This window comes from Myodes glareolus, chromosome 27 (genome assembly GCF_982192425.1).
Source record: "Myodes glareolus chromosome 27, mMyoGla1.1, whole genome shotgun sequence".
In the NCBI taxonomy this organism is placed as follows: domain Eukaryota; kingdom Metazoa; phylum Chordata; class Mammalia; order Rodentia; family Cricetidae; genus Myodes; species Myodes glareolus.
Genome location: NC_142052.1, coordinates 32,210,562 through 32,498,919, shown reverse-complemented (window position 1 = coordinate 32,498,919; position 288,358 = coordinate 32,210,562). Strand labels below are relative to the sequence as shown.

At 40.2% G+C, this 288,358-nt stretch overlaps 7 protein-coding genes, 1 long non-coding RNA gene and 1 pseudogene across 16 annotated transcripts; 5 read left to right on the top strand and 4 right to left on the bottom strand.

The window, feature by feature from the left end:
- Positions 1 to 50,211: 50,211 nt before the first annotated feature.
- On the top strand, positions 50,212 to 50,582 carry LOC148117688 (large ribosomal subunit protein eL36 pseudogene; annotated as a pseudogene).
- A 4,045-nt stretch (positions 50,583 to 54,627) lies between these two features.
- On the bottom strand, positions 54,628 to 75,031 carry LOC125414150 (methyltransferase-like protein 21E). Its single transcript, XM_048455972.3, has 4 exons — positions 74,883 to 75,031; positions 58,677 to 58,848; positions 57,681 to 57,798; positions 54,628 to 56,438 (listed from the first exon to the last, which is right to left on the bottom strand). Exons 1-4 carry the CDS (start codon positions 75,029 to 75,031, stop codon positions 56,035 to 56,037), a joined length of 843 nt encoding a protein of 280 aa, XP_048311929.2. The 3' UTR covers positions 54,628 to 56,034.
- Positions 75,032 to 75,492: 461 nt separating this feature from the next.
- On the bottom strand, positions 75,493 to 111,932 carry Ercc5 (ERCC excision repair 5, endonuclease). 3 transcript variants are annotated; one of them, XM_085684254.2, is made up of 16 exons: positions 111,612 to 111,932; positions 111,430 to 111,469; positions 104,649 to 104,824; positions 102,771 to 102,886; positions 102,170 to 102,253; positions 100,117 to 100,177; positions 98,843 to 98,986; positions 96,421 to 96,625; positions 92,584 to 93,711; positions 88,549 to 88,793; positions 87,858 to 87,977; positions 87,518 to 87,731; positions 86,125 to 86,269; positions 79,234 to 79,434; positions 78,444 to 78,528; positions 75,493 to 76,115 (listed from the first exon to the last, which is right to left on the bottom strand). In XM_085684254.2, the coding sequence occupies exons 1-16, from the start codon at positions 111,684 to 111,686 to the stop codon at positions 75,546 to 75,548; spliced, it is 3,609 nt and encodes a 1,202-aa protein (XP_085540380.2). In that variant the 5' UTR covers positions 111,687 to 111,932; the 3' UTR covers positions 75,493 to 75,545. The 3 variants fall into 3 exon arrangements, with proteins under 3 accessions (XP_085540380.2, XP_048311950.3, XP_048311951.3); XM_048455993.3 differs by having other exon boundaries at positions 96,421 to 96,628; positions 111,612 to 111,925; XM_048455994.3 differs by lacking the exon at positions 111,430 to 111,469 and having other exon boundaries at positions 96,421 to 96,628; positions 111,599 to 111,834.
- Positions 111,933 to 115,019: 3,087 nt separating this feature from the next.
- On the bottom strand, positions 115,020 to 142,566 carry Bivm (basic, immunoglobulin-like variable motif containing). 3 transcript variants are annotated; one of them, XM_048455999.3, is made up of 10 exons: positions 142,136 to 142,566; positions 136,881 to 137,472; positions 131,268 to 131,394; positions 129,762 to 129,857; positions 129,210 to 129,314; positions 128,903 to 128,997; positions 121,737 to 121,869; positions 120,049 to 120,135; positions 118,397 to 118,493; positions 115,020 to 116,719 (listed from the first exon to the last, which is right to left on the bottom strand). In XM_048455999.3, the coding sequence occupies exons 2-10, from the start codon at positions 137,347 to 137,349 to the stop codon at positions 116,426 to 116,428; spliced, it is 1,503 nt and encodes a 500-aa protein (XP_048311956.1). In that variant the 5' UTR covers positions 137,350 to 137,472; positions 142,136 to 142,566; the 3' UTR covers positions 115,020 to 116,425. The 3 variants fall into 3 exon arrangements, with proteins under 3 accessions (XP_048311956.1, XP_048311957.1, XP_085540383.1); XM_048456000.3 differs by having other exon boundaries at positions 120,049 to 120,132; XM_085684257.2 differs by lacking the exon at positions 136,881 to 137,472 and having other exon boundaries at positions 142,136 to 142,508.
- Positions 142,567 to 143,024: 458 nt separating this feature from the next.
- Positions 143,025 to 164,852, top strand: Poglut2 (protein O-glucosyltransferase 2). 3 transcript variants are annotated; one of them, XM_048455996.3, is made up of 11 exons: positions 143,025 to 143,170; positions 143,636 to 144,080; positions 145,141 to 145,346; positions 148,024 to 148,229; positions 148,403 to 148,480; positions 150,777 to 150,949; positions 151,070 to 151,307; positions 152,990 to 153,199; positions 153,766 to 153,855; positions 155,879 to 155,986; positions 156,684 to 156,914. In XM_048455996.3, the coding sequence occupies exons 2-11, from the start codon at positions 143,899 to 143,901 to the stop codon at positions 156,699 to 156,701; spliced, it is 1,509 nt and encodes a 502-aa protein (XP_048311953.1). In that variant the 5' UTR covers positions 143,025 to 143,170; positions 143,636 to 143,898; the 3' UTR covers positions 156,702 to 156,914. The 3 variants fall into 3 exon arrangements, with proteins under 3 accessions (XP_048311953.1, XP_048311955.1, XP_085540382.1); XM_048455998.3 differs by lacking the exon at positions 143,025 to 143,170 and adding an exon at positions 143,225 to 143,241; XM_085684256.2 differs by lacking the exons at positions 143,025 to 143,170; positions 156,684 to 156,914 and adding an exon at positions 164,796 to 164,852 and having other exon boundaries at positions 143,258 to 144,080.
- Tex30 (testis expressed 30) lies at positions 160,984 to 170,309 on the top strand. Its single transcript, XM_085684258.2, has 6 exons — positions 160,984 to 161,032; positions 164,782 to 164,869; positions 165,279 to 165,509; positions 168,216 to 168,267; positions 168,881 to 169,086; positions 169,859 to 170,309. The coding sequence occupies exons 2-6, from the start codon at positions 164,855 to 164,857 to the stop codon at positions 170,030 to 170,032; spliced, it is 678 nt and encodes a 225-aa protein (XP_085540384.1). The 5' UTR covers positions 160,984 to 161,032; positions 164,782 to 164,854; the 3' UTR covers positions 170,033 to 170,309.
- An 11,117-nt stretch (positions 170,310 to 181,426) lies between these two features.
- Lrtm3 (leucine rich repeat transmembrane protein 3) lies at positions 181,427 to 210,267 on the top strand. Its single transcript, XM_048455990.3, has 4 exons — positions 181,427 to 181,794; positions 181,912 to 181,948; positions 182,238 to 182,280; positions 192,260 to 210,267. The coding sequence occupies exons 1-4, from the start codon at positions 181,564 to 181,566 to the stop codon at positions 210,183 to 210,185; spliced, it is 18,237 nt and encodes a 6,078-aa protein (XP_048311947.3). The 5' UTR covers positions 181,427 to 181,563; the 3' UTR covers positions 210,186 to 210,267.
- A 7,620-nt stretch (positions 210,268 to 217,887) lies between these two features.
- On the bottom strand, positions 217,888 to 219,246 carry LOC148117687 (uncharacterized). Its single transcript, XR_015736838.1, has 2 exons — positions 218,681 to 219,246; positions 217,888 to 218,570 (listed from the first exon to the last, which is right to left on the bottom strand). It is a non-coding gene; the product is annotated as an uncharacterized LOC148117687 (long non-coding RNA).
- Positions 219,247 to 219,419: 173 nt separating this feature from the next.
- Tpp2 (tripeptidyl peptidase 2) lies at positions 219,420 to 286,912 on the top strand. Of its 3 annotated transcripts, XM_048455986.3 has the most exons (30): positions 219,421 to 219,650; positions 227,885 to 228,013; positions 235,269 to 235,364; positions 237,296 to 237,400; positions 239,473 to 239,597; positions 240,796 to 240,959; positions 242,721 to 242,875; positions 243,678 to 243,754; positions 246,932 to 247,059; positions 247,762 to 247,861; positions 254,135 to 254,283; positions 255,464 to 255,579; positions 256,008 to 256,176; positions 257,073 to 257,230; positions 257,799 to 257,875; positions 260,009 to 260,115; positions 262,348 to 262,502; positions 263,915 to 264,031; positions 264,250 to 264,350; positions 265,310 to 265,406; positions 266,322 to 266,459; positions 267,978 to 268,222; positions 268,436 to 268,514; positions 270,482 to 270,520; positions 275,686 to 275,837; positions 277,750 to 277,846; positions 278,819 to 278,949; positions 282,757 to 282,964; positions 285,141 to 285,260; positions 286,018 to 286,912. In XM_048455986.3, the coding sequence occupies exons 1-30, from the start codon at positions 219,486 to 219,488 to the stop codon at positions 286,105 to 286,107; spliced, it is 3,789 nt and encodes a 1,262-aa protein (XP_048311943.2). In that variant the 5' UTR covers positions 219,421 to 219,485; the 3' UTR covers positions 286,108 to 286,912. The 3 variants fall into 3 exon arrangements, with proteins under 3 accessions (XP_048311945.2, XP_048311943.2, XP_048311944.2); XM_048455987.3 differs by lacking the exon at positions 270,482 to 270,520 and having other exon boundaries at positions 219,422 to 219,650; XM_048455988.3 differs by lacking the exons at positions 285,141 to 285,260; positions 286,018 to 286,912 and having other exon boundaries at positions 219,420 to 219,650; positions 278,819 to 278,960; positions 282,757 to 282,925.
- The last annotated feature ends 1,446 nt before the right edge of the window (positions 286,913 to 288,358 follow it).

Sequence of the window (288,358 nt, the reverse complement as noted above, 5' to 3'; positions counted from 1 at the left end):
ATATTAATTACAACACCGTTTGGCCAATGGCTTAGGCATACTCTTATCTAGCTCTTAAATCTTAAATTAACCCATTTTTATGTATCACTACAAGGCTGTGGCCTACTGGTAATGTTCCAGCACCTTTCTCCTTCGACAGCTATATGGCATCTCCCTGACTCTGCCTTCTTATTCTCTGCATTCAGTTTAGTTTTCCCAGCCTACCTTCATTCTGCCTTGCCACAGGCCAAAGCAACATCTTTATTAACCAATGGTTGTTGGGCCTTATGAGGCCTGGGCATGAGGGCCAGTGTAACTTCCTGAGCCTAACTTGAGTTTGGAAGAGAGTAACTTAGCACAGCCTGACGTCGGTCAACCTCTAATTCATGACTTATAGATATACAGGAATTACAGATAAAGGGCACAAAAAAGTTAAATGTGTTAAAAATAACTTATTATTCATAAATTCATTAATCATTTTTTAATGCCACAGCTCCTTTAAGAGAGGTTTTCCTCATTCAGCTGGAGCAGAAGAAAAAAAAAAGCACGGTTTCAAAACGGAGGCTTCCTGATTCACCAGCACAAACAGCTCTGACTGTTTCGAGAGGTCTGGCTATGAAGCATTTAAATGGAATTTGTGAACAGAGTGTTACAACTTGCTTAATGGCAACATAGACCCTCTTGTGTGCCTGAAAATAGGACAATGTACATGGCTCTCAGAGGCAGCAAACATGTCTCCACCATGTTGGACTGCATGGAGCAAGCAGGCTAGACTGCAGAGTTGGTCTTAGCCATGCCCACTTAACATTAAAAAAGTGACCCTGGCCAAAAGATAACTAAAGATATGCAATAAAGACAAATTCAGATGGAGAAGACCTCTAAATGGGTCACAGTGTTGGATAAATATGCATAGGCATGGGAGGAAGAAGAAAAAGAGTATAGAGAGCTATAAAAGAAACTAAATGGTTTAAGTATTTAAAGGGACAGAGTATAGACAGTCATGAATTAAAGGAGTAAAGACAATAAAATAAATATTAAAAAGTAATAGAGATGTATTTCAGATGGATAAGCATCCTTCAAACCTTTCAAAGACTATATGATATTTTGAAAGTTTTAAGAGTTTAGGACTTTTCATGACAATAAGACACATCTGCTCCTGGCAGCATCAATCACTTCAAGGGGATGATGGACATCGACGAGGCTGCTCATGGAGTTTGCTAGTCATTTGGACAAGAAACTATTCTTGCCTGTACTGCTTGATCTTATCCTGTGTGAGCTGGACATGTAGGACCCACGATGAGGTGACTGCTGAACTTGCCTAAAGGTGAGATGGTCCTTTGGGGTTCCTGCTTCATGAAAGAGTCTACCAGATATTCTGCAGGACACAGAAGAAAGTGATTGACAAACTGTCAATATAGGCAGAACTATCTTTGAAATTTCCTGCTTCATGGAAAAATCTGCTGGATACCATGGGCCTGTAGGCTGAAGATGGATGCCCCAATGGTGCAGAAGAACTGTTCAGGAAGTGAGATGTCTCTGACAATTCTAGAGTTTTGGAAAGTGTTTACAATGCACTTTCTGTTTACTTAAATAATATTATATCCATCTGGAGTCTTTGATAGAATTAGTTATGATAAAACATAAAGTAGATATAAATTTGTAACTGTAATTCTTGCTTGATATTTGTTTTGTTGTATGTAATCTTGCTATGTTAAAGTTAAAACCTTCCTTATTATTTAGATAGAAAAGAGGAGGTGATGTGGGATTCCCCTCTGTATGCTGTGAATACCATTGGTTAATAAAGAATCTGCTTTGGCCTGTGATAGAGTGGAGTAGAGCTAGGAGGGAAAAACTAAACTGACTGCTGGGAGAAAGAAGATGGAGTCAGAGAGACGCCATGTAACCCCACCAGAGACAGATGTTGGATAAAAGTTTGCTGGTAAGCCACAGCCACAGGGAAATAGTTTAAATTAATACATACAAGCTAGCCAATAAGAAGCTAGAGCTAATAGGTCAAGCAGAGATTTAATTAATATAGTTTCTGTGTGAATATTTTTGGAGTCTGGTCAGCCGGGAAATGAACAAGTGGCCTCCAACAACATAATATAATTAAATCCTTTACCTTCTCCCTTTTCTCAAACCCTCTGATATACCCGTTGTTGCTCTCATTCATGGTCATTTTTTTCATTAGTTGTAGTAACATACATATATTTTTCTCTTTATGTGTGAAAAATAGAGAGGCATGGGTTTATATGTTTATGAGTTGTGCATTTGTTATGGTACAAATGTGGAAGTCAGAGGGCCTCGGGTATTAATCTTGGCCTTCACCTTGTTTAAGAAGGAATCTCTTGCCAGCAGCTCTATATTCTAAGCTAGCTATTCTGTGAGCATTTGGGGATTCTGTTTCTGCCTCTGATCTCTCTGTAGCACACTGATGTTACAGATATATGGTACCATGCTCAGTTCTATGTGTGTCTGACGTTCAAATCCAGTCCCTGACACTTTAACAATACATGCTTTACTCACTGAGACATCTCCTGAACATCAAAATTTCTGTATCTCATCTTTCTGATGCAGATTGTAGTATGTCATTCACCAAAGGCACAGTGAAATGTTCAGAGCTCTAAAAAGTTTGTCAGATGATGTAACATCTGAACTTACTAGTTGTCTTCAACATATATTTTAGAATGTTTCTATATGCCTTCTAAGTGTTTTCTATCAGGTATAGTCATCATTGTTATGAACACTGAGAACAAACACATAGCTTTTTCAAACCTTTTTGCACATTTTCTTGCTTTTAATGTTCCAGTGAACAAGGTTAAAAAGAGCAAGTTGGCTGTCATATATGAAAAAAAAATTACTCAACATAGTCTACAAATAAGATTGTAGCATAAATTTATATTGCAGAAGAGAAAGGGAGTAAAAAAAATCTCTTCAGGGGTCATCATTGTTTGTCACCAAATACTTTTTTTCACTTTTACCTGCCATGTGATCTCTAAAACAAATATAAATATACATCCTACAGAGGTTAACCTGGGAGTTCTGCAGAACCAAACTCAGGATGTTCCCTGCAAATCTGCTGAAGCATGGATCCTTTAATCAGGGACATTTTGAATTTTTCCCTCAGAAACCTTGCAGTAATTTCAAGTTTGACCACACTGATTGCCTATCTCACCCAACACAGCTTCATTAATGGTTCTTTCACTATTTATCAACATCAGTCATGCATGACACAGGAACATCCTAGGATCGCCCAAAAGGGTTTTCCATTTCATTTTAAATGTTTCTAGCAGATACCCTACTTTTAAGAGATTATTGTAGGAGTTGGGTGATATATACAATCTCAAAAAAATATAAGAGTTGAAAAATCACCAAATATGGCAGCATCTTAGTAAACTATAAGCACCACTGTATTATAAGACAGCTCTTATCTTCAGCTTAGTTTTAAGATATTAGTTTTTACCTTTAGTTTAAGAAAAATCTTTTGGAAATTTTTTTCTTGTATTTAAGAAAATATTCTCTCTCTCTCTCTCTCTCTCTCTCTCTCTCTCTCTCTGTGTGTGTGTGTGTGTGTGTGTGTGTGTGTGTGTGTGTGTGTGTGTGTTACTGAGTTACTGAGATCCACCCAACTCTGCTTTCTGAGTGCAGGGATTAATGCGTGAGCCACCACTGCCTGGTGTATGTACATTTAACATAGTACCAAATGGCATGTGTGTTTTACATTTATACAAAATACACTTGTCCTAATACTTCCTTCTTATTACTATATAGTATAACTGTCCAATTGTAAAATATGCAGTTATTTTTCTTTTCCTTCCTGTTGGTTCTAAGATTATGATAGAATTATATTATTCTATTATATTTCCCCCTTCTCTTTGATCCATCTCAGACCCTCCCGTATCCCCCTCCTTGCTCTCTTTCAAATTTATGGCCTCTTTTTTTATTAATTGTTGCTATACCCATATATGTAAATTCATGTACATGTGTATTCCTAAATTCCCTCTCTGTCTGTGTAATATTGCTTATATGTATGTTTTCTGGGCTGACCATTTGATATTGGTTTTCCAATCAGTATACTATTCCCTGAGGAAGACTGTTTCTCCTGTTCTCAGCAACCCTTGGTAACCTTTAATTCTTTGAGTAGGTTAAAGACCATCAGGTGTTTCCCCATCCACTTATTCAAGTCTACTGTTGTTCCTTATTCAGCTCCTGTTTAGCCAACGCGCTGGGGAGACTTTTTTTATGATTAAAAATTTCTACCTCCTCCCCGCCTCCCTTTTCCCTCCCCCTCCCAACCTCTCCTTCCCTCTCTAGTCCTAAGAGCAGTCAGGGTTCTCTGCCCCGTGGGAAGTCCAAGGTCCTTCGCCCTCCATCCAGGTCTATAAAAGTGAGCATCCAAACAAACCAGGCTCCCACAAAGTCAGTCCATGCAGTAGAATCAAAACCCAGTGTCATTGTCCTTGGCTTCTCAGACTTGACTCTAGAGGGGTTCCCATGTCCAAGAAGAGGTCCCCAGCTTGTTCCTTGGGCAGCAGAGGCGAGGGTGCCTGAATTGGCCTTGTCCCATAGCCACACTGATGAATATCTTGCATATCACCATAGAACCTTCATCTGGCGATGGATGGAGATAGAGACAGAGACCCACATTGGAGCACTGGACTTAGCTCCTAAGGTCCAAATGAGGAGCAGAAGGAGGGAGAACATGAGCAAGGAAGTCAGGATCATGAGGGATGCATCCACCCACTGTGATGGTGGGGCTGATCTAATGGGAGCTCACCAAGGCCAGCTGGACTGGGAGTGATGGAGCATGTTATCAAACTGGACACTCTAAATGTGGCTGGCAATGAAGGCTGACTAGGGAAACCTTTTGAGTGCTTCGTCTGACTTTACTAGGAGACACTCTCTCACAGAAAACCCCCTGAGGCTCTGACTCTTACAGTGTTTCCATTCACTTCACAATATAGCCTGAGCCTTAGGGGCAGAAGTTGGTTTGTAGATGTATACATTGTGACTGGCTTTATAACCCTACATTTTGATTTGTTACGGTTTTCCATAGTGATCTCTGTCTGTTACAAAGGGTAGTTTCCTTTGTGAGGGATGAGAACTACACTTGTCTTTGGATAGAAGGACAAATATCTGGTGTAGTCAGATTATGCCAGATGAGTAGAGTGGTGGTTGTTCTCCACTAAAACTCATGATGTCACTAGGACTGGGTAGCTGATCAAGTTTCTAGTACTAGTCATGATATCCCTCTTGTTGAGAGAGACTTAAGCCCAACCAGAGAGCTTTTGGTTACCGCCAAGATATGCGCACCATGACTACATCCTTAAACGGTTACTGTGACTTACTGTTTGATGGTTCATAGGTGTAAAAGCTACGTAGGAGTCTTGGTTGTTTCCCTACCTTGGAAACTTTCATGGTGACATGAAAGCTAATCCTCAGGTAGGAGGCATTCAGGTCAGTCAGTTCCAGTTCAGGTACTTTTGAGTCCTGTGTTTGAAAAGCATGTCTTCAACAATAGAGACTCACCTTCCCCCTCAGGATAGGGCAATAAAAGACAATAGCTTGTAAGGTTTTGGGAGTATCTTGGATAACACTGCCCAACAACTCAAAAGAAGGATTTACAGGCTTGATGGTGGGATACTTTTTACATGGTCTTAGATTCTTTGAGAGAAAATTATAAGACCTGAAGAAAAAAATCATTTTAAATTATATGTGTATATTTATACATAGTTTTACATGTATTATAAATTTTTATTTTTCAAATTGATAGTTAATACTATGATTCCTTTATGTCTTGTTCATTCTTAAGTGGTATTTTACCCTGCTCTCTCTTTCTTCTGTATTTAGCTCCCTCAAGATTCCTTGTGTATTATTGCTCTTAATTCTTGGGCAAATGAAGGGGCGTGGTCGATCAGTAGTTAAAAATTAACCAGACTACACTGGGACTAGTTTCCTCTGCATATACTGGATTTTTGGGATCCAGTCTGTTTGGATGCTCACCTTCCTGGACCTGGAGGGAGGGGGGACGAACTTGAACTTCCCACAGGGCTGGAAACCCTGACTGCCCTTAGGGACAAAGAGGGAGGAGGAGAGGGAGGGGGGAGTGGGAGGGTGTTGGGAAGAGGGGCATAAATGGAAACTTTTATAATTTAATAAAATTACTTTCAAAAAAAAATTAACCAGACTAGCTTAATATAAAAGATTTAGCTTTAATAAACAGAAGAAAGGAAAACTTACAAAACCAATGATCTGAGAACGCAGGGGGTAAAGAGGAAGTGGCAAGCGCACTTCGATCTTTTATTTGTTTTGTGTGGCCCCAGGGGGACACACCCTAAGCAGAATGTGATTGGCTGAGGTTCCCCATCAGGCAAATGGATTTCTATTCAGGTAATCCGTTCCTATATCTATATCTTGGAAGGCACTATCTATGTATTCATCCAGAAGATTCATCAGTGTTTCAGCGTTTCCAGATTAATATTTAGATCTTTTATTCATTCAGAGTTCATCTTTGTGCTAGGTGTTAGACAAGGTTGTAATTTCATAAGTGTCAGGTGATCCCAGATGTTCCCAACTACCAAAATTCTAAAGTCAGACATGAGTGTGGTCTCACACAGCATGGAAAGGTCCAATCCGTTTGTATCAGTTGCTTCCTCCATAGATGAAACTTGGGTACCAAGCATAGACAGGAGACACTAACGTAGTTAGCTTTCCGTAATCCCCCGCTCATTCTCTCTGGGCCATTACGTTTCCATGCCCTAGAGCTCCTCCATGGAGCCTCCTTACATTTGAGTGGGCCTGACTTAATCTGCTCAGCTCTAGTCAAGGTCAGGAGGCACTGATCTCTGCAAATACACCTGAAACAACACTAGCCCACTAGAGCACGAGGCTGTGGAAGGTCTTGTCCTTTCCCCCCATTCCCTCTGCCTTGCTAAAACCCATTAGATTTTATTCCTACAGCTAGCTACAGTAGGAGGAAGCCGCTTGTTCATCCCGGCCACCCAGAACCAAAATAATCACACAGAAACCATATTATTTAAATCACTGCTTGGCCCATTCGCTCTAGCTTCTTATTGGCTGACTCATATCTTAATTTAACCCATTTCTAGTAATCTTTGTATCACCCATGAGGTTGTGGCTTACCAGTAAAGTTTCAGCACATCTATCTCTGGTGGCAGATCCATGGAGTCCCTCTCTGACTCCACCCTTCTTTCTCCCACATTCAGTCCAGTCCTCTCCGCCTACCTAAATTTTGCCCTATCAACAGGCCAAGGCAGTTTCTTTATTCATTAATGGTAATCACAACACACAGAGGGGACTCCCAAAAGCTACCAAGGTCTATTCCCTTATTTGGCCATTTTCTCCTCCTGAGGTTGACTACCAGAGTCCAGCAACTAAAAGCAACCTTTGGTTCACCTAATTAACATGTCCAATTAAAATTAAACACCTCATCCTAACACAGGGTTTCCCCCTTTACTTTTGTAAACCACCATTTGCCTATATACCACATCTGTCTCCCCTCTATCACGAGGTGGTCTGTAGGCCCACATTTCTATATGGTGTGGCAGCCAGGCACTAAAGCCATAGACCCCATCTGAGGTGGTCACATAGCCCTGCAGACAGGCTGTCTCTGCCCAACAAAGGGTCAGGATGTTGTTGCTCCTTTCTTTGTAATTTGGAGGATGCCTTATAGAGATGCTGATTCAAGCCTACATGACAGCTAGCATACACAGTAGACAGGTAGATGCGGACGTGACAAAACGCCATTCACCTGGTTACCTAGGAGACAGGTCTGGTGTATTTTACCGCTCAATTTATGTGTTGGTATAAAAGCTGTTTAGAGAATAAGTGCGAGGAGATCTTCAGGAGGAAGAAGGCTGAGATGACCTTCCGTGATGACAGTGTAAGCTGTGTCTGGTTATTCCTTGCAGCTCCGTATCAGTCCAGTTAGGGAAAATAGTTATCTATGTTGGGGCCCACGGGCTCTAACAGTGGTCCCTTGTCCCTCTGAAACAAATATCCTTTCCCCCTTCCCCTTTGTTAAAGTATGAAAATCTGGGAAATGACTACCACAAAAGATGGTGTTTGATCAAGCCAAAATTTTTTTTAGAAAAACTGATAACAGGGAGACAGGAAGGTTCAGGTTTCAGACTGTGTCCCTGAGGCAGGGACAGCAGCCAATTTTAAAGGGAAAAACCACATAGAGGCAGCGCCTGAGCGTAACCATTGCAGCTTAGATGAAAAGGGATCCTGGGAGCCAAGGAATACCACAAAGTCACCACAAGCACAGCAGCTTCCAGCCCTGCTCTAGGGAAAGGTCTTCCCAATGGAACTACTCTGCTTTGGCAGGGGAGGGTTTCCCCAGCAAAGTGCTTATCATTCTGCTCTGCTCCACCCCTGCTCTTGTGAAAATTGCTACTTATCGGTTCTGCTCCATTGAGGTGAAGATCTCACCCAAACCTCATTCAAGAGATTTACTAGGAGAGAAGAATCCAGAAGGTAGCTGCCTCTACCAGGGTAGAAAAAGGCAGCTCCCAACTGAACAGGTACAGGGCTTAGATAGGGCTTCTTAGGGGTGGAGTTTTTCAAAGGTGAAGATTTTCAGGGTGGGAATTGGTCAGATTTTAACCCCTGAACTTGGACAAGATCAGAGATTAGCTAGATTTCATGTTCAGGGATTGGTTGGTTTTCCTGCTCAGGGACTGGTTAGTTTTCAAACTAAGTTGGTCAGGGGCAGAGTGTAGTTTCTTTGGCTCTGGTTTCAGGACAAAGTGTGATTCTTTCACTGACTTTTTTTTAGCCTTTTGGCTCTGGTTCCAGGATCAGAGTGTGTTTCTTTCAATGGCTCTGGTTTCAGGGTCAAAGTATGTTTCCTTGGCTCTGGTTTCAGTGTTGAAGGTACTGAACAACTCTATTTTGAAAAAGAACTACATTTTAGATAAGGTCTAACTAGAGAATGAACTCTGCCCCAGGGAGAGTTATAAACAGTTCAGAAAAAGCCACTCCTTCAGTCTGGACTGGTCAAAGTGACCCCACCAGGGTATCCAAACAACATCGGCTTACTTCTGCTAGCCTCAGATGTCCTTGAGGGTACCAGATCAAACTGTTATTTTGAAATTCCTGCTCACTGACAGCTGCTGTTTTGAAATTCCACTATATCCAACCAATGACTTTAAAGATTGCATACCCATACCCAATCCCAAAATGACAAGGCGTGTGCCACCCTGCTTGTGGTTTTTCCCTTTAAAAACCCCTTACCCTAAAGGCTCAGGGCTGCCTTTCTCCACCCTCTGTGACAGTGTGTTGAAACGGGGTTCAGGCTAGCTTGTAATTCATAAACTCCCGTGGTGGTCTTGTGTGGGTGTTTGACCCAGGCACAACGGGATCAGGTGTGTTTCTTTGACTGGCCCTTGACCCATGACCAAGTCCCATCTGATCATAATGTGTTATGGGGGAAGTGCTTGGGGACAGTATTAGTTAGGGTTTGTTTTTGCTGTGAAAAGACATCGTGATCATGACAATTCTTATAAGTAAAAATATTTAATAAAGGGAGTTTACAGTTTCTGAGGTTCATTCCATGAGCATCATGGCAGGGAGCATGGCAGAGTGTAGGCAGATGTGATGCTGGAGCTAAGAGTCCTACATCTTGACTCAGAGGCAACAATCTTGAGAAAATGAGACCTCAGAGCCCATCCCCACAGTGACACACTTACACCTCCTAACAGTGCCATTCACTCCCTTTGGGGGCCATTTTCTTTCAAACCACCACAGGGAGTTACCACGGCAACATACTTTCAGCCTATCAGGGAGTTCTATGATTTAGTGATTCGAACCCAGCTCAAGGCCAACCAACCAGAAGGAGCTGGAATGTTTGTGGTTTACACTTGTGTGAGGGGGTTAAGGGGCTGCAGTCTAGCCCCAGGAAATTATGGGTAGCAGCTTAGGGCAGAATGGCAGACTGGGACAAAATGGAGTTTCTGCTACTAACTAGGATCTAACACCTTGTCCCATTCCCCTTCTCCTCTATCACCCTCCCCCATCACCTATGTCCTTTGCCACAGCATCCTAGCCCATTCTAACACAAGCTTCCTCTTTTCTTTCTCTTAAAAAATGACACCTGCAAAGTCATTTGTGCTATTTTCTGCCTGAGTCAGGAAGCAGCCACTTTAAATTTTCTTCCTTGCCTAATAAAGGAGCTCTGTGAAAACAGGTGTTTGGGTGTGGTTTGTGTCTAATCCAGGGCCCAGGAGGAAGTCCCCACTGTGCAGGGGGTCCCCTTTACCTTCTGACTCCTGGGGTCCAAGTGGCCCTAGGTTGGCACTGTGGTTGTTGCTTCTCTATCCACAATACCTGGCTGTTGAGGGAGTTCCTGGCTGGGCATCCACCCTTAACATAACCATTTTATTGGTTTGATTTGGTTTGGTTTTTCAAGACAGGGTTTCTCTGTGTAACAGCCCTAGCTGTCCTAAAACTAACTCTGTAGACACGGCAGTCCTGGAACTCACAAAGATCTGCCTGCCTCTGCTTCCCAAATGCTGGGATTAAAATTGTACACCACCACCACCCAGCTAACATAACCTTTGCCAGGAGATGTAAGGCCAGAAAAGATTCCATTTTATAAAACCAGTAAATTTTATTGGGGTTACTTACAGGAATATGGGTGAGGGGTTACTTACAGGAGCAGAAATAATTGAAAGACACCAAAGCCCACTTCAACGTGGGCGATGGCTCACAAAATCTGAGAACCTGGAGCACACTGCCCAGGCTGCACACAGCTCATCAGTTTGGGGAGTGTCCTTTCCAGGTGCCTGAATCATTCTAGACCTCTTGCAGGCAGCTTGGCTGGTTTCTGATTCTTCCAGGCAGCTGGTGTGATCTCAGAGTCTTCCTGGCAGCTTTGCATGTCTGAGAGTCTTCATTGCAGCTTGGCTTCACTTCTCTGAGAGGGACTCTCAGCTTTTATTGCTGATTCTGGCAGTGTTAGCAGTACAGGAGGCTAGTGAATCTGGTCAGTTCTTCTGGTCAGGGACTTCTTGGAGCTATTTGAAGTTGTTTACCTTTCAGTTTAAGGAGCTAGCCTACAGGAATGTTTTACTAGGGGAGGAAACTGTTACACAACAGTAAGCTGTAGGATTTGTTTGTAACTTTAAATGCTTGATGTATGTATTTTAAAAGCAAATTGTAGAATATTGTCACAGTTATATGTGAATAAACATTAGATGTGCTATATTAAAGGTGTTTAGAAGTTTGCAGGATTCCTACTGGTCTCAAGACATGTCTACATTAATTATTTACTAAACATATTTGTATTCTATATTTCAGAAATGACTTGTATAATGATCAAATATTATAGGTAAAACGCTGCAAATATTGACCTTTTAGCTAGACAAAAGTCTAAAATTTAGTTTTCCATTGTGTAAAAATGTTTTTACAAAATAGCATTTTCTTAACAACTCTTGCATTGAATGGGTTGGTTTTAGGCTATTCAAAATCAAGTCACTTCCACAAGAGAGATACCCTGGAAAGCCAGGACTAGCACTGGGATGTAACAAAAAGTAAAATGATGAAGGAGATTCTTTCTGACCCGATTTTACTTTTGAGAGAAGAAAGTGTGAAAAAAGAAAAAGAACCATATTCACAAGCTTCAACGATATTCTCCTTCTTGCCAATATTTTCAACATTAAAATTTCTGAAATGAAACTAATGTAGGAATCTAGTCAAACAGGACATCAAAAGACCTAGTGTGGAAGTGAATTTCAACTCCATAAACAGAGTCTAAAATGAAAATATTAATAAAAACAAAAGGAGGAGGTGGTGCAATTGTTAAAAATTTATAACGTTCCCCAAAGTAACATTTAATACAAACTATTAACATAACTCTACTGCTAATGGAGAATATTAACAACCTGTACTCTTCAATGTTTATATCTTAGTTTTGACATACAAGAGTCCCATACATAACATTTTCATCTTTTTTTGAGATTTTTTTTAAGTAATTTTATTAAATTATAAAAGTTTCCATTTACGCCCCTCTTCCCAACACCCTCCCACTGCCCCCACTCCCTCTCCTCCTCCCTCTTCGTCCCTAAGGGCAGTCAGGGTTTCCTGCCCTGTGGGAAGTTCAAATTCCTCCCCTCTCCCTCCAGGTCCAGGAAGGTGAGCATCCAAACAGACTGGATCCCCAAAATCCAGTATATGCAGAGGAAACAAGTCCCAGTGTCATAGTCAATGGCTTTTCAGAAAGACTCCGGGGCAGCCACATTCAGAGAATCCGGCCACATTCAGAGAATCTGGTTGGATCACTTCCTCATTCAGTCGCAGTCCAACTGGCCTTGGTAAACTCTCATTAGATCCGTCCCCTTGTATCAGTGGGTGATAGCATCCCTCGCAGTCCTTATTTCCTTTTTCATTTTCTTCGTCCTTCTGCTCCTCATTTGGACCTTGGGGGGCTCAGTCCGGTGCTCCAATGTGGGTCTCCATCTGTATTGCCATCCATCGCCAGATGAAGGATCTATGGTGATAAGCAAAATATTCATCAGTATGGTTATGGGCCAAGGCCGGTTCAAGCACCCTCTCCTCTGTCCAGAGAAAAATCTGGGGATCTCACCTTGGACCTGGGATCCCATATATAATCAAGTCTCCTGTAAACACTAAAATGACTCCCTTAGTTGAAATATATTCTTCCCTGATCCCATATTCAACCTTCCTCCATCCCCCCCCCCCCCCCCGTCCTGGTCAACCAAGCTTTCCCCATTCCTCCCCTACTCCCTTCTCTCTAACCCTCTCCCCTTCCGACAACCCTCCCCCCCCATACACCCGAGGTTACCTGGGACTCTTGACTATTTCCTACCTCCTGGCGGATAGCTAAATAATCTTCATCAGGTTCATCTTCTTATTTAGCTTCTCTAGGATCACGAATAATAGGCTCAAAGACCTTTAATTATGGTTAGAATCCACTTATGAGTGAATACATACCGTGTTCCTCTTTTTGGGTCTGGCTTACCTCACTCAGTAAAGCGTTTTCTATTTCCATCCATTTGCATGCAAAATTCAAGATGTCATTGTTTTTTACCGCTGAGTAAAACTCTAATGTGTATATGTTCCACACCTTTTTTAACCATTCTTCTATTGAGGGGCACCTAGGCTGTTTCCAGGTTCTGGCTATTACAAATAGTGCTGCTATGAACATAGTAAAACAAATGCTTTTGTAGTATGTTAGGGAATCTCTAGGGTATATTCCCAAGAGTGGAATTGCTGGGTCCTGAGGGAGGTTGACTCCCAGGTTCCTGAGAAACCGCCACACTGATTTCCACAGTGGCTGCACAAGTTTGCATTCCCACCAACAATGGATGAGAGTTCCCCTCATTCCACATCCTCTCCAGCATAGGCTATCATTGGTGTTTTTGACTTTAGCTATTCTGACAGGTCAAAGATGGTATCTCAAAGTGGTTTTGATTTGCATTTCCCTGATCACTAACGAGGTTGAGCACGACCTTAAGTGTCTTCTGGCCATTCGAAGTTCATCTGTTGTGAATTCTCTGTTCAGTTCAGTACCCCATTTTTTAATTGAGTTAATTAGAGTTTTAGTGCCTAGTTTCTTGAGTTCTTTGTATATTTTGGAGATCAGACCTTTGTCTGATGAGGGCTTGGTGAAGATCTTCTCCCAGTCAGAAGGCAGCCTCTTTGTCTTACTGGCAGTGTCCTTTGCTTTACAGAAGCTTCTCAGTTTCAGTAGATCCCATTTATTCATTGTTTCTCTTATTGTCTGTGCTACTGGGGTTCTACTTAGGAAGAGGCCTCCTGTGCCTATATCTTGTAGATTACTTCCCACTTTCTCTTCTATCAGGTTCAAAGTGGATGGATTAATGTTGATGTCTTTAATCCATTTGGACCTGAGTTTTGTGCATGGTGATAGATATGGATCTACTTTCATTCTTCTACAGGTTGACATCCAGTTATGCCAGCACCATTTGTTAAAGATGCTTTCCTTCTTCCATTGTATACCTTTAGCTCCCTTGTCAAAAATCAGGTGTTCATAGGTTTGTGGATTAATATCCGGGTCTTCTATTCGATTCCAAAGGTCGATTTCTCTGTTCTTATGCCAATATCAAGCTGTTTTCAATACTGTAGCTCTGTAATAGAGTTTGAAGTCAGGGATGGTAATGCCTCCTGAAGTTCCTTTATTGTATAAGATTGTTTTGGCTATCCTGGGTTTTTTGTTTTGCCATATAAACTTGATTATTGTTCTCTCAAGGTCTGTGAAGAAGTTTGATGGGATTTTGATGGGGATTGCATTGAATCTATAGATTGCTTTTGGTAGAATTGCCATTTTTACTATGTTGATTCTCCCAATCCAAGAGCAGGGGAGGTCTTTCCATTTTCTGGTATCCTCCTCAGTTTCTTTCTTCAAGGACTTAAAGTTCTTGTCAAATAGGTCTTTCACTTCCTTGGTTAGAGTAACCCCAAGATATTTTATGCTATTTGTGGCTATCGTGAAAGGTGATGTTTCTCTGATTTCCCTCTCTGCTTCTTTATCCTTTGTGTATAGGAGGGCAACTGATTTTTAGGAGTTGATCTTGTATCCTGCCACGTTACTAAAGGTTTTTATCAGCTGCAGGAGTTCCTTGGTAGAGTTTCTGGGGTCACTTATGTACACTATCATATTGTCAGCAAATAACGAAAGTTTCACTTCATCCTTTCCAATTCGAATCCCCTTGATCTCCTTATGTTGTCTTATTGCTATTGCTAGAACTTCAAGCACTATATTGAAGAGGTATGGAGAGAGTGGACAGCCTTGTCGTGTTCCTGATTTTAGTGGAAAGGCTTTGAGTTTCTCTCCATTCAATTTGATGTTAGCTGTCGGCTTGCTGTATATTGCTTTTATTATATTTAGGTATGATCCTTGTATCCCCAGTCTCTCCAACACCTTTATCATAAATGGGTGTTGAATTTTGTCAAATGCTTTTTCAACATCCAATGAAATGATCATATGGTTTTTTTCTTTCAGTTTATTTATATGATGGATTACATTGATGGATTTGCGTATGTTGAACCAGCCCTGCATCTCTGGGATGAAACCTACTTGATCATAATGGATAATTTTTCTAATGTGTTCCTGGATTCGGTATGCCAGGATTTTATTGAGAATTTTCGCGTCGATGTTCATGAGTGAGATTGGCCTGTAATTCTCTTTCTTGGTTGTGTCTTTGTGTGGTTTTGGTATCAGGGTAACTGTAGCTTCATAAAAGGAGTTTGGCAATGACTCTTCTGTTTCTATATTGTGGAATACATTAAGGAGTATAGGTATTAGCTCTTCCTGGAAGTTCTGGTAGAATTCTGCATTGAAACCATCTGGTCCTGGGCTTTTTTTGGAAGGGAGATTTCTGATAACAGCTTCTAATTCTTCACGACTAACAGGTCTATTTACATTGTTCACCTGTTCTTGGTTCAACTTTGGTATATGGTACTTATCTAAAAAAATGTCCATTTCTTTTACATTTTCCAACTTTGTGGCATATAAACTTTCGTAGTAAGATCTAATGATTCTCTGAATTTCCTCTGTGTCTGTGGTTATGTCCCCCTTTTCATTTCTGATCTTATTAATTTGCATGTTCTCTCTCTGCCGTTTGATTAGTTTGGATAGGGGTTTGTCAATCTTGTTGATTTTCTCCAAGAACCAGCTTTTTGATTCATTGATTCTTTGGATTGTTTTCTGTGTTTCTATTTTGTTGATTTCAGCCCTCAGTTTGATTATTTCCAGTCTTCTACTCCTCCTGGGTGAATCAACTTCTTTTTTTTCTAGATCTTTCAAGTGTGCTGTTAAGTCTCCCATGTGTGCTTTCTCTGTTTTCTTTATTTGGGCACCTATTGCTATGAACTTTCCTCTTAGCACTGCTTTCATAGTGTCCCATAGGTTTGAGCATGTTGTGTCTTTATTTTCATTAAATTCAAGGAAGACTTTAATTTCTTTCTTTATTTCTTCCTTGACCCAGGGGTGATTTAGTAGTTGACTGTTCAACTTCCATGAGTTTGTTGACTTCCTGGGTGTAGCATTGTTGTTGAATTCTAATTTTAATCCATGCTGATCTGACAAGACACAGGTGGTAACTAATATTTTTTTGTATCTGTGGAAGTTTGCTTTGTTACCGAGTATGTGGTCAATCTTCGAGAAGGTTCCATGAACTGCAGAGAAGAAGGTATATTCTTTCCTATTTGGGTGGAATGTTCTATAGATGTCTGTTAAGTCCATTTGATTCAATACCTCCAATAAATCTCTTAATTCTCTGTTTGGTTTCTGTCTGATTGACCTGTCCATTGGTGAGAGAGGAGTGTTGAACTCTCCTACTATTAGTGTGTGTGGTTTGATGACTGCCTTGAGTTCTAGAAGAGTTTCTTTTACATATGTGGGTGCCTTTATATTAGGGGCATAGATATTCAGGATTGAGACTTCTTCCTGATGAGTTGTTCCTGTTATGAGTATGAAATGTCCATCTCCATCTCTTCTGATTGATTTTAGTTTGAAGTCGATTTTGTTAGATATTAGAATGGCCACACCCGCTTGTTTCTTAGGTCCATTTGCTTGGAAAACCTTTTCCCACCCCTTTACTCTGAGTAGGTGTCTGTCTTTGTGGTTGAGGTGCGTTTCTTGTAAACAGCAGAATGTTGGATCCTGTTTTCGTATCCAATCTCTAAGTCTGTGCCTCTTTATAGGTGAATTGAGTCCATTGATATTAAGAGATATTAATGACCAGTGGTTGTTGACTCCGGTCATGTTTTTGGGTAGTAGAGTGTATGTGTTTTCCTTCTTTGGGTTGTGCTAGTGAATGGTCGCTAGATGTCTGAGTTATTGTAGGCAGTGTTGGCAATGTTGTATTCCTTGGGATCTAATTTTCCTTCTAATATTCTCTGTAAGGCTGGATTAGTAGTTACGTATTGTTTAAATTTGTTTTTATCCTGGAATATTTTGTTTTCTCCGTTGATAGTGAATGAAAGCTTGGCTGAGTATAGTAGTCTGGGCTTGCATCCATGATCCCTTAGTTTCTGCAGTACCTCTATCCAGGACCTTCTGGCTTTCATGGTTTCCATAGAGAAGTCTGGTGTAAGTCTGATAGGTTTACTTTTATAGGTTACTTGACCTTTTTCCTTTGCAGCTCTTAATATCCTTTCTTTAATCTGAATGCTTTGTGTTTTGATTATTATATGGCGAGGGGATGTTTTTTTCTGATCCAGTCTATTCGGTGTTCTGTATGCTTCTTGCACCTTCATAGGAATATCACTCTTTAGGATGGGAAAGTTTTCTTCTATAATTTTGTTGAATATATTTTCTGGACCTTTGATCTGCAATTCTTCTCCTTCTTCTACTCCTATTATTCTTAGATTTGGTTTTTTATTATGTTCCATATTTTCTGAATGTTTTGTGATGAGAATTTGTTGGATTTGCTGTTTTCTTTTGTCAGGGCGTTTATTTTCTCTATGGTGTCTTCATACTCTGAGATTTGTTCTTCTATCTCTTGTATTCTATTGGTTATGCTTGTTCCTGAAGTCTCTGTTTGTTTACCTAGATTTTCCATGTCCAGCCGGCCCTCGGTTTGTGTTTTCTTCACTGCCTCCATTTCAGTTTTCAATTCTTGAACTGATTCCATTACCTGTTTGATTGTTTTTTCTTGGTTTCCCAGGGTATCATTTACGAATTTACTCATTTCTTCAAACTTTTTGTTATATTTGTCTTCCATTTCTTTACTCATTTCTTCCATCTTTTTGGTATATTTCTCTTCTATTTGTTTAAGAGAGTTATTCATACCCTGTTTAAGAGACTCTATTGCTTTCATAATGACACTGTTTTCCACTTCTTCCGGAATAGGGTGCTCAAGTCCTTCTGTCGTAAGATCGCTGGGATCTGGCGTTTTCATGTTGTTTTTCAGATTATTGGAGGAATTCTTGCCTTGGCGCCTGCCCATCTCTTCCTTCAGATGCTCTCCAATGGCTCTTCCCTCCGCTGGGTCTTCTTCTACTGGATTAGTGCCCCTTGCTATCCAGGAATCACTTTGCCTGCAGCCTTAGCTTGCTGCAGGCAGGCTATTAGAACAAAGGGACTTCCTTCCCTTTGCACTCACCGCCTGTCCAGCCCGCGGTGCCCACCCCGGCTGAGATGGAGGAATTTAAGCCCCCTCCGTTGTATCTTCTGGTACAGGATAAGAGCCCCTCGCTGGTCAGAAGTCTCCCTGCCTGCAGTCTTAGCTTGCTGCAGGCTGGCTATCAGAACAAAGGGACTCCCTTCCCTTTGCACTCCCATTTTCATCTTTAAAGTGATATTGTTCATTGTATTTCCCTTTTACAAAGTTTAAGGAAATATAGCCTCTGAAACTGTGGTAGATGGGAGAAAATGGTGATGGACAAGAGAAGATTCTGGGACAGCAGGCTAGGTTATCCATTTCAGTAGAAGCTGCGTGAAGGACACAAACTTTCGCAGACAGAGAAAGTGGACTTCTCCAAGAAATCTGAGACAGTGACCTGAGAGCATAGGATTATAAAAATCCTCTGTCTAGAGATGGAATGTTATTTAACAAAGTAAAACATGAAATGTTCCTTTAAATTCTCCTAAATTTTATGTGCATGGGTGTTTTGTTTGCATGTTTATCAGTGTACCACATGCATGCATGGTGCCTGTAGAGACCAGAGGAGGGTATTCGTGTCTCTAGAATTGGGATTATGAATGACTCTGAGCTGCCATCTGTATGCAGAACACTGAACCCAGGTCTCCTGTAAGAACAGTAAGTGCCTTTCACTGTGTAATCATCTCTACACTCCTATAATGCGATCTCAAAAATACAAATGTGGGCATTAGAAAATGACTTTTAATCTTCTCTTGGCCTCAAAAGGGGATGACCTAAAACATTAATATTTTTGAAGGCTGTGGAAATAGGTGTGGGGGAAAAAAATCTCAGTAAGTTAATAACAGCCATGTCATCTTTGGAAGAGTGGGAAGAAAAGGTCCAAGAACCCCCCAATGACCTCCCAATTCTATCTTCCTCTGCTGGCCCAGAAAATGCCTGTCAGTGACCCAGGAGGTCCCTGACGCTGTTGCTACTACAGTCATCAGGAAATCAGATTTAATTCCTGAATAAACCAAAAAAAAATCACTACAAGGTGATACGCAAACTTGCATGGATAAGTCAGGAACACTGATTATGTATTTTTAAGAAATGATCTCACTATGTATCCCAGGTCAACCTTGAACTTACGACCTGCATCGAATGATAGGATTGCAGGCAGGTATGCTCACACCTAACTATAGCTTGATTTTATGTAGACTTTAATATTTGCACAGTCTTATTTAGGTTTGTTTTGGTTTCTGTTTCATTTTTAATCTTACAATACCCAGACCCCCGTTCAAACCAACTGATTTGGGGAGATGTGATTTTTCACCTGGTGCTAAGTCCTTATCTTTATTTCACAAAAATGTGCTGATTTGATGGAATGGAAGTACTATCATTTATGGCAAAATACCTACTCCAACTTCTCTCACAGGTAGTAGTAAACTTTTTTTTTATGCCATTGTAACACGTTGAAGAGATGATACAGAAATTTTGATAAGGAACAAATGGCAATAAAACCAGTAGTACTAAACATTAAAAGTATCCATTAAGCCTAGAGAGAAAATTGATGGAGCATTTAAAGAAAGATGGCTATCTTGCATAGAGGTTAGAATCCTACATAAACTAAATTTGGAGGTATTGTTTGCTATCCTATGCATATCTAGTGAAATTAAGTTATTTAAATTCTCTAGTTTCTAATATCCTAAAATGAAAATAGGGAATGTAAATAATTGCTTCCATTAACTGTTACATAAACTGAATAAAGAAAGACATCTAGCACTCTTCCAAAAGGAAGATCTGAGTCTGGAAACCGAGAAATTAATTTCCTTTGTCAGAGAGGCATACAATATTTGGACCCTTAGTAAGTTATGTGGATGCCAGAGACACACAATCCCCAAGAGAGTGTGATTCTAATAGTCAGGGCATGCCATGACCTCAAGTGCCTCATATTCCACTGAATCTTTTATCTGACATCCCAAGTCCATTTCATAGGGATAAGGTGCCAAGATGGTCACCATCAGTATGGATAACACAAAAACCATAAGAATGATTCTAAATATGGTTAAATATACATTATAATTGTATTTATCTAAACATATCAGATTAGAGTCTTAGTATAGTCTGCATGTTTTGCTAGTTTCATGGGTACAAAGAGATAGTTCTTGTTTCTGTGAACATTTTCCTCAACTCTCAGTTTCAAGTCTAAGAAAAATTATCTTCACTCCCTCCATGAGGTATTCTGTTGTGCACTCCTGAATACAAAATTCTTAGTGATTACAAGCACTATGGAAGGAATCTGCATCGAATTTATATCTGCAGCAATTGCCTGATGTGTGATAGATACATATTCAGCACACAATTCTCTCACTCAAAATGTAATACAAGTAAATGAAAATCAAGACAGGCATCCATCTTTTCTGAATAGATTCCATGACCCTGTATGTCAGAAACCATACCTGAGCATTCCCCCCATGTCAAGCATGTCCTTCTCAAGTGTGAGTAACAAGATCAACACATAGAATACACTGATACAAAATTAGTAGAAGTTGACTAAAGTGGAAATCCTAAAGAATAGTCAGAACAAAATACAGATAATAAAATTTGATAGTGTTTGTTTATCAATTGCCATGAATTCAGAGCATGATTTTCTTATTAAAACATTTCCAACTTAAATAAATTCTCAGAAAGAATGTTTCTGAGTGCAAATTACATTATAAAATCTATTTGCTTAACCTAAATGCCATCTTAAATATCTCAGTCAGACAGGTTTGTAACCTGGCAAGGCTTCCACTGAAGAAACTGGGACACCAATCCAACTACACCAACTTCAAACTAAAATCTGTCCTGCCTACAAGACGTGCTTGGGTATAGGTGACACAGAAGTTTTGGGAGTGGCCAACCAATGAATGATCTAGCTTAGGGGTGCGTTCACCCACTGATACAAGGGGACTGATCGAATGAGAGCTCACCAAGGCCAGCTGGACTGGGACTGAATGAGCATGTGATCAAACTGGATTCTCTGAATGTGGCTGACATGGGGGCTGACTGAGAAGCCATTGACAATGGCATTTGGTCTTGTTTCGTCTGCATGGATTGGCCTTTTGGGATGCTCACCTTCCTAGACCTGGAGGGAGAGGGGAGGAACTTGAACTTCCCACAGGGCAGGAAATCCTGACTGCTCTTAGGACTGGAGAGGGAGGAGGAGAGGGAGTGGGGGGAATGGGAGGGTATTGGGAGGAGGGGAGGAAGTGGAAATTTTTATAAATAAATAAATAAATTTTTTTTAAAAAAAAAAGACCCACACCATGAGAGGAAGCCAACCCCTGACATTTCCTAGAGGGCCAGGACCCAGAAGCTGGATAGCCCAAAGACCTAGGATGGAATCAAATCAAATACAACAGGAAAATAAATAAGTCTCTCTCTCTCTCTCTCTCTCTCTCTCTCTCTCTCTCTCTCTCTCTCTCTCTCTCTGTGTGTGTGTGTGTGTGTGTGTGTGTATGTGTGTGTGTGTGTGTGTGTGTAATTATTCCTAATGATAGTCTGATATACTTCTAGATCAGAACCTAAGCCAATTGTCATCAGAGAGGCTTCATCCAGCAACTGGTAGAAAGAGGAGCAGAGACCCACAGCCAAACATTAGACAGACCTTAATGAACCCTGCAGAAGTGGTGAAGAAATGATTGTAGGAACCAGAGAGGTCAAGGACACCACAAGAAAACCCACAGAATCAACTAACCTGGGCTCATTGGTCTCACAGAGACTGAACTGCCAACCAGGGAGCCTGCATGGGACTGACCTAGGCCCTCTGCATATATGTGACAGTTGTGCTGCTTGATCTTCTTGTGGGTCTTCTAACAGTGGAAGCAGGGACTGTCTCTTGACTCTTTTGATAGCTTTTGGGATCCCTTCTCCTCATACTGGGTTGCCTTAACCAATCTTCAGTTTGGTACACCATGTTTGGTTGATAGCCACGGGAGACCTGCCCTCCTCTGAATAGAAACCAAGGAGGAATGCATGGGAGAGGGGACAGAGAGAAGATGGGAGGAGGGATTAGGAGAGGAGAAAGGAATGGAAGCAATGGTAGGATTTTATATATACATAAACAGAAAAGGCATGTTGATATCAATCCTGTCAGTGCTGTGAATCTGAACAATTTAGTTAATTTACTCAGTGTTTTGTTTTAAGATTAATATGCCCACATCATAACTTTGTGATCATTAGATGATTTAATAACAAAGTTCTTGGAAACTGTAATTACTCAGGGAGGGGGGGTTGTTATTACTATAACTACACAGACAGCTTTTACATAAATTAAAAAATGAAAAAAAAACCTCTTTCCTTTTGTGATATACCTTCACCCCCTTGTGGGGAAATTATTAAATAGCAGGCTGAAGGTGGGTTCTGTGTTTTCTGGAAACAGAATTCGCAAAATACTTAAATCGCTGTTCAAGTCAGTCAGGAAATAGAGAAACAAAGCGTGGATTCAGCACACTGTCCCCTCATACTGCCTCGCATCCCAGCTCTGTGATAGTTGCCAGCCATAGTGGACAGGTCTTCCTGTTAGGAACCTAATCAGATGCACTGGCCCTATCCCAGGCATGCGCAGATGCCACCTCTCGGGTGTTAATAATTACCACCCACCAGCACAACTGTCTAACTGCAATCTTATCTATCCTACTGAAAACAAATGATCGGAGCTGAAAAAATAGTCCAGGGTGGAATGAGAGTAGGAAAGAGAAGAGGGATGAGAGAAGGGAGAGAGGGGGATGGTAAAGGGAAGAGAGTGAGAAAGGGAGAGATAATGGCGGAGAATAGAGAGAGCAGAGAGGGAGGGAAAAGACAGAGTGTGGACAGAGATGAGAGAAAGGACAGAGAGAAGACAGAGCGAGCAGAGAGAAGAGTGCAAAGGGAGACAGAAGACAATAAACGGAGGGAAAGCGTAAAGCAAGAGAGAGACAGAGGAGCAAGGGGTTGGTAATATGTGGAGAAAGAGCAGGAAAATGGGGAGAAGAGGAAGTGGAGAGAGAGACGAAAAGAGAGGGAGTGTGAGGAGAGGGGAAAGAGAAAAGAGGCGGGGAGACAGAGGAAAGGGGGCTGAGGAGATGGGGAAATGGTATGAGGAGAGAGAGGAGAAATGGGGAAGAGGGTAAGGGCGAAGAGAATAAGAGAAAGGTGGGGTCTAGAGATAAGAGAGAGAGAGAGAATGAGAGGAGGTATGTGAGGAGAGAGTAGAGGGGCAAGGAGACCTGGGAGGAGAATGGGAGAAGATAAAGGGAGGGTGAGGAGAAGAGAGATGGAGGGGAAAATAGAAGACGGAGAGAGAGAAGAGAGAGGGAAAGAAAGGGGTGAGGGGGAGGGAGGAGAGAGATGATAGGAAGAGTGGGGAGAGGTTAGAGGTTAGGAAAAGTGTGAGGATAGATGGAGCAGAGACATGAAAGATAAAAAAGAGAGAGGGAAGTGAGAGAGGAGAGTGAGGAGAGAGAGTGAAAGGGGAGAAAAGACTGAGGAGATAGAGAGGGGAGAATGAACAGAGGGGTCGAAAAGAGAGAGGAGAGTGAATAGGAAGTCTCTTTAAAATATCCAAACTTCCTTTTAAAATCCAAAGTCTTTGTAGATCTCTAAAATATTTTTTAAAGTTTAGTTTTTCAGCTGTGGGCTCCTGTAAAAATAAATAAGTTAATTTTTGTCTTTATAATGAGGGCATAGTCACAAGCAAATTAGAAAAAAAAAACTCCAACTCTGTAAACAACATACTGTTCAAAGATATGGATCCACTCATGGCTTTCTGGGCTTCTCCAAGGAACTTAGGTCCCTTCTACGGCTCCACCCACTACAGTACAGACATAGTACACACAGTGCACCCTCTGCGGTACCCTCCGGGCTCAGGCCAGCTCCACTCCACCACTGCTACTATTCTTGGTGGTCACCCCCATGGTACTGGCATCTCTAAAATGTTGGAATCTTCTACTGCAACTGGGCTGGACTTTCACCAATACCTTCTCCTGGGCTCTCTTCATGGTGCAAAGCCTCAATTTCTCAGCATTACCCCTTGAATACCAGGTCTTCAACTGACACTGAGCCTCTGCCTTCACCAGTGATCTCTCCTGACTTCTCACAGGGCCAAGATTTAGCTGCTCTCAATGATCCCTCATGCCTTCAAAACCAGTACCACCTGGAAGACTATTAAACTACCAGGTTCTGTTGCCAGCAAAAGGTACAACCTTGGCCGTCTCTGAAACACAACTTCCGGGTGCTTGCTCTGAGGAAACACTTTCAAGAAGATTCCACCTCACTGTTGCTGGTCTCTTAGCTTCAGCTGAGCAGCATCCATTGTCCCAGTAAGCAAAGGTTTTATTTTAGTGTTCTGGTCTCTTGTTAACTATAGTTGGTTCTTCAACTCTACCTAACCAGACATCACAGATTCTTCACACAAATGGCCTGGTAGAGTCCTTACGTCCCTCTGAAACTTTACCAGCCGGGCCTCCGGCGTCTGCCCTGTTTTCAACATTCTTATCTTCCAGGCTCACTGGGCTCTCAACACTCAGTGACTTCGCCAACCCAAAGATCCAAAGTGTTTCACAATCCTCCCCAAAATGGCATGGCCCAATCTGTCAGAGCAAGATCCCCCGGTCCTGGGCCAATTTCTGTCTTAGATGGTGTTTCTGTTATGAAGCACCATGGCTGAAGCAATTGAAAGAGGAAAACATTTATTTTGCTTACTGTTCTATATTGAAGAAACTTTCTAATAGGCATGGATCTGGCAGGTTTTGCCCTTTCCTCTTTTCTCTCCTCTAGTAAAACACCAGATTATATTCCTAAAGCTAGTATCCTTTCTTTGGCCACTTCCTCATACCTGACTAAAACACCAGGGTTCAGCAATCAAAATTTATATTTTGGCTACTGTGGTAGCTAGAATTTCTACTGCTGTAAAGAGACACCATGACCATAGCAACTCTTATGAAGGAAAACATTTAATTGGAATGGTCTTACAGTTTCAGAGGTTTAGAGCATCATCATCATACTGGAACATACAGCTACACGCAGGCAGACACGGTGCTGGAGGAGGACCTGAGAGTTCTACATCTTGATCTGCAGGCAGCAGAAGTGACACTGGGCTTAGGCTGAGCATATGAAACCTCAAAGCCCATCCGCACAGCGACACACATCCTCCAACAAGGCTCTACATACTCCAGAAGGCTACACCTCATAATAGTGCCAATTTCTATCGGACAAGCATTCAAACACATGAGCCTATGGGCGCCGTTCCTATTCAAACCACCAAAGCTACACTGGCTAACCTGTCCAACCAGGACTTACCAACTCATCTCAGCACAGATTTCCCTTTATTTCCATAAAAGCCCACTTCCTACCATTTGTCCAAAGAGTCAAAGAGAAAAAAAAAAAAAAAAAAAAAACAGCCAATAGTAGTTTCTGTACCCTCTTTTCCTTGCAATATTCCCATATTGGCAGTCCAAAAAACTTAGCAGAACTGTTCACGTAAACCAAAACCTTCAGTCCATTAACACGGCCATTGTGCCTCCCCACCCTATGGTCCCCAAACCATCAGATTATCCTATCCATTATCCCTGACAACACTTTTCTCTTCTCAGTCCTAAGCCTTAAAGATGCTGTTTTCTCAATACCCGCCAGAAACTCATTTCCAAGATCTTCTTATCCTCACTTGAACAGACCCTGATACTCACTAATCCTGACAACTGATCCAGACTGTCTTTCCCCAGGGATTCAAAAGCAACCCCCATCGTTTTGGCCAGGCCCTTGCTACAGACCCGGCCTGCCTTCCCCCATGTTTACTCCTGCCTGCTTCAGTATATATATGGCCTCCTTTTCAGTCCTTCCCGCTCACATAGCAAATACAGCACTGCCTCACTCCTCAGTGTCCTTGTGTCTTAGATAGGGTTTTCCTTGCTGTGAAGAGACACCATGACCATGGCAACTCCTATAGAGGAAACATTTCATTGCCATGACTGACTTAGAGTTTCAGAGGTTCAGTCCACTGTGATCATGAAGGGGAGCCTGGCAGCACGCAGACAGATGTGGTGCTGGAGCTGAGAGTCCTTACATCTTAACTCAGAGGCAACAGGAAGTCAACTGCCTATCACACTGGGAAAGCCAGAGAAAAAGAAACCTCAAAGCTCACCCCCACAGTGACATGCCTCCTTCAATAAGACCACACCTACTCCAGCAAGGCCACACCTCCAACAAGTGCCACTCCCTTAGGGGAACATTTTCTTTCAAACCACCACACCTCACCCTCGACCCCAGGGTTTACCGGATCTCAACTTCCAAAGATCCAGAAATCAACTCTGCTCCCCAACAAGACACCTATCTTGGGTTCTCTCTCACCCTAGTCCATAAACATCTCACTTTCAAACACCTTGCCTGTCTCCATTCCTTATCTCCAAACAAAATCTGAACTGCTTTCTTTTGGGGGGATGGCCAATTTCCTCCACTCCCGGATCCCTGGATATTCACTCTAGTAACCATCTATATCAAGGTGCTTCTAGGTGTTCCCATGAGCCTTTTCCTCCTAGTGACAAACAATTCTTTAAACAAACAAGATTAAAAATAACAACTTTCATCTCAGTCCTGGCCCTCTGACTCCCAGATCTACGCAGACCTTTCTGTCTTTACATTTCCAAAAGACAAGGCTGTGTCCTTGGGGTCCTGGAACACTTTCTAGAACTGACCTTTGACCCTGTTACTTACCTCTCCGAAACTCTAGACAATATTGTCCGCTGCTGGCCTCCCTGTCTGTATACTCTTGTTGCAGCCTCTCTGCTCATCTCTAAATCGAATAAATTAACTCTAGGATCCCCTCTCACAATATCAACTATTCCCACCACTATCTCTCTCAACTCCTTGGTGCGGGAGAATTATCTGTATTCTGTCAATCATATTTTAATAAAACGCTGATTGGCCAGGCAGGCAGTATAGGCAGGAAAGCCGGACAGGAAGTAGAAGTGGAGCAAAGAGACTGGGAGTATTCTGGGAAGCTCCTTCTGCCAGTTCTGCCCAGACCACCGGAGAGGAAAGATGTAAGCTGCCCTGCTGGAAAAAGTACTGAGTCATGTGCTAACGTAGATAAGGATAATGGGGTAACATAAGTTATAAGAGCTAATAAGTAGCCTGACCTAATGGGCCAATCAGCTTTATAACTTATAGAGATCTCTGTGTGATTGATTTTCTCTGGGACTTGCTGGCTGTGGGGTACTGGGCGGGAACAGATACCCCAACAAGCCGGCCCTCATGCTACAACTCCTAACTTAAAGAGGACTCCAGTTCCTTCTATCATCTTGGATTCTATCCTTCCAAACTTCTCTTATCAAAAAATTCATCACTCACACTTCTTACCTGGCTTCCTTACCCCCACACTACCAATCAACAGGAAGAATTAATAGCCCTCTCCAGAGTATTCCAAGTCACCAAAAATACTTCATTAATTATGTATACAGAGTCCAAGTATACTTTCCATATCTTACTAACACTCTCGGTCATCTTGAAGGAACAAGGCTTTCTAAACACAAAAGGCAACTCAATTATTTCATATATCCATAAACTCCTCCAAGCCTCTCTTATCCTTTCAAAGAGAAAGGATTTAAGTCAAAGAGACTTAATTCATTGCAAGACACATCAGACTGACCCCTCCATTGTCAGTAAAGACAATAATTGCACTAAGCTGCTCTTTCAGACCTGACTACTCGCCCCACTTTTTTCCAGGCTTCCCTACTACATAACCAAAACAACAACATAATTCAGCCTCCTTCAATACAGGGCATTATTTGCAACTTACATCAAATATTTCACTCTAACACTAAATCCCTTCTATTCTTTCTCCAAACGCACCTGACTCTCACCTGAGCAGATAAGACCTTTCTGCAGAACCTAACCCAAACCTGCAATGTATGCCAGTGAGCTAACTCCACCTCCACTATAAGATCCCCTACCTTTCCCACTCACCAAGTTATAAAGATCTGAGATTCTAAGAGTCTAAGAAAATGTTTTAAGGTATTTAAATGCAAGTTGTAATGTATATTAATACACGTTATTAAGGTCTAAGGAAGTAAAGGTTCTGAGAAAACAAGTGCAATTTTCAAAGTAGTTTAAGGTCTGAGGATATGAAAGTTTAAGCAAGTCGTGAGAGTTTAAAAAGATAATTTATAGGTCACTTCCTTAAAGAAGTGATTTATGATATATGAAAATTTATTTCAGATTTCTTCCTTCTCTCTATGCTCTTGCTTGGATTCCCAAACTTTTATTATGTCTCAAAGACATAAATCCACTGCACTTTTCACAATATGGATTTCAGTACAGATTACAAACAATGGTATTGCTAATATATCTAGTAAAATTTTTATCTCTTTTAATGAACTTTAAAAAATCTTATAAGCTTCAGAAAACTCATTTAAATTCAAATGGACTTCAGATAAGTACTCCTGTCAACCAACAGCCTAAGTTTCCCCACCTGTCTGTTCCTGAGGTTGGAATCTCTGCCTCTTGCCTTGATCCTCTCCCCCTTTCCCTGATCTTGGGTCTACCCTCCCACAACTACCAGGACCATAGACCTAAAAGTTCCAAACATACACACGAGATAAAAAAAAATTTCTCCCTAAACTTCTTAACTTTACCTTCTGTTCCTAGTCGATCTGTCCCAGAAAATTTCACATCAACTACAAACTGTTCCAGCAAGTCAACTCCCCTAAATGTTCCCTTCGAATGTGCATCCTAGACAGCTCCAAAGTGGCTAGTCTCCAGGCCAAGCCTGGCCATTCTTGACCCATACAATCTTCCACTCTCAGTAGCAGTGTGCACGGCAGTAATGTCAGGGACAGTGGTTCACAGAAGAGAAGTCTACATGTCGTAATTGCTAACAAGAAACTCCAGGGTTTATTCATGGTGTCAGCATTCTTAAAAACATGTTTCAAATTTATTAACAGTGTTTCTACCTTAGGACCTTAGAGGACATAAGGCCAGATATTCCCTTCCCATATTACACCTTATTGTTGATTTATATCTTTGGTAGGTAGACAAGACAGATAGATAGGAAGGAAAGTAAATAAAAGGGAACAAAAAGAATGAAAAGATAGGGGGAAAGGAAGTAAGGGGAAAGAAAACAGATTGTCTAATTGTCTTATGGATTTAATAGAATTGGGACAATACCTTGAAAAGGCTTGGGTAGATGCTTTCGATAGAACAGTTTATAGGGCTGTGGACGTGAGAACTGAAAACTAAGATCTAAGTCCTCCAAGTATATGATTAAGAGCAGCCCAGGTATATAGAATAACTAATTGGAGTAGGAAGGTCATCTGTCTATGTGTTACTTTCATTGGTTAGTAAAGAAACTGCTTGGTCTGATAGGTCAGAACATAGGTGGGTGGAGTAGACAGAACAAAATGCTGGGAAGAAGGGAAGTGAGGCAGACGCCATGCACCCAGCTGCCAGGTCAGACATGCTGAATCTCTCCTGGTAAGGCACGACCTCGTGGTGATATACAGATTATTAGAAATGGGTTGAATTAATATGTGAGAGTTAGCCAATAAGAGGCTGGAAGTAATGGGCCAAGCAGTATTTAAAAGAAATACAATTTGTGTGTTGTTATTTTGGGTGTAAAGCTAGCCGTGCATGAGCCAGGTGCGAATGCAGCCCAGGCGCCAATCTGTAGTGGTGGGAGCAGCGGGCTGCGGCCTGGCTCCCAGCTAGCTTTACCCAAAATAATTACACGGAAACTGTATTCTTTTAAACACTGTCTGGCCCATTGCCTCCACCCTCTTATTGGCTAACTCTTACATATTGATTAACCCATTTCTAATAATCTGTGTAGCACCACGAGGTGGTGGCTTACCGGGAAGGATCTTAACCTGTGTCCATCTTGGAGAGGAGAGCTATAGCGTCTGCCTTGCTGCCTTCTTCCTCCCAGCATCCTGTTCTGTCTTCCCCGCCTACCTATATTCTGACCTATCAGGCCAAGCAGTTTTCTTTATTAATTAACCAATGAGAGTAACACATAGACCGATGACCCTCCTCCATCAACTAATGTCGACAATCTTGGTGAGCAAGCATTATTCATTACAGAAGCACAAAGAGGCAAGTGTGACTAGAAGACAGTAATATCAGAAAGAGTGTGGAATGAGGTTAGAGGAGCAGATTATAAAAACCAGGCATGGTGGCATGCCCTTGTAATCCTGGTTCTGGGGAGGCTAGGAAAGGTGGATCCCTGGGGTTTGCTGGCCATCCAGACTAGCCTAATCAGCAAGTTCCAGGCCACTGAAGACTACATGGGACGGGGGTGGGGGATATAAATATAGTCCATCTCTTTAAAAAAAAAAAAAGGTGGGTGGTGGGTGGCACCTGACCAATAACACTGATGGTTATCCTCTGGCTTTTACATGTATGCAAAAAATACCAACATATAATGTATACAACCTGCACACACATGCACATGAACATGCATGCACACATACAGACATACATCAGAAAGAGGAAGGAAGGAAAGAAGGAAGGAAGGAAGGAAAGTAAATTGCACCAGATCTTTAAAAAATTTTGAGCTTTAAAAAATTCATAATACAAGTTTTGAGCTTTAAAAAATTCATAATACAAGTTCTATATTTAAAATATCACACTTGGGCTGGGACTGTAGCTCAGTGGTATAACAGTGGGCCTGGCATGCATGAAGCTCTAGGTTCAATACACACACACACACACACACACACACACACACAGAAAGGTTTTACATATCACACTAACAGTAGGAATATGATTTAATACAGCTGTAAGAAAAAGTTTGGAGGTTCCTCAAAAAATGTTTAAGGTAACTACCATATGGTCTGTCACCGTTCAGTGTTTCAGACTATCTGTTTAACAATAAATTGATGTGTTGCACTTGTTTAACTATATAAAGATGTATTCCATTTGTCTAACTATGTAAAGATTGGTTCCATTTGTTTATGTTGTGGAATATTTGTTTAACCATATAAGGATATGTTGTGCATGTTTAATTATTTAAAGATGTACTGCTGTTTTGCCTTGCCTGCCTAAGGCGCCTGATGGGTCTAATCACAAGATGAACAGTCAATAACAAGGGAGGAGGTACAGGTGAGACTTCTGAGCAGAAAAGTAAGAATAGGGAGGAGTTTAGACTTGGAAAAGGAGAAAGAAAAAAAGAGATGCCAGGGAGACACTAGGGGCCAGACAGACAGACATGAAGAAAGCAGGAAAGTAGAAGATACAAAATGAAAGATAAAAAGCCATAAGGCAAAATACAGATGACTAGAAACAGGTTAAATTAAGTTAAAAAATAAATAGGGGGACAAACCTAAGATAAGGCCAAGCATTCATAATTAATGATAAAAAGTCTCTGTGTCTTTATTTGGGAGATAGTTGGTAGCACAGAGAAAGAAAGCTCCAACTACGGTTCAGTTTACATCCTATGGAAACAAGATGAACCTATCAGACGTACCATCTGCGCTCTGCGTTTACTGAATCCTTGATCATTATAACCTGGAGAGGAAAATGACTGGAGCGGCCGTCAGCTAGTTAAAAGCTAAACGAAATACCATATGGCTCTACATGCACAGTGGAATACTATTTGACTATTGCAAAAAAAAAAAAAAAAAAAAAACGGAATCCTGCTATTTACAATAGATGGATGAAAATAAAGATCATTATGTAAAAAGGAACAAACCAGACCCAGTAAGGCGTGTATCTCATGATCTCATTCATGTGTTGACATATAGAACAGTTGCTCTCGTAGAAGTTGAGAATAGAATAGGGATTGCCACAGGCTGGAGACAATAGAAGGGGGTAGGAGGGACAGAGGCGGTTGATCAAAAGGTACCATTAAGTTAGATAGAGCAAGAAGCACCGGGCTCTGCCACAGTAGTGCCTAGAATGTTGATGATGCACTGAACATTGCAGAAAGCTAAGGAAGAAAAGATTTGGAATATGTTCACCACAGATAAATCAATGATGCTTGAGAGTGCAGACACGTCTAACGTGATGTCTCATCTGAGCATGATACAATGTTTACATGTATTTAACCTACCACAGTATCCTATTCGTATGTATAATGCTTACAATTTTATATACCAATATAAAATATTCGTTTAAATTTTGAAATTCATTATAAGAGCGAGAAGACGAATCATTATATAAATTCCTTGGACCTGAGTTTGCATCTCCAGCACCCAAGAAACCCAGGGGTGTCAGTGCATGCCCCTAACTGCAGTGTTGGGAAGGTAGAGTCCCGGGGCTCACTAGCTGGCCAGTCTAGTAGTGATATCAGGTGCTAGGTTTAGTGAGAGACACCTTTCCAAAGTATCAGGTGGAGGGCATTCAGAAAAATACTCAAAATTAACCTCTAGCCTCCATGTATATGCACAGACAAGCACACCACACACACACAACAGAGTGCAGAAGAGAGGTGGGGAATATCACACTAGCTGATAAATATTTGAGCGATACAGCAAGAAGAAAATGAAATCTGGGCAAACCTGAAAACTATTTGCTGAACTTCCACACCCCTGCTACCACCAGCACTACTACACACAAGGGTCTGGTCTCATGGTGCCATCTGGTGGCAATATTAAGAACTGCAGCTCAACCTCAGTTCTTAATCAAATTCTTTCAAGCCTATTTTTAAAGAATATTTAACTGAATTCAATTATTTTCTATTTGTTTTATAACTAATAAAATTGTTAGTTGTTTTATTATAACTTAAAATAGACTGGCGGGACCAGGTCATAATCTTATGAGTGAAATTTATTCTTAGTCATACTAGATTTAAGGAAAAATGTTTGGATGGAAGCCTCACCCCAGCCCCAGCATCCATATATCTAAAGAATCTGGAATGTTCGGGTGGAAATTCCATCCCAAAATCCCTCCCCTGGGAATTGCCTTCGTCCAGACGTTGACCCCTCCCCAGAGACGCTCAAGACTTTTCCCACAGGGTATTTAAAATGCCACCCAGTGAACAAATACATGGTTTTCTGGTCTTCCTTTCCTGTCTCCTCTCTGCGGAACTGGAAAGTCATCCGGGAGCGTTGGTAACCACTAAACCTGGACTTTTTCTAATTCGGTTTGATTTGGTCTGATTTGGATTATTGCTTTGGCGGAGGGGCTTATTGAAGTGCAGAAACTTTTCAAAAATCATCCGCAAATTATCTCCCAGGCCACCTTAGCCTTATTCCCCGGGGAAAGGTGAGTGCACCACCCACCCATTCCACAGCCCCACGACACAGGACAATCAGACACAACAGGGAGTCAAGTCAAGGCAGGAATTCAGTTTATTACTGTAAGTGTCAGCTTATATAAGTTAAGTGACATCATGTGATGCAGGGGTACCTCCAGCCAATGAGAGGCAGCCAAGCCCGCCGTCTGACTGGAGGGGCATCTGCCTAGACTTTGCTGTCTCAGTCTCACTCCATGGCTTTGAGACTATCCTTCAAACTTAAGCCAGTCATTTCTCTGTCCTACAGGCCTCGAGGTACAGACCCTGAGATTATTTTTGGTCCAACAGTTACCCATCGTTGAAACACTTCCAAATCTTTGTAGGATGTAAGCAATGAGTAAATATGATCACTTGTAATGTCACCTAAGGGGAAAGCTTGGACACCATGCTCCTGAATGTTTTATCTTAGCTCAGAATCTGGAGCAGCTGGTGCAAGCTGAAGCAAGTCTGAGGCTTTGGGGTTGTTTGCTTGTATTATTTTAGAACTAGCAATTTGAAGGAGGCGTCTTTGCCTCAAAGGGAAAGTTAATTTATTTTATATTTTGTTTTTGTTTTCTGTGTTTTGAGACAGGGTCTCTCTGTGTATCCCTGGCTGTCCTGGAACTGGCTCTGTAGACCACACTGGCCTACCTCTGCCTCCCCAAATGCTGGGATAAAAGGTGAGCACCAGCATGCCATCTGGAAAAGCTATTTATGATGTCTGTTGACAATTCTTTTTTTAATATTTATTTATTTATTATGTATACAATATTCTGTCTATGTGCATGCCTGCAGGCCAAAAGAAGGCTCCAGACCCCATTACAGATGGTTGTGAGCCACCATGTGGTTGCTGGGAATTGAACTCAGAACCTTTGGAAGAGCAGGCAATGCTCTTAACCTCTGAGCCATCTCTCCAGTCCCACCTTCCCCCCCCCACCCCCGTTGACAGTTCTTAAAGCTTGCTCCAGCTATCTGTACATGAACCACCTGTTTCAAGACTCTAAAGGTTAAATATAATGGCTTCTTTTTATTTAATGTATGACACTAGGGACACCAATCCCTCTAAAGAGGGTTTCCCACTTGCTGGATAGTAGCTTACTGCAACCTTCTAAAGGATGTGCTCTTCACCCATTGCTTTTTGTTCACCAGATTGAAAGATCTTAAAGGCAATGCTTATTCGCCAACTTTTTCCAGTGAACTTTGACATGCTATAGAAGCATGTTAAAATTTTTATTTCACTAGACATAATTCTTTCTGCTCTGCTAGGCAAGGCAGAAGCAGTAAAATTTTCTCCCAGATGTAATTAGGGTGACCCTTGCTTTGGGGAGACTGTTGAGTACCCCATATCAAATGGAACTCTGGAAAGCAATGGTAAAATTCCTCTTTCTTGGAAAATTAATTATTATGTGGTTTTTCTGTAGTATAGCACACCCTGATGGGACAGACCCTGTGCCTCCTAACTACTGTCTCTCGTCCAGCTCTGCCGTGTGTTGTATTATCCTAAAGTTCCCAGTCTACGCCAAATGAGTGACGGATCCTAATGCTCTTCTTCACAGACTTTTATCAGAATCTGTCACCAGCACGAGTAGCAATTACCACAATTAGTTCACTGTTGAACTGTGATCTCAGTGAGGAAGGGAATGCCCTCCTGCCTCTGGAAGTAATCTCTTTGGTTCTGTGTAGAACGTCTCTGTCCCTGCTACTTCAGAGGGGCTGAGGTGGATAAAAGAGAAACTGCCCCCTGTGGCTGTCAAGGGTGAGCATCACACAAGCAAAGCGGAACCTCTGAGTGTGAACACAACAACCACTGCAGGCCTTGCCTCACAACCCCATGTTACCTCGCCCCTTCCCATCTTTCTATTGCACATTCAGCTTCACCCCGCTATAATACTAAAAATCAAATCAAAATCTCTGTCAACATTTTTACCACCTATTAATTCTGATAAATGTCTATGTTTATAACTCTATTTGCCGTAGCTACCATAAATCAAGTTTTGTGCTTTCTAAGTGTCTTTTGACACCATGAATTCTGCAAGTACCTAGGACATGACATTTCTTCTCACATCAAAATGGCTTCTCATGTCTTTTATCTTTTCCTAAGACTCCTAACTTAAGTAAGAATACTGATATCTACACTTGCATCGCTAACGCAACACAATCTTGAAAGCCAAAGATCTGAGTTTCTTCAAGGAAATGACTCATTTTAAGTGTAGCCCTTCTTATCCTCCTGCCTGCACCTCCTGAGTGCTAGAATTACATGTGTGGACCGCCATGATCAGTTTTATGTGGTATTCGAAATCTAACCCACACTTTCTGCATGTTAGGTAAGCACTCTACCAACCTACCCACACCATAGTCCCAGCAATCGGCCCTTTGAACTTGTCCTCTGAAACCACGCATTTGAAGCTTCCAGAAGGCCCACTTCAGAAGAAATGAGAAAAAAGGAAGTGTGTTTTGCTATTGAGAATATAAAAATAGTCTTTCCAGACAATCTGACCAAGTGACCACCCTCCCCTCCCGACTTCATTCTTTTATGCCAACTCACAAGGCTGAATTCTTTTTAGCGTCTCTTCTCCCAAAGGAATGCTAAAAAGTTTAGATGCAGGGTGGTTCCTAAATCATGCAACATGGAACATGAACAGCCTTTGTTTGGTAGACAGAAAGGTTCTGGCTGCTGTTGTGATGTCATCTCACTTGTGAGTTTGTTTATCAAATACCCTTTCTGAGTCCTCTGTTTTCAGTCTGCCCAGAAGGGCTAATGTCAGATTAAATGAAAGGAAAAGTTTTATAAGGGGGCAGAAGGCCAGCATCCTTTACCTTCTGCTGTCTCCTGAGTGATACCAAGTCATCTACTGGCTACTTAAAGCAGAGAAAAGGATGTTGAAGCTTAATCAAATTAAGCTTAATAAAATTTATATTTATATTAATATAATAAAATTATATTAATAATTTTTATAAAATTAATAAAAACTCAGGGTCAGAAAGTGGGGTTCAACCTGAAGATCCGAAAAGCAAACTAGCCTGCCACTGGCTCTTACTTCGACCTCAGTCTGAAACAGTGATCATGCCTACTGGAATCTCAGAATAAGACTGTGTGTTGAGAGTTTTTTCCTCCCATTTTATAATCCTCTCTAAGGCTGGGATTAAAGGCGTGCACCACCATCATTAAAGGCATACACTGCCCAGTTTCTATGGCAACTAGTGTGGCTACTGGGATTAAAGGTATGTGTTAACGTCACCTGTTCTGTACCAGTGGGTCTGTTTTACTCAGATCTTCAGGCAGTCTTTATTTATTAAAGTACAACTGAAATGCCACTACAGATTGTTATTTGTTTCCTGATAATTCCTGCAAGGGCTTTTCCCCAACTCCTGATTTATGGAAGCTACAGGAAACATCTTAGAGTTATAAACACAGATGTTCATCCGAATTAATATTCTGCAAAGATAAAGGCTCTCACTGGTCTTTAAAAAAAAAAAACGTTTTCATGGTACTTCTTCATCTTTTGTGAAGTAAATGGGCTGGATTTCTACTTAAGACAGAGACAAATGGCATCCATTTGCAGCCACTGGCTGACTGGGTGGCAAAGTATCTGAATATAGACAGTGCGTAGTCTGAGGCAAAGGTGGTAAAAATGTAGACAGAGTTTTGATTTGATTTTTAATATTATATTAATTTAATTAATATTAAAATTACAGCTGTTCTCCTACCAAAGACCTCCATGTGTGTTCTGTCTCACATCTACAGCTTACTGGAAACTGATATGTCTGTTGTATGATAATATTTTTGTACACTGTGAAGATGTGTCTCTAGCAAGGCACCTTCGGATTGGTTTCATTAAGAGCTGAACAGTCAGTAGCTAGGAAGGAGAGGATAGGCAGGACTTCCAAGCAGAGATAGGAACTCTGGGAATGAATCAGCCAGACACGGAGAAAATGGAATGCACAGTACTAAGCAACGGTAATATCCCATGTGACAGAACATAGATTAATATGATTGGGTTAATTTAAATTATAGGAGCTAGTCGGGAACAAGCCTAAGCTAAGGCCAAGCTTTTATAGTTAGTAAGAAGTCTCCGCATCATTATTTGGGAGTTGATGGTCCAAAGAAAGTCTGACTACATGTGTCTCCAAAAATTCCTATTTACAAAGAGACTCTTCATTTTTACCTTTGCTGGCATGAATCCATAATCCATATAAAGCAAATTGTTCTTCGTTAACTATGTAACCTACCCACAGGGAAGAGTTTAATTTTCCTCTTGTATTTCTTCTTCAATGAATTAAAACAAGATTCCACCAGAGTTCCCTTTGTAGACAGTTACAAAGAAGTCACCAAAATGATAAGGAAAAAACAAAGCCCTAGAGAATTTATCTTTAAATTGCTCTCAAAGGAGAGATAAAGGCAAAAGAAGAGGATCATTCCATTCCACATAACAACAATTTCTTTCATAATAATATTAATAATAATAATAGCTAAGCATGGTGACAAATGCCTTTAATCCCAGCAAAGAGGCAGAGACAAGTGGACCTCTGTAGCATCAGCCTGTTTTACATAGTGAGTTCAAGGGTAGCCAGAGGTATATAATTAGACCCTGTCTCAAAAAACAAAAATTAATTAATTAAACCCCATGATTGCAGACATTAATTAGCCAATGGAAATTAGAAAAACCATGTCTGTTAAAGATTTTTCACATAAGTGATTACTTACTTCTCACTTGACAATATTTAATGTTGTAAGAAACAAGGTAATTTAGGATTTAATATCTATATGTGCCTGCTTCCATTAAGCACTTGAAATAGTTTAAAAGATGCTACAATGAAATGATCTATCAAGACGATGTGTTTCTATCAATGGGTTTAAAGTCAAAAATAAAGATCATGTTTAAATTGTTTTTACTTTTTTAAAGCCAGTCTTCCTGCAGAAATGCTGTGGGGTCCAGCCTCTGCCTGAGTTACACTATAGGAATGCTGTCCTAAGATTTGTTAGGGTTGGAATACAGAATGCCCCCTCCACAATCCCCTGCATTGAATCTTGGTCCCCAGCTCTTTTGGTGCTACTTTGAAGGTTGGGGAACCTCTAGGAGGTTGGACCTGGCTGGGAGAAGTGAACCACTAAAGGCAGGTCTCCTTGCCCTGGTTTCTGTCCAGATCTCTTTTCTTTCTGTTGTACACTGTATGAGATTCTCATGAAAGCCTTCCCTTCCCCACATTTATAGAAGAGCTTGAACAATTGCCTGGGGTGGGATTCTTCAGTTGTACAGGCCCCCATAGCTGATGCCCCCTACCATGAGCCTTGCCTGATGAGCTGCTGTGTTCTCTCTGAAACCATGAGGCAAACTAAATCCTCCCTTAAGTCATTTGTGCCAGGCATTTTGTCACAGTGATGGGTAAATTAACAACATACTAGGTTCATGAATGATAGGACACAGCCCCTGAGAGCCACAGGTAAGGTTTCCTTCAGTCCCTTAGGAGAAGAAGGGCCCAGAACAAAGTGAAAGGTTAGTACCTCCTATCAAAACTACTATATAAAGAATTCTCTTGGAATTTTGAAAGATCAAGCTTCCAGAGGTATTAAAGAGATTGGGGGTCTTGCTAACCTGGAAAAATGGAACATACCAATTTCATCTGAATCTTCAAATTTTGAAAAGTATATTTTTACATATACATTGATGTTCACATGTGTTTCAATGGTAAAGAAGAAACATGAGGAAATTTAGCTCAGATAACAGGTGGATGTAAATATGCCATCTCTAAAGGTCAGCATGGCTGTGGTATTTTGAAGCAATCAGTCTGAGCTGATGGAAAGATTTCTAACCCACTGATACAAGGGGACTGATCTAATGAGAGTTCACCAAGGCCAGTTGGACTGGGACTGAACAAGCACGTGATCCAACCAGATTCTCGGAATGTGGCCGGATTCTCTGAATGTGGCTGGCCCAGAGTCTTTCTGAAAAGCCATTGACAATGACACTGGGACTTGTTTCCTCTGCATATACTGGATTTTTGGGATCCAGTCTGTTTGGATGCTCACCTTCCTGGACCTGGAGGGAGGGGGGAGGAACTTGAACTTCCCACAGGGCAGGAAACCCTGACTGCTCTTAGGGATGGAGGGGGAGGAGGAGAGGGAGTGGGGGGAGTGGGAGGGTGTTGGGAGGAGGGGCGGAAATGGAAACTTTTATAATTTAATAAACTTTGGGAAAATGAAAAGAAAAGAAAATTCCAAAATAAGTTTTTCACAATAACAAGTTATTGTCATGTTTTCAAGAGAAATGGTTTTCAAAATATAATTGGATACAGCCTTCAAATTCCTAGGTAAATCTAGGTACACAGAAAAAAAGTCTAATGCAAGAGACAAAGTCTTAGCCCCATTCTAGAGGCCAAGGTCAGGTGGGTTCCTAGAATTCCCCAGCAGCTTGTGAAGGATCACTCCTTCTATCTACTGCTTTACTGTTGCAAGGCTTTGAGTAATTTCAGCAGTTATAAAAGGGAAGTATTGGATGCTGAGCTTGGCACACAAGTAAGTTTTGAGTTTAAAGAGCACAAGAATTCCATGGAAATCCCACTGGTTGTAACTTCTGTGAGGGGAGCCATATACATTTTTATGACCCAATATCCAATTCCAAGTGACAAATAGCAGTCAGAATTGTAGAAAGAGTGGCCCTTGATTGCTATAGTGTTGATGAACTACCTTATTCTGGTACTTTGGAAGAGGGCAGTGGTGTGCCTCAATGGGCAGAGGATGCAGTATGTGTTTAACACATTACATTCTAATTTCTATTGATTAGACTGATTCATATTTCAGTGCTGGGGAAAGTAAATGTTTGTTTTCTTTCCTCCAAAAACAATTTCTTGGCATTGACTGAGCTTCAAGGACCTTGCATCCGACAATGTGGCTAAGGGTGGTTTCAATACCATTGAAATCTTTCATGTGGAAAATTATCTACTTAGCAATTACATGCGAAGAGAAAACGTGGAATTCGTAAGTGGGTCAGTAAATCACCAGCCACGTGGAGTGCAGCAAGAACAAGAGGAAGATTTGTGTATGAATAATTATGTACACCAAGGAGGTATTTTCTTGAAAATGGCCAATTAAGAGAATCTTATGGAAAGCTTAAAAAGACAAAAACAAGCACAAACAAGCAAAAATATAAACAAAAATCCACAGTTTTCTACTAAAATGTACCTATTTTAATAACCCCTTTGTTTCAAGTTCCATAGGACAGCCCAGATACAGGACTGTTTCTTCTGTGTTGGACATGAACATTATCATCTTGAAGAAGAACAGCTGTGAGGAACTTTGTGAGACCTTAACAAGATCAGGACTGTTAAACATTGTCTGGGAAGAGGTGAAACAGGATCAGTAGACTCATGATTAGACCCTCATGAGATCCTTATGAAATTCCTCCCCTCCCCAAGTTTACATAAGAGGTGAACAATTGCCTGGGATGGTATTCCCCAGTTCTACAGTTTATTGTGGGTGGGATTTTGCCATGATATCACTGCCTGTAGATTGCCTAGGGGACTTCCTGCTAGTAGAGAGGCTTATGAGTGCCCTGTATAACTAACCCCAATAAACTCATTGGTTTATTAAGCTGGATATGGATGGAAATTTCCCTTGGGTCTTCTGATGCCCCTTAATCAGGGGTGGATAGATATTTCTTTATGTCTCCCCAGGAAAAGTCACACAGTAAAAACCAACCCCTGCCAGTATAAGTCAATGTACTAACCACATGTTTATAAACAGAAATTTTATTGACGCTTTGCCCCATCCCACATCCAGTTTCCTCCGGCTAATGTTAAAACAGCTTTCGAAAATAATGATGAATTTGGGTTTTTCAAATTGTTTCATGGGGATTAGCAGACATATTATAAGGTCATTTCATGAAAAAACATGGCTTAAATTCACCACAAATCTGAAAAATAAAAAATATAGTAGCCTGACACCAAAATATTATACTATTACAATGAATAAAACCCTTACATTCCAGCTATCCAGTTCATCCAGCAAGTGCAGTAGTTGGGCACACACATGACGATGTCTAATTACATTTCTATAGTGGAAAAAATTAAGAATTCTTCTTGGCGAGTTTCTCCCAGTCTCACTTCGCCCACGGCATGCCTCTTAGTACCCCTAAAAGTTCTAACCTTGGGACTATCAAGGTCTGAAAATATCAGATCTTTCCTTCTAAAGACAACTTGCAGGTTGGGAATCACATCTCTTGTATGTAGATCATCAACACATTTTTGAAATAAGAATCTGCCTAGCTATATGAAACTATTACATGCTATTGAAATAAAATTAAACATCGTCAGTGTCTGTTCTTTAATAGCATATAAGAATTGTTTAAATTCTCTAAGCTAGAATTTCAAGAAATATACCCCTTAGCCTTTGACTATAAAGTCATCTCTCCAAGATTTTTCTTATTTCCTCTCTACAGGCTGATTGCAACCCCACTAAGAGTTAGGCTCCAATGGACTTAAATAGCACAAAAACGTAAGATGTGGGAAGTCCTTTTATATATGTGTTGCTTCGTTGGTTAATGGATAAACCCACTTTGGCCTACATCAGGGCAAAATAGAAAAATGTAGGAATTCCAATTAGATGGAGAAGGAAAGAATGCAGAGTCAGGTATACGCCAGGTAACTACTAAAGGAGAAAGACTCCTATCCCCCACCCCAGAATCTTACCAGTAAATCATGAGCCTCATGGTAAAATATAAAATAAGAAAAATGGGTTAACTTAAGCGTAAGAACTAGCTAAAAATACACTTAAGTTATTGGCCAAGCAGTATTGCATTAATATAGTTTCTTTGTAATTATTTTGGGTTTTGGTGGCCAGAAAATTAATGAACAACCTCTGCCAACATATTGGTCCTCAGTGTGGGGCTGATTACATCCACATAAAACCTGAGAAAGCTTTAAAAAAAATTCTAGACACAAAAGATCAGAGTTTAGCATAGCTTCTTGGTAGTTGCAAATGGGCTCTGTTTGCTAGCTGCAAACAGGAACACTGCGGCTCCTTTAAGAGAGGTCTTCCTGCCAGGCAGTGGTTGTGCACACCTTTAATTCGAGCACTTGGGAGGCAGAGGCAGGGGAATCTCTCTGAGTTCAAAGCCTGCCTAGTCTACAAGCGCTAGTACAGGCTCCCAGGTTTAAAAAAAAAAGTTTCAAAAAACTAACAAACAAAAAAGAGAGAGAGGGAGAGAGAGAGAGACGACTTCCTTACTTAGCATTGGCAGTGAAGGCTGCACAGCTTCTTTAGGGGAGGGCTTCCTGACTCAAGCTAGCTGCATGAACAGCTCTGGCTCTTTCAGGAGGACAAGCACTTAAATGGGGCCTGTGAGCAGCATGTTACAAATTGCTTAGCGGTGACATAGACCTGCTGCAACTCTGGAGCTGAGGCAATGTGCCTGACTCTCAGAGGCAGTAAACATGCCTCCGCCATGTTGTGCTGGTTGGAGCCAACAAGCAGGGCCAAAGAGTTGGTCCTAGCAATGCCCACTTAACATTTAAGAAAAAAAGAAAGTGTTCCTTATCAAAAATAATTACAAATACACACACAATAAAGACAAATTCAGATTTTAAAAAAAGACCTATAAATGGTAACAATGTTAAATAAATGTATATAGGCTTAGGAGAGACAGAAAAAATATAAACAGCTATAATATAAAAGAGTAAAGACAGTCATATATTTAAAAGTAAATATAATAAATATCAAACTTACCAAAAAGTAATAGAATAAAAATAAGCCACATAAAGATAAAATATAAACAGAGAATCTAAATTTATATATATGTGTGTGTGTGTGTGTGTGTGTGAGTATATATATATATATATATATATATATAATTGTGTTTTCTTTAAATATTTTGACTATAAATGAGCTAAGTACAAGGAGACATTTCATTGTATGGGCTGCTAAGCTAAACCAACATACATGTTTTAAAGATATCTTGACTTCAAAATGTGGGTCTAAGGATATGTTACTTTAAAAAAGAGGTTCTGCTTTTGTTTCCACAGAGAATAGAAAGCTGTAGACTCCTGACCAGATAATATGGTTTAATCAAACAAGACCACATAAAACAAGGCCCAAATGGTTCAACATTCATGACAGTTTCAGGACTGCTGGCTGAGATGGACCTAACACACAGGATACCCCATAAAGGACATGATTAACAGTGCCCCCAGTCAGCAAAAAGTAGTCTCAAAAACAATGTCCAAATTCCCTAAATTATTGTTTATAAATTATTATTTACATTTAAATGGGGATATGCTATAGAGATGAATACTTTGAATTGGTATGGATATTGTTTTTTGATACAAATTTAAGGTCAATTTTGTTATATGCAAATTTTTGCTCTTGATTAAGGTAATGTGTTTGTGCAGCTCATTTTAAAGTGTAATGTATAATTAAAAATACAGGTTAATAGATAGTCATCTGTTATAGTCAAGCTTGTTGTCAACAGAGTAAATAGACATTTTGGTAGAAAGTTGTCCACAGTTGATCATTTTTTCCACGGAGCCCAGAAGGGAGCGGACCTCCTGCCTTCCTGATGTAACACTGGATATGACGGAGGTTGTAAACAGCATTGGGGAAGAAATCACTTTTCGAATGTAATTCCTCCTTTTATAAAAAATTGTTTTTACTGAGTTACATATTTTTCTCCACTCCCTCCCTTTCTTTCCCTTCACCTTCTACCCTCTCCCCATGCTATCTATTACTAAATACAAGGTCATGAAGATGAACCTTAATATTTCCTCCTGGAAGAAAAAAAGGTTTCCTAGATGTACAGAGATATATTTCAGATGGGTAGGTCTTCTTCAAACCTTTCAAAGACTAACAAAATATGTTTTAAAATGTTCTAGAAACTTAGAACTTTTCATGACAATAAGACTCATCTGTTCCTGGCAGCATCAATCTCCCTCAAGAGGATGATGGTCATCAACGAGGCTCCTTATGGAGTTTGTTAGCCATTTGGGAAAAAAAACTGCTCTTGTCTGAACTACTTGATGGTATGCTGTATAAATTGGCATGCAGGACCCACCAAAAAATGACTGCTAATGTTGCCTAAAGAAGGTGAGACAATCCTTAAGGGTTCCTACTTCATAAAAGAGTCTGCCAGACATTCTGTAGTACGCACAAAAAAAGTGACTGCCAATATAGGTGTAACTGTCTTTAAATTTTCCTGCTTCATAAAAATGTCTTCTTGATACTATGGAGCTGTAGTATCAAGATGAATGCCCCAATATTACAGAGCTTTGGGTGACTCTTCAGGCAGCAAGATGCCTCTGCCAATTCTAGAGTTTTGAAAGTTGCTTACAATGCACTTTCTGTTTACTTAGGTAATATTACATTCTTCTGAAGTCTTTGATGGAGTTAAAAAAATAAATAGTTATAATTGTAGTTTCCCTTAATTACAATAAAAAAAATAAAATAGATATAAATATTATAACTGTAATTCTTGCTTAATGCCTTTTTATATATAATTTTACTATGTTAAAGTTAAAACCTTTTATTTGGGCGGAAAAGGGGAAATCATGTGGAAAGTCTTTCTGTGTATGTGTTGCTTTTATTGGTTAATGAATTAAACTCCTTTGGTTTACAGCAGGGCAAAATAGAAAAAGGTGGGAATTCCAAGTAGATAGAGAAGGAAAGAAGGCAGAGTCAGGGAGATGCCATGTACCCACTGAAGGAGAAAGATACCCGCCTGCCAGAACCTTTCCAGCAAACCACAAGCCTCGTGGTAAAATATAAAGTAATAAAAATGGGTTAACTTAAGATATAAGAGCTAGCTAAGAATATGCTTAAGCTATTGGCCAAAGAATATTGTAATTAATATAGTTTCAATGTAATTATTTAGGGTCTGGGCAGCCAAAAAACAAATGAACAGCCTCTGCCAACAAGAGACTATTAAGTACAAGGTCAAAAAGGTCGACCTATGTGATGTGCAACTTGGAAAAGGTAGGATCTCAAGGCATTAATTACTCAGGGTTCAGGAAGGCCTTCAGGTAACAATATTCATTCTTCTCTGAATTCACTCATTCAGTGCATGCTGGGGAGAAGGTTTAGCTTCAGAGGGGGCAGACTTGGGAGTACAGGACTGAGCAGAGTGGCAACTTGGAAGCACATCGACATCTACCTCATTACCAAATGCCCAGTCTCTAGTGCTTCCTGTTTCTAGTTGATGTGGGATGTGTGAGGACAGTTGGGCTCAGAGAAGCTCTGGGGCTGGCAGGATCAGCATCACATATGAATTTAGCACACACACACACACACACACACACACACTTTCATGCAGCCAAATACCTGTGTGTGGTTCAAAGAACTGGAAGCCAGCCTTCATTTTCTCTTTTCTTAAAGCATCTATTTCATAGTATGTGCATGGCCATATGAAGAGGAGTAGAATTTAAACAGTCCCTAATTAAAGATTACACTATTATCAAACAGTATATTCATCAAATGTATCAACAACAGTAAAAGTATCAAATTATACTGTTAGGTTTTAACTCTTTATTGGGCTGTATTTACATAACAGTTTTTATAATTCAACTCATATTTAAATAATGGCTTTAATTTTTTTTCACTGGTTTATTTGGAAGAAAAGTTTATTCTGAAGGTCACTGGGGTCATCACCACGGCAAGTGTATGCAATTCTAATTCAGTTTATCTTCAGTGCTATCTTTGGGGGGATAGTATCTAAATTCCTTATTTTCAAATAATCAAAAGAAGTCGAAAAAAAGTAAATAAAAACAAGACTGCTCTAAAGATATGCAATATCCACATCCAAGCTGAAATCTCTCCAGATATTGGCTTTAACCTCTTACATTTTTCAAACTCCATAAGCAGTTCTTGCTTAGTAGAAATAATAGTCCACCGGCTTCAAGTTCTGCTGGTCAACTTAAAAACCGATCAGTAACAGGCACAATAAGAATATTGTCAGACGGAGCTCACCAAGGCCAGCTGGACTGGGAGTGATGGAGCATGTGATCAAACTGGACACTTTGAATGTGGCTGGCAATGAAGGCTGACTGAGAGGCCAGGGACAATGGCACTGGGTTTCGATTCTACTGCATGGACTGACTTTGTGGGAGCCTGGTTTGTTTGGATGCTTACCTTTATAGACCTGGATGGACGGGGGAAGACCTTGGACTTCCCACAGGGCAGGGAAACCTGACTGCTCTTAGAGTCTCCCTGACTAGAGAGGGAGGGGGAGGTGGAGAGGGGGAGGGGAAAGGGAGGGGGGAGGAGGTGGAAATTTTTTATAAATAAATAAATTTTTAAAAAAAAGAATATTGTCAGAAATATTAGGTTCCCCCTACCTTATCTTGATGTCCAAGGCAGTCATTAGTAGTTTTAAAAAAAATCACCTTTAATCAATTCTAGAACATTCTGTAGCTATGTGGGCTGGCTACTGCTCTGCAGAGCCGCTGGCACCATCCCCTGAACCTGCATCTCACAGGACAGCTTCTCTGACATCATGGAAGTCCACTGCTGCGTCAGTGGGCAGCTGTCACCTGTCAGAGGGTTTCAGGCAGCAAGTGAGGTTTACTGAGCAATATCACCTTCCAGAAGCAAGGTGGCTGATAGCAGATTGATCTCCAGCTAACATACACTGGGTGGGGGGAGAGGGGTATTACCATATAAACCATTTCATTGCAACAGGTTCCTGTCAGCTCTGCTGAGTGTCTCTGTCCTTGTCCTTGACTGCCTAAGTGGCAGGAAAAGCTTACTGGAAGGTGGATTCCAAGAGTTGCTGTCCTCACCTCACCCCCATGGCTCTCTTCTGCTTTGTTGATACAGTAGGTGTCCCCGCCTCGTAACCAGGCAACAACCACCAGCGTCATGCACTGAGCCTGGTCACTAACATATCAGATGATGTTTTTAAAGTTCAGCCCTGCCCCACTGGCCTTCTCTGATGAAAAGCCACCTGAGGTCACAGCACACTTCGTCCTCCTCACCTTTCCCCAGCCATCTCCCAGCTCCAGCTCATTCTCAGAGTGTTCTCTTATTTCTTTGAATGGCTTCATTAAGATGATCCTATGTCTTTGAATTGACTTTTCCAGCCTTGGCCTAGTATGCCTTGCAAACAGAAGTGTGTTCTCTTCTTAGACCCTTCGTTAAGTCTATATACCTATGTCATAAGCATGCTGTTATAAATGGAGGTTCATCTTCCCAGGTATGTCTCAAGAGTACCTCATTTATGCTCAGTTTTTCTCAGGAGACAAACAAACACAACACCCCTTCATTTAACTTGTAGTCCATTAATACTAAGACAATTCAAATTCAGATTTCTTCGCGGAGCTCAAGGAAAGAGCATAGGTCAGAGTTGCCTTCCCAGTGACCACACCTGTGTCACCCGGGGTAAGATACCCAGGTCCAGTAGGTCTCAATGTCTTTCCTTGTAAACCAGATAAATGCCTCTATGGGTCCTGAGAAAGATACTATGTGAGTTGTCCCTACCCAGACACGATAACAGTGAGTATTCCATTGAATACTCTTAGCCCAAGTTAGCAGAAGTGGCAATTCTCATAGTGAGTATTCAAGCAGGTCCCCCTCCTCTTCAACAACACGGCACATACTGCTCCTGTGCCGGGATCTGTCCTTTCTCCCGTATGCCCTTGTCCTCCAGCTCTGGCTGCTCGGTGATCTTCACTATTTCCTAGCCATGGATGTCATTCCATTTTGCTGCTATCAGGGCACTGTCCACCCCTTTGCTTGTACTTCCCCCTCCCCCCTGCCACTGGCATCTCTGCCTCAGCCCACGGACACCAACCTAAAAGTCTCCAGGGGAACCAGCCCTGTTCACTTTGACCCCTGCTGTGTCTGCAGCCTCAGAGTGGTATATGGTGAGTTTTTATTAAGCAGTGATTTAGTAGTGAAGAGATGAGTGAATGAATGAACGGCAACCATGAGACAGCTTTCTAAGGACTAAAAACCAATCTACAAGAAAATGAGTCTTAGTTATATTTATTATTTGGCATTCTTGCAGTCACCTTTAAGTCTCCTTGAAATGCTTATTTTAAATAACAAAGCCAATTTCCAGAAGTTCTTAGTCTTTACTTCTTTTTTCCCAAAGATACTGTCTGGAATTTTTCCTCAACTCTTCTTTCCAATGTATAGCTTTAAATCATGTCTGACATTCTCTTTAATTTTAAATCAACAGGTTAATAGTCGCTTAGATACTAAAGGAGTCTTTGGTTGAAAAATGCCAGTAATTTACTGGTAGTAAAGTGTACTTTTACCCTGAACAGGTAGAAGGCAGGTAAAGTATTACTCAAGGATTTTAACCTAAGAATTTTTTGCATTTGTATGGCTTGTCCTTTGAGGCGTTGATGATGGTTTGTGAAAAAGAAACAACTTTTACCATTATAATTTATACTCTACCAACAAAGGAAACACAGAGATAAGAAACACAAAATAAATCACAGCCCTCGGTAAGAAACCAAATTAAATCACAACACGCTAAAAAAAATAAAATAAAAAAGCATGAAGATAAAAATCTGACTTGTAATTTAAATGAAAGGGGAAAAAAGAAAGAAAAATTCAAGGACCGAACCATAGGGTCTAAGAGCCGACAACAACATGCCTTTCAAGAAGCATTCATCTTGTGCTTGTGATATAGCATCTGGCTATAAAGTTTTAATTGCACATTTTAACCTTAGTCTGCTTATATTTTTTGAGCATCCAAGCAATATTTGAGTAGTTATTGGAGGGCATTCGGTGTCTAATGTGTTTCTAATTTGCTCTCATCATATTCACCCTGGACATCTGTTTCCATTTTCAATGAACCCTTAAAATTCCTTGATGAGCAATGTAATTGTGACGCTTCACTGGATTTCTTAGAAAGACAGCTGCCTTAGAAACAAAGAAATTGAGAAGACTGAGGCGGGTGTGAGGTGGGAATCCCTACCTTTGAGTGTGCCCAATAAAAACAGTGCTTACAACGGAGACCAAGGGTGAGTTTAATAGAATAAGCGATCGATTGCAGGTGTCGGTGATCTGAATCTTACACAGCCACACACCATCCAAGGAAACGGTAAAAGGCAGTCCAAGAACCGTTAAAGATGGAGTTAATACGATCCCAGAATGAATCAACCTTAAGGCCATCAAATACACCCTGTCCCACCAATACTACGGTATAATTGTACAGGACACTCTTTGCTTTTTGTGTAGGACTTAGAAATAGAATAAATATCGACACCAGGCTGCAGGTAGCATGGTAGACTTAATTCAGAGTACAAACTCAACAGCCAAACCTGGGTATGGAGCTCACAGGTGAACAACTTCCAAGCTTTGAAAAGAAAATATAAAGAACTGAGGTCACACATGTCTATGCACACACACACGCCTGAAGTTTTTAAATTTTTGTTTCCTGTATCTCACACACGCTTCTACAGATATATTTACCAGCTCTCACGGTGATTTTGTTTTCTATGGTTGCCTTATAACTTGGTTAAAAATGTACATACTGGACAATGTTCATCTCTTCTTATATGAACTTCCATAGTCTTAAGTGTAAACTCACTTGTCTAACTTGCTTAAAGTAGACAATTTTTCATTCTTTTCTTCTTAGAACCCAGAGCTCCTTGTTTATTTCCAAAACTAGAACACAAAAGTCTCTTTTGTATCAAAATCCTACCCAGTGGTGATGTTTACATGTAAATAGAACTGTGTAAAACCAGTTAGGCCTGGTTTCTGAAGCCAGGGCATCCTCACCAAACACCAATCTCCTGGAATTTGAGTCTTTAAACAAAAAGGAGTGTTTCGCTTTTCTCAGGATTTTCTTCTACAATAATGTCAGGTTACTCATTGCCACCCAATGTAATCCCCAAAAAGGAGAGAAAAATATACATGAATATAGAACAAAAACATGCTTCCAATGTTCTGGTTTTAAAAAGGTACAAAGAGCCTGTCGCGGCCGCCATCGGAGAGGAGCAGCCATGGCCCTGCGCTACCCCATGGCCGTGGGCCTCAACAAGGGCCACAAGGTGACGAAGAACGTGAGCCAGCCGAGGCACAGCCGGCGGTGCAGGCGCCTCACAAAGCACACCAAGTTCGTGCGGGACATGATCCGGGAGGTGTGTGGCTTCGCGCCCTACGAGCGGCTTGCCATGGAGCTGCTCAAGGTGTCCAAGGACAAGCACGCGCTCAAGTTCATCAAGAAGCGGGTGGGCACGCACAGACGCGCCAAGAGGAAGCGGGAGGAGTTGAGCAATGTGCTGGCCGCCATGAGGAAGGCGGCGGCCAAGAAGGACTGATTCCCCCCCCCCCCCCCACCCCGTTCCCAATAAACATTGCTGTGGCGCAAAAAAAAAAAAAAAAAAGTACAAAGAGCATGTATCATTAAATTCGAAGGCAGGATTTCATATTTAAAGTTGTCATGGACACAGTCAACAAGACAAAACAACAGCCTACATAATGGGAAAAGATCTTCACTAACCCCATATCAAACAGAGGTCTGATCTCCAAAATATACAAAGAACTCAAGAAATTGGTCATCAAAAGAACAAATAATCCAATTTTTAAAAATGGAGTACAGACCTAAACAGAGAACTCTCAACAGAGGATCTAAAATGGCCGAAATACACTTAAGAAAATCTTCAACATCCTTAGTCATCAGGGAAATAAAAATCAAAACAACTCTGAGACTCCATCTTATACCTGTAAGAATGGCCAAGATCAAAAACACTGATGACAACTTATGCTGGAGAGGTTGTGGGGTAAAGGGAACACTCCTGCATTGCTGGTGGGAATGCAAGCTGGTCCAGCCCCTTTGGATGTCAGTGTGGCGACTTCTCAGAAAATTAGGAAACAACTTTCCTCAAGACCCAGTAATACCACTTTTGGGTATATATTCAAAGGATGCTCAATTGTGCCACAAGGACATGTGCTCAACTATTTTCATAGCAGCTTTGTTTGTCATTGCCAGAACCTGGAAACAACCTAAATGCCCCTCAACTGAAGAATGGATAAGAAAAGTGTGGTATATTTACACAATGGAGTACTACACTGCAGAAAAAAATAATGACATCTTGAATTTTGCAGGAAAATGAATGGAGCTAGAAAACATGATTTTGAGTGAGGTAACCCAGATACAGAAAGACAATTATCACATGTACTCACTCATAGGTGATTTTTAAACATAAAGCAAAGAAAACCAGTCTACAATTCACAATCCCAGAGAACTTAGACAACAATAAGGGCACTAAGAGAGACTTACATAGATCTAATCTGCATGGGAAGTAGAAAACGACAAGATCTCCTGAGTAAATTGGGAGCATGGGGACCTTGGGGGAGGATTGGATGGGGAAGGGGAGAGGCAGGGAGGGGAGCAGAGAAAAATGTAGAGCTCAATAAAAAAAAAGAAAAGAAAAAGAAAATGGATGGAACTGGAGATCATGTTAATTAAAAGAAGCCAGACTTGAAAAAAAAATAAAGTTGTTCTGGAATCTACCTTCATGTTTATCAATGTGTCATTTTAAGCTGTTGAAGAACATTACTTGCAGGTCAGTTTGTCATCTCTGAAGCAATAATTATTCTGCAATTATTTGAATTAACATATTGACAGCTTGCACTCTATTCAATTAGAAATTCAGGGAGTTACTAAAAAAAATATATCATTAAAAACATAGTCTCAGGACTGGAGAGATAGCTCAGCAGTTAAGAGCACTGACTGTTCTTCCAGAGGTCCTAAGTTCAATTCCAGCAACCATATGGTGGCTCACAGCAATCTGTAATGAGATCTGGTTCCCTCTTCTGGCCTGCAGGCAAACATACAGGCAGAACACTGTACACATAATAAATAAACATATCTTAATAAAAAAAAACATAATCTCAATGGTCTCAAACGTCACAATGTGAGTTGTTCAAACTGAAGTTGACAAATGGATTCCTACACATTTTTAAAAGGAGAATTGTGAGAAAGAAAAGACCTCGACAAATCAGATATTTTGAAAATGAATTACTGTAAAACTAAACCTAGAAAAACATGGAGAATCTGCAAGAAAACAAAAACAAAAACAAACACAAAACCAGGATGACCTGGCAAACACAGAGTGAAGTAGAAGGGCAAAGAGTGAAGCAGGACAGAGGCACCATGTGAGAGGCTGGTGCTAGAATTCTCAAATGAAAGTTGTAGTATAAACAGAGCAAGACAATGGGTATGGATATGTTTTTAAAAGAATAATTTTAAGGAACTAAAGGGTTGGCTTGGTCCCAACAGTCTTTGATAGGGTAATTTATCTTCCCTATTTCAAAACTACTTCCCAACGATATTCAGACACTTTAACAAGAATAAAGGTGGGTTATTTTTCTCCCAACTTACTACAGCAAGATCGTTGCTGCCCGACCTGTGACAGTCACACTCTTAGTTTTCTCTGAGACAATTTTCAGAAATTAGCAAGTCCATATCTTCTCATTTCTAATTAGAAATTAGAAGACTGTGCCATTAAACTCATATTTTTCAGGGTCCACTTATACGACCACAACCGAGGAAGAGGTCATAGCCTCCAAAAAAATTCTGAAAATGTCTCTCTGTCTGACCCCTAATGTGGGTGAACCCAGGGCCCAGCCCTTTATCCCCTCTTGCTCTGCAAAGGAGCATCATAAGTCTTCTCTGAACCGAAAACTACATCCATATCCCCCAGCTCCCAGGGATATTTCAGAATCAGCCCTGGCTTTCATTCAGTTCTTGCTTACATTCCGCATCCCACCTGGTAGAACACTCCGCTGCCTCTGGCTTCAGAGTACAGTCAGAACAGCTGATCTCACCTCCCCCGTAGGGATTTCTCGCTGTCCTTTGCTTGGATGGCTGCCCCAGCTCCCAGCTGGTCTCTTGACTTTGAGATCCTATTCTCAGAACAGCAGGACAAGAATACAGGCCATAACATTATTCTACTCCTTTACTTAGTGTGATCCAAGGGCTTTCTATTTCAGCAGGAAAAAAAAAAAAAACCAGAATTCTCTATTCTCTGAGGAGCCTGAAATGATGTGGCAAGCACTCAAACTTGTAACAAAATGCTCAGATAGGTTCAGAATGACTTTATCAGCAGGCAGCTATAAATCCTGCAGGTAGATAGATCACAACCATCACTATCCTTAAAACAGTCTTCCCAGGATGGATACACGTATAGAGACCCCATTGCCTTACTCCCATCAGAGATACCCTGAAATAGACCATTCAAAGTCTAGCGATGAGTGGGTCAGTTCCATCACAACCACACAGCTTAACCACTGACCATACAGACTATATCCAACGGCTGCACAGCCTGACTAATAACTACACATCATGTTCTCTCCCAGAGCCTGTATCTGAAGAGCCTAGCCCACTGCACAGGACCTCCATAACCTACTTCCTGTTTTGTCTCCAACTTCAGACCTCACCAGTCTCTCAGTCTACCTCGCTACCACTCCACTTTGAAGTTTCTTCAAGTAGATAGGCGGACCTCTGCCTGGAGGGCTTACATGACTGTTCCTCCTGCCTCAGGTACCCTTCTAGAAGTGCACAGATGTATGTACCTTTTGTGATGTCTCCTCCCATAAGTAGAAAATCTAGGGACAGTGTTAGGCTTCATTTTAAAATCTATTTGCTATTCTTTGAGTATCTATTCCTTTTGAAGAACTAACCTTGATTGTTTAAAGTGTTTGGCAGTTACTTTTTTTCAAAGCACAAAGACAGTACTGGAATTATCAGCACAGACTCTGTGCTCAGACAGATTTGGGTCTGACTGTTTCTATCACTTCATTCTACAGCTGTGTAACCTGGGCCTCTGTTCTTATCTGTGAAGTAAGAATAATGATATCACTGCCCTGGGTAGGCTGAACACTAAACAAATATGGGAAGGACAAACAAAATACTGTTGAGATGTGGTCCTAAGAAAACCCATACACCCGTGTACCTGCATCCTAACTTACAGTGCAGGCCCAGGAGATAATCGTAGAGATGTCCGACCATGACTGTGTCCAGCCAAGAGAAAGCGCTGATCCTGGAGAAGCACACGACAGTCTAGCTGTGTAACATGAAGGGAAGGTTTGTTTGTGTTTTTCTGTCCTGCCCAGTTCCGCCCGCTGTTTAGTCCCAGAGAAAAATCACACTGAGATCTCTATAAATTATGTTTTTTTCCTGCTACGGCTGAAGACCAAAATGCTTTACTCTAGTCTTTCCCAAGCGTTTACAGGCTTTCTGTGGATTCAGTTATCCACGTGGGCGCCATTCTGTAACATGAGGGGTGGCTACTTGTTTGGGTTTCTGTTCTGCCCCGCCCCCCAGCTGTTTAGTCCCAGAGAAAAATCACACACAGATCTCTGTAAGTTATAAAGCTGATTGGCCCATTAGGTCAGGCTTCTTACTGGCTAACTCTCACATCTTGATTAACCCATTTTTCTGATCTATGTTAGCCATGTGGCTCAGTACCTTTTTCAGCTGGGGCAGATCACATCCTGCTGCTTTGGTGATCTGGGCAGGAGTGGGAGGAATCAACTTCCTCCTCCCCTGAATTCTCCTGCTTTCCTTGTATCATTTCTACTTCCTGTCTGGTTTTCCCACCTACACCTCCTGCCTGGCCAATCAGCGTTTATTTAAAACATGATTGACAGAATACAGACAATTCTTCCGCATAGCTGAGGATACTGCAGTGTGTTACCAGCAACACAGTCCAGACAGTCACATGACAAAAAGGCCTAATTCTTTACTCTTTCCACACTGACTTTAAGGGATTTCTCTGTAGATGTGGAGCCTGTCCTGAAACTCACACTTGTAGATCAGGCTGGTCTCGAACCCACAAATGTCCGCCTGCCTCTGTCTCATGAGTGCTGGGATTAAAGGCATGTGCCACCACCACCCGACCTGACTTTACTTTAAACCTTATTCTAATCTCTAAGGCCCACATGAAAAACTCTTAGATACAAATATCTATGTATATCTGTTTAAACCATGACTACTTATTTGAGATTAGGAGCCTAAATCTTTTGCTGTACTTCCAACCCAAAGTTCTTATAATTATTTCCATTTCTGTGAAAAAATAAATTTTACTTAGCTTATAAAAACAAACAGTAATCTCGGGCATTCTTGTGCTCTTTCCATTCATATATTTTATCTGTTAGAGGAAAATGTTCCACATGCTTGGTTGATTCAAAGGCTATGTTAAGAGGTCCAAACTGCCAAGGGAAATGACAGTCCCCCCTAAGCTGACATTGGTGAGAACCACAGACATCTAACACTGACCCTTGTATCATATATCTGCCCTTTTAGATTTACGTGCACATCGCACTATGTCGGTTTCTTAACGTCTAAAAATATAATCATTTAAGCCTATATTTAAAAGGATTAACATCATGGATGGGTATGGTGGTACATACCTGGAATGCTAGCTCTCAGGAGACTGAGGTAAGATCTCAAGTTCAAGGCCAATTTAAGGTACATTTTCAAAAAGAAATAAAGTTATAACATTCAGTTAGAGACATCATTATTGAAAATCACTATTCTGCAATGATGACACTTTTACTGAAAGTTTGTTACCACGTAATTAGAGTGCTGAGCAGACAGACTTGGGAACAAATTGTCTTAGTCCTATAGATGCACCTATTGTGTGTGTGTAAAATTCCTTGCCTATAATAAGGCAAGTTCAGACTTAACTTGTATTCTTATAGTGGTGTGTGTGCACATGTGTGTTTTCTTTAAAGCAATGATCTTCTAGAAACCACCTTGGCATAACCATGCCCTAATTCACAGACCATACACACTACGCACTCCTGCGATTTTTCTTCATAGCTTTGTACAACTTAATATTCAGGCTAGGGAAACTAGAGAGTTCCTCTAGGTCAAACAGTTCCTTAAATCTATCTACAAATCTATTTTCCTTCTCCAGCCTGAATCTCATGGCCCAGAGGATGACGGTGCTCTCTCTGCAGAGATGGTCGAAGGTCACGAGAAGCTCCTCCAGGAAAGGATGGGCATAGACGACATCGGCCGCCAGGATGTAGTCGAAGCTCGCGGCAGACCTGGGGAAGTCCCTGTCTAATGCCACTCCCCAGGACAGCTCTTTAACCTGAGGCAAATGCTTGCATTTCATTTTGGTGTTTCTGGAAATATTGTATTGCAGGTTTCCAAGTAATTCAGGTAAGTCTGTAGCAGTCACTCGAGCACCTGTGAAGAAAGGAAGGTAGGAAAAGTGAGCCTCCTGGAATAAGACCAGTCAGGTTTCAACCAGCATGCACTGAGATTCTTCACAACCACTAACCCCCTTCCAAAAAAAAAAAAAAAAAAAAAAAAAAAAGACTGGGCAGCACATAAGTGCTTTTCAGAATAGACGCTAATCCACTTCTCTGCCCCTCTTTAAAAAAAAAAAAATCTTGTGGTATTTCTGTATCTTGCTGACCCCCTGGGTCTTTTGTGTAGCTCAACATTGTTGTTCTTCATTTAGACCAAGCAGTGATTTAATTAATACAGTTTCTGTATGATTACTTTGGGGCTAAGCAGTCGGGACCCAACAAGCGGCCCTCGCTCTAACAACATTCTACTAGCCATCCTTCCATCAAGAGTTGGCTGAAGCACAGGATTTATCCTGTGCAGAAAAAAAGAAAAATATACTGTCACCTCTTTAAATGTGTAAGACACCTGAAGGGATGGGCCTGTATCATAGTATGAAGAAATGACTTGATTCTTCCAACCTTGAAAAAAGTTGATTTGAATTTTTGTTTTTCTCCAACCCTCTAATAAACGCGATAATTAAGAGTCCAAATGACAAATTCTGAGCATTTCATGTAGGACCAAATGAGAATGGAAATGAAAAAACAAATCTAAGGACAAACCCCTAAAAATCAAAGCTGAGGTGTGAGTTTCATGTGATTTCTAATACTACGTCCCTATTTTAACAGGTACATGTTCGTAAAAGAATAGGGCTCCCAAACCCCTGAAAGAAATCTAACAGGATGACAAATTTCACCTCCTATCTAGACTTGTAAGCTTTCATTCCACATAAAGATTTAAAACTACTTACAAGGAAAATTCTGGAAAGAAACCAGCAAAAAGATGTTAACGTAGTAGATTGTCTTGCTGAAGACTGTTTCAAACAATTAAGGAGGGGCTGGAAAAATGGCTCAGAAGTTAAGAGCATTGGCTACTCCTCCTGAAAATCTGAGTTTAATTCCCAACAACCATATGGTGGTTCACAACCATCGATAGTGGTGTCTGATGCCCTTTCTGGCATAAAGTCATACATGCAGCTAGAGCACACATATCCATAAAATAAATAAATAAAACTTTAAAAATACAATTGAGGAGTCTCACATAAACGCAGCTCATAACACACTGAAAAGCAAAAAAATAACTAGTATTTGGTCATTAGTTTCCTGACCTATTCCATTCAATAAAGAAATATCTACTTACCAAGTAAACTTGCCACAATAGAGACAAGCCCTGTCCCAGCTCCAATTTCAATCACATTTTTATCAACCATGTTATATTGCTTGGTATGTGTTTCCAGGAAATAGCAGAGAACTAGGGCCTATGGAAATTGAGAGGAAAGGATTTTGAAGTAGTTTTAGTAAAATTAAACTCTATTAGGTAAATATGCCACAGATATTATGATCTGCTCATGTGTACATCTGGGTATGAGTAAATTTGTGGATGTTAACATACACCATTCCAGAAAATTTTCATCCTCTGATAAGTTCAACATTTTGACCAGCTAGAAAAAGCCCTTGTTGAAAAGAAAAATGGAAATGAGTGAAAACAGAGTGTGATTGTTTATTTGACCTTCTTCGAACTTCTTTTTCTTTTTCTTTCTTTTTTTTCTAGACAAGTTTCTCTGGGCACCAGCCCTAGCTATCCTGGAACTCTCTCTGTAGACCAAGCTAGCCTCAAACTCACAGAGATCCACATGCCTCTGCCTCCCGAGTGCTGGGATTAAAGGCCTGCACCGCTATCGCCCAACTTTCTTTTAACTTCTAACAGCACCAGATTATTCCAATTAATGTGTGAAGCTGGGGAGGGGAGTAGTAGTGGTCGGCTGCCGTTAATGAGATGACTGGTAAAGAAGCCTTTGAGAGTATCCTCCCTGTGAGTCTCAAACAGACATCCTTCAATCTTGCTTTACTCAAAACAGAGGCAATAAATAAGAAATGAAAACATTTACTCCTTTCATCTCTCATAGCATAAAAGCTAAAGACATCCACATCTTTATTTAGCCTACAAATGTCAAGAAAGTCAGAAACAAATTTAACTGTGGAAGCCATTTCCCATTACACAATGTCTACACTTTGGTGTTGTGTGAGAGCACAAAATAGAATCTTGCAACCTGGTTCTTTCTACCAAGTAAAATAAAATAATGAATAAAACTGGAAAGCAATCGGGTGCATGCAGCAAACTTTTAAGGAATTATACCGATGGCCAGACAACAGCACCATAACAATCTTTGGCTTCAGTGATCCGAATTTCATGACCAGCAAAGCGAAAGCCTTCCCAAGAAACAGTTGTTATCAAAGATGGAATAAAACTTCTTGCCATGATCTCTGCAACCACCTGCCTGTCATCGTCTCCTTCTCTGATCTCTGAAAGGAAACAACAACAACAACAACAATAAAAAAGGCAGTGTTTTTAATCTTGCTAAATGAAACAAGCCAGACCCACAAGGTAAATATTGCATGCTTTTCCTCACACGAGAATCTCGATTTAAGATTTAATCAAAATTTTCCTAGATTTTTCGATATGAAAGTATAAGGAGGACTGTATATAAGGAGAACAGACTAATGGAAGAGGAAAAAAGAATGGAAAGGCGAATGTTTTGTTATATTTTCTATGTGGAATCTAGATTTTAAAATATTATAGGGGAATGCTTGGGGGTATGAAAGGGGAGAAGTGTTGAGCAGGGAGCCAAGGAAAGGTGGTGTGGGTGGGGAGGAGTAGAACACTGTGCAGGCATGAGAACATCAGAAAGGAATCCATTATTTTGCATGCTTACAGAAAACAATAAAGTATTTTTAAGTCCTACAAAAAGAAAACTCTGATGGAAGTACAGCCCTTCTCGGTTCAAGGTATTGTTGAGTATTCACTGACTTTAGATTCAATAAAATAGCAAACTATTTAAAAATACTCCACGGGGACAACAAGAAGGCTCAGTGTATAAAGGAACTTACTGCCAAATTGAGGACCCAAATTCAGTCTCTAGAACCTTAAGGTAGAAGGAAAGGGCTGACTCCATATTGTCCTCTGCCCTTTACACATTGCACACTTGGACTGTGGCATACCCTTAACACTCCTACCCTCAATTTAAGAAATGTAAGAACAAAACTATTTCATAATTTAACATAACTCCTCATAGGCCAGGCTCTCACCAGCTCTTTGATGTTAACTGAAGTTGATACCACCAGCATCTATTTCTGCAACACTAAATAAAGCACAAAATAATTGATAAGTTTTCAAAAGCACACATTAAACTGGACTAAAGTAAACATTGGTGAAAATATACGATCTTGACTCTAGAGAAATTTCACAGAACAATTCCGAGTGTTTTGGTAAGGTATAGTAACCTATACTTTATCATCTCTGGTTATTCAGAAAAATAAAGATATTTAATTCTACTCAACAATACACTCCTTTGCTGTTTATAGTCATATGTTTTTATGTTGTTATGTTGGTACTAGCCATAGCATCATAGCATCAACCACTACACTCTCCTTCTCCCATTAACAGTGGCCCTCAGAGATGCAGAAAAAAGCAGAAAGATGAACAATGAGTATTCTTCAGCAAGAGCGATGCCCTTCCAAACATTTATCTGAAACGGCCCTTAAGCAGCCATAAGTATTCACATTCAGGAAACAAATAATGCTGGTAATTTGTTTCATTTGAACTTTAACTTCCACCTACATGCACTTGGTTTGCTGAGACTGATGGAATGACGGTGTCTACATTGGCTATAGAAATCCTTTAGGGAAAAGCAGAGACATTAATTGTTTGTTGAGCTTTTAGCTGAATCTCTCCTCTTGGGCCTCCTTACTCCTCATAAAGGTAACACTCCTTTGACAAGGCACCTATGGCACCAAGGATCAATAAATGGTAGAGCACACCAAGTCCCATGAGATTCTCTAAGATCTCCAGTCTTTGATATCAAAGCGTTACTGGTAAATATTTGCTGATAGAGTCTGATGTATCTGACTTTTCATGTTGTCATTATTTCAAAGGTTAGTTGCCCATATTTAGTGAGGAGGTCTAACAAGCAGGTGACAGTAGATGTGACTCTGACTTTCACCTTGTCTTTGTGAATACACAGAGAAGATAATATTTTTTTGAAAGTGGCAACTTTACTTCCATAAGGAAGTGAAATTTCAACAACACAGATGAACCTTCTGCTATAATTGAAAATTAAACTCCCAAGAGAAAGACTTCAAAGAGAGTTTCTAATAAACAACTCTAATAACTACTGATTTCTTAACGACTCTAAAAGAGCACAGCTCTATCCATCATACAAGGCAAATTAAAATGCAAGTAGTGGAGATAGAAGAGTGGAGGACGTGCCACTACAAAAGCACGAGGAGGACCATGGAAGCTCAGGCATGGTGGCCCACCTGCAACCTCAGTGCTCAGGAAGCAGGGACAGTCACCCCAGGGCACACTGGCTAGCTGGAGTGGCAAAGTCATTTACAAAATAAGGAAGAAATTGTTTTACAATTACTTTATTATCCTTGGTTTATCTATTTTAAAGCTTTTTTGTACAAAATAGTCATCAGTGCCATTAATATTTGCTATTAATATATTTTCTGATATATATATCAGCTATTAATATTTGCTGATAGGGATTTAGAATCTACCAGGTGCTCTTGTTCTCCTAAGAACAAAAGGGATTTCAAGTGTGAAGTGAAAGCAAAGTTTTGCCACATTCCAATTGGGCTTTTCTTGAGAAGAATTCAGCCTTGAATCATCTCTGTTGCTAGACTGCCGCCTTCAGAAGAAAGGGTCATATAAACAAAGACTGTTCATTCATTTCCCAACTGCTCAGACCCGAATAATCACACAGAAACTAGATTAACTCCAACACTGCTTGGCCAACAGCTTAGGTGCATTCCTGACCAACTCTTAGATCTTAAATTAACCCATTTCTATCATTTTGTATTGTCACAAGGCTATGGCCTACCAGTATGGTTCCGGGGCATCTGTCTCCTTTGGTAGCTACACAGCATCTCTTTGACTCCGCCTACTCTCTCTCTCTCAATATATATCCCTTCCAGCCTGGCTATATTATGCCCTGCCATAGGCCAAAGCAGCTTCATTCATTAACAAATAAAAGCAACACATATACAGAAGAACATACCACATCAGGGGCAGAGAAGAGAGAGAGAGAGAGAGAGAGGGAGAGAGAGAGAGAGAGAGAGAGAGAGAGAGAGAGAGAGAGAGAGGTTGACTTATTAACTATGACAAGTGAATTAATGCCTCCATTTGAGGGCTGTCATGAGCACCTGTCAGCAAAATGTAAAGCACAAACCACCTCACTAAGTGAAAGAGACTGTCATTCAACTGAATCTTCTATTCAAAGAAGAATGCCATGTGTTAAAGACATTTTAGGATTCGTAAACTGTCACACACTAGCATAAAAGATATGATTCTTCTGCTCTGGCAGCTCAAAATCTTAGAGGTTTTTTTTTAATGTTATTGTTGTTTTCTGAAACTGACTTCTGAGAAGATTCCACACATCTTCCCATCCAGTCTGTTGGTCTGCTTAGTTTCAATCAAATAGTCCAAACGATACTATATTTTATATTTTTACAGACAAAAAAAAAATCTTTTCTTATTGAGGTTGGTCAAAGCACAAGTGAAAAACAAAAAGAGTGGAAATCGCACTGAGAAATCGATACTCGGATGAAAAGGGAAAGGTACTAAATAGACACCAATGAGAGTTGATAATTATTACAAAAGAGGCATCTCTGAAGTGTGCTGATGTACCCCGGCGGGTTGGCTGAATCAAGAGAAGCAACCTAAAGGAAGTGACATTTGAAATCAGAGAATCCTTGCACAAGATTGGCCTGAGTATTAACGTCGAGATCAGGCTTGGGTGCAGCGCTGCCGTCTAGGGCAATATATTTGCTATACTAGCTGGAGACATACACTTTTCACATGAGAATCACCCATTAACACATACTGGAGGTTAAAAATTACAACGTGAATAAATATATGCTAGTTAAACTAATTTCCTGTGTGTTGTTGTTTTCATTACTCTTACACTGTGCTCTTTGGGAGCCCACCACCACGTTCCCAAATAATTACACAGATGTTTATTCTTTGTTACAGACGCCTGGCCTTAGCTTGGCTTTCTTCTAGCCAGTTTTTCTTAAACTTTAATTGTCCTGTCTACAATTTGCCTCTGGGCTTTTCCTTTTTACTTCTTACTCCATGACTTGCTGTGTAGCTGGGTGGGTGGGAGGCCCCTGGAGTCCTCCTCTCCTCCTTTCTCTCCTCCCTCTTCTTTTTTCTCCTTCTATTTATTCTATTTGCATGCCAACCCCACCTATACTTTCTCCTGCCTTGCCATTGGTCATTCAGCTCTTTAATAGACAAATCAGGTGTTTTAGACAGGCAAAGTAACACAGCTTCAGAGTTAAACAAATGCAATACATCTTTGCATCATTAAACAAATATTCCACCGCAAAAACAAATACAACACATCTTTAACTAATATTCCCCAATACCCTTGTGTCAAATAAAAAGCACTTAAATTTATCAATACAAACTACCCCAGATGTCTCTAAAACTTGGTTTTGGATGTCACTATTCAATGCCAATTTCTGTCCCCAAGGAGTGACATACACCACTTCAAAAGTGCAGGCTCCCTAGTTGGGTTCTCCACTATGACTGCTGCCTGCATCCCGACTCTTAGTGCCATCTCTAACAGTCAGCTTTGCTCAAGGAATCCTGTATCAGCCCACTTGAGGCTTTCTTTAATCTATATTGTAGTTGACACAGTTGACAGTTCTTCCTACCCTCTCTTCATCTCCCTCTACTCTCAGAAAGCTTTCCCTATTTCGGTTCCTTCCTTCATCCCCCACCGCAACCATTTATCTCCAATAAATGCAAATCAACAGGTTTGGGAATCACTGTGCACTGGGATCATGAGACGTTCATTTGGGTGGGGATGCGTAGTCTGCTCCACAACCAAAGATTGTCAGGAGCCGCCATCTTACAAAATTCTGCTGCATATACTAGTAGCTCTAGGAACTGTGGCATGGGGCAGGCAACATGATATATTTAGAATAATTACGGTAAATGAAGCTTTAGAGTTTATTACAGTGTAGCCCTAGACATACATAGGAATGAACTTTTAGCTCTCATACCAGTCCTAGTTTTAATCTGTGTATAAATAAGTGACATCTTATAATTCTCAGATCTTTTTGCAAGAACTGAAATATGAGGACTGAACTATGGTCTTAATCCATCTTTTCCAAGCCCACGATACTAAGTATAAAAGGACAGGACAGATAAACATCCTTCAGTACTTGAGAACCCAATGTTCCTCTACTTGGTGGAAACCTTGCCAACAAAACATCTTCTGGCTTGTCTACAGCAGCACACACTTCTCCTTAGCATTCTAGATCCAAACAGACGTTTGCATTTTTGTTTAGCTGCATAGATGAATACGGGGTGTGTCTTCTCCTATTGTACAATATTTTAACACCCTGCCTCAAACTCATCTTGAACCACTTCCAACTCAGTTGTAATCTGCCAAACCATCTTGTGCAGTTTGGAAACCAAGAATTGTTACTAATGGCTATGAAAATGACAAAATTCTATTCATAAAACAGAGAAATTACCTCTGCATTCAAATTATATGAGATTCTCTATGAGATTTCAACTTGCACCTTTAGGTTTGCAAAGTGTTGGCATGTAAGCTAGGGAGGCTGTCAGCTCTACTTGCACCCAACTCTGTCTGCCTGCAGATATGCTCACCTACGTAGGAGCCAACTGTTAAACCTGGCGTGCCCCAAAGAAAGAAGCAGGTCTATGGTTGTTTGAAAACATCTACAGTGTGCATAGATAAGAAGAATAGAAAGAAAATGGAAGACAATTTGATCTGGGTTAAAACTACTTTACAAAACCATGGCAATTTTTCTAGTCTATAAAACAATTAGAACTTTTATCTTAATGAAAGATCATTATTTTTAGGAACCTAAACAAAGTCATACATCATATGCAAGACTATAAAAAATGGTAGACCAGTTTCAAATATTCAAATTTAAATTCTTACAACTAGAAGCCAAATTACATTATGTACTTTTGCCTACAATCAATAGTCAAAAAGATGATAAATACATGTTGGAGATACTTGGTAGCCTTAAATTCAACATTCATGCAAACATCACTAAAATTTTACTTTTTATATAGAACTATTTTGCTCTCTCTCAAACTTTTTAAAAATAACCACAGCAATGTGTTTGGTGACTAGCATCTGATTTTAAATGTCAGTTTTTACAGATCAAAGAAAAACTATAAAATCTCTTTGTCTTATACAGTTTAAATTATTATTGTCAGTCAAAATTATTCCTACTATGTCAGGAGCACTAGTGTTTAACAGTATTTATTGAACCTTATTGGAAGTACTTTAGGTTAATAAACACAAACCAAAATATAATTTACAATTAATAAACCCTAGTTCCTCTTAAGGTATTAATGAAGACTGAAAAAGTAAGGTTTTAGATTCTGTTAATGGTTTTTCGACACAGAATTGGTCAAATTAAAAGAAGAAATAAAATATTTACCTTTTTCAGTTTCTGGATCCATCAGCTGCTAAATTAGTGAATAGTGATATGTTGATGTTTTCTTGATAATTTGTTGAACAATAAGCATATAATTCACTAAAATATCAAATGCCAGTGATTGATTCAAAATGGATTCAAAATGTGTAGTAAGTGTACTTATCTAACAGTTTAGCTTCTGATGTAGCTGAGAAAATTATAGTAAAATACCATATATTAAATCATGATTTAAGGAAAGTCATGAATTATAATAGTAAAATTTCATTATTAAAACATGTCTTAAGGAGGTCATGAATTATAGTAAAATATATATTAAAGCATGAATTATAGCAACATATATGTTAAAGCATGAATTATAGTAAAATATATATTAGAGCATAAATTATAGTAAAATATCATATATTAAAGCATGATTTTTAGTAAAATATCATATTAAAGCATGACTTAAGGAAGGTCATAGATACTACATAGTACCTATCAGAATCAGAATAAAGGCTTCATGGTCAAAAACTAAAACCTGTTTGAGAGCCAGGTGGTGGTGGTGCACACATTTCACCCCAGCACTCAGGAGGCAGAGGCAGGTGGATCTCAGTGAGTGTGAGGCTAGTGTGAACCACCAGGTGGTGTTTATGAGTCCACATCACCCCAGTTTACAACAAGCTTAGGCATTATATGCTATTCACTTAGAGCAGGTAATTGTAATAGGCTTAAATGAGCTGTTAGTCTCTGAAAACAATTAGCTGTGTCTACTTCTCAATTTAATGTCACATGGCAAATAATTCCAATATTTCCATCCTTTCTTCCAAAGATCCCACGTACTTTTCCCAGTTACCATCTATTTCTTTGCTGCATGCCCCTGCAAGTTAGAAGCCAAATTACTTCCCTATGGTTAGTAGACAATAAGCACCAATGTTAAGTAAAATCATCAAGATCACACAGCTAAAAGAATAGCAAGACTTCCCACCTCCACCAAGTTCTCCATTTCTCTCATTAAAGGAGACAGTCTTTATTATACCTGTTTGCCTAGAGTGAGTATTTAGTCAATCTTAAGGCTGGACATACCTAAGTGTCAGCTGAGTTTACAGAAGGTGAAATAGAGCCATCCACAACTTGTGATTTGCAGCTGAAGCCTCTGAAAATGTCCCAGGCTGTCCCCAGAGCTCGTAGTTTGCTACTGTATACCCTGGCAACAAGACCAAGCAGAGGGGATTAGGGCCCAACAGCTGCAGCTTCTGCGCCTCTGGTTGCACAACAGTGGAGTTGCAAAGCCCAGAAAGCAAAGGCTGAAGAAGGACACCTGGGAATACAGCAAGAGATCGTGAATACACACCACATCTGCGGTGAGGATGTAGGCTACCTACGCAAGCAGAAGCAAACTAAGCTTTCCAGTTAGGTGCCAAGAGTTATTCTAAGACTCTGTGGCTACAATGTCCTATGAAATAGAGACCGTTCAGTTTTTAAGTCACCTATCTGGGTGTGAACACAGATTTTAGAATCCAACAACTGCATCAGCATGTGTGTAGCATTATTCTGTCCCCAAGAATCAGAAGACCAGCATTCCTTCTCACTGAGGCTGAATAAGCAGGCTGGGATATGGTTCTCTGAGCATCTATACGCCAGCACAGAGGCATGTACCTTGGGGCTCATATAAATTTCCTTTCACTTTTGTGTTGCAGGAGGAATCAAAGCCAAGCAAGACTGCACACTCAGAAATGTGAGTACAACTTCCAAGAAATACTTTTAGACTGTGATGTACACAGAGCCTAACTCACAACATTTCATATACAGGATAGGTCTAGGCATCCCAAAGCCCAGGTTTCATTATTCATGTCAATAACCACTTATGACTTGGGGTAATTTACTTCTTATATTTCTCAGCTTATCTCATTTGTAAAACAGGAACATAAAAAGCACATAAGATGTATTGAGGGGAATAAATATTATAGGTAAAACATTCTTGGAATTCCAAAACCCTGAGGAATTCACACTGCTATGCAAAAGCAGTTGACTTTTGTCAGAGGACACACTCCCTTTTTGACTCTGTTTAAAACAAGCATGAATAATGATTTAATAAATAAGAATTATTTACCTCTTTCAGAGAGTTATTTGAAAGATCATGAGGTCCCCAGTGCTAAGGTTTACAAGATCCAAAACTCCACAATCAATTATGTTAACCAACATGACAATAATCATTTATTATACTGAAGAGTTCATGGAGCCTGATGCCTTCAGCTATGCCTTTTTGTAAGGAATCTGTCTCTATTAGGAAAGCATGTGTTAAACACATGCACAGGCACACACACACATTCACACAATACACACACACACACACACACACACACACACACACGGTTGCTCGTGTTTAAACATTTGGCCCACAGCTGTTTGAGGAAGTTGTGAAACATTTAAGAGATGGGTCTCCATTGGAAGAAGTAAGCTACTGAGAAGTAGGACTTGAAGTTTACATCCCAACCTGAATTCCAGCTTGCTCACTAGCCCAGATGTGAGCAAACTCTTGCCACCAGGCTTACCCTCCCGTGATAGACTGTATTGATGTGGGATTCCCCTCTGTATGCTGTGAATACCATTGGTTAATAAAGAAACTGCTTCGGACCTATAGCAGAGCTATAGGGGAACAGGGCTAGGCAGGGAAAACTAAACTGAATTCTGGGAGAAAGAACGAAGAGTCAGAAACACCATGGAGCTGCCAGAAGGGAAAGGCGTGAGACGCCAGATGGAAACTTGTTAGTAAGCCACAGCCACGTGGCAATACACAAATTAAGAGAAATGGGTTAAATTAAGATGTAAGAGCTAGCCAATAAGAAGCTAGAGCTAATAGGCCAAGCAGTGATTTCAATAATATAGTTTCTGTGTGATTATTTCAGGAGTCTGGGTGGCCGGGAAACAAACAAGCGGCCTTCCTACTACAAATTGCATGCCAACATGGTCAACTAAATCCACTTAAAACTTGAGAGAGCTTCGATGGAGGAGGGTTATCTGTCTATTGTGTTATTTTCATTGGTCAATAAAGAGACTGCCTTGGCCCCTTGATAGGACAGAAAATTAGGTAGGCAGAGTAAACAGAATAGAATGCTGGGAAGAAGGGAAGTGAGGCAGAAGCCATGGAGCCAGCCACCAGGTCAGACATGCTGAATCTTTCCCGGTAAGCCACACCTCATGGTGTGATACAGATTATTAGAAATGGGTTAATATCAAGATATGAGAGTTAGTCAGTAACTAACTCTCTAGAGATAATGGGCCAGGCAGTGCTTAAATGAATACAATTTGTATGTTGTTATTTCTGGGACTAAGTTAGCCGTGCGGGAGCCGGGTGAGGCGAAAAGCAGGCCTGCCTGCAGCCCCTCACTACAGATGGCGCCAACGTGGATAACTGAATCCACAGAAAGCTTAAGAAAGTTTGGGAAAGAATAGAGTAAAGCATGTTTTCTTGGTGGCAGCAATTTCTCGGGTCTGCTCTGCTTGCTAGAGGCAAGCAATGCTCTCATTTAAGAGAGGCTTCCTGACTCAGCTTTAGCTGCAAAACCTTGCAGCTCTTTTAAGAGGTCCTGCCACAAAGCACTTAAACGGAGTTGGTGAAAAGCTGACCGCATGCTTTTCAGTTTTCAGCCATAGCAGGAAAAAAGCTGCGCTGTTTTAAAATGCCGGCTTTCTGGGCTGTCCTGCCAGGGCAATCTCTGACTCTTTCAGACAGGCAGTCCGACTGAGTGTGGTCTGTGAGCAGAATGCTGCAACTTGCTTACTGGCAAGGACCTTGAAACGCCATAGAGTTGTGGCAGTGAACACAGCTCTGGCTGGTACCTCAGCCACGAGGATCTAACCGTCAAAACCACAGCTTTCATCCTCTTCTTAAAGACTCAAGTGGTCAGAAAAAGAGAGATATACAGTAAAGAGAGATTCAAAGTTGAAGAAAACCTCTAAATGGTTTATAGTGTGTTAAAAATATATGCAGGCTGAAAGTTAAAGTTCTTAAAGTTAAAAGGAAAGAAAGAGAGTAGTTGGGTGTGGTGGTACACACCTTTAATCCCAGCACTGGGGAGCAGAGACAGACAGATCTCTGTGAGTTCAAGGACAGCCTGGTCTACAGAGTTATTCCAGGACAAAGATATACAGAGAACCTGTGTCAAAAAGTAAAAGTAAAAATAAAAGAAATAGAGGTTAAAAATAAATCTGCATAAAGATGGAAAATACACAGAGAATCTTGATACTGTATGCTATTATGCTCTCTTTGAATTGTTTGAATGCTGAGGAAGGAGCAACAGCTGCTAAAAGATATTTGTTTATAAATGCTGTTGAACTAATCCAAGATAGATATGTTGAAAATACCTTGACTTCTGAACTTGGATCTAAGGATATGATACTTTGGAAAGGAGGTTCTTCTTTTGTTTTCACAGAGGATGAGACCCTGTGAATTGCTTCTATCCCAATATGGTATGATAGACCACGCCCTCCTGAAAGGTTGCTGTGAACACCCTCAAAAAATTTCTTCACTCAACTGCCGACTGAGATGAACCTGGCAGACAGGTTATACCATGAAAGACTTGATTAACTGCGCCCCTATACAGCAGGAAGAAGTTTGGAGAGAAATAACTACGTCCATATTCCCAAATATTGTTTATAAATGTTCTTTTACATTTAAAGGGGGATATGATATAGATATGAATAATTTCATTGGTATGGATTTTAAGGTCAATTTTGTTATATGTATATATATTTCTGATCTTTACTGATGTATTGTGATTGTGTAGTTCATTTTAAAAATGTAATGTATAATTAGAAAATATAGGTTGTTAATGGATAATCATCGATAATAGTAAAGCTTGTAGTAATGTTAGTCTGATTTTCTAGAAGTGCATAGATATATTTCAGATAGACATTCATATCTTTCAAAGACTACAGAGCATGGCATATAATGTTTTAATAACTTTGGACTTTTCATGACAATGAGACACGTCTGCTCCTGGCAGCACCAATCTACTTCAAGAGGAAGATGGGCATCGAAGAGGCTCCTTATGGAGTTGGTTAGCCATTTGGGCAAGAAACTGCTCTTGCCTGGACTGTTATATAAACTGGACACAGAGAACCTTCAAAGAGAGGACTGCTGAACTTGCCTAAAGGTAAGATGATATTTCGGAGTTCCTGATTCATGAAAGAGTCTGTGAGACATTCTGCAGGACACAGCAGATAGTGACTGAATTGCCTTTGAAATTTCCTGCTTCATGAAAATGTCTCTGGATATTATGGGCCTGAAGGCTGAAGATGGGTGCCCCAACGATACAGAGGAACTTTGGGTGACTGTCCAGGCAGCGAGATGTCTCTGTCATTTCTAGAGTTTTGGAAGTTGCTTACTTCTTGTTTACTTAGGTAATATATCCTTCTGGAGTCTTTGATGGAGTTGAAGAATGGATAGTCATAGTTATAGTTTTCCATTATTATGATAAAGATAGAGTTATAAATATTGTGACTGTAATTCTTGCTTGATAACTGTTTTGTTATATGTAATTTTACTATGTTAAAATGAAAGCCTTTCTTTTTTGTTTAAACAGAAAAAGGGGAAATGATGGAGGAGGGTCATCTGTCTATTGTGTTATTTTCATTGGTCAATAAAGAGACTGCCTTGGCCCCTTGATAGGACAGAAAATTAGGTAGGCAGAGTAAACAGAATAGAATGCTGGGAAGAAGGGAAGTGAGGCAGAAGCCATGGAGCCAGCCACCAGGTCAGACATGCTGAATCTTTCCCGGTAAGCCACACCTCATGGTGTGATACAGATTATTAGAAATGGGTTAATATCAAGATATGAGAGTTAGTCAGTAACTAACTCTCTAGAGATAATGGGCCAGGCAGTGCTTAAATGAATACAATTTGTATGTTGTTATTTCTGGGACTAAGCTAGCCGTGCGGGAGCCGGGTGAGGCGAAAAGCAGGCCTGCCTGCAGCCCCTCACTACAGAGCTTGAAAAGGAATTCTAGGCAATAAAGAACAGAGTTTAGCACAGTTTCTTGGTAGTCACAAGGTGCCACGACCGCTTTAAGAGAGGTGCAGTAGAAACTGCGCTGCTTCTTTAAGAAAAATGGTGGTTTCCTGGTTCACCAACACAAAGGGAACTAACTCTTTAGGGAGGTCCAGCATCTCAGTGGGGTCTGTGAGCAGAGTGCTACAACTTGTTTAATGGCAACATAGATAGACCTGCTGTGTGCCTAAAGATGGGGCTGTGAGCATAGCTCTCAGAGGCAGCAAACATGTCTCCACCATGTTGGATGGGGCAGAGCAAGCAGGCAGGGCCATGTTGGCCCTAGACGTGTCCACTTAGCGTTTTAAGAAGTGGTCCCGGTCAAAAAATAATTACAGAAACACAATAAAGACAGATTCACATAAAAAAGACCTCTAAATGGGTCACGGTATGTTTAAAAAATGTACGTGTGTCTGAGAGAGAAAAGAAAAAGAATAAAGAAACAGTAAATTTAATATAAAAGAGTACAGAGTCATAGATTAATAAAATAAATATTAAACTCATAGAAAAAGTAATAGGTTAAGAAAAATAAGCCATGTAAAGATGGAATATACACAGAGAGTCTGGATTATGTATATTATTGTGTTTTCTTTGAATTTTTTGGCTGCAGAGAGACATTTGATTCTGGGGACTGTTTAGCTAAACCAACATATATGTTTTAAAGGTTTATTGATGTCAAAGTTTGAGTCTAAGGATATGTTGCTTTGGGGAAAAGGTTCTTCTTTTGCTTCCACATAAGATGAGAACCAGTGGAATTCTTCCAGATTAATGTGATTTGATGGACCAAGACCCCCCAAAGGTTGCTGTGAGCACCCCCAAAAATACTTTGCCCAACAAAATGCAGGAAGCAGTTTGGAGAGAACTATGGCCATATTCCCAAATATTGTTTATAAATGTTTATTTACATCTAAAGGGGGATATGCTATAGATATGAATACTTTGCATTGGTATGGATCTTGGTTTATTGATACAAATTTAAGGTCAATTTTGTTACTTGTATATTTCTGCTCTTGATTAAGGTATTGTGATTGTGCAGTTCATTAAAAATGTAATGTATAATTAAGAAATACAGGCTAATAGATAATCATCTATAATAGTCAAGCTTGTGGTCATGTTAGCTAGGTTTTCTAGATATAGATAGATAGATAGATAGATAGATAGATAGATAGATAGATAGATAGATAGATAGATAGATAGATTTCAGTTAGGTAGGTATTCTTCAAATCTTTCAGAGACCTTCAGAATGTGGCATTTAAAATGTTTTAAGAACTTAGGACTTTTCATGACAGTGAGACACATCTGCTCCTGGCAGCACCAATTACTTCAAGAGAAAGATGGGCATTGAAGAGGCTCTTCATAGAGTTTACTAGTCATTTGGGCAAGAAACTGCTCTTGCCTGGACGACTTGATGTTATGCTATGTGAGCTGAACATGCAAGACCCACAGAGAAATGACTGCCAAACTTGCCTAAAAGTGAGACAGCCCTTCAGGGTTCCTGCTTCATGAAAGAATCTGCCAGACATTCTGCAGGACACAGAAGAAAGTAACTGATGGACTTTGCCATTACAAGGCAGAACAAATCTTCAAATTTCTGTCTTCATGGAAAAGTCTGCTGGACACTAAGGACCTATAGGCTAAAGATGGATGTTCCAATGGTACAGAAGAACTTTGGGTGACTGTCCAGGCAGCAAGAAGTCTCTGTCAATTCTAGAGTTTTGAAAGTTGCTTACAATGCACTTCCTGTTTACTTTGGTATTATTTTATCCTTCTGGAGTCTTTGATGAAGTTGAAGAATAGTTATAATTATTGTTTTCCTTAGTTGTGATAAAAGTAAATATAAATATTGTAACTGTAATTCTTGCTTAATACCTGTTTGTATATGTAATTTTACTGTGTTAAAGTTAAAACCTTCCTTTTTATTTAGATAGAAAAGGGGAGGTGATGTGGGATTACCCTCTGTATGCTGTGAATACCATTGGTTAATGAAGAAACTGTTTTAGGCCTGTAGCACGGCTACAGGGGAACAGGACTAGGTGAGGAAAACTAAACTAAATGCTGGGAGAAAGGAGGAGTCAAAGACGTGAGACACTGGATGGAAACTTGCTGGTAAGCCACAGCCACATGGCAATACACAAATTAAGAGAAACAGGTTAAATTAAGATGTAAGAGCTAGCCAATAAGAAGCTAGAGTTAATCAGCCAAGCAGTGATTTAAATAATATAGTTTCTGTGTGATTATTTCAGGAATCTGGGTCGCTAGGAAACCAACAAGCGGCTGGCCTTCGGACTGCACTGTATCTCCTCAAAATCTTAATTAAAGCAAATACTTCCTGGAGCAGAAGAGATGGCTCAGCAATTGAAAGCTGCTACTGGTCTTGCTGATGATCAGGGTGTAGCTCCCAGTACCCACATGGTGATATTTCATAACCCAGTTCCAATGCCCTCTACTTGTCCTCTTTGGGCTGCTGCACTCACACAAACTCAGTCAAACACACACACTAATATATTAAAGAAGTCCTCCTGCTTCTTTTAACCATTTGCCATATTAGTAAGAAACATTAAATCCTACTCTAGTGAAATAAAAAGGCTGAGAAACTAGAAAAAGGACAACACACCAGCACCCTCAGACAACTCTGGGCAACCTCACAGAACTGGAGAGTCAAAACAATATTTGGGGCTGGTAAAGTAGCCAGGAACTGAAAGCCCAAGATTCCAGAAAGAATAGGTGAACACAGACATGCTCAGTGTTGATTTTACACTCAGAGTTTGCTAACTAAACCATTTTAGGAAACATGGCTTGTTACTGAAGCAAAGGAGACAAAAGGCAAAAAGGAGAAGAGAAACACCCAAGAAGAATGGGTTCTTCTGGAAGCCATTTCCTAGGAATAAAGGGGAAAAAAGAAGCACAAGTCTTAACAAGCCTTCCAGCCAGACCTGAACCATGGAAGCACTGGTGCCTCTCAACAGACCTTCTGGAGAACCTGCCAGAAAAGGTTCTTCAGTATTTTATATAGTGAGCCCAGCTGTCACAGTTCACAAGGAAAACACAGAAACAGCATGAGCTCATAGGTGGCAGAGACAGACTTTAAAAGAACTGTATTTAAGATGATAAAAAATAAAGGAGTGAATATATTGTTTTAACAGTAATATGCAGATAAAGAAAAAAGTTAATGAGCTAAAAAGTTACTCTATAAAGTATATGGTCATGATCCTAAGATGTGCCAAATATTTTAAATAGTAAATCGTTTTTCTTATTGTCTTGAACACATTAATATATTTCATGAGAAAAAAAGTACCCTTGAATTGTTTTAGTATTAACTTTCTAAGACCACACAGTGCTCCTCCACCATCCAAGGACGAGGCTCTCTCCTCCTATCTGCCTTGGAATAACAGTGGGAGGCAGAGAATCACTGGGTTGCTGCGAATGCCATATTGGGAATGGAAAAGTAAGGATATTTTTCTTCTCATCTCGGTCTGAGTCAGAAGGAATACATATTGAGAGAGCATCCGTTGATATAAATCTTTTCCTTTTCCTTAACGTGGTCTCACGGCTTCAGACATGGTAAGATCATAGAAACAATGTTAACGCAGAAAATGTCAGGAAAACTGTAGCATACCGAAACACTGTCCAGTTTAGTATCCATGCTTTATTTATTTATTACTTTTTACATACCAATCACAATTTCCCCTCCCTCCTTTCCACCCGCTCCCCCCTTCTCTTCCACCTCACTCCCCCCTCATCCACTCCTCAGAGTGGTTACGGCCTCCCCCGGGAAGTGAACTAAGTCTGTCTCATCATCTCATTGAGGCAGGACCAAGTACCTCCTCTTCTCTACCCCAGCCCGGTGCCCAGGCTGAGCATGGTAGTGCATCCAGGCTTTAGACCCATACTCTTCGCCCTTCGCTGTCGTCAGGCACTTGACTCTTGGAGGCATTCCAGAGCAGAGCCCCACCCAGGGTCTGCAGTGCATGGGGACTGGAATCATTTGAAATATGTAAAACTATTTAAATTGTGAATCTGTTACTGAAGAATATCTGTGAAATAAAAAATAAGTCAAAAAGCATGGAATATGTATGAACACTGATCCACAGGCCTGTACTATTCTCTACACATTAGCAATATTGACTGTATCTGTGTTAAGGAACCACTCTGGAACTGTTCCAAGTGACCTGCAGATGTGCATTTTAAAGGACTAGTCACAGGTATAGTAACATGTGTATCCTTGTAGTGGTGAACCAGACGAACTAGTCTGGCTATCACTATAACTGTATGCTACAGATTGACCAAAACATACCATGTTTCCATGTTGTTTGTGGATAATAATGTAGACACTAAAACAGACATTTTCATGTAAGGTTTTTCTGTTCTTTAATTTTTTAAATAAACTTTAGAAACCAAAATATAAAATAAAAACTACACGTTCAAAATGGAGATTGTACAAATAGATTTAATCTTATGCTTTCATCACATAATCATTGCAAACATTATCCTTCCAAACTGCTGGGTTTTTTTAAATTAGACTTTCCTTTCCTTCTCCTTAGCTTCCTTTTTTTCTTCCCAAATACAGGTCTAGCAGTCACTAGGACTGTCTTGACTTTGCCCCCATCGTCCTCACTGGAGCTGCTAGTAGACACAGCAGGTACATCCCTTCCGTGAGCATCTCCCTCTACGCTGGGCAAAACTGAGTGGCTGACTTTTGGTGACTCCACGGTTCTTCTTTGTTGTGCGCACATCTCAGATGAACTTTCTGCATCCTCACCTGAATCCCCAGGTGACTCTGAGAGGTAGGAGTCCCCCAGAAACCCACCACTTCCTGAAGATCTCCTTCTTTTGGGGTCTGATGTTTCTCTTGGGCTCGTCAGGCTTCTTTTGGGGGTTTTTCCTTTTGCCTTATCCGGGGTGCCAATCTCTTTTTCCAGCTCACCAGCTGCCTCTTCCCTTCCCTTCCTCAGCATACATGTCACAGCTCTGTTCAGCCTCTGGCTTTTGATGTGTTTGGCATCTTGTTTTTCCTGCTGAGCTAATCTAAAAAAGGAATCAATTCGCAGCTGGGTCTAAAATAAAATAAAATGATAAAGCAGATTAGTGAGTAGTTTCTAGACCAAAGCAACAAATTCAACTCTGATCACTCAGGTTGGATTACTAGTTCTAAGAATTTGATTCATGGCCTGCCAATCTACCTCTGTGGGATTTTTTAGGTTTTGTTTTGGTTTGTTTTGTTTTATAACAACTGTATCCTCTTCTCTGGCAGCAACAGAATGTCAGAGTCAATGTCTAAGTCATTCTTTTCTCTTAAGAACATTAGCATCATACAGTACCTTCAAGGGACAAATTAGGCACACCAAAAGCCACAGGAAGCAAAAATCCACTGTTAAGAAGATATTCTTTTTTTGTTTGTTTGTTTGTTTTTTCTGAGACAGTTTCTCTGTGTAACAGCCCTGGCTGTCCTGGAACTCGTTTTGTAGACCAGGCTGGCCTCAGACTCACAGAGATCTGATGGAGGCGGGCCTTCTGTCTATGTGTTATTTTCATTGGTTAATAAAGAGACTGCCTTGGCCCTTTGATAGGACAGAAAATTAGGTAGATGGTGTAAACAGAACAGAATGCTGGGAAGAGGGCAATGAGGCAGACACCATGGAGCCAGCCACCAGGTTAGACATGCTGAATCTTTCCCGGTAAGCCACGACTATGTGGTGACATACAGATTATTAGAAATGGGTTGAATCAATATGTGAAAGTTAGCCAATAAGGGGCTGGAGACAATGGGCCAGGCAGTGTTTAAAAGAATACAGTTTCTGTGTAATTATTTCGGGGGAAAAGCTAGCCAGGCGGCCCTTCTGTCTCTGTGTTATTTTCATTGGTTAATAAAGAGACTGCCTTGGCCCTTTGATAGGACAGAAAATTAGGTAGGCGGAGTAAATAGAACAGAATGTTGGGAAGAGGGCAATGAGGCAGATGCCATGGAGCCAGCCACCAGGTCAGACATGCTGAATCTTTCCCGGTAAGCCATCACCTCGTGGTGCTACACCGATAATTAGAAATGGGTTAATCAAGATATGAGAGTTAGCCAGTAACTAACTCTTTAGAGATAATGAGCCAGGTAGTGTTTAAATGAATACAATTTATGTGTTGTTATTTCCGGGGGTAAGCTAGCCGTGCGGGAGCAGGCCTGCCCACAGCTCCTCACTAGAGAGATCCACCTGCTTCTACCTAGTGCTGGGATTAAAGGCATGCACCACCACGCCTGGCTGAAAAGATACTCTTAAACCTAGTATGTGTATATAGCAGCATTATTCATAATTATCCAAAATACTAAAATCCCCAAAAGAAACAGAGTCAATATGAACTCCTTGATGGAAAATATGCTGATCCTCCAAAACTGTAAAAAGCAATGCAATCCACGGAAGAAGGTGTACGCTGACGAGTCAGGAGGAAGGAGAGACCCACGCTATCAAGAGGCATTTATGTGGAGGAGCAGATTAACATGGGAAACAAGGGGAAAATAAACCCATGTCAACAACTATTAGGAGAGAGGTAGCAATAATAATCTACTAGTACTTTCTAATTTTAGGGAGAAAAAATTGAATAATGGAAAGGGAAATATACTACAATGGCATGTCTGAAATTACGGAATAGCCAGTCACTAGCAAATATTCTCATTCTTAATGAGCGTCTATCTCTGGTAGGTAAAAGCCATCAGGTAAACAATAGGGAACCCCTGGGAATATTCTTAACATCAGCTGTATTGGATTTTTTCCCCTAAATTACGCAAACTTAATGTGAATTTATTTCACTATCCTAAAAACTATAGTTTCATTCCTATTTGCATGTATGTTTTATGAGTGGCTTCTGAGATGAAGGAAGGCTTACCCGATGTGAGCAAGACACACGGGTAAGAAAATCATAGACACCCATTTTGAAAAACTGAAGTCCACCGAAAAGGGCATTTTTCCTCCTACAAAACCTCTCTTGCAGAAATGCTAATAGAAAGACCAGACCCTAAGTTGTAACTTGAAATGTTAGTATTTGAAGAAAATTGAATGATTAGAATTGTTTTGGAGTGACTACTTCCTGGGCTTTTAAAAACTGAACAAAGCTCCAGAGAAGTTATACATTTCATCTCAAGCATCTTAATATGAAACCATTTATTAGACTAGATTTTTTTCAAAGTCAGCATAAATAAAGACACTGCGGGGTTAACAGTGATATTAAAAAATGGATTCAGGGCCCAATTTTTCCTTTCTGTTTCAGTCTACTCTTTAAGGCGTCACCATTCCAAACCCTTGGTTACTTGCCCTGAAATAAGAGTTAACTGGACATTAACAGCAACCACCCTACTCACTGCAGTCGTCACTCAGGACGTAAAGAAAACCCACAGTTACCTGCTGGACATTCAGTTGCTTGAGTACTGGAAAAAGGGATTCGTCTGTCTTCGTCCTGTTCCAGCCAAAGTATCTCTGACAAAATGTGTTGAGAGTTAAGATTTACAGATTTTTTTTCTTTTTAATGAGACTTAACAAGTAGTAAACAAAAAGATCCAGGAGTCAACATTGATGGCACTCTCTGTATCCCCAGGGACAATCATATTTATAGAGACTGAAGTGGTCAGATAAGAGGCTGGCAAAATAAGCCACTCTGACAAGATCATCTTGCAGCATGTTCTGGTCAATCTCCTAAGGCAGAAGACACTCAAAAATTTATATAGAACATCATAGACTCCTCACTACAGAGCATGGCTAACCTAGAATAAAAGCAAAATGTGGATATCTTACATATTTGTTTAAGAAAGGAAGTTGTACTGGTATTAAACCTATCATCGATGCTGAAACCTACCATCCAAATTATTATTTAAATGCACAGAATTGCAAAGCCAGTAATCTTCCATATTTTTTCAGAATACTTAATCGTAAACATGTGGTCATGTCGCGCATGCTGTAGCTGCTTGTTTCAAATTAAGATTCTTACTGAAGGACAATTGCCTCATATGCATGAAGCCCTGAGCTCATTCCCCAGCATTAAAAAAAAAAAAGAAAAAAGAAATCTCGGTAAAACTCAAGAGGGAAAGAATGAATAGGGCCTCAGATAAATGGAACACTGAAGAAAAGACAAAGCTAGGTTCCTGTCCCAGCAAACATTTGGCTCAATATTCCCATAAATGTTAAGAAAGGATATTCTCTAATCTTGTCCACGTCAGGCTTGCCCCACAGAAACGACCCCCTAGAGTCGTCCACCACAGGCTTGAGGTAAGCATCTGCGACTGCAGGGTTGGGGAAGCCAGGGGTCAGCTGCAACTTCCGCAACTTCTTCTTCACTTTCGTGTCGTGGGGATTGGCTGCAACCTTCTTGCTGTTTTGAGCTTCATGCCACCACTCTCTGTACGATAACGGAAGCAATTACTTACGAGGCAGGGAGACACAGCAGTTGCCACGCTGGAGGGGAAGAGCTAACTGTAAAGTTCTAAAACGTAATTCCAAGTGCTAATTCTAGTGCAGGTATGTGGTATAGAATATTAAGGTACACGCTACACATCTTACACCATGTTAAGGATTTCACGTGTCATGTCCGTCCCTGACCTCTCAGAAGAGGAAATGACTCACACAGTAGCTGTAATGGTTGTTCTGTCTCTTTAAGAGACAAGCCACGCCCACTCCCTCCTCTATCCGCTGAGGCAGGCTGATCTTCAGCTTCTGGCAGCCTACTGCCGCCGGGGATCTTGCAGCATTTTTTTAAAAAAAAAAATCATAAAAGTAGCATCTTGCCTCAAGACTTCATGAGTGGGGCTGATCTGTCAGATGACAAACACCCAGATCTCCACTCCAATCACAGTAGCACAAAGCTACAAATCCCCATGCCTCTTGTCAGTGAAATGGATGGTATAGTGGATCCAAGACAGTCAAGAACACAATGATTGTTTTAGTGCAGACACATCACACACAAAGTAGGCTAGGACAGACAGAGAGTATATGTACAGAAAGACGGTAGATTTAAAAAAACAAAACAAAACAAAACAAAAAACTATAAATAGTAGCAAGAACTATTGTTCTCCGGAGTACTGGACAATGCTCTAAGCAAAAATAGCCTGTTAATTTTGATTTTTTAGATTAAGTGCATTTTTAAATTTTTCATCTTAATGTTAATTTACAATGACAAATTAAAGAAAGTCACTTTTTTTTGTTTTGTTTTGTTTTGTTTTTTAACACTCCTACCAAGAAGTGAGGTTAGTACCAAGGTTGTGACTTTAGATAATGATCAGGAAGTGATAGCCGTGGAGCCTGAGACAAGCCTGTCCACTTCCTATCTCTAAAGCCACCACACCTTGAGGAGCCTGTGCTCAGGCAGAAGTCCAGATGGAGAGGATCAAAGGCCGGTCAGCATTCTGTCTGTGCACTGCCTGGAATGTGAAACATTCAGTCGGTCCTTGAGCTGCTCCAAGACAGGGAGGGAACAGGAACAAAAGACTCCCAACCCTGAGCAAGCTTCAGAGTCAGGAACAAAGCCACCACACGCTGTAGGTTGAGGTAGAGGCTACCGAGGTCTGAGGTAGGTAACCACAGTGTGCCAACAGAAAACTGGTAGAAAACACTATGGAAGTTAAAACATGCTCCTCCCCTACCCAATCATTCAGTTCCACTTCTTCACGTATTATTAGTACCAGGAACTGGGTTCCAGCCTGCAGTGGCTCAGTGAGTGACTTGGGGTGCCATCTAGAGTTCAGGAGCCCTAACAGCAGTCTTATCAATAGCAAAATGCAGGGGGAAACAATGCTTTCTTTTATTCTGAAGATATTTTTTTTGAGTATACATACTCAACAAAAATAAGAGCAGATATCAGCCCCTAGAATCACAAGCTTCCAAAACCCAGATGCTTAGACTGTTCATTGATATCTCTCAACATCAATGCTCTAAATTCCTCCAGTGAAAAGACAAACAGGACGATGCAAGAGCAGGATCCAGTTATCTGCTGCATCCAAGAAACACACCTTAACATCAAGGATAGATACAGTGTAAAGGAATGGAAAAAGATATTCCAAGCAAATGGGCCTATAAAGGAAGCTGGTGTAGCCGTTTTATCTGACAAAATGCCCTTTAAGTTCAAACTAACAAGTAAAAGCACAATCATAGCCAGGAAAATATGTTTCCAATAGAGCCCAGCAACTCTTCCACAGCAGGCCTTGAGTACTGCAACGCAGCTGAAGCGTATCAAAATTCTTAACATCTATAACCTAAATACAAGGGCACCCACCTTTGTAAAAGAAACGCTACTATAGTTTAAATCACACATAGACCGTCACACACTGATAGCTGGAGATTTCAATACCCAACTCTCACTAAAGGACAAGTCATCTAGACATGAACTAAACAGAGAAATGCTGGTGATAACTGACTTATAAATCAAATGGATCTAAAAATATTTTACCCAAACATAACAGAATACTTCTTCCAGCAGCTCATGGAACTTTCTCCAAAGTTGACCACAAATATAACAAAGTTTCAACAAATATAAAATCAACAACAGCAAATAATACCCTGCACCCTACCTGACCACCATGGATTAAAAGTAGATTATCAATAACAGAAACAACACAAAGATTACTAACTCTGGGAAACTGAATAATTCACTGATGAATGAGGAACAGGTCAAAACAGAAATAAACAAAGAAATTAAAGACTTTCCAGAGTTGAATGAAAATGAATACACTACAGACCCAAACATGTAGAAAAAATTAAGGCAGTTCTAAGAGACAAGTTCATAGCGCTAAATACATAAAAAAGACTGACATACCTTTATCCAAACCAAAAAAAAAAGGCAGAAAGAAAAGATCTAAAATAACAAAACCAGACATGAAAAGAGGAACATAACAAGGGACACTAAGGAAATCCAGATAATCATAGGAACATACCTTTAAAAGATTGGAAAATCTAAAAGAAATGTATAATTTTCTTGATACATACAACTCTCATCCAAAAAATAGCTCAAGGCCAGCGGGTTTTAGTACAGAATTCTGCCAGACTTTCAAAGACAATTTTACACCAATATACTTCAAATCAAATCCAGAAAATAAGACACAGGAAGGAACAATGGGCCAACTCATTTTGTGAAACCACAGTTACCATGATCCCCAAGTCACATAAAAACCCAACAAAGAACAAGAATTACAGACCAATTTTCTTTGCGAACACAGATGCAAAAATTCTCAACAGCATATTTGCAAACCAAATCCAAGAATACATCAAAAAAGATCATCCACCATGATCAGGTACACTTCATTCCAGAGATGCAGGGATAATTCAATGTACTAAAACTCAATAAATGCAATCCACCATGTCGGGAGAGGGAGGAGAGAGGCAGACAATGGAGGAAGTATGGGGAGAGATAGCTAAAATTAAGGGTCATTTGAAGGATAGAATGGAAATCTACTACAGTAGAAATTTTCTAAAATATATACCCGTATGAAGGTGATCTAAATGAAATTGCCAAATAATGGGAGACAGAACCCCAAATCGACATAGCAATTGACACTTACAGTTCTCGGGTTGGATTACATCTAGTCGAGTTGTTGATTACCATCAGAACCCCCAAACAACCCAGATGTCAACACTAGAGGCTGCCCTCCGCAGACTGACAGCAAGAACCCACTGCTGAAGACAACACAATTCATTGAACATGGAGAAGTCAAACTGGTGCCTACATGGCCTTCTCCCCCCCTCCCCCACCATGTCCTGGTGTCTTTCCTCTGTACAGGAAAGTGCACTGCATGCTACTAAAAGATAAACGTAAACACCAACCAGCAACAAACAAATGCTTTGAACTATAATGGTGTTCTGGATGCAAGATATGTTAGGGCAATGGTGGCCCAAAGCTTGTAGAAATAACCAAACAGTATCTGATTTGACGTAAGACCCACTCCAGAAGATGGAAGCCACACCTGATTCTGCTTGGGTGAGACCAAGAACCTGAGACTCGAGAGCCCAGGGACCAAGGGTAAAATGAAATATTAATAATCTTAATAGAAAAAAGTAACAATAAAATGAATCCCAATGACATTCTGCTATACTTAAAGATCAGTGCCTTGTTGACCATCATCGGACATTTCATCTTGAAGCAGATGGGAACAAATACAGAGAACCACAGTAAAACTTAAAGAAAGGGAGAGAGCTTGGAACACCCAGCCCTAACTGGGACACGTCTATCAAGTCCCTCCCTCAGGGCTCAAGGAATCCCAAGGGAAAGGAAGTGGGAAGGAAGAGTGTCCTTTGACTCTATGTTATGGCTTCCAGTTAGTGTGTGAATAGTTGGTCTCTGTTTCCTGTGCCTTCTCTTAGGCTCTTTTCCTTCTGTTTGTTTGCTTTATGTAGTGTTAATCTAATTAATCTTATCAAGAAAAATCAGGAGTCAGATATCTGAGTAAAAACCTGAAAACCGGAGGGGAGCAGCCACCGTTTCTTCCTACCTCTATAGTTCTACAGTTCCTTCGTCCAAAAGAGTTGAGATCCTCTCTCCACTCAGCCTTACTTCTTCTCTGTCTCTAGCCCTCCAAGCCTCTATGGTTAATTTTGGTCAGTTAGTGGAGGGCCCCACCCTCTGACTACAAGCAAGCTTTATCTGTGAGAACACAATCAAAATATCACACAACAGTTTTGCACAACTGCAATGTGTTAGTTTTTATTTTAACTTATTTTTATTATTATCCCACAGAAGCCTGTTTGCTTTCTAACGAGACAGAAGGGGGGTGAACCCAGATGGAAGGGGAAGTGGGAAAGAGCTGGGAGCAGAGAGAAGAGAAACCATAATAATGATATATTATGCAAGAAAAAAATCTATTTTCAATATAAGGAAAAACAATGTAAGAAAATAAAACTAGGGCTGGGCGGTGGTGGCACACATCTTTAATCCCAGCACTCAGGAGGCAGAACAGGTAAATCCCTGTGAGTTCAAGGCCAGCCTGGTCTACAAGAGCTAGTTCCAGGACAGCTAGGACTGTTACACAGGGAGACCCTGTCTCAAATACAAAACAAAACAAAACAAAAAAGGAAGAAAATAAAACTATAGTATACAATGTACCAGCTAGTATGCATGTGTGCATGTATGTGCATGTCTAATGGGTATAATGTGCATGTAACTGCAGCTTCTTCCAATTAATTGTAATTGCATAAGCCCAAGTGTTAAGTATAATCATTTTGATGGATACTATGCAATGTTTCTATATATTTACGCATTTGTGAGAGAATGTTATTTGTAGCTACATAGTTATTGACCAACCATGTTTAATGAGCTGTGTAATAATTTACTCCCAGTATGTCAATTCCTCAATAAAAAAGGTGCAATAAGAGAAATGAAGCCTTGGCTGAATGCAGTAGCCTGTGCCCTGAGGCTGTATGGCGCCAGCAATCACTGCAATCCCACACTCTTCAGACCTTAAAGTCCATGCATTTTTTCAAACACAGGAGATTCAAATACAGAGAACAAATGAATTAAACTGATTACCTGTGGCAAACTACTGGTTGCAAGGTATCCTCACAACTTTGTGAATAAACTACACAACAATGAATTATACTTTTGAAAGGGATGAATTGGTTATATGAGTCATATTTCAAGGTTTTAAAAACAAACAAAAAAAAAACATGCCATTGAGGGAAAACCTAAGAAAAAAAACTACTTTCTGAGTCAGCGAGATGGTTTAGCAGGAAAAGGTGCTTGCTGCCAAGCCAGATGACCTAAATTCAGTCACTAGGACCCACATGGTAGAAAGAGTACTGGCCCTCCTAAGTGGTTCTAACTCTCCACACTAAGAGGGCTGAAAGATTAAAAGCACAGTCTGGTCTTCCAGAGGACCCAGGTTCAATTCTCAGAACCCACATAGTGGCTCATAACTATCTGTAACTCCAGTTCCAGGAAACCTGACACCCTCTTCTGACCTCTGCAAGCACTGCACACTTGTGATAGACATACAGGCAGACAAAACACCCATACACATAAAATAAATAAAACTTTAGAAATAAATACTCAAAGACAATTTTTAAAACTACTTTCCAAGACACAGCTCCTACCAATCTCTGGGATTGGGTGTCTCTGACAATGAACTGATTGCAAAATGGACAACATCCAGATTCACTACGGAGACAAACCTCTGGGCATCTCTTCGGCAGAGGTTTTAGATTGAATTAACTTAGGTATGAAGTGTGTCCCTCTAAATATGAGCAACAGCATCTCCTGGGCTGGGACCCAGACTGAATGAAGAGAGTAAGCTAAGCACAGCATGTATCTCTGTTTCTGACTTTCATGCTTGCCTGCCCAGAACAGACAATACCCTAAACCATCAACCAAATCAATAAAATTAACCTTCCCTTATGTGGCCTGTGTCAGATACTTGTCACAGCTATGATGAAGAAATAAATACTTAGTTTCTGAAGTTCAGAAGTTCCACCTCAGGTTCAGTGCACCTCTGGGTCAGGACACGCATTTTCATGGGCAGTGACTTATTTATAAAGTTCCTGGCCCTGAACTTCCAAGTCCTTTCTGGTTGACTTCTTTCATAACACTGAATGTGTGGTGAGCAATTGCACTGGCAACACTGGACAATTTCATTTGCTTTTCCATTACCCAATCTAAGAAGGAACTTGAGGGTGTTGATTGTAGCTACTTACCTTTCCCATCTCTGAGTCCTGCATATGACATATCAGCTACTCGACAGACATCTAAATGAATCCAGAGCCAGCTCACACAATAATGAGCGCTGCAGACCTGGGTTTGTGTCCTTGGACTAGGATAAGCCAGGCATGAATAAAAAAAAAAAACAGACTCACAAGGGCCCTAGAAACCACAGGCGCTGTCCCCACTGCTCCTTCCACAAACAGTGGTTTGGGACATCATGATTTCAGAAACCCCCGAGGTGGTGGCACACACCTACAGTAGCAGCTATGCAGGAAGCTGAGGCTGGAGGATAGCAAGTTTGAGCTCAGTCTAGGCAATACAGTAAGAGTTCAGCATGTTAAAAAAGATCCATTTGTTAATCTGAGTATTTATATAAATAACCTGAATTAAAGACATGAAAAAAAGCCTTACGAGAATTTTAAGAGCGGGTCCAGGCCGCGTCCAGGGAATTCATTGAGAATCTCCATGGCTGTTACACAGCCAACAGTTGGGATCCCTTCGGTATAATCACTGCCCAGTAGATAAGCCAAGTTGATTAATTTGCTCCGGTCCAGTCCTGTATGAATAGCAACAAATAGATTTAATACTTTTATAAAAGTTATATAACATAAATATTTTATTATATAAACTGTGTATGATAAACCAATATCCAAAGACACATGTTTTGCTTAAAAGGAGTTTCCATTGTTAAATATCATTATATTGAGTTTTCAAGTTGTAACATGAAGGGGCCCTGCTTGTTGGGGGTTTCTGTCCTGCCGGGTTCCCCCAGCTGTTTAGCCCCAAAGAGACTCACACAGAGATCTCTATAAGTTATAAAACTGATTGGCCCATTAGGTCATTATAAATTCTCTATGTATGCTCACCTCTATATTTAGCTGTCTAACCTGCTCCCTCTGACCACAGGCACACGCACTCCATTAACAACTGCCTCTAGTGAGCCTCTCAGAATGAACTCATCCCAACTCCACTTTCTCTTCCCCTGCTCCATTCCACCACTGGCCCAGAAACGGGAAACTAGAAGCCCTCTTCCCAGATCCCACATCCAAGGCACAAACAGTTTTCTCTGCTGCACCAGACACTATAAGGCTTCAGTTTCTGCTCACTGATGTAACTATTGATATCACCCTCCTCCCCCATTCCCACTGGCCTCCTTACTTCCCTAGAACGGGTATATAAGCAATCTTCTGCCTCCGGGCCTTGAAAATCTTTAAGTCCCTCTGACATGATCGTTGTTGACTATCTATCTACAGCTCTGCGACTATTTTCTCACGGAGCCTGCCCTAGGCTGCCACAAACAAAGCTTTCCCTGATGACACCTCTGTGGGAACATCATGTGTCTCCCACGGCTGCTCCTCATTCTTCTTCTGCCTTTTACCCTATGTGCACATCAAGCATCACATGATAACTTGTCAACACGGCCAGCATCTTTTCCCTCTACTGGATTGTTTCATTCGCTGCTGTTTTCTCACTGTCAAGGATGACTGGCATATGAGAGTCAATCAGTGTGCATTTCCCAGCTGAACGGATGGACGGATGGCGCGGTCAACATCAGGACCAGCAACGGCTCCATTCCCTACCCTATGAGAGCATCTCTGGTTCCCTGTAAGGGAACTCAACTAACCTTGTAGATGACTTAACTACAAGAAAGACATTAGAATTTTGGCTTCTTAAATCCAAGTTTTAAAATCCTATAATTTCGCATTCCCATTCATGCATCAAATTAGTTCCTTCAGAAGAAAAAAACCACGTGAGGCAAATCAGGACGGTGAACTGTGGGAAGCTACCACACTCTGAGCCTTACCTAGCTGGTTGTGAAAGTCCACATACTGGTAATACTCTACAAACTTGTTTTTGTTAAAGAAATTCTTATAGACATGCCGGGCGCCAAACAGCCAGATATCACTGTCATCAGTGATGGTCCCAGAAGTCTGATCAGTGAGGTCAAGAATGGCACACTGCGCCTCTGCCTCCATGGGAGCCTGGATGTAGGGGATGCCAAACAGGCGCAGGAGTTCCTGTGGTAAGAGAAAGCACCCAAGGGAAATGCACTGGTGACCTTGACCACAAGGGGTGTGAGGCTATCACACAGCCCTTCCCACAGAAGGACAAGTCACAGAAGCCCAACCTGGGGTCACACACACCTGACTTTCCAGAAACATCTGGCCCGTTACCGAGGCAGCAATCCGTTCTTGCTGCTGTTTTTGAGCTTTCAGTGAATTCTGCTCTGCCAAGAGGTTGCTCTCCAGGATGTCTAGTTCCTCCTATAAAAAAAAAAATTGCTCCCATTCAGAGATCATTCCAGTTACGATACAACTATGATCATTTGTTACAAGAAACCAAAGAGCGTGCATTTCCTCTGGCAGAAATGACCAGTAACCTGCTGCTCCTTACAGTGTTTCCCTCTTGGGATTTCGAGGAAAGACTGTCTCTTTCGGTCACCTCACTACATCATATGAGAAACCTATCCACCCCACAGGCAACTAACATTTCTTTTTATTTCTTTTCTTTTCTGTTTGTTTTTTGTTTGTTTGTTTGTTTGTTTCAAGGCAGGGTTTCTCTGTAGCTTTGGAGCCTGTCCTGGAACTAGCTCTCCTAGGCCAGGCTGGCCTCGAACTCACAGAGATCCACCGGTTTCTGCCTCCCGAGTGCTGGGATTAAAGGCATGCGCCACCACCGTCTGGCTAGCAACTAACATATCAAAAGGGAACAATGAGTAACAAGAAGATGGATTAAGAACGGCTAGGAGATATTTATCCAGAAACTCTTAAGATCTCAAAAGCCACAGGCTTGGCTTCCTCGGCACTAAGTTAAAACATGGTATCACATGATTACCAAATTAATATCTTGCCATTCATTAGATGAGCTCTCGGCATCTCTGTCAGAGTCTTTGTGCTCTTCTTTGGCCACGTCCTCACTGTCGGAGCTGTCCTGTCGGAGTTCTGTGCCCCTGGACGTTCCTTCTTGCGGGGTTCCTCCTGGTTCCTCTTCATCTTGTTCAGAGTCAGATTTAGAAGTCTCCAGTAACTCTGTTTGCAGTTCACCATCACTGACCAAACTCTGTACCTCAATGAAACTTCCTGTCCAAAATAGAATGATGTCACTTCATCTACAGTGAGAACGTCAGGGTCACTCTGACGTCATCAGAACTTTCTAAACAGTTGTGAAAAATGTGAGACTCCAGAGGAGTTGTTATTCTTAAACACACTGCATTACAGATGCCCGCCTAGCACTTCCAAACAAGTATTTCCAGTCAAACAAATTGATCTACTAAGCTTTTGGTCACTGAAAGTAGGAATCAAATTCTCAAAAACTTGCATATTAGCTATGTTCTGCAAACTAATACTGTTCTTAAAACTCAGAAAGGAAGTCAGGGAAGGAGATAGGCTGACAGCAAATCTTCACATCTGGATCTGCAGGAAGCAGGAAGCGAGAATGACAGAGGACCTGGCATGAGCTTCTGAAATCTCAAAACCCACCCCCAGAGATACACTTCCTCCAGCAAGACCACACCTACTCCAAAAAGGCCATACCTCCTAAAAGTGCCATTCCTATGAGCCTATGGGGGCCATTTTCATTCAAATCAGTGCAATCATTCAGACAAAAACTGAACAGAGAAATGCTGGCGCTCATAGATGCTATAAACCAAATGGACTTAACATATTTATAGAACACTTAACCTATACACAATAATATATGTTCTTCTCAGCATCTCATGGAACTTTCTCCAGATTTGACCACATACTCAGACGCTAAGGGAGTCTCAAGATACAAGAAAACTGAAATAACTCCCTACATCCAATCAGACTACCATGGATTAAAGCGGGATACAAACAACAAAGATAACACAAAGTTTACAAACTCAAGGAAATTGAACAGCTCTCTACTGGATGAAAAATGGGGCAAGGCAGAAATAAAGAAAGACACTCAAGACTTTATAGAATTCAATGATTTTCATTTTGAAAACACAGCACACCCAAACTTAGGAGGCACAGTGGAGGTGGTGCTAAGAGGAGAGCTCATAGCACTAAGTGCCCACATAAAACCTGGAGATAATCTCATCCTAGCAACCTGACAGCACACCCGAAGATCTGGAACAAAAATAAGTGAGCATACCCAAAAGAAGTAGGTGGCAAGAAACAATGAAACTGAGGGCAACAAAGAGAACAATACAGAGAATCAAGGAAACAAGGAGTAGAATCTTGGAGAAAAGCAACAAGACAGACATAGAACCAAAAATAAAAAGCGGGACATAACAACAGACCCCAAGGAAATCCAGAGGATCATAAAAACCTGTACCAACCAAACTGGAAAATATAAAAGCAATGGATACATTTCCTAAACAGATACCACTTATTAAAGTTAAGATTGGATAAGCAATTTTAACCTGAAATAGAAGAAGTAATTAAAATTTTCCAATTCAAAAAAAGCCCAGGGTCAAATGATTTTAGCACAGAATTCTCTCAGATTTTCAAAGAAAAATTAACATCAACACTCCTCAAATAAAATCTATACACAGAAGGAACATTGGCCAATTCATTTTGTGAGGCCACAGTTTTGATACAAAAACAACATAAAGACACAACAAAGAAAGAGAATTACAACCAATTTCCATTATAAACATAGGATATATTGTATAAGGAAAAGATCTATTTTTTTTTTTTTGGCAGGGTGGTGATGGCACAAACTTTTAATTCCAGCACTCAGGAGGCAGAGGCAGGCGGATCCCTATGAGTTCGAGGCCAGTTTGGTCTACAAGAGCTAGTTCCACAACAGGCTCCAAAGCTACAGAGAAACCCTGTCTTGAAAAACCAAAGAGAAGAAAAAAGAAAAGGTCTATTTTCAATATAAGGAAAAAGAAGAAAAAAAAATACTCAGAAAGGAGAGTAGTTATCCAAACATATAAATAGTCTAGAGGCTAAATATTGTTTATACTACCACACTATGGAGTTGAGAATAAACCCCTAGAATGTCAGAATGGAATCATAAACTTGTGGGTTTCTATATTAAAAATGGATGGGTACAGAAAAAAAGATGTGAGTGTGCACATGCTTTGTGTGTGTGTGTGTGTGTGTGTGTGTGTGTGTTTGTGCGTGCGCGTGATTCCCAGCTATCACTGAGGAATTCAGGGAGCTCACCCAGAAGCCAGTGCTGACTGATAAGCTTTACTAACAGTCAAGGGCTCCCTGAAGAAATGCTAGGCCAGGGTTACAGCAGAGTCAGTACAAGAAAATCTCAGCATCCTGGCCAGAAGTACAGAAATGATCAAAATACAATTAGGAATTGGCAAAAGTCGCAAGAGCTTGCTTGAAGGACATCACTCTCCCAGCCAAAGTGAAGACGCTTTGAGTAAATGTGTTATAGTATTAGACTGTAACTGAATACAGCAATCCACATGACAACAAAAACAACCAACAGAGGAGAAGGGAAAGAGTCTTCCTTATAATAGACTACCACTAATCAATGCCTAAGAAAGGATGGACTTGGTCACCACCACTTGGCAACTATCACAGTAGCCTTCTACAAAGACAGAGGTCAATTGAGGATGCAGAAATACACGGCAGGAAGTTTGCTTGGATGCAGCGTATTCTCATAGGTCCCAAATTCCTTTCCGCTAACTGACAAACAGAGAAACTAAAATGTAGAAATCGAGCCAGGCATGGTAGTTCAGACTTGTGCTCCCAGCACTCAGGTGGTGGAGGCAAGAGGGTCAGTAGCTCAAGACAAGCCTCAGCTACACAGCAAGTATGAGGCTAGCCTGGGATGCACAAGTCTCAAATAAACACACAAATAAATAATCAGTGTAGTTTATAAAATCATTTTAAATACTAAATTAGCAAATACATGTTTCATATACGCATGTATGTCTATATGCATAAATGTGTATGTGTGTACACATTATGTAAGAAATGATGTTCAGAGTGTTATAGGACTTGCCTGAGGGTACCCTACCATGGGTGCCAGAACGGGTAAGCTCCCCAGCTGGAGACTCCTGCTCCAGACTCCACTACCCTGCCAATGGTCCCTGTGGGTGCACTGAAACCAAAGAGAACATCCTGGCAAATGCCTATAAAGAAATCAATGTGCCTTTGACTCTGGAGCCAAATTTTAACAAGTAAGCGACTACCCAAATAAATAAGCTATAAATAATGAAGATCACTGGCATATGTGTACACAAAAATACAGAGACAGAGAGATGTACATGGATAAAGAGTGCATGGGAGACGCAGAGAGAGGGAGCTATGGAGAGGAGGAGAGGAGGGACAAGAGGCAGAAGCAGCAAAGATAAAGAGAGGCAGGGAACATACAAGCAAATGGGGCAAATACTGCCCGCTAAGGTTAGGTGTGAATCAGTCACTAGCCCAGTGACAGTTTTTTACTCTTCTAATTTTTGTAAGTTTGTCAAAGTAGAAAGTTAACAAAAGCTAAAGGAAATACAGCCTTCTTTTCCTCAAACATGGTACTCCTTTCCTTTAGCGATACAAGGCCAGAGGCTGCCAAGGCGGTCCATCAGTTGACAACAATCGCTGCTGTCGCAGAGATTCTGCGTTAAGATTTTGAGCAGCTCAAAGCCATGTATAACCCCAATTCCAGAACATCCGATGCCCTCTTCTGGCCTTCCTGGGCACTGCATGCATATGTGCTCAGACACACAGATAGGCGAAATATCCATATATGTAAAATAAAATCTTAAAGATACAAAGGCCAGCCCAGCAAAGCAGGGCATCCCCATCCTGGCTGTGTGACCCCGGGACGCTCATTTTTCCTTTTTTCCTGGTTCCTCTGCTGTAAACAGGTCTGAACTACGGGGTCTCCTGGTCTCTAAAGACATGAAGCCCTCCCACTCCATTCCCTTAAAGGAGTACCTACCATCAGACTCGCTCTCTTCAGACTCCATCTCCACTGGTCCCGTGGGCTCTGGGACTGTAATCAACTCCCTGGCAGCAGGTACAGGCATCTCCCCTTGCTCGATGGTTTTCAGGGAATCTCCACGTTCATCAGAAGACAATGCCTTTTCTAAGTCACCCATTGCCTCTGTACTGCATGGCTTAGAAGCAGGGGTTTGTGCACTCTGTGTCTCAACATCACTTGAAATACGAGAGGAAATGCATTTCCTCTCGGGCGGGTTGAGACCTACCTGTAGCTCGGGCCCTTCAAGGCACGTGTCCAGCCTCTGATCAGAATATTTTCTCACTGGAGATACCAGGGTCGGTTTCCTTTCACCGAGGCGCCCAGAGGCATCCTGGCATGGAAGTTCCGTGCACGCTGACGGGAGGGGAGCTTGCTTACCCTCAACCTCATTCTCACTGCTTCTCTCAGATGCTGCATTCACCACAGGAGTAGGTGACATTTGTTCTTCTGGAGCATAGCATTCACCAGCTTGATGACAAGCGGCACTCAATGAATGAGCAGAGGAGGTCTGTTCTTTCTCATGACCGCAGCTGGCCGCACACTCCTCTACCACCGTCGCGGCGGGTACAGGAGGAACTGTGGCAAACGGCATGCCACCACCGCTTACGACAACTCCATCACTATGCTCCTGGTCTGGCCCGTTTCCAGGCGGTGTTCGCACTGCCGGCTCATCACTCCTGGCGCATACCCTCCCATCTTTAACATCACCTAACACTCTCATCACTGTCCCTCCTGTGGGCTCATTGTCTCCATCACACGCTTTCACGTCTTCGTCATCATCCAGAGCTTTCTGAATAGCCGCAAGGGTACGTGGCGATACGGATACTACATCAGCCGTGGCCAACAAGTTCCTCTCCCTAGGCTGCCTTCCCTCTCCACTCTCTGGCTCCTCTTCTGAGCTACTTCCCAGCATGGCTGCCTGCATAGCCAGTAAAGTCCTCGGAGAAGGAGGTGTGGCCTCTGGTTCTTTCTCTGACTTCACCTTCTCATGGGGTGAGGATTTCAGGTCCAAGGACATGCTGTGCATTCTGCTGGAGGAAGGAGAAGCCTCCGAATCCGCATCCATGACTTTCTTAGCCTGAATACCTGAGAGAAATTAAAACATTACCCACCATGCAATTCACAGTGTGACAATGTATTTCTGGGAAGATGAACAAGAGAATCCTGAATCGTAAATATAGTGATACAATTTTATTAAACCTGTTCACTAATTCTAAAGTGGCTGGCTCTGTAGTAACTAATCCATTAGTGATAAATATAATTGCTACTACCTAACCAAGATTCCCCTGGCTTTATCATGAATGTCTTTTCCCAGACCTCAGAGCAAAAAAGTACCCAAGATTTTATTTTGTAATTTAAAATTTTATTTATTATATTTGCCACAATACACAGTCAAAAGGAAAACAAAAACTTTTATCTATTTCATTAAACAAAATCCCATTTTAGATTATTTCTTACTTGTTTCTATAGAAAAAAAATTAAATCCTGGTGTTGGTGCTCATACATGTGAATTTAAATTTGTAAAATGATCTTTCTCCCTATTACTTTAATTACTAGAAAATTCAAATATGCTTTTGAAACTAAGTTCTTTATCATAAAATCTGAAATGAAAAAAAAAATTCCAATACCCCTAAGAAAAAGCAGCAATAAAGAAACCAAATATACATGATAGAGTCGCTGAAAGTACTGGCCGTGTGGGGTAAGGAGGCAAGGGGGACGGCCTTCGGAGTCAAACATGGCTTTAGAAACTGTGACTCATTTAGTTCTTTACTTATTTTAGTGTGAGTGTGTGTTCATGTAAACGAATGCCCTACTTGTGTGGGTGCTTGGGAAATCAGAAGAGAATGCTGGACCCCTTGGAGTTGGAGTTACAGGCACCTGTGAGCCACGGTGTGGTTGACCTGGAAGCCAGCTCCTCTGGAAGAGCAAGAGGAGAGCTTACCTGCTGAGCCATTCTGAAGCTCCTTGTTGTATACTTCCAATGCTAACTTCATTTTTAAAAATTACTTTGATATAACATATTCCTTCTCACATCTTTTTAAAATAAGGTTCACAGAGTCGGATGGTGGTAGCACCTGCCTTTAATCCAGCCTTTAATAGGGAGGCAGAGGCAGGTGGATCTCTGTGAGTTCGAGGCCAGTCTGGTCTACCGAACGAGTTCTAGGACAGGCTCCAAAGTTACACAGAAAAACAAAAAGTAGATATTACATTTGCACCCATCACAACAAAAATATGGTCAAAAGTCTGAAGAAATATCAGAGACGTTCTACTGTCAATGGGCCCAAAACTCTACCTTACGTAGCTAATGTGTATAATAGATTTATAAAGAACAGAAGCCAGCACATACGGGACACTTTACAGACAGGACCTGACACAGCCCACAGAACAAACCTGTATCAGAGACACAAAGTGTCTGGCATGAAAGCAAAGACTCACAGAGCTAAGGACACTTGCTCAAATCAAGAGTCAGAACTGGAAATCGAGGCATGCCTGCTTCTAAATCCCATGATTTTGACTTTTGTTTTCCCTATCACACCAAGACTGGGGCTCATTATGTTACTTCGTTTTCTCTCAGTTTTGAAAAGTAGTGTTTCTCCATATGATATGAAAAGGAGGTATACTAGGGGCAGAGAGGTTTAACTAGGGAAGGAGTTGAAGGAATAGAAGAAAGGTGAAGATTTTAGGGGGGATGGGTCAACCAAAACCAAAGATAGATGCAAAAACCACATGGAAATGTACCACTGTATAAATGAAAAAAAACAATTAAAAAAAAAAAAAAACTTGAATGGAAGTGCCCTGTGTGAGTTGACAATATTGCTCCTAGACGCCATGGGAAGTGATCAAAAATCCCAGTGCCAAGTGCAAGCTACCCCCATGGGTCTGTGACCAGACAGCCAGAGAAGCTCCCAGAAGAATATAGGCCATTGCTACTGCTCTAATCCAATTGCAAATGACACTACACACCCTGGACACAGGATGCAGAAGTTGGAAATGAGCTGGAAGCCTCCTCCCTGGTACCCAGCTACCACAGAACTGAAAGGTACTAGGCAGGCGTTTGGGAGTGAGGAGTTTTCAAGTCTTTGCTGGTGGTGAACACTGTGCTACAGTTCTGACCTGACAGACCAGATGTGCCCGTTAGTGCAACAGTGTCAAGAACACTCTGGGGTCAATCAACATAGACTCAGCGGGATTTGTGGTCCACTCTACAGGAGGTTATGCATGCCTGAGACTGCATAACCCAGCCAAAACTCATGGCTAGAGAGGTCACTGCCCTAGAAAAAAAATGTAGGGCTGCTATTTTGCTAACTGAACATGTAGTCCAACTGCTTCCCAAAGCCCAACCTTTGTACCTCAGAGCCACGGTTGCTGCCAGCCTGGACCAGAGAAGCTTCTCCCTGAAGAGGGCAACACTCAGTGCTGAGTTCCGGAGCAAGCAGCTGCTGAGTGCTCGGCCATCAATGTTTCATACAACACACACAGCAGAGCCCTTAAGGAGGGAGGGGGGAGTAAAAAGAATGTAGGGGCCTGAGGATGGGAAGGAACACAAGATGCTATGTTCTGGATATGGGACGGCCTTCAGAGCCATAAGACACAGCAGCTGTAGCTACCTGCAGAAGCCCTACCAAAAGTCTGAAGAGCTCAGGGCTCCTGGTCGAAGTCCCCGGATGCTCTGTGTCTGCTTTGACTGGCACAGGATACAGCCTATCATCACGGCAGGGACGGCATGACGGCAGGAGCAAACTGCATCGCTATCCTATGGCTTTAAGCTGCCAAGCCAATGACAGGGCCTGGTACCTTTTATCAAGATGTAGTGGGCGGTGTCTTCAGAGACCACTCTCCTTGACTCCACCTCCTTTAGGAAGCCCCCCTCATCTTCGTACTGCCTCTGGATTTGTCCCGAGTGCTGCTGGTTCATTTCCTTTTGGACATTTTCTATGTGCTGGTTTAGGTAGTTCTTCTTAAGCAAGCCTTTCAGCTGGTACTGTGAAAAGTCATTAGACTCCTCGGGAGAAAATAAACAAAAGTGCTGTTTTCCACTAACAGGTAACACCACCACGCACCAACCCATCCCCAAAAGGCACAGCCTCTTAGCATAAAAATAAAACTTGAAAACTAAGGTGGGGTTCCAGGGGTAACTCTCTTTGCTTTTTTTCTTTATTGTTTGTTTGCTTTATAGACAGTCCCTCAATAAACAGCCCAAGCTAGCCTGGAGCTTACTATATAGACCAAGCTAGCCTTGAAATTGTAGAAATACTCCTGTCTCTGCCTCCCAAGTACTGTGATTAGCACACGTGGCGTTATAACAGCCATCAAAAAAATATCCGGGCAGTGGTGATGCACACCTTTAATCGCAGCAGTCAGGGAAGCAGAAGCAGGTGGATCTCTGTGAGTTCGAGGTCAGCATGGTCTACAGAATGGGTTCCAAGACAGCCAGAGATACACAGAGAAACACTGTTTCGAAAAACCAAAGAAAGAAAGAAAGAAAGAAAGAAAGAAAGAAAGAAAGAAAGAAAGAAAGAAAGAAAGAAAGGGAAAAGAGAGAAAAATTCTTTGAAACAAAAAGAATTAAGCAAAGGAAATTATGAAGGATTTTTTTATTACTTAATCATTCATTCAAACACCATTTGCTGAGCTAGACTACATGGCTGTGGTATGACGTGTGATGGTGGCTCAGTGAAACATAATCTTCTAGATACAAATGAAGTGCCTAGCACTAGCCCTGTCCCTGGTCCCCAAACGACAAAGAATAAAGCAACCGGAGGTTTTAATCATCAAAATTAACAAGTATAAAGCTTTTTCCACTGAGGACATTCTAAGTACTTTTATACAAACTACCTTGATTTATTCTCCCAGACATCCAATGAGACATTTTTCTATCTCCAGTCTGTAAATGACGGACTTGAGACTTCAACGCCAGACTCACATGGAGACCTCAGCCAGATGGCTTTTACACAGCTGAGTACATTATTGGTCTCATTACCCCTGCAACTAGGACATGGATCTTCTCTTGTGAATACCATAAGGGCACAATCGAAGCCGCCCCAAGGTCCATCCTGGACTACTTGGAATTTGTCTTCTCATGGGGCCACCCTAGCCTTCCAGCCCTATCAACAGCATGGTTTCAAGGAGAAGAAGAGAAAACCGTGAGGGGCTGTCTCTCTCCTTTCCTTCTCACTCCACTCAAATCTTATTTCTGAGTCACACTCAGAGATTCCTCACAACCCCTCAAAACACAGGCCTGAAAGATAGATGGAGCCTGGATTGCTTTCCCCTTGGAATGAAAATATACTTATTTCTTGTACCAAACCCTAATAATATAATTTCTATGTATCTTATTATTTTCTTATTGCACTGACTGCATAGAAAATCAGAAATAAGAGATAAATCCTTTTTTTCATCTTTTTGGTGCCAGAGTAACAAGCATTCTAAAGTCTAATAGTAAGTTAAAAAAAAACAAATAAAAATGTGACATCAATGCTGAGAACTTACAATCCACCTCAGTGTTTGAGGACAACAGTGTTTGCGTGGGGAACACACGCAAGTAAGCAACTGCAAACAGCAGGTAGCGGCAAAAGGAAGGAAAACGGAACTCACACATCCAGAACTAAAGACTTATGCCCAATGGGTGCATAAATTTAGTAATCACTACCAGCATTGTCAGGGCACACCATACCTGCCTCGGCTTCCTGCGAGTGTGAAGTCACCACACTCAGACCACCCTAGGAGAACACAACAATCCTGTACCTGGAATGCCACATTGGAAGTACTTTCCGTCTATGATTACTTTTTGTCGGCAATGTATGTTGTGGTTTAAAGTAACTTCTAAGAACTGGCCCACAAACCACAGCACGCTGGGCACTTACTATGTCAGACACGGAAGCACCTGCTGAGCGTGTAGCCACGATCAGGACAGGCGTGTTCTGTGCTGAGACTAGAACACCATGTTACAAGGTGCTGAGAACACACAGAAGAGGAGGCCTAGTCTTGAATAGATAGTCCAGAAGACTTCTTTGAACATCTATGAGCTGTAATGGATAAATAAATAAACTATGCCTTATGGGATGTGAGAGATACCAATTCTGTGTCCATGCAACTGGACTGCTGTCTAAAGTGGAGACTTCGACTCTAAGTACCTTCTCTACTTTCCCTCCTTGGAGTGTTGCTGACGTTCTGTTCTATGCACTGGTGTGCTACTGTTTATGGCTGCGTGTTTTACCTCTGGCATTGCTTCAAACAGTGTCCGTCTTCGCTTGGTAAACTCTTTCATGTCAGTTAAGATCTCGTGCTTGACTTCAGGTGGCAGGCTGGTGAAGTCCTCAGACTCGACATCGATGGCCTGAGGATTATGAAAGAATTCTTCCTGCGGGGAGTAAAATGCTGACATCATTAAATTTATATTTACCCAGGTAGGCCTAGTCATTGCTACGAACACTGTGTTTATATTACAAAATACAGCTCTACATAATCTACACACAGAAGCACACACTTTGCAGTAGGCATCACAGTGAACAAACAGGGAAGCCCCTTCATTTGTCCACTCACTCCAAAGCAAATCACTTATCACGCGCTCAGACTACACCCAGGCTCCACTCAAAGACTCTGGACACTGTGGTGCCTGTGTACGTACGAACCCTAATCTCATGAGTAGAGCAAGGCACGTAAGCAAGAAAATAGGTAAGCAAGGTAACTGTTAGAACATCCAATAGGCTGAGCTGCTAGGAGTAATAAGGGAAAGAAAAAGGGGAAAAAAATCTTACATGGTAGACGGAGAAAAGTCTATCAGAGAGATGTCTGGGGCAGGGATTTTTTCAATACCAAGAACCTGATGGGAGTGGGAAGTCTAGATTGAGGAAGAGCAAGCAGAAGGATTCTGAAATGAGAAAAGACTTGTGGATGAGAGCCATTTTTAGCTACATTAGTTTTTTGTGTGTTGTTTTGTTTTCTTAAGAAAATAACATCTTAACGAAATTAATTTGGGGGCTGGAGAGATGTTTCAGTGGTTAAGAGCACTGGTTGCTCTTCCAGAGGGTCTGAATTCAATTCCCGGCACACAGAAAGCAGCTCACAGCTGTCTGTAACTTTCTTAATCCTAGCACTCAGGAGGCAGAGGCAGGCATGATTCTGTGAGTCCAATACCAGCATGGTCTACATAGTCAGGTCCAGGGTGACTGGGACAACATAGAGAAACCCTGTCTCAAAACCTCCACCCAAAAAAGGAAGAAAGAAAGACATATATAATGCCAAATCCAATATAGAAATGCACTGCATGCATGGGTAAGTGTGGATTTTACATATACATACATATATACATAAATATAAACATATACATATATGTATACATACATGCAATCAGAAATGTGCACAGTTAAAGGGACAACTATGTTTACTTCTTATTGAGAATGTTCATAAACCCATCCTGCTTCATGAGGATCACTCATGTTCATCATTTCAAATAATGAAACACGCTCTGAATTCCCGCCACGTGAGTACCTGCAAAGCTTGCTTTTGATCCATTCTTGCTTGCCACTGCTTTTCATCTTCCTCTTCCGAACTGCAGTCAAGAAAACACTTTTAACATCCGTGACTTTTAACAAACACTTAAAAACATGCTTCTTGAGCTCAAGGGCTATAACAGCGAATGGGATGGGTAGGCTGTGACCCTAGGATCTCACTGTCTAATGGAGAACACACGCAAGTAAACGACTGCAATATGAAATCCTAACTCCCTCCATAAGGAGCAGAAAGTTGGTAGTGCTAAGTTAAGGAGTAAATCACCTACAAAACCTCGGGCAGTGTGGTGGTTTGAATAAGAATAACCTTCACAAGCTCATACGCCTGAACGTTCAGTACCTAGTTGGTGGAAGTACTTGGGAAAGAGGTGTGGCCTTGTGGGAGGAGGCGTGTCGCAAGAGTCAGGCTTTGAGGCCTCAAATCCTCCCACCATGGCCAGTATATGCTATGCTGTCTAAATAGGGTTCCAGATGTAAGTTAGCAGCTGTTCCTGCTGCCATGCCTTCACTCCGCCATAACAGACTCGAACCCTCTCAAAGCATACGCCCAATTAAACAGTTTCTTTTAGCCAGGCAGTGGTGGCACATGCCTTTAATCCCAGCACTCAGGAGGCAGAGGCAGGCAGATTTCTGTGAGTTCAAGGTCAGCCTGGTCTACAGAGCGAGTTCTAGGACAGGTTCCACACTGTGTCAAATAAAATAAAATAAAATAAACAAAAACCAGTTTCTTTCACCACTTGTCTTGATCATGATGTTTTATCACAGCAATAGAAAAGTAGCTAACACAGTCATGAAGTTTTCCAGAATCTCCTACAATTACATTGGTGGATTTGCTATAAACAAAGGACTCAAATGCAGGATATAAAGGAAGCACATGTGAGGAAGTATTCTAGGTACATGAACTGAGTTCTGCAGTCATTTGGAAAAAAGGCAAGAAAATTCTGTCTATGACAGAGAAGAGACCGGGGGACAAGACTGAAGAAGAGTGATTAAAAGGCTGAAAGTCTTGAAACGACAAGGTAGGCTAGGCATGGTAATGTAGGCCTGGGTCTCCAGCACTGAGAAGAGTACAGCAGGAAGGTTGTAAGTTCAAGGTCAGTCTGAACTACAGAGCAAATTCCAGGTCAGACTAGGATACATGCTGAGTATTTGTCATTTAGGGGGGGAAAAAAAAAGCAGAAAAATATATTATGGGGGCTGGAGAGATGGCTCAAAGGTTAAGAGCACTGACTGCACTTCCAAAGGTCCTGAGTTCAATTCCCAGCAACCACATGGTGGCTCACAACCATCTGTAATGAAATATGCTGCCCTCTTCTGGCCTGCAGGGACATATGCAGGCAGACCACTGTATACTTAACAAATAAATAAATCTTTAAATATATATATACATATATATATATATATGTATGTATATATATATATATAAATCATGAAGTTTTGTAAAAGAAAAAAATGACAATATCAGAATTTGGCTTTAAATAAAGTGTAGAGGACACAGTCGACTGTGCTGGGAGTAGAATCTGAGGCAAAAGTATGAGGTCAAAGATGAGACAGAAAAAAGTTTGGGTGCTACTGAGATGTCAGAGAGTGATACCAACAATGGAAAGAAGGAAATGATGTACAGAGAGAAAGCTAAAGGTTTAGGCATGTGTAGAGGAAGAGCAAGGGGAGAGATCAGGACAGGGGAGGGATAATCAAAAGTATCCACAAAAAATTCAGATGAAAACCCAGTAGTTCGTAAGTTAGTTTAAACACGTAATCTTGAAAAAGAGAATCTGAACAGATACTCTGCATGGATATGCACTGATCCTAGAAGGTGTTATAATAAATTATAATTCCCTATAAATTATTGGTCAGGGAAACCAGGAGGTTTCCCGATGCTGAGATTCCAGGCTTTCGCTACCAGTATGCCCAGGTTTTTATGTGGCTGTGATGGATACAATGGGTCCTCATACTTGAGGGGCAAGCCCCTTCACTAACTGAGCCACCTCCCCAGCCCCTAAAGTGATACTCCTTAGTAGATAAACATTTACCTATGTTTTTCTTCCTCCTGTAAAGGTGGCAAAGCATAGATATCCTCTCTTTGAACTCGAGTAAGACTGGGTAGAGCTTCATTTCTGAAAAGCACATACAGTTGTCAACAAAAATCATATGAAATGCATGTTTAGTCAACCATCTCCTCCTGCCGGTTGCACAAACCCTGCTCAAGGACAGTGGTTACCACCCTTCACCTGGCTGCGTCTCCCCAAAGCCATTATTGTCATAACTAAGAACCATGTGGGGGAAAAGGGGAACTCACTAAGGCTCCTCAGAGCCTTTGTCACAGTCTCAGCTACAATCAGAAAGGGGCCTATCACAGTAAAATCAGGTTGCGGGGAACTCCGTTGTAAAGCACCTGACCAGCACCTGTGAGGCCCTGTGTTCCAATCCCTGCAACTATTAAAAAAAAATACAAATCTAATTAATTAATTAAAGGAAGAAGCAACACCATAGCTTTTCACTCTCGTTAGCCACCATCCCACACCCCCAGGTCTGAAGCTATCTGCTCGCTGCTCTCCTGACTCTTCCTGTTGTGAAGAGACAAGGAGAGCGGACAGTAGGCGCCAGGGAGGGTGTACGGCACAGTCCTCTTGCCTTTTCCTCCTGAAGGCAGTTTGCAGAGCCTGTCTCTTCAGAAACGTCTTCAGGAGCTTCTCTGTGGTTCTTCGCGAGTCTGTGGATGCGGAATCCTTCCTCTGCCTTCTCTTTGCCTATAAAAAGTGAAGCACATGGGATTTCACTTCAGGTGTGGGGCCACTAAAAACGTTTCAGGATCTGAATGTAGGACAACGGCTGTACTAGGGCTTCCTCCTCACTTCTGTCAATGAGCATCTTCAGGTTCTGTGCTGTGGTGTGGGAGAATTATCTGTATCCTGTCAGTCATATTTTAAATAAATGCTGATTGGCCAGGCAGGAAGTATAGGCGGGAAAACCAGACAGGAAGTAGAGGTGGAGCAAAGAGAACGGGAGTATTCTGGGAAGCAGGAAGCTTCCTCTGCCATTCCTGCCCAGATCACCAAAGAAGAAACATGTGAGCTGACAGCTGAAAAAGGTACCAAGCCATATGGCTAACATAGATCAGAATAATGGGTTAATATAAGCTGTAAGAGTTAACAAGAAGCCTAAGCTAATGGGTCAATCAGTTTATAATCTTATGGAGTCCTGTGTGTGATTTTCTTTGGAGCTGCCCGGCTGAAGGGTACTGGGCAGGACAGATACTCCAACAAGCGGCCCCTCGCTACAGTGCCAGACAGGATGCACAGAGCACTTGTCTAAAGGTCACCTATGTAGTACATCTGGGAAGTTACTAGCTTATTGTCAGTTTCTTATAAATAAATTTCAATACCACCAAGAATCTAAATCTTTATAAAAATTATCACAAAATCAATTTGATTCTGTTTCAAGAAATGATTTTTACATACCTCTGCCCCACACACAAATGCAGCACTATATTAGAAAAAATCCTTAGCATATATAAAAGCATTCTAATAAATGTTGAGCTAAGTGGACAATTTCACTGGGAAGGCATCTGAGGATTACCCAGACCAGAGCAGTTTTATTGTTGTTGTTCTGAAGGTAGTTTTTTGGTTTGCTTGCTTGCTTGTTTTTCTGTCACCAAGGACACTCAATCACGCTCTAAAGAAGACATCTCTTAAGTAGGGGTCCACAGCGAGCAACAGTAGCCCAGCCAGACAAAATATGAACCATCTAAACAGATATCCTAAAGAAACTACTTAAGAATTCAAGTAGTTTCAGTTAATAGGTAAATTTGATCCTAACATATATAATAGATTTTCATAAATATTGTAAAGATAAACTGTTACAAGCCTGGCACAGTGTTGCATGCCTTTAATCCCAGCACTTAGGACAAAGGCAGAACTATGCAAGTTCAAGGCAGGCTTGATTATATATATGGAGTTTCAGGTCAGCGGAGGCTACATAGAGAGAGCCTGTCTCAAAAAATAAAAGAGAAAAAGAAAAAAAAACAAACTAACAAACAAAAGAGTTAAGCATAAATTTTTAAAAGCAATTGAAATTAAATTGATTACAAGTCAAAACTGCTCATTGAAAGCATACAGTGGTGGCGCACACTCTTAATCCCTAGCACTCAGAAGGCAGAAGCAAGTGGATCTCTGAGTTCAAGGACAGCCTGGTCTATAGAATGAGTTCCAGGGCAACACAGAGAAACCCTGTCTCAAAAAGCAAAAATAAAATAAATAAATGAATAAATAAATAAGGAATACATTCAGGCAGCCTTATAAGGACGGAACAAGCTGTTACAGTTAGGAATATATATACATATATACATGTAATAATAATTAGGGGAAAAAGGAGGCCATGAATTAGAAGACTGGGGAGGAATACATAAGCGGGTTTGGAAGGAGGAAAAGGAAGGGAGAAATGTTGCAATTGAATTTAATATAAAAATTGCTAATGGTGTCTAAAGAGAAAATAAAATGAAATGATATTTACCAAGGTCTGTTTCTTTAGCAGTGGAGCATCTCCATCAAATACAAAAATAGGGCGAATACGAAAAAATAACAGCTTGCAGAGCCGATGGAACAGTGTGAGAAGATGAGCATTTTCTATTGCATTCCCATGGTGATCTCGGACTCCTTTAAGTGCTTGGTTTAGCCAAATGCTAATATCTGGGAGAACCAGTAAAGGAAAACAGTATGGAGTTTCCAGCTTCATCCTCAAACTTTCAATATCCAAGACATGATACCAACAAATAGAGAACATTAAACATATAGCACCATTTATGGAAGTTGGATGATACCTGGCCATGACAGAATCTACCCAAAGTCAGCTAGCTTTTCTTTGGTCCCTTATTACTTTCCACACTCTGAAAGTCATAGGCAGATCCACACCTTCAAAAGTCTAATGACAAAGACAGCTTCTTTAGATTCCCAATTGAAATTTAACATTATACATGAGTTCACACACACACATGCGATGACATAATAAAACTACATACAATAAGAGCAATTATCAGGTATTGTATAAATAAAGGGTGCAAATATTAACTTTAATAAAGTAAAACTATATACAATAAGAACAGTTTTCAAGTAAGAATTCCAATCACAATGCCCAGTCCATTAGTATTTGGCAAACTCAGAGAAAATATTCTATTATCTATCCTCTCCTGATGACTAACGTTCTGTACCTAATTTACTTTCTATTATAACTAAGGAAAACTGTAACTACAACTATCTAGTCTCAACTGCATCAGAGACCTAAGAAGGATATAATATTACCTGAGTAAACAGGAAGTGCAGAGCAAGTAACATCCAAAACTATAGAAACAGCAGAGACATCTGGCTGCCTGAACAATCTCCCTAAGATTCCTCTTCAACATTAGAGCAGCCATCTTCAGTCTATAGACCTAGAATATCTGACAGACTGTTATGTGAAGCAGGAAATTTTGAAGGACTGTCCTGCCTTGTTTTGGCAAAGTTTGGCAGCCACTTTCTTTGATGTCCTGTTTGCCCAATTTAGACAGCATAATGTCAGCCGTCGAGGAAAGGGCAGTTTCTTTGCTCAGTGGCTAACTTTACCACCAATAAAAACAAACTCCTTATAATGGTTGTTTGCGGCCAATCATTCTTTTTCTAAGTAAACTGGTGCTTCCAGGAGCAGACATGTCTCAGTGTCATGAAAAGCCAAGACATCTCCTATGGATATAGGCTAGTTTAATTCAGCACTTCCTTCTACAATGTAATGTCTCTCAGCAACTGTCCTTCTCTGTTCATTAACATTCAAAAAATTCAAAGTCAACAAACACCATACAGGATTCAGATGTCTTGTGTATTTACCACCTTTATGTGGCTTTTTCTTATATTACTTTACTCTCTTTAAAGACTTTAGCATTTTAAAACTATTTATATTTTTCTATGACCCATCTTTTTTTTAGCATCTAAGCATATTTTTAAATATACCATACCTTTTTAGAGGTTTTCTGTGTCTGGGCCTGGCTTTACTAACCTCCTGTAGCATTCTCTGACCGTGTGAGACAAATCTTGTTTTTTTTTCCCCCTTGGTTATTCAAAACAGGGTTTCTCTGTGCAATTTTGGAGCCTGTCCCCTCTGTAGACCAGGCTGGCCTCGAACTCATGGAGATCTGTCTGCCTCTGCCTCCCAAGTGCTCAGATTAAAGGCCTGCGCCACCACTGCCCAGCTGTGAGACAAATCTTTAACTGCCATGTCAGTCACCATGCTGATCAGCTTGGTGCATGGCGCTGGGTCCAGCCTGCAGGCATCAGTGGAGTTGCATCTCTGTACGCCACCAAGCACCAGCCCGTCTGAAAAACTAGGAAGCTGTGTCTGGCTCCCTGCTTGTGTGTTTGAAGCTTTTTTATTAACTCGTTCTCAGATCCTAGGTGGAAATACACGTCCCACACTAGGCATCATATGTAATACATATCTAAATTAGTCTATTAATAAAAACTTGGGAGTCACATAGCACAGTATGAGCCTGGTAGATCCAACAGGTGATGGAGAAAAGCCCAGTCAACCCTGCTCTCTGCTTTTCCAAGATCCAAAATTAGCCTCCAAACTCCTAAACCCTTCTCCCTCCCTGTGTCCCGCTCTCCCGATCTGAGTCTGCCAAAGTCGTCTATGGTTTATTCTGGTCAGCTCAGTGTTGATTCTATCCTCTGAATCAAGGTTGAGTTTATTGACAGTTTCAGGGGACAGGGCGAATAAATCTCCCACAACACGTTTATCCTCAAGAAATTCTCATGGATCTACAATAAGATGCTTGAATTTAACAATAAAAATATAAAAAGGTTGGAAAGCTTTGCCATGGGTCAGTGCTTAAAGCTCAATTACAATATGCTAAGTTCTGAGGATAGCATGTTCTTTGGAGGTTCAAAACAGGTTTAATGATTAAAATTAATTACAAAGCATTACTAGAGGAAAGCTACTAAACTAAATAAAAACTAAACAGTATAATTCTCTTTATAATCTACGTAGTTTGTTAAATGCAGAAACTGTATGCATTTAACTGGCCAGGCACCAGCCATACTAAGGACAGCAACCTTTCCCAAAACAAGTTGTTATGTTTTCTTGTAGTTTTCTCACTATCTCAATGTTTTTAAGACTTTAAAAAAAAAAAAACTTACTTTGCATTTGTTCCTAAGCATGAAACAGCATCCTATTTGATTTCTTGCTCTTTGCCAGTTCCTGTACCTCACCATTAGAGACCTTTCCTAGGCCTACTTCTTCCCTCCACTCTACACCACTTGCAGGGGCTACGTCAAACAACCCACTACACCCTGCACATGTGTCTCCAAGACTATAGCAGCACTTTGTCCTAGATCACCTGGCTAACATTGACCTGACTCCTGGCAGGCATTTCAGAGTCAAACTCCATGGCTTCTCCACTGAGCTGCTTGTGCCCCACCTCAGTGAATTACTGTCTCATGTGGGCCTGCGTTCTGGGTGTCAATTCTCGTGTGCTCATCCAACCAGTAAGAGAACCTACCAGTTCTACCTTGCAGGCACGTCCAACCTTGAATATTGCATCCCTATGTTATTATCTACAAAGTTCGTGCCTAAAACCTGTGCAATCCAGCTACAATAAAAAGAAAAAGAATTACAAAACCTTCCAAACATTTTTAGTAGTTTTAAGGTTTTGTGTTTGGCTACACTCATCAGCTATTATAGGTACATGTGGCCTGGAGGCTGCAGGTTTGCTAAACCTGGAAGTACGCCGAGGTTTGCCAATAAATCTTTTAGCAGGAGCCTTTTGATGCTCTTGTTAAATCTATAAATGATCTGCTTTGTGCTCATGTCTCCTGTCATATTTTAGGCTCCTACACTCCTAATATTATAAACCACTCAGCTCCTTCCTGCCACCAGAGACTTCTCCCATGCCAACCTCACTGCGTCCTACTGAGTCTCAAACTATGTGACATCTTCCTGGCCTCAGTTAACACTTCCAGATACACATCTCTATGAGATGGATTATTAAATTCATCTAACACTGAACGAAGTGTGTACCCTCACTGAGTATACCACCCAGTAGGGGGAGCACCATGCCTGTGAGCAACCTTGCTTGTGTAAACGGCTTTTGTTCGCAATATACTCCTTCCATAAGGCCTGACATATTACAGACAGTGTGCATTATTTTAAAAAAAATCTGAATGTTTTTAAATTAATGTACATTGTCTAGCATTCGCTACCAACAAAGTTACTCGTGGAATTTGTGTATTAGGGCAATATACTGAGTTTGGGTTTCTAATGCTGTGGCAAAACATCATGACCAAAAGCAAGGAGGGGAGGAAAAGGAATATTTGGCTTATGTCTTCACATCACAGTCTATCACTGAGGGAGGTCAGGGCAGGAACTCAAACAGGGCGGGAATCTGGAGGTAAAAGCTGATGCAAAGGCCACAGAAAGATGCTGCTTGCTGGCTTACTCCTCACGGCTTGCTCCATCTGCAACCCAGGACTGCCAGTCCAAGGGTGGTACCACCCTAGAATGGGCTGGGCTCTCCCCCATTAATCACTAATTAAGAAAATGCCCTTCAGTCTTGTCTGATCATTTCCCGGGGGAGGGGAGTGTTCAAGACAGGGTTTCTCTGTATAGCCCTGGCTCTTCTGGAACTCACTCTGTAGACCAGGCTAGCCTTGAACTCAAATGAAGTTCCCTCCACTCAGATGACTCTCATGCCAAACTGATTTTTTAAAAAAAGGTATTAGTATATTTATCCCTTTATATTAGAGTGCCCCATGTACCAAGCAAATCCAAGACCCTAGGGAGATGCACCAAACAATACATTTGTGAAGGAGGCAAACACACCCCCATGTCTAAGATGCACACATTCTAACAGTATGAAAGACAATAAAATAATTGGCATGTTCATTAAGTGCCAAGAAGTAATAGGACAGAAGAATGGCTGAGAGTTTGGCACTTTAGTTACAAACGACTCAAGAATAAGGCTGGCATGAACAAAAGCCGCAGGGAAAAACCTGGCCGGGTGCGGGGGAGGGGGGGGGCAAGAGATACAAATGGCCTAGGGCAGACGTCTGTGTGGTGGGGTGCGGGTGTGGAAGGTGATGTATGAGGTACAATATACACATCTGAGCCAGTTCCAGAACGTGACTTAAGACCTGAAGAGACGCAGAAAATCAGCTACAAGGAAAGTCGTTTTAACGAAGTTACAACAGTACACGTGTTGTATGGAGATGACAGAGATGGCATGTCTCAGACACAGGTGATCGGGTCCTGGATACATCCTAGAGGAAGGGTTCCACATGTTCTGAATTGCTCTAAAGAACTGCTTCTGCTGGGTCCGTTTCGGCTGGCTTGCGGCACTGCCGTACAGTCTGAATAAGTTTCGACACAGGGGATCACTTTTGACTTTAGAATTGAGAAAACAATTTCAGAGTTTTAAGATAGGTCTTAGCTCTGTCATCCATGAGTCTACAGCCTACAGCCTGAGGAGAGGTTAAACCCCTTACTCCTGAAACACTAAATGTCACGGAAGTGATCCCTTTTCACATGTAAACTAGCTGTGGTTTACCGTTTCTCGGGGGAAGGCTGAGAATCCCCACATAAAATTCTCGGTGAAAAACAATCACATAAAATCAGACAGGCTGAAAGTATTTTCCCAATTTGACTCATTAAACTTCAACACACATGGAACAAATTTACAATCCCCAAGGGCAAGTGCTTAAGTCTGAAGCAAAGCCAAAACTTGCTTTAGAGTTGAAACTCAAAGACCCAGTGACATTTGAAAACTTTTGTTCTTTTGGGAATTCTCTTTAGTCCTGAAGTTAGGTGGCTGAAGACTAAGTTAATCCAGATCGGTATGTGTTCAGAGGGGGTATTATCTCCCCAGTACAAGCAATGCATTAACGGATGGTACGGTCTGTAATGGAAAAAACTAAACTGTTGTTTCTTCATTTTTAACCCAGACATAAACTGTTTAAATAAGCCACTCAGCTATCCATGTGGTCCAAAACCCAATTTATTTGGAAGAGTACGTATATTACAAACCTAAGATAATCGTGGATGAGTTCTTTATTACCAAACAAATACCACCTAAATTTCAGGTATCAGAATTATCACGGTAAAATATAAAAAATTACAGAAGTAATCATATTATGACCGGACACATATATGATTGTATGCAGAATCTTTCTCAATTTTTTTTTTTAGATAAATGACCCATTCTTTCAGAAAAGCTTAATAACCTCACAAAAATGACCTCACATCCTGAAAGGGACTCAGCCATTTTACAGGTAATTTACTTTTCCTCTGACATCCCTAAATGTTAGGATGCTGCCCTTCCTAATCCTTTACAGGGGCTGGAACAGGAAATAACCTAAATCCTTGATGGCGTTACTAGCAGTACTTTTTCTCAATAATGGGCAAGGAATTATGGGACCTCATACATCCTAAGAAAGGGCTCTACCACTGTAAGGTGAAATCGTCGATGAGAATTTAAGAATTCCCCCTCACTACAAATTGCCCGTTTGTTCACTAATAATTCAAAAATCCTTAAACTGCAGTGATACCGAGAAGCCACTAGGGTGCGACACAACACATGTGCTTTACAAAGTTCTTCAAGTCACACAACTTCCTGTCCCCTGGGTAAAAACTTGTAAGACTGTTTTATTAAATTTTGTCACTGGTGTATTTGACATAAAATGTTATCCTTCCAATATTACATGTTATCCATTAATTATAAGCTGGGCACACAGTGAAGAACTAGCTCATCAAATAATGGCTTCTTTGCTGCACTTTACAGAATGACTTGACACGCCTCACCTACACACACAGACACACACACACACACACGCATACACGCACGCACGCACGCGACCAGCAATTGTTTACAAGTCTTTCTAGTTCTTATTAAGAAAATAGTGTAAGGTACCTCCATCTTCTGAGATAAAAGAGGCACTGTCAAAGAGGTAATGGAAAAGACAAACGAAAACTTCAAAACTAGTACCACATTTTCAAAGTGGGAAAAAAAGAACAAAACGACGACACAAAACCAGCTAACCATACACGGAAATATTACAGGGGCTGAAGGAAACTAATAATTCACTACGCACCACATTAATTTCTCATTCCAAAAGATGAGTTAACTATGCAAAAGAACGGGAGCTCGGAATTCTCTCCACGCTGACCTCCCGCCGCGCACAAAATCACTTCTAAACTTTACAGTGCTGCAGAGCCAGACGCACTTCCAACTTCATCCTTTAAATCTCCCGATTCTCCAAGGCAACCGTGTACCTACTCTGCAGGGAGCACCGAAGCACAGGAGGCACAGACTGATCCTAAAATGAGGAGAGCGGGGCTGCGAGCTGGACAGGCAGACACCCGAGCAATGCCCGGCTCCGGTGCCCCCAGGAGCCCAGCCCTCCTGCAGTAGCCCGGCCCGCGCCAACGCTCCGCCTGAAGGATACCCACGGCCAGCACCTTGCCCTCCAGCGCCTCCGGGCTGACCCGGCGCCCGGAGCACTCCAGCAGCTTCCACAGCCCCTGGACTCCCATGGTGCGGGCCCTTTGCTTCAACTTAGAGAAGGGCGCGCCAAGCGCAGGCACAGGGCGCCCCGCTCCGCTCCAGCAGAGCCCATCTCCCTGCAGCCGGAACTCGCCGCGAGGCGGACGCGCTGGGACACTTCCGGGGAGGACACGGCCTCCGAGAAGAAATGCACGGCTTAGCCATGGCACGTGACTGCAATGGGAGGAGCGGGGACTCCTCAGCCCAAATGGTGGCACGGCTAACAGAAGTGAGCAACGGCGCGGGAGACGCAAGCCTCCAAACGTCCCTCCCGATGCGCTTGATGCTTCCCTCCCCACCCCCACCCCGAGGACATGCAAAACCCACGCGAACTGAAACGTCTAGGCTTCCGTCTAAGGGAACGCGACGGCTGGGAATCCCGTCTTGACTCGTGACGTATAAATCCTGAGCCAGAGCGCTAGGGCTGTCAGTGCAGAGCTGGAACCGATTGTTAATTCACTGCTTCTGTTCGGCCGTCTGTTAGGCGTAAAAGATATTTGCACGTTGGCTTTTTCAGGGGAGTCCCTTTGTGCGTCTTCAATTTCAGTGCCTCCATTGTCCATCTAGCTTTGCAGACTTGATTCCAAGGATTGGGTTAGACTAGAAAAGAACATAAGGATAAATGTTTCCTTGATGTTTTTAAGGGTAAATATTTGCACGACAACGTGCAGTAACTAGGTGTCAGTACAACGGAGTGCTTACCATTGAATTACCTGCAGCATCTGAAACTTTGAGTTCCACAGCTTGTGGTCAGAAATAACGTTGGGCAGAGAGAAGTCCACGAAAAGATCCGCCACCCTTATGCTAACTCAAATTCAGCCTTGTGCCTTATAGTAATTAATTAGCTCTGCAGAGATCATGTTTCTTCAGAACGTCTGTTCTGTTATCTGTAAGCAGGATTTTATGAATCAGAGGTCATGTGTGCAAAGCACTTGGCATTTAGCATACTGTTGTTCAAATCTGATGTACAGTACTGAAATTACATTCAATCCCAGTAATAATCTTGATATGAAAGGACACATGGCCAGACATAGTGTCATAAACATCTAGGAGACAGGCAGAGATAGCATAAATTCAAAACCTACAAAGGGTTTGTCCAAGAAAAAGGGGGGGGGTAGAAGCAGATAATTTCTTACAAGAACCATTTGCAGAAGTCTTATCAGGAATCAGGTTTCAGCAAAACATATCTTGTCCAAAGAGATGATTTATAATATTTAATCATATTTAAATTGCCATATTTACTTGTCTTAGTCTCAGCTTATTTTCCACTGTGCTTTTAACATTTCCTCGATGTGTAAAATTGTGAATTTTTGTATTTTAGCATAGTTGTATTACACTGATGGCAATATAATTGCTTGTTTAGTTTTAGTTACCTCCAACAAGAGACTATAAATTTGTTGAAATCAGTATCAGTCTTGATAGCTTTTACACCTGGTACTTGGAGCACATTGCAGAGTTTCTAGGTGTTGCCTATATAACCTCTCTAGTCTCCTGTCTAAAGGTCTTCACGGCATTTTACATCCTGTGGTATTTGGATCAGAGGTCAGGCAGATGTTAGTTCAGATCTTATCTGGACCATAGAATTACCATGTATTCAGGACAAAATTCACATGTTGGATACATAGTTCCAAGTACTTCAAGATGTGCTTTTATCCAGAGTGATTTCTAGAAAATGAATTTCTTAAACAATGAGGCCATTAGGGGCCTAAGAGTACAGGAACCAGAACTTAGAAATCACTCCTGTGTCTAACATAGCCATGATAAATGATAGATCACAAACATGCAGACATATTTGTGTCTATGGATCTGATTCCTATTTACACACACACACACACACACACACACAATCAGTAGCATCTAGTTCAGTATGATTGCTATCCTTATAAGAGGGAGTTGGAACACAAAAGGGTGAGCACCCACAAGTCTAAGAGACAAGAAACAAACTCGCCAAGACCCTGTCTTGATCTACAAAACTGTGAGGAAAGAAATCTGTTTTTAAGAAACTCAGTTTCTGGTATTTTATTTTAAAACACAAACTCATTAAGATGGCATTAAGATTAGGGGTATTATTATTATAACTGGAAGGTTAACAGAGTAGAAATGTAAAGAGTGAGACTGAGTTAAATAATCTCATAGATCTTGGAGCAGTTGCCTGAGCTCATCCCATGTATGGGACAAAGCAACTTGGAAACATTAGAGTTGCCACACCAGCTGGAAACGATAGGATATAGACCTGTAACTCATGTAATAGTGGATAGAAGAATAGTTACTGGATTTTTTTTAAGTTTTGAGAGCTCTTTGTTTTTACAAAGAGCCAGTGTGCCCATTTGAGTATTAGGCATGCTTTTCAAGCCAAAGCAATATGTTTTAAATATGAAGTGCTTTCGAAATAGTAGCAACCAAGGAGCATATATTTGACATAAAAGGTATTTGCTCTTTTTAAGGTTCAATGCGCTCTATAAACTACTCAATCAATTAAAACACCTTTTCAAAATAATAATTTTAACCAACACTTAAATAGCTTTCCTGTCTTCCAACTATAATTCTAAATACCATACACAGTAGCATATTTGTTTTTGAAACCACTTTCAAAGAGGACATAATCTCATAGGTGAGACAACAGCAATTTCAGAGCCAATTAGTATCCTTCACTAGAAGATCTATGAAGATTGATTCCTAAGGGTTGACTAAGAAATCACATAGGGCAAGAATATTACTAGTTTGCAAGGGGAATCATGAAGAACTCTTACCCACATGACCTGAAAAACTCCCGCGATAAACTCAAACGTTACTGTTTAAACGTTACTTAGTTAAATCTAAGTCACTTTCAATTTTGTAAAATGAAGTTTTTAAGTGGTCTTGTGTCAGTCGGTGTTGCTATAAAGCATATGATCAGTATGCAGTAAATAAACTCTTCCTCGTCCAGATTTCACTTTGTTCTTAAGGTTTATATTTTATTTTGCATTTGTATCCTTTCCTCTAGGTTCTTCAAACCCATTTCTTTGAAATACTCAACTGAACTATTAAAAGTACAGCTTATATTGAAAACACATTTAATCCGCAAAAATTGCAACCCCATTTTGTTCAAACTAATATAAGAAAGTTTCTATTCCCTGCTATGAAGTATTAGAGAAACAGTGCCCAGGTGCCTGAGAAATAAGAAGTATGGAGTAGAAGTCATCACCTTCCACATTGTTTCACTGATTCTAAAAATTGCAAGATGTTTTTTATAACACTAATAACACAGAATTGACAAATTATCATATGCATCATACAAATACAAGGATATGTCCGAAGACACAGAGTCATTAACACGCGCATAATTAAAAGTAGAAAACAAAACTTTATTTGATGAAAACATTTTAAAAGTTCCAGTATGAACTTCTCAACAAAGTTGAAACAAAACCAACAACCTACAAATCTTTCGGTCCTTTGCATTTCACGCTAAATAATCTCTTCAGAAATATGACCATTTTGTAATATATATCACTTTCTGTAGGCTGGACGTGTACGAGTGGATAAATGGATATAAAATTCAAGAGAAAAAAATGAAAATTTTTTTAAAAATAAAAATCTGAAACCTCCCCTTGAGGTGTATTGCAATATGGTTCCAACATCCTCAGCACCTTGTAATCACGGAGATACTGAGTTGAGTAGTGGAATGAGGCCGTTACATGAGAGAACAAGACCCTAGACGTCTGTGAGTCGCACAATGGCAGCAAAAGAAACAGGACAGCAGCTAAGGAGCAACTCAAGTATTGAATTCACACTTGTGAAATATTTAATACACACTTCCAACAACTAATTGCCTGGATGTTTCACGAAAGGAAACAGCTCAGCATTGAGAATACAGAGTGTAGTCCTCAGAGTGAGTAGGACATTGCCAATGTGTCTTCAGTGCTAGTTGCTAGCACATGACTCCATTAAGGGACCAAATATCAGATCTCACTGCACTTATTACATGGATATAGATTCCAAGTGCCCCTTAACTATATCCCTAAAACAAGGTTTGTTCTAGACTTGAAGACATCGCTCAAGAACTACGCTTCTTGTAACTATTTCACAGCCATGTGCCAGATCAAGAGTACCAGAATCGATGCCATAAATCACCCATCTGCACCTGGAGAAAGGTCAGTTTCTTGAGTATGTTCTGTTTCTTTGTTGAGAATCCTGAGACAGTTATTCAGGAAAGCTAAGAGGTGCGGTGGATACTGCTAGCATCGTAAGAGCTAGACTGGCCAGATAGTCCCAAAGGAACTTTAACATGAGTAAAAGCTACAACTTAACAGCCCCCATTCTGAAGGGCAGACACTGCCTTGCAAATTGGCCTTAGGAATCAAAGTATCTGTAATAAGTGACTATGGATCAAGTTTCCAGAAATCGCTTCATGCTTAAGTAGTTCAAGTTTTGATGCCGTTAAACGCATTTGTGTTTTCGTTCTGAAGCAGTTGGGATTTTATTGGATTTTGTGAACCCCTTTGTCCAGATTGCTTATCTACTTTCAAAGGGCAGTAATCTGTGCTCACCTGCCTATATATTTGAAACCAACCGTTGTAACACTATGTAAGCTTATTTACTGGAGAACTACAGGTTATGCTTTGTACCACGAGATCTGGTCCTACTGAAGGACTTAATAAAATCATCTTCTGCCTTAATGCAGTCCTGCACATCACATAGCAGCCGTGTACAAAACTGAACCACTGAGCCAGTGGCTCGGTTCCCGGCATGGTCAGTCATTGCCATTGTAATCACTGTAGCTGTGGTAGCCACTGTTCCTTCTCTCGTGGATGCTAGACATCTTCTTCCATGCCGAGTCCTGGTGGAAACCAGCACTGAAGGATCTTCCCAGACGCCCATGCGGCTTCTTGGAGATATTGTCTTCACTCTCCGATTTGGCAAGTCCTTGGGCATGTGTGGGAGGCTGTGATTCTTGTCTAATGGTCCCAAATGGAAAGTTCCAGAAGCCAAATCTTTGCCAACTGAGTCTCTGGAATGCTATGAGGCAATGCAAATTTCCTCCCACCTGAGAAGAAGAACAACAACAACAACAAAAAGATGAAGAAAGAGACATCACTGCTAAGTCTGTGGGGTCCTTATTGACTCCCTGGGGGTGGTGGTGTTATCCTTTCCCATGTCTGAATACACTTTTCTATTCTGCACTCATCAGAGCACGCTAACATACTCACCTGTGTTGTGGAATACTATTTTAAGGTGTGACATGTATTGATGCTCTGGAACATTTGTTTAACAATGGAAAGATGTGTGGCTTTCGTTTGTGCTGCATTTGTTTAACTCTGTGCAGCCGTGATTCTTTGCCTGCCTAACCAGCCAATAGCAGGGCGGGATAACGGTTAGGTGGGGCTGGCAGGCAGACAGGATAAATAAGAGGAGAAATCTGGGAAAAGGAGCAAGAGAACAGGGAGAGGAGGATGTCAGGGGCCACCAAGCCACTCACAAAGTAAGAGTGAAAGTAAGATACACACAAGGAAGAAAAGGAAAAAAGCCTAGAGGCAAATGGTAGACGGGATCATTTAAGTGAAGAAAATCTGGCTAGAAATAAGCCAAGCTAAGGCCAGGCGTTGATCAGTAAGAATAAGTCTCAGGGCTGGAGAGATGGCTCAGTGGTTAAGAGAAAGGTCTCCTCTTCCAAAGGTCCTGAGTTCAATTCCCAGCAACCACATGGTGGCTTACAACCATCTGTAATGAGACCTGGTGCCCTCTTCTGGCCTGCAGACATATGTGCAGACAAAATACTGAGAATACCGTATACATAATTAATAAATAAATCTTAAAAAAAAAAAAGAATAAGTCTCCCCGTGTATGATTTATCTGAGAGCTGAGCGGCGGGCCTGCCAAAGGAGTAAAACAACCAACAACAGACCTTTCCTGCCAGCTGCCTTTCCAATTAACAAAGTCCTTAGGGACCAGCGTACTCCTCTCCACAGCCTGACTCAGTGTACTTATGGTCTCATACACCTAACTCAAACACTAAGGCATGCCTTATCCTTTTCTCTGTGTGTGCTCTCTCTCCTCTCCGAAAAACTCATTCTACTCCCTCGTGTGTGTGTGTGTGTGTGTGTGTGTGTGTGTGTGTGTGTGTGTGTGTACAGACAAAGATTTTTGAGACACAATCTCTATAGCTCAGACTGGCATGGAAATCACCGCCCTTCCATCTAAGAACTGAGATTCCAAGCATGTGCGACCACACCCAGCTTCATTTATTTCTTTATCAACAGGTTTATGACAAAAGAATGCCCACTCAATCTATACTACATCTGTTTCTGAGAGCTTCTTCCTGCCGTCATGTTTATTCATATGGCTCTGCCTCTTGACCGTCATCTACCCAAGCTGGGCCAAGACTACTGAACTCAACCAAAGCAGATAAGTCTCCAGCTAGCCCTGAAAATAAGTCATAAATTGAAAGTTAAGTCTGCAAGAAAGGCATATTTAAATAAAACACTGAGCACAGCATAGCCTACATAAGACTGATTAATATTGTGAGCCACTTGGCTTCTACCATTACTGCAGTATTGGGTGACTGTCCTTCTTGGCCTAAAGTTTAAAGTTAGTCTGTATCCTTAAAATAAGTCTTACTTTTCTGACTAAGGTCGTCTGAAGTTCTGTTATTTACCACTTCAAGAGTATTATAATCACATTTTGGTCATTTGGGACGCAGTTTCCAATGGAGTGCTGTTCTTACCTTCTTTGTTTTCCGGAACTGCAGCCCTCTCTCCAGATGGCGGATATCTAAGAATTCTGGATTTTGAGTGTTTAGATCAGTGACGATATCTGCCCATCTAGAGTAAGAAAAGAAACAATTTCCATGAGGCCTAAAATACCACTGTCAAAAAGCTTTTTCCAAGAGCAAGTTGCCACAATATATCACAGTAGTAACTGGTGATTATTCTCTTAGGTCAGGTTCCATCTACTAGCCTTTAAAAGCTTCTTTTTTTTTCTGACAGTTGTGGTTATCCAATTCCTGACAATGCTCTCAGTTAATAACTGGCTTTTGTTCTGACATGTCAACATACCCAATACCATCTTGTAGGCTAACGGAGTGGCAGGCCACACTTTCAATTATAATCAAGTCAATTTATTTTCTTATGATGGGGCATGGGGTGGGATTTTATGTTGTACAAGCTGGCCTTGAACCCCTTGGTTCACATGATTCTTTTGCATCATTACCAACGTGCCCCTAAGTGTTTACCTATATTTCTGAAAGAAATAAAAAAAAATAACATGCCTCTACTAATGCACAAAATGGCTGTGGAGAAAAATCTCAAAGAAAGTTATACACATAATAAGTGAAATTGGTAAAGGTGTGACTATCAAGGTCTAAATAGGAAAATCAGGATTTTTTTATGTGACCAGCAATAACATGAAAATTAAATTTCTTAATCAATTCACAATAGGAAGAACTACTTAAAGGACATGCGTGAGTTTATATGGAAAAATCAAAACCACTGCTAAAGGAAATTAAAGTTCTGCTTATGTGGTGATACAGTCCCTGATGTTAGTTTGTAAGAGTCCAGGTCATTATGATGACCATTCTCCGTAAACCGTGAATTCTAGAGAGTCTATCAGTCTGTGTGTATGTACAGGTAATAGAGAGTGGGTGTAGAGGGAGAGGAAAAGAAAAGACAGGGAAGGAATTGGGCAAGGGAGGCGCAGGCCATAGTGGATGTGTGGAGTTTGGAAGATAACTATCAGCACCCTCTCTCCTTCCACCCTGTGGACTCCAGGGATCAAACTCAGATCAGCAGGCCTGCATGCAAGAACCTCTACCTGCCAAGCCATCTCACCAGTCCTAAAGACTTTATTTTAGTCAAATATGCATTTTTAGTAGAGTAAAAATGATCCAATTCTAAATTTTTTTTAGAGAATTATTTTGTTGTTATTGTTGTTCAAGCCAGGGTTTCTCTGGATAGCGCTGACTGTCCCAGAATTTGCTCTGCAGACCAGGCTGGCCTTGAACTCACGGAGCTGTACCTGCCTCTGCTGGGATTAAAGGTGTGTGCCATCATGCCCAGCAGGGGGTGGGGTAGGGATTCTTAATTTGTTACTTTAAATAGAAAAGCAAGACAAAAAGGGATAGAATTTCAAGTGCATAAAATTCCAAAACAGAGAAAGTCCATCTATGGCCAAGGGAAGCAGAACTGGTTGGCTGTGGGGTTAGAGAGAAATAAAGCACAGCACAGTTTCCTTGTGACAGGGCTGCACTGTGATTGGCTGATGACCACACAGGGGTTCACATTTATCCACGTGCATCTAGTTACATGATTTTGATCTGTGCTTTCAATGAAGGAAATAGTACACCAATGAAAGAAAGAAAGAAAAGCCGCTAAAACATACCTTTTGCAGTGAATGGCAGGATGTTTTCTACTTGACTCTCCAATTAAAATCCAATACTCTACTTCCTGTAGTGAGAGAGGGCCCCTGCTAAACGGAAAATACATTCATAGCTTGGTAAACGTATTTCACTCCATGAAGTATGCTGTTCCAAATATGTATTGATAAAAAACAACCGCACCCCCCCAAATTAAAACTCAAAGATGGCTTTTGTTAATTTAGAATCAATACCAGCATTTTGGTTTGGGCCATCCAAGAAATCCATGAGTTAGATTTAAGCCTAAGTTATTTCAGGAGTTGAGAGAAAGAATGGTTTTATGTTTACTCCTCACATACAAGCAGTATTTATGGTTCCTCCAGCTTCCACTCACCCTGCTCAGGTTGTCTGATGCACCACATACAAAGATCTCTGAGTGGAACTTCTGGGACCCATGGCCTCCAGAACGAAAAAAAAAAAAAAAACCCTCTACCCTACAGGTCAAGTCATGTTCTCCAGCCAGACTCTGGGTCCTCACTGAATAGATAATGTCCAAAGTTCACCATATTTCTTCCTTCTCCTCAGTCACCAAGCCCACAAAGCCAAGTATGAATCAACCAGAAAATCAGTGAGGTGAGGGAGTCATGCATGGCTTCCATGTTCACCTGTTCTTAACCATAATCTCTGCTTTCAGGTCCCTCATGAATGAACTTGCTAAGGAGAAAGAGTGACATTCAAACTCAGCACCCTTACTTAGAATATATCTCCTTCAAAGAGACAGAAGTTTGTGTGTGTGTGAAGTGGGGGGGGGGGGAACGGGGGATGGGGGACGGGGGACGGGACTTGTTCATGAGACAGAAACCAGATTAACAAAAGGGAGAGGCAAATATAACCATGAAGTTTAGATATGAAAGTGGTCCTGAGTTTCCTTATGACTAAAGAGAAAAACCTGACAATCCTATGTTCTTCACTATGAATACAAAAGGTGCTTTTCAATGTAGTCAGTGATACATTCTTGGAATGCAGCATGTAAGACACTGGCGAGGACAATGGGGATTGTTATTTTTAACAAAATCTCTGTCATTCAATTTTTTTTCAATAGACTCAGATGCTCGGGTCAAAGCCTGCTAGCTCAGAGAGGCAGAGGGAGCACCCAGATGACCTTCCTCCTCAGCCATTGCTCCAGAAGCCCCTCCTCTCTCCTACGGTCTCCACCAACTCAATGTTCCTCTCTACTTCCTTCCTCTCTACTTCCGGTGTCTACTGTCCTCTTGACTCCTTTTGATTCTCTATGGTTACTTCCTGTCAACTGATTGCTTGCTCCGCCCCTTGACCTATGGCAAGCTTTTATTTAAGCAGAAAGCTCTTGGATTAAAGGTGTGTGCTAGGGCTGGGCCACACCACAACTAGAAACCAAGTTTTTCCAGTATACTGCAATCTTGGGGTTCACGGTGTTATCAGATATCCTGGAACAGAGGATAACGCATGAATGGCCCTGCACCTTTGGTACTTCAGCGTGTACTTTCTCTTACAATGACTGAGCAACAGCTTCTAAGTGCATTCAATCCCGCAAAACATAGGCACGCTCGGTGTGAACAAAACACACTACCAAGTTCCCAATTTCTAAGAGACTAGAATCTGTTTAATTCCTGAAAACACTTTGTACAACACATTTTCCTAGTTAAGTGCCCTTATCAAGTATGGAAATGCTTACCTGAATGCCTTATTAGCTTTAACAGGGGTTGCTTCGAAGCCAATCGGACAGAAATAATGATTTTGGCAATGATAGATATAAGCCAGTGACTCATCTTTCAATCCTCTGGTCAACTTTGACAAGGCCCCTGGAGCTACAAAGATAAAACCAGGCAAACTGAGGGCCATAAAACAATGTCTGTATTTTACACAGAGGACTAATTAAGACATAATTTGGAACACACTGACATTCTGAGTTTCCATAAGGGGATAAGAAGCTACCAATGTGGGTAAAAATATAAATGAATTTACTTTTAGTTTTAGATAAACCCAGTAGGAAAACAAGTGAACTATGCCCTTGCTTACCAGAACTTTCTAAGAATTTACCAAGTTGTCTAAGAAATTCAATGAGTGTGTAAAACCCAGTAACTACCCAATCATGGTCTCAACTTTTCTGGTTGTGGACACCTGCCACCACAAGCTCCTGAATCAGCATGCTTAAACAAAGCACATCTGTCTAAAAACTCTACACACACAAACTAAGTCTACAAAAGAGTTACCAAAGAAACTTGAAATTAAATTGTAGACATCTCAATGTCTAGATGCAGTATATACATCCCACCTTAAAACTTACTAGTACCTATGAATAAATACAAACTCTAAGTAAAAATAAGCTACAATAATGGTGTGCACACACATGTGTGCACATACACGCACACGCACACACACCTGCCACACAGTAACTCTCACACCTGTCTCAAAGTAAAACACATTATCGTTGTGTCAATGTGACAGAGCTATAGCCAACTGAGTAGAGGGAACTTTGATTTACAAAATGACTCCATAAATTTTGGCTGTAGGCAAACCGGTAGAACATATTTTTTAGATTAGTGATTGATGTGGGAGGGGCCAGCCCATTGTGGGAGGTGCTACCCCTGGGCTGGCAGTACTGGGTCCTATTAAAAAGCAGTCTGAGCAAGCCATGAGGAGCAGGCCAGTAAGCAGCATTCCTCTATGGCCTCTACTTTAGCTCCTGCCTCCAGGTTCCTGCCCTTTTTGAGTTCCTGCCTTGGCTTCCCTCAATGGACTGTGATTCAGGATATACCAGTCAAATACCTCTCTGGTCACGGTTTTCATCACAGCAATAGAAACCCCAGCTAAGACATCAGCTGAAGTGCCACGACAACAGTTTCTCCTCATCTGTTGCCCACCGCTGTGATAGTTGTCAAATGATTTCAAAGGATTAGCGGTCAGGTGGCGGTGGTGCCCACTGTGAATCCCAGCACTTGGGAGGCAGAGGCAAGCAGATCTCTGTGAGTTCGAGGTCAGCCTGGTCTACAAGAGCTAGTTCCAGGAACAGCTAGGACTGTCCCGAAAAACAAAAACAAAAAACAAACAAAAAAAAATGGGGGGGGGGGATTAGCAGGGCTGGAGAGATGGCTCAGAGGTTAAGAGCACTGACTGCTCTTCCAGAGGTCCTGAGTTCACTTCCCAGCAATCACATGGCGGCTCACAACCATCTGTAATGAGATCTGGTGTCCTCTTCTGGCCTGTAGGCATACATGCAGGCAGAATACTACACATAATAAATCAATCTTAATTTTTTTAAGAAAAAAAAGTATTAGCATGAGGAACAAGTTTTTATTAGTGCTCAAGGCCATTAACTGAGGTTTCATTAGCTTGCATTCCTGGAAGAAATTAAATTATTCATTATCAAATAGCCCATTAAAGCTGGAACCCGTAAAAGAGCAAGCCGAAAGCCTGCATAGTGTGCTGACAGGGATGGGCTCTCTGGCCACTGAAATAGCTGCTGACCCTAAGAACTGCCAGTCAGTATCTGCAGCAACTCCCTGACTGCCCCACACGGCCAAAGACGGGAGCTCTGCCTCTGTCCGTGCTGACCTTTCTAGTTTCCACTCTGAAGTTTCTCCAAGGCATTCTGCATAGACTCTCACTTCGTGGCAGGCCAGCACAGACAGGGATTCCTCTCTGCCAAAATTCCTACCTCACCAAGACTAATAGCGACCAGTCATTCCATAGGTTTGAGTTGTATCCGCTCACACCGTAAAAAACTGACCCCATAGACAGCTTAGATGAAGAATTTTTAAAAATAAATTTAGTCCAGTCTTCATTGCATTTCCATAAGGAAACATGATTGCACATAGCTTCCAGACGGTGAATTAAGATAAAACCGACAACTCCTCTTTGTATACTCAAACATTGAAAGAGATGTGTATAGTCACCATTGCTTTAGAAGAGCTCCTGAAATGCTTTTAAATTGTAAAAGTGTGCAATGAGACGCTTTCTCAGATAACGGAGACTATTGTTTCGCAATTAGACTTGAACTCAAAGCCTTTAGACATGATAAGCAAGCTCTCTACCACTGAGGACAGTGTAGCTTCTGAAAACTTGCTGTGTTTCCTGAGACAGAGTCTCACTCGGTGTCCCAAGTACAAATGAGGCCAGACCACACTTAACTGAGATCACACAAGAGCGGGCTCATCCAGGGAGGTATGGCCACAGACAGGGTCCTACTCTGTAGTTCATACTAGCCTGAGCCACAATATGAATCCCCAGGCTGGCGTTGTATGCAGAGCAATCCTGCTGCATGCAGAGCAATCCTGAGTGCTGGGACTACAGGCAATGAGTCAATATGCCTGACAGCCCAGGCATAGTCAATGAAAGAGTTTTTGCCAATAGTCACGGCACATGCCTTTAATCGCAGCACTTAGGAGGCCGAGGTAGGTACGTTGCTGTGAGCTTGAGGCCAGCCTGGTCTATAAAGCAAGTTCCAGGACAGTCGGTGCTACACAGAAAAACCCTGACTCGGACAAAACAAAATAAAAGAGAGAGAGAGAGAGAGAGAGAGAGAGAGAGAGAGAGAGAGAGAAAGAGAGAGAGAGAGAGAGAGAGAACTTCCATTATAAATGTAATACAAAACTTCATGAGTGTGGTTGTAACTAACGCTCCAGATTACATTCAGGATTCCACGGGCAGGGGTGACGGATAAGAAAGTTTGCTCTCCTTGGCACTCACATCATCTTGTCCACTGCAAACACTCTTTCACTCGTTCTCCAGAAACCACTAGGTGGGTTTCCGTTTATGGAATAATGTTTCCAGGGTTATTAAATACGATATATAGCATCGTACATAGCTATATATGCTATTATATGTATAATATGATTTCTAATGATAGGATGTTTTTCTTATTTCCCCAAGGTACTTAACATTTTTTTTTTTTTATAATTTCAAGATCAACAAACTTATTCTTTTTCGTTTGTTTTTTGAGACAGGGTTTCTCTGTGTAAGTGCCTTGGCTGTCCTGGAACTCACTCTATGGACAAGGCTGGCCTCAGACTTACAGAGATCCACCTGCCTCTACCTCCCAAATGCAGGGATTAAAGGTGGGCACTACCACTGCCAGATCTGCAACTTACTCTTAAAGCAAAGCTGTCATGGCCAAAACGGGGCATGAAGAGATCTGCTGCACCCTCTCCCTTTCCTGCAGGGCTCTTCCACAGAATCCTCAGGTCTTAGCTGAGCATAGTTAGAAAATGACTGTATCGAATACCAAATAGATTGGGGAAAAAAAAAGAAGAAAGAAAAATGTTGCCTCATCACATAATAATCAAAACACTAAACATACAGAATAAAGAATATTAAGAGCTGCAAAAAGGCTAAGTATCATAGAAAAGCAGACTTATCAGAATTACATGTAACTTCTCAACGGAAACTCTGAAAGTCAGAAGGTCGTGGATAGATGTTCTGCAGACACTAAGAGACCACAGATGCCATCCAAGACTACCATACCCAGCAAAGCTGTCAATCACCATAGATGGAGAAAACAAAATATTCCACGACAAAATCAGACTTAGTTCCTATCCACAAATCCAGCCCTACAGAAAGTACTATGTAGTAGGAGGAACGAGCTGTGTGAAGGAAAACTCCAACCCAAGGAAGTACAACCACAAGTATACGGGCAATAGATAATCCCACACCAGCAAAACCCAAAGAAAGAGAACACTCACACAATACCAACAACAACAACAAACCAAAAATAACAGGTACTAGCAATCACAGGTCATTAATATCTCTTAATATCAACAATCTCAATTGACCTATAAAAAGACACAGACTAACAGAATGAATACAAAACCAAGATTCACACCTCAACTTTAAAGACAGACATTATCTCAGAATAAGGGTTGGGAAAAGATTTTACAATCAGATGGACAAAGAGCTGGTGTAGCTATCCTAATATCTAACAAAATACATCTCAAACTAAAATTAATCGAAAGAGACAAAGAAGGACATTTCATATTCGTCACAGGAAAAATCCTTCAAGTTGAAAACTCAATACTGAACAACTATGCCCCAAATACAAGGGCACCCACATTTCTAAAGAAACATTACTAAAGTTCAAATCACACATCAATTCCACTTCATCACCCCACTCTTACCACTGGACAGGACTGCCAAACAGAAGCTTAATAGAGAAATAAGAGAACTAGCAGATGTTATAACTTGAATGGGTTTAATCAACATCTATAGAACATTCTACCCAACCACAAAAGAATATACCTTCTTCTCAGTACCTCATGGAACCTTCTCAAAAATTGACCACATACTCAGTAACAAAGAAAACCTCAACAGATATAAAGAAATTGGACTAACCCCCTGTATCCTATCAGATCACCATGGCTTAAAGTTAGAATTCAACAAGACTAATCGCAGAAAGCCCACAAACAAATGGAAATGGAACAATGCTCAACTGAATTGCCCCTGGGTCAAGGAAGAAATAAAAAAAAAAATCAAAGACTTCTTAGGATTCAATGAAAATGAATGAACAACAAACCAAAACTTATGGGACACTTTGAAAACAGTGCCAAGAGGAAAGTTCATAGCACTAAGTGCCTACGTAAAGAACCTGGAGCAATCTCACACTAGCAACTTAACAGAACACCTGAAAGCTCTAGAACAAAAAGAAAACTCACCCACAAAGACTAGATGACAGGAAATAATCAAATTGAGAGTTGAAATCAATAAAATAGAAATAAAGAGAACAATACCATCAACAAGATAGACGAACCCTTATCCCAACCAACCAAAAGGCAGAGAGAATATCCAAATTAATAACATCAGAAATGAAAAGGGGGACATAACAACAGACACAGAGAAAATCCAGAGAATCATCAGGTCATACTTTAAAAACTTGTACTTCAAAAAATGGAAAATTTAAAGGAAATGGACAATTTTCTGGATAGGTACCATATACCAAAATTAAATCAAGACCAGATAAACAATCTAAATAGACAATAACCCCTATGGAAATAGAAGTAGTCATCAAAAGTCTCCCAACCAAAAAGAGCTCAGGGTCAGATGGTTTCAGTGCAGAATTTTACCAGAATTTCAAAGAGCTAATAGCAACATTCATCAAATTGTTCCACACAATAGAAACAGAAGGAACACTGTCAAACTTTTTTTATGAAGCAACAGTTACCCTGGTACCCAATTCACACAAAAATGTAACTAAGAAAGAGAACTACAGACCAATCTCCCTCATGAGCATTGATGCAAAAATACTCAATAAAATACTGGCAAAGAGAATCTAAGAACATATCAGAAACGCCATCCACCATGATTAAGTAGGCTTCATCACAGATATGCAGGGATGGTTCAACATAATAAAACTCATCAATGTAATCCACCATATAAACAAACTGAAAGTAAATTTTAAAAAAACATGATAATCTCATTAGATGCTGAAAAAGCATTTGGCAAAATCCAGGTCTTGGAGAGATCAAGGATACAAGGAACATACCTAAACATAATAAATGCAATACACAACAAGCCAACAGTCAATAACAAATTAAATAGAGAAAAACTCAAAGCAATTCCACTAAAATAAGGAACAAGACAAGTCTGTCCACTCTCTCCATATCTATTTAATATAGTTCTAGCTAGAACAATAAGACAACAAAAGGAGATCAAGGGGATACAAATTGGAAAAGAAGTCAAACTTTCACTATTTGTAAATGACATGATGGTTTACATAAGTGATACCAAAAATTCTACCAGGGACCTCCTACAGCTGATAAACACCTTCAGTAATGTGGCAGAATACAAGATTAACTCAAAAAAAATTAATAGTCCTTCTATATACAGATGATAAAAGGGCTGAGAAAGAAATCAACGAAGCATCACCCTTTACAATAGGCACAAATAACATAAAACATCTTAGGGTAACTCTAACCTAACAAGTGAAAGACCTGTCCACTGATAAGAATTTTAAGTCTTTAAAGAAAGAAACTGAAAAGGATATTAGAAAATGAAAAGATCCTCCATGTTCTTGAATAGGTAGGATCAACATAGTCATTTTAACTATGTTGGCAATCTTAACAAAAGCAATTTACAGACTCAATGCAATTCGCATAAAAATCCAAGCACAATTCTTCACACACCTTGAAAGAACAATAATCAACTTCATATAGAAAAACAAAAAATCCAGAATAGCCAAAACAACCCTCTACAATCCCTATAAAGGTATAGTATTGAAAACAGCTTGATATTGGCACAAAAAGAGACGGAATCGAATCAAAGACCCTGATATTAATCCACACATCTATGAACACCTGATCTTTGACAAAGAAGCTATTATATAATAAATCGTCCTTAAGATGGACTTCATTGATATATCTGTTAAGCCAAGACTGTTTTACAGTAGTGCTATGACTTCACAGTTTGTTACCCTATAGTTTTGTGCTATCATCTGATGCCAGTCCAGCACCCAATGTCCTCAGATGCTTTCGCTCTGTTTTAAAATGAGCGTGCTTTATCCTAGAAGTTTCACTATCAAGCACATACGCACATACATACAGAACAATGTCTGTCAAGCACACACACACACATACAGAACAATGTCCTAAACAATACAAGCAATGCGCCAAGACCAATGTTTATAACACGCCTTAAAGTTCTGAAGTGCCCTACATATTACTCTCATATTACATAAAGAGGTTTGAAAACATCAGACTGTTGAGAGTTTATTTGATATCCTAGGAATCAATATAGCCAATTTCTAAGATCTACTCAGCCTGAAAACTTGGACTTGGGGGTGAGGGAGATAGGGTGTGTGTGTGTGTGTGTGTGTGTGTGTGTGTGTGTGTAGGTGTGTTCATTTTCACCTACCAGTTTCTCCAGCTGTTTTGTTCTTCCCATGGGGCTTATATAGAACATAAGAACATCCTTTCACATGGAAGTGGTCATTAATTTGTCTAAACCATCTGAAAACAAGAAGATTTACTCATAGCAATAGTTTCATAGCAAGGAAGGACCACTGTTCTGATTGTACAGAAACCCAAGCACAGCCCACACATGGCATCTCTAAGGGAGCCTGGGACCCCGCCTCAATGCCTTTTACTGTTCACACACACTACAGCATTATCACTTCACAGAAGTAGAAACAAGGTGTTGTCCCTAAGGGGCAGCTCCGTACCTCATGAGTGTTGTATTTCCAGTGAAAGGCCCAAACCTAATATCTTCAAACGGGGGTTGGAAGCCCAAAATATGTAATGCATCTTCTTGGGTTATGGGTGGGAGACTACAAAAGAAACATTTCCTTTCATTCACAGTCCAGTCATCCACAAATACAATCTGTGCAAACAGTCTTAGGGATATGTGTGCAAATATTTTAGCCTGGAAGGCTTATAGCAATATGCACATTTTTTTCTCAGCTTGTGAAAAATCTACTCTCAGAGTTTTCCATTTAAAAAAGATATCTTCATATTACTTTTTTTTTTTTTTTTTTTTTTTTTTTTTTTTTTTTTTTTTTTTTTTTTTTTGCTTCTTGAGACAGGGTCTCTCTATGTAGCCCTGGCTGTTCTGTAACTCACTATGTAGACCACCCTGAGCTCAATCTCACAGAGATCTGCCTGCCTCTGACTGACTCCCAAGTGCTGGAATTAAAGACATGTGCCACTATACCCGGTTTCCTTCAAACTACTTTCAAATTTGGAGTTTGGTGATAGCAATAGCCTGGCATACTTACTTCCCAGCTCCCATTGTGCTGTATAAGAAATTCCAACAAGAAATCAGTGAGGAGATACCGCATGAAGTCTTGTATTGCGGCCGGCTTATGCAGTACCTGAGAAATCAAACAGTTTCGTGACTTGAATGAATGCAGAAGATGCAGAAGTATAGGTCTTACAGGGGATTTCAAATGTGATCGGAAGGAAACGTTAGTGCACGGCAAAGTCATTATTCATTTAAAATATTTCCTACTTGCTGCGTGAGTACCTTCCGCTGCTTCAGCCAATAGTCGCTGAAGCACGAGCCTCCCCACCCCACCCCCACCCCCACACCCTCACCCCCCATCCCCATACTGCAGGAGCGCCTTCCGCTCGCTCCGTCAGCCAGTAGCCGCTGAAATACCAGCCCACTGGGGCGTGGTATATTTCTCTTTAAAAGAAGAGCCACAAGTCTCGGCTCAGCCCTCTTGGTTCCTGCGCTTGGTTCCGGCTCCTGCTCCCGACTCCTGCTCCAGCGACTAGGCTCCCTTCCTGACGGTTTATGGTGTATGGAAGTTTTACCCCCCAAAATAAATACCCCTTAAAACATAATTGGTGTGGGATTGATTCGCCATTACCTACTTATTAAACGCAAACAATACATGACAGTAAAAAAAATCATCTACTTTATCCAGAAGGGCTACAATTATGGCTAGCAACATACTAAAGCACATCTTATTCAAACCAAAAAGAAAAAGGAAAAGAAAAAAAGAAAAAGAATTTCTGGTCTATAAATTCTAATATGATCTACTCAAATTTCTATGTAAATGCCCAGTTGAGTGGGTACAGGATCATTTGCAACTTCTGAAATACTAGAAAAGGAAAGCAAATCACTGTTGTATCGTGTCAAGAGGTTCAGAGATTCTTTCACTTAGACCAAAAAACATCCCTTTATCACCCTGCATGTCCATGTGAACACTTGGGCAGGAAGCCCTAGAGCAGAACCTGTCACAGACTTTAAAAGGGAAACACACAATCCCCCCAGAGAGAGACAGAGACAAAAAGAGAAAGGTGGAGATACTAAATTGAGACCAATGAGCCATGACAAGCAAGCACGCTAACTTTTAGAACTTTCTAGAAAATGTTAATCTAGTCTGGAAGCTACATGCAAAAGAAATATTGCTAATTTTATTAGGTGTGGCAGTACTGATGCTAAGCTAAAAGGCCATTTTCAGAAATGCATACTTAAATAATCTGACAACAAAGAACAACCAGGCAAGCAACTACATTGAAATTTGGGTATCACCCAAAGCAGCCTACCATCAGGAGGATACAGAAAATGAGACTGACGGCCAGGTAAGTCGAGGGAACACTGGCCCAGCTCAGCCAGTCTATTTCCAAAATCGGAGATAAACCTAAAGTATTTAGACAATCTTAGAACTAAAGGAGACCATAATAAATACAATTTATTAACTTATACCCAGCAAGACTTATGTCACATTATATGTTTTTAATATCAGAAACTAAAAACTAGCATGGCCACATACCATCGTCTGAGGTCTAAGACTTTCCGCTGTTTCACGTCTTCAAGAGGAGAATGCTGGGGACACTCCCTCTGATGCCGCCCTTTCTTATCTGACGTTTTTTTCTTGGAAATTTGTTTCTTTGCATTGCCTACAAGACAAAAGGATAAAGCAGGAGAATGTTCAGATGAAGTAAACCACCACACCAGAAGGCCCAGCAGAATTGGAGAGGAACTGCTAAGCACTCTGAAAACGGTATTTGCAAACATCTCGAAGTAGTGCCTGCGCCTTCTAGAATAGCGCTCTTCCCCAGAAAGAAAGCAAGAAGAGAATTAAAAATAATTTGAACCGCCAGAAACGATACTGGCTATGAAGAGCGTACCTAAGATCAGAGCTCGTCTCTTGGAGCTGGTAAAATAACCAGGCCAAAAATCTTAAGCCACAACTACAACTTAAAGCTACCAACAGGAAAGAATTAAACTAGACAGCTTTCTTGAAAATGAATCCTTTCTGTAAGACAAGTAAATCCACATAAACATAATTCTGTTAAGGCATTGGATCGGGCGTGATGACATTCTGTCCAATAATAGCTCCAGGCCCCAGGGACCTCAAAATGAATTCAGAGTGAAGTGTATGTTACATTATTAAAACAAATCACTGCTAGGAACCAGAGTGCAAAACACGGTGTCCTCTGTGTGGGCCTCTCTCTCTCTCTCTTTCTCTTTCTCTTTCTCTCTCTCTCTCTCTCTCACACACACACACACATACGCACAAATACACACACACACACACACACACACATACACAATCTTCCCAAAGACATGGAATGACTGCCTACTGGGGATGAAGAGATATGGAAAATGGACAAAAGAGGCAAAAGTGAGAAGAGTTTACCTTGCTTAATTTTGATATTTATTTATTTATTTATTTCTGAAACATGTTGATATTTCACCCACTCAAAATTGGATACATATTAAAATATTAGTAATACCCAAGGCTAATTTTGTTAAAATAATAACTTTCGTTTCAGCTATACTCAGATACATTAATATCTTCCTGATATCATCTATTTTAAATGAAATAATCAAATTTCATATGAAAATTAGTTAATATTTTATTTTTGTGTTATCAAACACAGATTATGTAGACAGACCAAATGCTTACAGACACATAACCATGTAGCTCCTATAACCAGGTAGGACTCAGGAAATTCTCCTACACAAGGGACATCTGTAAAGTATTATGCAATAAAGACTATACAATCCAGACACAATTTCCCCGCCTGTTTAATTATTCTGTCTGTGTCTTCGCAGACACAGAATACACAAAACGTGTTTTGAAGCTTAACAGCCACTTGCAAACGTGAACTAAATCTCATTTGGCCATTACTGGTTAAAATGAATCTCAGACAGAAGACAGAAAAGTGACCTTCCTTGGGACTCCCTCCTCTGCCTTTTGATAACTTAATTCCCTGGGTAATTTTTACCAGGCGCTCCAAGTTGTGAGACTATTGAAACACCAAGTCTGCAACCTCAGTGAGCTAAGACTACCCTGTCACTCTGTCATTCTTTCCTTACTGGGGTCCGCGAGTCTGTCCCTGGGCTGCTTTTGGTGTGTGTGCTGCTGTGATTCGCCCAGGGATAAATGAGCCCACACATTGCGGCAAGAGATCTCCACACTGCCAAGGAGATGTGGTTGTTCAGCCAACGTTTGACTGAACTTGCCGAAAGAAAACAATGTCGAAGAAGCGAGAGCATCGCATACAAAACGACCTTTGTCCACTGTTCTGCACCCTGTCCGTTCTTCCCAACCCTAACCAGAGGACATTCATATAGCCCTCTCCTGTTGAACACATACACTAACTGCCCTGGTATTCAGAGGAAAGTATGAGGAAAGGAAAAAAAAAATCAAAGCCCAGAGAAGTATGCAGTGGCATGCACCTGTAATCCCAGTACTCAAAAATATTGAAGCAGGAAGATTAAGAATTATAAGCCAGAGGGCTGGAAAGCTGGCTCAGCAGTGGCTGCTCCTGTAGAGGATCTGGGTTCAGTCCTACGTGGTGGCTGACAGCCATCTACAACTCCAGTTCCTGGATCTGTCTTATTCTTCTGGCCTCTGAGAGTATTAGACACACGCACAGAGCACAAACAACATGCCGGCAAACACCTACACATATCAAGTAAAAACAGAATAAACAAACTTAAATGAAAAGAATTACAGGCCAGGCTGGAGTACAGAGCCAGACCACTGTCTCCAGAAAACAGAGAAGGGAGAAGAGAGCAAAGGAAAGAACATAAGCCACTGTTTTCCTTAAGGAAGCACAAGACAAGAGTTCTGGGCAATCACCACCAAAAGAGGTAGGCAGGAACGGGAAAGCAGAAAAGTTACCAAAGAGAGAGGCCCAAATTCTGTGTATAAATGTGACCCAAAGCTTGTTCTAAGACCTGGACCACACATGCACAAAGTAGACCCCAAGCAAGACAGTCAGGACTAATGGTCCAACCCAAGAACAGAACTGTCTTTAAAAGACAGAGCTTGAAGTTTCAGTTCAGTCAGAGAGGGAGAAAGAAAGGTAGAGAGACAGACAGACAGACAGACAGACAGAGACGGACAAACAGGCAGGCAGACAGATAGGGATACACATAAAGAAAGGGGTAGAAGGGAAGGAGAGGGAAAGAGGAGAGAGAGATTGCTTGTTTGTTTGCTGGCTGGCTAGCTGGTTTGCTTGCTTTCTTGCTTGTTTGTTGGGTGATACATCAGAGTTGATACAACAGGACAACCAGGACACACTCCAAAATAATACAGTGTGTGTGAAAACTAAGAAATGAGTCAACCTCAAGGAAAAGATAAGGCCAGCTCTGACCTATAATGCAGATTTTGAAATCTGCAAAGACTTTGAAATATATATATATATTATAACATAGATGACATAGAGTGGTGTGGGAGGTCCTTCTGTCTATGTGTTGCTTCCATTGGTTAATGAATAAAGAAACTGGCTTGGCCTATAGCAAGGCAGAGCTTAGTTAGGCAGGGAAAGCTACGCTGAATGCTGGGAGAAAGAGGGCAGAGTCAGGGAGAAGCCATGTAATTCCGCCAGAGACAAACGGGTTGGGAATCTTGCCAGTAAGTCACAGCCACATGGCGATACACGGATTACTAGAAATGGGTTAAATTAAGATGTAAAATTTAGCCAATAAGAAGTTAGAACTAATGGGCCACGCCGTGATTTAATTAATACAGTATCTATGTGGTTATTTCAGTTCTGGGTGGCCTGAACGAAGGAGCAGCCTCCTACAACAATAGAGAAAGTGGTCCAAAGCTCTGCAAGAAAGAAACAGGAGGTTGTACAGCAATGTAACTTCTAGGTCTAAAAGTAAAGAATGAAAAAGAATATACCACACAAACATCAATTTTTTTAAAAAAGGTGGGACAGCCAAGTCAAAGCAATTTTCATAACAAGACAATCATGAAACACATACCACTTTAGTAAAAAGGAACATTTTTCTGATGATGCAAGGTCTCGTCATGTGTCCTGGGTTAGCCTGGAAGTCACTATGTATCCCACACTATTTTCAAACTCACAATCCTTCCGCTTCTACCTTCAGAGTGTTAGAACTACAGATAAGTACCACCATGGCTGGCTAAGGCAGGTCAATTCTTGAAGAAAGCATAGAGATTACATATTTGAATTTTCCTAATCTCAACAGTGGAGGGAAGATAGCACCAAGAAGCCGTCTTCTACCTAGGCTACAACTGCAATGGCAGGTGCTATTCTGGAACGCTGGAGACTTTCTGGAAGGGTGGCACATTTTAAGGAAGAGCCAGAAAGGAAGCAACACTTTATTTTGGTCAGTTACAACACACAGCAAGGTAACTAGTACTCATTACCAAGTTCAGTGACCAGCAACTGTAAGTGTTGCTGAGTCACCTAGGGGCTCAGGTTGGGCAAAGGGACCAGGAGTGAAGAATGAGTCATCACTAAAGACCCTACAGATACTAGAGGAAAAGTTCACCTTCAGGCTCCCAAACGGGACAACAAAATTATCAATAAGGCAATTCTACAACTATAGCTAGAAATTTTTATATGGCACTACAAAAATCACAGAAAACCGGAGAAAATAATCCTCAGCCTGTTTTAAGGAACTGCATAGCACTAATTATGAACCCTAAAGCAAAATATTTTTAAAAAGACATATTACATACAAAAGCATGTCACTCTCCCAAGGATTCCAGGTTTACACAACAATGTCTGGAACAACTTATTTCAAAATGCACAAACAGAAGTAGAGATTTTTACAAAACCATCAGCGTGACTAGGACCATGATAAAAATCTTAGTTCTATCTGGCTGTGCAACTTTGAGCTGTAGATTTATCCCATGTAAGCCTCAGTTTCTTCACCTATACAATTACAACAGCAGCACCCACTTCACGTACTCCCTGCATCACTGCTAACTAAAAGGAAATGAAAAAGCATTAGTATCCAAAGAGCACTCCAGGGCAGGTGAGGACTGTACACTACACCCTAAGGGACACTACCCTCTTACACTGTGAGTACAGAGCCTATTCTGTGTAGATAGAGGACTTTCCCGGTGCTCAAATATTGTTGTTGTCATTTTTTAAAGCAGATCCTAAAAGATGATGTTTGCTTTTTTCTCAGTGATTTAGGATTTCTGCTCCTATTTCAGTAATAGTAATAAATATCTATTCCCATATCTATATAGCCATTCTTATTTCTGCTTTTATCTGTACTACATACAACATATAACAACATAATAATATACATAATATGTAAATATACACTAAATCTTATATACAGAATGTTTGGTTATATATTTAATCCTTATGCAATCTTGCTAAAATTTTACTGTGACAAAGAACTCTATATTTATGGGTTCATTGTTATCTAAAATGTAAAAGCAATTTGAATTCTATATGTCCCTCTTCATATTATCAACCAATTTAAGACAAGTATTTCTTAAGTTTTGCTTCACAAAAATACATCAATGCCAAGGTTTGCTGAAGAATGAACTTTCCTGGAAGTTTTAGAGCTATCACTGCACAGAAGGGAAGGAGATGCCAAACAGAATCTTCTTGTAACATTTGGAACAAACAGAAAAAAATATGAACAGGTCACTAGAAACATGCATTCACACTTGTGAGAAATAAAATAGACTTTAAAATATAGCAGCTACAAAAAAAATCGACTCTGATCAAAACATGTTCTTTTTACATCTAAAAATTTTAAAAACAAAAATGTCCTAATATCTCCTACATTAGGAAATATGACCATGCCCTGCAAAACTACAAACTAACAGTATTAATCAATATAGCTGTGTCATTAGCCTTTTCTAAGCCACTGTATAATTATCTTTAATACTTATACTTTATTCTTTTTTATTTTCAAAGCTCCCAAAATGCACATATAAGGTTGGAAGATTCCATGGGCAGTACTTTGAGGGACTAACTAAGACCAGGGTTACTTTAAAGAAGAAAACAAACAAAAAAAAATTGCAATGACAGACATGATGGTAGCGATGTTCCTTGTTCAGAAACAGAAAATATGTCACAGCAAGATTTAGCAATACTTGGCATGGCTTTCTGGTCGTTCACTTGTGAACTTCACAGCGTCCTCTTACCTGATTTGTGTTTCAAATTTGTGGTTACTCCATCAAATTCCGATTTATCAATTTCCCACGCGAGAGGTAGCTTGCCCAGGCTGGTAGATAAGTTCTCCAAGCTATTTTCTTCATTATAGATTATGTCTGATGTACCAGTTGAGACACCAATGTATCTTGAACTGTTTTCAGCAGAAAGCGAGGTATTATCAGCGAGGCAACGGGCTGGGTTGGGAGTTTTGTAGATGGAGGTCGCCTGGTTGAGGAAGGCATAATCTGAACAGATGGCATAAATTTTTTCCCGAGTATGAGTCACCGGACAGCTTGAAGGATAATGACCATCTCCTCTGGGGCCCACGGGTGCTCCTGAGGCACTTGTGCAAAACGATTGTACAGCACCTTGTAGATCCTCTTCTGGGGACTTGTTCTCAGCTTTGGGCTCACCATGTCCAGAATCAGTGGCTCTTCCAGCTTCTGCAACGTGAGGCATCGAAGGCAAGGGCAGACGTCCCTGTTCCTAGGAATAAGCCGCAACCCTCTCTCTCTTTCGAAAATCAACTTTGGCAAATTCTCATCACATTCTATAGAAGCTTGAGAGTTGACGAATGGAACCCTAAGAAAGCACAGAGGAGCAAGACTGATTGTCTGTTTAGCAGGCTTGATGAACGTCAATAAACTATAATGAGTATGTTTCATACATCTGCAGTCAATGCACGCTGATTTTTATGACCATACATCCTGAGTTATGATGAACAACCAACCATCTACCTTATATTAACACTTATCTTAGGGGATGGGGAATACAGCTGAGTTGGTTGAGTGCTTGCTATGCAAATATGAGGACCTGAGCTGGATCTCAAGCATCCACACCAAAAAAGAAAAAGCTGGGTGTGCCATAAGGCCAGCTCTGCATAAGAAGAGGCAGGAGCATCCCCAGGGCTTGCTGGCTAACACTCTAGCTAAATCAGTGAGGGTCTGGTATAGTGAGGGACCCTCTGTTTTAAAAAAATAAGATTGAGTAATGTGGAACACACCCAACGTTGACCTTTGACCTCCACACACATGTACACACAAGCATGTGCACCTGCGCACATACACACACACACAAAAAAAAACCCCAATGAGATTAAAACAAAATACAAGAATAAAATACAAATAATCAAGTTAAAAAGGGGAAAGTCGCTGGATGGTGGTGGTGCACGCCTTTAATCCCAGCACTCAGGAGGCACAGGCAAGCGGATCTCTGTGAGTTCGAGGCCAGCCTGGTCTACAGAATGAGTTCCAGGACAGGCTCTGAAGCTACAGAGAAACGCTACCTTAAATCCCCACGCCCCCAAAAGGGAGGGAGGTCACATCTTTTTAAAGACATTATAGATATGAACAATGAGTTCATGGAAAGAATCTCATTATCTCTAGTTGCTATGGAAACACAAATCAAAGCCACAATGGTTTTATCCACTCATACCCACCAAAATGGCTGTAATAAAAAGACACAGGCAACAGTGAATGTTGGGAAGTGTGTGGAAAATCAGGTCCTTCACATTTGAGATCTAAAATGGTCTGGTAGGCTTACTAAACAGTTTTTCATACATTTAAACACTGACTACGTAGTCTGGAAATTTGTCTTCTAGATACATATAGGAACCATTAAGCCATACCCCGAAGAGCAGCATTACTCCTAATGGCAAAAAGTGAAAGAAACCCAAAGCCTTGTATCTGACTAATGGATAAAGGTGGCATGTCCATCCATGAAACACTACTTTGCAATAGGAATTACTGATCCTGATACAAGATGAATGGAGTTTGGAAACTTTTTAATATTAAAAAAAAAAAACAGTCACAAAGGAACTGATCCCTTGAGTCCAATTTTACACAAAACCTCGAGGAGAGGCAAGTCAACAAAGCAGAGTACACCTTAGCAGTTACCTTGGAATGAAGGAGAGTTCAGCATGATAAGCCTTTTTTTTTTTTTGAAATAAGGAAAATATTCCATAACTAACAGAGTAAAACACAGTAACAGTACAACTTGGGGAATGTTCTAAAACGCCACTGAAGTGTACATTGCCATAGTAAATTCTATAACCTGTGAATTAAGTCTAAACAATACTGCCTAAAGTAGTACACTGGTCAGATGATTAAAAAAATGTATATAGGGATAACACATACATGATGATAATGGTCATATTCAGCAAATAAACTTTACAATTTAAAGTTTCTGTCACTCACTGCTGATCATTCTCAGAGAAAACTGGGCTTCACGTCTAGCCTGATTCCTCTGAGGAAGAGAACAGTAAAGTTCGAACAGTCACTGAGGACATTCAAAGAAGCCGCAAGGCCTTACAAAGGAACAAGCCCCGCGCGAGGCACAGCATCACCGTAAATCAAAGGCAGGTGCCAGACGGAGCAAAACGGCCTTTCCAGGCTCCAGTGACCAAGCAGAGGATGAAAGATTAAACCCACCCACTGGGGTCACTTTGACTTTTTTTTTTAACTATTGATCTAACTTCTCATTTGCTTACTTTCAACACTAAAAATGAAAATAAGCAGAGATTATGATTTCCTTAACAGCCATCACACAAGTATTAAATGGTGCAAGCCTGGCTGGCTCGCTAAGAAATAGATGTGAGGATGAACAGGGGATCCTCCAGCATCTCCTAAATGAACCAGTTAAAGGTCACATACACCATTAATGGAATGTAAAGAAAAACACTCCTAGGAAGGAGACTCCATCTGTGCCAAGCAAGCTTCCCCTTTTATAAGACACGCCTTTGCCTTCCAGCCTCAGATAGGCTTTTTCCTCATCTGCAGCTAACAGTGGCTCTCAGGACAGAGGGACAACATCGTCAAAGGGGGGATCTGCCGTGGTTTCACGCAGAAGAGACTCTTAGTGTGCCTACAGATAGTGTCTGAACTTTCTCCTTTTTCCTCAGTCGGTGGTGTGCTGGTGACAGTGGAGAAAGACGCATGAGGTTTGCAGGCCACACAAGTCTTCTCTGAGGACCGGATTTCTACAGTTCTTGATTCCCTGCTCCCTATCTGTGATCCTCACGGCCGTCTTTAAAAGATGTGTGGCGGAGGGGCCACGAGTGGGTCTGTGGCTGGGTGAGAAAGACTAAGAGAGAACAGATGGTCAGCAGGGGTAGTGGACAAAGGCTCCTGAGTCGGTGCATCAGACGCACCCCAGGCTCTGCCCATCACAGATCACAACCCGACACCTAACTCTATCTTGTCATCGCCAGCTTCCTCAACTTGAATAAAATTTTGACCATGGGACCAGCAATACACAAAAACCAGTCACAGTTTGCTGGTTTTATGTTTATTTGGAACATACAAGAAGAAAAAAAGAATTGTGAACAAAACTGAATTAGTCGCCCATATCTGTCACCCCAGGACTCAAGAGGCAGAAACATGAGGGCTGCTGCCAGGTTGAGTCTAGACTAACCGCACAGCTAGTCCCAAGTCAGACAGCCGTCCATACCGGGCAAGACCCCAGCTCAAATAACCACGGCTAAATAAATCAAATGGGTAAGGGAAACGGCTTCACTTAAGAGGGAAACAGATGGCTGAACTTCCTTGAAAAGGAAGGTGATTAAGAGTACAGCACTTGATCAATAAAACATGTCGCCATCTGGTTTTGGTTTGTTTGCTTTAAGCAATGGCCCACCAGACAAGAGCATTCTCTTTAGTCTCATTTTATCTTTAAAAAAAAAAAAAACATAAATAACTGATATCTACCTGAAGGTATATTTTACAGAGATTGTCCCTGAAAATAACAGGTATCAATATTTCCTCATTTGAACCACTGTTTTTTTATTTATTTCTGAAAACATGTATATTTATAGTTTTCGTGACACAAGTAAAATATGATGCAGAAAAAAAATGAAGTATCAGAAGATAGTTCACAGAAAATGAAAACAAATAACCCAGAACCCATCCTAGTGTTTTTCTTCTTTCCACGCCAAGTCTGATCCACATCTATGTCCCTCTGCAGTTGAACTCAGAAGGGCTTCTGCTATGGCATCCTCAGAACTTCGCTAAGAGTCTGCTTTCTTAAAATGAAGAAGGCACAATTACTGGAAACCAAACCATTACAGACGTAGATTATTCTAGTAAGCTGCAAAAAGTGAAGTGTGTGGGGCTGATTGATTGCCCACCGCTTGGCCTGCAGCTGTCTGGGACTTGTATCCCCTTCCATCTCTGTTTATAATCCCTGCCGCCGGCCCTTTAAGCTGTCCTCTCTAGTCTGATCCCTGCATAGACCGCAGATAGTAAAGTCTGTTACACATATGTGCTCACAGAACTTCCCTACCTACCTCTTAGAGCAAAAGGCTAACTCCTTAATCAGTCTGAAATCTGTCTCTAGAGCCACCTTACCCCATATCTCCTCCTCTGTCCACAGTACTTTTGGGTCTTCCAAATGCTGTCTTCTAGCCCCCGCAAACCCTCTTACTAATTCATTCTTATCCATCTTTTAAAGGTATACTCAAATATCACTTTCTGGAGAAGGTTTCTTTGATGTTCTAATTAGGCCAGGTTCCCTGTACATACTATGGAACCTTTCTTTCCAGAATTATGTTTTTACTTTCGTGTGTGTGTGTATTGTGTGTGTGTGTGAGTGTGTGTGTGTGTGTGTGTGTGTGTGTATACAGATGGCTGCCTCCTGAAAGTCTGGTTGTTCGGACAATTGTATCCCAGGCCTCATCTTTGGAGAAGCTAGGTTCAACAAATATTTTGTAGGTGCCTACATTGTACCAGGCATTATTGTAATTGTTCCCTGCTCATTTTGATTAACATTTTAAGACTTGGAAATGAGAGAGACTGCAGGAATACAGCTCAATTCCACAATTTATTCACAGTATCTCCCGAGCAGTAAGAACCCCAAGCTTTCAGGACAGCACGAGAGAAATGACTTGTGAAAGTCATTGGAATGAACAGCTCTGCCAAATAAACGTACCGATTGGAAAGTCAATATTCACCGTCTGAGTTCTGTTCTTTTCAAGGCATGTGCTTTTCGTGTCTAACATGCCTAAATACCACGTTCAGTAGAGAACTAGACATCTTCTAAAATCTCAATAAAGCTTTCACCATCTCGCAAATAGTATAATCAATAGTCTGTATAGAAAACAACTGAGGCGCAGAACGGAAGTGTGTTTTGCCAAGGATCGGTGAGAAACGCTAAGACACCAGCCTGGTCCCCCTTCTCCAACAGCATTTTGAGCACAATTTCCTGTTCCCTAGCCTCGGCCATCAGACCAAATCCGCTCCGGGCGGCCTACCTGCGGGTAACGGATTCCAGCAGCTCACGGTGCCCTCTTAGAGAGCCCAGGCTCTGGGAAGCCGAGAGACCTCCCACCGTCCCCTCTTTGAGGTTCCGAAGCCACCTGAAGGTGACCGCGGTGCCGGTGCCGGTGCCGGTGCCGGTGCGAGCAGAGCGGACCCGGGAGCGCAATTGCAGCAGCGGGGCTGTGCGGGGTTGTCACCCCCCAGTCCACGGTAGCCAAACCAGCGTCCGGTGTCCCCAGTCCCCCACAGGCCGAGGTTTGCTAAAGCCTCCTGAGCTCCTTCGGGCCTGCTCCCTCACTCCCCGCCGGAAGACAAGGCTCGCCAGGAGGGGGAGCGCGAGCAGGCCCGTGGAGGGGGGGGGGGGGTTGCCGCTTCCAACCTGCGGGGAACTGGAGGGGGCGGGTAGCAAGCTGGCAGTGACAACCCAGGAGCCGGGAGGGGAGGCCCCGAAGGAGGAGCTGATATCACCAATAACAGCAACGGCGGGGGAAAAAAAAAAAACAATCCCCACGCCTTAGCTCACCGAGCCACCAGGGGTCTGAGTTTTCCACGCCCCTTGCCCGGTGGAGTGAGGGACCCAGCCTGCGACTACTCTGAACCTCCCTGGCCCAGATGCGGGTGTGCATGGAAAGAGGATGGCCACTGCAGGCCGGGTGCCCGAGACCCTTAGTGCATCGTGGAAACCCGCTCTTGCCGAGGGTAAACAGGTACCCACGAATGCACCCGAAAGCCGAGCTTTGTTTCAGTGATTTCTATCCCTTGAACCTCCCCCTCCTTAGAGATACAGCTCGGCCCAGATCCTTCCACGGAGGGGCGGCAACCAGGCAATGGCGGCGCTGCGGAGAGGCGGAGCGCACCGCTGACCAGTCCCAGGGCCCGGCCCACCACTGGGGAATGCCTCTGTTGGCTCGAGGAACTCCGGTGTTGGAAGGCAACAACAGATCTGCATCGCCGCGCCTCCCACCCTAGGCCGGGAGTCTTTGGTCCTATTCCAACGCACAGGGACAGCGCCAGGACCTTGGAGCCGGGTGGGTGGTTGGATATCATTTGAAAACACCTGCCTTCCTTTCATCATTTATTAAATACCTGCCATTTGCAGGTGCGGTGGGTACGGTGGGCAAAATTTCTGTTGGGAAATCTTAGCTGAGTCCAGACGTGCCAGTCCCGTGTTGCGCAACTATAGTATTTAAGGGTTCCCGGAAAGCGGTGATCCGAAATTTTAAAAGGAGGTGGGAAAAACAGTGTTGGGGGAAGGGGGGTGGACCCCCTGGCGGGATTTCCGCTAGTCCTATGGTGGACTACATATCCCAGGAAGCCGAGGGCCCGGGACGCGTGTCCACTTTGACCCACTCATCCACTAGCAGAAGACCTTACTAAGCCGGGCCGCCGCGCAGGCCAATCCTTCGCCTCCCACCTTGGCTGGAACCTGCGACGGATTCGTCCCCAAAATGATGCTCTAGTGGTAGGAGTAACACAAGTTTGTCATTGTCCAGAGAAAGAGGATTCTGCGGTTCTTACCCGGTTCAGCAGAACGAGTGGAGTTTTTCTCCTGGACATGCCAGCGCTTGGGGTGTGACATTCTCGGGCACAGTGGAGACCCGCGCTCCAACCCCGCACATCAAGCAACACTTCAGGGACCTGCTGCTTCTTTGGCTGCAGCTAGGACTGGCCACCGTGCCCCTACCTACCCAGGCTAGCTCCGTCCACTTAGCACGTTTGCATTTATCCGTGGATCTTCTGACAGTCGGTCTTGTAAATGTTCAGCATTTCGCTGCTTTCCTGCCTTTTCCTGGGGACTGTGCCAGCACTTGCCCAGACCGGCGGAGAGAGGAGACTGAGCCCAGAGAAGAGCGAAATATGGGGACCCGGGCTAAAAGCAGACGTGGTCCTTCCAGCCCGCTATTTCTACATTCGGGCAGTGGATACCTCAGGAGACCAGTAAGTGGATAAATGGCTCCTCAACTCTTTGAGATCGCAGTTTAAAATTACAGGGTTCTTGTTGCTCTTTGTTTTTGTTTTTACCCGTCATTTTTATCTGCCTCAACTTTTCTCCAGACAGTTTACATTCCAGAAATTTTTAGTACTGTGTACATCTGGTTATAACTTTGAACATAATTCCGAAATATATATTCAATATAGTATTAACAATATTGCTATAGTAACAGCTTTTTTTTTAGCTGTTTAGATGAGACTCGAGGCTAAACAAATCTCCCTTATTTTTAAGTGTTTTCCCACAAACTGTTAAGAAAGATAGTACAATTGGGAAAACTAAATACTAAAAACTAAATACATCCCAAATACAGGGATTGTGTTGCTACTATGATAGACCAATTATTTTGACTTTTCCCGTAACTAAATATAATTGGAGTACTAATGTATTTATTAGACTTTCATTAATACTAGTATTTTAATTATGTGAATTTGAGTTGGGGTTTATACCCACACATGAGGCCAGGAGCTGGAGAAAGCGGGAGGGGGCATGAATCTCCTTGAGCTGGAACTGCCTGTAGTTGTGAGCCTTGTGGACCACGGGACCGGACTAAGTCCTTTATATGATTTATATGACACTAAGTACTCTTAGCCACTGAGTTATCTCTCCAGCCCCAAGAATACTGATTTTTTTTTTTTGAGGCATTAAGAGCAATTCTTCAAAATAAGGTCATCCTTGAAGTAACCATTTAACAAAAGATAAATTACCAGATGTGATGAGCAGGCTGATATAAATAAATATTTTTTATTTGTTTGCTAAATAGATTGATAGTTTTAATGTATCCCCTGGCAACTGTCTAGTTGAAGTATTTTCTGTTATTATTATCTTCTTTTCTCGTGTTTGATCCATCATACTGGTTCTGGTACTAAAAGCCTAAGAGAGAAGCAAGCGACGGTATCTTAGAAGAAGGATGTAGCGGAATGTACATCCTTTATAACGTGAAGAGAATAAATTGCGTGTATTTGCTCTTAAAATCGCCCTCCTGTCTCATCTCTCTTCCCATCACAGGTTCACATCTTCGCCAGGTGAAAAGGTGTTCCAGGTTAAAATCTCAGCACCTGATGAGCAATTTACTAGAGTGGGCGTCCAAGTTTTAGATCGAAAAGATGGGTCCTTCATAGTGAGATACAGAATGTATGCAAGCTACAGAAGTCTGAAGATAGAGGTTAAGCACCACGGTCAGCATGTGGCCAAGTCTCCTTATGTTTTAAGAGGTATTTTGAAATGAAATTTTATGATAGGAGTTGAACACAGAAATACATGTCATGCCATCAAGAAGAATTCCTTCAAAAAAAAAAACTTAGCATACTTTTTTCACTAAAAGAAAACCCTAGATGTTTCTTTAATTGAAAGCTAAATTAGGAGGCCTGCCAAAAGGGAGACATTGAGTCTAATTCACTGAAGACCAAGAAACATTCCTAGAGAAGTTACTCCCTAAAGACACATCAGTGAGAATAATCAAGTTAGAAGATTGGAAGGAAGACTCCACAGTGGGGATCACACGCTGCTCTTGCTAAGGAGCAGAGTTTGGGTCCCAGCGGCCATGTAGGTGGCTTACGGCCACCTGGAATTCTAGCTTCAGGGAAGAGGGTATCTGTCCAAAGGCACCTGCATCCATAGACACATACTTTGTAATAATCAGTGTTTTGCCATTAGAGAGGTTTCGAATGCGTAATGTACAACAAGATTTTGTAAATCTTTGGAACACAGCTTACAATAAGAAATATAGCATACATATATATATATATATATATATATATGTGAAAATCGATGTGTATATGGATATATGAAATTGACACAAAAATCTCAGAAAACCATACTTACCATTGAAACCATTCTCTCTTCTATGCTGTACCACTTCAGACTTTATTTATTTCATGTGCATGTATGTGCAAATCTTAGCTATAAAAAAGAATCACCAGGGCTGAAAAGGTGGCTCAGTGGTTAAGAACACTGACTGCTTTTGCAAAGGACCTGGGTTTGGTTCCCAGCCTACATAATGGCAGCTCATGCCTGTAACTTCAGGACAGGGGTCTGATACCCTCTTCTCGCCTCCAAAGGCCCTACAGGATATACGTGCAAACATGTATATGTACACCTCTACATATAATAAAAATGGAAAAATAAGTAAATAAAAAGTAATTACGTTAGATACTTGTCATAGATAATTCTTAAATGAATGAATGGATGGATGAAGAATAACTGATAACCATCACTAAAATCGCCAGGTGTAGTGGCACCAGCCTTTAATACCAGGTCCCTGAGGAGTACAGAGGCAAGTACCTCTGTGAGTTTGAGGCCAGCGAGGTGGCTTGAAGCAGCAAAAGGGATTGATCTTTGGTTTGGTTGTCATTGCCAGCCCACTGTTATAGAGAAATTCTCTGCTGTTTTCTCTCATAAGACCAGAAGAGAACTTTCTCATTTTCCATTTTTGGAAAGATGGAGCCGCAAGAAAATTGAAGATTTTTTTTTAACTGTCTAAAGTTTTCTCTTACATTCCACTGGGACTCCATGGTCCAGTCCAATCTGCGAAGCATTAAAGTGTGTATAAATTCCATTGTCACCTATTGCCTAGATCAGGATGGAATTTGAGGATTTCAGAAAGGAATAGCATAGTGCCAATTCAGATTTTATGTTACCATTTCCTTATACATTTATTTTATAAATATATAATTAATCATTGTGATATTAATGAGACCATATATTTATAGGATTATCTTCACCTCTTTATATTTCTTTATCTCTGAAAAACAAAAGAGGGGGTAGGAGTCCTTTGTTTACTTCCGCCGTTACTAGCAGTGGTTTTCCCCTTGAGAAAAGTACTGTAGACACCCTAAAAACTTATTTGTATAAAAAGCCAGTAAAATAGTAATTTATTTCAGTACTGTCCTTTAGAACACAGATTCCTCATTCTTTTGCCATTATTTGGTTATTATTAAAAAAAAATGTATTTATGTCCATAATGGGGGTATGTTGGTATCCCAGAGACCAGAGTGGTATCGGATGCCCTAGGCCTGAAGTTAGAGGTGGTTGTGGTTTCTAGGAACTTCACATAGGTCCTCTACCAGAGCAGCAAGCACTCTTTAAATTGCTAAGTCATTTCTCCAGCCCCACGATTATTCTTAGGTGTAGGAATTATAGAGTAAGGAATTATATCTACATAGAGCATGAATTATGACCCATTGGCTTGATTTGCTCCTGTGCAAAGCAGGCCAGAGTAGAAAAATAGAGAAAGGAGAGCCGCGACAAGCTGATAGGATAGAAGACAGACAGAAGTTCATGGAGTATGTTGTTATGGTAAAAGTAAAGTGCTGCAGGTCCCCTAGTTGGCAGGCAGAGGGCTGCAGTCCCCAGAACAGCCAGTCCCAGGCAGGGGGGGGGGGTGCAGTTTCCCCAAGTGGCTGCAGTGGGCCACAAGGGGCAGCAAGTTCCAGGCAGGGAGCCGTGTGGTGGGTGAGAGACATCAATGGGGCAGCCAGTCCAACAAGGAGAGACAGATGGATGGGCATGCCAGGAGACCACGCCGCATGTCTCCAAAGGCCAGGAAGCAAGAGACAGATAGATAGGCACGCCATGTGGAGTGAGGTTGAATATTTATTTAGTGGGTTATGGAGGGGAAAGGGGGATGGGGAGAAGAGAGAGAGGAAGGTAGGGAGATAGAGAGAGGGAGAGATTTGAAAGGGGGAAAGTGGGGAGAAGGGAGAGACAGAAGATGCCTCTATAAGAGACAGGAAAGGCTGCAAGCAGGAAGGAAGATCTGCCTGCCTCAGTGGATGGGGACGTGGGCGGGGCTTGTCTCTTAAAGGGACAGGACAGATCATTACATCCGCGTTTACTATGATTCAGTTGCTGAGTGAAATGTTCACCACTGTGTTGTTTGTACATGAATAGGGCCAGTTTATCATGAGAACTGTGACTGCCCTTTGGAAGACAGTGCAGCCTGGCTACGGGAGATGAACTGTCCAGAAAACATCACCCAGATTCAGAAAGACCTGGCGCATTTCCCTACTGTTGATCCCGAAAAGATTGCAGCAGAAATCCCAAAACGATTTGGACAGAGGCAGAGCCTATGTCACTATACCTTAAAGGACAATAAGGTACAGGATGATCAAAGTTTGCTTGGTTTTCCCGACTCTGTATGTTTTGAGCATCTGATTACACATGGCTACTTTTGTTAAGCATCATCCTATGTGCATCTTTTCACAAGTCTTTTCTTCAACATCTGCTACAGCTATTACACTCACATAGTAAATGTCAAATTCTCTTCTAGGTTTATATCAAGACTCATGGTGAGCATGTTGGCTTTAGGATTTTCATGGATGCCATACTGCTTTCATTGACTAGAAAGGTTAGTAGGTCTTCTCTGCATTATGATAAACAATGTCATTCTATATTTTACACTTTAATTTTTCAGACATCATTGACATCAATATTAGGGGTGTTCTATTCTGGTGCCTTCTATTTTGCTATCCTAAAGTTCTGTGTTTTATTTTTCCTGGAACGTATGTTAGTAATTAAGGGCTGCTACAGTAGCTTAAAACAGCAGAGGATAATTTCTGAGGCCACGAGTCTGAAATCAAAGTGTTGAAGGGTCATACTCCTAAGACTCAGACAGTCCTTCTCGGCTCCTCCCAGCTTCCAGTGATTTTCTGTTCTTGGTCGTCCTTTCTCTGCCTCTTGTCACATGGCTTTCTGCCCTCAAGAATCTGAGTCTCTGCGTCTCCTCCCATCCCCTTCCTTCTCCTCTCCCAAAGATGCCAATCTTATTGGTTTAACACTCTGTTGGGGGGGCCAGCCTCGACAAAAATACCTTTCTCCAGAGTGGAAGAATGGGAATCTAGAAATATAGTAAAGAATATGAAGACACGAATGAAAATAATAAAACGTAGAAATATATAGGACAGTGTAGTGATAGGGCAAGCAGGCCTGCTTTTCGTCCCGCCCAGCTCCCACACGGCTAGCTTTACACCCGAAATAACAACACACAAATTGTATTCATTTAAACACTGCCTGGCCCGTTAGTTCTAGCCTCTTATTGGCTAATTCTCGCATCTTGATTAACCCATTTCTAATAATCTGTGTAGCACCAAGAGGTGGTGGCTTACCGGGAAAGATTCAGCATGTCTGACCTGGCAGCTGACTCCATGACATCTGCCTGACTCTGCTTCTTTCTCCCAGCATCCTGTTCTGTCTACTCCACCTATCTAAGCTGCTGTCCTATCAGGCCAAGCAGTTTCTTTATTAATTAACCAATGAAAGCAACACATAGAAAGAAAATTCTCCTACCATCAGGATAGGATTGGGAGGGAATTTTTCAGTGAGTACAGAAAATTCACCCGTATTTAATTTCCAACTGGTTAATATGCTCCTGATCCCAAAAGGTAGAAGTAAAACAAAGGACTGCATTAACATACAAATTGATAGTTAAGGGCCATGTTCACCATGCCCATGCACTAGACCAAACACTATAGGCAAACCACTCCCTGGGTGGATTCCCAAGTGATTTCCATTACGGGAACTAGAACTTAGTTGGATCCTTAGACTTTTATTTTAGGTAGGCTTTCCTACTACTTTCCTACTTCAGGAACAGGAGGTCTGGCAAGTAGTCACACCTGTTGACAACAGTCTTGAGAGAGCAGAACTCGCTGAGCCTCTACTAGGTGGGACCTTTGTTTGAGTTAGAAGCACAATAACCCTGAATGACCTTGAAACAAGTCCCAAACTCTCTGACCTTTGGCCTCTTTGGGCCTCCACAATAGCCACACACACACACACACACACACACACACACACATATTCTTGTGTAGCCTCATCTGAACTAATTAAATCAACAATGTCTGATTTCCAAATAAGGTCACTTGAAGACATTGGGGTTTAGGGCTTAAGCATGTCTTGTGGGGGTAAGTCAGTCAATCTGTAGCAATGAATGCAACGTGGAAAGAAAATGTCTTAACCTTAAGTGTTGTGGTTCCCAGCAACTCTCCCTCCCTCTCTCTACTCTCTTCTCTCTCTCTCACTCTCTCTCACTCTCTCTCTCTTTCTCTCTCTCTTTCTCTCTCCCTCTCATCTCATTAGAGCCTCTTGGCAGTATTGGAACAATAGAAAAATTAACTTTGCCAGCTTCTTGGTTTTATAGTAAGTCTACTGGCCAACTTGGACACCACAGAAAGCAAACTGAGGCTACTTATCCACGTGACCATATTCTGAACAGTTTCTGGCCATTTAATCTGAAGTCATTATCCCTGCCTACCGTTGGAAAGATTGGCCTTTTAGTTGTACAGTGACTAATTCTGTTAAATCAACATACCGACTAATGGGTTTCATTGTGACATTTTCGTATATGTACATCATGTGCTTATATGTACACACAGTAAATGCCTTTGTACTTTCCTTACTCCACTTTTTGAGGCAGTGTCTTGCCCGGGCTGGCCCTGAGCTCATTATGTAACCCAGACTGGCCTCGCATTAACTATATAGCACTCTGGCCTCCAGTTCATGTTCCCCCGGCCGCCTCTATCTCACAACTGCGAGGATTACAGAGAAGCACCACCATTCCGAGTTCCAGCTTCTGTTGTTAACCGATGAGTGTGTGAGCGTGTGCCAGACAGATACTGTGAATAAGCTCTTGTCCTCCCCACCCCCAGGTGAGAATGCCAGATGTGGAGTTTTTTGTCAACCTGGGGGACTGGCCTTTGGAAAAAAAGAAATCAAATCCGAACATCCAGCCGATCTTTTCTTGGTGTGGCTCCACAGACTCCAGGGATATTGTGATGCCCACCTACGACCTGACTGACTCTGTCCTCGAAACCATGGGCCGGTGAGACATGGTCAGGGTTGACCCCGGGCCTTGGTTTGCTCGCTTTAGGGAGTCCTTTTCTGTCTGATTGCATGAATTGACAGTTTGGGAGGAAGACATGTTCCGCTTCCTGTCTTTTAGAGTAAGTCTGGACATGATGTCGGTACAAGCTAACACAGGGCCTCCCTGGGAAAGGAAGAACTCCACAGCTGTCTGGAGAGGCCGTGACAGCCGCAAAGAGAGACTAGAGCTGGTAAAACTTAGCAGGAAACACCCAGAGCTCATCGATGCTGCTTTCACCAATTTCTTCTTCTTTAAGCATGATGAGAGCCTGTATGGGCCCATTGTGAAACACATTTCATTTTTTGATTTCTTCAAGGTATGACATCATCTGTGGGATTCCTTTCTGCTTTCCAATTTATGTATAAATAGCACTTTGGGGAAGGGAACTAAAGTCTACAAGTTCCAGGGGATGAGGAAGTATCACAAAACTCACTGAGTACCGAGACGTGGGAAGGTGGCCTGAGTCTGGGTTCACCACATAGCGTTGATGCTGAATAAGCATTAATGGAATTTAGAGCCTGCAAAAAGCTATATTGTTTCCCAGCTAGCCCTTAAGATAAATGCATGTTTGGTCAAGTGTATGCAAGTCACTTTGGAAACTCTTCTCCCCCAAATCACAGCATCACAAGAAGATATAAGACAGGTAACAAGGTAAAACCCATCCACATGTTCTGGACCTTCGGGGGATGGCAGATGATTTTCTGTGCCTTGGGTGTAGATTCCCCGTGTTTCCCAGGGAGTAACCCTCTTTCTGGTAGCTTCTTTTCAAACGGTGGGTACCGCCCCACTCTCAGGCCCCATAGTTGGTTTCTTAGGTTCTTTAGATTCAACCAAAAAGTAGGAGAAAACAAGAGACTGGTGAGCTCTTCTGCTTTGTGGATGCTGGACATTCATTTGATGGGTTCTATGTCAGCAGATAGACCTGAGGGTGCTATTAATTCATACGCTGGTGTTTTTCACCTATGTACATTGAAACGATTTTTTAAGTGTAACAAAAAAGAAATGATTAGGCATCCCTTCTCAGAAGATGTGGAGTGTGTGTGTTCATGCCTGTTTCTGTGTTCATTGTTACATGCGTGTACCTGTGTGTGTCAGTGCCAAAACAGTCTTGAATGTCAGCAGCTATACACCCTGAGTTTTTACACAGGGTTTCTTACTAGGCCTGGAGCATGTCGAGGAAGATAGACTGGCAGGCCTGCAGGCTCCAGCGACCCACCTGTCTCCTCCTCCCTAGCACTGGCATTACAAGCGTGCACCACCATCCCAGCTGTTGTCCAGAGGTGCTCGTCCTCCTCCGGGCCTCATTGCTTTCAAGACGAGCACTTTACAGCCTGAGCCTTCTCCCAGCCCTAAAGGCAGAATTTCATCGCTTGGTTTTATTCTTGCCTGGTGAATTTTCCACATCTAGGGCTGTTGATTTACATAGTTCTGCGCATAGTATTAGTCATAGATGTTCTGAATTCACAACTTATTAAGTCACTATATATGTGTAGCCCTGACAGATTCTAAAAATATTGTTGATGTGGCACAGAACATGCTGTCATAGATGCACGTGTTAATCAACAAAGTTAATCAGCAAAGCCACACCACTACCTTTCCTTATGGTGTAGCCTCAGGACGTCCATATTATTAATTTGCTAGCTGCTTCAGTGTTAGATCTGTAGCTGTGTTATAGCTGGGCGGTGGTGGCGCACGCCTTTAATCCCAGCACTCGGGAGGCAGAGGCAGGCAGATCTCTGTGAGTTCGAGGCCAGCCTGGTTTATAAGAGCTAGTTCCAGGACAGGCTCCAAAGCTACATAGATATGTAGCGTGTTTGGGAAATTTGGGCCCACATCAAATAAACCTTTCGCTCTAGGTCAACATGGTATATGATAAAAACACTCATTAAATGTTAAGGGGAAAGTCTGTCTGAGGATGGCAAAGTGCTGCATAGGATGGGGAAGAGAAAAGTAGAAATGGGAACAGAGTGAAGTCTCTTACACTCTCTTGCTTTGCAGCACAAGTATCAAATAAATATCGACGGTACTGTGGCAGCGTACCGCTTGCCCTACCTCCTGGTAGGCGACAGCGTGGTTCTAAAGCAGGACTCCATCTACTATGAACACTTTTACAATGAACTGCAGCCTTGGAAGCACTACATTCCGGTCAAAAGCAACCTGAGCGACCTGCTGGAGAAGCTTAAGTGGGCAAAAGATCATGATGCAGAGGTAAAGTCATTCTCTTAGCAGGCTTGCTCCTCCTTGCAGAACCGCAGCACAGGAGGGTTGGAAACATGCCTGAAGTTTGATGTCTAGATGCAGCTTTTATCTCTACATGGGATGCTGCCTGACCAAGGGTAGTCCGCAGCTCCCCTCAAGGGGAATGTAACCACAACACTTTAGATTAGCGGACCGTTCCGCTGAACTCTGGCATAAGCTGCGCATGTCTGGCCATAGATGTCAGTAACTACTATGCTTGAGGCTAAGTATCTCCGAAGGGAGAGGGAACATGCAACTCTGTACTTGATAAGTTATCGTTACTTTGATTGGGTCTAGCGCCTCTTACCAAGGGAGGCTTATCTCTAAGACTTTCCACATGGCAACTTGAACTTCCAATCTTGCAAACCTCTCTGGGTTGAACAAACGTACACTGTGAAATGCGCCTTTGCCACTTAAGGCTACTCCCAAAGATAAGTTTTCTGTCTCCTCTTACTGTGTAGTCTGAAGGTCTGTTTGCATATGTCTGCAAGAGAAGGAGTAAGCTTCATTAAAGGGTGTTCTTTTCCTTCCCGTAGGCAAAGAAGATAGCAAAAGCAGGACAAGAGTTTGCAAGAAATAATCTAATGGGTGATGATATATTCTGTTATTACTTCAAACTTTTCCAGGTTTGTATTTTCACTCAAACACACACACATACATACACACTCACACACACACACACTTTTCACATTGCTTGTGACTAGATATGTTAGATGTATTATAGTCAAGCAATAGTTCATGTAAAATTTTCTAAAAGCATATTAATATAAAGGCATACATGTGCCACTTTAGTAAGAATTAGACTCAAATACTAAGCAATAAGTATCTGAGGCTTGGAGTGTAGCTTAACTATAAAGCACACATTTATTATGTGTGAGGAATTGGGTTCAGTTCCAGATACTATAAGGGAAAATAAAAATGTTGAATACTAAGAATGTAATAACACCAAGTGAAAAGCTTTGATATTAGGCCTCAGGGCCTAGGCTTGGGGGTGGGGCTGCATGTATGGAAAGCAAGTCCAAATTTGAGCAGGAAAGGCCTATGGGAGAGTTGAGAGTTCAAGGGGTCTATGACCGTACTCCCTCCAACAATCTCAGGCTCGTCTAATTTGGGAGTTAGGCAGGGTCGAACCTCTTTACTACTTGTGTGGGGAACTGCTTGGCAATACTGGGTACTGTAGATAATCAAGCAGTAAAACTATGAAAAAGTCTTAATTAAACAAAGTGCAAAGTGTATTCAGCCTCATGGCTCCAAATAACATACCTTTTCTTGAAAATTATTTTCATGGACCAAGAATTTACGAATTGTTATTCCAACAAACCTGATGATTTAAGAGGCTTATCTTTAAAAAGAATGCAGAAGTAAACAATAATAGTGGAGCTGAATTAAGGTTCTTATCTCAGAAGTACAAATATCGAACACTGTATCTTAGGCTCTGCTATAGAGGCAAGATGGTCTGTCTCTGGTTTGTACTGGTCTATTTTATAACCTTCCCTAGAGGGTAGTCAAGGGATTCAGAGAGATTAAAACCAGTGAGCTAGACTAGGGGGCTACAACCTGAACATCTACAGATCCATTGGGCTGTGTCATTTATTTAGCTAATGTGTGGCATCCGTGCCTAGCACAGTACCCATTGCAGAGTAGGAATGTAATCAAGAAAGATGATGACTCAGACTTGGGCAGCCTTGGTGGGGAAGGAAGAAGCGGACTGTGTTCTCCTTCTAGGGAGGCTTCTGTGCAGCGTGATCCTCACTTAAAGCAGAAGGTAGTTACAAAGAAATATTTAGCCATATAAATTTGTGATTTCGGGCTGGAGAGATGGCTCAGCAGTTACGAGCACATACTGTTCTTGCTGAGAACCTGAGTTCAGTTCCCATCACCCATGTCGGACAGCTCGTAGCAGCCTGTAACTCTTAGCTTCAGGACACCTGACCCCTTGGCCTCTGTTGGCACCAGTACTCCTGCACATACTCACACTCAGACGCATAATTAAAAACAAAGCAGTGGTTTTTTTATATGTGGCTATGCTAGACGTAGTGGTACACACCTGTAATCCTAGCACTCAGGAGATGAAGACAGAGGCTTGCTGCAAGTTTGATACCAGTGTGAGCTACATATTAGTAAGCCAACTGTGGTGATATCCTGTTTCAAAAACTACAAAACGAGATAGGGCTGAAGGATAGCTCCCAGCAGCCCTGTGAGGGTCTATTTGTGGCAGAACTTATCTGTATTCCCAGCATTGGGAAACAGAGACAAGAAGAGGCTCGTAGCTAGCCAATCTAGTCCATCAGTGAGCTCCAGGTTCAGTGACCCTCCCTGCCTCTAAAAATAATGTGGAGAGAGACTAAGAGAGACATTTGATGTTCTCCTTTGGCCTCCACATTACACACACACACACACACACACACACACACACAAACACTCACAGAGTTGTCTAATAAGGGGTATATTTGGAATGGGTAGCCAGTGTTCACAGCACAATCAGGAACTCTGTATTGGGCATTTAGGATAGATTTGGAGGACACTGTAGGTAACAGTTAAGTACATATGCATTAAAGGAATGCTTTACTTGTAAGTTCCTGTGTGTCTCCTTCGGGGAATATTCTTGAAGGCCTGCTTAAGGAATGCCTTTTCATTGCTGTTTCACAGGGCTATGCCAATTTACAAGTGAACAAGCCACAAATCCGAGAGGGTATGAAGCGGGTAGAGCCGCAGTCTGAGGATGACCTCTTTCCTTGCACGTGCCATAGGAGAAAGGTAACAAGACTAATCTTCTGTCTCCAGTGGCGTGAAAGAACCAGTCTGTGTGATTGCTCACTGCCTGTGAAAAATGCAAAAATTCTGAGTGCTAGCTAAACTTTTGGTAGCTTATGGTCAGCCTGGTGGAACTCTGTACACCATGGCAGTCTATGAGTAGGAATTCTGGTTCTTTGCAGTTTTGTGTGTCTATTTTGAGAAATGATTCGCCACTAACTCAACTGGCCCCTCGGTGGCACACCATCTATGCTAATTCCTGTCTGTGCTGTAAGGGTCACTAAAGCCAGTAATGAAGCGAACTCAGTGTTACAAAGTTTCTTTTTGCCTCTGCATGAGATGAGGCAATTTCATTTCCTTTTTATTTCTTACGTGATTGAGATAGAATTGGTACCAGATCATTATCTTCCCCCAACTATTGGAAGTTTGAATCGTTCTCTGTCTATGTGTGTGTCTCTTCACACGCAGTATCTGTAACACAGGTGTAGTGGGGGCACAGACCCCTACCTCCATCACTTACTCCCATGAAGCCGAGTGTGATTTTATACCTGGTGGGTGATTCTGGTCCTCCAGAAATAGTCCTGAGTCCTTAGGACACCTAAAAGAAAACTTGGTTTTTTTATTTTCTCAATTGTCTGCTTTGAGTATTCTTGATTCTAAGATTTCTTAGTGACTCTTAAATCTTTCTTCTTAATTACAGACCAAAGATGAACTCTGATATGCAACATATCTTCCATTCAAATGATGGTGCTCCGAAGACACTTCTTAACTGTAAAGAAGATTATTTTTAAGTATTCGTCCAAAAACAGTGTCAAATCTATCAGTGACTGTTTGCGTTCTCAGAGTGTTTCTCCTTAATGCAGTATTCCCATGACTGTCTTTTACAAAACATTTTTAAATTTTTATAATAAAACCACCTTTATTTTAAGGACCTATTTTGTACCAATTATTAACTATGAGTAGAAGAAGGAAAGTCTGGGTCCTTGATTCTGGCCTGCTGACTGCTGGCTCTGAATCAAACAGACCTCCAAAAACAGAACAGAACCCACCTAATTGTGGTAGCTAATGCCTGTAGTTTCAGCACTCCCGAGACTGAGGTAGGAGGACCGCCATGAGTTCAAGACCAGTTTGAGCTACATAGTGAGTTTCAAGCCAGCCTGACATGTCAGGATGGCATGGAAGACATGTGACTCTTTCTTAAAATACTGACAACTCTGTCTCTTTTGAGCTGCTTCATCTTGGAATGAGTATTCATTCAGTCACAGCCAAACCTCACCGCAATAAAACATGCAAGAACTGCCTTTATCCGGCCTCGGCCTCAGCTGTAGTCAGATTTGCTAACCACCAACCAACATGAATCCTGTCACTGTCCGCCCAATGCTTGTTTCCTTCCTGTCCTGGTATTTGCATTGGGAAGCCAGGATCCGTTCTTCTTTGTCCAGCTCATTCCAGAAATGCCCCGCCCCGTCACCATCCTTTGCAGCAGTCGCCTGTAAACTCTCCCTTCCACCCTAGACCTTAAGCATCTCAAGTACAGAAACCATTCATTTTAGGGTCTGACAGACTTCCCTGAACCTGGAAGGGGCAACAGATTTAAATGGGTAAAGGAATAATTACTTTCAAATGCAATTAAAGTAGTAGTGGGGAGCCAGGTGTGCTGGTACAAGCCTTTAGTCCCACCACGCATGTTTCTCCTCCAATTAGACAAGTCCCACCCACATCATAACAGTCAATCTCCAAGTCTACTGATTTAAATGTTAATATCAATGAAAACTGCACTGGCAGAATATCCAGAATGTTTGACCTAATGCTAGGGAATGGCCCGACCAAGTTAACCATCACTAATGTGAATTCTCACAATGCATGTTTATGGAGCACCTAATATGTCTTCAGATCGTGTATTAAGTTCCAAAGATAGATCAGGGAATAGTTTCTGTCTCTTCTTGAAAAAGAATGGAAACTTAAAATCAATAAAATAATTAAATATGGGTTGTGGCTAAAAGTGGTATCACAGGAATGAGTAGGAGTCTGCTATGCTAATTGGAGATTGACTATTGCTATAAATTATGATAAGCCACTGCTAAAAAATTAAAAATTTACTAATTTATTAAAGTTCATCAACCAGAAGAACTTTAAATACAATTGTTTTTTTCAGGTATCTATTGGAACTGTTCATATTTTATTTTTCTGGGTTTTTGTTGCATTCATTTTTCATGAATTACAGTAATAGCATTTTCATTTTGAAGCAGTGTAAAAAGCCATGATCATTATTTCTTTGGTCATGCTAAATTAATTGGTATGGTAATTGATTTAGACATTCAATTTTTTTTCTAATTTTTTTACTTCTTGAGAATTTTATACCATGTGGTTATTTAATTTGCTTTAATTTTTTTCTTTTTCTTTTCTTTTTTTTTAAGACATGGTCTTAGTAGGTAATCATGGTTGGCTTGGAACTCACTATGTATAGCAAAATGCCTTCAAACTCATAGAGATCTACCTGCTTCTGCCCCCTGAGTGCTGGGATTAAAGGAGTGGACCACCATGCCTGGCTTTGACTTAGAACATTTTAAACTCCCCACAGAGCAAATCTGGCCCACTGCCCATGTTGGTAAAGCTTCTAAGATAAGAATAATTTCAAGAAAATATATATTCCAGTAGATGCAGAATTCAAATTTTGGTCCATAAATAAAGGTTTTTATATTAGTTTCCTATTCTGTAAAGAGGAAAAAAAAACTATCACACACTTAGTCGTCTAAAACAATGTATAGGTCTTGTTACAATTCTGGAAGTCGCAGTCTGAGATCAGTTTCCCTGGGCTAATGTTTAAGGGGTGGGTCAGTTGCCTTTTTTCTCCTAATGCTGCCTTCCTAACATTTCTTGCCTTGGGAACCCTCCTTCCATCTTCTAGCCTGCAGCCTGACATCTTAAAGTCTTGCTCTGCTTCTCTCAACACAGCTCTGCAGCCTCTGAACACTGCAGCAATAGGGTTCACAATACCCCACATGTCCATGGGCTGGGAAATCGATCCATACAGCTGTTGCATGGGCTTCAGTGATAAGTTGGTAGGAAGAAGCAGCGTACCCTTGCACATGCTACATGCAAGATGACAGATCAAAGCTCTCATTCCATGACTCCATTTACATGACCTTTACATCCAGAAAAGGTAAGTCTATACACACATGTTAGGGGTTCTCTGGTGTTCAAGGTAGGAAAGGGGTGGGGCAAGTTTCTTCTAGAAATGATGATGTGTGCTTAGAACTTGATGGACGGTTGAAAATGGCTGTATAGTTACCGGAAATCACCAAACTGTGTGCTTTTAACTGAAACCCAGGGCAGACACATAAAACAAATTGAGCACAGCTAGAATAGCAGACATGAACTAGCAATGTAGCTTCGTGGTAGCATGTCTGCATGGACAAAGCCTGGGGTTCCATGCCCCACAATCCAAAGAAGTGAGGAGAGAGCCTGGAGGGACAGGAGGGAAAGGGATGGATGGAGGGAAGGAAGGAAGAGAGATTAGCAGACAATAAGCAAGTGTTAACTGAAAGTATTAAGACTCTAATGTGAGAAAGCACTTGTGCTAAGTAGCTTTCAGCCAATTGCTTCTTACTATGTACTGTGCCAGGAAAGAGGGCCGGTGAGGAACCTGTCTGACTCCATTTTAAAGGCAGGAGCCATTATGCTGTATTTTTTAAAAAATAAGTTTCTTTTTACTGTGAGAGTTGAGTAGCTCTGTTCCTGGAACCTGACCTTCTCCACCCCATGACCTTGATATGGTTTTTGAGAATACCTGACCCTTACCCTCGCTGATCCCTCCTAATCACATGGTGATCACATGATGTTTTTTTAAAGGTTTTTTTTTTCTTTTTTTTTTTTAATTTCCTTATTGCCCCAATGTCTCCCCTCTGTAAAACTACTCACTGGCCAGCTTTTGGGTGGACCCTAATAAAAATCAAGCTGGCCTCAAATTGTGGTAGTGGTCTTATTCTCGAAGTTGGTATTAATTTAGGTACTAAAAATCACTGTGCCTGAGGGGGATTCATTCATTCATTCAGGAAACATTTGCCAGTCATTATTCTATACCTGGAGTTTCAGTCAAATACACAAACACACACACACAAACACACACACACAGAGAGAGAGAGAGAAAGAGCGCACTAACTACCGTTTCTTCATTAAGGAAGTTTAAACTGGAACAAAAAAAAGACAGAAAAAGATGTGAGTGAAGACCTAAGTAAAAGGTGCAATGTGATGAGCTGGAACAAGTTAGGGTGTCTCTGAAGAGGGAAGTGGGGAGGGTCTGGGTGGATGAGTCCTAGCTCCTTAGGATCATCCAGCTGCTTTGACGGGCTCTAAGGTGGCAGCGACACAGCCTTCGGGTGACCAGTAGTTTAGGCAGTCGGTGTTAGTGGGGGAGCCTGAGCCTAGCCTGGCACAGGTGAGAAGCATCCAATCTTTTGACACTGTTTTGACTTTCCCATCTACAAAGCTCACATGGAACCACGCAGTAAAGTTGTCAAAAGGACAGAAAGTCGCAGTAATAATAACAACAACAACAAATTAATTAGGAAATATGTTTTAAGTGCACTATTTTGTCTGGGGTCGCAGGCATAAGCTGTCCTGTGCGCATGCGGCAGCGGGCTGGACGCGCCTGAAAGCCAAGAGGATAAGAAATCCACGGCGGGGCGAGGGGAAAGGGCTAGTCAGAGCTGACACCACGTCCAACGAAGGGATGAACGGACCGGAAGAAGCTGAGGCGGTGACCCGAGCGGCTTTCCCGCGCTGCTCGGCTGCACCAGCGCCCGGACTCCCGCTCCCATATCCCCGCCCGCGGGAGGCGGGGTCGAGCTCCGGCGAGGAGAAAACTCTCCTTCCCGGCGTGCCGCGCGCGCGTCCCACGAGCCGGGGAGGGCGGAGCCTGCGTGCGCGTGCGCAGGACTGGGCCGCGCTGACGGGGGAGGTGGCGAGGCGGTCGCTTCGAGCGTGTTAGTTCGCTCCCCGAAGAGAGTGAGGGCGGTTGGCGGTCGGCGGTGTCTCGTGCGTTCGCTGGTAAGCGCGGCGGCGGCGGGAAGCGGGGGCAGCGGGGCCGCGCCGGGCGGGCCGCTCCTCGGGAGCTGTCGGGGGCCGCCCGAGGCGTCGGAGGAAGCCGGCCACCGTCGGGCAGCAGCCCCGGGAGGGCGGACACGGGGTGGGTACGGCGGCGGGCAGGCGGGGGGCCGGGCCGCGGAGACTCGTCCGTCCGTGGGCTGTCGCGGGTGACCGGAGCCGAGCCTCCCGCCAGACGTGAAGGGCTCCCGCGGGAGGACGCCTGTCCGGCCCGGGGCTTCACGTCCGTTGAGCGAATCAACGACGATTCCCGTCGACCCCTGACCTCGGGTTTGGATTTTTTTTTCTTTTTTGTCGACCCCCGGTAAGACTCTCAGTTTTGTTCGACCGGTGACAGCCGACGTATTCGCTGCAGACTTAACGGACAATACTTTTTTTTTTTTTTAAAACTGGAAGTCAGGTGGCCCTGGCGTTTTGACGACTGAGTGGAAGGTAGGACCAGAAAACACTGCCGCTGAGTATAAGGAGCCCCTCCCCCCCAAACTCTTCCCCCGCTGCTGATCAACGACGTTTGGAACCGGTACCCCGTCAACCGCATTTAAGTCTCAGCATTCGGTTGTCACCTAGCATCTACCGGGTTGGTGCTGTTTTCTCCATCTGCTGGCTGTGGACGTTGAGGCGGAGCCAGGCTTCAGTCCTCCCTTAGCCTTCCAGAAAAAAAAAATGCTAGAGATAAAATCGACACTATCACTTGCTTTGAGCTGTTACCCTCGGGACGTTTTCAGGGTTACTGAAGCAGGCTAGAACAACCGTGTGCAACAGTCGTGAAGAACAAGTTCATCATGAACTCCGGAGGAGCTCAGAGTTTGTCCTTAAAAACAAAACCCCAGGTTAATCTGGAAGAGCCTTCTAGGTTGATGGTAATTTGAAAACCTGCATCTAATTTTACTGCTTTCTGAAATCTCATCGAAATTACAGGGAAGGATGTTTGTTTTCTTTTTTGATTTTGTTTTGTGTTTGGTTTTTTGAGACAGGTTCTTGCTCAGACTGGTCTCAGATTTGCAGTGATTTTATTTTTTCCAAGTACTGAGATTATAGGCATACCCACCCAACCTGGCTCCCCCTCCTTTTTTTGGACACTGGGATAGAAACTTTGGGAAATAGAGCAGTTGAATAATGAACTCTAAGAAGCAGAGGCTAAACCAGCAGTGAGCAGACTAGTAAGCTAGTCTGAATAAATCATAACGTTCAGAACACACAGAAACTGGCAGCACTAGATAGAGTTGGAAGTGGGTAGAGGTGGAAGACTTAGGAAGTGTTAGGTTAAATCTTTTTAAGGAGTAGTGGTATATTTAGATTCCTTTTTCCCTTTCACACTCTTGAGTGCTTATGTCCCTCATGATTAGAAGACAGGAAGGAGGCTTATTTTGACAAAAATAAGGGTTTGGGTTTTTTTGTCTTGTTTTGTTTTTTTTTTTTAATTTATCTTATTTTATGTGCATTGGTGTTTTTGCCATGGGTGTTGGGTTCCCTGGAACTGGTGTTACAGGCAGTTGTGAGTTGCCATGTGGGTGCTGGGAATTGAACCCAGGTCCTCTGAAAGAACAACCACTGCTTTTAACCATTGAGCCATCTCTCCAGCCCCCTTGTTTTGCTTTTTTGTGTTTGTTTTGTTTTGTTTTGTTTGGGGGGGGGAGTGGGTGGTGGTGCAGGCCTTTAATCCCAGCACTTGGGAAGCAGAGGCAAATGGATCTTTTGTGAGTTTGAGACCAGCGAAGCTTACCAAGCTAGTTCCAGGACAGCCAGAGCTGTTTACACAGAGAAACCCTGTCTCAAAAAACAAAACAAAAAAGAATTTTTTTAACTAGAGAATCCAAGACAGGTATTTGTAAAGATATATTTATGAAAATGAGGGGCAAAGCCATAATTTCTTTATCTACTTCTCTTTCAACTTCCAAAACTTTAGTTCCCAGATTAATAACTTCCAGACCCAAGACAGTGGGGCTGGGATGAACAAGACAAGGAGGAAACACACACACACACACACACACACACACACACACCAGTTAATGGTTGCTCCTGGCAAATAGTAAGGAATTTAATAGTAAATTAAATGCAAAGAGACCTCACTATTTACATTTTTATGTTTTTAAATTTTATACTGGGAGCTTGGGAGATGTTTTGACTGATAAAATACCAGTTGTAAAAGCTGGGAATATTGTTGTTTGATCCCCAGCATCCATTTAGAAACCAGGCCTAAGCTGGATGAACCCATAGTAACTAAAGCTTATTGGCTAGCCAACCAGCTTACACAAATTGATGAGCTCCAAATTCAATGAGAGACCTTATCTTAATAAATAAGAGTAGTAGAGGAAGACACCTGATGTTTACTTCTGGCTGACACATGCAGGCACACATATATGTGCGCTTGCACATACATACAACACAAAAGGTTGATAAATGTATGTGCTGCCTATTATTAAAATGAAAAGTAATTTTTTAAAATTATGAACAGATTTGATGTAGCATTTCCTCTCCTGTGATATTTTCTTACAAATATACCTATAAGTAGATATGCCTGTAAGTATAATATCACCTAGAAAGAGTCACAAGAAGCAAGTAATACCGGTTTCCTTGAGAGGAGTTCTGAGTGCAAGGCAAAAGTGGAATGAGTCAATATTCTTGGTGTCTTTTGAGCTTTGAGCCATATTACTGTGTACCTAGTTAATAAACAAATGCCAGTGAAGGCCTATGGATGATAATGGAAATTCTGGTGCAAAATGATACGCCAAAAAAATGAAAGCTCTCTTAAAATGCAAAGGAATGGATACTGAACAACAGTCACAAAAACTATAGTTGCTTACACCCATTTGTACATAATGGTTCTTCAGATCAGTTGTGATTTAGACTGATTTCCAGGCTTTAATTTGACTTCAGAATTGCTCAAACTGTCTTCATTATGGAATTTTTGCTGAAAATGAAGAACTTCCTGGGATAGTTTTTCTCTATGGTTCAGGGTGAGATTCAGTGCTAAATTTCTAGGGATTTGCCATAGCTCAACTCAGAAGTGGCACTTTGAAATGTTCCAGTAACCAAACCCTGAGCCAGTAGGATCACATGACAAAGACTATGGTTACATACTTCTGTGGAAAGGGGGGAATGAAATGATGAAAATGATTTCATAGCTGCAGGGAAATTAAATTAAAAATGGTCGAGATTATATGGAAAAAGGAATGATGAAGAAAATTATTTAGTAGAGATATAGAAATTAAGTTGGAGTAAGAATGAAGATTCTTTTTGTTTTTTTGAGACAGGGTTTCTCCGATGTCCTGGAACTAGCTCTTGTAGACCAGGCTGGCCTCGAACTCACAGAGATCCACCTGCCTCTGCCTCTGTAGTTCTGGGATTAAAGGCGTGCGTCACCACCGCCCAGCAAGAATGAAGATTCTTATAAATATATATTCTTATAAATATATTTCAGAAATATTTTTGTAAAGGTACAGCATCCTATTTGGAATGAACTATTTTAAGGCCTCTGCATCAAAGTATCCCATTTGCTTTATCTTATACCAGCTCCTGTAATTAGTTTTGAGTACCCATAAAAATCTTGAAAGTGATACAAGAGTAAGTAATAAATATAGATACCAGTTTATAGAAAACTAGTTTCTGGTTGTGTTTATTTCAGCTTTTGAATGTGCTCATTCATAGTTTTGGGGTCATTTCCATGTCTGACAACTCACCTTTCACAACAGAATCTTCTTTTCAGGGAGATGTCATTTGCTTCTTGGATGTAATGCACTTTGTGTTTATTATTCAACAGTGAAAATGAGTCATACGGAGGTAAGATAGTATCATGTGTTCTGTATCTTAAGATTAAACTTTTGGGGAGATGGGGAAATGGGTTAATCATCAGTTCTGCGTAATAGTCTTATTTTCAGTTTGCTGGTGAGAGGCAGTACAGAATTAGACTTGGGGAGTAAAAACTGTGTAATCTTGAGCAAGTTACTTAATCTGTTGTGCCTTATCTTGGAAGTAGCAATAGTACTTTTCTTGTTTGTAGAATTATAAGGAATGCTTACAAGAGTTGATGCATAGCACTTAAAGCACCTAACAGTAAACACTTCTTAAATACTATAAATATCATGACTTGTTTGGAGGCCATGAGTCTTACAAAACAAATACATGTATTTATTCAGTTGTCTAAATAGTCAAGGAAATAATTTGATCCTTTTATTCTCTTGAATTTTAGGTTAAATTAAAAATACCTTTTGGAAATAAATTACTGGATGCCGTTTGTTTGGTACCTAACAAGAACATAGCATATGGAATAATTCTTACACATGGAGCATCAGGAGATATGAATCTTCCTCATTTGATGTCACTGGCATCCCATCTTGCATCTCATGGGTTTTTTTGCCTAAGATTTACTTGCAAAGGCCTTAATATTGTACATAGAATTAAGGCATATAAAGCAGTTTTGGTAAGAAAAATATATTTACTTGTAACAAGGTTCTGCCTAAAATTCTTCATAAATTTAAGGTACTTTGTTATCTAATTTTGGATAAAAATAATTTCTAATTTCCTTAGAAACGTGGCAGTGCACATAGGCTATTTAGTGTTTATGTTTCTCTTTTTGTCATCAGTTTGCTTTCATTGAGATGAAGGCTCACATCGTCGCTGTTCTTTCGTGCTGCTGCCAAAGAAGCTACATAGAATTTTCTCACTGGGATAATGTGACCTTAGAATATAGTTATGCCAATCTAGATTATTAAACCTACTGTACTATTAGGCATATACAAATATACCACCATTCTATGCTAGTATTTTCATCAAATTTGAAACTTCTACTAGCTTTTAAAATATAATTCTTTATCAAGTTTACTGTTTACCACTCTAGTTGGAGACACGTACTTGGGAGACTAAAGTCTCATGCAGTTGCTAACTTTATTTAGAGTTTCAGACAACTTATACTCTGAGAGTTAAGAATTGCATGAGTAAGGTGTTTGGTTACAAGGACAAACCGCATATGGCAAAAGTATGTTTTTCCTTATAGCGGCATATAAATAACAGCTGACGTAAACTCCCCCCTAGCCAGTACACCTGGGAGGAGCATAAAAACCCATTCCAGAAACAATTTTGTGTTTTGGAGAAACTGAGGTTACAAGAATCTAATCGTATTTTCTTGGCGTTTTCTCACAAGCACTCAGAATTCTCATTTGACTCCATTCTTGGACTATGTTCCAACTTCTCCCCATTTTTATTTTTTAATAGAATATCCAGAGTGGTTTTGATTTGAGATGTTTTAGGTAAATCTAATTGTCATTTGATTCATAAATTTATAAATTGTTAAGTATCCTGTAAACAAACAGATTATAACAGAATGGTAGGAACATTGGAATTTTCTGCCACCAACAACAGAGATTCAAGCTGGCCAGTACTATTAGTTACAGTATCATTGATCAGGAAATTCTGAAGAATAGCTTGGAAAGAGACCCATATGATTAATTGTTGACATTGAGTCCTGCCTTTATTTACTAATTGAACTGGAAAAATAGGTAAATATTTTATAGCCCTTATGGTGCAAATAATCCAAAGGATTATCCTCTTGTGCTATAATAGCTATAGGAGACAATTTAGTGGGGAAAATAAGTTTGAAGGCAGTGAAAGAATCCACTTGATACATAAATGCTTTTTTAGTCTAGATTCAAATAGCTGTAGGTTCTTCCTTTGCCTCTGGAAATTATGTGTGAGGACTGTCCAATGCCGTCTTTCCTTCTAGAGTTTTAAATAGATTAGTTAGTGTGTAATTAGGTAAGAATTTTGATTTTGCTGAAATTGGCACAGGAAGTACCAATCGACAGCTCATGAGGCCAGGGAGAAGTCAGTAGAGGTATTACTTTTTCCACCCATACTCTAGCTTGCCTGGGTTGTAAAGTTAGCTTTTTCATAGGATCTCCTAAATTCTCACAAAAAATAGAGATACTTCAAGATTAAATCAGTTACCATATTCCTCACCCCATACTTCAAGGTCGTTTTTCATACAATGGAGGATAAGTGTTTAAAGGAGGCTCCAGTAAGGGCGCTGAGGCAACAATTCCTGGCATAGGTGTCACCATTTCTATTTTTTATTTTATTTATTTATTTATTTATTTATTTATTTATTTATTTTTACTGCACAGGGAAAACTTCCTTCTTTGCCTCTATCAATTTTAAGGTCTAACTATTCAGTTTATATTCACTCAAGGAATTATTCATTTCTTTATCATGATTAATATCTTAAGTATTCTAATAACAGTTGAAATCAATGCCCATGTGACCCCAAATTAAACAAGAATCTTTTACTCCTTGTTAAATGCCTTTATAATATTATTTTAGACTTTATCCCATACTACTTCATGGTTTTCCTTCTTCTGAAAACCAGGATTATAATCATAACCAACTTGCAAGCAATCAAGTAGTTGTGATTTTAATACTTGCGGTCATTATTTCTTTAAGAAATGATGCACAATTTGGCATACAGCAAAGTCTTCCCTAGTTTCTGCCCCATTTTACTCTCTCATGGCTGACTTCAGGTCCTTCCCTGTTCGGCTGCCACTTGTTTACCACTATGGAGGTGGTGAGATCTGGGAGAAAGCCATTAAATTTAGACAGACAAAAGCCTTATACAATAACCAACTTTGTTTAGAGCATCAGATGATTTATATTTTGCGTGTTAAGAAAAGTCGAATCACGTGAGTAAAATGTTCAATCACAAGAACAAGACATGTTGCAAAAATATGTATTTCAATAGAGGCATGTGAATAACAACAGCTGAAGTAAACTCACTCCTATCTGCTGCACCTGGGAGACCCATGAAAACAGTCCAAGAACAATTCTGATTTGAAGAAACTTAGGTCACAGTACTCGTTTTGAGTTTTCTCACAAGCACTCAGAATTCTCACATAGCTCCATTCTTGGACTGTGTCCCAATAGTTTACTGCTTGAATATTTTTATGAAGGTAAATTTATTTTTCCCTAACATATTAGCTGACATAAGGATTAATAGTGAACACATGGTCAGAAGAGGAAAGAACTGTATCTCCGCTAAATTATATCTTTGCATAAATTTTTGTATATATCAGTAGTGACAAGACTATCCAGTGGAGTATGATATGAAAGGAACTGATAATTTTTTTCCTTTACCTAGAATTACCTAAAGACCTCAGGGGAATACAAACTTGCTGGTGTTTTTCTTGGAGGTAAGCTTTAGCAATAACTTCATTATAAATATTAAGACTGTTAGCAGGAGGTTAATTTAAGAATTAATTTATTTTAGCTGGGTGATGGCGCACACCTTCAGTCCCCACACTTGAAGCAGAGGCAAGCAATCTCTGTGATTTTGGGGCCAGGCTGATCTACAGAGCAAGTTCCAAGACAGCTAGGACTGTTAAACAGAGAAACCCTGTGTTCAAAACAAATTATTTTGTTTTAATACATAACCTTGATACTTTATTAAGCTTTATATGCTTAAGGCATTTATGTGTTAAAATATAAATAAATATAAAATAAGATTCTCTTATTCATTATATTTTATTACTCTTGCAAATGATTCATTGAGAGTTTCTTCACCCTTTTAAGTATTGAGAAAAATAATTGTTTCTTTTTAAAATTTGGGGTAAGCTAGATTAATTTTTAGCTTTTCATAAAGCTATAAGATTCCATTAAAACCATTGGAATTTGTTGCTTGCTGCTCTTTTGAGTTGTGATTTTTTTTCTCTGTAAGAATGAAGAACAGCAAAGCTAATTTTACCATACCATCGCTACTATTGTATGTAAATATTTATCTTTCTAATTGAACGTAATTGGTTTTAGGTCGTTCGATGGGCTCAAGAGCAGCTGCTTCTGTAATGTGTCACACTGAGCCAGACGACACTGATGATTTTGTTCGAGGTCTCATTTGTATTTCTTACCCACTGCACCATCCAAAGCAGCAGCAGAAACTCAGGGACGAAGATCTCTTTCGTATAAAGGATCCTGTACTGTTTGTGTCAGGCTCAGCAGATGAAATGTGTGAAAAGGTGAATTGGAACTCCGTATTTGTATGAGTAAACTATTAGAGGCAAGATTATTACCTGCCACATTCAGCTTTTGGACATGGTGACTCACACCTTTAATCCCAAACTCAGGAGACAGAGGCTGGTGGATCTGTTAGTTCAAGACCAGCCTTGAATATAGGGAGTTCCAGGTCAGCTGGGGCTACATCCACCCTGTCAGAAACAAGATAAAAAATGCTTATGTCTAATTTAGTTGTGTGTCTTTGTTATCCTGTAGCTTTGTAGCACATAAAAATAAAAGCATACTAATAAAATGGATCTCCCTAGAAAGGGATTTGGTAAATAGATTTCATCCTTATTTGAAGGATTAATAATATCTGATTGTTATGACTTGGGAGATACCAGGGTATACAATTAGTTTATCATTTCAGCTTTGTGGCAGATCGTTATTGTCTCTCAAGTAAGCGTTAGCAGAATTCATATATTAGTGAATATTAGCTAAGTATTATGAACTGCTGTTTTCCAGAACACACAATTTTCTTTGGGAAAAAGATTTTTGGGAAAACAATTTGAATAGCTCTAATCTGCCTAAAAGTTTTCCTTGTCAACAAATGCTTGGTGTATTCTGTTATAGGACTGTTTGAGAGAAGTGGATTGACACTGCTGTAGATACTTCGTTATATACTGCATTGTCTCTAAATACTGCATGTAGAGCAGGTATTTAGTGAGTCCTCTGGAGGGAGTGCCCGTCCGGTATAGATGAAGGAAAGGTAATCTTTTTCTCTTTCCTCTTTAGAACTTGTTGGAAAAAGTGGCACAGAAAATGCAAGCTCCCAGTAAAATCCACTGGATTGAGAAGGCAAATCATTCCATGGCAGTGAAAGGACGGTCAACAAATGATGTTTTCAAAGAAATAAATACACAGATCTTGTTTTGGATCCAAGAAATCACTGAAATGGACAAGAAATAATTGTCATTAAAAGCCATGTTATTTTGAATAAAAGTATGGTTAATTTGATAAAGAACAGTATACCTCTCAGCATTGTGAGATATATTTCAGACTAATGTTCTTTAATGTTGCCCTATTTTTGAAACATGGTATTGTGGAAATGTCCTTTACAAGATGTCTTTTGAAAGCACTGTTATAGTTATATGAAGATAATGTACAAATATTGAAGGTTGTCTATAATTTATTTTCATTAGTATAGTTAAGTTTTGAAAAATTAAACATTTGCATTTTGTTAAAATGGTGCTTTGTCTTACTCTGAAATACTAAGAAAATGCTTCTCAAAAGAGAAGAAAGTGCTGGCAATATGACTCAGTCCCAAAGGGCTTGTTATACAAGCATGAGTGCTTAAGTTTTTCAAAAGTTTTTTATTTACTTACCTGGGGAGGGGTGCAGGGGTCAAAGGTCAACTTTGGGCAGTTCTTACCTTTCAAGCTTGGTGGCCAGTGCCCTTCCCCTTAGCCATTTTGCCAGTCCCTGAATACAATTCCTAGTACCAATGTAAAGAAGTGGGCACAAGAGCATGCCCCAGTATACCTAGCTCTGGGATTTGATGGCCAGCCTCTGACCAAACCAGCATATTCCAAGGTCAGAGGCAGTATCTTTAAGGTGGATGTGTTGGAACACTTGTTGATCAGAGGACTTGAAACCCTGGACTCAACATAGTCAAAAGAAGCGGAGGGAACGATCGTGGAGGTGCATTTCAAACAACCCTGACTGCTCTTAGAGTGAGGTAGCAACTTTCATAAAAAGTGTACTAAAGGTAAAGCTTTAGTAGTTCGTTGGCAAAAAATGAGTAAAGTACTTGAGAGTTTAGTTTATGAAATCAATAGATTCATTAAAGAGAAAAATGAAAATAGCTAAGTAGTTTGACTAATGTATGCTATATCCAGGTAGAATTAGGGGTTCTTAGACGGTACATAAAATGAGACTAATGATAATTTGTAAATAATTTTAAAATAAATGATTCTATGCTAAATTCTCTTAGTAGCTTGCCTACTGCTCTTTCTAGGCACCAAACTCAGATTGCCCATATCTGTCATTCCTCCTACCCTGGTAGGGTAGATCAGCTTTATTTATTACATTTTTCCACCTTAGCAATGGCATTAAAAAAATGAAAACCTAAATAACTTCAGGTCATTCATATTATAGTAAAAAATCATATATAACTACAATTTCAAATTTTGGTAATCAGTATATATAATATTTGTTGATTAATTCACTTCCTGAACAAGATTTAAAGTTGTTTTTTTCTTTTGGTTCTTTTCTAGACAGGTTTTCTCTGTGTAACAACACTAGGTGTCTTGAAACTAACTTGTAGACCAGGCTGACCTCGAACTCAGAGATCTGCCTGCTTCTGCCTCCCAAGTGCTGGGAATTTAAGGTGTGCCCCACCACTTTGCCCAGCAAGATTTAAGTTTTTTAAATTGGTAAACAGAATGAATATTTAAAATCTTAAAATACTACAGGTGTGAAAACATTGTACGCCCAAAACCAAGCTATCAGAACATAACTTGGTCCATTAGCAACTAATGGCAACGCTGGCAAATAATACAAAGTATAATTTAATTAGAAAGAGCTAGTGATGTAGCTCAGTGGTAGGGCTCTTGCCTAGCATGGATGAGGCCCTAGGTTCAATCTGCACCACAGAAAAATTATGACAGGGAAAGAATGGACAGTACAAAAGGAAGCTTGCAAACCATCTGAATATCAAAGTGTAATGATAAGGTGGGTTTAAAAGGTTAGTAATGAAACTTTTTAAACTTAAACTATAAGTAGAATATAGGCAACTGTACTTGACACGCAAGCTAGAGTTAATCTGGAAGGAAGGAAACTATTGGGAAAATGCCTCCAGAAGATCAGCTGTAAGGCATTTTCTTAGTGATTCATGGAGGAGGGCCCAGCATATTGTGGGTCTTTCCATCACTAGGCTGATGGTGCTGGGATATGGAATATATACGAAATAAAGAAGGAAGGAAAGAAAAGTATACTGAGCAAGCCATAGGGATCAGGCCAGTAAGCATCACCCCTCTGTGTCCTCTGCATCAGTGATGGACTATTAACCTGAAGTGTACACTGAAATGAACCTTTTCCTCCCCAACCTTCTTTTGGTTATGGTGTTTCATCACAGCAGTAGTAACCCTAAGACAGTAATCAAAGATACTACTTTAAACAGGAATAAAAATCATGCAAAAATTAATACCCCTAAGTTGTGTATAAGAAACAACTATGCTGCTTTATGTAATTGCTTGCCATTTGAAAGCCAGAACCTAATTATGATTGATAAAATTTTGTAATTTAGCAGGCTGAAATGAATATTGAAGGAAAGCTCCTGTATGCTTCGCAGCTTATTGCCACATTTAGTGGGAAAGTATACAGTCCCTTGTAGTGTGAACATTTTTTATTGAGCTATATATTTTTTTCCTCTGCTCTCCTCCCATCCTTTTCCCCTCCCCTTCTATCTCTCTCATGGTCTCCATGATCCCAATTTACTCAGGAGATCTTGTCTTATTCTATTTCCCATGTAGAAATCCATGTATGTCTCTCTTAGGGTCCTCATTGTTGTCTAAGTTCTTTGGAATTGTGATTTGTGGCCTGATTTTCTTTTGTTATGTTTGAAAACTACTCATGAGTGAGTCCATGCTTTAATTGTCTTTCTGGGTCTGGGTTACCTCACTCAGTATGATGTTTTCTAGCTCCATCCATTTGCCTGCAAATTTCAAGGTGTCATTTTTTTTCTGCTGTGTAGTACTCCTTATCTGTTCTTCAGTCAAGGGGCATTTAGGTTGTTTCCAGTTTCTGACTGTGACAAATAATGCTACTATGAACATAGTTGAGCACATGCCCTTGTGGTACGATTGAGCATCTTTTGGGTATATACCCAAAAGTGGTATTGCTGGGTCTTGAACTAGGTGGTTTCCTAATTTTCTGAGAAATTGCCATACTGATTTCCAAAGTGGCTGTACCAGTTTGCACTCACATCGGCAATGAAGGAGTGTTCCCTTTATCCCACATCCTTTCCGGCATAAACTGTCATCAGTGTTTTTGATCTTGGCCATTCTTACAGGTGCAAGATAGAATCTCAGAGTTGTTTTGATTTGCATTTCTCTGATGACTAAAAATGTTGATCGTTTCCTTAAGTGTCTTTGAGCCTTTTTAGATTCCTCTGTTGAGAGTTTTCTGTTTAGGTCTGTACTCCATTTGTTTATTGGATTATTCTTTTGATGAGGAATTTTTTGAGTTCTTTGTATATTTTGGAGATCAGCCCTCTGTCAGATGTAGGGTTGGTAAAGATCTTTTCCAATTGTGTAGGTGGCCGTTTTGTCTTGTTGACCGTGTCATTTGCTTAACAAAAGCTTCTCAGGTTCAAGAGGCCCCATTTGTTAATTGTTTTCTCTTCGTATCTGTGCTACTGGAGTAATATTTAGGAAGTGGCCTCCTGTGCCAATGTGTTCGAGTGTACTTCCCACTTTCTCTTCTGTGAGCTTCAGTGTGGTTGGTTTTATGTTGAGGTCTTTAATCCATTTGAACTTGAGTTTTGTGCATGGCTATAGAAATAGATCTATTTTCTTTCTTCTACATGTTGATATCTAGTTATGCCAGCACCACTTGTTGAATATGTATTCTTTTTTCCATTTTATATATTATTTTTTGGTTTTTTTGTCAAAAATTAGGTGTTCATAGGTGTGTGGATTGCTATCTTGGTCTTTGATTCGGTTTCATTGGTCTCTTGTCTGTTTTTATTCCAATACCAAGCTGTTTTCAGTACTGTAGCTCTGTAGTAGAGTTTGAAGTCGGGGATTGTGAAGCCTCCAGAAGTTCCTTTATTATACAGAATTGTTTTGGCTATCCTGGGATCTTTTATTTTTCCATGTGAAATTGAGGATTGTTCTTTTGAGGTCTGTGAAGAATTTTATGGGGATTTTGATGGGCATTGAATTGAATTTGTAGATTGCTTTTGGTAAGATTGCCATTTTGACTATTTTAATGTTACCTACACAAGAGCATGGGAGATCTTTCCGCTTTCTGATGTCTTCTTCAATTTCTTTCTTCAAAGATTTTAAGTTCTTGCCATTCAGGTCTTCCACTTATTTGGTTAGTGTTACTCCAAGGTATGTTATGTTATTTGTGGCTATCGTGAAGGGTGATGTTTCTCTGATTTCTTTCTCAGCCTATTTATCATCTGTATAAAGGAGATCTACTTATTTTTTCTAGTTAATCTTACATCCTGCTAATTTTCTATTTCCTTTATGTTTCCCAATTTTGTGGAATACAGGTTTTTGAAATATGACCTAATGATTCTCTGGGTTTCCTCTATGTCCGTTGTTATGGCCCTCTTTTCATTTCTGAATTTTGTTAATTTGGATATTCTCTCTCTCCCTTTTGGCTAATTTGGATAAACGTTTGTCTATTTTGTTGATTTCCACAAAGAACCAACTCTTAGCCTCATTGATTCTTTGTATTGTTTTCTTTGTTACTATTTTGTTGATTTCAGCTCTCAATTTGATTATTTTCTGCCATCTAGTCCTCCTAGTTTGCTTCCATTTGTTCTAGAGTTTTCAGGTGTTCTGTTAACTCACTGGTGCAGGGTTTTTCCAGGTTCTTTATGTAGGCATTTGGTGCTATGAACTTTCCTCTTAACACTGTTTTTGTTATGTCCCATAGATTTGGGTATGGTGTGTGGTCATTTTCATTGAATTTTAGGAAGTCTTTAATTTCTCCCTTTATTTCTTCCTGGACCCCTTGATGATTCAGGTGAGCATTGTTTAGTTTCCATGTGTTTATGGGCTTTCTGGAATTAGTATTGTTGTTGAATTCTAATTTTAAGCCATGGTGATCTGATAAGATACATGGGGTTATTTGAATTTTTTTGTATCTGTTGAGGTTTACTTTGTTACTTAGTATGTGGTCAAGTTTTGAGAAGGTTCATGAGGTGCTGAGAAGATGGTATATTCTTTTATGTTTGGATAGAATGTTCTACAGATGTCTGTTACGTCCATTTCAGTCAGAACAACTTATTTCTCTGTTAAGTTCTGTCTGACAGACCTGTTCATTGGTGAGAGTGGGGTGTTGAAGTTTCCCACTGTTAGTGTGTGGGGTTTAATGTGTGATTTAAGCTTTAGAAGTGTTTCTTTTACAATGTGGGTGCCCTTGTATTTGGGGCATACATATTCAGTATTGAGGTTTCAACTTGTTGGATTTTTCCTATGACTAATATGAAATGTCCTTCTTAGTCTCTTTTGACTGATTTTAGTTTGAAGTCTATTTTGTTAGATATTAGGATAGCTACACCAGCTTTTTTCTTAGGTCCATTTGATTGGAAACATTTTCCCAACCCTTTACTCTGAGGCGATGTCTGTCTTTGAGGTTGAGGTGTGTTTTTTGTATGCAGCAGAGGATGGATTTTGTTTTTGTATCCAGTCTGTTAGCCTGTGTCTTTTTATAGGTGAGTTGAGTCTATTTATATTAAGGAATAATAATTACCAGTGATTGCTAGTTCCTGTTATTTTAGTTTTTGTTGTTGGTAGTGTTATTGTGTCTCTTTTTCTCTTCTTTGGTATTTGCTGCTGTGAGATCATCTATTATCTGTGTTTTGAGGATGTAGCCAACTTCACTGGGTTGGAGTTTCCTTTCTAGTACTTTCTGTAGGGTTGGATTTGTGGCTAGGTATTGGTTAAATCTGGTTCTCTCATGGAATACCTTGTTTTGTCCATCTATGGTGATTGAAAGTTTTGCTGTGTATAGTGTTCTGGACTGGCATCTGTGGTCTATTAATGTCTGCATAACGCTTGACTGGGACCTTCTGGCTTTCATTGTTTGCACTGAGAAGTCAGGTGTAATTTTGATAGGTCTACCTTTACATGTTACTTGATCCTTTTCCTTTGCAGCTTTTAATATTCTTTTTTATGCTGAATGTTTAGTATCTTGATTATTATGTGGCAAGGGGGCTTTTTTTGGATCTAGTCTATTTGGTGTTCTCTAAGTTTCTTGTATCTTCATATGCACATCTTTCTTTAGGTGAGAAAGTTTTCTTCTATGACTTTGTTGAATATATTTTTTGTGTTTTTGAGCTGGACTTCTTCTTCTACCCCTGTTATTTTTAGGTTTGATCTTTTCATGGTGTTCCATATTTTCTGGATATTTTGTGTTAAGCTTTTGCTAGATTTAATGTTTCTTTGACCTATTTCCTCTATTGTATCTTTAGCACTTGAGATTCTCTCTTCCATCTCTTGTATACTGCTGTTTATGCTTGCATTTGTGGTTCCTGATCTTTTCCTCAAAATTTCAATTTCTCTAATTCCCTCGGTTTGTGTTTGCTTTATTGTCTTTATTTCTGTTTTCAAGTCTTGAACAGTTTATTTCACTGTTTGATTGCTTTTTTTTTTTTGGTTTTCTTTAAGGGATTTGTTGATTTCTTCCAATTTTTTGTTTATCCTTCCCTCCATTTCTTTGAGGAAATTTTTCATTTCCTCTTTAAGGGCCTCAAACATTCTCCTAAAGTTATTTTTTTAGGTCATTTCATTCTGCTTCATCTATATTTGGTTGTTCAAGTCTTACTGTTTTAAGACCACTAGTTTTTATTGGTGTTTTGTTGCTCTGCAATCCCGGGGATTGTTCGGGCCTGCTCTCAGGGAGGTTGGTGGCTTGGGCCTGCTCAGGCAGAGGTTACTGGCTCAGGACTGCTCTGGAGGAGGTCGCTGGCTAGGGCCTGCTCCCTTGGAGTTTGCTGATTCATGCCTGGTCGTGCAGAAGTTTCTGTCTTGAGCCTGCTCTCTCAGTGGTGGCTCTCTTGTACCTGCTTCAGTAGAGGTCACTGGCTCAAACCTGCTCCAGTGGAGGTTGCTGTCTCAGGCCTGTTCCCACTGAGGTCACTGGCTCAGGCCTGCTCCAGTGGAGGTTGTTCAATTCAGACAATCTTAAGGATGAACTAGAAAGTTATATTCCACCAAACTGAAAAATTGCAGTGAATTTCCTCCTTCCTTGGATCAATGTTTGCTTCGTTTTTTTTTTCTCAAGGTTTATTTATTTATTAAGTATACAGTGGTCTGCCTGCATATATCCCTGCAGGCCAGAAGAGGGCACCAGACCTCATTACAGATGGTTGTGAGCCACCATGTGGTTGCTGGGAATTGAACTCAGGACCTTTGGAAGTGCAGCCAGTGCTCTTAACCTCTGAGCCATCTCTCCAGACCCTCAATGTTTGCTTCTTTGCTTTACTCATTGGGGCTGTAGCTTTTCCAGGTGTACATTCTTTTTTTTTTAATCTGAGTGTTATACTGAAACTAGGCATTCCAGGAAGAAAAATTCTGTTCTGAAAACTGTTAAAAAAAGCAAAATGTCTTCTTTGTCTATTTTAATGGTATTTTTCCAGTTGTTCCTTCAGGTTCACCCTGAGATCCCACATTCAGCCTGAGCTGTGCTCTCTGCAATGTCATCTGCTCCACTGTTTTCCAGAATCATTTTGACTATAAAGATCAAGATTTTCTTAACTCAACCTCAGTCTGAAATGGTGATCCTGCCTCCAGGAATCTCAGAATGAGACCTAATTTGTATACTTTTAAAAGAGCTATTGTGCTGCCTGTAATAATTAGACACCTACCCACTTACACTAGTGATTACTTATTTGTTTCAGTTAGTGTATGACATAGTAAGTTTCTTTAAAACAATGACTGGCTTCTAACCTGAGTCAAACACGATTTGTCAGAACTGGATGGAAAAGGTGCTACAAAGATGTCCAGTAGGTAAGCGGGTTGGGACCTGTGTCTGTCTAACAGGCCATTTTCAATTCTCACTTGACTAATTGCAATGTTTTAAATGATGCTTCCACGTAATTGTCTCCTTGTTTTGATCAGTTGTTATTTCAACTTTAAAATATGAGCCTCCAAAGGTGTCCCCATGAGAGGATCCTATCAATACTCTGTCCTTGTCATCCTTCATATTATAAACTTGAAGCCCTAATGCAATGAACTTGAATTACAGTTTTGCCAAAAGGAAAACTTTTCTGTCTCATCCTGTGATTTTCATTTTGTTGATCTTGATCTAGTTGCAAAATTTTATTCATTCTCTAAAACAGTTTTCCCCCATTCTTTTCAGGTTTCCTTGATTTCCAGAGTATCTTTTGTCAAAGACCAATGCACTGTGGTGGTATGAAAGAAAATGGCCCCAAAAAGGAGTAACATTATTAGGAGGTGTGGCATTGTTGGAGATGTGTGGTCTGGTTGGAAGAAAAGTGTTACTCTGGAGGGTTTTTTTAATTATTATTTTTATTGAGCTCTACATTTTTCTCTGCTCCCCTTCCTACTTTTCCCCTCCCCTTCAACCCTCTCTCAAGGTCCCCATGCTCCCAATTTACTCAGGAGATCTTGTCTTTTTCTACTTCCCATGTGGATTAGATCTATGTATGTCTCTCTTAGGGTCCTCATTGTTGTCTAGGTTCTCTGGGATTGTGAATTGTAGGCTGGTTTTCTTGGAGGTGGGTTTTGAAGTCTCATAAATGCTCAAGTCACTCGAGTGAGAGAGTCCAAGTTTCCTGTTGCCTTCTGATCAAGATGGAGCCAGCACCGTGTCTGCCTGCATGAGGCCAGGCTTCCTGCGATGATGATAATGGACTGAACCTCTAAACTGTAAGCTGCCACCTCAATGAAATATTTTCTTTTATGAGATTTTTCCATGATCATGGTGTTGCTTCACAGCAATAGAAACCCTACGACAGGCATGTTCTTCCTTTGTCAGTCACACTCTGGCATGATCCCATATCCATTACAAACTCACGTCAAGGAATGTATTTCACTCATTCTTTAAGGACTTCTTGACTTTGGCATCTTATACTGTATTGGATCAATATTTGTTATACTGAACTGCTTAATTATATCTCATAATTACAAGCGACCCCTGGCTTATTTATCCATTTATTATTGAGAGCTCTTGTCAAAATGAAAGTTTTTGTCTTGGAACTCCAAAAGGTTGAAAAAATATGAAATTATTGCATAAGGTTTTCAAACTTAAAAAGAATCTCCGAGTCTCTTCCTAGGTCCTTAAATTCTGTTGGTAGTGGGTTATCTCTCTGATGTTCTAATTTTTAAATTTGCCTTCATGATTATTAAGCATATATGTGTTTTTGTGCTGCTCACTTAAGGTTGATTTAAGAAGAGGTTTCCAAGACAAGAAAGCATCTATGTGACAAAACAGTCTCTTTCCAGTAAGCAGTTACATAGGGAGTGAACCAAAAACCCCTAGAAGCTGTTCCAAGCCTGTTTGGTTTGTATAGAAGTGTTTGTCAGTCAGTGAAGTACTTGCTAGGGATTCAGTCCCATAAAACTTAGGAACATAGAGAACAGAGGATAATACTACAATGAACTCCCTAAGAGTTATGTAACATTGAGAGAATTACAGAAAAATTGCCATCAGGAGAAATCAAGTTATTTGTTCAATTGCTTTAAATTTTATCAGAAAATATACCACCGCCAGCCCCCACCCCAAAAAACCTAAAGACTTAAAAATCTAGGGAAAGGAATTCTTTCTAAAAAGTTACTGCCACAACTGGGTGGTGGTGGTGCATGCTTTTAATCCCTGAATTCTGGAGGCAGAGCCAGGCCGGTCTCTGTGAGTTCGAGGCCAACCTGGTCTACAAGAGCTAGTTCCAGGATAGCCAAGGCTGTTACACAGAGAAACCCTGTCTCGAACCTTCCGCCAGCCCCAGAAAAAAATCACCTCTGCTGTGCACATGTAGAGGGACAGAAGTGAAGGCATACTTGAAGAACAGTGATTACAAAGGTTCCTTCATGGATGAAATTCCTGCAATATACTCGGCAAGTCAAAATCCAAGATCAGAATGAACCCAAGGTAAACACAAGCATCTTTATTCTACTCAAGAATACAGAAGACCAGGAATTTCATTTAGGATGTGTTTCCCAGTATTGAAGAAAGTAAGAGCTCAGTAATTCTGATGTCCTCAGAGGAGGCCTGAGGAGTTTACTCCAGCTGAGTTAAATGTCTTTTTTTCTCAACTCACCTTGAGTAAATGAAACCCAAGAAGTATTAATTGCATCACCAGAGGAAAGGGGCCATACATCCACAAATTGTGTTGTTCACGCTGTCCTGTGGCTAAAACTGTGTTTGCTCAGGAAACTTCCAGGCCTACCTGCTTAGATTAAGGCCTAATCAGTCTAGATATGCCTCTGACCACCCTTAATTCTGATCTTAGGACAGCAAAAGGAAACTCACCCACAGGTCATTCAAAAGTCAGACTTTGGTTTTGAATGTATAAATAGATCGTGAGCGGGGAACTTGAAAACTGACTCCTGGAGCAAAAAGAAATGTTCCAAGAAGCTGGATCAGCAGAAACCGTTTATCATATGTCCTACATGTTGGCAACAGTACATACTAGAACTAAAAAGCTATGTGGAGTATGTCAAACTCAGGATAACTAGGGAAACCAGGTGATTTTTTAATTCAAGATCTTACTATTAGCCCTTGGGGTCCTGGAACTCGCTATGTACTCAGGATAGTCGTTCAACTGACAGAGATCTGCCTGCCTCTGCCTCTTGAGTACTGGAATTAAAGTCCTATGCTATCATACCTAGCTACAACATCCAGTGTTTTTACTTGTTACACCTGTCAGTTAGTCATTACTCTGAGAGGGCTATATTTTCTTGACTACAAGGAAGCATAAAATACACTGCTGTTGAGAAGAAGAGAAATTACTAAATTAAATGGATTTCTAACTTCAATTCTACTTTGCATATTTTTCATTAGGGTAGCAATTCAATTGTGCCGAGAGGTTGTGTATATAACTGTGCAGTTTTGATTAAATTGATAGAACATTATTTGTTGAATTTAAAAATATCTAAACTGAGTGTGGTAGTGCAAGCCTATAATCCCAGTACTTGGTAGGCTCAGGCAAAGGATTTCCATGAGTTCCCGGGCAGCTTAGGCTATATAAAGAGTTCAAGGCTTCGCTGTGTTATAGGAGATCCTATCTCAAGAAAACTAAAGGATTAACTACATAATGATGCCAGAAAAGGTAGCACACACCTAAGCTAAAGCTGGAGGATCTCCAGTTCAAAGACAGTCTGGACTAAGTAGGAGTTATGGGAGTTCAAGGCCAGCACAGGCTATGTAGTGCAAGGCATTGCCAATATATATATCCTATATATATATATATCATTCATATATATACATACATACATATATATATATATATAGCCTACGTACTAGTACCATACATGGACTGTATATGTTTCACCTATGACCTTTTGTCGCTGCAGGAGTGGCTGTGAGCTCAGTAAACACCCATTGTGACACGTACCTTACTTTACTCAGTGCCCAGGGCAAGCACTGTGCCATTGGACACAGGCACTGAATGGTGCTAGAAGTGTTTTATTTTTCTGGCAGAGCTTTGCACGTATGTGCTTATGATCTAGATGGACAGAGCAGCATTTCGTATCTGAGGGGCTTCTGAAATCAAGGCCGGATAAATGAGATAGCTGGCCATTATGTCAAAAATATACCATTTCTTTAAAAACATTTCGAAGCCTATCTTAGATGAGAATACTTTTTGCAAAATATGGGACTTTCTGGACCACTGGATTTTTAACAATGTTTGGCTAGTAGCCCTGATTATAATTTTTCTGGGGGTTACTTTTGAGATAGTCCTCATAAGAACTTTTGAATTTTTTAAGAAGAAGTTTGAGCTATGGGAAAATGATAGTTCATGTTCTCAGAAGGTAAGAACTGATGGACCATTCTCTCCTATTTTTCAAAAACACACATAATAATTTATAAAAAAATTTAACTTTGATAGTCGGGCTATTTCTCTAACATTTTGATATTCTCCCTTGAAGCAGAATGAAGATATTTTCCCCAAAGGACTGATATATGGTAAATATCACACAATTTTTGTGTGTGTGTGTCTGTCTCTCTGTCTGTCTCTGTGTTTTCTGTTTGTTTGTCTTTTGAGATGGTTTCTCTGTGTATTCTTGGTCTTAGCTGTCCTGGAACCAGTTCTGTAGATCAGGCTGCTCCCAAACTCATAGAGATTTGCCTGCTTCTCCCTATCAAGTGCTGGAATTAAAGGCATGATCCAGGACTGCCCAGTTTACATTTTCATCTTTTGATATTAAACTTATTTATCCAGATACTTATACTGTAACTTTTTGTTTTCATGTAGCTCCACAGAGCTGGTCGGTTTCCCACACATCTTCCATGGAAAGGTGAGATGAAGCATTCTATTCATACTTGTTCTGATTTCTGAATCCCAGAGAAGCCTCTTCCTAAAAGGAAGGCACAGTAAACTACAATTTGCTCCAATGTAGTTTTTAAGTGGTTCCCTTGTTCCAAGCTGTAATAAGGGCTTTTCATATATTGGCAAAATTATCCTTGAAAGTAGATAAGGCTTAAAAAGATTAACTCAGGTTCTTATGATAAAACGCCCCCATTGCTCACAAAGAAACATTAACCACCATTTCTTATCATTCACTTGGTACAAAAAAAAAATTACCATCTTCTGTGGATGGAGCCAACAGAGAAGTGGGCCCTGTAAATCTGAGAGGTTCTCTGACACTCCAGAGGTAATTCAGGATCTGTGAGCTCACAAGTGCTTCTGTGATTTAGACCCCAGCATCATCATTCTCTTTGTTGCTCTCTTAGGTCTTTTAACTAGAACTCATCCAGTGATGATTAAACATCTATGCAAAGGGTGCTGTTGGATGATAGGGGACAAACGCTTGAGCTAGCGTCTGATCTCAGACATGTACCCAAAGGACAGTTACCGCCCAGTTTGCAAACATTCAGGAGATGTCTAAACCAGCCTAGGGCTCTGAGAATGGTTTCATGAGGGGTACAGGAGAGCTGGAATTTCAATGTTTAAAATTCCATTTGTGTATTGATTTGTTTGTTTGCATGGTTGATGGTGGGGTGGCAGATAGGGGACACGTGGGAGGTCAGAGGACTTCTTTCAGGGGCGAGTTTTCTGCTCTTACAGCATTGGTCTTGGGGATTTAACTCAGGTCATCAGACCTGGCAGCAAGCAGTTTTGCAAGCTGAACTGTTCATCGACCCTGGAGTTGGATTTTAAAGAACAGACAAAAATTACCCTGCAAATAGTTTAGAAGCTAATAAAGGCACTCCAAGACATATACGAAGATAAGAAACCAAGAAACAGCAAGCTGTGTGAAAGGAATAGCAATGATTTCAGAGTTGCTGAAAAGTTAGCAGCAGATGGACACGAAGAGGTGGCCCTGAGACCACAGAGGGCGTAAAATACCACGTCCCAAAGCTCAGATTTAACTCCGAACAAAAACCACTGTCGATATTTAAGAAAAGGCATGCTTGGGAGCTTCAAGACGGCCTGCCCACAGAAGACTGGGGTTCAGATCCCCAGCACCCACACACATACTAATCTAGTGTGATACCCACCTGTAGTCCTAAGCCCTCAAGTGGTTAAGACACCCAATAGCTAGAAATGGCTAGCTAGGTTACACTCAACACACCCTACTTCCAGACAGAAGACAGAGAGTGAAGGAGAAAGAACACCTGACCTCAACCTATGGCCTCACATAGGTTGCATACACACATGTGACCACACACAATGAACATGCATGTGCATATATATACAGACATGCACACCAAACACAAGCACCAAGAGGGCTGTTTTATTTTTCTGTGCTATCACTTCTTTCTTTGTGCAGAATGAACCTGGAAATTGATTGTCTAATTTCTTTCATATTTCAAATGTACTAACATTTAAAGTTAGTTGCTCTGTTATTCTATGGGTCCTCAGAACTTTAGTCCTAAGGTAGGTGCCTCAAGAAGCAGAAAAAGTGGGGGCTGGAGAGATGGTTCAGCTGGTAAGAGCATGGACCACTCCTCCAGAGGACCTGGGTTCAATTCCCAGCACCCACATGGTAGCTCATGTCTGTAATTCTGATTCAAGGAGATCTGACACTTTCATACCAACGCACTTAAAATAAAGTTCAAGAAAAAAAAAAAGAAGCAGAAAAAGTGCGCTGAGGTTCCAGGTTAGCAGAATCCTTGTCAAGAGTGGCTGGCAGTAGGATTGCCATTGCAAACTGGGGAAACACCATAGTGTTGCCAGACACTCATGGGACTGTCTGAGACATTGCAACTTTCAGCTCAATGGATGCACTGTCCCCAAAGCTAGATTTAGTAATCTACCTTTTTATCTTACCATATCTGTATTCTCCATTTTTTCTTTTCAAAGTAGATTCTACCCTTTTATCCTATATGTGTATCCCCCCGTTTTTCTTTACAAAACAAGAACTCTGAATCTAATCTCCTTTGTTCTGCTTTCCTCCTGAGCATAACAAATAGCAGTTTGTAACCAACCCTCCTAAACAATGACAAATCCCATAACCCATTGAATGACCAAAAGCCACCCACCCCACCTCTAGGGAATGTGGATTTCATATTCTTAAATTACTTCCTGCTGCATCGGGGTGACAGCATCTTTATAGAATCCTGAAAAGAAAATTTTTGTTGTCCAGTCCTGAAAGAGGTAGCTGTATCATTTGTTGCCCAGTCTCTGCATAATGGAGAAGTGCAGGGCTTGTCTCAAGTCCTAGTTAGAGTAGTTTGTGAGGCTGGATCATCTCAGCTGGCCATCTCGAAATTATTCTGAGCAATTTGTAGTCCAAGTCAATCTTTAGGTAGTGTTTTTCAGCTTAGTAGTGTTATCATAGTTCTGGAAGAATTGTCATTGTGGAGCACCCAACCTCCTTTTGGAGATTTCAAAAGTTGCTGTTAGGCATGGACATGGTTCACTGCAGAAGACTCATAGAGACTCAAACCCAAAATTATGTACAGGAATGTAGATAAAACCTTTTTCTAGAATTAGTACTCTTTATGACCACTAATATTATGATTAAAAAATTTATAATGTATATATGTTATAAATTTTTACCTTAAGAAAAGCTGTTAAAGATTCAACACACAATCAAAGGAGTATGAGTGTAACATGGGGGGCTGTTTGTTTGTCAGGGGTTTCTGTCCTTCCCAGTACCCCACAGCCGGCAAGCCCAAAGAAAATCACACAAAGGTCTCTATTAGGTATAATGCTGATTGGCCTGTTAGGTCAGGCTTCTTACTGGCTAACTCTCACATCTTGATTAACCCATTTTTCTGATCTATGTTAGCCATGTGGCTCAGTACCTTTTTCAGTGGGGCAGCTCACATCCTGCTGATTCGGTGGTCTGGGCATGAGTGGGAGAAATCAACTTCCTCCTCCCCAGAATTCTCCTGCTCTCCTTGCATCATTTCTACTTCCTGTCTGGTTTTCCCCCCCTACACCTCCTGCCTGGCCAATCAGCGTTTATTTAAAACATGATTGACAGAATACAGACAATAAAAAAAAACCAACAAAGGAAAATATCCATAGTCCATTTTTTGGGAATGTGAGCGTAGTATTCCAGGCTACTTCCAGCTGGTTGGGGGCGCTGATAATCTTATAGGGACCTAAAGAAAATTTAGAGTTATGATCAAGTCCTGATTGAAGTATCCTGTGAGTCTTGATCATCTCAGGCAGCAGTCTTGAACCTGTTTTGGATGAAGAACTCAGACATCTGGGCCATCCATCTGTTCCTACTGGAGATTTCTCAGGTGGTCTCCCTTGTTCAAACTGGATTTTTCTTAACTCAGAATGAATCCAGAGCCTCTCGTTTTCTGTGGAAACAAAAGCAAAATCTCTTCTCCAAAGTAACATACCTTTTGACTTCAATTTTGAAGCCAAGGTATTTTCAAAATACCTATTTTGGATTAATTCTGCAGCATTTATAAGCAAATACCTTTTAGCAGCTGTTGCTCCTTCCTCAGCATTCAAACAATTTAAAGAGAGCATAATAGTATACAGTATCAAGATTCTCTGTGTATTTTCCATCTTTACGTGGCTTTATTTTAACCTCTATTTCTTTTATTTTTACTTTTAACTTTTGGCTTTTTGAGACAGGTTCTCTGCATATCTTTGTCCTGGAATTCACTCTGTAAACCAGGCTATCCTTGAACTCCCAGAGATCTGTCTGTCTCTGCCTCCCAGGCTACTTTCTTTCTTTCTTTTTTATTTTGAGAACTTTAACCTTTAGCCTGTATATATTTTTAACACACTGTAAACCATTTAGAGGTTTTCTTACTCTTTGAATCTCTCTTTACTGTATATCCCTCTTTTTCTGACCAATGGGTCTTTAATTTGCTAAGGAATATGGTAAAGACAACACTCAAAAGCTCTTAAGGCCTTTCAAGGTCCTTTTCAGGAAGCAAGCTGCAACAGTGTTTCCATAGTCCCGACTGCCTGCTTGAAAGAGTCAACGTTTTACCAGGCAGGACGGCCCAGAAAGCCTGCATTTTAAAACAGCGCTTATGGCTGAAAACCGAAATGCTTTAGTCTGTATTTCCCAAGCTTTCTCAGGCTTTCTGTGGATGCAGTTATCCATGTGGGCGCCATTCTGTAACATGAGGGGGGCCTGCTTGTTTGTGGGTTTTTCATGTTACATATGAGATTAGTGGCAATAAACTAAAATAGTACTTAGTTTTTGTTTTTCTTCTGTCCCATATCAGGTAGCTCTTCTGACATGAGACAGAGATTTTAGATTTTATTTTAACGAACATGCTTGGGTTTAGAGACTGAGAGAGCTGCACTCCAACTCTAAAGCCAGCTTTAATTTTCCAATAGACTGGGACTACAGGAAGACTATTTGCATCATACGTCTGTAGAGAATAGCAAAAAACAAACACTTGGGAAGATTTATGAAATTTTATCCTGTTGGAAATGTGACGTACCAGAAGGCCAATGTAGTCCTTTTCTTGGGATCCTTTTTCTGAATGATTTGTCCTTTATGTCCAGGTGTCTCATTTGCCCAGCAATCTTTGGGTTCCTTAGCCTGGATACCTTCATTATACCCAATAGACAAAAACAAAACCCTTCCCAAAGCATCGTTTTGGGGAGATTCTCTTTTGACAAGTTATATCTGATCAAATGAAAAGCATTTGATAGTTTTATAGGTTAGTTTAGATTAAATGGCCATGGTGCCTATTAAATTCAGTGGTTTCAATATGTAAAACAACTCTTTCTGCATATTCCCAATCAGTAACTATGTTGAGAGGCTCTTTAAAATTCCTTAGTACCATTAGAATAGCATATGAATTATATCTCTTTTAATTAAGAGGTGTCTCTCACCCACAACGGAGCCCTGGGCTGAGCTCCCAAAGTCCAGTTGAATATTGGGAGGAGTGAGAATATAAGCAAACAGGTCAAGACCATGATGGGGACACCCACTGAAACAGTTTACCTGAGCAAACGGGAGCTCACCAACTCCAGTTAGACAGGGAAGGAACAAGCATAGGCCCAAACTAGACCCTCTGAATGTGGGTGACAGTTGCATGGTTGGAGCAGACTGCAGGGCCTCTGGCAGTGGCACCAGGATTTATCCCTACTGCTTGGACTGACTTTTTGAAAACTCATTTTCTTTGGATGGATAGCTTGCTCAGTCTAGATATATTAGAGAGGACCTTGGACCTTCCTTATATCAATGTGCCTTACTCTCTCTGTGGAGTGGATGGAGGGAAGGTGAAGGGAATGGGAGGAAGGAAGGGAGTGGGAATTGGGATTGGTATGTAAAATGAAAGAAGAGTTGTTTTCCTTTTAAAGAGGTGTCTCTTGTTCAAGTCGAATCTTTATCAATTTTGATGGTATTCATAGCTTTTTTTCCCCCTGTAGAAACAAAAGCAAAACCCTTTCCCCAATGTAACACATATCCTGGTTGCCCTTATGAAGTTAGTACATCTTTAAAGTACGTCAGCTGATTTAATTCTCTAGTTTTTTCTACTATCCAATGTCTCTCCACAGCTGCTGTTCCTTTCTCATTTGCATTTAGAAAATTCAAAATTAGTAAAGCATCATGCAATCTATTTCTGGGGGTATTTAATCATTCCTTTCTGTTTATTTGACATATCCTTTAGAGTTTGATTTGATCTTTCTTTAACTGCCTGCCCTGGAGGGTTGTGGGGGTATACCTGTAATATGCTTTGTATCATAATAGGTAAAAAAAAAAAAAACCTGTCTCATTTTCTAGAGACATATGCTGGAGCATTGTCTGTCTTTATTTGTACAGGTATACCCATGATGGCCATAACGTCAAGCCAATCTGTGATTACCGAACTAGCCTTTTCCAAACTCAAAGCAGTTGCCCATTGAAAATCTGAATAGATAACAATGTGTAGTGTACATATTTTAGTATTCCAAATTCTACAAAATAGAACACATTCATCTGCCAAATTTCATTCCTTTGAGTACCCTTTGGGTTACTTCCGACAAGTAGTGGTGTTTGGTTGTATAAAGAACAAGTAGGACATCTCCTTATAATTTCCTTGGTTTATTACACTGTGATGGAGACATCTTTTTTTAAAACCTTTGCTATTGACAGGATGTTTTTCTATGAAACTCTGAGGCCTCCAGCACATTTCCAATCAATAACTGATTCATTTCTGCATTACTTTGAACTAGAGGATCTGGCAGACCTGTATGGGATTGGATGTGTCTTAGTATATGAGATGATTCCTATTCCTGATTGAATCTTATAGCTAAATAAATAATGAGGTCAATTCTGTATCATCTGCATAAATTCAATGGTTTCAATATGTAAAACAACTCTTTCTGCATATTCCCAATCAGTAACTATGTTAGAGAGGATCTTTAAAATTCCTTAGTACCATTAGAATAGCATATAATTCTGAATTTTGGACAGAATTCCAAATATAATTATAATATATAATATTATATAATATATAATTATATAATATAATATATAATATATATAATATATAATAATATATAAAAATAATTATAAGGGATTTGATCCACTTTACTTAAATTTTCTGATTTGTATCCTGCCTTTCTTGATTGATTTGCATCAGTGTTGAATGGAGGGGATCCAGTTACTGGTGTGTTCCATACAATTCAAGGAAGGATCCAGCTAGTTCTTTTTATAAGTTGAATTCTCTTGCTTTTGGGATTGTTGTTAATTTCTCCCAAAAAAATGACTGCAAGCTCTTTGTCAGGGTTCACTGTTTTCCCATAATTTGTCAGTCTCATCATTATTAAAAGGTACTCTACTTTCTGCTGGGTCTATTCCTGCTAATTGATGAAATCTCAATTTTCCTTTTAAATTTATCTCAGAGACCTTTCCCACATAAAAACTCAACTATGGTCATAAAAAAAGGTCCATTCTAAGATATCTTCCCTCAGTATTAAATTTCTCATAGGGGGTCGTTTGGAGGGCAATATGATCAGAATGCAGTTCAGATTCAGATCCACATGATTCAAATGTGTCTTCCGTAAATTTTCTTCAATCAAAGCCAATTCTCTCACTGCATCAGCTGATCATTGTTGTAGGAGTTTGTGTGTTCCCAGCTGCCAAGACTCCTGAAATAACCACACAGAAACTATATTATTTACAATACTGTTGTATTTCTGACTAACTCTTATATCCTAAACAAACCCATCTCCATTAATCTGTGTATCTGCACGTGGCTGTGGTTTACCAGCAAAGTTTTGGCATGTCTGTCTCTGGCAGTGGTTCCGTGACTTCTCCTTGACTCTACTGTCCTTCTCCCAGTATTTAGTTTAGTTTTCCCTGCCTAGCTCTACTTTTTTGCCCTATCACAGGCCAAGACAGTTTCTTTATTAACCAATGGTATTCAAGCATACAGAGGGGAATCCCACATCAGATCATTCCCCGGAACTATTTAAGTCCTTTTCACCATATAAAATTTTATTTAAATTAATAGGTCATGAAGACCTATCTCAATAGTGGGCCATAGCTGGGAAATGTTTCCTAGAAATCTTTGGAAGTCATTAAGAGTCTGCTATTGATCTCCTAATTTGCAACTTTTGGGGTCTAATTTTTTGTAAACCTATTTTATAGCCTACATGATTCATAGAATCTCCTCTTTATATTTTTAGGAGCAATTTGTAATCTCCAACAAGTCAAAAATTTTTTACTTCTTTAAATATTTTTTCTAATGCGTCTACATTTGAATCAGATAACAAAATGTTCTCCAAGTAATGGTAAACTATAGATTCAGGAAATTGCTTTTAAAAAGATTGTTTCTAGGAATGCCCTGTCTATAATTTCTTTTAAGGTGATCTTGTTTCCCACAATTATAACATTTGACATTTTGATTTTTCCTTGTATCTCTAGAAATAACTTCTCCTATCCAGGCACCATTATGTTCATCATGCTCATGTTAATTGTGTCTTGGATCCGTTCTTCCAAAGGTGTTGACCATGCCTGTAACAGGCTAGTTATCCTTTTGAATAGAAAATTGGCATTTTCAAAAGCCAGAGTTTCAATTATTATTTTTCCAACTTCTGAATTCTATTCAGAATCATTCTATTTACTGCTGGAGTCAGTCTTTGTAATAAATTTGTAAAGGCTCCGGGCAGTGGTGAAACACGCCTTTAATCCCAGCACTCTGGAGGCAGATGGAGCTCTGTAAGTTCGAGGCCAGCCTGGTCTACAAGAGCTAGTTCCAGGACAGGCTCCAAAGCTACAGAGAAACCCTGTCTCAAAAAAACCAAATAATAAATAAATAAATCTGTAAAGACTTCCTTTGAGCCCTGTATATCTTTAAAATGACTCATTTTTTTTCCTATTTCTCCAGTTCTGTCCCAAGTATTCAAAGCTGTTGTGCATCATAAATCCATAGTGTGGTCATCATAAACAGCCTGCCTTTCTGTAGTAGCCTAATCTGCTTCTCCAATAATTTGATATTGGGAGTTTCTATACCTCTACCTTTACTCTGTTGATCAATAATCTTAGCCTCTTACCTGAACCAGTCACTCCATTGTAATTGAGGCTCTAAAACACCATTAGTCAACTCTATCCAGTCTTTAGGAATACTTCTATCACAAACTGACTGTGAGTTTGATATTTGCTTCACAAAAGGTAAATGCATGCCATGTGAGACGATTGCTTCCTTGAATCTCTTTAAATATAGCATTGCCGCAGGATTCCAGTTAGCTGTAATAGAGTCTCTGCCATTTGTAAATTCCTGTAAGGTTATTAGATAGATATATTAAGGTTGATTGTGTGAAAACCTTAGACTATTCCTCTCTATTCTTATAGTGCAATGCTGAAATTGGTTCTCCATTAAATCCCTCTGTCTGTATTTGAATATCTCTGGGATCTGCTTTATTAAGTTTTTCTAAGGCCTGTATCTTAGCACTCTTATTAATCAACTTTTTAGTGATAAGACAAAAATGATAAAGCTGATAATGTTTACATCTGACATTACATAAATTCCACCTAGATGTCCTCTCGTTTAACGGTTTCATTTTCAAACTGTGCAGCATATTATCATCCAGAGATCCACATCCTTCCATTGCAATGGTAGTTCCCATGGTAACCTTGGAAAAAACTCTCTCTTTTAACTAATTCCCCCCCTTTAAGGATTCCTACATTAGGTTATAAAGCTGATTGGCCCTTAGCTCTGGCTACTTATTAGCTCTTATAACTTATGTTACCCCATTATCTTTATCTACATTAGCCACATTGGCTCCGTACCTTTCTCAGCTGGGCAAGTTACATGCTGCCTCTTCAGTGGTCTGCGCAGGAGTGCCGGAGGGACCTTCCTCCTCCGTAACTTTATTCTATTCTCTTTGCCCCGTCTCTACTTCCTGTCTGGTTGACCCGCCTATACTGCCTGCCTGGCCAATCAGCGTTTTATTAAAATACATGATTGACAGAATACAGATAATTCTCCCGCACCAATTGACTATAGAAAACTACACTTGATATTACGGGATATTCTTCTGTCATACCTATGAAATTTCCATAAGACTGTTTATTTTAAAAGATTGTGTAAAGAGTAGAAATGTATTCTTCATAAAAGTATATAATCTTTATTCATTGGGTCATTGCTGCTAAAAAACAATTTAGAGAGATTGAGGGAGAAATTGTCTTAAATAAATGTTTTTCTTTACTTTATCAACTGATTGGTCTATTACAGGAAATGATGAGGTGGTGGCTTCCTTGGCAATGTGGATGGGACCTTCACCTTGATCTTTGTGTTTGTGACTAGACCTGGTTTCATCTATGATCAATTTTTTTTAAGTCTAGAGTAAGACCCTATAACATGCTTATTTTAAATTGCAAGTCACATGTACTGTTTTCTTATCTCCAGAATTGATGCCTTCTCAAGAAGCATACCAAGCAATCTTCCATCTGAGGAGATTGCAAGTAGCACCATAGGAAGGACCATTTCATCTGATGAATGCGAATATCAAAGAAGCCATTTTTGTAAAAGTCACGCATCTTCAGGTGGGACCAATACACCATTGTCAATGTTTCCCTCAAAAGTCAAGAACATTTTCACGAATTCCTTTCACAGAAAAGATCCACCAAGTGAATATCAGACAGGACAATTTTTCTCCAATAATTTATGTTCAACAATGAAAGCCAACGGCACACAAACTTCCCTTCCTGATGCTCTTAATTTGCAATATGCTTTTCAATTTACAAGAGCTAAGGATCTCCATGTGGCACCATCCCCTCCTGTTCATGTCTTATTTTCTAGTGATCAAATTAGACACATGGAAGAAAATATAAAAAGGAAAATCCTTGTGAACCCCAAAGCTCGATCATGGAGAGAAGCTGAAGGTCTGCACCCCAGAGCTCAGGAGCCATCGATTCATTCTCATCATTCACATAATGAAGGGGTTATTCCTGGTGAAGCACGAATTACTTTCCCAGACCAAAGTGCTATGCAGAATCAATTGATTCATGAAGCACAGTGTACTAGGCAAACCCAACCATTCATTCATGAGCAGGATTCAGACAGCAGCCAGCCTGGTTTCTCTGAGCCTGCATACTTTCGGAGACCGCTGTTTTCTAGCAGGGCACAAAACTCTGTGCAGGCCCAACAAATCAGCCATGAAGATAAGGGCCAGCATTTCAATCACACCCCATGTATTGTTGAAACAGAATATTCAGCCAAGGGCATAGAGTCTGCTGAACCTTTCAGCAAGACTCACAATTCTGTTTATTTTAATGACCAAAACAAGAGTAACCGTCTAGGTAAAGGGCAATATAGTGTTTTCCAGAATGCTGAATTTTTGTCTTTAAATTCAAATTTATTGGCTAAAGCTATGGCGCAACAAAAGGTAGCACCAGGCCAACAACCACGGGCTTCGTTGGAATCAATCCAGTATGACGCATACAGTTCAATGCCTTTCTCACCTACCATCGAAAGGGACAGAAATGGGAGAAAGACACCAGGCAATGAAAGAAAACTCAGTCTTAGAGTTCTGCCTCCCAAAGCAAAGCAAACCTTTCCTTCACGGGTGTTTCCAATCGCAGTGTGTCGTACTTCAGAAAACAAGATAGAGTTAAAGCGCAAGAAGTTGAAAAGAGCACATCAAAGGAAAATAATGTCAGCTATAGCTTTCCATCTCATTTCTGTCTCGAAGCTGATCACTCCGCATGGTAAAAAGTATTTCTCAAAATGTCTAGTGGCCGTTATTCCAGACCTCATAAAATGGGAACATTTTCTGCAGAAGTCACTAGATACAGAAAACATCAATTATACAAATTCTAATGATGCAATGACGTTGGACACTATGGAAAACACAGAACGCTCTTTCCTGGTCAACACTCCTGAACTGGCAGCTCCTTGTTCATTTGACCTGAACATTCCAAAGCATGAGGGGTTTTCAGGAGTGATGTCAGAGTCTGCATGGAAAAATGCTTCACTTCCCCAAATAGAATCGAACAGAGAAATGAAAGTACAGAAGGACATCCAAAATACAGAGAATGGAGAGAAATTAGCAGTTGGTACACCAGACATACAAAAGTGCTTTTCAAAAGGTAGTGTACAGAATACCAAAAATTCAGGGGAAATGATTCTGAACTTTCCAGGTATCAATTTAAATATTTCACTGGGATCCCAAAAGCACGAGGAAAATGAATTCAAAAATATAAATGTCCAAGTGACTACAGGAAGCATAAATCTGAAGGAAGAGAAACCATTAACGGCTAATATTATCGAATATGGTAACCCAAGTGAGAGTGAGAAGCCGGAATGTGACACTCAAAGCAATAAAACAAATAGACATCAGGATGAAAGGATGTCCGATACCTATCATAATGCCACACAGGCTACCATTTCTCAACTCTTTGATATGGAAATGGGTAACCAATTAGAAGCCAACATAGGCACACTGACAAATTGTAGTTATACTGCACTAAAGCAAGAGGAACTACTAGATGAAAAGAAAATACAGGAAGTTAAGCATATTGATAAGAGCTCCATACTTAGAAAACCCCATGAGTCGGACAGTGATGAAGAGGAAAAAGAAACTGTTCGACCGCTGGCAGAAGACTTTAGAGTCAGCGTAGGTCTGAAGCAGAAGGACAGATGTGCCCAGTTTGAAATGGGACCGATCCCATCAGGAAAAAGAAAAATTCAAAGTCCAAAGAAAGCAGTACAGTCACAGACAACTTCTACACAGACAGTGTGGGAGACTGGCCCATGCCCCTTGACAAATCCACTACAAGTTGCGCAAGTAAAGCGAAGGACAGACAAATCTCCAGACAGAGACAAGGCTGCAAGTCCCGTGCACCCAACTTTAGTGCCAGAAAACTCACCTGCTGGTGAGTGTTTAATTGAAACTACCGGACACAAGGCCCCATTCTGTGGAAAGCCCACAAAAACACCAGATGGTCATATTACAGAAGACAAAGAAAACTTGCAAAGGGACTTATGTGCAGTTGCCACAGGACCGTTCAAAGTCCAAAAAAAATCATCAGGGCCAAAAAATGTACTCAGTGTCAAGCACAAAATTATTAATGTGAAAAAAGCTGCATCTTCCTCGAGGCTTTCTGTCACTGTACGTGACACTCTGAACCATAAGAGAAGAGTGAAACACAGCTTTGAAATACTCATTAAACAAACACTGCATGACGTAACATTGGCACCTGTGCTCCTGAACATTCATCCTCAGGGGTCTAGTGTTCACTGTAATAAAACAAATATCAAGCTAACACCCCAAAAAACCCAAGTCGAAAAGAAAGAAAAGAATTTGGATTCCCTTAGTAAAGGAAGCAAAACTGTAGATACTCTAGAAGTTCGGTTGTGCCATGGTGTGAAATTGGTGGAGCAAGTCCTGCCGGAGACAGTGGCTCACGTTAAGAGGAACCACGGATTTGATGCACATCCAGTGAAGGAGATTAAGATGGAGGAGGAATTGTTTCAAGGAGTATCTTCCACTGAAGCAATTAGGGAATCAGTTGACTCACTGAGAATGGACTCATTTTGTGTTGCAAATACAAAAACTGGCACATCTACATGGGACGAGCTCCAGTATAGTTCAGAATTAGAGTTGGGTCCCCCAACATCGGGAGAATTACTGACGGGAGACCCTCTGATCCAATCAAGAGAAAGGAATGTTCCAAGTAGTAAGAATGATACAAGGGAAATCAGTAGTGGTTTGACCCAAAAAGCTTTCTCATACTCTTTAAATTACTGCACGCCTGTGTTGACTCATTCTAAAAAGAAGAAAAGCCAAACAAGATTCACAAATAAGAGCACCGTGAGGCTCGAGTATATGAATAAGGTGAAACCACCAGCCTCCAAAACACTCAGTACCACAGGCAATAAACAGAATCCAAAATCGAACCTTAAGACCAAATTAGAAAAAATAAACCACGCTAAATCATTTTTGCTTGAAAGCCAAAACACTCTTTGCTTATTCATCAATAGCAGATTGCGGGGAGGGTTCTGTCATGCTCAGCTAAAGCAAGAACCAGCGAGCAAAATATGTGTTGATAGTGTTGCTGAGAGTAGAACATTCTACAACAGAGAGAAAAAACTTCAAGAGAAACAAGAACCTTTTGTACAGGCAGCTCCGTGGCATGACCAATACCAGTGGGCTGATGCCGATCAAAGGAAGGACACTCTTCTGGATGAGCCAGACCCATCGCTGATCTCTTTAAGTCAAGAGCAACCTGCTAACTGTCAGGGTGTAAAGTGCCAAGAAGACTTCCTGCAAAATGCTCTGGAGGACACCCTACAAGCGGCTCCCATCCAAGCTGAAGGATTTCAGAAAACTATCAAAACAGAAAGTGGTGTAAACTTCCCTGTGGTTCCTAAAAATTTATCTCCTGAAGCAGGGAATTCTTCACCTGGTGAATTCACAGACATAGCAGACAATGATTTAGAATCAGATGAAAAGTCTGAACATGAACTAGATTTGTACCCTGTGGGAAAATATTCAGAGTCATCAAGAAGTCTGAAGGAGATGTTCCTACAGTTTTCTGATTCTGTTACTAGATCCTTGGTTTCTAGTCGTAAAGAGAGGAGACAAGCACTAAGATCAAAGAAGCAGACAACAGTGAATCGTAAATACAGAGCTACAAGGGAAATAAAGACATCAGATTCACAGACAGTTAACTTCAGATACAGCAACAAACTAAACCACGTGGAGATAAACGATCTACAGCAGAGGGGTAGCATAGCAGGTGCCTTCTTGGAAATCATTCACTCTAAGGCATATATTTTGTCCAACAAAAAAAGGAGAAAGTCAAAATCATGGGCAGGTAAACAGAAAATAAGAAGACTTGGTTATATGCAGCAAATGCGAGAGAAATTCCCAGATGGAGGAAACGCTCAGTGTCTGGCTTCTGCTGATGTAAGCAGTTTCCCTAGCATGAAGCACAATGAAGAGAAAGGGGAAGAGGAACCAGAACGTTTCCTGATCACACAGAAGAGCCCTCACCTTATACTTGATGTGCATCATGAAAAAGACCGTGACCCTGTTCAATCAGATAAACAACTGAACCAAGTAGGAAGAACAATTACTCAGGTACAACCTCAGACACCTACAGAAGTTGCTTCCTGTTCTGCCCTATGCCCCATCCCAGATGAATTTCAATTAGAAAAACTAGAGGACGGTGCATTATCTGAAAGCAACAGGGATCCGTCTGGTGACAGACGACACAAGGGACAGGCTGCTGACAGTGAGGAGCAGGCATGGGAGCCACCTGCCTCACACACGAATCCAAAGCAGACTGGGGAAAAGAAATGGGACCCAGCCAAAGTGAATGGCAGGCATCAAGAGAAAAAACTTGCAGCTGAAACATTCTCCTTGACAAATGCCGCACTGGATATTAATCTGAGCAGCAAGATAGACTCAGAAACAGGCACACCAAGTGAAAAGACACCTTGTTTGATACAATGGAATCCAGAAGCAGAGATACTGCTTCATAAAGGAAAGGTTCTTTTAGAAGACATCAAACAAATTGATCTTCAAGATAAAGAAGAAAAGAAAAATGATGACACATTATTAAAGCCATTCTCACAGTGTAGTCGAGATTTTGTATTTTGTCCACATCAAAGCAGGGATCCTAAGTCTCAGAAATTAAGAAAACAAAGAGAGAAGAACATTCTGCTCATCGTAGAACAGGACATTCCACAGCAAAGTCAGTCAGCAGATCTAACACGAAGAGAGTGTGCTGTGTGTACATCAAGTCCAAAGGTTCCTCCCATACAACCAGATGAAGTTAGCACCGGTAGAGCAAAATACGACATCCCTGCTGATGGAACTCATGCTCAGAAACCGAACAGTTGGGATAGATTGGAAAGAGAAGGGCTTAAAAGTGATCTACAAGCAACCATCACAGAGTCTTCGGATCTATCACCCCCTGAGGTACTAAGATCCAAAAGGAAAAGCAAGGTATCTACATGCAAAGCCTTACAAGGTAAAGTGTGTTCAGCTGGTGTAACTATGAAAAGAAGGAAAGTATTCGTCTCAAAGGTATTGACTATTCCACAGTGTGGTCATAGGAACAATCTACTTCCAAAAACCTTGAAATCACTGGTTTCTGAATTACTAATACAGTCTGCTGTCTTGCCTGATACTCTTAATATAATAATATTGAAAAATTCAGCAGCAGAGAAAAATAAAAGATCATTAACCCAGGAACTGGCAGCAACAATGCTAGGGTCTTTGAGCTTCTCCACACCTACATCAAAAGAGAGAGCGAATTTAGAAATCCCGGACAAGGGAAATGAAATGATTAACAGCTCTCTAACTGACAAAACCAGGAACGAAGCAATCTCTCAGACACTTACTGCTGCAGGATGTGGATCTCCAAAGCAAAGTAAACCCACGGCAGGTTCATCCCTAAATGTCATCTCTCCCATATCTGTGTCTCTTGATCCTAACACATGTGATGAAATAGAAGATAGGGATTTGAAGATCACAATGGGACTTAGTTGTGAGCTTCTTGACCGGTCAGTACATAAAGAAAAAGCTTGGTGTACACACTACATGGACAAGGATGCTACCTCAAATGGCACTGAAGATGTACAAGGTCAAGGAGGCAAAGAGGACCAGCACTTCAGTTTCAGTGCTCAGAATATGACAGAGCCTAATTCTACGCAATCTGGATTACAATGGATTAATTCAGCAACTTATCCAGAGCTAGAGAGAACCCTATACAATGGGCAAGCACAGCCAGTCAATGTGAACACCCCTCAAAGCAGCACGGTGAGTGTGATGTCTCCACTTCTAAATGCAGAGGAACCTGAGACTGGCTCCATACCCTGTGATCACACCCGTGATGAAGGTCCCAGGAGAAAATGTGACTATGTTATTTCTGAACAAAAAGCATGGGCTGAAAGGGACTTAACATCTTTGAAACCTTTCCAGGAGTCCAGCCCTGTGTCATCTGAATCCAAATGCGAGGGCTGCACGTTAGAGTTTTCAGGCAAAAAATATGTGAGTTCCAAGGCAAGGAAAGCCTCGGGGCTGCTTCATATTGCAAGGCATTATACGCGAGTCCACAGAAAGAAGAGGCACCATGAGGTGAAACACAAGTTAAAAAGGGATAAATGTGTGGAGGTGGCACTGCTTCATGCTGTTGAAGATGCAGAGAGTTGTCCACTCAAACTCCCAACTGATGCACTTTCACTTGATAAGGCAGCAAAAGTTGCTTTTTCTAGTAGAATACCTCAAAGATGTAATGCAGCGGAAAAGGCAGAGTTACCATCAAGCTTATCCACAACTTTCTTGAGAGCTTTCGATTTTTTCATACCTGATTTATCTGGCTCTAAAGGCCAGGTGGACACAGAAAAATTATCAGAAAATGAAATTATGTTGAATAGGAGATTTTCAACCATGAAGAAAAAGAAGACATCAGTTTCGAAGATAATTAAAGTAGATGAACACTTTATCACAAACTACAAGAAATTTAAATTAAGAGCAAAAATGAAAGCAATATGGCTCAGTGAAAATAGAACTGGTGTATTTCAAAACACCAAGCACTTTCTATTAACTAACTCTAATGTGGAAAATCCATTCAAAACAGAGGTAGGTTTGCGAGTATCAAAGTCTACCCATACACAGCCAACACACGGGGCGTCACCAGTTGAAGGCATAGCAGAGTGTGATGATTCTGTTGACAAGGTTGGTTCCAACTTTTTAAAGGATGCTAAAGTGCATGTTGGGCAGCGCTGGCGAGAGAAGCAAGAAGTGCTAATAGAACCTGATCCATTTTATATGAAAAACTTAACAGCAAGTACACATCTCATGAAGAAACCCAGTCTTGAGGAGTCAAAGGGAATACTTTTCAGAGAATATTTGCCACAAAAAAGTCAAACTTTTGAGGCCAATCCAGAAATTGACGTAAAAATAGAGAACAGCAGCATGCAGATAAGCCTCAAAGAAGCACTCTTATATATGGAAAGACCCCACAATCGTCCAGGAGTCAGTGAATCAGCCAGTAACACTACCAAACATGGAGTAAAGAACACTGACCAGTCTTCTTCAAAAGAAAAGTCTTCATTTTATTTGACAGGAATTGCCACTTCTGTTGCCAGGCATTTAATTGCTTCCAAAGGATTTAAAAGGCATATGGGTGGCATCAGAACACTCAACCTGTCAATTCATAAAGGTATCCCTTCACAGGTGAAGGGGCCGATGGAGTCACAGTCACCTCGTGGAGCCTGTGCTGCTGTAAACATAAAAGAGACACGGGATTCTAGAGCCTTAGAGATAAAAGTAGATAATGGTGAGGTAAATACAGATATGAAATCCATCTACACGTATATGCCAATTCAACAAATAAACATGGCGTCATCACAGAACGTATGGGATATGTATGAGAAATCTTCAAAAGAAAATGGCCTGGACAAAGCACAGATGAAGAGGAAAGAAGAGTTTGCACAGCTGCCGTTTGGAGCAGATCAAAAGAGACAACCTGGTCCTTTCAAATCAGACGTGCCTTCCGCTAGCACAGTCCACTGCAAGGATATCATGCTTCAGAAAACAGCTATTTATTTAATAGATCAAGAAGGAAATGCAACAGTCGGAGAAGAGTTTAACCAAGAGGTTGTTCTTTCCTCTAATACACATGCTCTTCAAATTGGAAGGCAGAACGGTGGATTTAAAACAGATTGGGAAACAAAGTCCAAGTCTTTTGCCCAGCCAAAAAAACAGGAAAAACCTAATGTCTTAGGACCTACGTGGAGTTCTTATGCCAGTGACACTACCTGTCCTGAAACTAGAAGAGAGAAAGATACGGCAAAAATATCAAATGTGAAAACTACTGTGTGTGCCACACAAATAAAGCTGAAGGCAAAGAAAATGCCGGTTCCTCTACTTCTTAGACACGGGGACAGTAGCAATAAAAAAGAACTGGGACATAGCATGCAGCACCAGCACCAGAATGCATTAGAGCTGAGGAGAAGAAATGGACAAAATCTGGATCTAAAAGCTAATCTGGACTTGGAATGCTTTATATCCCCGGTTACAAAGCTTACCAGTGTAAAACTGGAGAAAGACAAGTTGGGAGGAAGAAAAAACACTCTTCCACAGAAAATTATGGAGAAACCATCCGACCAAAGGCAAAAGTCGGGGTCAGGACGTGTTGATGTACCTAGGAAACTCGAAGAAAATATTAAAGAGGTGCATGGTGACTGCACTTTCAAGGACATTCACCAACAATTTGTACAAAAATTTGGGGTTGAGTCAGAAGAAATTAAAGAGCATCACTCTTGCAAATTAGACAATTTACAAAGAAAGACAAACTCTGAGTTAACTTCCCAGAAAGATGAAACTGATCACATTGGGCTAGCTACCTCCAGAAACAGAGGAGGAACAAAAGTCTACATTGGTCCACAAGACAGCCTACAACAGGAATATCCACTGGAACAAGGGATGATTCTTCAGACAGTGAAGGAATTTCCTCATTGTGGAATGACAAACAAATTCATAAAAAGACGAGACATCAAAACATCAAGTCCACAGATGATAGGAGAAATGGAAGTAATGGAAAACCCATTAGATCCAAAGGAAGCATTGCTTATTCCCAGGCTTCTTGTACAGCAAGCAAATATGTTCACAGACCCTCTTCCTGGATCCATTCCCTCTCAGGTACCATGCCAACCTCACACTGAAGAGCCGAAGGAAAACAAGAAAATAAGTGACAAACTATTAAAGAATTCGACTCCACCGCTGAAGAAAGCCTCAGATGCGGAATATATTTCAGATATGGATCACGTTCCTGGAAGTATTGAAGAACTACTCTTGCTAAAAGAACAGGAAAAGAGGAGCAAAAGAAGTAGAGGGGGTAAAAATTTTGAAACGGCAGAAGACATAAAAGCAACAATGAAGAACCCCACTCCATTTCCAAATAATTCACCACCCAGAACACAGTTCATCAACACAACGAGCAGTGCTGTGTTCGGGCAAAGAGATGGGACAGAACCAAAGAGGAGTGTGGCCACACTGTGGACTCAGGAAAGGTTGTGTGTACAACGGACAAGCCTGGACTTTGTTTTCACACAGGAGCCGACGTCTAAAGATATATATCACCGCAAAAGAAGAGCAGCTTTCATGGACGGCATCCTGTATCACAAAATGATAAAAATGAAGCTGAGGAAGACAACCTCTGGAAAGTTGCTCAACGATACCAGATATGGAGCCCACAGCTACAGAAAGGAGCCAAGACACGGCATTAAGACCCAGAAGGAGCTCCCCCAGGAAAAAACTGTGGCAGGCTTACTGTGGAAGGATTCTGGCTACACTGCGTCTCAAATTAAAAAGCTTAGAGAAGTAAAAGAGGGGAATGGCAAACCCCGAAGGCCATTGAACGGAACTAATTTGATATCTATGCAGCCCACTGATAACAATTCAACATCGAGCACCATCAGAACATCAGAACAATATGCTATGAAGCAAAAAGAACACCAAGTGTTTTTACTAGATATTACCCCACAGAATAAAGTTCAGTTCATGCCTGGCCAACAAGTGGAGGAGCCTAGACATATCAAGTTGAGTGCCCATTTGGAAAAAGAAGCATACCGTGTCGTGTTTCCAGAGCCTGAAGAAACTGATTCCAGTAGGCTTGAGTCTCAAAGACCCAGAGCAGATCCAGAATGGGAATTCTCGACTGCACAGAGAGCAGAGCAAGGAGTTAGGACAGACCCCATCAGACATGCACTTTCGGTTCCACCCAGTAGAGGAGGACCCGAGAAGATGAAGATTTCAAGTGCCAAAGGACATGGTGTATTTCTCATGGAGCTGGATACTTTCCAGAAAGAGACATGCAAGGTGCAAGAATTGCTTAAACAAGGTGAGTCTTCGCCGGCAGGCTTGGAGAAGGTCACCTGCCCCTTTAGGGAGCCCTTTCACTTGGAAAGCTCAAAGGTAGCTAAGAAAGTGGGTCCGGATCATAACATGAACAATATTTCCCGTCTATTTGGATTAAGAGAAACTGACCCAGAACTAGGTTCCGAAGCACAGGCATTTCTCTGCACAGATCTAGAGAATCTATACAAAACAGGTACAGCTCAGAGAGGCTATGCAAAGTCAGGTCACAGGCCTCGAATCCTTCTGAATTCTGTACCTTGCCACAAGAGGGCTCCTCGTCACTCAAAACGAAGATCGAGTACAACAAGGAAGGACAGTGGTGCCAGTGCCCTAGGTGCCAAACTGAATCTCAGGGGCAAAGGAAGAGCTGAATCCACTGCCAGTCCACTAAAATTAAATAGACAGAAAGTGGACATTTCAAAAAAAATCAGGGCAAAGCAACTGACTATTTTTGCTCAGAACAAAGAACAAATTGTGGAATTTGTTTTATCGTGTATATTATACAAACTTCAGACTGAAAACGCACAGAAAGAAATTTCAGCAAAAGCAGCACTCAATTCAAAGATTTTTAACCCGGCGCTAGAAAAAGCAGCAAGTGAAGTTAAGATTCTAGGAGGTCACTCTCCAAGTTCAGAAAGAGTTAACCTGCAGGCTAAGGGTGGAGAAGAGCATCCAGAGGATACGTGTGAGCCTATTCCAGCATCTGGCACTCACAGCTTGATGGACAGGCATCAAATTACATCACCACAGGTAGAGAAAGAATTAAAGATAGTAGACAGTCTGGACTATCACACTTTAAATACAGAAAAGGAAGAACATAGCAACAGGACAAAGGAACGAAACCATTACCACCTACCATTTTCCCTCAAGAATTTGGAAGAACATCTATCATGTTCCCAAAATGATTCGTATGTCCAGCCCCATTTAGAACCTCACACAAAGGAAGCAATTTTAAAAGTAGGCGATGTGTCAAGCGAGGCAAAGGGACCAGATTTGTCATCTAAAGCTCAACAAAGTACCGGGTGTGAATGTAGACCAGAGAGGATTTTGCCCTCAGTTATTCTAGAGCAAACAAAAGAACAAGATCCAGAGCTGCCTTTGGAGTCAGGCAGTAAAACTATAAAATGTTCAAGCCTTTTCTCATCTAAAAAAAAGTTATGTGATGGGGTGCAGCTAAGTAAGTTAGTGTCAAATGATAGCTCATCTATGCCAACAGTCAGCAAAAAGGAACTGTTACATAGAGCAAGTCAAAAGAAGCAAGAGGTGTGTCTGCCTAACATGTCCTTACACTGCCTTTCACTATGCTTGCAGTTTTTTCATGAAAATGAAAAACAGAAGGGTAACATAGAACACAGAGTTATGAATGACACAATATGCCCTGAAAGAAAAACCCTAAACTCGAAGAAATTTGTACGTCCACATATTAGTTCCAATGATTATACCCCAAGCAATAACTCAGAGCCACATTGTTACAAGAAAGAGAAAATGATATGCGTAAAACATGGAAAGGGTAAACCAGGTTCAGTTGTAATAAAAACACGTAAATACATCCCTTTACCTCCCTTAAAATTGGATAAAAAGAAAAGTGATGTGCTTATCTCAAGTGATATAAGACAAGAAAAACATAAATCACAGGAAGAGAATGGCATAAAAGGAACGGACACAAAGGGAATAATGGAGTCTAACATTACCTTCAAAACAGAGAAATTATCACTGTCTTATCCTTTCAGTGGAAACAAGTTAACTGTACTGTTTGACAGTATAGAACGACAGGGGAAGGTTCGAGAAGGGTTGAGTAAATCAGACGTGAAACTGAAGAACTCTTGTATTTCATTACCACCTCTATTGCATTTTCACTTGGATTCAAGAATAAAAGTTGAAAAAGATAAGTCAGAACAACTGAAGAGCTGCCTCCCACCCCTAAAGCCCTTGCTGTCACTGAGCGGCAGAAAGGTGCCATGTTCAAAGGCATTTAGTGGAGATAAGTTATGCAAGTTAATAGAATTAAAGGATGCTCCACAGAGGAAAGAATATAGAAATAATATCGTAGATTTGAAAGATAGACTAGGCCTCATTGGTATTGCTCGAAAAGGAACGACATTACCTTTGAAATACTTACCACATGGAAAGGAAAAATTGTGGAACAATAAAAAAGAATCAACACAGGGAGAAGAAAAAAATACAGTCAGAAAAGAGGCGAGAGACAAAAAGATACCCAAATTGATTGATCAGAATGTCAGGAAATTAGCACGAGCACCTGCACTCAGTATCAAGGAGTTGCAGAGAGAAACCCGGAAAGAAAAACTTATAGATCAGATCAACACAGTTGTAGCATTGTCTGTCTCACAATTGCAACTCAATAAATATCCAGGTGCACAGAGAGTTAATAGAGAAGTTTACAATGAGATAAAATTATTGAAGGAACATGTGGCACAGAAGGAAAAGGAAGGTAGGGAAAAGGATGGGGATGTGAACAGTACAATGCATGCCGAGGATATATATTCAAAAACAAAGAAATCATCTACTTTACTTATGCAGAATTTCAGTGACCTTCAGGGGAAAACTAAAGAACAAGAGGGAGAGATTGAAGAAGATGGAAGTAAGCCATGTGTAACATTAACTCAGAAGTCGCCTAAGACTTCTGTTGCTATGTCTCCCCAACCTACCCTTACTGTGAGTGCCAGAATCAAGAAAGAACATAGAACAGTGTTAACAAGATCCTCTGTCTCCTTGGGATACGTCCAAAACAAATTAGTCTCAGAAGGAGGCATTTGCATACAGCAAATTACTGGAGATACTTCAATTAGTCTACAAAATAAAAAACAGCACATGTCACAGGAAAAGGAAGAAGCCGGAATACAAATAGCAAAGTTCGTAACAACTCACATGTATCAAGAAACAATGGTGCAGGAACTGAAAGACGAGCAAGTCTTAGATCTGACTAAATCCTCTCCTTTGTTGCCAGATCAGTCTCATCCCAAACTGTTTGAGAAATTAGAATTCAATGACCCAAAACTAAGTCTTAGAAATTCTGCTTTGCAGAGATCCTCAACTAAAGGAAAAACCGTACCTAGAGAGACCATTGTTGGTGATACCATGAAAGATGTAAAAAAACAGCATATATCTCAGAGAAAAGAGACATATCCAAAAGAAATAATAGACAGGCGAGGAGTTGATGTAACTTTGAAAGTACAGAATTTACTTCTGCCCCAGAAGCTCTACAGAACAGAACTACATATGCATATCAATGCACCCAAACCAAAAGAAGAAGACAGTAAAAGTGAACCTCGAGGTTTAAGAAAAATGCATACTTCTCAACCTTCTCCAACCAATATTCCCTCGCATAAAGGTGTACAAGTAGATGAAGAAAGGCTAAAAAGTACACTCTCTTCCCCAGATGCAGAGAAAATAGTTGACATAGAGGCCATGTGTGGTCATGTCAAAAAAGGGAAACAATGTGAAAAACAGATAGAAGTCATAGTAGACTTGACAGCTGGGGTGCATTGCAAAAGGACCAAGGTCTCACCAATTTCACATCTCCTTAATACCAAGGAAGTTGTCCTGAATATGAAGTTTCTGGAGAAAAAAGTACACAACGGTAAAAGTGAACAGGCTGTGGTTGCAACACGGTCTTTCCTGTCTTTGCCATCACTCCCTTCTGAGTATTCACAGGACAAAACACAGAGAGGCACAGCAAGAGGTACAGGACTCTCTTACCCACAGGGAAATTGCCAAGAAGCAGCAGATGCCCAGGAACCAGCAACCAAAGAGTCGGCTGCGGTTGAGAGTGACTGTATTGTTAAGACAACAGAATATAATGTGCTACAGAAGTCCAAGTCCGTGACCAGTGTCCATCAAATAAGTGAGCATCCACAAGTTGAAATGGAAAATGAGTCAGAACCCCAAGATCATAAAATTCATCTCACGAGATTAGGTACCATTAAAAAGGAAACAATGCTGAGCATGTCTTTCAAAGGGCAAAAGGGTCAGCCAGAAAAATGTGAAAAGAAACCTTCAACTAAAATTGGACATTGGAAAAAGGAAAATGAGTTCAAAGATAATTTAAGTAACAAAACAAGTTCTAAGTTGTCAGTTTCTCCAACAAATATATCACTCAAGGAAGCACTGGTCACCAGCGATACCCTCGTGTGTTCAAAACAATCTGTGGCAAAGAGAAAACAGGAAACTGGTTCCGGTAGTTTCATGACGTCAGAGAAAGGTAGACAGAGTAATGCTTCACTAAGTAAAATGTTAACTCCAGCAAAGATGTCTCAAAATAAGGAAGAACAAAATGTTATTGTGGAAGAGCAAGCCATGCCTCAGTCCAAGAGTGGACAGATGATAGAGTCAAAGTCCTCCCTTCCTAATGTTCCAGTTCACAGCAAAAAACAGAGGATATCTTTACAAACAGATGTGGACAAGAAAACCACAGTGAGTATCAACCCGCAAACGCAGTCATGGGTAGACATGTGTACTACAGTGTTTAATGCCACAAGAAGGAAAGAAGATTCACCCTCAATTGTTCCGGAACAAGAACAGTGTGGTCGAGCATTGCCTCAGAAGTTCCATGAGTCTCCGTTGAAAACTGAACACCTGGAAGAAACAAACGCAGCCCCCGATGAAAATCTGAAGCAGACAAAACTAGAAATGAACAGCAACTCTTCTGCGAGTCAGAAAGAAGGGGCGTTGAAAGCGGGTGGGAGGGGAGGTGTAGCCCTAGAAGAAGACAGAAGAGAAATGCAGCAGAGCTGTATTGTCTGGCTGGAGAATAAAGCCAGGGAACACACCAGCACCACTACAAGCTATGCTCTTCCTCCAGCAACAGAGGAACCTGAGATCGAGACTCAGGTAGGCACTTACAGAGGGAATGGCTACCCACCCCAGGAAAAGCTTAAAAGGGAATTAGAGCTATCTTCTGCAAAGCAAAACATTCAAGGACAAAAACTGCTTCAAACCAACACGCCCAATTCATTGTATGTTGATTTTCCTGATTGTCCTAACCATCAGAAAAGCAGATTCGCAGAAACAAATCTGAAAAGAGAACTGAAACCCAAATATTTAACCATGAGAATCCCAAAGTACCCAATTTCAAAGACACTTGGTATCATAGGATGTGATCATTCAATCAGGAAGAGGAAATTAAAATACGCCTTCAACAAACCAAAAACCATGGTTCCAAGTAGTAAATGTGCAGCAGGGATCATCGCCAGAAGTCTTTGTGTTTCCATGATAAGTCCACCTCACGATGAAGGAACGGTAGAATTGGAAACAAACTCAACAAGGGAAAAGAGAGTCTGTCATTCTGAATTCCAGAAGAAATTATCAGATGCTAAAGGCACGAAGGACATCTTGACAGGTGTAAAAGAACTAAGTAAGCTAAGAATGCATTTAGTTTCTAAAGCAACTGAGATAAAACTGAGTCACATACCAGAGATTGTGATCATATCTTGCCAGAAGTGTAAGTCTCAACCCCAAAGGACTATTTCAGAAGATTACAGTGGCAGGCTTTACTTAAAACCTACAAAAATGAATTTTACGTCTCCAAAAGCTGGTTCTGTACATGATAACTTAGAAAGCAATTACCGAAGAGATTTTCCTCCTTTTAGCTGTGTAAAGACAACGAATGTTTCAAATAGCAGCGAGGTCATGACAGAAGCAAAGGGCATCAAAAAGCAAGAAAGTGTCACATCACTAGAAACTCGGAGTCACATTCTCCAGAAGTTCTCCGAGAAAGGAAGGGACAACCTGCTTTTGCACTTTGGAACAAAAGCACTGGAGATAAAAACAACCAGCCTTCCCAGAATTGCGGCACAATCTTACGCAATGGCCAGTGCCCAAGATAAGTCAAAACCCCTATTTACGTGTATCCATTCTGCCACCAAAGGACAGAAACGAATGAACAGAGTTTATGTACTTTTTGATGAAAAATCCTTTTGCAAAATCGACAGTGATCTGCAATGCAAATACCTCCGCTCAATCCCTAGGCCTTCTGTCCCTGTGGCCTCTAAAGCAAATGTCCTTCCCCAACTCCCTTACAAGTTAGACGTGGGTTCGGGCTCAGAATGTAAAACAGTAGAAGACAGAGAAGAAAGTAGTCGTCTTTGGTTTGACACAGACCTTTTACAACATGTTCCTTTCCAAAAGAAAAATCCACAAGAAAGTTTATTCTTCACCAGAAAAGTCCAGGAGCCACCCCACGAGCTTGCCTTTTCTGCTGGTCAACAAGGCACAGAACAGAATGATACGATAATTCCTTCGGAGTTAAAATTACAGATGACACCAGAAAAGGGTGAACAACGTCGTGTATGCTTTCAAGATACCAGTTTATACAAGCATTATAAGATTTCAGGAACTCAGCAAAACAGTGCTGATTTAGCCAGTTCACATTCATCTTGGATTTCTGATGACTGGACCAATGATGTTCCCCTAAATACTGAGACTTCAAGTGACCTGGAGGAATGTCCAGCTTCTGACCTGGCAGAACGTCCAGCTTCTGACCTGGCGGAATGTCCAGCTTCTGACCTGGCGGAACGTCCAGCTCCTGACCTGGCGGAAAGTCCAGCTTCTGAAGAAAGTGACAGTGAGGAATGTGTGTTTATAGGAAACAATTTTTACTTAATTCAGGGTTCACAAAAGTTTCTGTTTGAGGAACTCAAAGCAATTTCATTGGAGAATCTTCACAGAGTGGATGGAGCAACTCTTTTGAAATCAGTTTACCGTGACGATCCAAATGACCATCATACTAGAACCCACAGAAAACACACCTCCCCTGTGGCACAACCTTGCTATCAGTCTCGAAATAGTAAGAAACACAGGTTAAACTCCAAGATGCAGTCTCCTGACGGGCTGTGTTACAGCCCATCCGATACTGTGGAAATAGAGTCGACAACATCTTCCATAACATTCAATGAAGGCAAGCACCAGACCATGACCACATGGAGCAGAACAAGCTACTCTTTAGCCTCCTCAGCAACTGAGTCGAATACTAAATTGGATTTTGCAAAAAAATACGGCGAGTCTTATGTGTGCCCACAAGTCAAAGAAAGAAGGAAGGCTAAATCTGACTTGTGGAGAAAGTTCAATGTTGATCAGAGTTCAAATTATAGTCACTCACACAGTGGAGAGAAGCACGCAAGGAGGAAGAGACTGTACCATTATGAATCAGAAGAACCAAACCCACCAAACAATCGGATGCCAGAGCTAAGTGCTCATCAGCAGAATATCAAAAAGATAGAAAGAAGAGAAAACCAGCCCTTCTTTTATGCCTGTGTACCGGCAGATTCAATGGATGTTATCCCCCAAACCATTCGCTGGCTTATCCCCTCCAAAATCTTACAGAAAAGCAACTTCCATAGTCCTCAAGTGGCAAGTATTTCAAAATCTTGGAATCTGTGCAGTTCATCCAAAAAGCTGTTGGGATCACTTGCAGGGGCCTTTAATATAGTCCGTCATGGTTGATCGCGATTGCACGTGGAGTCTTCTGAATTAGAATTCTGTTTCCTACTGAGACCTTCGATGGAAATAAAACAGTAGAATGTCATATTGCCTTGAGATGTGTTTACTCAACTTGTCTGCTTTATGTCTTGGTAGATTCATGCAGTTATTCTTGGAGGCTGGGGGAGGGGCCTGACTCTGTTCCCATCTACTGGGTAAGAGCGCTCCCTTCTGTTGACATTGCTTTCTCACAATCCGAATGGGAGAGTCCCACAGATCAGAAGTCTTTTCCCCACCCTACCCTTACACTGAAGGGTGAGTGGGAGGAACATTTGATTGTGGAAAAGGTAGCTGAGCTGGAAAGGAGATAAAGAGGGCTCTTTGAGATAGCACTAGGAGGTCCACACTGTCAGACAGCACAAAACCCACAAAAAGGACAGAGTTCTGTCTAATGAGTTTGACAGCCAAACTGAATACCTTAATGCTTTTTATAATAGAGAACTCTGAACACTCAAACACAAAGACCGGTGCCTATTAACTACATTCTAGACCAACAGCCTTTGGTGGAAACTACTTTATCCATATCTCAACAATGTCTTCACCATAAGATTTTGGAACAAATCCTAGATACATCATTTGGTTCATAAATATTTTATTATGTATTTGCATAAGTGCTTTTGTTGTAGAGGGTGGGGACCCTTTGTTCCAGCCGCCCGGCTGGCTTTCTTATACCCAAAATAATCACACAGAAACTGTATTAATTAAAACACTGCTTGGCCATTAGCTCTAGCCTCTTATTGGCTAACTCTCACATCTTGATTTAACCCATTTCTATTAATTTGTGTTCACCACGACGTCGTGGCTTAGCAGAAAAGATTTAACATGTCTGACCTGGTGTCTCCATGGTGGCTCTCTCTCTCTCTCTGCCTCTGCTTTCTTCCTCCCAGAATTCCGTTCTGTTTTCTCTGCCTACCTAAGTTCTACCCTATCAGGCCAAGCAGTTTCTTTATTATTTAACCAATGAAAGCAACACACAAACAGGAGGACCTCCTACACCAGGATTTTCAGAAGACCACAATGTCATTATCACATCTAAAAATAACAAAACCTGTTTCTTAAAATCCAACTAAATTACAGAAGTGACACATTTAAAACAAAATATTTGCTTCAAAAGACTACTTGTCACTTTTGGTGATACAAATCAGAGCTGTAATCTTGAATTTAATTTCTAGTCATAAATGATAGGGAAGAAAGGGCATTAAGTGATTAGTTTCATTGTGTTGACTATTCTTGGTTGTTATCTTGACCACATTTAGAAATAATTAAAAGCCAAGTGGTTGGGTACACCTTTGAGGCATTTTTTTCTTAATTAAACCATTGTAAGTGGGAAGTCTCACTTTTAAGATGGATCTTTTGAGGTAGGAAGATACACATTTAATCTGGGTCACACTTCCTCCTGACAGGCATATAAAGGGCATGGAAGGAAGCTTGCTCTCTTTGTATGCTTGTGCTTACACTCACTGGTAAGTTCATTCCTTCCCTGGATTTAGAAACTAACTTCTAGGGATTCCAGTATATACTGAAATCCAGTCTCAGGGACTGAGCAAATCTGGATTGTTCTGTTGGTAGAAAGCCACTCTTGGACTAGCTGGACCACAGCCTGTAAGCCATTATAATAAATCCTTTCTAGAGAAAGATAGATAGATAGATAGATAGATAGACAGACAGACAGGTAGACAGAATGATAGATTCATTCTATCAGTTCTGCTAGAGAAATCTTACTAGTACATTCATGATGTAGAACTACCACAAAACTTAAAATATTGCAAAAAATTAAAAACAAAATTAGACACTAAAGACTGTATTTAGTCATAGAAAAATCACATTCCAACTTTTATAAAGATGAAGTTCATAAGAATATCATCTTAGTTACCTGCTTGATGTATTTTTTCCTGTAGTTTTTCATGGTTAGTTTTAATTATCACCTTGGCACAATCCAGAATCACCTGGCGGGGCAAAATCTCCGTGAGAAATTTCCTAGATAAGGTTAGCTCATGGGATTGTCTTGATCACATTAGTTGATATGGGAAAACCCAGCCCACTATGGGTGGCACCATTCCCTAGGGTTAGGCCCTGGACTAAACTCAATGGGGAGACTGAGCTGACACTGGCAATCCTCGTTCTTGACTGTGGATGTGATGTGACCAGAGGCTCTAAATTTCTGCTACCTTGTTTTCCTAACAGTTCTGGACTATTACCCAGAACTGTGAGACAACCCCTTCTTTCCCTAAATTGCTGTTGTCAAGATGTTTTATAACCGCAACAGCAAGGGAAACTGAGAAACATCTATGCCATTAGTTACAGTGAATACATACATGTTCTTCTGAGTGCAGTCTTATGAGAAGACTATACCCATCTGTATTTCACAGCTTGTGGCGTACACAAAATTTGACGGGTGAAAACGTCTTCCGCAGCCCACTTCCCATGCTGCAGCTTTCTCCCGTGTTTCTTCTCCATCACTTAAGTTCCCCCAGTTCCAGGCACCATAGGAGGCTTGCACATTGTGACACAGGTTCTGGCCGTGTTGCTGGCGTCACCACAGGGAGGTGTTCACAATGAGCAGATGGATCTCTGGAAGCTATTTCTACACCAAGGCAGCGTAACTGTAGAGGGAGTGAACGTTAGTCACATAAATACACAGATAGCCCATTAATCCCGGAGAGAATGCATCCTCACTCAGCCCCTCCTGATCCCAATCCCAGAAATGTGTGCATCCTCTACAATCTCACTGGATGTGAAGACAAATTTGAAGGATAGGTCAGAGAGGAAAGAGATAATGCTTTTAACAACACTGAATATATATCACAAATCTTCAGGGCCTCAAAGCTCAAATGTTTTTAGCACTTACAGTATACATACTATAAATATGCTTATATAATATAGATATGTTGTATATAAATACATTAAAACAAATATAAACATGCTTATGTAAATAAAATAACATTGGCTTATCAATTTCCGTATCTTAGCAACAAATATTTGTTCAAGATTTCCCATGGGCCAGACCTCATCCTGAATAATGAACCTAATCAAAATTAGTTAGCATAGTCATAAGTTAGGAAACGCACAGTGAAGCACAATTTTGAATTAGGAAACTTATTGTGAGGTTGAAGAAGAAAAATCAATGTCCTGAAGAGCTCATCTCTGTCTCTGTCTCTCTCTGTCACACACAGACACCTCTCTCTCTCTCTCTCTCTCTCTCTCTCTCTCTCACACACACACACACACACACACACACTTGAAAATTCATTCCCAGAAGCCAATATGAGTAACATCTACTCCTTCCGCTTAAGGTATTAATGACAATCCAAAAATATGATTTCACCACACTCTACCCAGGAGAACTAATGAGTTCACTGAACTTATATATAAAATATGAATGACAGGTTATGAGCCTGGGCAATTCCAAAGCAGTCACACTGGAAATCTCCACCTATTATAGCTGATGACATCCCCATAACCACGAATAGGGAGCCCCCTTCCCCAAGTCTTCCCTAAGTGTATGTACTGTAACACCTTTCTGAGACTCTGAGGCTACATTGAGTAAGATTTCATACAGATGTCTGAGAGGAACCAGAATACTGATGGTCTGGCACCCTTCTTGTGAAAGGGAATATCAACAGTACCCTAGTCTGATGGGCTCTCGAAAGTAGGCATCACTGATTCCATCAAAATGGTGGCAGTTTGGCCAAGAGCATAGTATCCTACAATGCACACACACACACACACACACACACACACACACACACACACACACACACTGCTTCCCCCCTCCTTCTCACACACACACGAGTGCATATACTCAGAGACGGACACAGACATATATAAGCCTAGCCTCATTTCAACACATGTATCTGATATGCTAAGACCACAATTCTTTGGACTAGCACAAATGTATAGAATTACCTATTTAAAGTGAATGGTTATAAAAAGATCCAAATAAAGTCATCTGATGACCGATATGGTTTCTTTGACAGACACAAGACTCCAGAGAGCTAGCTGGCACATATGTGGCTCTTCTTTGCACATGTTAAAATAGTGACATATGTGGATGGATGTAGCTGTAGACCATTGAAAGTGAATATGTTCAGGTTTTAAGGTAGCTGGTGAACTTGGAGCAGGGAGAGTGTGGTTTTCAGGATGGATCCTTTTGCATCAGTTGGTGTTAGCCTGATTTCTACTGCTAACTGCATCCCCCACAGTTCTTGACCTACTGCTTTGAAGAGGGTGAACTTATTATAAGCTATTTTGATCCACAGGTTTTTAAATGATATGTTTGTAAATTATAGAATCTGTATCAAGTAACTTTTGTATCTGGCTTTTGTTTTCAGTGATTGTCACATATGGAAGGAACAGTTAAAATGCATGTTATTAGTTTCCTTCAAAATAGATTTCCCTGTTAGGGTTTACATCATCACACCCACTGAAAATCAGAGTGTCTGAATGGCCTCAGAGAGAATGAATAAATTTTCTATATGCCTGTAGCAACCAACTCTGAAGGCTCCACTGCCAAATGCCAGGCTGTCCTAAGATTAGGAAGATAAATCCAGCTGTGAAGCTTTGATTTACATCACAGTAGATTTCTGGGCTATGTGCGTATTTAATATATGTAAACTCACTGTATAGTACACAGGAATGCATATGTATTTTATGTACAGTATTTCAGTCTGGTTCCCCAAGACAGAATCAAATAAGTAAGATTCTCCTGAGTGACGTGAAGTGTTGTGTAGTCTAAAATCACATCCACACCTCTGGCAGAGGCATCAGGCTATGCTGTACGCGTGACTTTGAGGCCAGCGGCAAAGAAGTTTGAGCTGTTGTATTCTAGATCATCATACTCACTAAGGAAAACTTGACAAAGACTTTGAAGAGTCAAAGAAACCCCTCATCTTCCAGAAACCAGCTTCATTGAGATCTCTACTGCAATCAGTCCTTGGCTGTGAGCCATCCACAGGGAGGTGTGGATTTGCAGCAAATGTGGGCGACTTTAAAGCCTGTAGGGCTAGGGGGTGTTAAATGCTTAGTCTCTACCTGTTTGAGGAAATCTTATTATGAAATGTTCTGTAAATCATAAGGTGCAGAAATACTGCAGTGTAATGGCTTGCATTCTCATGTGGGCAGCTGTTGAGAGAAGGCACAATACATCTGACTCAGCACTTCCTGCTTTAAACAATCTTCCCTGGGAATTGCTGGGCATCCAGTCTCTTACTTAACCTCACAGAGCAAGATCGATGCTTTGGTTTAATGACCTCTTTGACAGAGCCTTCTCTTCCTCCTCTCACATCTTAAGTCTTCTTTTGTTTACCTGTATTTTCATTGTTTATCCCCATCCAAAATATTCTCTACTTATTTCCTTTCTATATCCAATGGTCAAGTTGTCAAGTAGCACAAACTAACTCAACACCTAAAAAGAAAAATTCCTCTGTCGAGGAGTGCCATTGCGCCAAAGGAAGAAAAAAATGTAAACATGTGTAAATGTGCAATACTATGACTTGAAAATGAAAAATAAGAGATTTTGAATTGAGTTAAAGTGGCTTCAGCTCTCCATAAAATAGAGGCCTTCAAGCTGTGTTACAGAGTCACAGGTTGTTTTAACCCAATTTCTAGATGCTTCACATCTGGAACATTTTCTAAACTTAACTTCCTGAAAATGTGCTCATGAGGGAAGGATATGTCTCTTCTCCTTTGCACGTCCTATTTCATGACTGGGTCTTCCATTTTTTAAATGGGGGAGTCATATATCCTGAATATTGTTTTTTTTTTATTACCTACAGGAGTAGCAGCCTTGGAAGCATACAGAATGAACAAACTGAAATACTTTAACACTTAAAAATGAAACTCCAATATCCTGTACCATAGAAAAAAATTTACATCAATAAGTTGTTGTTGTTGTTGTTGTTGTTGTTTTGAGACAGAGTCTGGTTGTATAGCCCAGACTGGCCTCCAGCACAACATCCTTTTGCTTCTACCGTCTACGAGTTAGGATTGTAGGTGTCACAACCAGGGACCACATTACATAAATGTTAGTCTTTCAGACATACGCAGGGTCTCCTGTGAGGAGCGAGTGCTGGGGGGTGGTCAGGAAAACACAGCATGTCGTGCTCTCTGGGGTGCTTTGTATTTAATTTTCAACATTTCATTATATCCATCTTATCTCCAATTTATGCAAAGGTTATACCAAAGATGACATTTGTCATGGGTGGTTGGTACAAAAAGATGGGACTAGTTGTACTCCCAGATCTTGTTCTTGTCACCTTTGAGGCAGGTGTATAATACTTCTGTATCCCGGTTTTGCTCCCTAAAAGGTAGCAGCGGATGGCTCTGGTTTTACAAGAGACATGCATACACATGGAAATGTTATCCTTATCAACTGTTACTAATGGAAGTGTAGCTTATTTCTGCCACACATCTGTGTAAAAGCTGCCTTGTCTTTCCTACCTTACCTAACATCCCCTCCTTTTCCCTTCATTTTTAATCTTAAGATTAATTTGTATTTTTCATCAGCTTTGTAATTATAAGATAATAATCCAAAAGAAAAGTTAACATTTTGATCTCAAGAAATTATTAAAGATTACAATTTAATACATTTTATAATCTTATGTACTTATATGAGAGATTTTATTGTGGGGTATTTATAATGGAAGTCACATCTTCAAAAATGCAAATCACATCCGGATTGAAATCTGTATAGAATGAAAATAAAATCGCAGAATGAGTGACTGAGTGGTTGACTTTCAATGTTTGAGTGTTTTGTAAGTAAAGGGTGTTAGGCACTGAACTGGCTACATAGAAATCAGTGAGATAAAGAATGCTAGTCCATACATACACCAGAAATAATGTCCTTTAGGTCTCCTAGTCTCTGACATGGCATCAGATGTCACCTTAAGACTGTAGAAAAAAATGTAAAAAATCGTGGGAGATGCAGAAAAAAAAAAACCTTGAAATTCAGTTCTTAAAAATCCGGGCACTTACTTTTCATAAAAAGCAGTTCTAAGCACTCACTGAGTGGGCATTCGTACTCGGGTTGGTGGGCACAGCACAGTAGGGGAGAAAGGACTGCAGGCAGACCATAAAAACAACTTAGTCTCAGCAGAGTTGTTTTGTAGCCCGGAGCCTTCAGCCATTTCCTCTATGTGCAGTGAAGTGGTGACCAAGGCTCCCGTGAAGCTGCACATCAGTTTCGTTCTGCCACTGCATGCTCAGTACTGAAAGTCCCTGGAGAGTCTGTCATTCTCTTTCTTCTGCTGTGCAAATACTTAAGTGCTTTCCAATTCTGTCCTAAAGGTAATGAATCATGGTTGGGAATGAAGATAACACTGACCTTGCTGTCTTTCCCTCACAAGCAAGAGCAAACTCTTCTGGCCTTATAGAATCAAAAATGAAGGCAATCAGCAGGAATTACTGCAGACACCAGAGCAAAGTTGGAGGAGTCATTGCGAGTACTGTGGTTTGAAAAGTAGCATATAAGGTATTCCATGCATCTGCCTCTTATGCTGGAGTCCACAGAAATGCAAAGGGCCGATGATTGCATAGGAAAAAATTATTTTCTTCTCTGAAATTGTTTCTTTTTAATTATGAGAGTAGGCAACAGCTACATACTGCTGCTTTGTTATCAGTTAAACTAATCTGTGTGGTTTAGATATATTCAAATGTCATTTGCACTTGCTTTCTGATTTAGAAATCATGGTAGGCTTTATTTTTATTTATTTAATTTTTTTGCTTTATAAATACCATTCAAGCCGGGGCGGTATTGGCACACACTTTTAATCCCAGCACTCTGGAGGCAGAGGCAGAGGCAGGTGGATCTCTGTGAGTTCCAAGGCCAGCCTGATCTATAAGAGCTAGTTCCAGGACAGGCTCCAAAGCTACAGAGAAACCCTGTCTTGAAAAACAAAAACAAACAAACAAACAAATACCATTCAAAATTTCCACCTCCTCCCCCTCCTCCTATATCCCTCTCATTCCTCCATTCACTGTCCCCGTGTCGTCCCCCCCCCCCCCCCGCACTTCCCGCCCAGTCCTAAGAGAGGGCAGGGTATCCGCTCCATCCAGGCCTAGGAAGGTGTGCATCCAAACAGACTAGGATCCCAAAAAGCCAGCACATACAGTAGAAAGAAATCCCAGTGTCATTATCATTGGCTTCTCAGTCAGCCCCCATTGTCAGTCACATTCAGAGTCTGGTTTGATCAGTTGCTCCTTCAGTCCCAGTCCAGCTGCCCTGGTGAGCTCCGATTGGATCAGTCACACCGTCTCAGTGGGTGGACGAACCCCTCGCGGTCCTGATTTCCTTGCTCATCTTCTCCCGGTAGGCTTTATTTTTAAGACTTTATTTATTAGACTTGACGCCGACTGTTGTTATTTAATGCAAAACAAAGCACATACATAATTATTTACATGTGAAGCTGTCAACTAAAATTGGGTTTTCATAACTGTATTTAATCGCTGTGAGAGGGTCTTACAAGATTGTCAATAGGGCAATTAAGATTACCCTGGTAGGTATAGGCACAGGCAGCTCATTCAGGGACCATAGAACGCAGAAATTGGTCACCCTCACTGGATATCTTAATGGGGAAAAAAAAAAGGCACTATGATTTAAGGACAGTGCTGAGCTTGAAGGAGAAAACAGGAACTTCGATGGAGAAAAGTAGGTAGAAATTTTTCAGGAATCCCGGGAGTCAAGAGCAGGCCCCGAAGAAAAGAGGAGCCCATTTCGGTCCCAGGCTTTGTTTCAAGAACACTGGCGACAAACCTCTTCCTGTTGACTAATGCGCTGCCTCTCCCTACTCCATCCATCCACCTCACCCCCCAGAAAGCAGCGGCCACAGAGCCTCCACCGCTCAATCCGAGACCTCCGAGTCCGACTCTGCGGGCCCGCAGCAACCGGCGGGGATCCCGCGGCTCAGGCGGGCGGTCCGTTCTTCGTACGGCGGCTTCCAGACAGTGACAGCTCGGACGCCGAGCCCCGGGCTCTCTGCTCCCCCTCTTTAAGAACCGGGCTCCAGCTAGAAGAGCTCAGCCCCAGCCAGACTCCACCCCTGCGCTGCAGCCCAGCTACACGCCTACGTAGCGCCTCTCAGCGGCGCCGTTAGCTGACGTAGATGCACGTCATTGGCTCGGCCGCTCTGCCCGCACGCGATTGGGTCCCGGCGGCACGGCCCCGCCCCCTCCTCGCCTCGGGCCCGCCTCGCCGGCTGTCCCCGCGCCGCTGGTCCGCGAGCAGCCTGGCGGTTTGCCTCTTCCTCGCCCGTCCTCTAGACCGCGTCCATGGCCACCGCCGCGACCGAGGAGCCCTTCCCTTTCCACGGTCTTCTGCCGAAGAAGGAGACCGGGGCTGCCTCCTTCCTGTGCCGCTACCCGGAGTATGACGGGCGCGGGGTGCTCATCGCCGTCCTGGACACGGGGGTCGATCCCGGGGCTCCGGGCATGCAGGTGAGGCGGCGCCGAGGGCCCGGGACCGGAAGGGCCGAGCCGAGACCGAGCCGGGGGACGGGGCCGGGCAACTCCGGGCCACCGCAGGACCCCGTTCCCGCTCCACACAAAAGCGGCGTGGTCGGCGTGGCTGATCGGGATCGGGGGCCGCGGGGAAGCCCTGCTGGTCATCCGGGTGTGCCAGGCCCCGCACCTCGTCAGGGTCCTTGCCCGGTGTTGCCGAGCCAGGATTTTACAGTTTTTAACCTTGGGGGTGCGGGGAGGGGTGACACCGATGGGGCAGCAGTTAGGGATGTGGTTACAGATTGGTTTTGGCAAGACCAGCAAAGCGGGGTTCTCAGAAGACTACTCGGTCCGCTTCCGGAATGGTTTCTTCTGAGACTTTGGTATTTTTAAGTTATCTGCTGTGTGTTTGTTTAGAGTCCTTGAAATCTGGGTTAGTCTTTTACATAAGGCACAACTAAATTGTTAGGGGCGAACTTTTCAGGCCTTATGGAAATATATTTTTTAAACGCCTCAGAACGTTTAAAAAATTCTTTAGCTATGGTTTCCCCAAATGACTTTATTTTCCTTTATGCAAGTTAGAAGTCTTTAGGGCAGGGACCTTACAGAAAACTGATGTTAAAAAAAAAATGCCTCTGATTAAAATGCATTCTGTTTTTAAAGTAAACTAACCTTTTACTAAAACCCACTAATAAGTATTTTCCCAGCCATTGTTGACTATCTTCTCTGACTAACTTATTGCCTCCTTTTTGGTCCTGTGTCTGTGTATCTATCAGATAGATGCATTAGATTGCATAGATAATATATTAACTTCTTCCTCACAAAAGAGGGTTGCTTGGTCCTTTATGCCTAGACCTTGGTTTCCCTCCCATCTTTAGTTCTTTCATTGTGCAAGGGATGGGAAGGAAGCCTGTGTGGCCACTCCATGGATCTCTGGGGAGTCCTGATCCGGAGGGTTTGTTGCTTTTTCTCTTCTCCGGAGCACGTCTAGTGGTGGTCCTGTCTGGCAGAGCCCCTGACTAGAACCTCAGGTAATGAGTTCCCTCCAGGTGACTACTGTTGTTCTTTTATGAAGGGTAATTGCTAAGGCGTGACAGCATTGCCACATAGAGGGTTTGGCACACAGTGGCAATGCTGCCCATTACACAGCAGTGTGTGCTTACTTTTTGTAGGACGTGTGGGAGAACAGCCAGGGTAAGTGGCTTGCTGGTTCTTTTGTTAGAGGTCAGGCGGTTTTGGAGTAGACCTGCTCAGTGGACATTTGTGGGATTTCCAGCTCTGTTTATCAAAGTATTTTGTTTCTCTAAAGGAACAGTTTTTACCCTGTAGAATTACTTGACAATTGAGAAAATCAATAAAGTGCTGAAGTAAAGTTTTAAATACTATCTTAAAGTTCTAAGTAACAATAAATGTCTAATAGGAGGAGTTTATGGTAGGTCTATACTTAAAAATTGTCTGAAGAGAAAATATGTTGATATTTACAGACAACATAAATACTCAATAAAATATTGAAACCAAATGAGAATGTAAGATCATTCTTATATTCTTATATAATTAATGCTCATTAATTATAATCATTAATGCTCAGATTCTAAATATGAGCAGCTTTTTTTTTAATTCAGCAAGGAACTAAGCACATGAGTGACTTCAGTTGTTTCCTTACCTGATGAATTAATTTTGTAGTTTTGTATATACATCATTAAGGTAAGAAAGAAAATAGAAATTAAAAAAACAAAAGATTAGACGAGGGGACTGACCTGGCCATTTGGGATGCCAAAGGGGGTCTAAATAAAGGACTCGAGACAAAAATGAGAGCTTTGAGGGACAGAGCCAGTTGTCTCCTCCTTCGCTAACTTCCTTAGACCAAGTCCTTTTGCTGTCACAGCTTCTGGGTGCATTCAGAGGAGAGGGCAGGGATGGGTGTGTGGATAGATTGAGGAGAGTAATACTTCCGTAAATGATGAAATATTCTCTTAGCAAGCATTCAGGCTCCTGGTTGGTGCCTACTGCTCCATTAAATAACAAAGTCCTGGAAACTGAGTGTTTCAAAGATAGAGCGGTAGGATGGCGGGAAGACTGTGAGATCGTGGATGTGTTTCATGAGAAGATAAAACTTGATTGGGGCCGCGTCTACAAAAGCAATCATAGATGCCACTCTTATCTCACCACTGATCTATGCTTCACTTTCCCAAACTTACTACCCACCAAAAACAAACCTAGTATCATGTATTTGTTCAAAACAAAGTCAGTTTGCTTTTAAGTAATTCTCCAAAAATTTGAATTCTATTGTAAGTCTTTCACCCTCCCAACTTTGACCTTTGGGCGTAGCCTCCACACCACCTTTCACTCCGTGCTTCCCTCTTGAACATTTGATTTCCATCTCTTCTAGGCACCTAGATGTTGCAGGTCCTAGTGCTTGCCTTTGCCGGTGGTCCTTAATTTGCCCAAAGGCTTCCTATAGTCACCTGCAAACTCCTGCTTCATCCTTTAAAACATTACTGATTTCATTGAGTCTTTGCCAGGTATTTAGCTCTACTGTTAAGGTCTGCGGCTGTAGACGTGAGTAAGGCTATCAGAGGTTTCAGTTCTTCTCCCTTTTGTTCTCCTCTCAAGTTGTAAGTATTCCTAATAGTGCTTACATTTTTTTATCTTGTTACCCCACCTTCTTGTTACCCCACCTTACATTTTCCTGGTTAAAATTCTTGGAAAGCATATATCAAATTTATTTGGTATCAAATCTGCTAGTAATAATAAGCATTTTGTTGAAAAAGATGTGCATGCATAATAGGAAACTGTCCTTTTAGAAAAAAACAATTTGCTGTAAATGGATACAAATAGCTTCATGAAAGTTTTTTGTTTGGTTGGCATTTGTGATTTTTTTTTTTTTTTTTTGATACAGGGTTTCTCTGTGTAGTAGCTCTAGCTGTCCTGAAGCTAGCTCTGTAAACCAGGCTGGTCTTGATCTCACAGAGATCCGCCTGCCTCTGCCACCCGAGTGCTGGGATTAAAGTTGTGCGCCACTAACACCCAGCTCAAAAAAAGTATTTTTAGTGTGCTCATTAGTGTACTCTTTCACTAAAGTATTAATAAGTAATCCAACATATATAATTGGTTATACTTTAGTTTTAGTGACTGTCATTTCCTTGGGCTTAGTTTCTGCAAGCTGAGGTTTGTGTCCTTAAGGCATTTCTTGACTACTTCCTTAAACTTCCTGCCTTGGATTATTATCTCTACTCCTCTGTTATCCCAACTGATAAGCTTTCTAAAAGCAGGGATCCTTATGAATTGATCATGCTCTCAGAATAAAAGTTACTGAGTAGTAATCACATACTTAAATGTACATTTTCAATTTTTTTCCATTGAAATTTCAAGTAAATGCTACTTTTTCTTTGTTTAGTGAGCGTTTGTTTTTGATGGTTAGCAAGCCTTTTGCCTCTTGTTCTGGTCTTTACAAATGGTTAATGAATGGCTTCTACCCATACCATTTTCTGCTCCATAATAGGTACAGTGGAGAAATAAGCAACTTGTATTCCTGACATTTAGGGGAAATGGTAGGCAATTTTTTTTTATTTAGTTAGTATCCAGGAAGCGTTTCCCTGTCTCCCCTTCAAGGTTATTGCGGTGACTTTCCCCATTATTCCATTTTCCAGGCTTGCCAGCCCTCATCCACGCACCTCTCCTTCCTTAAAGATGGACTGCATATTTCCTCTATTACTAGTTGAATTTCCTTCTTATCCCAAACCTCTACTACAAAATTCTCATATGATCTTGCCTTTATTTTTTTTTTCAGCCCCAAGTTCTTGTCTATTAGAAAATCTCCAACAGAGTGAACAAAAATTTAAATTTTCTGTATGTGTATTTTGTATGTTTGTCTGCCTCGCTCTCCCTTCCTCCCTTCTCTCTCTCTCTCTCTCTCTCTCTCTCTCTCTCTCTCTCTCTCTCTTTGTCTCCCTCTGTGTGTGTGGGGGGGTGGGGGGTGGGTGAGAGAGAGACAGAGAGACCACGAGCACTTCTTATAAGTAAAACTTAACAGAAACAATACATGGTAAACAAATCACTAAGTCTTGTTTGGCTTTTCCTCTGCTCACATACTGATAATGAGGGTTTGTTTTACTAGTTTGATCATTTTCATTGCAACTTTTTTTCCTAAATTTTCATATTATTGAACTTCTTGGTTATCAGCTTTCTTCTAGTATAGATATCCAAGAAAGCTTACAGATTGCTGTTCAAAAAAAGCAAAACAAAACAAAACAAACCTGCTGCAGGAGTACCTTCCGCTGCTTCAGCCAGTAGTCGCTGAAGCACGAGCCCACTGGGGCATGGTATATTTCTCTTTAAAAGAAGGGCGGCAAGCTCAGCTCGGCCTCTTGGTTCCTGCGCTTGGTTCCGGCTCCTGCTCCAGCGACTAGGCTCCCTTCCTGATGGTTTATGGTGTATGTAAGTTTTACCTCCCAAAATAAATACCCCCTTAAAACATAATTGGTGTGGGATTGATTCGCCATTACAAAACAACAACAACAAAAAACCCTGAGCCTGACAGGCCCTTTGGAACTTCACACCGTGATTCTCTTGGTTTTTCAGGGCAGCAGGACAGAGTTCTACGTGTGATCCAAAGCTTTACCTTCTTGGCCCTGTCAAGAAAAAAAAAATGTTCCTTGTTTTCTCTAAGAGTCACTGCTTCCTTGAGTATATCTTACATACAAAACTTTGCATATACTATAGAGGAAATACTTTGTGTTGGGGAAAAGATTCATGATAGTCAAATGATTTAATAGTAATGGCCACAATCCTGGTCCTAAAGATTTATGAATTTTCCAGGTGTAAGAAAAGTCTGAAGACTTTGTGTTTGTTACATTCTTGACATGTTTTATTTTCTTCTTTCTTTCTCTTTTTTACAGACCTTGTGTTTTCATGTCTATTTCCTGTTGGTGTGTGTGTGTGTGTGTGTGTGTGTGTGTGTGTGAGAGAGAGAGAGAGAGAGAGAGAGAGATAGAGACTATATACGTGTGTGTGTGTGTGTCTACACAAATACAGCTTTAACTAGTGTATGTGTTCATTGTACAAAATGATGGGTTTCCTTATGACATTTTTATACATGTATATCTCAACTGACAGTAATAAATGGGAAAGTGAATTAGATGGCTCTCAAAAAGAAGTAGAAAGGGCTTGTGAGGTGGCTCAGTGGTAAAGGTGCCTGCTGCCAATATGTACCCTTGGTAGAAATGTATATTAGATCATTTACCACAAAAATTAGTACTGAGTTTCTTTAAGTATAGGCATGCTCCATAAGTATATATTGAACACAATGACTTGGTTTGCAAAACTAGCCCCAAAGCCTTATCAATTATTTGTCTGTAAAAATATTCTACTACAGTTTCCTGTAGCAGTTGTGTTGTGGCTCACATGAAAATTTATGGCTCGTAAAGAAACATATCTTAACAAAGTTATTAGAGCCGATGCCAAGTTGGATCATTCAGTCATAAAAACATGTTAATACCCAGCCATCACTGTTGTTGCTGGGTGTCTGTTTGCAACTTGAATGGAGTGTGTCCCTGTGGAGTGTGTACTCTAAGAGGAGACACTGCTGAGAGTCACCTCGTGTGTGTTGTTGAAAGTTGGGTTGTGTCCTGTGAGGTGAACAGTGTGCAGTATGACGCTGAGAGTGGGGAACACATGAAAGGAGTCATCTGGGGCGGTTTTCTGAAGGGGCGATAACTTTACTAGAAAACTGAAATGCACAATCGAATGCTCTTAATACAGCTGAAGAGATAAAGAATCTAAGGAGGAGGACTGTATGAAGACAGTCGAGGCAAAAATGGTCAGCATTTTATGGGAAGTAGTGCCACAGAGCATCTTGTGTTCTGAGTGCACTATGGATCTGGAGGGAGAGGAGTAATAAAACACAGTCTGCCTGCATCGTGCATAGTGCATAGGGGCCCGCTGGGAAAGAAGCACCTTAAGGACATGGCTTATGTAAGGGTCTTCAGTGTTTTTCACTCGTAACCGACCTCTCTCTTCCTGTGAACTTTAACACACAACCCCTGGTATATAGGCAAATAAAAGTAAATGTACAAATCAAGTATTTACTGATAAGTCATAAAGAAGCTTATTTTAGGAGCTGGAGAAGATGCGAGTGAGTTCAGTTCCCAATCCACACTGCAGCTCACAACAACATTCGACTCCAGTTCTGAGGATCTATCATCCTCTCTTGGCCTCTTAGGGCACCAGGCACACGTGTGGTACATATACATATATATAGGCAAACACATAAGTGAAAGTAAATCTTTTTTTAATTATTTAAAAAATTTGGTCAAATATAAAAGCATTTACTAAAAGCAAATGTACATACTCAATGAGATGAATAAGCTTGTTTAACACAGCCCAATTTAAAGATAAACTAATTTGATATTTACATGCTGAGGTGTAACATGGGGGGGGGCTATTTGTTATTTGAGTTTTCTGTTCTGCCCCGTCCCCCAGCTATTTAGTCCCAGAGAAAAATCACACACAGATCTCTGGAAGTTATAAAGCTGATTGGCCCATTAGGTCTGACTACTTATTAGCTAACTCTTACATCTTGATTAACCCATTTTTCTGATCTATGTTAGCCATGTGGCTCAGTACCTTTTTCAGTGGGGCAGCTCACATCCTGCTGCTTTTGTGGTCTGGGCAGGAGTGGGAGAAATCAACTTCCTCTTCCCCAGAATTCTCCTGCTCTCCTTGCATCATTTCCACTTCCTGTCTGGTTTTCCCACCTACACCTCCTGCCTGGCCAATCAGTGTTTATTTAAAACATGACAGAATACAGACAATTCTCCTGTACCACTAAGGAGTGGTGGAGAGAAAATATGAAAAGCTGTGATTTCTGAAATTAAGCTATTAGATTTCTATGAGAGTAGAAGATTTCATGTACTAAAAATACAGCAGTCCATAGAATAGAGCCTGGTCATATCAGCCTGGGATTTCAACCAAGTGTTTTGTAGTATGATGGCCTGCTCAGTAAAAGTATGCATGTTGAATTTTCAACACCAAAACCGCAGTACTTATACAATTCAGCTGGCCTAAGTGCTGCCACACATTTAGTTGAATTAAGTTTTGGTTGTCGCACACCCAGTAACCTTTTACTGTTGCCAGGCTTTTGTTTGTGTGTGTGTGTGTGTGTGTGTGTGTGTGTGTGTGTGTGTGTGATTTCATACAGTATTAAGTTACAGGACCCCCATAAAGAGTGAGTTTCAACTTGATTTAAGAAGCTGATGTGTACATTGCGAAAGGAAGAGATGGCAGTGGTTTGACAAGCTGGCACAGTGGTGATAGAAGTAGACAAATGGATTTGAGTTCCATTGTAGAGGAAGGACTTCCTGATAGCTGTGGTGCAAGATGTAAATGAGATAGTCAGAAAGACTTCTGTGTCTGGCTTGAGCAACTGGTGTAGGATGAGACTTAGAAGGACAACATTGGGAGCAAAACAAATATGAGAATGTTTAACCGTTGAACTTGGGATTTACAAGTACTGGTCCAACATTGAGTAATAAAATGCTACTGTTTTCTACCCAGCTCAGAGCGTACTTTTCTTCAGATATTTGCTCACACGTTGCCTTCTCAGCAAGGCCTTCGTTGACCAACCAAGTTAAAATGGATAAATCAGTACTTCTTATTTCCTGTCTTTAGCTTAATTTCTCAGTATTTTACATCTTTATTTATTATCTACTTCCTTGCCCTGCTGTATGTAAGATAAGGAATTTTGTGTACTAACAACTGCTATATCCAACACCCAAAAGATTGCAAATATTAAAGAAATATATGAAACCACTTAAAGGGTTGTATATTTTTTCCATGAATAATTTTTTCTTTACTGTTTATTTATACTTTTTTGGTTTTTTTTAGATTTATTTATTTATTCTGTATAGAGTATTCTCAGTATTCTGTCTGCATGTATACCTGGAGGCCAGAAGAGGGCACCAGATCTCACAACAGATGGTTGTGAGCCACTATGTGGTTGCCGGGAATTGAACTCAGGACCTTTGGAAGAGTAGGCAGTGCTCTTAACCACTGAGACATCTCTCCAACCCCTATACTTTTCTCTTAATTATATTATTTTTAATATAAATGAAAAATTCCATAGATATAAGTATATATACATAAATGTATATTACATAGTGTGTACATACATGGATTTATATTACTTTCTTTAAAGACAAAATCTAACTCATTTTCTTTGTCTCAATTTTTAGGTTACAACTGATGGAAAACCAAAAATCATTGACATCATTGATACCACAGGAAGTGGTGATGTGAATACTGCTACAGAAGTAGAGCCGAAAGATGGGGAAATTATTGGTCTTTCTGGAAGAGTGCTTAAGGTTGGAACATTTCTCTTCTTATTGAATGGGATTTTGGTTTGTTGGTTCTTTTCCCCTCTTCCTTTGTTTTGTAATGTTGCTTCAAAACATCTTAATATTTTAAAACTTAAATTGGCACTAGAGTAGTATTTACCTGTTACTTACAAAGCAAAATATCCCAAAACCCTTAGTATAAAATAAGGAGATGTTCCATTACTGTCTTCTAAGAACATAGGTTGTCATGTTGATGGATGCTATGGTAAGTATTGAATCCTCAGTTATTGGGTATCCTCCACAGATGTAATAAGCCAAATCAAACCGAATTAATAAGACCAGGTTTTAATCTGAACAAAGCAACTCCTGGGTAGTCTTGGAAGGAAGGAGAAGCTATGGGTCAGTTCTGGATATCTTGTCTTAAAGACCTATAGTCGTGGTCTTGAGCATCTCAGGGGGAGGGGCCTCCCCTTTGGGTTTTCTCAGGCATGGGGTCTAGAATGTGACAGTTGGGTTCAGGTGGAGTTTCCCAACAGCTTAAAGTTGTGAATTTCTCATGAAGTTGTAAATTGTTGACCATGGTTGTGGTTTCATTTAAAGGCTTAGCTAGTGACCGTTGGGAAGTTGGCTGTTCCATGGACATAATTTGGTTTATTTGTTTGGTTGTTTTATCAGTCCTAGAATGCTAGGTAGACCAGGCTGTTCCCAATTCTACCTGTTTGGTTGTTTTATCAGTCCTAGAGCGCTAGGTAGACCAGGCTGTTCCCAATTCTACCTGTTTGGTTGTTTTATCAGTCCTAGAACGCTAGGTAGACCAGGCTGTTCCCAATTCTACCTGTTTGGTTGTTTTATCAGTCCTAGAGCGCTAGGTAGACCAGGCTGTTCCCAATTCTACCTGTTTGGTTGTTTTATCAGTCCTAGAACGCTAGGTAGACCAGGCTGTTCCCAATTCTACCTGTTTGGTTGTTCTATCAGTCCTAGAACGCTAGGTAGACCAGGCTGTTCCCAATTCTACCTGTTTGGTTGTTTTATCAGTCCTAGAACGCTAGGTAGACCAGGCTGTTCCCAATTCTACCTGTTTGGTTGTTTTATCAGTCCTAGAACGCTAGGTAGACCAGGCTGTTCCCAATTCTACCTGTTTTGCCTCCCAAGTGCTGGGGTTAAAGGCTGCACACTACCCCTTGTTTCTTTGCCACATAACTCTCTTGACGGAGCTGTTTTATAGTGAGCATGGCAGCTGTCTTCTCTCAGGGCAAGAGTCTAAGAGAATAATCATGGTGAAAGTCATGGATCTTTATAAGGTTAGCTTATAAGTGATACCATCTCTTCATGGTATTCTGTTCATTGGAAATCATGCAGTCATCAGCAGACACCTGGAAGAGCATGGATACTCTAGGATGTGCGTCATGAGGGCCATCTTAGAAGTTATTTGTTCAGTAAAGTACTTGTAATTGGGATTTTTTTTTAAATTGAGGTCAACAAATGGTTTTAGCTTTTGAAGAGAAAAAAAAGAGAAAGTAACCACCTACATAGTTTTTTTGCCTTCATCATTTTTTCAGTGAACCCAACCATGAAGAAATATTTAGGCCCTAAAACCTACCAACTTAAATGACTGGCTTTGCTTTATTTTGTCCTTGGTAGAAAGGAATCTGTAAGCTAAGCATGAGACAATAGATATAAAACAAGCATAGAGCTATTTATGAGTTACTGGTTAATCCATTTAGAGGATGACAAAAAATTGAGAATGATTTTTATTTTTAATCTTTTAGAACAAGCAGACCTAGTTTGAAGTATATTCATTTACCCTATACGACAGTAGATCATACTTCTAGTGAACCCTGCAGATTTAGACCTACATAATTATTCTTGGTTGCTTATTTTTAGATAACTGTAATAACCTAAACTTTCAATAAGCGGTATGAACTATTGTCACTAGTGCTCAAAGGTAGAAATTTTATGTAATGTATCATTTCTTAATAAATAAGGTAAAGCAGTTAAGACTGATAGTTCTGCCTGTTGCTCACATGAAGACTGTTCTCCAGTGTGTATCATCGCTCCAATATGAACGTTCTCCAGGGAGTTGACCTCTTGACCGGTCTCCTAGTCCACGCAGGGGGAGATACTCTTTGGTTAAGTTTGGATAGCTTGTGGAATAGGATAGTGGAGACTAATTGCTCTTCATACAGACTTTGTACCAATCTTTCCCTCCTCCATCCATGCATAAAATGTACTTACAGAGGTATTGAGAATTTTTTTTCTTTTTCTTTTTTCGAGACAGGGTTTCTCTGTGTAGCTTTGATGCTTGTCCTGGTACTAGCTCTTTTATACCAGACTGGCCTTGAACTCTTAGAGATCCACCTGCCTCTGCCTCCTGAGTGCTGTGATTAAAGGTGTGCACTACCACCGCCTGGCTGAGATGTTTTATAGTCTCAGGAAGGAATAATTATTAGTCACTGGTACCATGACTACTTGGCTCTCCTTACCTCTTCAGGACACCATTTTCTGAAAGTAGTACAATAAGTTTCTTTGACTTAGCCATGTGTTACAGTGAAGTGAATATCTGTCTTTATTTCTCCTTCTTCCAAATAGCTCATAAACAACCAACAGAGCCTCATTCTTCTTGTTTAAGACCAGGTACAGGTAATACTTTGGTAGCCATTGTTTTCAGATGATAGTCCTCTACAATCTTTACTTCTTTGTTCCATATCATAATCAGTTTCAACTTTTGTGATATCATTTGTTGTTTTATCACCTTTGTGCAGATAAATAAAATGCAGTATTTAGTTTTCCCTACTTTCCAGCTTTTCATGAATGCCCTTATTTCTGTATCAGTTCTTCTTGTTGTTGGTGGTGTTTGCAAGAATTGAGATTGACTGGCCTTTATTGTTGTTGAATGTTGCAATAATGGGTTCGGTTTTCAGTTTCAAGATTTCTATACAGCACAGTCTATTTGCTCTGTGTATTGAACTGTTTGTTGCAGTTTGGGACTGTTGAGTAACAGTTCTTTTGAAAGCATTATGCACATTTCCTGTGCATGTGTGCTGATGTCTCCATGGTGTATGCCAGAAGAATTGCTGAGTCATGGAGATACAGCTTTACTAGGTCATTACTAATGTCTTTACCTTTTATTTGAGACTGGCCTTGTACTCACCTGATTTTCCTGCCTCCACATCCCAAGTGCTGGGATTATAGGTGTGCACCATCGTGCCTGGCCAGCTTTTAACTTCAAATACTTGGAATTTTCAGAACTTTAAAAAATAAAATCTTAAAAATGGATAGGAATCTCAGTATATCATGTTGTAGGTTTAATTTGCACTCGTTTAATGAGATCAGCCATTTTTTCATAGATTTGGGCTTTAGGGTTTCGTATGAAGTACTAAATGTTCATTTACCCTTTTCATTTTTGTTTTGTTTTATTTTAATGCTACTGAACTGTGCATTGTTTTCTTAGTGGTTTGTAGCATTCTTTTATATATCCATTTTCCATTTTAAACTTGAAATTTTCAGTTTTTACATATACATATGTACTTAATGAAAACTCAAAGCTCTAAAAATTAATTAAATGTATGACTGAATATGACAATATTCCCAGTATACCTAGAAAGTTGTATTTTTTCTTATTTGTTTTAGAGAATTTGACTGGAATTTTTTTATACTTAGTTTGAAGTTGGAGTCTCATTTTTCCCATAAGAAAACCTAGTATGTCCATATCACACATTAACAATCCTTTAGTTCTCATGTCTTTCTTTTAACTTGGCTACCTTCAAAGTTTGTTAGCAGACCTGTCTATCCTGAAGCTCACAGGAGACATTTGAACCAAGAGAAAGCCATGAACTTATGTAAGACATGGCGGGTGGGGGGAAGAAAGAGAGTTGCTGGGTTGTGAAGTTTGTCTATGACAGTGTCGTGTTAGCAATGTCCAAAGGTTGGCTCACCTTTAAGTCTTACTTCTTAGTTCTCTTTATCCTGTGGTTTTCCAGTAGTTCTCGACTCAGTTCTCAATACAGTAGCGTTATGGAAGGGAACACCATGCTGTTCTCACTTTACCACATTGAAATTAAACCTTTTAAAAAATAATCTATATTTAGCCTCAAAAAATGAAAAATTTTATGAACAGGTTAATACAGGCATACAGAAGAGTGTGACTAGATTTAGTATAACCAAAGCAAATAGTGTATGACTTTATAGGCATGTGCTATGAAGCTGGCAAGACTGAAACAACTCAGGGTGCTATTTGGTTCATTATGAAAAATGTCCCATTTGTTAGCTAACCTCTTTTGAGAGTTTCAGAAATGAACTATAATTCATAATTAATGAGATTATGTACTCCAGACAGGGATTTTGAGTCCCAGGCAAAGTGGGTTTTCATACAAAATAATATATCCTGTCTTTAAAAAGGAGACAAAGTTGATCTCCATGGAGATTTGGAGAGATAGCTCAGTAGATGAAGTATCTGCTATGTGAACATGAAGACCTGAACTCAGATCCCCAGCACCTCAAATTGCAGTGTGGTAGCATTCAGCTGTAATTTCAGCACTTCAAGGTAGAATCAGTAGGATCCCTGAATCTCAGTGACCAGCTGTCTTAGCTTCTGATTGAGAGACCCTGTCTCAAAAAACAGGATGGGGAGCAGTAGAGAAATTCTACATCAACCTTTGGCCTCCATGAACTTCATATGTACAACATGTGCATACTCCCACACAGATATACATCACACCTATAAGAAAAATGATCTTAATTACTATCTGTAGTTTAAACCATTTTAAATGTTTCTAAAAGTGGTGAAAATAAAAAACTTTGCTACTTAAAGATATCACACATAACTTCAAAATTTATACTATTTAAATATATAAAATGACATTCTATAATTGTCTTAGTTAATGTAGTATGACTTTTATTGAGTTTTTTTGTATATAATTTTTATAACTAGTCTACCTTTAAAGGAAAGTAGATAATACTAATTTTTGAGAAATATGTACTTCCATGACCCTGTGGAATTTTTGTTTTATTTATAGTTAAATAAATTGACCACAGGATTATTTTCATTGTTTTTTATATATATGCTAACTAACATGATTAAATATGTTGAATAGCTTTTGAGTTTTGCTTTTATTAGTTGGCATTTTATGGCCTTTTGAACATTTTCACTTGTCACTCACCAAAGTTTATAGAGGTACATGTACAGTGGACACTTGTGTTGCCTGGTAGTGGCACTTTGTTGCAACATTTCGTCACTGTTTTTGTTGTGTCAAGGCATTTTAAGAATATGAAGAATGTGTTTTCTGACAATGGATGAAATTTAATATGCAGCCAGTTGACTTTCAAATTATTAGTTAAAACATAGACCTTTAATAATAGTTTTCATATATCTAATATGATGAAATTTTCACCCAAAAGTTTTATATGTAGGTAATAATTGCTATAAAACATGGGAATGAGTTGGAGAAAGAGACTATAAGTGAGACAAGTGAGGATTTTTTGTTTGTTTTTGTTTTTGAGACAGGGTCTCTGAGTATTACTGACTGTCCTGGAGCTTATTATATAGACCAGGCTGGCCTCAAATTCACAGAGATCTACCTACCCTTTGCTTCTGACTGCTGGGATTAAAGGCATGAGGCAACCAGATGTGAATTGGCAGTTCAACTTGGTGTTTAGCACAAAGCTAACAGCTGTTTTTCATAATTAGGATGAATCAGAATAAATTTTGCTATGTTAAATTGCTTGATATTCATTGCATTTTGTGATTGATAGGAATCATAAAGTAGTTCTGATCCCCAGCTCACTGCTGGGTAGAAGATAGACATGAGTGGTGGGAGCAGCCTGCCTGTCTACTGCATCCCAGCTTCCATGAGAAATGAAGGTCTACAATAACAGACAGTCTGATCCTGGAGAAGCAGAAATCCTCAGCCGCCAGAGAAGGGAGCATGAGAGCAGTCATGAACCTTGAGCTGTTCTCTGTTTTCTTTTTCTTTTTCTTTTCTTTTGACACAGGGTTTCTCTGTAGCTTTGGAGCCTGTCCTGGAACTAACTCTTGTAGACCAGGCTAGCCTCAAACTCATAGAGATCCTCCTGTCTCTGCCGCCCAAGTGCTGGGATTAAAGACGTGCATTGCCACTGCCTGGCTTCCTTGAGCCATTCTCAAAGGGAAACTGCTGATGCATCTTGGCATTGGCCTTTTCATAGCCCTTTGAGGTTAAATGGCCTTGAGGCTGCTGATGGGTCGGTTGTTCTCCGTCCATCAGAAGCTAAGGTGCCAGGCATCCCACACACGCACTGAAAGGGCCTGCGTCCTCAAAAGACCTTGGCTCCGCTATTTCATCCTCCCATGATTTGGGAAGAGAAGAGGGTGAATGACATATGCATGAAGATGTAACCCACATAAATATTCATAGACACTTCTCTAAGGCATATGTATTAGAACTGCACTCTTGCCACCTCACTTTTGAGACAGCCTACTCTGCGCTCTCCATGGAGTGCTTGCTTTTGCTGAATCAACTTCTCTGAAACTGTGCTACTTTGCCTCCAAGAAGAATAGAGAGGCCCCATACATCTCCCCCTCGCCATCCCCAAAATACAGTCATAAGGTTAGGATTATGGGATATTTCTTCCTTGCACACAAGAGGAAATAAATGGACCCCCCCACCCCCATTAGTGGTTGAGAGTCACAACCACATTTATCTGGTCTAAAATCTCATACCTTTTTAACTGAATTTCGATGGAACTAGATTCCAATTTTTTACCTTCCAGTTTGTATAAGTAATTTCATTTCATCTTTCTATTAAAACCTATTTTTACAGATGATGAGATAATTTGAGAGTGTTAGAGATCTTAAATGAAATTAGCATGATTTTATAATGCTTTGTCAATAAGGATCCAAAGAGCCCTGTGTAGTATCTGTGCACTGTCTGTATGCTGCTGTTGTAGACGAATGACGTTCTTACTCTAAATAGGAAATGTGAGTGTGGGATAAGTTCTGAAAATTGCTTTTCCTCCCTGCTACTTAATGGCACAAGTGTGATAAAGGGAGAGGTGAGGCGTCAGCAATGTTTAAGAGCTGGTTAATAATGTTAGTGATTTAACGAAGTAATATATTTTCAAAGGATTTTATAAACTATAAAGTCATAGTGACATTAAGTGACCACTTAGAGTATTAGAAGTATTTCTCCTATACATAAACCTCTTTACCCACAGTAAGCCAGTAAAGTAGATGTGAGATAGTTTGATCCCACAGTGGTGTATTATTGGCATTGAGAAGTGAATGAGCAATTTGTTTTACCTACAGATTCCTGCAAACTGGACAAATCCTTCAGGAAAATATCATATTGGCATTAAAAATGGCTATGACTTCTATCCAAAGGCTCTCAAGGAAAGAATACAGGTAATGAGAAACCCAGAATCAATTGCTTGCGTGTGTATATGCTTAGATTCCTACTTGAAGAAAAAGGATTTTTTTTTAATTTAAGTTTTGCTTTTGTGAATGTCATGAGGTCTTAAATCTTCTAGGGACTTGGACTTTGAAAGACTGTTCAAGAGTATGTGTTTTACTTAAAGTCATTCTTAGTCTTGGGTGCATGGGCTAGTTAGTTTAAGGAAGAATAAAGCAAAACTAAACTAGAACTCAGATTTTGGGGTTCTTTTGGGTAGATGACATAAACTGAGCTTTAGGTTTTTTGAGAACTTTCTTAAAGAATAGATCTCTTTATTCTTGTTCTTGTATCGTCTAAGAACATTTGCCCCATTTATCTTGTTGTCTAGTCTTCTTGCTCTTGGTTTGTCACCATTTAATATTGTTCTGCTCATCAGATCTAAAGCTTTGAAGTATGTGTATAAGAGACACAAGTTGGGCTGGAGAGATTGCTCAGCAGTTTACCTTACTGTCTTTGCATCGAACCCAGGTTCAGTTCTCAACACCTATGATGACTCATGAAATTTTGGAAAAATAAAATCTATGCCCTGGCAATGCTGAAGCATGCATGGGCTGCCTGTATATGGTGGTTCTGTTGAATTTGTTCATATTGGGTTTTATGGTCTGAGCTGATGAGGACAACTGACCAGGTCTCTTTTTCAAGAGGGCACCAGATCTCATTACAGTTGGTTATGATGATTACCATGTGGTTGCTGGGAGTTGAAACTCAGGACCTTTGGAAAGCCAGCAGTGCTCTTAACCACAGATGCCTTATAACTACTTGTAACTCTAGTTCTAGGGGATCTGATGCCCTCTTCTGGCTTCTGTGAGCATCAGCATGCACATAGTTCACATAAATTCACACATACACATACATGAATAAAATAAAACCTGTCTATAGTTAGAGAAAGAAGAGCTAAGTTTGACTGGGAATTTGCTTTAAAGAGTTGCTGTGAAGTGAAAATTTCTGTGATGATGCAAATGTTTGAAGTGTTTAATGTCTGCTCTGTTAAGGGAACTGCTGTGGGCTACTCTGTTGCACAGTGCCATTTCTGAACACTGCTGTGACACTTAATTGCTGATGTGAGTCCAGTACTTCAACTGTAAAGCGAGGTATAGGATTGACAGTAATCCTGATGCAGATGTGGGTGCTGTCATCTGATCACAGAATATTCTTCTTTCCAGGTCCATGAGCCAGCATTTACCTTAATGCACATAGTTTTGATTGAATATAAACACACAGATGTCAGGGCCTTTTTATTGCTGTATTATGTTCAGTCAGCTTTTATAAGGAACTAATTGACATGCGAATATAGATCATAAAGTTGAAGTAGACTCTTCATAGATAGTCGAGTTTACTAGTTTACTGAAAGGATTCTTTTATTTAGAAAACTTTTGTTAGGAGATACTATGTGGTGAAGAATGGCGATAAAGGTTAGGACCAATTTCAGAAGCCTGGAACCTTGTCCAATAGAAGAGGGTGAGGCATCCTGGACAGGGATGATTGAGGACACCTGCCCTTCCCAGTGAGGCTGCAGTCTTTCCTTAGTCATGACTTTGTCCTTGCCTCTCTGCATTTCCCAGCTTTGTACAGGTCCAGGGGTGGGTACCTTCTACTCCAGTGACAGGGTTCCTGGTGTGGCAAACTACATTGTGGAGAAGGGCGGGTATAAATTGAGAAATAACTGTATAAAAATACTTTGTGTGACTTGATGAACTTGTTCTCCTAACTAACTTCATTAATTCATCTACTTCTTTATTACCTTCACTAGAAATGGTTTTGATAAGCCTTTGTTTCAGAATTTTGTAATATCTGAACTGCTGGCAGGGTGTAACCATAACCATGTAGGTTTACCTGACTAGTTTTTCTGCCTTATTGTGAGATAAAATTTTTGCCTTTGCAGAAAGAACGGAAGGAAAAAATCTGGGATCCTGTTCACAGAGTTGCGCTTGCAGAAGCTTGTAGGAAACAAGAAGAATTTGATATTGCCAACAATGGCTCTTCCCAAGTTAGTGCTACTCACTTTTATTTGAATGTTTCAAAGACTTATATTAGTACTCTAAAGGATTCAGTAGACTGCATTTTCATACGGTTCATCTCTTTACAGTTTTTTTCTCAGTGGGCTAAAGTTAGCAGTTCTGACATCATTATTTATGCCACACCAATTTACATGTGTATTATGAATATTTTAAAACATAGCCGTGAAATCTTTACCAGCTACACATGGAAATTCCTCTGTATCTCTTCCTAGCCACTGTCTCATTTTCCTCCCCAAGACATCATCATCCTGTCCTCTAACACTGTAGAATGATTTTCCTCTCTGAAGTTTGTGTGTTGAAGCCCTACAGAGCTTTTATGCAGTTTCTATTGCTGAGATTGTTAGGATATCTGCTGTGCCCTAGGTATTACAGGCAGGTCATCATACTTCTGTGTGATAATCTATGTTTATGGGTGTAATACAGTTTGTTCATTTTTCAGATTGGTACTGGCTTTGTTTTTTTGAATGTTAAGAATAGTGTCATTTTGGAGCCAAGGAAATGGCTCAGAGTTAAGAACACTTGGTGCTCTCAAGGAGAACCCAGAGTTGTTTGTAACTCTAGTTCCAGGAGATCCAGAGCATTCTGGCCTCTGCAGGCATCAGGTGGTGCAAATACATAATTGCATCCAAAGCACTCAAACATAAAATTAAAATAAATCTTTTTTATTGGTTTTTGTTTTTGAGACGGGTTCTCTGTGTAGCTTGACTGTTCTGGAACTCACTGTTTTGGATCTCAGACAAGGCTGGTTTCAAACTCACAGAGATCTGACTGTCTCTGCCTCCTGAGTGCTGGGATTATAGGCACAAAATAAATCCTTCAGAAAAGAAAAATATCATTTAAAACATTGTTGGGTATAGCTTTTTGTAAATCGTAATGATAATGCCTGTTTATATTCCCACCAGAGGCATGTAAGTATGCCCATTAACTTTTTAAATTTTATTTTTATTTTATGTGTATGAGTGTTTGTCTACACATGATGTTCTCAAAGGCCACAAGAGGGCAGTTATTTGTCTGGAACGGAAGTACACAGTTATGCGTAGCTGTGTGGTGAAAGTAAGCCTTGGTCCTCTGCAAGTGTGGCAGCTGCTCTTAACCATTGAGCCCTCCCAGTTAGTTTATAAGTGAAAATAATGTCTGTGTTTTTTTGTTTGCTTTTATGCTTTTTCTTTAGGAAGAAAAGCTAAAGTATGTTTATTCATGAACAGCGGTACATTTTAGAATTACAACATTGAAAATGCAAACAAGCTCCTCAGTGTTTTCAATTTCTTGGTGTTACTCTGAGACACAGGGACAATAAATCAGTATTCCCAGGTTATTCTCATAGTTTTCAAAATTATAATATTTTAAACAGTTCTAACCATCATCATAGCTTAATTTGAATAGTGACAATTCTTGTTTAAAGAATAAAATACAGTTAAGTTTAATAATTCTTATAAAGAACTATGCCCTTTGGAAATATTCAATAAAAATGTAATTTAAGATTCAGGTCTCTCAGTAATGTAACAGTTTCTCATGGAATCAGAGGTAGACACTGATTTAGGGCTTACCTTGCATTGAAAATTTTTATAGTTTGAGAATGCATTCAAAAGACTTCCATGAAATACATTTTATATGAATTCATTAGTAGTAAGGATTTTATTTTTATTTATTATGAAAATAGTATGCTAATTGCAGCAAATTTGGACAGCCCATGCATGTTAATATGTATCAAAGAAAAGCTTTTGTTATGCCATCCCAGGAACAAGTCACAAATAAGTGTTTATCCTTTTTTATTCTTTTATTATGAATATATACATTTTCTTAATCAAAAGTGGGATTGTGGACTGAGGATATAGCTCCGTGGTAGAGCACTTACCTTACGTACTCCAGGCTCTAGACTCAGTCTCCCACACTGCAAAAGCATTCTGTTTTCTTATTATGTTTTTCTGAAGTGAAGTGATTTTTTTCTATTTGTTTAACATTGTCTTTGATCATACGTATGTTAATACAACTCTCATACACACAAAAATACTCTAATATTAATCTGTTTTCTGATTAATAGGGCAGTAAGCTAATCAAGGAAGAGCTTCAAAGTCAAGTGGAATTACTTAATTCTTTTGAGAAAAAGTACAGTGATCCAGGCCCTGTGTATGACTGCTTGGTGTGGCATGATGGTGAGACCTGGAGGTAATCTCAATTATTTTGTAGCTCTTCTTTATTAAAAATATTTTTATCTACCCTAAAGATTGTGAACCCTCAAAGCTGCAAAAGTTCTGGTGTATATAATCATATCACTTAGCAACATTGTGTGAGAGACGAATCAGCTTTTGATGTCTGTGGGGAAATCTTTTGAACTTAGTATTTACGTTAAGCATTACATTTAGTGTTTTTTAAAATCTTACTTGATTAGCCACATTTTTGGCAGGTTGATCACTGAGATGTATGGAAATGTTCCTTGTTAAAACTGGGCAGTTTACAAAGTAACCACAAATATTGTAGCGCATTCACTAAAAACTCAAGAATAAAAGGAAGAAAATTTGGACTTCGATGTTTTAAATAGAGATAGAATAGCTAAGTTAACTTGACAGCACAACACAGTAATCAAGTGTTCAGTCCTGGGGTAGGCGTAATGGTGGATATGTGCAATCTCAGTACATACTAGGCAAAGGCAGGAGAAGTGTCACAAGTTCAAGACCAGCATGGGCTGCTTAGTTCCTGTCAGGCCATTTGGGGCTGTGTAATAAAACTATCTCAAAGTGCACAAGCATACACAAACAAGCATAATAACAAAGGGTTGATCTTTACATAACTTTTTGACATTTTAATTAGATAGATTTAGACAGACTAATAATGTGTTTAAAATACATATCTTTTAAATTTTAATAGTAATAAAATAGGTAAGCAGCAGGTAGGAAGAGAATCATAGAATTAGGTGGAAATTTTGTTTTGTTAAAAAATAAATGTTCTCCTAAAGCTGTATGTGACTACAGTTTGAAGTTTATAGCCGTGTGGTAGCAGGAAGCTGTGGAGGCTGCTGGAGTCACAACACCAGCACTGAAATTGGCAGCAGGGAGTAAGGGCTGTCCTTTGTGTCTGAGCCGTCCTAAACTAGTCCACACTCCAACCCAAGCTTCAGTTTTCATTTCTCACCTGCCCAGATAATTCTCTGTACCATCTGTGGTTATCAGTGTCCTGGTTTTAGCACTGGATTCTGGAGACTTCTGTCCTAAGCTTCACTGCTCACTCTGAAACAAAGGGATGTAGTCGTTGGGTTTGAGTGGTGGGAGAAGAAAGCGGTGAGAAGATGACTGAGAAACTGTGTTGTGTGATTTTCAGAGCAAGGGTGGAAGGGTAAATTTTAATACCTGTTTCTCCTTCTCCACAGAGCCTGTGTTGATTCGAATGAAAATGGAGACTTGAGTAAATGTACTGTGTTGAGAAACTACAAAGAGGCCCAAGAATACGGCTCTTTTGGCACAGCTGAGATGTTGAATTATTCTGTTAATATTTATGATGATGGAAACCTGCTGTCCATTGTGACCAGTGGAGGTATCTGGTTTATCAGATTTACTAGTGAGAGATAGCCATGTAGTGTCTGAATGATAAAATCCCTGCAGGTCAGAGTGAGGTGCTAGTGAATTCATCATAGAAATTCCTATTGAAGGACCAAGCCTAGAAACTTTGATGGGATTTGACTCTTTTATCTTTTAAACTTATGACTGTGTAGAGGTAGTTCATAAATAAAGCAAAATCTTAACATCAGAAAAGCCATTAATAAATATGAAGTGATTTTACTTGTAAATATTAACCCTTGAGGAATTCACCCATAACTACAAAGACTTAAGTAAGAAGATTCTCCTTAGAGTATTCTGTGTAAGGTCATATAAGTTGGCTGCTCAATAGTGTACTACTAGATAATGATCCAAAACAGATTTTAAATATTTGTATTATGATATAAAATAGTACATAATCAAATTAATATATACAAATGTCAAAATGAATTTTAGTGAAAACATATCATAAAACACTTGTATAAATTGGAAGAGCCTGCCAAATAATATTGTAGGTAGGTTTGGGTGTTTTTATGCTGAGGATATAGAAACAAGAGGAAAGACCATGCCCAGGCCTACAGGGTTGGGCTGGTGAGGAGACAGAGAATGCAGTGAGGTGGGACTGTGTTGACAGAGACCACAGATACTAGGATTCAGAAGAAGATAATGAAGACTGAATGAAATCAGGGTATGATAAACATACAAAGATGTCATAAGGAAATGCATTATTTTGTGTGCTAACATTAGAAAAACTAATAACCTTTACCTTTCTCCCAGGTTAACTACTGTCTTGATTTTCATTACTCCATTTCTTGTTATTTTGTACCATGTAGGGAATTTGTGTTGAGTCAGAACTGATAAAAATATTCTCAATTTCCACATGGTTCATTCTTTTTCCAGTTATATAAATGAAATTAGCCTAGTTTTTGTATGAGACTTTAATTCAGTCTTATTATATAAGCTTCATTTTGATTCATATTAGTTCACATTAATTTATGTCAGTTCTGTGGATTGATATGTTAAATATCCATTTACTTTTAGTGAACCCTAACTAAGCCATTTGGAATTTTGAATTATACAAGTAATACAGCCATGAACATTTTTGTGAATGCCTTGGTGAACATGTTTGCACTTGTCTGTTGGGTACTGGGGCAAAAGCAAGACTGCTAAGTCCATAAGAATGCCTGTGTTCAAATTTCTCAAACAAGTATATTCTAAACTATTGTCAGCCTTCAATACTTTAGTTATGTTAAAAGATATAGAGAGATGCGACATTGTGACAATAAGGTGTAATCCCAAGATGACTAATGAAGTGAGACATGTTTTCATATTTGTAGGTCCTGTGGAATTTCTTTTTGTGGATGCTTTTTCAAATGTTTGACCGTTTTGCTTGGTGGGCAGGGTGTCTCTGACTCCTTTCTCTGCTTTCTTTGTTGGGTTTGTAAGACTTTTTTAATATATTTTGGATATAAGTTGCTAGTGAGTTCTATATATTGCAAATATTGACTGTCCTCTATGGCTTACATTTTTTTTTACTTACTGCAAACAGGGTAGGGTTCAGTGTAGAGAAGCAAATATATGTAATTTAAGTTTATTTTGTGTGAATGGTAGGAATATATTTGAAATAATATTAGATATGTGATCAAGTTGTGTTTTTATTAAATTATTTTTGTCCTAATATACATGTTGAAATGGTTACGATTTTAGTATGTGAGGATTTTTTTCATCTTATGCACACACACCCTATTTCTGTCTATAGGAGCTCATGGAACCCATGTAGCAAGTATCGCCGCTGGGCATTTTCCAGAGGAGCCTGAACGGAATGGAGTTGCTCCTGGGGCTCAAATTCTGTCCATTAAGATTGGTGATACAAGGCTAAGCACCATGGAAACAGGCACAGGCCTCATCAGAGCTGTGAGTGTCTGGGAGTTCTTGATGTAGATTAATCATTTAGGGACTTAGAAACCATCATAATGGGACTGGAGAGATGGCTCAGGAGTTAAGAGCACTGGCTGTTCTTCCAGAGGTTCTGAGTTCAATTCCCAGCAATCACATAGTGGCTCACAACCATCTGTAATGAGGTCTGGTGCCCTCTTCTGGCCTATAGGCATACATGCAGGCAGAATTTCATATACATAATAAATAAATGTTTATAAAGTACTCTTGGTTTATCAAGAGCATATTAAACAGAATTTTGGTGTACAGAACAGTGTTTTTATAGAAACAAACCAATGCTGATCAATTCAGTTAAAAGTTAAAAATTACCATGAAGAACTTTCTTGGCTTAAGAAACCTTTTATAGAAAAAATATTTTATACTCTTTGTTGTAGAACTCTTAGCAAACTTTTCAAGATAGTTTTAAAAAAATATTTGGCTTGCTCCAATATTCTAAAAGGAAATTAAACCCTTTGTAAATTTAATATTCTGTATGATTCACTTTGTCATGTAACTTATGTGCCTTTAAATCTATTCAGAATCAATGCCTCTCCCATTTCCTTCTATGATTCCCACATTCCAAAGAGAGTAGTTTCATTTTTAATTGATGCTTTAGTAGCTCTTTCTCTTGTTACCTTCTGACTTTAATTACAGTATACCTAGAAATACCTTTTAAATTAGGATGCAATTAGTTTAAACACTGCAGGATTATAAACCTTATTTATTGGGTAATCTGTTTCTACAAATGACTTCCTAAACTAGATTATTAATCTTTTAATAGATGATAGAAGTTATAAATCATAAGTGTGATCTTGTCAACTATAGCTATGGAGAAGCAACTCATTGGCCAAATTCTGGGTAAGTCTTCTTCGTCAGATTTCATATCATAGAACCTACTAATTAAGAGCATCAAATGGCTTAAGTAAGGGAATTGCAATTACAGTAAACTATACCTGTGGTGGACAGGTAATTGTGTTTTGTAAGTAAGCCTCTCACTCCTATGTCATGTCTTTAATGCCAGGTCCAATCACTGCACCTTGCCAAACCATTCCAAGCACGGGTAGCTAGGGTTGCTCCTCTGTATGGTGCTTCTGATACTCCTAACCTGCCTAACTCTCTGGCATTGGTCCATGCTTCCACATTTTCCTTTCCAACCACTTTGGATTTATTGGGCCATCCATCTCCAAAATAGCTCATTCACAGATGTTCTGGGACTTGACTGTGCTTACCTGACAGGGTCCCAGATGTGCTCAGACCTTGCTGTTCCTTCAGTGACTGTTGACCTTTAACCACCACACTTGCTGCTGTTACACATACTGGCTCCAGTTGCTAAGCTTCCCTGTCTCCTCCGTTCATGCTACTTTTTCTCCTGCATCCCCTTCTTTCTTGTAATGATGTGACAAAACTTTTCCTTAGGAGATAAAACACACATGTTTACTCACCTGGTAGGAATCCAACAATGGACCAAAGTATGGACACCACCAAAGTCCAGCTTGGTGACCTGTTGAACATGAGGCTGTTTGTTTGATTCCTGGCTGCTCAGCCCTGAAATAACCACTCAGAAACTGTATTAATTAAAACACTGCTTGACCCATTGGCTCTAGCTTCTTATTGGTTAACATTTATATCGTAATTTAACCCATTTCTAGTAATCTGTGTATCTCCACATGGCTGTGGCTTTCTGGGTAAAATTCCATCTGGCTCTGGCAGGGCTACATGGCTTCTTGACTCCATCTTTTTTTCTCCCAGCATTCAGTTTAGTGTTCCCCGCCTAGCTAAGTTCTGCCCTGCTATAGGTCAAAAACAGTTTATTTATTAATGGTAATCACAGCATACAGAGGGAAATTCCACATTAGTGACCCAGTGAGTTTAATTGGAGTTACTTAGAGGACTATGGGTGAGAGGATTTATTTGTAGGAGAAGTGATTCAAAGACAGCTGCATCATCAAAGCCTACTCCAGCATGGATGACCTCTCACAAAGTGGGGTGTTGACGTAAGCATTCACAGCATCTCAGACCTGAAATTTTCACATGAAACTGTATTACTTAAATCACTACTTGTTCAATCACTTAAGTGCAGTGTTAGCTAGTTCTTATATCTTTGGTTAACCCATTTCTATTAATCTGTGTATTGCCACATGGCTGTGGCTTACCAGCAAGGTTCTGGTGCGTCTATCCCTGGCATGGCTCCATGGCTTCTCTGACTCTGCCTATTCTCTCTCTCTCTCTCTCTCTATATATATATATATCTTCTAGCCTGGCTGTATTCTGTTAAGCCATTGGCCAAAAGCAGATTCTTTATTCACTAAACAATAAAAGCCTTACATACACAGAAGGACTTCCCATACCAGCGGGAACCTGGAGCACACTGCACAGCCTGCATGCAGCTCAGTAGGTTGGAGAGTGTCCTTTCCAGGCAGCTCAGCTGATTTCTGCTTCTTGCAGGCAGATGGTAGTCTCAGAGACTTCTTTGCAACTTAGCTTTTGTGAGAGCCTTGATTGCAGCTTAGCTTCTCTCCTCTAAGATGGACACTCAGCTTTATTGCTTACTTTGGCAGGGAGAGGCCTTGTGAATCTATTCAGTTTCAGGGACTTGCTGAACCAGTGTTGAGTTGTTTACTTTCCTACTTAAGGAGCTTCCCTGCATGATGAAAATTTTTAGTCTCAGAGGAAACTGTTACACAACATCTGTCATCCCTGTCATTTCCTCTACTGCAGTACTGTGTTGGCCTTAACTTGTTTACCTTAGCTCCTTCCCTTTATGTTAATGTAGCTGAAATATTTAGAGCATTTCTTTAGTGATCAACATTACCATCACTCCCATCACCGAAGTATTAATATATGCCAGTTATCTGGTGCCTGATTATTTAGGGCCCTGTCAAAAGACAATATAGAGGCTATACTGTTACCTGATGGCTCATTTCTTTCAGGTAATTGGATTTCTTATGAAATATTATTTTATTGCCCTTTTAATATGTTCCCTGTCACTTTTAGCCATTTCTTTCTATAGTGCATGCAGTCTTGCTCCTTCTGTCATCTCATTATCTTTTTCATTACTTTTCTCCTTTGTCAGTTACCCATTAAATTCTCTCTCTCTCCTCCATCCCCCCTCGTGTGTGTGTGTGTGTGTGTGTGTGTGTGTGTGTGTGTGTGTGTGTTCCACTTGTGTCACAGTGTCCATGGAGTTCAGAAGAGGGCAGTAGAACCCTGGGGCTGGAGTCTCAGTCAGTTCTGAGTCACAATGTTGCGTGTTTTGGTAACTGTACTTGAATCTCATGTTAGATGTTACACATTGGATTTTTCAGGACCCTTTCGAGCTAGACCTTCTTTAATTTTCCATTTTCTTCATCTCAGGAAAGCATTTTTGTTTGCTCTCAATATCTGACTAGATTTCTTTGACTTTCAAATTCTTAGGTTTTTCTTCTAGTGTCTCTCTCCCATTTAACTTTTCACTAGAGATACTAAGTGGCTTTTTGAATCAAATAATTCCAGGTCAAAATACATGTAGAAGTCACTTTGGTGTTTTGTTTGGTTTTTATTTTTCTCTCAACATTACTGCTTCATAGACCCTCTTAATATTGTGGATTTTGGTGTCCCCCCCCCATATTTGGGTTTGTTTGCTTGCTCTTTTATTTTTCTTGAGACAGTGTCCCACTATGTAGCCTTGGGTGCCTAGCCTCGGAGTCTCTTTGTATACCAGATATGACCTTTAATTCACAAAACTACTCCTCTGCCTGCCGCTCGAGGGTTGCAAATAATGGTGTGTGCCACCAACCAGGCTTTACCTTAAGTTTTTCTTGTTTTTAATGTAACTTCCCAATTCCCTGAAACTCAACTAAGGTATATCACTTGGAATGGCATTTTGTCTTACTAAAAGCCTACCTGCTAATGGGTGTGTAATCATTTAACTGAGTGAATCTGATACCTCATTTAAAGCTACTGTCAGTTATGCAGTTTGGAATCATTATAATTTGTTTCGTTATAAATTAAATGTGGAATAGATGTATTTGCTCAAAGGAATTCTTTGTTTTTTAGGAGAATCTGTGAAGTAATTAATGAAGCAGTTTGGAAACATAATACAATTTATGTTTCGAGTGCTGGAAATAATGGTCCATGTCTTTCTACAGTGGGTTGTCCAGGAGGAACTACGTCCAGTGTGATAGGTTAGTAAGCTTTACCATCTCAGAAAACAATTTGTTTAAATACAAGCAGAATAAGAGATTAGAGGAGGAAGATCACAGGTTTAATGTCAGCCCGTGATACTAGAGAGACCCCATCTCCCAAAATACATAAATTAAACAGTAAATCACAGTCACAGTTTAATCAAGTATTGTATTCTACATATAAAACACTGGAGGCCTTTTTAATAATGTACCCTGTCATGGGTATGTTCAGTCATTTTGCACTGTTACAGGATGTCTTCCTCTATATAGTCAGGTTAGCTTCATAATGTTGTAAGTAAGTTTAAAATGGACTGCAAGTGTCCTGTGGAATGTGGGTGAGACATGGACCCTAAATGTGTTCCTAGGACAGTCCGAGGACCTGTGTTATCTAGGGATTTAGGAGAAGTGGTTTAATAGAAACACATGCACACTTTTAGGCAGTTTTTCTTTTTAGGGCACATAATAATCATGGAAGTTCTTTTTTATATGTATAAAAGTAGTGTCCTTAGTACTTAGTTTATAATATAAACTTCTTTGTTTCTTCATTGAATGTTCTTCCCTTTCCATTTGAAAGAGGGGGAGGGAAGAGAGAGAAAATAGATAGTAAGCAATTTTCTCACATGCATCATGATTTCACTGGAAAAAACTAGTATGCATGTAAAAAATTGTGTTCCTTTTGTTAATGGTGACTCCACCCTATAGGTGTTGGGGCTTATGTTTCTCCTGATATGATGGTTGCAGAGTATTCGCTGAGGGAGAAATTACCTGCAAATCAGTACACATGGTCTTCTCGAGGCCCAAGGTAAGTACAAGTAGTTCTTGGAAGTAATACATGTATTTGATTAAGCTTTATAACGTGGGAGAAGAGGTGGTTGTAGATAATAAATAGTAAGAGCCTTTTTTTTCAGCAAGTTTGATGCTTAAACTTTGGTGAAATGTGCTGTATTTTGTAAAGAATCACAGCAACAGATCTTATATTCATTTTGAAGTTATAATCTACTTTGAACACTTTGGGTGAGACCTATAAGCAATCAAATTCTAACTAACAAGTGTTAGTTTTCTGATACTATCTATCTTTTAGGCTTCCATATCAGTTAATCAAGACAATTCTCTACATACGTGCCCACAGGCCAACCCAAAGTAGACAGTTCCTACGACGCTAGGTGACAAAACTAACCACGGAAAATATTTTTCCAAATTCTTGATGCTTCATTATACTCATTTTTAGAATAGCAATTTAAGCATTTAGAAGTGCTTTATGATTAACTACTGTACAAGGATAGTGGAAAATTAACTTAACAAGAAAAGTTACATTTTAACTTTTTGTAGTTAGGGTCTTCCAGTTGTTAAAGACCTAGTGCTTATTGTGATTTTTGGTTGATACTGCATATGTTATAAACAAGAATGTAGAAATTATCCCTAAATCTTCACATCTGTTATCTAATTGATGGATGACATTTTGAAGATCATACTTTTATTCTTGAGATGATATGATCAGACACTGTTGTCTCTCCCTCGGCAATGTAACATGAATGTTTTTACACATTAATTGACACTTACTGTAGTCATACTTCAGATGGGCTCTGAATGTACTGCCCACAACCCATCTCACCAGTTAAGATAGGCACAATGCATCTGCTTTCTGTGGAACAGAAATCAAATCACCCTAGAAATCTTAGCCAGAATTCACTCACTTAGTGGAAGAATCTTAGTAGGAAATCCAACAACCTCTGTGCAGTTGTACCAAAGAGTTCTACAATAGCCTGCAATGGAATATAACAAAGGTATATTTATCTGGGGATAAACTCACAGGGTAGCAATCTACAGTCCTCTGCGTGCACTGGGAACTGGAACCAAGTCCAGTAGCAGAGCCATTTACACTTTTTGTCTGCACTTATAGTACATGAGATGATGCCCAAAGTGGTTTGATATCTTAAAGGCTATTGGCTGAAGGGCTTCCCACAACACTTCCCCTTTTTGTCTAAATAAGAGAGTTCTAAGCCTAATTAAAAAATAAAAACCTATATACAGTAAGATCAAGTATTGTCCTTAGAAAAGATGAGGCAAAACATACATAAAAATTAGAATTACAACCAGCATGAACAACATCAAATAGGAAGCATATGCTAAATGTTTCAATAGTTATCCTATTCTAAGGAGTCTTATATTAAAAATGGTTTGACTAAGTCATGAGAGGAAAATAGCTATGACTATCTAGTCTTCAACCCCATCAAAGAACTGAGAAGGGAAATAATATTACCTGATTAAATAGGAAGTGCAATCAGGCAACTGCCAAAAGGTACAAGAAATGACAGAGACAACTGGCTACCTGCATAATCACCTAAAGTCTCATTTGCAATGTTGGGGAAACCAACCTTGGCTAAAGTCTAGAGTATCTGACAGACCATTTTCAGAGGCAGGAAAATTTGAAAAACGGTCTTACCCTGTCTTGGCAAGCTTTGGGCAAGCTTTTTGCTTGTATCTTGCTTTCCAGGTTGGACACCATGCATTTTGTCAGTGTTAGAGGCAGGGGCAGTTCTTTGCCTAAAGGCCAGTTTTGCCAAGAAGAAAACAAGCTCCAAATGGAGTATCCTTGGTGCCCAATAGGTGCTTCTAGGAGCAATCATGTCTCATGTCAACAGAATCACAATTTAAATGCCATATTCTACAGTTCTTTAAAGTGTTTGAAGTTTACCTATTTATGCAAAATACAATCTCTGTGCATCTGAAGAACCTGGCTAACTATGAGTATGACAGACATGGATGACTATTGACCTGCTTAAAGACTAAGGCTTCCTATTAAAGAATTAAAACAATCTTTAAACCATTGTGCAGCAAATGAGGACAATGACCTCAAAGTGTAAGCAATATATCTAAGTATTGTGATCAGAGGTAGAAATGTATAATGCAATATGATGAGTATATCCTAAAATTACATTAATACATAAACTATCTTATTTATTTATTTATTTATTTTTATTGATACTTATTGAGCTCTACATTTTTCTCTGCTCCCCTCTCTGCCTTTCCCCTGCTTCAATCCTTACCCAAGGTCCCCATGCTCCCAATTTACTCAGGAGATCTTGTCTTTTTCTACTTCCCATGTAGATTAGATCTATGTAAGTCTCTCTTAGTGTCCTCATTGTTGTCTAAGTTTTCTGGGATTGTGGTTTGTAGGCTGGCTTTCTTTGCTTTATGTTTTAAAACCACCTATGAATAAGTACATGTGATAATTGTTTTTCTGTGTCTGGGTTACCTTACTCAAAATAATGTTTTCTAGCTCCATCCATTTTCCTGCAAAATTCAAGATGTCGTTGTTTTTTTTCCTGCTGTGTAGTACTCCATTGTGTAAATGTACCACATTTTCCTTATCCAGTCTTCAATTGAGGGGCATTTAGGTTGTTTCCAGGTTCTGGCTATGACAAACAATGCTTCTATGAACATAGTTGAGCACATGTCCCTGTGGCATGGTTGAGCATCCTTTGGATATATACCCAAAAGTGGTATTACTGGATCTTGAGGAAGGTTGTTTCCTAATTTTCTGAGAAATCACCACACTGACATCCAAAGGGGTTGTACCAGCTTACATTCCCACCAGCAATGTGGGAGTATTCCCTTTGCTCACAGCCTCTCCAGCATAAGATGTCATCAGTGTTTTAGATCTTGGCCATTCTTTCAGGTGTAAGATAGAATCTCAGAGTTGTTTTGATTTGCATTTCTCTGATGACTAAGGATGTTGATCATTTCCTTAAGTGTCTTTTAACCATTTTAGATTCCTCTGTTGAGAGTTCTCTGTTTAGGTCTTTACTCCATTTTTCTTTTTATTGGATTATGTGTTCTTTTGGTGTCCAATTTCTTGAGTTCTTTGTATATTTTGGAGATGAGACCTCTGTCTGATGTGAGGTTAGTGAAGATCTTTGCCCATTCTGTAGGCTGTCGTTTTGTCTTGCTGACCATGTTCTTTGCTTTACAGAAGCTTTTCAGTTTCAGGAAGTCCCATTTATTAATTGTTTCTCTCAGTGTCTGTGCTGCTGGGCTTACATTTAGGAAGTGGTTCCCTGTGCCAATGCATTCAAGTGTACTTCCCACTTTCTCTTCTATAACATTCAGTGTGTCTGGCTTTATGTTGAGGTCTTTGAGCCATTTGGATTTGAGTCTTGTGCATGGTAATAGATATGGGTCTATTTTCATTCTTCTACATGTTGATATTCAGTTATGCCAGCACCACTTGTTAAATATGCTTTCTTTTTCCATTTGATTTTTTTTTTGTCAAAAATCAGGTGTTCAAAGATGTGTGGATTGATATCCGGTTCTTCTATTCGGTTCTATTGGTCCTCCTGTCTGTTCTTTTGCCATTACCAGGCTGTTTTCAGTATTGTAGCTGTGTAGTACAGTTTGAAGTCAGGGATTGTGATGCTTCCAGAAGTTCTTTTATTGTACAAGATTGTTTTGGCTATCCTGGGTTTTTTTGCTTTTCCATATAAAGTTGAGTACCATTTTTTTCGAGGTTTTTGAAGAATTTTGATGGGCATTGCATTGAATCTGTTATGTAAACTATCTTAAGCAGAGGTAGAAACATGCATGCATACTATATGACAAAATAACTGCATAGGTACAAAAATATTACAAACAAATAGGAGCATATTCAATATAACAAACTTAATTTGAATTTGTATCTATACCAATGTAAATTTTCTGTAAATAATAGCTCACAAGTTATACACTAGTCTACCTATTATCCCATCCTATCTATTGCTTTTTTTCTTTCTCTTTTTTTCCAAAAGAGATTTCTGAGTCTACTTTATTTCCACCCCCAACCCTATACCAGTTATAATCAACCCCTAACAGATGTCCCTGACCAAGAGACCAAACTTTGTTGGGAAACATCGTTTTCTAGAATTACTTCCAGCTGTTAGGTGGGGCAATGGTATTTCTATGGGATCCTGTAAAAGCTAAAATGATGATTACGTTTCAGATTACTGTCTGGTACAATTGCAGATAGTCTCTGAGTAGTCGGTAGGGTATTTCTGAAATTCTTATTTGAAGTTCTGGCCAGAACTCTGTAAGAAGGTGCACCAACTCAGCTAGCCAAGTTGGAATCATCTTGAGCAGTTTGTAACCCAAAACCAATCTTAATGTGGTGCCATCAGCATAATGGCATCATGTCAGGTGGAATTGTTGTTGTGGTTCTTCATCTTCCTGGTGACTTCAAAGATTACTGCAGGAAAATGTATTGTTCATTGTGGAAAACTTAAACATTATTCATATAGACATGCTCAACGAAAAGGTACCATAGAGGCAAAAATAGGTATGGGGAGAAGCAAAATTTTTTGAAAGCATAGTTTTGATAATAGTAGTCCCTAGATTTTATTTTCCTTCTGTCCCACACCAGGTGGCTTCTGATATGAGATAGAAACTCTGAATTTTTCTTTTAACAACATGCTTGGATTTAGAGAAATAAAGTCACCATCCAACTCCATAGCCAGCTTTGATTTTTAATAATTGGTGACTACCATTATATGTATATAAATAATATCTTACACTGCACAGGATATGAGTATAAGTCAGATCTTCTTTTGCTTGGTGTTCTAGCTGGATAGTGATCTTTTCTTCTTTAAATATTTAGATGTCTAAGGTCTCTTGGCTTTTTGAAGATGGATATTTTCTTGTAAAGACAAGAAAAGAACCCTGTCCCTTAAGAGGTTTCCTTACAACCTGTGGATTGTCATCTCTGTGGATGAGCTGACATTTCTCTTTATCAAGAGGTTTCTCCTTTCAAACCAAATCTTGATTAATTTTGATGGTACCTATAGCTTTTCTTTTCCTGTGGAAATGAGCGAAACCTCTTCCCTTACATAGCACATCTCCTGGTTTCCATTCTGAAGCAACACATCCTTGAAATACACTGGCTGATTTAATTCAGAAGTTTTTGCTATTATCCAGTGTCTCTCCACAGCTATTGTTTATTAACATTAAGAAATTAGCTATTAGCCTTAAGAAAATTCAAGGTTAATCAAGCATTATACAGTCTTATTCTGGAGGTCTTTTTTCATCACTTTCTGTTTGTTTAACTTATCCTTTATAGTTTGATTTGATCTTTCTATAGCTTCCTGACTTGTGGGATTGTGTGGTATACCTGTAATATACTTTATATTATAATGAGCAAAAATTTGTTTTATTTTCTTAGACGCATATGCTGGATCATTGTCTGTCTGCATTTGTGGAGGTATACCCATGATGGTCATAACTTCTAGTAAATGTGTGGTTATCTAATCAGCCTTTTCTGAATAGGTATCAATGGTGTGGTCTACCATAACATGCCTGTGGGAAAATAGCTCTTACATCTTTATTTGTGACAGGGCATCGAACTGTGCTAGGTGTTACTGTGGTCTTACAGCTGGTAGGATAAGTGGTCAGAAGAGCTTCCGAATACACTGGAGTTGAATCTCCGGGCCCCACATTTGGGAGAGAACATCATCCAGTATGTTGTCCTCCAACCTACACAGGCATGCCATGACACCAGCATGCCTCCTGTTTCTTCTCTCTCCCTCTCTCTCCCCATCTCTCTCTTCTCTCTCACCTTTCTTCTCTCTCCCTCTTTCTTTCTCCCTGTCCCTCCCTTTCTTTCTTTGACACACACATACATACACACATGCACAGTATGATTTTAAAATTCTTTAATGTGGCTCTTAGAAAATTTCAAATTACATATAAGGCCCATGTTATGTTTCTGTTGGACAAAGTGAAAATTTTCTGGTATAGGTAAAAAATACCCTCATCAAGGAGTTAGAGCACTCAGATAGCTGACACATTTGACTTTCTCACATAAACAGATACATATACACAGAAATTTCACTTAAAAGGAAAAAGTAAGTGTATAGTGAGAAATTAGCCGTGTTTGGTCATTTTCCTCCCACTGCTACCCCATAATAATATCTTTGTCTTTTCTTTCTTTCTTTTTTTCTTTTTGGAATGGCTGCAAATATTGTATCATTTTGAAATGTAATTGTGACTTTAAGTATTGTGCATATCCAGCTGTTCTCACTCTACATAAACCTCTCTGCTTTCTGTTTAGTGCTGATGGGGCCCTTGGTGTGAGCATCAGTGCACCAGGAGGTGCCATTGCTTCTGTGCCTAACTGGACATTGAGGGGTACTCAGCTAATGAATGGGACATCAATGTCTTCCCCCAATGCCTGTGGGGGCATTGCCCTGGTACTTTCAGGTGAGGCTATTATTTACTATTCTCTTCTTTATTGTATACTATGTTTTCTGCAGTTCTTTGGTGATTGTATGGATAGAATTGTTGATGTCCAAGAGACAAAATAAGGTAAAAGGAAGAAAGTGATGTAAGGGATAATAGTCCTTTGATTGGGTATTCAGTCATCCAGAAAATACAATTTATTGACTGCGATTGATGATTATCAAATAAGAGTTTAGTTCTGGGGCTAAATCTATCCGTAGAATATCAAAAGTAACTTTGCTGATATGGAGCTACTTGCAAAAGGAAGAGTGTAAACAAATTCAAAATGTTTATACGACTCTATCAGCTGAAGAATGTTATTCAGTATTAAATGGGGCGTCACCAGGCCACTTAGGATTCAGGCTTCTGCCTCAAAGTGTCCCTCTTTTTAAGTCTTACCTTCCACCATGTCTTCTCTCTGAATATTCAGTTCTCTCTACCTGCAAATCCTTTATGCCATGGTTTGGATCTGAAAACTCATGTGTTCTACAAGACTCACCTACCGTTCTTCTGGATGGACACGATTATAGCTTCCTTAGTTTGCCTCATAGACTACCTGTTTGTTTTGTTTGCATATTGCAGTATTTTACAGATAACATGTCTGATGAGTTCTGAGAGGACAAATATAGTATATAGGATTTCTCCCTTAACAGTGAGTAATAGGCTGGCAGATTGTTGACCATAACTTTCTATGTTAAGAATCTTACTATACATTATAATCGTCTGGTACCTAGTCATTAAAGATTCTGAGCTGTAGTGAGACCTGTCTGGTGTTTTTGATTTGGTTTGCTTAAGTTCTACTGCTAATCATAAAGTATAATCTGGTTGAAAATTTCTTTCCCCAACCATAGGGCTGAATGTACAATATTTTAAAGAAAGTACCATTTGAATGTATCTAACATGTCTGGTTGGTGCATTCATGCCATCTCTACATAGCCTGCATTGACAGGACTGCATAGTCATACAACAGATTTTTCTTTTAAGTATTTGTATGATGCAAGCAATTTAAATCAACTGTTCTGTAAATTTTTAAGAAAACATTCATAAGTGAATGTTAAAAGAAGATTTAGCAGAAGAGTGTACATGTTATCTTGGGGAAGGGGGAATTTTCAACTAGTGAGTTCATTAACATTAATTTCTTAGTTTTGTTTTTGAATTTTAGGTCTGAAAGCAAATAATGTTGACTATACTGTTCACTCAGTCAGAAGAGCTCTAGAAAATACTGCAGTAAAAGCTGACAATATAGAAGTATTTGCCCAAGGACATGGAATTATTCAGGTATTGTCTGTGTGTAAAGTAATGATAAACCATCAAGATAATGCTGTATAGATTGCTCTGCGGTGCTGATTGAGCCTGTCTAAACTATGGAGTTGGCCGTTGTAGAACTATCAAAGGACACAAAGAGACTTAGTAGGCAAGAGGGAGCAGCTGCACTGAAATGAAGAAGCATGAGGGCATGTAGAGATGGTCAGGCAGAAGTCCGTGAGTGGCTTGGCTCACGTGAGAACAACTGCAAATGGAAAGTCGTCAAGTTGTGATTACAATGGTATTACTTTAAAGCGTGGTTTGCCATCTTAGGTGTGGAGATTAGGTTAGAGAACTGAATATAGAAATTAGCTTTGCTGCTAATGAACTTGATTCATAATTTGTTATAAAACCTTTTTCTTGACCCAGCCATTTATATTCTACCATTTATATTCTTTTAGGTTGACAAAGCCTATGACTACCTCATTCAGAATACATCATTTGCTAACAGATTAGGTTTTACAGTTACAGTTGGAAATAACCGTGGCATCTACCTCCGAGATCCTGTTCAGGTGGCTGCTCCCTCAGATCATGGTGTTGGCATTGAGCCTGTATTTCCAGAGAACACAGGTAAGTAGTAGGCTGCAGTAAGCAGAAGCTTTCATGTTTGTGACTTGAATGAATGGTAAATAGAAGAGTGCTGCTTGTCTTACGCTCTAAAGCAGTGGTTCTTAGCCTCCCTGATGCTGTGACCTTTAATACAGGTCCTCATGTGCTGACCTCCAACCATAAAATTACTTCATTGCAACTTCATAACTATAATTTTCCTATTGTTAACAATTGTAATTGTTTGTTTTCTTATGGTCTTCTCTTGACCCAAAGTGGCTGTGACCCACAGGTTGAGAACCACTACCCTAATGAGACGTTACAGTTTAATTAGTGATTATTTTAAAGCTTAATAGATTTGATGGGAAATGTTAATTAGAGATCCCAGTACCGTGGCAGTTCAGGCAGCATCTTGGCTATCCAGAAGACAGTGGAGCCAGGCCTTTAGTGGCCCATAGTTTTATTAAACTTGTTATAAAATTACAGATTCCTTTTGTGCCATATCTTATTCCTTCAGTAGAAGGCAGCACTTTGGGTTACTGTTAGAAGTAGAAGCAGCTGGGGTAGCAGGGCCATGGACATTGCAGCTCTACGGCATATAATTAAAGCTGCCATCACAGGTATGGCGGCTTATTTTACTCAGACGCTCTTCTCTGCATGCGGCAATATAGAACATCCACTAAACTCCTTATTTTAAGGGTTAGCAGTGTTGGATAAAAACACATATAAATCGCGGAAGGATACTAAAATATAAGGAAGACGCTGTGCTTTTATTTAAGTTGTAATTTGGATGTCATGTCTAATGCATTGTACAGCTGACCAAATTAAGTTGCTAAACTTTATTGATAGAGCATAGAACTTTTAAAATGGTTCCCAGGAAAAAGGGGAAATATTAATTTTATTTTTTTTTTAAATTCCAGAAAACTCTGAAAAAATATCTCTTCAACTTCATTTAGCTTTAACTTCAAATTCGTCTTGGGTTCAGTGCCCCAGCCATTTGGAACTCATGAATCAGTGTCGGCACATAAATATACGTGTGGATCCCAGGGGTTTAAGAGAAGGGTTGCATTATACAGAGGTATATTGTCATATCTTTTTTTTTTTTTTATATATACGCTTTGAAATGTTTTAAGAGTAAAAGTGATCTCTGGTGTGTTTTCTTTCTCCTTAAAAAAACAACTATGTATTTTTTTACTTGCCAGATTTTCTAGCTTTTCTCTACCCCTTTAAGGAGCTAATGTTGCATCCTTCTGTGAAGAAGGCTGGGGAAGACATACACAGTAAAGCCTTTTTGACCAGGCCTCTCTACTTTGTTAAACATAGCTAAACCTATACTCTAGTTAGCTTTACTATTTAGACAAAACATTTTTTAAGCATGGCAGTTGTAAGTAAACATAGTGTCATAACATCTTTCTCCTTCCAAAGTATTTATAATAGTTTTATTTTGTAGTAGAGAGTAATTAAAATGCATTTTAAAAAAATTTTGATGCCATATTGCCCATTAATTTCCATCATGGTTGGCTTATGTGAGTATTTGGACTTTGTTATATTTTAAGATTAGATTATTCTATGCTTGCATTATACCTTTTACTTCCTTTTTTACAACTTTGTTCATGGATGCTGAAACTTAGCATTCTTTCTTCAAGGTATGTGGCTATGACATAGCATCCCCTAATGCTGGTCCTCTATTCAGAGTTCCAATCACTGCAGTTATAGCAGCAAAGTAAGTAAGATGTTTAACTTACTATTATATTTAAATTGTTAATGCCCGTATGTGATACGGTATAGACTTGGAGGATTATTAGCCCAGAAGCTAATACTAGGAAGATTATAAGACAGAAGCAGGTAATTGGGTTCTGCTCCTTTCTAGATGGCATGTAGTTAGCTGTGCTGTTTGTATTAACTATGAGTAGTTGAGAGCCTTGGCATCTGCCCACACTTCAATGAAATGTTTTTATCCACATGGTGTACCAGTGACTCCATATTGCTCAGCTGAGCCTGCCTTCTTTTTGCCCGTTCTTTTATTACTCAGTAGTGATTCTTCATTCTTCCACTCCATGTGGCTTTACTTTCCTGTGTCTGATTATGCTCTTCTGATTTTTCTAGTTGATTTCTATATAATGACTCTTTATTTGTTCTACCAGCAAGCTCTCAAATAATGACTTGTAATTAATTATGAAAAAGCTTGGCCTTAGCTTAGGCTTGTTTCTAACTAACTCTTATAACTTATTCTAGTAATCTACTTTCTATCACGTGGCATTACTTCTCTTCCATCTTACACCTTCTGTTTCCTATCCTTCTGTCTCCTGTGCACCCAGGTTGTCCTCTTCCTTCTTTCCCTGGAAATCCTCCCTATACTTCCTGCGTAGGTTTTGGCTGTTCAGCCTTTTATCACACCAATCACAGCAAAAACAATGTGATACAGTGTACAAGTATCCCACAACAACCTTTTGTTTCCAGAATTCTTTTATCCTTCTTGAAATCATGGCATTCTGCTTTGATAATGTTCCTTCGTGCTTCAAACACAAGGGCACCCACTTCTTAAGGATCAGGTTTAGTTCTTTAAAAAGCCCACAATATACACAACTTACAATTATAGTCCCAGACAGCTTCCTGTCACTGACTATACCAAATTGCACATTTTTAGCTAGCTCCCTGACCTGGTTTCCTCAGCTTTTATGCATTTGTGCTATTTGTTCCTTTGCCTCATTTTCCTATCTATTAAATAATCAGACCTGTTTCTGGGCATCCTAGGTGAAGGGAGTTCCTTCTCTGTGCCCATTGACACCTTTTACCAGCTCCTAGACAGTCTTTGGCTGATGTGTACCAAGGTTTTAAAATTTAATTTACATCGTTTGATTGTGAGTCCTCTGTGGATATAAAATGTGTTTTACAATTCTAAATTTAATACTTTTGGGGGGGATGTTTGAGTAAATTATGGAATAGGCCTCAGCCAATGAGGTCTATAGCATAAAATTGAAGAAATTAAATTTAAAACATGGGAAAATTGTATCTTAGTTAAATTTTCAATTACATATTTTGTATACATCCAGTGGGACTTTAAAAAAGACTTTCAGTAATGTGCAGTTGAGGAAGTTTTCCCAGGTTCACTTTTAGGATCTAAGCCCTTTTCTATTTTCCCCTAACAATTCCTTTCTGAAGCTTGCTGTATTAAATGGTTTTCCTCTCCCCATCAGTTTTTATAGATCAAAGGGTCATGTTTTACTCATTGGCATATTTCTAGCTACACATCACAGTGCCTTATACATAGTAGGAACTCATTTCTTCTTGGCGAAATTGAGGACAGTGTGACTGCAGCATGTATTTTATTTCTAGTACGTAGAGTTACACATTTGATGCTTAGATTTCTTTGATTTCTTATGAAAGTAGTTCGTCTTTGGAGCATTTTGAAACGTAAACAAGGGCTTAATTTACTATCTGTTTCACCTGTACATCTGTAAGACTATTACTGACACGAATATAATTCGATTTTAGTATTTAGAAATCACTAGTTGAGTATCTGGTAATGAGAAAATCCTGTAAACTTCCTAAAAAAAAAAAAAAAAAACAGGAGAGAGCCTAAGCATTTTACTGTTTTTGTTGGAAGGTATCAAAGTAGCTTAGTGGAATCATCTGTGTGCTGCTGTCAGGTTAGATCTGCTGTGTTACATGATGAGGTTGTATTGTGCTTACTGTTTATCACCAGCTTATTGCAAGCTGGATCCAGGGTTTATTTGTAGGGAACTGTACTCTTGCATATGTTAGGAACATCTAGAGTGCCAATGAGTTTATTGTTTACATGTAGCTGTACTGTTAGAGTACCATGTTTAATATATATATATTTTTTAATTTTCAGAGTAAATGAGTCATCACATTATGATCTAGCCTTTACAGATGTACATTTTAAACCTGGTCAAATTCGAAGACATTTTGTTGAGGTTCCTGAGGGTGCCACCTGGGCTGGTATGTAATGTGACTGTGACCTTTTATTTTGTTAATGTATTTGAGAATTTGCACACTGGTAATAATGCACTATTGCTGTGTTGATTTCTTTCTAAGGGTTCTCAGGAGTTACTCCAACTGTTATCTTTTTGTATTCTAGTCTATGCTTGAGGAAGACTGCTTGCCTCTTCTCCTATAGAATACCTTGTCTAAACTCTGACTGACTTATTGAGAAAGAGGTAGCGTGAAATATCTTAACTGATACTATCTATGAGAATAGATAGTTATAAAATGCTTCCTCTAATTTAGGTCAGCCTTTGTACTCTTAAGAGTTTGGTGCACTAGTGACAGAAAGCTATTTGGGGCTGTAATTGTGAGTTGTCATTGTGGACTATTTTAAGACCAAGTTGTGTCATGGCTTAGTACAGCAGTATTTACATAAGGCCCCTTGGGGTTATATAGCTCAAGGCTTTGATAAAATTCAGTAATAGTACTAAAGAATAAAAACCTTACCCACAGGGCTGGAGAGATGGCTCAGAGGTTAAGAGCATTGCCTGCTCTTCCAAAGGTCCTGAGTTCAATTCCCAGCAACCATATGGTGGCTCACAACCACCTGTAATGGGGTCTGGTGCCCTCTTCTGGCCTGCAGGCATACACACAGACTGAATATTGTATACATAATAAATAAATAAATATTTAAAAAAAAAAAACCTTACCCACAGAAATTCCTCTTGTTTTTGCCCAGCCTTTGCAGTTTACTGGGTCTGTTTCCTTTGAAGAAAAAAAACCTTGTTTAGTGATAAATCAGTAAATATAATTCCCTTAGGATTTATTTAGTTGGTGTTGAAAATATTTCATGGTTGGGTGGAGGTTATTTTTATTATAAAACATTATTGAATGATATAGAATGAACATGTTTCCACATTTTTTCACAGTGTTAGATTACAAATGTTCTGGTGGTTTCTATTTCAGATCATTCAAAATATTGTCAGAATGCCATATATGTACTCAGAAGAGTGGATTGATTTCCCCTCTGTGCCCCCTTGTCTGTAAGAAATAAAATGAACTAATCCTTGCTTCAGTACTCTTGAATCGGAACAAGTGTTCTTTAAATAATCTTGCCTCCTGATTTTGGTTTGCCTCCAACCATGCAGTATAGTAAAGCTAATAAGCAGGTGTGGTTCTGATGATGATACTTTGGAGAAACTACTAGGAATACATACAAGAGGATGTAGTGTGGAGCTGCGGGCAGGCCTGCTTTTCCTCCCACCTGGCTCCCACATGGCTAGCTTAGCCCCGGAAATAACAACACACAAATTGTACTCATTTAAACACTGCCTGGCCCATTATCTCTAGAGAGTTAGTTACTGGCTAACTCTCACATCTTGATTAACCCATTTCTAATAATCTGTGTAGCACCACAAGGTGGTGGCTTACCGGAAAAGATTCAGCATGTCTGACCTGGTGGCTGGCTCCATGGCGTCTGCCTCATTGCTCTCTTCCCAGCATTCTGTTCTGTTTACTCCGCCTACCTAATTTTCTGTCTTATCAGAGGGCCAAGACAGTCTGTTTATTAACCAATGAAAATAACACATAGACAGAAGGCCCACCTACATCATCAAGAGGAAAAGAATAGGAAGAGAATTTAGACTTAATAAATGGTGATTGCTAAAATTATAATCCGCTTATTAGGAATTAGTTTGTTTTCTGACTGAAATGAGAGAAAGGAGAGATTTTTAAAGACTCTGGTTAGGATAATTGTGTGTAGATCCAGAAGTAGCTTTGTTTTTTTCCTAGTGTCTGAAGTTAGGATTGCTGTTCACTTAATAATGGTTTATTTCTTAGAGATTATCATGGATATGTATACTCTTTTTGAGGAAGCTTGCAGCATTCACTTGGAAATACCATTCTAGGGACTGGAGAGAAGTATGGTTAAGGGCACTTGCTGCCCTTCCAGGGAGACCTGGGTTTGATTCCCAGAACCCACATGGAGGCTCCCAACCATTTGTAGTTCCAGTTCCAGTTCCAGCGTAGCTGTGACTTCAGGCCTCTGCAGGCACCAGACATGCAGATGATGTGCAGAATACTGTACATGCGTACAAAACCTACATATATCGAATAAAAATAAGTCTATAAGTAATAAAGAAAATACCGTTCTATTTTTATTATTTCCTAAAAAGTAAAAGTTATTTTAAAAAAGTGAACATTTTAATTCTTAATCAGTTTAAAATTAACTTTCTTTCTTCATTTTAGAAGTTACTGTGTGTTCATGTTCTTCTGAGGTATCAGCAAAGTTTGTTCTTCATGCAGTACAGCTTGTGAAGCAGAGAGCATATCGAAGTCATGAATTTTATAAGTTTTGTTCCCTTCCAGAAAAAGGAACACTGATTGAAGCCTTTCCTGTCCTGGTAAGTTTGACAGGTTCAGATTCAGATAAATCCCTTTTCTTTTGACATGGGCTAAGACTTTGTAGTTTCTGCCTAGAGTATGTAAGAGATTCATATTTTGTTCATACCTCACAGGTGAAGTAGGATGAAAGGTAGTTTAATGAAGAATACTGAAAACCAGGGCTGGAGAAAGGGCTTGGGGGTTAAGAGTTCTTGCTGCTCTTGTAGAGTACTTTGCTTCAGTCACAACACCCACGTGGCAAGCAACTTACAATCACATGTCATGCCAGTTCCGAGTTATCTGCTGCCCTCTCTGACTACTTCACACTGGGCAAGCACCACATGCAAGCAAAACACTCATATACATAAAATAAACAACTATTAAAGCAAAGAGTACTGAAAACCAAGCCAGTTATCATAGTGCTTAACTGTAATCCCAGGAGACAGAGGTAAGGAGATCTCTGAATGTTTCAGACCAGCCTGATTTACATAGTGCGAATCTATGCCAATAAATAAAATGTAAGCTGTGTTTCAAAAGTGAATTTTATTCCTCTACTCTCTCCTTCTTAAAGTTGTAGAACCCAGGTCTGTGCATCTCAGGCAAGTGCTCTTTAACTGAACTATACCCCAACCTATATTCCTATGTCTTTGAACTCAAATACTTCAAAAACAAGTTCTAGTCATGTCTGCTTTATATCTGGACCTTCATTTTGCTTTGTTAGCACATAGATTAGCCTGCAGATTGTTTCCTTATGTGAGACTTTTCTACAGTGACATTACTAATTAATGTCCCCCTGTTGTGTCTCTGTGAAGTGGTTTGATTTCCAGATAAAACTGTTGTCAGGTCTCTGTTTTCACCCATATTAGAATGACTGGTTCTTTCTTCAAGGTAGGTAGTGAATGTGCTGCTGTGCTTTCTAGACCTTTTCGTCTGGGTTTTCTCTTCCTGCTCTCTCCTGTGTCTCTGTTACTTTCTGTGGGGCGGTGTTAGTATTTATTCATCTCTTTAGATGTGCTAGTGCAGCAGTGCTAGAGTACACTTTTCAGTTTTCATAGGAGAAGCAAGGATGTGACGATAACTTGCTACTTCAGTTGCCAGGTGGCTGTGCTGTGAAAACAAAATTTATTCATACCTATTGAGTATGCTTTATAAATTTTATAATATTCTTTCTCATCATTAATGTAAATGTCTTTAAATTGGTCCTATGTTTTTTTAATTGTTAATGATTTTAAAAGTATTGGATTATTAACTATTTAAATGTCTTATCTATACCCACCCATGCAATTATAATTTGTTGAATGCCTAGCATAAATGATAAAATCTTTAATTTTCTTGCTGCAAATAAAAATTTTGTTTTGAAACAGGTAATATTTGGTGGTATGAAGAATTAGAAAACAGATTTATTCTTTAACATTCTTATTTTTATTTGCAGGGTGGAAAAGCAATTGAATTTTGTATTGCTCGTTGGTGGGCAAGTCTTAGTGATGTCAATATTGATTATACAATATCATTCCATGGAATAGTGTGTACTGCGCCACAGTTAAACATTGTAAGTATTATAACATTCTCATCATTTCTAGTGTAATTTGTGTTATGAAGAATAATTTCTGTGGTAGATGTAAACCTTAATGGGGAACTAATAAAAAATCAAATAAATCTATATATATTCATTCATGAGTATTTAAATATTTGTACTACATAAACTTATTTTAGAATCAAAGTAATGTCTTAATGTTTGAAAAATTAATTTTTAAATATCTTTTGTAGCATGCATCTGAAGGAATCAATCGTTTCGATGTTCAGTCCTCCTTAAAGTATGAAGATCTGGCTCCTTGCATTACTTTGAAGAGCTGGGTCCAAACACTGCGGTATCTATCACTGTTTTAAGAATTACAAAAGCTGACTGTTAATAGGAACAATGTGAGGTTTTTGGGGTGTTTTGTTTGTTTTCTTTGTAATTTTTTATCTATGTGCTGCTAGCGATAAAAAACAAAATCCGGTTTGATTTTGCAGCCTAGGAATCCTCTTTGGTTTCCAAAAGGTGACTCAGCATTGCTTTCTACCCTCACTGGTCCCATCAGCTCTGCTCTCACTGTATGTTGATCATTTCGCTTGTTGACATAAACAAATTATCAGTTGAGACTGAGACGGGTTCAAGGCTAACCTGGAGAAGTTAGTGAGACCCTGTCTCTTCTTATCTGTAGAGTATTCACTCTCCATGCATAACACCCTCAGTTTAATCTCAGCTATTACAGCAAAGCAAGTTAACAGTGCCCAATTTTTATTTTGTGAATGCATGGTTCACTGTTGGTAGAGAAAAATTCAATATTGGAAAATCCCATTGACTGGTAGAAGAAATTTGTCTCCTGAGTGTGTATGCCATAACCCTTGTGGAAGCAGGAATCTGCAGTCTTGGTGTTCTGCTGCTAATACCTCGGCAGTGTCATTTCCTCAGGACAAGGGCCCATGTCCCTGGCGTGTGACGGGGCCCATGCCATACTTATGCAGCAGCACCAGCAGGTGGGGGTGGTGGGGAATGTCTGGATCAGAGCTGTTCTTTCACTGTTGTTGGTAGTCACCACCTGAGTGCTGGAATTTGGCTATGCTAAGAGCTCTTTGGTAACATTTTAAAATGTTTTTGATGATAAATTTTTGTAATATTGCAGTGATTCAGTCAATATGGGGTGCATATTAATAATTAAAATATGTGATTTACTAAAAAAGGCAGTTTTAAGAGTGGTCTTCTCAGCTGGCATACTTAACTGCTTTCTCTGTATTGCTAAATGAAGTCTTGAATTAATTCAGTGATGCAGTTGCCTTATTACAGCCCAGTAATTGCAAAAACCAGACCTTTAGGATCAAGAGATGTTTTGCCAAATAATCGCCAACTTTATGAGATGGTTCTGACATACACCTTTCATCAGGTAAGTGTTTTCTAGTAAAATACACCTGTACAGGAAACTTCTGCTTTATAGTCTATGAAATCACAGATGGAATGACATCTCTTGTCTTGAGTCTTAGGTTTTTTTTAATAATTTTACTTTTTTTTTTTGTTTTTTGTCGATATGACAAACAGCAGGAGTAAAAATGCATAAAGGAAGGAGTTGTTACTCTGCCACACTGTTTCAGAGGGTTTAGCCTGTGCTCCCTTGGCCTCTTTGTTTCTGGGCCTGTAGTCAGGTAATACACAATGGCATCAGGAACATTTAATGGAGGCTGCTCAACTCACAGAGGACAGGAAGCAGAGAGGAGGAGACCAGAAACTAAAAATTAGAGCATGCCTGTTGCCACCCAACTTTGTCCAGCAAGGCCCTACCTCCTAGAATTTCAATCATCTCCAACACAGCATCACCAGCAGGATATCAACCATTCAGCATATATGGGAGATACTGTATATCCTGACTACAACAATGCCCTCTGTGAAGAATCAGTAGTGAAAGTAATTGAGACCATTGTAAATGTTGCATCCAGGGGATTTTTACAGTTCATATTATGTTTACTTTGTTGAAACATTATGTAAATTTAGCTTTCATGCTACAGAATGGTATAGGTTAGAGTTAAGGTTAGGGTTAGATTCCAATTTTATAAAGAGATTAGAGTATATATGTTGGAACTATATATATTTGTTAGGAGTGTGTGTGTGTGTGTGTGTGTGTGTGTGTAGGCTTGTGTTTTTTAAAGTTTGCAAAAGTTATTTAATGCCAAGATAGTAGCTATCCTGTACTTTGAAAAAATTGTTTATAAGAATGTATTTTGAATACTTTTTAATGAAACAGTATAATGGTATTATAAATTATATATAAACCATGACAAGTAATTGGTTTTTTTTTTCTTAATAGCCTAAGAGTGGAGAAGTAACACCTAGTTGTCCACTTCTTTGTGAATTGTTATATGAGTCAGAATTTGACAGCCAACTCTGGATTATTTTTGATCAGAACAAAAGACAAATGGGCTCAGGCGATGCCTATCCACATCAGGTATAAGTTGTAAAAATAATTAATAAATCCCAGATTTCTTGTTAAGTTAAAACACTTGAAAAGTTTTTAAAGATAAAATTTGCACTCAATCTTTTTACACCTACAGAAATCTCTTTTGCTCTGGTAGTCATTAAGGGACCGACTTGACAACTTTTCTGCCTTACGCTAGAGGATGTTGCTTACAAACACTGCCAGCAGAGTATTTTTAGTGGAGGAGAAGGGACTGCAGCCAGGACTTTGCACAAGCTCAGCATGCACTGTCATGAGATTAGACCTGTTGTCCCAATATAGCTCTTTGTTGTACTTCCCCCTCCTGCACACGCTTCTGCCTAGTTAAAGAGAGATAGTGAATGAGGAGTGTGAGACTGTAAAGTGGTCCCAGATCTGAGTGGAACTCTGGGGTTACTAAAGCATCGGCCTGGTGGTTTCAGTGTATTAATGCCATCAGATCTGAAACTGTACTGAGCATTGCACTGCATGCCAGGCACTGTGCTTTCCACAGCCATTGAATGGAAACAAAGAATCTCTTGGCATGTGAGAAATTTCTTGGAAATTTTGTCTCTAACTCAAATTGTATTTAAAGAAATGAGATATTGGGGCTGGAGAGATGGCTCAGAGGTTAAGAGCACTGACTGCTCTTCTAGAGGTCTTGAGTTCAATTCCCAGCAACCACATGGTGGCTCACACCCATCTGTAATGAGATCTGGTGCCCTCTTCTGGCCTGCAGGCATACATGGAGGCTGAACAATGTGTATATAATAAATAAATAAATCTTTAAAAAAATGAGATATTTTTCCTGAAATGCTCATGAATTTTTTGCTGAATAGTGACAATAATTTATGGAAGTTGTTGCATTTGCTCATTTAAGGAGTTATCCCAGTTTTCCTCGTCAAGCAAACAGCAGTCTCATCGCTGTAGAATGGAATGTTGCAAGGCATACTTGGGTTACCTCTCCTGTCTTCTCAGAAGACACTGTTTCTGCTGAGTACAGTATCCCTATTTCATGAACATGTTGGCATTGCCGAATGTAGCTTTATATTTCTTGATTTTTATTGGCTCTCTGTTTCCCCTGCTTGTTATAAAGAGATGTGACACTTCACAGTTAAAATTCAAAGTTTGCATATATATGAATGTATATTTTAGAAAATCTGCAGCAACTTTTGACTATTTGTTTCTGATGGCCCATGAACAAAAATACTGCTTTTTTAAGTTGTGTATAAATATTACTTTTTAAAGTTGTGTATAAATATTGGTTATGTGAGTGTGTTGCTATCCTGTGGTGGAAAGAATGAGAACACTGGAGTCAGACCTTGCTTGACTTTCATTTTTACTCTCTGTGTGACTCTGGGCAAGCCTCCTGATATTCCTGGTTCTGCGTGCTCACTAGCACCCTAGACATTTTTGTATAGATAATGTCTTGTACTTTGTGCACATTCTGTAAATGGAAATGTCTCTTTTGTCCTTTTATTGTCATTTTATTGAACTAAACTTAGTTTTTCCAAATATTTTCTTTTTTAGTATTCTTTGAAACTGGAGAAAGGAGATTATACAATTCGACTACAGATTCGTCATGAGCAAATCAGTGATTTGGATCGTCTTAAAGATCTTCCGTTTATTGTTTCTCATAGGTTGTCTAATACTTTGAGCTTAGATATTCATGAAAATCATAGCCTTGCACTTCTAGGAAAGAAGAAATCAAGCAGTTTGACATTACCACCTAAATATAACCAGCCGTTCTTTGTTACTTCCTTACCTGATGATAAGTAAGTGATGTTGATGAATGATGTTGTGGGTCATGTGTTAGTCTAAATTTATTGTTTACTAGCGTTTTAGCCTGAAGTTATTTTTCAGTTTTATTTTTGAAAATTTGTACGTGGGAAATTTTTCAGTATGGAATTATTTTGATGGTTTTCCTCTAAGTATTTTTGTGAAACTTTGTCTTTTGTTGCTTTTTCCCTTTTTAATTTTCTCATTAGAATACCTAAGGGGGCAGGACCCGGATGCTACCTTGCAGGCTCCTTGACACTGTCAAAGACAGAGCTTGGGAAGAAAGCTGTAAGTACTAGTGTTCTAACGGAAAGTACCTGTTAACCTTGCCCGTCTCTTTGAAGATGGCCTTAAAGGGCACGCTTCAGATGGGTAAAGGAGACACGGGGGGGGGGGGGGCAGGGTAATTGTTGCTTTTCTTTTTCTTGAGCTATTAGTGAAGGTGAATTAATATTTGGTGTGTATTTAAATGTGTCATTGATAAACAGTTTATATTCTTTCCTACAAGCCTATACCTCATGTCCTGAACCTAGTCTGACTCAGTACCTAATCTTCCTGAGATCCAGGTCATAATTGGCTGAAATAAATATAAAATTACAGCATACCTTACAATTTTGATCAACATATTGTAGAGATTGGAAAGAGTCAGATTCTCTTCAACTGTTTATAAAAGCCAATCTGAGGAATTTTTGCCAGTGGATATTGGCTTTCATGTTTGTACAGACTTGTTGAGATCTTGTATAATTATGTGGGCAGATGTAATGTTTCTTTTGGTACTGTGTTTTATAGTTTTAAAAAGATGTTTTTTATTTTAGAGATAATGCTATTTCAGCCTTATGGGCATTTGTTTCAGGTTTTCCCATCTGTTTTCATTACAGATTTGTCACACAGAATGATGTTTATGTGGATCTGTCACCTTTATGACCTATGGGTCATTTATTGTAAACCCAGTTAGAGTTGTCATTCTTACATCTTTGCATTTCTCATTAGTGTTAGTTCAAACCAAACTATGCAAGTCTGTTTAACCTAATACTGGAATCTATACATGCTGTTGTCAGATGAGCTCATCTCATTTATCTTGAAATTTATTTGTATTGCTTGTCATCGTTCAATCAAGGCCATCTATTCATAGCTTTTGAAGCTTAATTTGGGGGAGTTTGTGCTTAGAAAAGGTTGTGTACCTTAATATCACTCAGGCTGCATTTCAGTGTACTCCTTACACATGCACACCTCAGTGTCATTGGAAGTCAGCCAGCACTTGATCCTGGATTTTATTTTTGAACTGATTCAAGAAATCTTCATAACCAGGTGTTGTGGTGCAGCTTTTAATCCCAGCACTCAGGAGGCAGAGACAGGTGAGCCTCTGAGCTCAGGGCCAGAGAGGTCTACACAGTGAGTTCCAGGACAGCCAGGAATACACAGATAAACCCTGTCTTGACAAAAAGAAAGAAAGACAGAAATCCTCAGATCTTACTGTAGATTTACTGTTTAGCCCCTTCTGTGGGGCTGCAGCTGGATTTTTCAACCAGGTAATAGATGGCTCATCTTTGAAATCTACTCTCATGGAAAGTATAACAAAAGAGAGTTATTGACAGAGGTATTCTTACAACAATTCAGAAAATAGTACTTCCTGACTATACTCTTAGAGACAATTTTGAAATTATAAGTACGTGGAATTGACTTTACCTAGCTAACTATAGTTAGAAAGGTTGTTTATAAGAAGACAGCAATAATCTAAAGTTATTGAGTTAGTATAATTGCCATTGAATTTTTCATTTAAACTTTCCTCAGCCTTTTATACTTCTTACATTTTGGTAGTTGGAAAGAAAGTGTGATTTTTTTTCCTTCACTTTGCCTTTCACTGTAGTCCTTAGCGCTGCAGGTTTTTGTTTGTTTCTTAGAGAATTCCATAGGCGTATGTGATGGTCATGACCTGTACACAGTCAGATTCTGCAGACTGTCAGCTAAACTTAAATGTTTTTTTTTTAATGTTTTAATGCTAATGCAATTTGATCACAAAACTTTTTAAACAAAAAGCTGAAAATGGCATATTTGAGTGCATTTTTATTTTTAGAAGTCGGTATGGCAGTATTGCTTTCCTTTAAGCATGCCATTTTGGTCACAGATCTGATCCTTCTGAGTACTGTGACAAGTGCAGATGAAATGTTAAATTGGAAGAAAATTAGGCAGAGGTGGTATCTCCATCCTGTGTAGATTATGCATGTTTTCTTACAGAATGTCGTTCTAACTCCCAGGGGCAGTCTGCAGCAAAACGACAAGGAAAATTTAAAAAGGTACTGATTGTCAGTTCTTAAAAATGATATCTTAAAGCCTTATTTACATAGTAGTTAAACTTTTTTCTCTCACTATTATAAATCTTTATTTTTAAAGAATCTTTTTCTTAGTTTCTTTTCTTTACAATCTGCAGTATAGTTCTGTGAGTTAATGCCCACGAACAGTATTGGCATAGTGCTTTCCTATAAAAGGTTTTGCAAATCATAACCCCTGTGGTATAGACAGTTTTTATTGCTTCATATTTCTTGCTATAGATAGATGTTAAGTTGAAAAGTTTGAAGTTTTGCATATCCAAAATCATAAAGAGGTGAATGTGATAATGTAGCAATAGAGAACAAAGTAATTAATGATTCTTTTAAATCTAGGGCTAGCTACATTTCTCAGTAGGTAAAGGTACCTGCTGACAAATCTGACAACCTGAGCCTAATCTCTAGGACTCATGGTGGAAAGTTGTCATCTAACCCTTGTATATATACCATGACACTTGCCTGTATACACACACACACACACACACACACACACACATACACACACACACACACACACACATTTTAAAATGTAAGAAAAATGTAAAAAGCCTGTTAAAATCTAAAAGCCATATTTTAAAATATGGTTTTGTTAATAACTAGTCCCTGCTTTTTCATCTATCCTTGTTATGGAAGAACAGACACAAAAGGGATTTAAAAAAAAGTGAAAATAACAAATAAGAATGTCTAACTAAAAGTCAAATCTGTAATAAAAATGCAGACAGATTTGATGCTCTGCATGGTTCTACTTGGTTTCCTGTAGAATATGAGAGTCTGTATTGACTGCTGGAGCCACATTTAACTTAAAGATTCCAAGTACAGAGAAAGGGACACATTTGAGGAAGAGCCACTGGCATCATTAGCATTTCAGTGGTCTCTTTATGTAAGAAGTATTCCAACAGAGAATCAGTTGTGCTTTAAAATACTAAAAAGGCTTCCAAAATGCTCTTGTTGTGTATTGATATGATAAGCCCTGGTGCACCATGAAGAATCTTCTAGTTAAGGACCCGAAGACCAGTATTTCTCAAATGGATGTTTTGACCTGTTTGGGCAAATATCTAAACATAATGAATGGATCATAGCCCATCATTTAAAAAGATCTTATTTTATGTATCAGTGTGTGTTTCTTTAAGTTGCCATAAAGATAGCTTGAAGAAGCTTCCTAGGAACTCACTGAAGTAGGAAATATACATCAAAAAGAGGTTGAGCATTGCTTTTCTTCCACTTACAGTTTTTTTTTAGTTGGTCTGCACAGTTTTGTTGGGCTAAGGTTGTGCATGTTGTGAGAGATAATACTGAAGAATGAGACTGTTTTTACTGGAGGCTGACTAAAGCTTGGGTAACAAATGTGGGAACTACAGTTACTTCTGCCCATTCCTTCGTATCAGTACAAGTACTTGGCACATTACAGCTGTTGTATAAAAGACCTATAAAGCTACAAAGAGAAAAACTTACACTTATAATGTAAAGTAATTAGATACTTTTACTAAATCACAAATGGCATCAATGCTATTAATCTTTAAAATAGTTGAACTTGCATAAAGCTTTTAATTTAGTAACTAAATTAATAAATTAAGCACTCAAGAAACTGAGCCCTTTGAACCAGATCTAAATGATGCTGTATTATGTTGTTCACTGAGCAGTTATTGATTTTATGGGTAACATTAAGTTCCTGAAAAATATTCTTCAGTTTGAACATTTTGAAATACTTTAAGGTAGCTTGGAATTATTTTCAGCTTTAATACTAAGTTTCTCCTATTGAGAACTCTTTTACTTTTCTACTGTGAATGTTCGTCTTGACTATCCATATTAAAACATGATCACAGTGATTCATGATTTAAGGTACAAAATCATTGCTATTAACTTAACCCTACATTAGTCCCTTAACAAGTGAGTTGGAGCTGGGTGGTGGTGGCGCACGCCTTTAATCTCTGTGAGTTGGAGGCCAGCCTGGTCTAAAGAGCGAGATCTAGGACAGATTCTAAAGCTACACAGAGAAACTTTGTCTCAAAAAACCAAATAAATAAATAAATAATAATAAAAAAAGAGTTGGGGAAAAACGCTGTTAAAAAGAGTATATGGTCATAGTGACACAAACTAAAACAACCCCGTTTTCCTTTTGATTAGGGTTTTAAAGTACTGCATTTATAATGTTAATAATTGAACATTCTTGTCATGAAGTTTTTTGTAGGGTCTTACTAATATTGTAGTTGTAGTGGTTACTGATTTTTTTCTAAGATCCTAAACTTTCTGCTCTTACATTTTTAGTGATAGTTTAAGTTTACTCTAGGAGCATTTGTTTTTATAGGTGTTGTTTATTGTACTTTAACACATACTCACACTAAATTCTATTTTCTGTCTTCTGTGCTAAAATTGTAATAGCAAATGCCTTACCTTTGAAATTCAGAGAAGAAATTGACTTCTGAAGCAGGTTTTTCTACCTAGAAGTATTTCCCTCTTTCTAGCCTGGGAAGCTAAACGGTACACAATGCAGTTAGAATGAGTCGGACTTTCAGGCAAGTGGTGATCCACAGTCTGTGTAACACACAGAAGAACTTGATTCCAAAGCAATATAGCCATATTTACATAAATATTTGATGCTCCTTTTATCTTTACTTCTTGGACAGTTTTGCTAACACACAACACTGGGGCTGTTTCAATGAGAATTTGTTGCTAGGGTTTTGGCTCAGCTTTTTCAAATACCCGTTTGCTTTATCCAGGGCAATACCCACCCAGTGACCTGCAAACAGTGGAGAAAGCAAGCTCAGCATAGTAGCGCCTGCCCATAATGCCAGCGTTGTCAGGGGTTGACTCCCATTGCAAGACCAGTCTCAAAAATACAAGCAGGGTTGGTGTTGAGGGAAAAGGAATGGATAAGTTGCAGCGTCCTAAAAGAGCAAGCCCAGCAGTAGACTTTGCTCTGGCTCCCTTAACTCAGGAAGTATAACAGACTGCAGATGGATTTCTATGGCTTCTTCATTTCTGTTTTTCTGTGCTTAAAAAGAGCCATGAAGAGACAGTGGTTTGTGTGTTGAAGTGATAGTAGAGCTAGACCAGTAATCCCTCACACACTGTCGCGTCACCATCTACCCCAGAGTCCTGAGTGTCAGAATCTCTTTAACATGGAAATGTTACACAGTGCATAGACCTAAAAGTCCTATTTGGGGGAGTAGGATTTTAAAATACTTTTGACTCATGCTATTTCCGAAATGATGTGGGAGGGCAGTATATGTTCTTTTGGTAAGATAAATTTGTTTCAGTGTTAGAAACTATGATAAGTGGAGATATTAACTTAGCAGCAGTTCAGTATAAACCTGAAAATAGAATTTGAAAAGTGGACTTAGTAAATAATGACTTAGTTAAGGACAGTCCGTTTGTTGCCAGAAACTAAGTTTAGCCATTTGGTTACATTTCCCAAGCAGTGTATTTTTATAGGATAGATTTATATGTCATAGATAAACTTAAGATATAATACTCTACTATTCTCAAAGCAGAACTTTCTCAAAGAACTGTAGGCTTATTTCCCTGTTCTCTTCCTCTTCTTTGATCTTTGTCCCGGGACACTACTGTTGCCAAGGTTATCAACAGGCTCCTTGCAGCCAGCTTTTCTGGTCACTCTCTTCTCAATCTGGGTTAGCAGTCTATCCCTTTTTTTTTTTTTAATAAATTCACTTATTTTGTGTGAGAAGTGGTGTGTGTACATGCATGCGTGTGTGTCTGTGTGCATGTCTGTGTGTGTGTCTTTCTGCGTGTGTGCGCGCGTCTGTGTCTCTGTGTGTGTGCGTGTATGTGTCTATGTCTGTGTGTCTTTGTGTGTGTGTGTGTGTGTGTGTACACATGTAGCAGCAGTCAGCTCTCTCCTTGCACAGGGTGGCCGAGGAACCAGCTCCGGGCATCACGCTGAGTAACAAGCCCTACACTGTCTCAGTCATCTTGCCATCCCTGATCTTTCATTCTTCGTGGTCTTCCTCAAAGTTTTCAAAATCCCAGATTCCTTTTGTTGTGTCCCAATCTTAGAGCATCTTTGGGCAAAGCAGGAGTAGAAAATCTATTCTCTTCCAGTCTCTTATCCCTGCTGATCTTATTCATGTCCTGACTTTATGCACTCTTGGCAAACATTGTTGGCTCTGCCTTCAAAGAATACCTCGAATCTGTTCATTTTCTCTTGTTTCCACAGTTCTATACAATGTAGGAATTTCTGGGCTTGTTTTCTGACTTATTTTTCTACCTCTAGTTTTCCATTCTATGGACTTATAACATCAAGTATTATAAAAATAAAAATATAAGCCCAAATTTAATATATTGAAGTCATTAAAATCAAAAAGTCTTAAGATAGTTGATAAACTTCTCTATATATTTAAAATGGCATCTTTATTTTTTGCCATGTTCCACCGAACTCTACTTAGCAGGTATGTACTCTACTTTATCAGTTTATGTAACTGCTTCCTTGGACTGGTTCAGATTTGTGTTACATGTTCAACTTCCACTTCAGATGCTAATCCCTGGGGTGGAGGGTACTTCTTCCACTCTTCAGTTAGGTTATTGAGATTCACTCATGTTTGTCATTTAGATTCACTGACTTTTCCATAACAGCTTTGTTTGCATGGTTTCCCTGTCTTACCTGATAGTCACTCTATCCTTTAATTGTTTTATTTTCATGTGTGTTGTGTGTCACTATCAGAAACTGCTTACTTGTGTGTTTATTGTCTGACTAACTCTTGGTAGAGCATGTATTTGTAAGTACAGGAATGGTACTTCTCTGCCCTCTTACAAGGAGAAAAAAAGTACTTTCCTTAGTGTTAGCTTTACTCCTCTGTTCAGATTTAATTGTGAAAGGACAGGATGCACTGTCCTTATTGTATCAAGTTCAGCTAAGAAGGCTAAAGACACTAATAGAGTTCTTACCTCTTTTACTTTAAAGGAATGGATAAAAGCATCAGTACTTTTGAAGTTTGTGGGGCAGAAGGGGATCCAGGATGTTGGTTGGTATTTCTGATGGTTTTGGACCCTTCGGATCTGGAATACGGTGTAATACAACTCAGGCACAACCCCTATTACAGTGTTCTCAGCTACTGACAAGGGTTTTAAAGTGTGTGAAATGAAGCTTATGAACCTAAGGTTTTCTTTCACCTTCCTAGGATGTGATCCCTGTGCATTACTATCTAATATCTCCACCAACAAAGACGAAGAATGGCAGCAAAGAGAAAGAGAAGGACTCAGAAAAGGAGAAAGATCTGAAAGAAGAGTTTACTGAAGCATTGCGGGATCTTAAAATTCAGTGGATGACAAAGTAGGTTGTTTTCAGTGGATTCCAATCCTGAGTCTTTCTCCACTAGTGTGTGTAGTATAGACTTATTCACAGCTGTTGGCTGGATGATAGCATTGCAGCATTGTAAACTTTTTTCTACATTTATACTTTATAATTATATTTTGACAATGAAATATTTTTTTATTTTAATTTGCCCCAAGGAGAATTTTATTGAAGGACATAAAGAAAGAAAAAGTAACTTTTTCTTCTCTCCAAAATTCACCATTCCCTTTATCTGCTCTCTCTGCTTGAGCATGTAGCAGTGTGAATGGTTATGTGTCTTTCTTTTCCAGTTAAGTTTAGTGTTGGGCTCTTCCTGTGTCATTTCATAGTTTAAGGTTCTATTTTTAGTGACTGTATAATTTATTGTCCTATAAATACAGTATAGTATACTTAATAATTTATTTAGAATATGTTAAAAATTTTCTCTATAATTTTGTGATTGCCATATATATGTATGTATGTATGTATATATGCAGCTTTAACTTTGTTTTCTTATCTGTTTGGTTTAAATTTTTTGAGACAGTGTTTCATTTATCACAGGCTGGTCTTAATTCTCTAGTTGGGCAAGAATGACCTTGAATTCCTGATCCTCCTGCCTCTGCCTCCCAAAGGCTCGAATAGCAGTCTTATACCAGCACACCCGGCCTAATGGAGAGATTTTAAAATTTCTCTCAGATAGTATAGTCTAATTATTAGTTTAAATGTCTTTAAAAGTTACCTTGATATGTTTCTCAAATGGTTTCTGCTCCGAATGTAATGTCTAGACATGATGGCTAGAGCTGCCGTTGTTGGCGGGTGAGCTGTTTAGATGTTAGCTATTGTTTCAGCTGAACATGTGTTTTGCCCATTCTTCATCGGAATGTTAGGCTCTTATTGCCATGTTATTATTACCATGTTATTTATTAGCTTTATTATTATTCATGTTAAACTTTTTAACATGGAAGCTTATTTGTCAGCTTTTCCCTTAGTTTATGCCTTAGTTTATGCCTTGGTGTTTAGCTCACCATGTACACCTAAAACTTTGTTCTGTGTGGTTAAATCAGTTGTTTGGGTTTTTTCCATTGTAGCTTTCTTTTGCTGGTTTTCTGGAGGAGTCCTCCCTAGCAGACTTCGTATATAAATCCCTGTGGATATGTGGTCTGGGAGGGAACGAAAGCCTTTATAATGTGAAGAGGGTTCCCAAGGATTAAACCATTATGGCATCAGTGCATATTCATCTGTGCTGTTCTGTTTAAACTGAGGGTATCTTCCCAGACCGTGTCTGCCTTTGGCTGATTTAGGACGCTGTAACTAGCAGACAATACAGTTTCTTCAGTGCTGCAAAGATGGGTTTCTCTCTTGAGAGCCTGAGAAGCCCTTCCTGAGTCTGCCATCCAGTGAAACTGGTGACCAGTTTTGTTTAAGAAAAACCTCCAAACCTCCGGAAGTGGTTCTAATCAGGAATACTTGTAAAATATGGTGGATGGGAAAGATAGCTCAATAAAGTATATATTTCACCAGCCTGAGAAACCCAAATTCAGTCCTCAGAACCCACATTAAGGTTGGAACAAAGTTGTAATCCTATCGCTGAGGAGGTGGAAACAGATATTATTCCTGGGGCTTACTAGCCAGATGACCTAGCCTAATCAGCAAGTTTCAAATTTAGTGAGAGATCTTGTCTCAAATGATATGGGTTGCCTGAGAAATAACTCTTAAGATTGAATGATGGCTTTTCACACACGTGTACATTCACATTTCTGTAGATTTCTAAGTAATTTTCAGATAGGTATATTATCTGTAACTAGTCCTTATTAATTATAAAGTATTTTAATGTCTAGGACTGTGAAGCAATATTTAAATTTTTTTTAAGAAACATGCTTTTAATTAGAAATCACTTATTTGTCTCTCTTAGGCTCGATTCTAGTGACATTTACAATGAATTGAAAGAAACATACCCTGCTTACCTTCCTCTGTATGTTGCACGGCTTCACCAATTGGATGCTGAAAAGGTTGGATATACTCATTTTTTAAATAATTCGTTTTTTGCATAATAGTATCTATGCTATTTTGTATTTTTGAATAAAGGTGCATCTCTCTTCATCTTGTCTTTCTGCCTATTGAAAATGAGTCTCCTGCAATTGGATATGTTGTTAAAATAGTTACAAGAGCTGGCCACTGCTGAGTTCAGTAATAGTAATGATGGCAGGATGTATGTGTAGAAACCATGAAACTACGGTATTTGATTGGCCAGTAAAATTGTAGCACAGGAAAAAGCATAAGGTCTGATTTTTGGTCTTAATCTAAGAGATGAGTTGTCTTGGACAGCTGGAAATCTAAATACCTCAGTAACTACTTTGCTTCTAAAGATTTTATGATGATTCCAGATTGTCTAACATGGACTATGGGCCATCTGTTATTACTGTTAATGGAAGTAGGGACTTGCCAGCTATGACCTGGTGAAGCTCATGAAGGTTTAGAGTAAACTCAAATAGAGTGCTTAAAGGAGGCCTCTCAAAAACCATCCATGATGGTCATAGTTTGAGTCCTGGTTATGATCTTTGTTTCGTTTACTCTTACTTTTCTCATTCCAGTGATTGTTTACAAAGAATTTGCTTATGAATGAGGGTTTGGGGATTATTTTTTTCCTGTTTTTTCATGTGGCATGGTATAAAATAGAGATTATTATCTCTAAAATCATTGGTATGATAGAAGGGACTTTTCCTTGTTAAAAACCCCACATTGTGGTGAACTTTATGTTTGCTTTATTTTCAGTTTTGAACTACAGATTGTAAGTTAGGTATTGTTACATCTGAACCCATTTTCCAGGGCTACTGGAATTGTAAAAGTCAGATTAAGCGATAGCATAGAGCTCTAGCCCTAGAAGGAAACGACGTAGTGCCCTTACAGTTTCATGACTGGGACAGTAGAAATGAAAATTGCTATAATGTAGTGATTGATACACTCCTTTCTCTTCTACCCAGGAGCGGATGAAAAGACTTAATGAAATCGTTGATGCTGCCAATGCTGTTATTTCTCACATCGATCAGACTGCTCTAGCAGTTTACATTGCAATGAAGACTGACCCCAGGCCTGATGCAGCTACTATAAAAAAGTACCTAACCAGTAAATAATCTTTCTTGCATCTCATTTCTTAGTTACTTGTTTAAAAATTAGGGACTAGTATTGAGGATTTTTTTTTTCTGTTGTAGCATACATACAATTAGGATTGACAGTTTTTTCATACTCCTTTTTTTCCCCAGCATGCAGGAGCAGAGAGGCACATGATCTCTGTGAGTGAAGGGCGGCCAGGTTTACCCAGTAAGACCCTGTCTCAAAAGAGAGAGAGAGAGAGACAGACAGACAGACAGACAAACAGACAGAATTGCTATTTTACGGTTTTGAAAATGATACTGGTGTTTTCTATGTAATCTGATAAGAATTTTAATTTTTTGTTTAGGCATTAAAGTATAGGATTCAAATCATTCCTCAAATTTAGCTATGGTGACTATGATTGAGTAACCAGTTTTGATTCAGAAGATATTTATAAACAAGTATATGTAAGTTATCGTTAAGAAGGACTTGAAGAAGTTAACAAGACTTTCTAATATAAAAACTATTCTAAAGTAAAAAATTAAATTGGAAGATAGAGCTGGGTACGTAGGAGGCAAAGGCAGTTGGATCTCTGTGAGATTGTATAGTTCTCCAAAAAACAAAACAGTAGCAGCAAAAACAAAAATTGGCAGATGGAGCTGGGCAATGGTGGCACACACCTTTAATCCGAACTCCAGAGGCAGAGGCAGGCAGATCTCTGTGGGTTCGAAGCCAGCCTGATCTATAGAGTGAGTTCCAGGCTATTGTGTAGGTTATTACACAAAGAAACCCTGTCTCGAAAAATAAATTGGCAGATTGGATGAAATATAGAAAATATTTTTAATATTTTAAAAGCCCATAGGAAGAAAGCTCGATAGTGTTCTGAAAGGGCAAAGCTTCATAGCTTAACAAAGTGTTCAGCCTGAAGAGTACTAAGGTGGGAGAGAAAAACAGAATATTTCCATGCACATGACATTTGGATTATTGCATTGGAAGATGCTAAAACTTTCAGGAAAGAGTCATGTTGGTAACTTAATCCATTCTTGGCAAGAATAGAGCACCTGTGTCAGTACCAACTTCCTTCTGAATTCTGCACCCCCCCCCAAGCAAGCCTTGGATAGGTGGCACCAGTCAGTTGGGTTTGACTTGGGTCATGCCCTCATGATTCAGTCTGTTCCAGAGCACTTGTCTCCTTCACAAGCTGGGGCTAATGGTTGTACCAGGCTCTTAGAGCTCCCCTAAAGCAGAAAAGAATGCTACCAGTCGTCTGAAAAGTGATAGAACAGTGTAGTAAGTGAGCAGGAAAGTAGATGTCTCAAGAGGGGACTCAAAAGTCTGCTGTTCTCAGCCTGGAGTGGCTAAAGTAGAATCCAGGCACCTCCACATAGAGAATGAAGGTTGGTTCTTTAAAACTCCGGTGCTCTTGATGACTGGTGGAATTCGGACCAGCCTGGAGCCCAGACAGGAGAGTAGTGAAGCTCTTTCTGGGTCAGAAGATTCCAAAGATTAGAATTAAACTGAGAAGGACCCTAAACCCTGGAATGTGGAGTTTTTGCTGAGAAACTTCTTAAAATGTTTAAAACTGGGACCTGGCAGAAACGTATTTGTGTTTTAGCATAATATGCCGAGGGAGGAAGATATGTGGGATACCAAATTAGTGAGTCTTGCCAAATATTGTGTCATTAAATGAGCAGATGAATGAGGTGTCCTATGGCCCATCAAATCCTGCATTTATTTATCTATCAAGATACAGGCCAACTACTGAACTTGGTGACTAAAGCTGTTACCACAAGGAATATAAAATAAACAGGTGACCTGAACTTGAGGGGTAGGAGGAGAATATGGTACTGCTGCCCCTTCTTGGTTCAGGCTGACAGTTGAAAATGCTAAAGGGGTAGACGGGGAACGTTGAGAATAAGCACTCTGCTCCATGTCAAGCACTCCCTTCCTATGCTTGTAACTCTCTGGGATGCAGCTATGTACCAAGCCAGTCTGCTGATACCATAGGACAGCTAGACACAGGTTTGTGTGACCTGTGATTGTTAGTCAGTTCAGAAATTAAAAAGGAAACTGTTGTTCTTGGTAGTAAACTAAGGTGTGTTATGGACTTAGCTTCATTTTCAGTCCAGATAACGTTGAACATACCTTTTTAGATGACCTCACAGATTCAAATGGTCTTGGAAGCCTGAGAACATCCTAGTCCTGAGCAGTTATGTTAGCTCCTTCGTTTTATGCTCCCTTTATTCTTCCAGGGAGGCGCTCAAGTTAGTAACTCACTCTGAGTGTACAGAACTAGTAAGCCCCAGAGGCCCAAGTTGCTAAATTGGTAATTATGTCCTGATTCTTGTCATTCCCAGTAGACTTACACATTGCATATTTTACTATGTGTTCTTCAGACTTAGTCTTCTTACAGATCATCCCGTAGTCAGGTTGCCTTGTGGTCATTGTCTCAGCACATTTAATCCTTTATTGTTTTTGTACATCCCCGACATGAATTGGACGTAGTGCCTCAATTAAGCTCAGTAACCTTCCTTGGAGTGGAGGTTACAAGTGCTGAACAGTAATGGATGACTGTCTAGTCTATGCCAGCATGGACCTAGGCACCTGCAGAACTTCTTTAGGAAAAAACAAAGATGCCTTCCCAGAACAAGGCAGTTCACTCTAGAGACTGAGCACAGATTGCAGAGCCAGCCTGCCAAGCTTAGACTCCTACATCAGTTATAGAGGGGAAGGCCTTGGTTCTGCCTCAAAGTGATGTGCCAGACTTTGTTGACTCCCCGTGGGAAGCCTTAACCTCCCTGAGGAGTGGATGGGGGTGGGGAAGGGAGAAGGTGGGGGAGCACGAGGAGAGGAGGAAGTGGGAACTGGGATTGGTATGTAAAGTGAGAAAAGATTGTGTTAGACAAACACAACCTGCTCAGGTCTGTCATGGCAGCACTCCCTGATCCTGCTGTCTACATCAGTTCCTGCCTTGGGTTCCTGCCCTTCTGACTTCTGTCAGTGATGAACTGTGATGTGGAAGCCTATGCCAAGTATAAACTCTCTCTTCCTACCTCCCCCTCAACAAAGAATCCTACATCTGCTACTACTAACCGGAGGTCGAGCTTCAGTTTCCACCTACGCAAAATAGGAGTATCTTATTCATAGAATTGGTTTCGGGTTTATTTTGTGTTGTGAATGGGTTACACATGTCATGATGTACCTGTGGAGGTCAGAGGAGAACTTCAAGGAATCAGTTCTCTCCTCTGCCATGTTGGTTCCCATAATGGATTCAGGTCATCAGATTTGGTAGCAAATACTGTTACTAACTGAGCTGTTGCACTGGCCCCATAAAGTTGTTTTGACTATAAGTGAATTCATATGCTAAAGTGATAAAGCAGTTATTGGTGCATTCAGAGTAAACTTGATATTTGTTTGCTTAATTTATACATAATATGTTCATGACTACAAAAACCTTTCTTTTTATACATTACATAGCGAGGCATATATAATTACTATATTTCTTAATGTAAAGGCTTAAAAGATACTGCCCTTATTAAAAGCTGTGCAGCTGATAGAACAACTAGTGAGTAGTCTTTCAACTCTGTTGCTATGGCGTTCTGCTTCAGCCAAGTATAGTTGCCCTAACTGATTTCATCTGTGTGTACTGCAATAGCTTGTGATGCTTACTAATAAGAATCTCATTTGATGTATAACACAGACGTATGTACATGGATGTGCTAAGTTTATGCATGCTAAGTCTTAGAGAGAAAGAATGCATGTACTTGAAATAAGACCATCTCTTGGAAACCCTTTAACTGACATTTGAAACAAATGATTTCCTCTCTAGTGATATGGACAAGCAGAAGTCCACACTGGTAGATGCCCTATGCAGGAAAGGGTGTGCTCTGGCAGACCATCTGCTTCACACACAGCCTCATGATGGGGCGGCAGCCGGAGATGCAGAAGGAAAGGAAGAGGACGGAGAAAGTACCTTGGACTCTCTGTCAGAAACCTTTTGGGAAACTACAAAGTGGACAGATCTTTTTGACACTAAGGTAACGGTCCCTTCTGCTGTTGGTGTTGGTACAGCTCTCGATGGTTGTCTCTCAGGCCTGCTTGTGCTTTGCCTACCAAAAAGGATGAAGATAAAGGCTCTACTCCAAAGAAGGTTCATTTAGCCCAAGTACCTTGCATTTGTCCTACATGTTTTAAAGTGTTTAACAATTATTTGAAAACAGTTTGAGGACAATTGTAGTAGCCTTTTAAGACAGTTATATATGAAACCAAAACTGTTATCTTCTAGAAATTATTCTTCTTTCTTCCTGCCTCTTTTTATGCTAATTTTCAAGGTGAAATATGCTCTCTAGTTTAGATATCACTATTCATTTTCCTCAAAGCTCTAACTTCTACATATCTCAGTTTTTAGACACCAGTTTTATATATGTTTGAAAAAGCAAAGTTGATTTTGGGGTTCTAAAAAAATGGTAAGTCCCTTTTGTCTCTAGTAGAGATTACATAACGATACGTTTTTATTAATCTTCCTTGAGAAGGAAAAGTGGATGAGTTCTCATCCAGACAAAGCCATTGTTGTAGTTATTAATCACTGGTTCTCAGGATTTAGCCATGGTAATTTTTAATTTAAAAAACAAGAAACAAAGCAACTAAAGCTAGGAAAAGTTCTTCCTGTGTGATTCCCATTCCCCCATAGAACAGAAGGTCTCAATAGTATTCAAGAAACTAAAGCTAGAATTTTTCAGCGTATAAGGATTAGGACATGAAATTGAGTTTGACTCTTGCCTCTGCCATTTTTGTCAGTTACTGAACGCTGTGCCTATTTCTTACCAGTAGCCACCTACTTTAAATGTGAATAAGTATTAAGTTCATGGGAAGTTGTCAGTGGTATTGCTGTTAACACCTCTTGAAGGTCTGCTGTGTGAGAAACATGAAGATAAGGATACTCGATTCCCTGTCTTTGAGAAGTATAAGAGCACGGTGACTGACACTTGTCATTACCACAGCGAGGTTGTGAGGCAGACTTCTGTCTTCAGAGGGACACTGAGAATACTGGCCTGTTTGCGCTGTTAACTCAACTTGTTTTGTTTTTTGGGCTTTTTTGTTTGTTTGTTTCCGAGACAGGGTTTCATTGTGTAACCCAGCTGTTCTGGAACTAACTCTCTTGACCGGGCTGACCTCAAACTCACAGATATTCTCTTGACTTTGCTTCTCAAGTGCTAGGATTAAAGGCGTGCACCACCACCGCCTGGCTAACTGAACATTTTTTAATACTTCGCTCGGCCCTAAAGAATAAATCAGAGTAACAGGATTCATCCCCCCCTCCCCCCAGAACTCACTCTCGTAGACCAGGCTGGCCTCAAACTCAGAGATCCGCCTGCCTCTGCCTCCCAAGTGCTGGGATTAAAGGCGTTCACACCACTGCCCAGCAGGATTTCTTTCTTTGAGAATAGTTACCACACTCCACAGTTCAAGCAAAATGTAGAATGAAACAGCCTGACAGACCACGTTCAGAAGGAGCATGCTTATGTAAAACTTCTCCTTTATAATTTTAGTCATTTGTAGTGGTCATTTGTATTTCTACTTTGTTTTCTGTAGTTATGTTAATTTTGCACAAAGAAATGATTTAAAGTAGATTTTTAGTAGCATATGACTTCTCATCATTTACTTCCTCTACTGTTATGTAATTATTTGCCCTTAAAAGACACCACCACCACCACCACTACTACTACAACTACTTCTCCTCTTCCTTCTCCCCTCCTCCTCCTCCTCCTCCTCCTCCTCCTCCTCCTCCTCCTCCTTCTCCTTCTCCTCCTTCTTTTTTTTTTAATTTCCCTGATGCGCCCTATTCAGCTTAAAAACAATAGACTTCCAGGGACTGGAAGATGGCTCAATCAGTAAATTGCCTACCACACAAGTGTGAGAACCTGAGTTCAATTTCTGGCCCTAATGTGAAAAAAATCAAGCACCATGACATGTTCCCTTAATCCAGAGCAGGGGTGACCGAAGTAGGATGATTTGTGGGCCTAGCGATCTAGCCAAATCAGCAATAATAAGATGTAGAGAAATAGAGAAAGATACCAAATTGGCCTCTGACTCTGTGCATGTAATCCTACACACACAGATATTCTTCTGTGAAAGCCTTATTTCATTGTTAAAGCTATATGCCTTGAAATATAAATACTCCATTGACCATTTTTATTTTGTTTTATATCATAGGTTTTAACATTTGCATACAAGCATGCATTAGTAAATAAGATGTATGGGAGAGGCCTTAAGTTTGCAACTAAACTTGTAGAAGAAAAACCAACAAAAGAAAACTGGAAAAATTGTATTCAAGTAAGTGATGTCTGAATTATACTGTATATCATTTCCATATTGCATAGTGACAAGAGCACTGGGAAAAAACACCTGTGTTCATTATAACATTACGTATTTTATTGTTACCAGTTATTGCCATTACTAAAGCAATATGAAATGTATAATAAATGCATAAGAGACCACTTTTAGCCGTCCAAATTTCTAAACCATTCTCACTGTTGTTCAGAGACCTGTTAGCCTTGAATGTTTTCAACAAGGTCAAAAATAAATTAACTACTCTTATTAGTTAGAAGACAGTGTTTTTCTTTCGGAAAGAAGCTTTCCTGCTCAATGTGTGTTGACTTGGTTGTTTGTAAGATGGTTCGATTTGTGAAGTTTATATTTGAATTTTTGTCTGAGACGATTTTCATCTTTGTTAGTTTACCATATATCACATCTGCAAAGGAAAACTTGGAATTTTCTTCACAAGTTAGTTTGAGATACGAAGAAAAATTATTTTAATGTTATCTTGTTTTCTGTTTACCTTCATCAGTCAGTCCAAATAATAAGACAGTTTCAGTCCTTTGAATCTTGACTATGTTAAGAGAACTCTGTTGTTGCTATGTGATTGTGCTCCTGAACAGGATTGGTTGTTAAGAATGACACCAGTCAGTGGATGGATAGACTGATAGAAGGAAGGTTCTGGCTGTGTGTTGTTACTGTATTATTACTAAATTATTCTGAATTTTGGACATTGAACTTCCATCTCATTTCCTAATGCTCTGCTTTATTGTAGCTAATGAAGTTACTTGGATGGACCCATTGTGCGTCTTTTACTGAAAACTGGCTCCCCATCATGTATCCTCCTGATTATTGTGTATTCTAAATAAGAACCAAGACTTTAAATTTCCAAAAAGAGAATTTTATAGTGAACAAATGTGTGGCATTTTTAGTCTAACTAATGCATGTTTTCATCCACTATCCAATACTGATCATTAAAACTATGTGTATTTATCAGAGAACTCACTGGCGTGTGACTTACTACATGTAAATCTAGACCTCTGACATCATGTTGTTTTCCTACTGCCTCCCCCACTTGGCAAGGGCAGGGCATATCCTACTTGCCAGCCCCAGCCATAAGTTGGGTGCAGCCGCTTACATGCATGAGAACTTTTCATCTGTGAATTTTAACTGTAAAACTGTTAAATCTTATTTTTTTGTTTTATAAATCAAAAGGTTAAAACATGTTTAATTTTTTCTTTTTCTAATTATATAAAGGCCTTAAAAAGCTGTAATAGGAGTAGCTAAATTATTTATTAGACTCAAAATTAAGAGAACGTCATTTCCAGATTTTTTCCTAATGAGGAAGTTAGTGGGAGGCAGGGTGGCATTAACATGGCAACTGAGGGCGGGCATCTGTTACAGAAATCTTCACCAAGGAGTATAACAGACAAGTTATTTTTCCAGCATCCTCAAGTACACAGCATCAGAATGCATTAAAGTTTCATGTGTCAATGTCAGACAGCTGAATCTATCAGGTATTGTAAAGATACACACGATATGTTCGTAACCTTGGAATCATGTAAAACACATGAATAAATGTGCAAAACCACAGGCCCAGTACATGACTTGCACTCTGATACCTTAAATTTTTTTATAAATAATAAAAGTAAATATTGAAGCTCCTTAAAGTTGGTCTTAATCATTTTTAATAAATTTGGTGTTAGAACAGTTTATTTAATCTATTGGCCAAGAAAATAAGGTAATATATTTTAATAATTTTTCTTATGGGTTTGCAATTATTTGAATATATTTCCAATGCTTATTCGTGTGTTTAAGTACTGTGTATGTTTAACTTTTTTACTTTTATCTTTTTGTCTGGTATTCCTGGCTCCATAAAATAAACAGACAGAAACACATAATTTTAAGAAGCCTGTAGTTAATCTAATAGAAAAGTGTGTATACTTGTGTGTGTGCATACGTGGATTGTGTGATCTTCCTCCCTTGGTATACTGCTATAAAAGATCTACTAGTTAATTGTGTCTATCATTTGTAATTGTTTTTCTTTTATCTGATAAAAACAGCCTTATGAAAAATGCAAATATGCTTTAAAATATTTTGCATACAGTTTCTGCAAGATCTGGAGTCTTTAACATCCATCCATGGACATCCACATGCATGACCTCTCACATCATTATATGTATTTTCACCTGTACACATGCAGGCACTTACATCCAGTCTTAGCTCAGTAACAGAATTGAAAGGTTCTGAAAGATGAGGGCAGCTTCCAAGGTCACGACAAAGTGACCTTTTTATTAATTTCAGAATCTGTTTTACTACCAGGTCTTGCCCCTACCTGTGAAGTACCTCAGGTAGGGAGGGGTCAGTAAATTATTACCATTGAACCTATTCTTGTAAATAGTTTTATTGGGCAGTTCTGTAACTGGGACAGACAAGGTGCTGCCGTGTTACCTGCTGTTTTTGTCCTGATGGTACTGTGCTTCCTAAGAACAGATGAACTCAAGAAAGCTCTAGACTAGAACATGTCCTCAACCCTACCCCCCCCCAACACACACACACAAAAGAAACTGTAAGGAAAGATGCAAGGGTGAGGTAGTGACTGAAAGTCATTGTGGTAAATGCTTGGATTCTTTTCACTGAGAACTAAAGGACGAGAAAGATAACATCCTAAAGAAACATTAGAGCTACAGAGTGTGTACTAGGTATTACTTCCTGAGCCTCTTTCCAATTATAAGCAATTTGTCATCATGGGATTCCTATTCTTTCTTAATACTATCACCTGCATCCAAGAATTACATGGTTTTCACCTTTGAAGAGGCCAGCCCTGTCCTTAGACACACAGACTCAAACCTCCTTTGTGGTGCCCGTTACCCTAGTGATTTGGCCAGAGGCTGGATAATGTGTCTTTGCTGTCTGATCTTCTTGTAGCCACTCAACAGCCCTTCAGTTGATCACTGTGTCCCATGCAGTGTGCATTCAAAAATTGCATATTCGAATTACCTGCAGCTTTTGTGTCATGTTTTCTTCTCTATATATCTTTCACTAAGCCAGGACTTGAAAATACCAGTGTCTTCATCCTCTATATGTGGAATGTAAAGTAAGAAGCATACATGTTG

Excerpts from the sequence above, each read along its gene's own strand:
- LOC125414150 (XM_048455972.3), bottom strand. The coding sequence starts at position 75,031 with ATGCACTGCAGACCCTGGGTGGGGCTCTGCTCTGGAATGCCTCCAAGA. Across the intron at positions 57,799-58,676 it reads GTGCTGTTGTCTGGCCATCG|GCCCTAGTTCTCTGCTATTT; the intron begins GTATAATTCCTT and ends CAATTTCCATAG. Across the intron at positions 56,439-57,680 it reads TATTGTGGCAAGTTTACTTG|GTGCTCGAGTGACTGCTACA; the intron begins GTAAGTAGATAT and ends CTTTCTTCACAG.
- Ercc5 (XM_048455993.3), bottom strand. The coding sequence starts at position 111,686 with ATGGGAGTCCAGGGGCTGTGGAAGCTGCTGGAGTGCTCCGGGCGCCGG. Across the intron at positions 102,887-104,648 it reads TGCTAAAGAAACAGACCTTG|GCAAAGAGAAGGCAGAGGAA; the intron begins GTAAATATCATT and ends CACTTTTTATAG. Across the intron at positions 93,712-96,420 it reads CCACTACATCTTGATAAAAG|GTATTCAGGCTAAGAAAGTC; the intron begins GTACCAGGCCCT and ends AATTTCTCTCAG.
- Bivm (XM_048455999.3), bottom strand. The coding sequence starts at position 137,349 with ATGCCTCACGTTGCAGAAGCTGGAAGAGCCACTGATTCTGGACATGGT. Across the intron at positions 118,494-120,048 it reads CCTGCCATTCACTGCAAAAG|ATGGGCAGATATCGTCACTG; the intron begins GTATGTTTTAGC and ends TTCTTACTCTAG. Across the intron at positions 116,720-118,396 it reads AGTTCCGGAAAACAAAGAAG|GTGGGAGGAAATTTGCATTG; the intron begins GTAAGAACAGCA and ends TCTTCTTCTCAG.
- Poglut2 (XM_085684256.2), top strand. The coding sequence starts at position 143,899 with ATGTTCAGCATTTCGCTGCTTTCCTGCCTTTTCCTGGGGACTGTGCCA. Across the intron at positions 150,950-151,069 it reads GTCCTCGAAACCATGGGCCG|AGTAAGTCTGGACATGATGT; the intron begins GTGAGACATGGT and ends CCTGTCTTTTAG. Across the intron at positions 153,200-153,765 it reads CAAAAGATCATGATGCAGAG|GCAAAGAAGATAGCAAAAGC; the intron begins GTAAAGTCATTC and ends TCCTTCCCGTAG.
- Tex30 (XM_085684258.2), top strand. Across the intron at positions 168,268-168,880 it reads TGCTGGTGTTTTTCTTGGAG|GTCGTTCGATGGGCTCAAGA; the intron begins GTAAGCTTTAGC and ends AATTGGTTTTAG. Across the intron at positions 169,087-169,858 it reads CAGATGAAATGTGTGAAAAG|AACTTGTTGGAAAAAGTGGC; the intron begins GTGAATTGGAAC and ends TTTCCTCTTTAG.
- Lrtm3 (XM_048455990.3), top strand. The coding sequence starts at position 181,564 with ATGTCAAAAATATACCATTTCTTTAAAAACATTTCGAAGCCTATCTTA. Across the intron at positions 181,795-181,911 it reads ATAGTTCATGTTCTCAGAAG|CAGAATGAAGATATTTTCCC; the intron begins GTAAGAACTGAT and ends TCTCCCTTGAAG. Across the intron at positions 181,949-182,237 it reads CCCCAAAGGACTGATATATG|CTCCACAGAGCTGGTCGGTT; the intron begins GTAAATATCACA and ends GTTTTCATGTAG.
- Tpp2 (XM_048455986.3), top strand. The coding sequence starts at position 219,486 with ATGGCCACCGCCGCGACCGAGGAGCCCTTCCCTTTCCACGGTCTTCTG. Across the intron at positions 260,116-262,347 it reads TGAGGGTGCCACCTGGGCTG|AAGTTACTGTGTGTTCATGT; the intron begins GTATGTAATGTG and ends TCTTCATTTTAG. Across the intron at positions 268,223-268,435 it reads ACTTCCTTACCTGATGATAA|AATACCTAAGGGGGCAGGAC; the intron begins GTAAGTGATGTT and ends TTTTCTCATTAG.